This window comes from Strongylocentrotus purpuratus, unplaced genomic scaffold (assembly GCF_000002235.5).
Source record: "Strongylocentrotus purpuratus isolate Spur 01 unplaced genomic scaffold, Spur_5.0 spur5_contig_837, whole genome shotgun sequence".
Classification (NCBI taxonomy): Eukaryota; Metazoa; Echinodermata; class Echinoidea; order Camarodonta; family Strongylocentrotidae; genus Strongylocentrotus; species Strongylocentrotus purpuratus.
In genome coordinates this window covers 653,813-885,572 of record NW_022145543.1, presented here as the reverse complement: position 1 = coordinate 885,572, position 231,760 = coordinate 653,813, and the positions used below count along the sequence as shown (strand labels likewise).

General features: G+C 36.8%; 11 protein-coding genes and 3 long non-coding RNA genes across 14 annotated transcripts; 7 read left to right on the top strand and 7 right to left on the bottom strand.

Annotated features, from left to right (window-relative positions):
- The first annotated feature begins 13,210 nt into the window (after nt 1-13,210).
- Nucleotides 13,211-16,710, top strand: LOC115924106. The gene is made up of 2 exons (XM_030985873.1): nt 13,211-13,334; nt 15,036-16,710. Exon 2 carries the CDS (start codon nt 15,491-15,493, stop codon nt 16,517-16,519), a length of 1,029 nt encoding a protein of 342 aa, XP_030841733.1. The 5' UTR covers nt 13,211-13,334; nt 15,036-15,490; the 3' UTR covers nt 16,520-16,710.
- Nucleotides 16,711-23,725: 7,015 nt separating this feature from the next.
- On the bottom strand, nt 23,726-30,447 carry LOC105441138 (putative GPI-anchored protein pfl2). The gene is made up of 3 exons (XM_030986025.1): nt 30,412-30,447; nt 26,867-27,001; nt 23,726-26,212 (listed from the first exon to the last, which is right to left on the bottom strand). Exons 1-3 carry the CDS (start codon nt 30,445-30,447, stop codon nt 25,268-25,270), a joined length of 1,116 nt encoding a protein of 371 aa, XP_030841885.1. The 3' UTR covers nt 23,726-25,267.
- An 11,757-nt stretch (nt 30,448-42,204) lies between these two features.
- Nucleotides 42,205-77,534, bottom strand: LOC115918663 (AP-4 complex accessory subunit tepsin-like). Its single transcript, XM_030986329.1, has 13 exons — nt 77,421-77,534; nt 75,668-75,740; nt 72,602-72,693; nt 70,986-71,079; nt 70,354-70,421; nt 69,677-69,833; nt 68,901-69,080; nt 67,313-67,531; nt 65,373-65,481; nt 64,479-64,601; nt 46,206-46,281; nt 45,315-45,449; nt 42,205-44,637 (listed from the first exon to the last, which is right to left on the bottom strand). The coding sequence occupies exons 1-13, from the start codon at nt 77,478-77,480 to the stop codon at nt 43,693-43,695; spliced, it is 2,331 nt and encodes a 776-aa protein (XP_030842189.1). The 5' UTR covers nt 77,481-77,534; the 3' UTR covers nt 42,205-43,692.
- On the top strand, nt 48,473-51,210 carry LOC105445864. Its single transcript, XR_973539.2, has 3 exons — nt 48,473-48,954; nt 49,495-49,535; nt 49,747-51,210. It is a non-coding gene; the product is annotated as an uncharacterized LOC105445864 (long non-coding RNA).
- A 172-nt stretch (nt 77,535-77,706) lies between the features above and the next one.
- On the top strand, nt 77,707-82,282 carry LOC115924254 (3-mercaptopyruvate sulfurtransferase-like). Its single transcript, XM_030986320.1, has 3 exons — nt 77,707-77,801; nt 79,722-80,330; nt 81,098-82,282. Exons 2-3 carry the CDS (start codon nt 79,742-79,744, stop codon nt 81,415-81,417), a joined length of 909 nt encoding a protein of 302 aa, XP_030842180.1. The 5' UTR covers nt 77,707-77,801; nt 79,722-79,741; the 3' UTR covers nt 81,418-82,282.
- Nucleotides 82,283-86,048: 3,766 nt separating this feature from the next.
- Nucleotides 86,049-105,794, top strand: LOC762715 (thiosulfate sulfurtransferase-like). Its single transcript, XM_030986314.1, has 3 exons — nt 86,049-86,254; nt 104,251-104,879; nt 105,363-105,794. Exons 2-3 carry the CDS (start codon nt 104,267-104,269, stop codon nt 105,662-105,664), a joined length of 915 nt encoding a protein of 304 aa, XP_030842174.1. The 5' UTR covers nt 86,049-86,254; nt 104,251-104,266; the 3' UTR covers nt 105,665-105,794.
- Nucleotides 94,325-97,915, bottom strand: LOC105440823. The gene is made up of 2 exons (XM_030986307.1): nt 97,409-97,915; nt 94,325-97,017 (listed from the first exon to the last, which is right to left on the bottom strand). The coding sequence occupies exon 2, from the start codon at nt 96,688-96,690 to the stop codon at nt 95,323-95,325; it is 1,368 nt and encodes a 455-aa protein (XP_030842167.1). The 5' UTR covers nt 96,691-97,017; nt 97,409-97,915; the 3' UTR covers nt 94,325-95,322.
- Nucleotides 105,795-111,053: 5,259 nt separating the features above from the next.
- Nucleotides 111,054-118,761, top strand: LOC579216 (thiosulfate sulfurtransferase). The gene is made up of 4 exons (XM_779344.5): nt 111,054-111,881; nt 113,742-113,865; nt 114,948-115,176; nt 118,398-118,761. Exons 1-4 carry the CDS (start codon nt 111,619-111,621, stop codon nt 118,694-118,696), a joined length of 915 nt encoding a protein of 304 aa, XP_784437.2. The 5' UTR covers nt 111,054-111,618; the 3' UTR covers nt 118,697-118,761.
- A 316-nt stretch (nt 118,762-119,077) lies between these two features.
- LOC115924249 lies at nt 119,078-121,099 on the top strand. Its single transcript, XR_004064233.1, has 2 exons — nt 119,078-119,506; nt 119,620-121,099. It is a non-coding gene; the product is annotated as an uncharacterized LOC115924249 (long non-coding RNA).
- Nucleotides 121,100-126,298: 5,199 nt separating this feature from the next.
- Nucleotides 126,299-189,256, bottom strand: LOC100889203 (cytoplasmic phosphatidylinositol transfer protein 1). The gene is made up of 10 exons (XM_030986285.1): nt 189,115-189,256; nt 167,489-167,637; nt 166,797-166,894; nt 154,979-154,986; nt 147,202-147,273; nt 133,008-133,106; nt 132,661-132,720; nt 131,714-131,809; nt 128,125-128,188; nt 126,299-127,246 (listed from the first exon to the last, which is right to left on the bottom strand). Exons 1-10 carry the CDS (start codon nt 189,160-189,162, stop codon nt 127,071-127,073), a joined length of 870 nt encoding a protein of 289 aa, XP_030842145.1. The 5' UTR covers nt 189,163-189,256; the 3' UTR covers nt 126,299-127,070.
- A 6-nt stretch (nt 189,257-189,262) lies between these two features.
- LOC582719 (autophagy protein 12-like) lies at nt 189,263-193,520 on the top strand. Its single transcript, XM_782661.5, has 4 exons — nt 189,263-189,466; nt 190,341-190,477; nt 190,894-190,956; nt 191,425-193,520. Exons 1-4 carry the CDS (start codon nt 189,346-189,348, stop codon nt 191,482-191,484), a joined length of 381 nt encoding a protein of 126 aa, XP_787754.1. The 5' UTR covers nt 189,263-189,345; the 3' UTR covers nt 191,485-193,520.
- A 571-nt stretch (nt 193,521-194,091) lies between these two features.
- On the bottom strand, nt 194,092-208,457 carry LOC753927 (cilia- and flagella-associated protein 52). The gene is made up of 13 exons (XM_030986274.1): nt 208,238-208,457; nt 206,926-207,125; nt 206,133-206,398; nt 205,188-205,287; nt 204,384-204,607; nt 203,166-203,229; nt 202,459-202,571; nt 201,920-202,068; nt 200,703-200,848; nt 200,002-200,153; nt 197,606-197,708; nt 197,041-197,175; nt 194,092-196,184 (listed from the first exon to the last, which is right to left on the bottom strand). The coding sequence occupies exons 1-13, from the start codon at nt 208,332-208,334 to the stop codon at nt 196,026-196,028; spliced, it is 1,908 nt and encodes a 635-aa protein (XP_030842134.1). The 5' UTR covers nt 208,335-208,457; the 3' UTR covers nt 194,092-196,025.
- Nucleotides 208,458-219,375: 10,918 nt separating this feature from the next.
- LOC115924246 lies at nt 219,376-220,110 on the bottom strand. The gene is made up of 3 exons (XR_004064230.1): nt 220,080-220,110; nt 219,802-219,948; nt 219,376-219,503 (listed from the first exon to the last, which is right to left on the bottom strand). It is a non-coding gene; the product is annotated as an uncharacterized LOC115924246 (long non-coding RNA).
- Nucleotides 220,111-220,628: 518 nt separating this feature from the next.
- Nucleotides 220,629-225,340, bottom strand: LOC115924155. Its single transcript, XM_030985999.1, has 9 exons — nt 225,011-225,340; nt 223,528-223,818; nt 223,053-223,085; nt 222,342-222,521; nt 221,749-221,895; nt 221,472-221,618; nt 221,192-221,338; nt 220,914-221,060; nt 220,629-220,783 (listed from the first exon to the last, which is right to left on the bottom strand). The coding sequence occupies exons 2-9, from the start codon at nt 223,802-223,804 to the stop codon at nt 220,629-220,631; spliced, it is 1,233 nt and encodes a 410-aa protein (XP_030841859.1). The 5' UTR covers nt 223,805-223,818; nt 225,011-225,340.
- Nucleotides 225,341-231,760: the final 6,420 nt, after the last annotated feature.

The window sequence follows — 231,760 nt, the reverse complement described above, 5'->3', positions numbered from 1 at the left end:
GACACTGAGTTACATTTACTACAATGTTTTTGAATGACTATTATGTTCTTTTATGATGTCTTGCATTCACTGAATCAGGATTGTAAATACAGGTTTTCGTTGTCCAAAAAGACTTTGACACTGTTTTTTAATTATTATTATGCTCTTTTATGATGGCTCAATGAATATATCTCCCAAATCAGTTACAAAAAGGACTACTATAAAATGGGAAATGGAAATCTTCTATTATTGTAAATTATGTCTTTTTGTATGTTTGTTTGTGTTGTTCTCACATATTTCCAACTGGGGGAAAAACATTTGTATGACAGTAAACCATAGTAATTGGTTTACCACAGGTTTGAAATTGGTATCCAACTCGACAAAATGAATGAAAGAAAACGATCTCAAATCAGTGAATATTCATTCCATGTTTGTGTTTATTGTATTCATGCTGCTGTTATTTATTTTCCACTCTATATATAAATGGAATTACATTGCATCACAATCGAGTCACTGATATGAGTTGTTATGTTTCCTTATGTCTCATTACATACCATACTGAAAATGTAATAAAGAAAAGCAACCTTTGCTATAAATGTCCTTTGCACAAACCATTTGGGTGTAAGTGTTAAACAGTACATGCAGTATTTTGCTATATGTTCATTAAGTTGCAGGTGATTAATTTCCGTACTATGTTTTGAAAGATGAACCTAATCAATTATTTATGTCTACTTGAATGTTTACTGCCCGTACATTTTGTTGAATGTTCGTGCTGTTTTGGCCATTTGGTCATGTACTTTTCTCAATCCTTGTAGTCTGTAAATATAGGTACTACCAAACTCATGTCTCATCATCTCAAAGTTACAAATACAAATACAAATAGTGAGAAGACAAAAACTGTTGCAACATTGTAGCCAAATATATTTTTTCATCTCTAGATTATTTACTTAGATTGATACAAATTTCTTGGAATAATAACCCTAGTTTTATTTTTATACTTTACTGTAACTCTCATGTCTTTAGCATAATGTTGGACATATCTATGATCTGTTTAACTGTTTGCTTTGATTCCATTAAGGATGACAGTAATGGTGGAATCTGCATGACGCAAAGTCTCATAACTAAGTCAAAGTTTCCCCAGTCACCCTTTTTTTTAGACCAAACTGCAAACATTTTGTTACACTTCCTTATTCGAATTTTGCATAAGTCATTTATGCACATACAAACCGTACATGTATTTCCTTCTCATTTGAATTTAAATGTATCATACTATGTTGCAAGGCATTTCAGCATGAAGCTACATATACAGGTATCAAATAGAATTTTTAAGGTTTCATGAATTTCACTTTCCTAAATAAAATGATTGTACTTTGTATTAAGATTAGAAAAGATTCTTAATAATACCAAGTTACAGCCTCTATAATGTCAAAAATATGCATTGATACTTGAAATACCCTTTCCCCCCTTCATTTAAAAACGTTGTATGTGTTAATTATGCAATTCTGTAATAAAAATGTCCTATTATGTTCACCTTTTGCACCGGATCACAAGTTCTGTTAAATTAAATACAGTACAACTGAGTACAAATTGTCTCCTAGTGCTATTTTGATGAGAATTTCTTTGTAAAATGTTGGTAAATGGACTAGTTGATAAGAGAGTTGTGTCTGCGTGATTGTCACTGTGTCTGTGTGTGTGAGTGACAATGCTTTACCGGTAGTAAAAGCAGCTTGTGGAACATGCATATTCTTGGATAGGATTGTTAGAAACTGCGCAACTTCAAATTGAATCAATGAAGTTGTAAAAAAGGTGTGTTTTTTGTCTTGTCTCTTTTTTTATTCCAGTACTCTGTTCCAAAGAATTGTTCACCTGATAAAGAGTGATATGAAATTAATATCCTTTAGAGGAAGATAAACGAAATGAAAGAACCAACGACTTGATTTATCTATAGTTTAATGAGACAGGTTTCTTTAGAAGTAAAGACAAGAACACTGCACAAAAATACTAGCTTTGTCATAATGGCTTCCATTTCATAAATCAGGATTGTAATTTAGGGTTTGATGTCCAAAGACACTTGGACACTGAGTTACATGAACTTCAATGTTTTTGAATGACTATGCTCTTTTATGATGTCTTTCATTCACTGAATCAGGATTGTAAATACCAGTTTTTCTTGTCCAAAGACACTTGGACACTGAGTTACACGTACTTCAATGTTTTAAAATTACTATTATGCTCTTTTATGATGGCTTTCATTCAATACATCAGGATTGTAAATACCCAGCAGTTTTTCTTGTCTAAAGACACTTGGAGACTTAGTTACATGTACTTCAATGTTTTAAAATTACTATTATGCTCTTTTATGATGTCTTTCATTCACTGAATCAGGATTGTAAATACCAGTTTTTCTTGTCCAAAGACACTTGGACACTGAGTTACATGTACTTCAATGATTTAAAATTAATATTATGCTCTTTTATGATGGCTTTCATTCACTGAATCAGGATTGTAAATACCAGTTTTTCTTGTCCAAAGACACTTGGACACTGAGTTACACGTACTTCAATGTTTTAAAATTACTATTATGCTCTTTTATGATGGCTTTCATTCAATACATCAGGATTGTAAATACCCAGCAGTTTTTCTTGTCTAAAGACACTTGGAGACTTAGTTACATGTACTTCAATGTTTTAAAATTACTATTATGCTCTTTTATGATGTCTTTCATTCACTGAATCAGGATTGTAAATACCAGTTTTTCTTGTCCAAAGACACTTGGACACTGAGTTACATGTACTTCAATGATTTAAAATTAATATTATGCTCTTTTATGATGGCTTTCATTCACTGAATCAAGATTGTAAATAACAGTTTGTGGTGTCCAAAGACACTTGGAGACTGAGTTACATGTACTTCAATGTTTTTTATAGTACTATTATGCTATTTTATGATGTCTTTCGTTCACTGAATCAAGATTGTAAATATCAGTTTATGATGTCCAAAGCTTGGAGACTGAGTTTCATCATGTACTTCAATGTTTTTAAATTAATATTATGCTATTTTATGATGTCTTTCATTCACTAAATCATGATTGTAAATACCAGCTTTTCTTGTCCAGAGACACTTGGACACTGAGTTACATGAGCTTCAATGATTTTATATTACTATTATACTCTATTATATGTAATTTCAAACATTCTACTCAAAGGGCATCAAATTAACAACGTGGTCAAGTCTGTGAGGTCATGGATTCATTTCCACTACTTGATTTGGTAATAAGATGTTACAAATTACCATCTTTATCTTAATTTTTTTAGGGTAATGTGTCATCGCAGGTTTACGCACCAATAAAACTAAAACAGGATTCTTCTGAAAATTGTATTTGAAGTTGTGACATCACAGCTACATTGCATATATTGGCTGACTTCTACTTGAAGTTAGATTTTTCTTTCTTTCTTTCTTTTTTAAGTCCTCTTGTTCCTATCTGTTCCACTATGATATCCCCTTCACATAAACAGATTTTTCTAACGAGTCCTTACAGATCGCAACAGTTCACAGATTTTTCACAAATCCTTATGATTTGGCCACTTTTACAACCCATTTAAGAGTTGTTACGAGTTATTAAGAGCTATTTATGATTTATTTCGATGTATTTACGGCAAAATTCCACGACCTTGTTACGAGTTGTCACGGATGACTATGAGCAACTTACAGGCATTTTACGACCCGTTTACGTGTTGTTACGAATAGTTACGAGTTAGTTACAAGTATTTATGAGTCATTTCGATTTTGCAGCTTCTATAAAGTTTCCCCAAATCGTAAACAATACGTAAGAATCGGAGTGTAAACGTATTTATCTATAAAGTACTCGTAACCAAACGTAAAGTGCCTGTAATAACCCATATCAATCCATTAAGCCATCATAACACGACCAGAAGGAAATCGTAAAACAAAACTAAGCACTCGTAATAATCAGTAAATAGTCCGTAAACCAATTGTAAACTAACCGTAACAAATCAAACAAATTTTACAAGTCATTTACGGATACCAGCGAGTTATTTACGGATGCTTGCAATTGACTACAAGTTGGTGATTCGTAAGGACTCGTAAGAAAAATCCATGTATGTGATACTCCCTTCACATACACTGATTTTTCTTACGAGTCCTTACGGATCGTACAAATTCACAGATCTTTCACGGATCCTTACGATTTGGCCACTTTTATGACCGATTTAAGAGTTATTACGAGCTGTTTGCGGTTTATTACGAGTTATTACGATGAATTTACGGCAACAGTCCACGGTTTGTTACGAGTTGTCACGGATAACTACGAGCAACTAACGTGTTAATTACGACCTATTTACGTGTTGTTACGCATAGTTAAATAATTAAATAAATAAATAATAATAATCATAGGGTTAGTTAGGAGTATTTAGGAGTCCTTACGATTTTTAGCCAAAAAATAACAACTGAAAATGAAGTGTTCGAATCGTAAACAGTTCGTAAGCATACGTAAAGTATCTATTCGTAAAGTACTCGTAACTACACGTAAAATGCTCGTAATAACCCGTAACAATCCGTAAAGCCATCGTAAAAAGACCTGAATAAAATTGTAAACAACACGTAAGCACACGTAACCATCCGTAAACTGCTCGCAATAATCCGTAAGTAATCTGTAAACAAATCGTAAACTAACCGTAACGAATCGTTACAAAAATCTGTTACGAGTCATTTACGGATTCTTGCGAGCAGTTTACAGATGGTTACGGATTGTTACGAGCTATTTACAAGCTATTTACGGACAAATCAATCCGTGGACAATCGTAAGAAGATTTTTGACATGTCAACAAATTTGCCTCTCCTTTCACGGATCCTTAAGAGTCACTACCAGTTGCGAGTTGTGACGAGTTATTTACGGATACCAGCGAGTTATTTACGGATGCTTGTGATCGACTACGAGTTGGCGATCCGTAAGGTAAGGACTCGAGTAGGAAAAATCTGTGTATGTGAAGGGGGTATGAAGGGGGTAATAGTCGGCTCATAAGAAAAGCAATAAAAAGAGACTTGACTTAACATTGAATACAGTAAAAATAAATACACACAAACATACAAAAATCAAAGCAACAATAAAAAAAATTACTTTATTGCACTTGTTAAAAAGCAATCATGCTTTTATACACAGAGATATTTACTAATGGAAAGGCATGAACCCTTGTGACGAAGAACCCCCCCCCCCCCCCACCAAACAAACATTGTAGAAAAACAGACATTTGGAAAGACAAATAATAAATGAGATGCTTGAAAGAGATGAACGGAAATACAAGGCCTACCTGATTAATAATAACAATGGTGTTTTATTAAGCTTCTGATTAGTCACAACGTGAATGTAACTGACCAAAGTGCCAACGGTATTTTTACCCTCGTCTTTTTACGGGTATGTACATGCTTAACACTAGCTTAGAGGGAAAGTCTACCCTGATATTAAGTTGGTTTTAATAAAAGCAGAAAAATGAGAGAAACAGGTCAGTGAAAGCTTGAGCCAAAACTGATTAGAAATTTCAAAGTTATGAATTTTTGAAGGTGTGATGAATCAAATAAAAATTAGCAACTCTGTGACAAATCTTGCGAGATCCCCTCCTATTTGCCCATTACTAAAACACTTTTAAAATTTCTTGTTTCCATTATGAAAAATTTTAATCAGTCATTAACCCTAAATAAAATTATCTCACATAGGTTTTATACATCTCCTGTATGAGAAAATTCATTCTGAGACCAATATCTAAGGAAATGAAGTTTATAATTTTTTTATACAGAGAAAAATGGAGCGGAGCTTGCAAAATACGCAACTCATAACAAATTCAAAATTCAAAACTTTCCTATTTTAATTGGATTTTGCGCAAACTTCCACTATTTTGCTTCTCTCATATTTCTGCTTTTATCAAAACCAAATTAATATCAGGGTGGACTTCCCCTTTTAAACTAAAAGGGCTGAGGGGGGGGGCAGATTCCACCCCCTCCCCCTTGCCATGATACGATTGAGGGTTTTTTGCTGCAAGCTTTCATGACTTTATCGCATAGAGTCTGGCACATTTTTTAATACCAGATTTTTCATATCAGTTTACAAGATTTAGACCCGAAAATGTACTGCGCAGCATCCAAAACCAGACATTTCCCCATATGTATTGTACACTCAGAAAGTTGATCACCAAACATATACAGAGAAAAATGGAGCGGAGCTCGCAAGATACGCAACTCATAACAAATTCAAAATTCATAACTTTCCTATTTTAATTGGATTTTGTGCAAACTTCCACTATTTTGCTTCTCTCATATTTCTGCTTTTATCAAAACCAAATTAATATCAAGGTAGACTTCCCCTTTTAAACTAAAAGGGCTGAGGGGGCAGATTCCACCCCCTCCCCCTTGCCATGATACGATTGAGGGTTTTTTGCTGCAAGCTTTCATGACTTTATCGCAAAGAGTCTGGCACATTTTTTAATACCAGATTTTTCATATCAGTTTACAAGATTTAGACCCGAAAAGGTACTGCGCAGCATCCAAAATCAGACATTTCCCCATATGTATTGTACACTCAGAAAGTTGATCACCAAACAGTAAATTGAATCTTGCCTGACATGTCACCATAATGCATGGATTTCAATATCAGTTTCTTCAGAATTTGCCACTCAAGGATGACCAGTTGGGAATACAAAAGCCTCAATGTCATTAACAAAAATCACACTTGTGTCTAAGAAAAAAGAGTGCTATGCATACCAGCATCAGTGCTTACCAGCACATTTTGCAACTTTTCACTTTTGACCCCGCCTAGGTTTTTTTTTATATTCACTGCTCAATCCACGACTGCAAAATCATAACAAACATGTTAACATTTTAAAGAGGAATAAACACGCTTTCTAATGATGATAATCAAAACCATGATTATGCCGTCACAAAAGAGCTAAAATCGACCCAACTTGCGTTTAAAAACACATTTTGAGGGGTTTACACTGATAAAAGTTGTCTGGACCTGTACGGGTATCCCATAGGAGGTTAATTTCCTCTTTGATTAGTAATCATGATTTGCTATTTTTCATCGCATCTTGGATGAAACTAAAGGCATCTCTACTTGCTCCTGCTTTCTGCTTCTCATCATCATTGTCCACAACAAATCCAAACCCTGTGGTTGGTTGCTTGGCAAGATTGATCGGTGTCGAGGTCATCCCACTCAGGGTGATCGACGATAGCTGAGGATACATCTTGGAAATATGTTGTGCTGTCATGACTGGCTGATGTACGGTCGTGCTAGCATGAGGATGTTGTGAAGGCATATCAACATGTGGCGTTGCTGTACTAAGCTGTGAGAGAACTTGGTTTGATGAAGCCTTAGGGTCAGAAGATGCTTCCTTGGGGGACACCGTGTTCCAGAGGTCAGCAAACCCTGCCTCTCTGGACATTATAGGATCCACCCCCGGCCCCCCCCCCCCCCCCACTCAGGGTTCGAAATGACCGCATGCGTGTTGCCAAAATGTCCGGTAAAGGGGTACTTTTCGTGCGACAAAGTCCGGCCCGAGAATTGTAAAAAAAAGGGGTGTATTTGACTTTTCACCCGGAAATTTCTTTAAAAAGGGGGTGTTTTTTTCTTTTTCTCTCTCATCTCTTTGCACTCCTAAGAAATTATTCCGAATTAAGGGGGTTACATTGACCATTTTTCATGATTTAGGGGGGTCTCCAAGGCAGGAAAAGCCCGCGAAAAGCCCGCGAAAGGGGGGGGGGGGTTCGGAAATGTTGGCAGTCCTCAGATAGGGGGTGCTTTCAAAAAGAGGGAACGAGCATATGCGTACCCTAAATAACACTGAGTGGGGGGGGGGGGGGCGGGGATCCACCCTACTGTGCTGAGACGCTTCTGGATCAAGGGATTTCTGATGTACTGGGGTTGCTGCAGAGTTTACATTACTTACACTATAAGCAGCAGGTGCACTCATTACCTGTGTGAACTCTCCTTGTGTCTTATGATTTGTTGATGAACTTGGCTCAGTGTCAGAAAGGAGTAAGTTTGTTTCTGACGAGTCTGACGTTGGCCTGAACTGGGTGTCTATTAGCAGATCAGCAACAGCATGTACTTCTTCAACTTCCTTGTGCCTTCTGGCAGAACAAGACATCCCTGTTGAGGTCTTCCCTCAAGGAGCTACTGGCGATCTGGTCGCTACAGTCATACCACTGAACAAAGATCCTCCAGATGCTTTTGGTGCTCTGTCTGAGGAAGAAAAGGCATTTCTTGGCAAAACAGTTTTCACTGGAGTTGTGTTAGCCGAGGATCCTAGTATTTCAGCCTCAGCAGCCTCTAATACTGACTGGGACATGAGCTGGCTCTCTGGCATCAGTGGCTGATCTAGACTGGTGTCAGCTTCAAGCCTCTCCAACTGACGTAAAATCTGAAAAAAGAAAGAATTGAGACAGGACTTTAATGAAAGAAAAAAAAAAACCTCATGAGCGATTCAATTTCTCAACTTTAAACTTCCGTAGGTGACAGTTAAGCAAAAGGCTTTATGATTAGTAAGGGAATCTAACTACACATGCATTTGTTCTGATATTATAAACAGACATCTATTTGGATATTTGAACCATCTGCATTTCTAGTCTGTGCCTCACGTGTAAGTGTGCTCAGTGATTAAAGGAAACCCCACCCCAAAGAATAAGTGTAGGTGTTCTGAAACATGAGATTTATTCCTGCCTATTGATGTAGAATATTCCTATATACAAATGAAGATATACGTGGAATGATATAATCTCTTTTGGCCCCAAATGTCAAAACCTTTACTTATAAATGAGGGAAAATTATTGCTGAGAACGTAACAATTATATTTGGTGAAAAATATGTATACTGGAGAACATTATGTATAAACTCATTTATTAAAAATACTAAAACAGGAAAATGACAAATTCATTTTGGCAAAACCTTCACCCCAGGAGAGCAACAACTTATTTATGCAATTTCATTTTGACAATTACAATACGAAGAAAAAAACAGGTGAATGAAATATTTCATCACTACACACACTTGGAAAGGAAGTATCCATAAATTTGAATGCATTTACTTGATAAATGACTATAGTACGTCACGTTAAAAACAAATAATATACACATCCACACACAATGAATATTCATAGACATACGTATGAATATGCATTGATATGAATATCCATACCTTGAGAGACTTTGCCCTGATAGCTTTATCTTGGCTACCCTGCATTGATGTAAGGTGAGAACTGAGAAGAATAAGAGCCACGTCGGACGAGATTAAATCCTCTTTCAGAATGCCTTCGATGCCAAACAAAGCTGGAAAATATAATAATACAACAGTAAACAACTAGAATTTGACAAAACAATTTTCAGGCCCAAATGAAATGATATAAAGTTTCTTGTCCCTTTTCTTTACTTTTTACCTTTACAAATTTTACAGACTTCAATACATTAATGAAACCGTATATCAAAATTCCACTTGGGCCTGGTATTATTGTCAATTAACATGAACTGTAAATTAGAAATATAAAACGGTAAAAAACCCACCCTTGTTAATCAGAAAAATCTCAATAGGAATGGTTTGAGTATAACGGACGATTATGGTTTAGCTCCGATTAATCATAAAAGTAAGGTTATTGATTATCAAAGATAAACATAGGAAATAAAGTATGTGATATTATGTGTTAATTCTTCATTGATTTTGTTGTAGCTATCTTGTTTGAAACTTTCTTAGATTCATAAAGTTATCACTTTGTTTCACAATGAAAATAATCCACAAAGAATCCACAAAGAATCATGTTTTTTTTAAATTCCAATATACATGTTTAAATAACATTTAAAGGGATAGTTAAATTCTGTTGCAGAGGGCGCTACACAAAATAATTTTTTGGTGAGATAATGAAAAACTGGGTCCCAAATTTCAAAGAACATACAATTTAAATGACAAATTCATCTTTGTTTGATCAAAATCGGTTCAGAGACGGCTGAAATATCCATAATTATAACGATTTCTAATATTTGTGTACCACCACAAATATTCCATAATTTGAAAAAGCCGTTGAAAACGCGAAATAGCGCCTTTCACGTTGTATTTCAGCCAATGCCGGTGTTGGTTTTTTGTTGGCTTTTTCGTGTAGGTTATATTAAGCCCAATCAGCCGTCCCATGTTTTGTTATTATTAATTAATTAATTAACTAACGGTCACCATATTTTTTTTGAAAGTGCAGCTGAATTGGTATCATATTGGCTAAATTTCACACATTTTGGGGTCTAAAATTACCTTCATAGCAATTTTAAATCCTCAAAGGGCACGAGAAATGTCATAGTTAAGAGCAATAACCATGCACTTTGAAGGCAATTGCGGTCTGAAAACATAACTCAACTATAACTTCAAGTGAGAAAGAAAGAAAACAATTCTGCAATACAATTCGTTGAGAAAGCAATTTTGAAACCTGGAGAAACTCATCACAGAATCGTTCTAATAAATGTTCTATTATACACAAGAATGCTCTAAGAAATATGCAACAAACAAAGAAACAGATTGATCGTGCGATACTTACTAACTGGGTGCTATGGGATAATGTTCTACGTCTACTTCTATGGTAATACTCATCAACGCCTGTTCAGCATCTAGATGAGGGTAAAGCATAGAGTTGTTATATACATCTCTATGCTATACGGTTCCTGAAAAGGGAACTAAATTGTTTCAAGAGCCACCTTGAACTGCTCCAAAGAAGGGAGTTCAACGAAGATTTGAGGTAGCTCGTCCCAGTCCTTAAGTGTCCTGGGGGAAATAACTAAATTTGTAAGTGTCCATTGAAGAGCCTAGTCTCATATATCGTTATTGTTGACTCCTCCTTGTAGTTCGCTCTCTCGGTTTGATGTAATCCGGTATTGGTATCGCAATTTTGTTATTCGCTATTTTGTAGAACATTGACAAACGTGCCCGTTTTCTTCTTTCTTCAAGAGTTGGGAGATTAAATTGTTTTCGCATGGATGTTACACTGGCATCACGCTGGTAGTTTCCACAAATGAAACGAAGTACACGTCTTTGGACCTTCTCTAGTTGGTCTATCTGATTCCGCTTGTTGGGGTCCCATACTACCGAAGCATACTCTAGCTGGGACCGTACGAGGGAGATGTATGCCCGTTTTTTCACTTCTGTTGGACATTGTCTTCCGAGATTTCTCCGAATGAATCCAAGGGTCCTCGAGGCCTTGTTTGTGACTGCATCTACATGCGATTTCCAGCTTAGACGCTCATGTAGCTATATATCACCCTCACCTTCGGTTCTGGCGATATATGTCGTATTGCCTAGAAGGCAGTCAATATTACTTAAATATTTTTTTATCCTGGAAGGAATAATTTAGCAACCGTTGGCCACAAATCAGCGTTAAATTAAAACGTGTTTATGTTTTTCATAGTGATCCAAAAACAATCAACATTTTACAAATTTTAAGTACACACAAACAGGTTATTTATTTTCTTTATGTGGGAAAAAAGAAAAAATAATGTCTTTTTCATAGCCGGTAGTGCTTTGAACTCAAATTTCATCTGACTGACTAAATGTTTACCCAGCCATGAGTCTGGCTTTTCATGGTTGCCTGATTCCCAACTGTTAGCAGCCTGGATTTACAAAATATTCAGAGACTCGTGAAATATTGTTGTACAAAATTAACAAATTATTATAATCTAGTGAAAATTATTAAACAAACATAAATAAATATTAAAGAGATTTGATGATAGAGGTGCTAATATACAGTTAATGCAGGATATAGGAATATGAGGGCTTGAGGGGTAACAATTTTCAGTAAAGATGATCATAAAAGCCTTCATCATCAATGAAAACAAATTCTAATATTGATCATATGAAGGATGTGCAATATTCCTACTCCTCAACATCGATTGCATCCAAGACTTCCACAAATATGAAAAGAGACAATTTAAAAGCACTAGTTATTCACAGCTCTCCCTTCTTTCTGTGGTTGTACTCACAATGTAAAGTATATGAGCAGTGCTATGGAGATACCACATAAGATGCCTTCAAACATTTTTCACGATTGCTTATCTTTCTTTGTATCTTAACAAGTGAAAAAGAGTAATTATTCAATGATTACCAGTTCTAAAAATAATCATATTAAGCCATTTTAAGTAACACTTAGTAACACTAACCAAGACGTATTTCATTTGTTTGCTTTCTTCAGTGTTTTCTCTGTTGTTTTTCTCTTGTTACGTAACACAAATCACTTAGCCTCTAAAATATGTCCATGATGTCCAAAATATGTCCATATGTCCATTTACATGTAAGTTGATCTTCTTTAAATTTTGTTCTTTCTTTATATGGTCTAAATGAAACCATAACTTAATATTCACAAAGAAATTTCTAAGTCAATATATGTATATATATATGCACTTCATCGATACATTTCATTTCTGGTTTGCAAACTGTGTTATGTAGTATGATTATATTTTGTGGTTGTTTTGGGGTACTTTTCTTTGATATCAATTTCAAACCTCTTACCATGCAGTTATAACTTTCCTTGTTGTTGTTTATTAGCTTTAGGGTGTGTGTGTGTGTGTGTGTGTGCGTGTGTGTGCGTGTGTGTGTGTGTGAGGGTGGGGTGTGCGACTCGTGTATGTCATTATGTTTCATAAATCATAATCCTTTCCTGCAGGTGAAATTGTGTGGACTTTGGACTAAACATTCAAGAGCACAGAGAATTTGATCATTCTTTACACCATAAGGGCTGTTCACACACAAAGCATAATCACAAAATTATTGATAACCTGACAAAGAAAGTCCAAGCAAATATATAAACTAAACATGGTTCAACCAACCAACCAGAAAGGAAATGAGAGAATAATGGTTGCATAGCTGAAATCAAGTTCCTCACTGCTCTACTTTGGAGTAAGCTACCCAACCTTTATTCTATGATTTTGTATTTATTTTCACGAGAGTTGTTTAAAAAATGATTATGTATATACATACTTATCTCACAATGTGTACATGTAAATAAGCAGGATTTGAAACAGGAATCAAATACAACATTTTCCTGCACTTAATTCATTTTATTTTATTTCATTTATTTAAATCCATATTTCATACAACGTGTGAATGGGCCTAATGATGACGTGTATGTTGGAACCATTCCAACTTTCATTGCAAGCTCAATTTCTCTGTTGTGATGAGGATCTTGGAAGGTGCAGGCGGGTAGGCATACTGTCCTCTAAAAAGTAAACAGCTGTGTGTGTGGTTATCATTGGAGCTGCATATAACTTCATGTTTTACAAGAAGAATCTTTAATTAAGCAACAAATGATCTGAAGACAAAGAGTTAGGTAAGTGTATAACATGTTTTTCATGACCATCTCTGCTGCATGAGCGAATGATACTACCTACTCACAAAGAAGTATATCAAACAAAAGTCAGAGTATATCTGTTCTGAACTTAAAGTACCTACTGGGCTATTGGTGATCCATTCTTTGCTCCAAGCTTTATATACTGTTTTGATCTCAAAAATATTATCGAGGTGTCGTGATATAGTGGTTCATTCCCTTGAATCTCAATCCAAGGGGATAAGGGGATGAATCCCACCCTGGCACTAACATCTTTTGGCAATAGATTAAATCACATGTGCCACTCTTCACTTAGATGTAAATGGGTACCTGGCAATTGCTGGCATAAAATTAATTGCAGCAGGGAGAACAGCACTGATGCTGATGAGCTAGGCTAGCTTTCCTGGGTAAACAAAATTATTATACTATCGCCAGCATATGGTAATAATAATAATAACTAGAAATGTAATTCGTCATGAGGACGAATTAGGTGGTCTGTCTTCAATTCTCATGATCATGCTCATCATTAATTCAATGATCCAATATGTGTTAATGTAAAATGATGTATTAAGATATGAATTGATGAATGAAGTACTGATGAGCTGATGAACTGATAGATTGAACTGATGTGAATTGAACTGAATTGATGAGCTAAACTGATGAACTGACGAATGAACTGGTGAACTGATAGATTGAACTGTGACCTGAACTAGAGTGATAACATAACTGCTGAACAAAATATCGAGAAATGATTATGATCAAAATCATGATCATAACGAAATTTAATGAAATAAGAAATGATGTAAATATGAAGCAAAGTATTGGGAAATTAACTCCTTGATGATCATGATGACGAAAGAATGATGAATGAATGTTGATGATTATCATCATGATGATGGTCATGATGATGATAATGATGATGATCATGACTCGAACCAGGGATTTCGAGGTCGGAAGTCAAGTGCGTTATCGATATACCAAAACATTTCCCATAGCGATTACACATGACCAGAAAATGGAATTCTCAATTCCCACTTTATGAGCATGATCCCGGCATCTGATCGAAGAATAAAGGGCACATTTGTAATAGCTTATTGTCTCAGCTTCAACGAAGAGCTTGCAACCTATTTTGAAAAATTACGGTGGGTGAACTTTCAAAAGTCAATGAGACATGAGGGCTCCAATGAAAGAGCTAGTGATAACGTACGTCGGGGTGGATGTGCTTTTCGTTTAAACAAAAAATGAATTTTTAACGATTTTAAAAAAAAACGTCCATAGGCTAACATGTAAGGCTGCTGGCTCTGATCATGCTCTGACGATAGGGGGCGTTGTGAAATGAGACTAAACGGAGCCATATGGAAGACTTGATGACCTTGAAAATGTCACGTCTCATGACAATGACCTATGACTGTGCCAAAATTGAAAGAAATTGACTAAACTGATCTTGAGTTATCGGAACCAAAAGGGGGAGAAATAAATAAACATAAATAAAGAAAGAAAATTCTGACGAAAACAATTGGGTTATGATAGGGTTTTAGGTTATAGTTTGGGTTGGTAAGACTATAGAGCTAAGGGATAGGTATACAGTGTTGGGTCCTGGGTGGAAAATATATAAATTAGCAATAGCTAGTGATCATAGACCAACTTTATCACCACAATTTGTGTCGTACAATCCACCTACTCTAATTTTTCTTCTAATTCCAGGCAACTGATTACGTGCATCTAAAGCTACTCCAATGGCCATTTCTACACCACATCTGAATCGTAAATGGAGATATATGTTCAGCAGGTTATCGCTGTTTCATGAAATTGAAATTGCGCCTGATGATAAAGGAAGAGAATTAGTCAGAATCTTCAGTTGACGGATCCATCAAAAAAAAAGCTGGAACACAAAACAGTACATTGCGCCTACAGTTACTGCAGAATTCATGCCTGTGTATGTGACAGAACCAGATTATGTATGAATGCTAGCTAAAGCATAGATTGTTTACATTTTGGACACATCACACCATCTGAAAATTTGCTATTGAGTTGGATGTCAAAGGTGCAACATAACTGTTTGTGAATTATATAGAATTCTGACAATCATTTTCTCCTCTTCGCAGGCGAAGAACCTTTCAGTATTTTGGAGGGAAATCTGAATCTAACCCTAATTCAATATGTTGAAAGTTTTGTTTCATTCCTTGACCGGTGGATTTAATATTCCATTATTATTAATTTCTATTATTCTCATAAATTTATATGGATGTAAATCCACACAATTATCTGAAATACAAGGGCAAGACGCTAACTTGATTTTCCCATACCCATGTGATAGTACAGAAGTCACATTACAGCATTCGAACGGAGACCCATTTTATCGCTCGACAGACGGGTCATCGCTGTCATTGCCTGGAGGTCAGCTCCATAGATTCCAAGTGCAGAATAGAAACAAAAATGGAAACTGCTCTCTGGATCTTACAATAATTAATCTAATGAGAATTGATGCAGGGAAATACATCTCATTGGTTTACAAGAATGGGCAGTCAATTGTTGATCACACAACCAGAGTTGGGCTGCAAATAGACTATCCTCCTGGTAAGGCATCATGTGTTGAGAGTGAAGGAAAGGGTGGAGACTGGGTCTCAATAGACTGTACAGCTAATGTTGGTAGTCTATCAGGAAAGATTGAATGCTATCAGGGTGGTGTATGGATGCCTTCCCTAACTGACCCCATTGAAACTGTCACTTTATTAACACAGACCATTCTGATCAGAAAATCACAGCCAGTATTTTGCTGCTCTTCTACTTTAGATGAATACAAACTAAGATGTGAATGTAATGATACTGGCCTGTATAAAGCTGATGATGATATCAATGATCCTTGTCCTCCTTTAGAAATTACAACAATGGCTCATTTTCCAACTCTCACAGAAAACAATCAAAGTGATTATTATTCCACCATGATGTCCTCCATTCCGATTAATACGAAACATTGCATCTCCACAAAATGTGTGAACATTCACTCAATTTTCTGGCCTATTGAAGTCATAGTTCTAATCTTGAGTTTGTTTTTCCACTACAAAATTAAAACTAAGATCAGAAATAATAATAATAACGATAAAGATCCTCCCATTCCTTTACAATTGAATACATCACTACTTCCGACGATGAAAAATGGATCAAGAAAAAAAAAAGAATTTGTGTAAATTCTAATTAGTACGTACGTACACAATACTTTGAGGAACATTCAACGGAAAATGCTTCAATACACTTTAATGAAGACTCCAAACGAAATAATGGAGATCTCATACTAATTTCAAGCTCGGTTTCGAATTGTACTGAATTGTGAGAAAATTAAAGAGTATACACTCTATTTACATCTAATTAGAATCCCGTTAATGCTAGAAAATCGTGAATTACCTTCAAATTATAATTTCCTTTAGAGGAAGATTAATAACAATTTGAAAAATTTTGATATAATTATCCATACTTTACTGAGACAAGTTCCACTAGAAAAAAAGACAAAAAGATTGCACAAAAATACTAGCTTGGTTTGAATGGCTTCCATTCAATAAGTCTATATTGTCAATATTTGCTTTACTGAAGATTTTACTTATGGGTTTGTAGAAAAAGTGGACCAGCCTAGATAAGTCATGGCCTTTTCTGGTCCCTCACATCCTTTCTCTACACATTAATTATTTTTTAGTGTTACTGTTGTTGTTGTATTTGTTCTTATCTCATTACATATTTTATATATATATTGCGTATATATCTAAATAGAAATTGAAATTTAGCTACATGTACTACATTATATTGTGATTGAAGGATTGTAAATACAAGTTTTGATGTCCAAAGACAATTGGACACTGAGTTACATGAACTTCAATGTTTTGGATTATTATGAATGCTCTTTTGGGATATCTTCCATTCAATGAGTCATGATTGTAAATACAAGTGTTGTTGTCCTAAGACAATTGGACACTAAGTTACATGTTCCTCAATGTTTTTGAATTATTATGAATGCTCTTTTGGGATAACTTCCATTCAATGAGTCATGATTGTAAATACAAATTTTTGATGTCCAAAGACAATTGGACACTAAGTTACATGTTCTTCAATGTTTTTGAATTATTATGAATGCTCTTTTGGGATATCTTCCATTCAATGAGTCATGATTGTAAATACAATTTGTTGATGTCCAAAGACAATTGGACACTAAGTTACATGTTCTTCAATGTTTTTGAATTATTATGAATGCTCTTTTGGGATATCTTCCATTCAATGAGTCATGATTGTAAATACAAGTTTTGATGTGACAATTGGACACTGAGTTATATGTTCTTCAATGCTTTTGAATTATTATGAATGCTCTTTTGGGATATCTTCCATTCAATGAGTCATGATTGTAAATACAAGTGTTGTTGTCCTAAGACAATTGGACACTAAGTTACATGTTCTTCAATGTTTTTGAATTATTATGAATGCTCTTTTGGGATATCTTCCATTCAATGAGTCATGATTGTAAATACAAGTTTTGATGTGACAATTGGACACTGAGTTACATGTTCTTCAATGTTTTTGAATTATTATGAATGCTCTTTTGGGATATCTTCCATTCAATGAGTCATGATTGTAAATACAAGTGTTGTTGTCCAAAGACAATTGGACACTAAGTTACATGTTCTTCAATGTTTTTGAATTATTATGAATGCTCTTTTGGGATAACTTCCATTCAATGAGTCAGGATTGTAAATACAATTTGTTGATGTCCAAAGACAATTGGACACTAAGTTACATGTTCTTCAATGTTTTTGAATTATTATGAATGCTCTTTTGGGATATCTTCCATTCAATGAGTCATGATTGTAAATACAAGTTTTGATGTGACAATTGGACACTGAGTTATATGTTCTTCAATGCTTTTGAATTATTATGAATGCTCTTTTGGGATATCTTCCATTCAATGAGTCATGATTGTAAATACAAGTTTTGATGTGACAATTGGACACTGAGTTATATGTTCTTCAATATTTTTGAATCATTATGAATGCTCTTTTGGGATATCTTCCATTCAATGAGTCATGATTGTAAATACAATTTGTTGATGTCCAAAGACAATTGGACACTAAGTTTCATGTTCTTCAATGTTTTTGAATTATTATGAATGCTCTTTTGGGATATCTTCCATTCAATGAGTCATGATTGTAAATACAAGTTTTGATGTGACAATTGGACACTGAGTTACATGTTCTTCAATGCTTTTGAATTATTATGAATGCTCTTTTGGGATATCTTCCATTCAATGAGTCATGATTGTAAATACAATTTGTTGATGTCCAAAGACAATTGGACACTAAGTTACATGTTCTTCAATGTTTTTGAATCATTATGAATGCTCTTTTGGAATAGCTTCCATTTAATGAGTCATGAATGTAAATACAAGTTTTGATGTCCTAAGAGACTTGGACACTGAGTTACATGTTCTTCAATGTTTTTGAATTATTATGAATGCTCTTTTGTGATATCTTCCATTCAATGAGTCATGATTGTAAATACAATTTGTTGATGTCCAAAGACAATTGGACACTAAGCTACATGTTCTTCAATGTTTTTGAATTATTATGAATGCTCTTTTGGGATATCTTCCATTCAATGAGTCATGATTGTAAATACAAGTTTTGATGTCCAAAGACAATTGGACACTGAGTTACATGTTCTTCAATGCTTTTGAATTATTATGAATGCTCTTTTGGGATATCTTCCATTCAATGAGTCATGATTGTAAATACAAGTTTTGATGTCCAAAGACAATTGGACACTAAGCTACATGTTCTTCAATGTTTTTGAATTATTATGAATGCTCTTTTGGGATATCTTCCATTCAATGAGTCATGATTGTAAATACAATTTTTTGATGTCCAAAGACAATTGGACACTGAGTTACATGTACTTCAATGTTTTTGAATTATTATGAATGCTCTTTTGGAATATCTTCCATTCAATGAGTCATGATTGTAAATACAAGTTTTGTTGTTCTAAAACACTTGAACACTGAGTTAAATGTACTTCAGTGTTTTTTAATTATATTTATGCTCTTTTATGATGGCTTCCATTCAATGAATCAGAATTGTAAATATGCAAGTGGAAGGGTATCCAAACCACCAAAGAGGCTGCAAATGTTTCAGTTCAGTTTAGCTCATGGACTACTAGTAGATTGTTGCCTATCTATTTATAATGGATGAAGTTAAAGTAGTACGATCCCTCTTTGCCTGGTGATTGATCACCGTGTATTCATTGATAGTCAGGCACCCTGGATAATCATTTTCATTGAAAATGTTCACTGTAAATCAAATGACACCAACATTTCAATAGCATCCACAGATAATCAATTCAATATTGTATTACTGTAGTACCAACTATACTATACATGTTGCCCAGTTTAAATGATAAGATTAAAAAGAGTCCATGTGTGAATTTAGAAAAAAATTCAGAAAGAGATCCACATTATAAATCAGTAAAGGATAGTTGTCTATTCACTCCAATAACAACATTGACTTTAGACCCCCCCCCCCCCCACTCAGTGTTTTTAGGGTACGCGTATGCATGTTCCCTCCTTTTGAAAACACCCCCTAAGTCCGGTGTGTAAAGTCAATACGGGCCAGATTTTTGTGTACTACGAGCCGGACTTTGGTGCATGGAAAGTACCCCTTTATCGGACATTTTGGGAACATGCATGCGGTCCCACCGACCCCGGAGTGGGGGGGGGGGGCGGGACTGTATATTAATATGGTAACAGAGGAGGAAATAGAAATCAAGTAATAATAAGTTAATGACTATTTGATTAACTGCTTAGTTTAAGAACCCAATCGATGACTTAAACAACCCATCATACTTTGAAGAAGATACACGGATAAAGAAATAGACATGATACACTCTCTCATTGTAATAGATATGTGTGTAAATAGCAACCCAAAGACAGGAACACAGCACAAAAATATTAGCTTTGTCAGAATGGCTTCCATTCGATGAGTCATCGGGTTTGTAAATACAAGTTGTTGTTGTCCCAAGAAACTTGAATACTGAGTTACATGTACTTCAATGTTTTTGAATTAATATTGTGTTCCTTTATGATGGCTGAATGAATATCTCTCCAGTTACAAAAAGGAGTACTTGATGAAAATGTTTTATTATATTAAATAATGTCTTTTTGTATGTTTGTTTGCGTTATTTTTCTCACAGATTTCCAAATGACAGTAAATCACAGGTTTGAAATTGGTATCCAGCTCGACAAAAAGAATGAAAGAAAACGATCTCACATCAGTGATTATTCATTCCATGTTTGTGTTTATTGTAGTCATGCTGCTGTTATTTATTTTCCTCTCCATATATAAATGGAATCACATTACACCATGAATCACTGAAATGAGTTGCTATGCTCCTTTATGTCTCATGTCATACCATACTGAAAATGTGATAGAGAAAAGCAACCTTTGCTGTAACTGTCTTTTGCACAAACCATTTGGGAAGTATGTGTAAGTGTTAAACATTGTACATGTACATGTATTTGCAATATGTTCATAAAGTTGCAGGTCATTAAATTCAGTACTATGTTTTGGATAGATGAACTCATGAATTATATCTGGCTACTTGAATGTTTGCCGTATATGCTTCATGTTTACTACATTTGTATTAATTTTCATGCTGTTTTGGCAATTTGGTCATCTACTTTTCTCAATCCTTGCAGTCAGTAAAATAGGGACTAACCAAACCCATGTCTCATCATCTCAAAGTAAGAAATACAAATACAAATAGTGAGAAAACAAAAACTGTTGCAACATTGTTGCCAAATATATTTTCTCATCTCTGGAATATGAAGTTAGATTGATACAAATTTCTTGTTATAACCATCCTACTTTTATCATAATTCTTAACTGTAACTCGCCTGACTTCAGCATAATGTTTGAAATACCTGTTCGACTGTTTATTTTGATTCTATTAATGATGACAGTAACGGTGAAATATGTATGATTCAAGAGTCTCTTATCTAAGTCAAAGTTTCCCCAGTCACTTTTTTTAAAACCGAACTATGCAAATATATTTTACGCTTCCTGTATTTCCTTCCCATTTGAATGTAAATGTATCATACTATATCGCAATGCATTTTAGCATGAAGCTATACTCATACAAGTAAAAACTAGAATTTTTAAGGTTTCATGAATTTCGCTTTCCTAAATAAAATGATTGTACAAGATTGCATTATGATTAAGAGTAGGAAAGATATTTATTGATGCCAAATGCCAAAAAATGTCATATTATGTTTACCTTTTGCACCGGATTGCAAGTGCTGTTGAATTAAATACAGCATTACTGAGTAAAAAATTGTCTCCTAGTGCTTTTTTGATGAAAATTTCTTTGTAAAAAGTTGGTAGATAGATCGGTTGATTTGAGAGTTTTGCTGGAAGACTGTGTCTGTGTGCTAGTGACAATTTTTAAAAGCGGAAGGTGGAACATCCATATTCTTGGATGGGATACTTGTTAGAAACTGATAACAAGGTCATTTTCATGGCCCCATTGTCCTTGTTATAACAAGTTCCCACTCTAGTCTGTTTGGCAAATATGAATTGTTTGCGACACTGGGGCAAGTTGGCAGTAACATATCCTGTATGTTATGAAGAACACCAAGTTTGCCTTTTGAGGAAGAGTCAAACCTGTTTCAATGTCTCTTTGATTAAAAGCAGAACAATCAAAAAGGGAGAGCGAGAGAGAGAGAGAGAGGAAAAATATATGTAATTTCAAACATTCTACTCAAAGGGCATCAAATTGACAACGTGGTCAAGTCTGTGAGGTCATGGATCCATGTCTACTACTTGACTTGGTAATGAGATGTTACAAATTACCATCTCTATCTTAAATATTTTTAGGGTAATGTGTCATTGCAGGTTAATACCCCCTTCACATACACAGATTTTTCTTATGAGTCCTTACGGATCGCCAACTCGTAGTTAATCGCAAGCATCTGAGATTTGCTGGTATTCGTAAATAACTCGTCACAACTCGTAAAAACTCGTAAGGATCCATGAAAGGAGAGGCAATTTTTTGACATGTCAAAAATCTTCTTACGATGGTCCACGGATTTATTTTCCCGTAAATAGCTCGTAACAATTCTTAAGTATCGTAAATCGCTCGCAACACGTAACCATCTGTAAACTGCTCGTAAGAATCCATAGATGACTCGTAACCAAAAAATTTAACGATTTGTTATGGTTTATGATTTATTTACGGATTATTTACGAGTGCTTACGTGTTGTTTACCATTTCATTCGGGCCGTGTAACGATGGCTTTACGTATCATTACGGGTTATAACAAGCACTTTACGTGTAGTTACGAGTACTTTACGAATAGATACGTATACTTTACGTATGCTTACAAAATGTTTACGATTTGGGGAAAGGTATAAAAGCTGCAAATTCGAACACTTCATTTTCAGCTATTATTTTTGGGCTAAAAATCATAAGGACTCATAAATATCCGTAACTAACTCGTATCTAATACGTCAGTTGCTCATAGTTATCTGTGTCAACTCATAACAAACCTTGCACTTTTGCCGTAAATACATCGTAATAACTCGTAACAACTCTTAAATCAATCGCAAATGTGGCCAAATCGTAAGGATCTGTAGATGATGTCAGTAGTTCTAGCATCTTCTCACAATTTAATAATGAACTCCTAGATAACAAAAACATAAAATTAAATCAATGAGATGTTTCACAATAGTTTTATAACCACTGTTTATATCTTAAATTTTTTTTATAACTCGGAAGGAATAATTCAGCACTTTTGCCGTAAATACATCGTAATAACTCGTAATAGACTGTGATAAACCGTAAATATCTCGTAATAACTCGTAACAACTCTTAGATCGATCGCAAAAGTGGCCAAATCGTAAGGATCTGTAGATGATCCATGAACTTGTGCGATCCGTAAGGAATTGTAAGAAAAATCTGTGTATGTGAAGGGGGTATTATGCACCAATAAAACTAAAACAGGATTCTTCTGAAAATTGTATTTGAAGTCGTGCCACCACAGCTACATGACAAAATTGCATATATAGTTGGCCGACTCCTACTCGAAGTTAGATTTTTTCTTTATTTCTTTTTTAAAACCTCCTGTTCCTATCTGTTCTACTATGATACCCCCTTCACATACACAGATTTCTCTTACGAGTCCTTAAAGATCGCACCAGTTCACAGTTGGTGATCCGTAAGGACTCGTAAGAAACATCCATGTATGTGAAGGGGGTATTAGACGGCTCAAAAGAAAAACAATAAAAAGAGACTTGACCTAACATTGAATACAGTAAAAATAAATACACACAGACATACAAAAATCAAAGCTAACAATAAAAGAAAAATAATGTTGGATTTACTTTATTGCACTTGTTAAAAGGCAATCATGCTTTTATACACAAAAGAGATATTTACTATTGTGGAAAGGCGTGAACCATTGTGACCAAGAACCCCCCCCCCCCCCCCACCAAACAAACATTGCAGAAAAACAGACATTTGGAAAGACAAATAATAAATGAGATGCTTGAAAGAGATGAATGGAAATACAACTAGGCCTACCTGATTAACAATAACAATGGTTTCTCATAAAGCTTTTTTGGGTCACAACGTAAATGTAACTGACCAAGGTGCTAACAGCATTTTTACCCTCATCTTTTTACGGGTGTGAACATGCTTAACACTAACCTAAAGGGAAAGTCTACCCTGTTATTAAGTTGGTTTTAATAAAAGCAGAAAAATGAGAGAAACCGCTCAGTAAAAGCTTGAGCCAAAACTGATTAAAAATTAGAATGCTATGAATTTTTGAAGGTGTGATCAATCAAATCAAAATTGGCAACTCTGTGACAAATCTTTGCGAGCTCCCCTCCCATTTTCCCAGTACTATAACACTTTAAAAAATGTCTAGTTTCCCTCATGAAAATTTTAAATCAGTCATTAACCCTAAATAAAATTATCTCACATACGTTTTTATACATCCCCTATATGAGAAAATTCATTCTGTCACCAATATCTAAGGAAATTAAGTTTATAAAATTTTCTGTATAGAGAAAATTGGAGAGGAGCTCGCAAAATACGTAACTGATAACAAATTCAAAATTCATAACTTTCCTATTTTAATTGAATTTTGCTCAAACTTCCACTAATTTGCCTCTCTCATTTTTCTGCTTTTATCAAAACCAAAAAAAATATCAGGGTGGACTTCCCCTGTTAAACTAAAAGGGATGAGGGAGGCAGATTCCACCCCCTACCCCTTGCCATGATACGATTGAGGTTTTTTTTTTGCTGCAAGCTTTCGTGACTTTATCGCATAGAGTCTGGCACATTTTTTAATACCAGATTTTTCATATCAGATTTACACAATTTTGACCCGAAAAGGTACTGCACCCCATATGTATTGTACACTCAGAAAGTTGATCACCAATCAGTAAATTGAATCTTGCCTGACATGTCACCATAATGCATGAATTTCAATATCAGATTCTTCAGAATTTGCCATTCAAGGATGACCAGTTGGGAAACAAAAGCTTCAATGTCATTAACAAAAATCACACTTGTGTCAAAGAAAAAAAGAGTGCTATGCATACCAATACCATGCAGTGATCACCTCTTTACCCCGCCCTATATTATGTTGTGCTACTCACTCTCTGGCTGGAAAATTGTTAAGATATGGCGTCATTTTTAAGAGGAATAGACACAATTTCTAATGATAATAATCAAGTGATGATTAATTATGCCACGACGAGAGAGCTAAAAATAATTGATTCAACTTGAGTGTTCAAACTGTTTTTAAGGGGCTTATATTCTAAACTGATAGGAGGCCAATCACTACAGTTGTCTCTACATGTAAGGGTATCACATGCGAGGTTAATTTCCTCTTTAATTAGTCATCATGATTTGCTATTTTTCATTGCTTCTTGGATGAAACTAAAGGCATCTCTACTTGCTCCTGCTTTCTGCTTCTCATCATCATTGTCCACAACAAATCCAAACCCCGTGGTTGGTTTTTTGGCAAGATTGATCGGTGTCGAGGTCATCCCACTCAGGGTGATCGATGATAGCTGAGGGTACATCTGGGAAATATGCTGTGCTGACATGACTGGCTGTTGTAAGGTCATGCTAGGATGAGGATGTTGTGAAGGCATATCAACCTGTGGCGTTGCTGTACTGAGCTGTGAGAGAACTTGGTTTGATGAAGCCTTTGGGTCAGAAGATGCTTCCTTGGGGGACACCGTGTTCCACAGGTCAGCGAACCCTGCCTCTCTGGATATTATAGGATCCATCCTACTGTGCTGAGATGCCTCTGGATCAACAGATTTCTGGTGTACTGGTGTTGCTGCAGGGTTTACATTACTTAAGCTATAAGCAGCAGGTGCACTCATTACCTGTGTGAACTCTCCTTCTGTTCGATTATTTGTTACTGAACTTGGCTTAGTGTCAGAAAGGAGTAAGTTTGTTTCTGACGAGTCTGACTTTGACATGAACTGGGTGTCTATTAGCAGATCAGCTACTGAATGTCCTTCTTTAGCTTCCTTGTGCCTACTGGCAGAACTCGAAGACATCCCTGTTGAGGTCTTCCCTCCAGGAGCTACTGGCGATCTGGTCGCTATGGTCATACCACTGAACAAAGATCCTCCAGATGATTTTGGTGCTCCGTCTGAGGAAGAAAAGGCATCTCTTGGCAGAACAGTTTTTACTGGAGTTGTGTTAGCCGAGGATGCTGGTATTTCAGCCTCAGCAGCTTCTAATACTGACTGGAAGATGATCTGGCTCTCCGGTATCAGTGGCTGATCTAGACTGGTGTCTGCTTCAAGCCTCTCCAACTGACGTAAAATCTGAAAAAAGAAAGAATTGAGACAGGACTTTAATGAAAAAAAAAAAAAAAGTTCCATAGGTGACAAGCAAAAGGCTTTAGGATTACACAGTGAATCTTACTACACATGCATTTGTTCTGATAATTATGATAAATAAACATCTCCATGGATATTTGAACCATCTGCATTTCTACCCTGTGCCTCACTTGGAAGGGTGCTTAGCCTGTGCTCAGTGATTAAAGGAAACCTCACCTCAAAGAATAAGTGTAGGTATTCTGAAAGCTGAGATTTATTCCTGCCTATTGATGTAGAATATTCCTTATGAAAATACAGGAGATATACAAATGAAGATATACATGGTATGATGTAATGACTTTTGGCATGACATGGGTGCAGCTAATTTCTTTATAATATGATGTGCAATCACTACACAAACTTCGAAAAGAAGCTACCATAAATTTGAATGCATTTACTTGACAAACGACTAAAGTACGTCATGTTATCAAGAAAATGGAGACGCCAATGAGGGTTGAGGGCAGTTCCTCTAAATGAAAATTATGAGATCTGATTGAAACGAATCTGCAACAAAAAAAAATACACAGACCCACACCCACCCACCCACCATGAATATTCATAGACATAAGTGTGAATATGCATTCATATGAATATCCATACCTTGAGAGACTTTGCCCTGATAGCTTTATCTTGACTACACTGCATTGATGTAAGATGAGAGCTGAGAAGACTAAGAGCCAAGTCGGACGAGATCAAATCCTCTTTCAGAATGCCTTCGACGCCAAACAAACAAAGCTGGAAAATATAAAAATACAACAGTAAAACAATTAGAATTTCAAAGCAAAATCTTTAGGCCCAAATGAATTTAATAATTCAAGTTTCTTGTCCCCTTTTCTATACTTTTTACTTTTAAAAATATAAACATGAATGAGTAGAATAGAAGTTACTAGATGAAAGACTGTAATACATTATTGAAACCGTATATCCAAACTCCATATTGTTGTTTTAGTCTGGTATTATTGTCAATTGATTGGAAATATAAAATGGTATAAACGAACCCCACCTTGTTTATCAGAAAAATGCCAATAACAATGGTTAGAGTATAATGGGCAATTAAGGTTTAGCTCCGATTAATCATAAAAGCAAGGTTATTGATTATCAAAGATAAAAAAATAGAAAATAATTAATAGAAGTGATATTATGTGTCAATTTAATCATTGATTTTTACTATCTGTCCTGCTGTCTGAACCTGCTTAGATATATAAAACAAAACAACCCTACATGTTAAAGAATTAAAGTTTAATATGATATCACTTTGTTTCACAATGAAAATCATCCACAATGAATTTAATTATTCCCCCTATATATAAACAACATTTAAATGGCTGTGAGTAATTGTGTATGAGGATGAGGTGTGCAGATATGTGATTATGTTTCATACATCATCATGCTATCCTGCAGGCTTGATGGAGTGGACTTTGGACCTGACATTCACAGAGAATGTGATCTATGCACCATATGGGCTGTTCACACACAAAGCATAACCACATTTAAAATATAATTTAATGTATTGCACCCCCCCCCCCTTCTTTCTCTCTCTCTCTTTCTCTCTCTCCGTCTCTCTGTCTCTCTCTCTCTGTCTCTCTGTCTCTCTCTCTCTCCCTCTCTCTCTCTAAATACACACACACACACACAAATATACTATGAAAAGAAATGAGATAATAATGGTCACATAGCTTAAATCAAGCTCCTCATTGCTGCCCTTTGATGTAAGCTTCTCTAAAAAAATTAAACAGCTGTGTGTGGTTTTCATTGAGGCTGCATATAACTTCATGTTTTACAAGGAGAATCTTTAAGCAATCTGAAAACAAAAGAGTTAGGTAAGTCTATAATTTTTTTTAAAAATCTATATCCAATGGTTAATGATGATGTATATGTATTGTAATTTGATTTAGAGTGAAAATCTCAACATCAGTGATTGCTTTATATAATTATATATTATAAATCTAGAGAATGATATAAGTATTTCAGATGTTCTACATAAAGAGAACAACTCAATGAGCATTTTCCTTTCAAGACTACAGCTAAACAATTTATCAATCTCTATTTCTTTGCAAGACCATCTCTATTGCATGAACATATATGATATTATACATACTCACAAAGATGTACATACAAAAAAAGTCTGAACTTCAAGCACCTATTGGTGATCCATTCTTTCCTCTGAGGTTTGCTGTTTATGTTCTTTATATACACATATATGGAGGTGCTGTGGTATGGTTCATTCCCTTGACTCTCAATCCAAGGGTTAAGGGTTTGAATCCCAGCATGGCACTAACCCATTTTGACAAGAGATTAAAACACATTTGGCACCCTCTACCCAGATGTATCGGGCGATTGCTGGGATAAATGCAATTGCAGGACCTACAGGAAGAACAGCACTGATGCTGATGAGGCTTCCCTGGGTTTATAAACAAATATATTGTATCATTACCCAGTAATATATGGTAACAGATTGGGTTTTGACAGGGCTTTAGGTTGTATTTTGGGTTGGTAAGGCTTTTAAAGAGGTAGGTATAGTATTGGGTCCAGAGTGGAAGTGAGTAAATTAGCAAGAGCTTGTGACCATAGAGAAACTATCACCAACATTTATGTTGTACGATCTACCTACCTGTACTCTATTTTTTCTTCTGACACATCCAGGCAATTAACTGAAATGACACTTTGTGCACCTGCATCTACTCTAATGGCACCTACTCTACCACCACTGAATCCAACATGGAGAGATGCAGTCTGCAGGTTTTTGCTGATTTATCAAAGTGAAATGAAGCCTGACCATTGAGAATTAGGGAATTATTCAGTCCTGGTTGATGGATCAACTTTTGCTGAACTTCTAATTGCTGAATCTGATAAATTTTACAAGCTGAGAATATCCAGTTTACAAATCTATCAGAAACAAAAGCTAGATCGAACACAATACAGTACATTACTGGTACAATTACTGCAGAATTCATGCCTGTGTATATGTAAGAGAACCAGCTGATGGAATTGAACTGATCAAGAATTGATAGCATTTTGAATAACTGGCTTGCTTTTGGCCACTGTCCATTTCCATCTGGACATGTTCTATTGAGTTGGATTTCATAGGTGAACCATTACTGGTCGTGAATGAAAGACAATTCTGACGATCACTTTCTCCTCTTTGCAGTTACTGAAGATCTACTGAGGGTTTTTTTTTTTTTTTTTTTGGGGGGGGGGGGGGGGAATCAGAATCAAACCATAATTCAAAATGTTGAAAGTTTTGTTTCATTCCTTGACTGGTGGATTTAAAATCTTAATATTATTCATTTCTATCATACTCATTAATCTATTTCAAGGGTGGCCAACCTGGGGCCCGCGGGCCACATGCGGCCCGCGAGCTCTTCTTGTGCGGCCCGCGGAGCATTGAAAACGTAATTATAAAAATAGTATATGAATGAAATGCGGCCCGCATAACAGCGATGAAATAGAGTAAAACATTTACACACAGCTATCTTTATTTCCATAATTTGTTTTCATCATTCACAACATATTGATTCATTACGTGGCTTATACAAAACTCCTCAAATTCCCTCTCATTACATTACATTAACGATATTAACATCACTCGCCGTGTTAATTTCAGTTTGTTATTTCCACATGCAGTAACCTTTGTAAATATACAAATAATAACAATAATAATAATCTTTTAAAATCCACTCCAAATGTTATTAAGTAAAACCGAAAATGGAAATTCTTTTTGCCCAATCGATCGTGAATCAAGAAATATGTTTGAAATGCCATACTTGTCTTAAAACGTACAACCCTTTTCTCCCGCCGTTTAATTTTTTCATTAATCTTAATCGTGGATAGTCCCCTTATATTCTTTCTGCTGTGTCATTGATTTTGTTTGAAATAACAACCAACATGGCATCGATTTCGAGACGTGCGAAGAAAAGGAAAGTCTCTGATGAAGACAGAAACTTTAAATCGGATTGATCTCTGAAGTATTTCTTCATAGAAGAGAAAGGTAAACAACTTTGCCTCATATTTTGTCAGCCAGAAATCACACTACAAAAGTAAGCCTGATTTTGTTCGACTGATTTTGTTGTTTGCAAAATTGCAGGTGTGTACATGAGTGTGTGTGTGTGGGGGGGGGGGGGAGGGATTTCAGATTTGGTTTTGACGGGGTGTGCCGCTGAAGCCTCGTAACCTCTACCCATTTTTAAGGGTTGTTTTGGCAGATTTTTGTTGAAAGTAAAGCCCTTTTTATAAAAATTTCGGGTGTTTGCATGGTTAAAACCCTGAATTTTTTTTAAATAATTTTTTTTGAAAACACGGACCCATATTTAGGATATTTTTGTTAAAAATGGGACCCAAGTTTAGGGATTCTTTTTGTAAAAAAGGTTACCCATTAGAGCGGCACACCCCGTATGTCTCAATATGTGATTACCCCCCCCCCCCCCCCGCCTGGCCTACGGCCCGCCAAGTTATGACAATCGTTAGATGTGGCCCGCGAGCTTTAAAAGGTTGGCCACCCGTGATATAATGTACTTTGTTTACGACATTCTAAAAAACTTATGATCCAATTTATTATCCAAGGTCTTATGTGCATATTAACCATTCTTTCAATTAGAATATTGTGATCCAAGCAATCAAAAGCCTTTTTAAAATCTGTACATACAGTAGTTGATATAGACCTGTTGTTTTCTGCATGTTTATAAAGATGATGTAAAAGGCCAACAAGATACGTGTGTGCATGTATCCTCATGCATTGCATTAGAGGGACAAGGTCATTACGAATAGATACAGACTGTGAGTGAGTGTTTGTGTGTGTGTGTAACTGTGCATGAGGGTGGGGTGTGCATGTATGCCAGCTCGACAAAATATTCCAAATCTCCTAAAGATCTTTAATCTTGATATTTTTACCTTTAACCTAAAGGTGTCTCTAATCTTCATTTGTAGCCTAAGTGGAGGGTTGTATCTGCAGATTATTAAATGTGTTATCAACATGAAACCCCAACTTAATATTTACAAACCAATTTCCAAGTCAATATATATATATATATATGCACTTCATCGATACATTTCATCTCTGGTTTGCAAACTGTGTTATGTAGTATGATTATATTTTGTGGTTGTTTATGAATAATTTTCTTTGATATCAATTTCAAACCTCTTACCATCAGTTATACTTTCCTTTTTGTTGTTTTTTATTAGCTTTAGGCCTTTGTTTGGAGTGTGTGAATGTGTGTGCATCAGGCGCGGATCCAGGATTTCTTAGGGGTGGGGGCCCAATTTTTTTCTTTTTCCTCCCGATAACCCCTTGAGCGCCGGGGGGGGGGGGGCATCTCCCCAAAAAAGTAAATTAACCGTGTTTGTACACGTTTTTTTCCCCCTGGATCCGCCACTGGTGTGCATGAGGGTGAGGTGTGCAACTCGCATATGTCATTATGTTTCATACATCATCATGCTATCCTGCAGGCTTGTTTGTGTGGACTTTGGACCTAACATTCAAGCGCAGAGAGGATTTCATCATCTTTATACCACAAGGGCTGTTCACACACTGACAAAGCATCACAAAATTATCAATAACCTGCCAAAGAAAGTCCAAGCAAATAGTACATGATTCAACCGACCGCTCAATGCATTCACTTGCACTCAGGGTCGCTATTCATAATACGACGAGAGGGTCGCTATTCATAATAAGAAATGAGGTTCATTACTTATAAGGGTCGCTATTCATAACACGGAAAGAGGGCCGCTATTCATAATACGAAATGAGGGTCGCTATTCATAATAGGATAAAAGGGTCGCTATTCATAATAGGAGAAGAGGGTCGCTATTCATAATAGGAGAAGAGTAACAGGAGAAGAGGGTCGCTATTCATAATACGAAATGAGGGTCGCTATTCATAATACAAAATGAGGGTCGCTATTCATAATAGAAGTAGAGGGTCGCTATTCATAACACGAAATGAGGGTCGCTATTCATAATACAAAATGAGGGTCGCTATTCATAATACAAAATGAGGGTCGCTATTCATAATAGAAGTAGAAGGTCGCTATTCATAATATGAGGTGAGGGTCGCTATTCATAATACGAAATGAGGTTCGCTATTCATATAGAAGTAGAGGGTCGCTATTCATAATAGGAGATGAGGGTCGCTATCCATAATACGAAATGAGGTTCGCTATTCATAATAGGAGAAGAGGTTTGCTATTCATAACAGGAGAAGAGGGTCGCTATTCATAATACAATATTTTTCTTTCTTTTTCCTCCCGATAACCCCTTGAGCGCCGGGGGGGGGGGGGGCATCTCCCCAAAAAGGTAAATGTACCGTGTTTGTACTCGTTTTTTCCCCCTGGATCCGCCACTGGTGTGCATGAGGGTGAGGTGTGCAACTCGCATATGTCATTATGTTTCATACATCATCATGCTATCCTGCAGGCTTGTTTGTGTGGACTTTGGACCTAACATTCAAGCGCAGAGAGGATTTCATCATCTTTACACCATAAGGGCTGTTCACACACTGACAAAGCATAATCACAAAATTATCAATAACCTGCCAAAGAAAGTCCAAGCAAATATATACAGTACCTGATTCAACCGACCGCTCAATGCATTCACTTGCACTCAGGGTCGCTATTCATAATACGACGAGAGGGTCGCTATTCATAATAAGAAATGAGGTTCATTACTTATAAGGATCGCTATTCGTAACACGGAAAGAGGGTCGCTATTCATGATACGAAATGAGGGTCGCTATTCATAATAGGATAAAAGGGTCGCTATTCGTAATAGGAGAAGAGGGTCGCTATTTATAATACAAAATGAGGGTCGCTATTCATAATAGAAGTAGAAGGTCGCTATTCACAATAGGAGATGAGGGTCGCTATTCATAATACGAAATGAGGTTCGCTATTCATAATATGAGATGGGGTCGCTATTTATAATACAAAATGAGGTTCGCTATTCATAATAGGAGTAGAGGGTCGCTATTCATAATAGGAGATGAGGGTCGCTATTCATAATACGAAATGAGGTTCGCTATTCATAATAGGAGTAGAGGGTCGCTATTCATAATACGAAATGAGCGTCGCTATTCATAATACAAAATGAGGGTCGCTATTCATAATAGGAGATGAGGGTCGCTATTTGTAGTACGAAATGAGATTCGCTATTCATAATAGGAGATGAGGGTCGCTATTCATAATACAAAATGAGGTGCGCTATTCATAATAAGAGAAGAGGATCGCTCTTCATAATACGAAATGAGGGTCGCTATTCATAATAGGAGAAGGGTTCGCTTTTCATAATAGGATTGAGCGCCGGGGGGGGGGGCATCTCCCAAAAAAGGTAAATTTACTGTGTTTGTACACGTTTTTTCCCCCTGGATCCGCCACTGCATGTGCATGAGGGTGAGGTGTGCAACTCGCATATCATTATGTTTCATACATCATCATGCTATCCTGCAGGCTTGTTTGTGTGGACTTTGGACCTAACATTCAAGCGCAGAGAGGATTTCATCATCTTTACACCATAAGGGCTGTTCACACACTGACCGCTCAATGCATTCACTTGCATGTTGGAAATTGCAGGCGCCGGTACTGAGGTATATGTGGTTTTCATTGGAGCTGCATATAACTTCATGTTTTACAAGAAGAATCTTTAAGCAACAAAATGATCTGAAGACAACGAGTTAGGTAAGTGTATAATTTGTTTTTCTTGACCATCTCTGCTGCATGAGCGAATGATACTACCGAATCACAAAGAAGTATATCAAAATAAAGTCAGAGTATATCTGTTCTGAACTTAAAGTACCTACTGGGCTATTGGTGATCCATTCTTTGCTCCAAGCTTTATGTACTGTTTTGATCTCAAAACATATATGGAGGTGTCATGGTATAGTGGTTCATTCCCTTGAATCTCAATCCAAGGGGATAAGGGTTTGAATCCCACCCTGGCACTAACATCTTATGGCAAGAGATTAAACCACATGTGCCACTCTTCACTTAGATGTAAATGGGTACCTGGCAATTGCTGGCATAAAATTAATTGATGCAGGGAGAACAGCACTGATGCTAATGAGGCTATCTTCCCTTGGTAAACAAAATTATTATACTATCACCAGCATATGGTAATAATAATAATAATAATAATGGGTTCTTGTATAGCGCTCATGTCAGTCAGATTTGACCCTCCTGGCTCTCCCGATTGGGTTATGATAGGGTTTTAGGTTATAGTTTGGGTTGGTAAGACTATAGAGCTAAGGGATAGGTATACAGTGTTGGGTCCTGGGTGGAAAATATATAAATTAGCAATAGCTAGTGATCATAGACCAACTTTATCACCACAATTTGTGTCGTACAATCCACCTACTCTAATTTTTCTTCTAATTCCAGGCAACTGATTACGTGCATCTAAAGCTACTCCAATGGCCATTTCTACACCACATCTGAATCCTAAATGGAGATATATGTTCAGCAGGTTATCGCTGTTTCATGAAATTGAAATTGCGCCTGATGATAAAGGAAGAGAATTAGTCAGAATCTTCAGTTGACAGATCCATCAAAAAAAAAACTGGAACACAAAACAGTACATTGCGCCTACAGTTACTGCAGAATTCATGCCTGTGTATGTGACAGAACCAGATTATGTATGAATGCTAGCTAAAGCATAGATTGTTTACATTTTGGACACATCATACCATCTGAAAATTTGCTATTGAGTTGGATGTCAAAGGTGCAACATAACTGTTTGTGAATTATATAGAATTCTGACAATCATTTTCTCCTCTTCGCAGTTTCTGAAGAACCTTTCAGTATTTTGGAGGGAAATCTGAACCTAACCCTAATTCAATATGTTGAAAGTTTTGTTTCATTCCTTGACCGGTGGATTTAATATTCCATTATTATTAATTTCTATTATTCTCATAAATCTATATGGATGTAAATCCACAACATTATATAAAATACAAGGGCAAGAAGCTAACTTGATTTTCCCATATCCATGTGACAGTACAGAAGTCACTTTACAGCATTCGCTCAGCGCCCCATTTTATCGCTCGACAGACGGGTCAGCGCTGTCATTGCCTCGAGTTCAGCTCCAAAGATTCCAAGTGCAGAATAGAAACAAAAATGGAAACTGCTCTCTGGATCTTACAATAACTAATCTAATGAGAAATGATGCAGGGAAATACATCTCATCGGTTTACAAGGATGGGCAGTCAATTGTTGATCACACAACAAGAGTCGAACTGCAAATAGACTATCCTCCTGGTAAGGCATCATGTGATGTGAGTGAAGGAAAGGGTAGAGACTGGGTTTCAATAGACTGTACAGCTAATGTTGGGAGTCTATTAGGGAAGATTGAATGCTATCAGGATGGTGTATGGATGCCTTCCCTTACTGACCCCAGTGAAACTGGCACATTGTTGAAACAGACCATTCTCATCAGAAAATCACAGCCAGTATATTGTTGTTCTTCTACTTTGGATGAATACAAATTAAGATGTGAATGTAATGATACTGGCCTGAATATAACTGATGATGTTAGCAATGACCCTTGCCCTCCTTTAGAAATTACAACAATGCCTCTTCTTTTCACTCTCACAGAAAACAATCAGAGTGATTACTATTCCACTATGATGTCTTCCCTTCCGATCAATATGGACAAATGCATCTCCAACAAATGTGTGATCATTCAGTCAATGTTCTTACCTATTGAAGTTATACTGCTATTCTTGAGTTTGTTTTTCCATTATAAAATGAAAAACAAAGGTCGTAAACACTAAAAACGGTAAAGATTTTTCTCCACAATCGGATACATTACTACTTTACGGTCAGAATATGACAAATTGATCAAGAAAAAATTAAAGATTCAGTTTACAAAATTTTGAAAAACATTTGACTACATATGCCATCATTAAACCCGACTTAAAAGGCAAATTTATAGTTTAATTAAGAACCCAAATAACATTATGGATATCTCATACTGATTGTAAGCTCATTTTGGAATTGAACTAAATTGTGAGAAAAGTAATAGAGTATAGGCCTACACACAATTTAACTATAATTATAATTCTGTTTATTCTAAATAATTGTAAATCACGTTTAAATTTTAATTTACAGGAGGATAAAATACTGTTTGAAAAAGATTAAATAAAATTGTCCATACTTTATTGAGACAAGTTTCTTGAGAACGAAAAACAACAACAAGAACACAGCCAAAGACACATTTACACTGTGTTACATGAACTTCAATGTTTTTGAATTAATATTATGTTCTTTTATGATGTCTTCCATTCATTGAGGTCAGGGTTGTAAATACAAGTTTCTGTTGTCCAAAGACACTTTCATACGTTATTACATGAACTTCAATGTTTTTGAATTAATATTATGTTCTTTTATGATGTCTTCCTTTCAATGAGGTCAGGATTGTAAATACAAGTTTCTGTTGTCCAAAGACACTTTCATACTGAGTTGCATGTACTTCAATGTTTTTGAATTATGTTCTTTTATGATGTCTTCCTTTCAATGAGGTCAGGATTGTAAATACAAGTTTCTGTTGTCCAAAGACACTTTCATACTGTATTACATGAACTTCAATGTTTTTGAATTAATATTATGTTCTTTTATGATGTCTTCCATTCATTGAGGTCAGGGTTGTAAATACAAGTTTCTGTTGTCCAAAGACACTTTCATACTGTATTACATGAATTTCAATGTTTTTGAATTAATATTATGTTCTTTTATGATGTCTTCTTTCAATGAGGTCAGGATTGTAAATACAAGTTTCTGTTGTCCAAAGACACTTTCATACTGAGTTGCATGTACTTCAATGTTTTTGAATTATGTTCTTTTATGATGTCTTCCATTCGATGAGGTCAGGATTGTAAATACAAGTTTCTGTTGTCCAAAGACACTTTCATACTGTGTTACATGAACTTCAATGTTTTTGAATTAATATTATGTTCTTTTATGATGTCTTCCTTTCAATGAGGTCAGGATTGTAAATACAAGTTTCTGTTGTCCAAAGACACTTTCATACTGTATTACATGAACTTCAATGTTTTTGAATTAATATTATGTTCTTTTATGATGTCTTCCATTCATTGAGGTCAGGATTGTAAATACAAGTTTCTGTTGTCCAAAGACACTTTCATACTGTATTACATGAACTTCAATGTTTTTGAATTAATATTATGTTCTTTTATGATGTCTTCCTTTCAATGAGGTCAGGATTGTAAATACAAGTTTCTGTTGTCCAAAGACACTTTCATACTGAGTTGCATGTACTTCAATGTTTATGAATTATGTTCTTTTATGATGTCTTCCTTTCAATGAGGTCAGGATTGTAAATACAAGTTTCTGTTGTCCAAAGACACTTTCATACTGTGTTACATGAACTTCAATGTTTTTGAATTAATATTATGTTCTTTTATGATGTCTTCCATTCAATGAAGTCAGGATTGTAAATACAAGTTTCTGTTGTCCAAAGACACTTTCACACTGTGTTACATGAATTTCAATGTTTTTGAATTAATATCATGTTCTTTTTTGATGTCTTCCATTCAATGAGGTCAGGATTGTAAATACAAGTTTCTGTTGTCCAAAGACACTTTCATACTGTGTTACATGAACTTCAATGTTTTTTAATTAATATTATGTCCTTTTATGATGTCTTCGATTCAATGAGGTCAGGATTGTAAATACAAGTTTTTGTTGACCAACGACACTTATATACTGAGTTACATGTACTTCTATGTTTGTTAATCACTATTATGTTCTCTTATGATGGCTTCAATTCAATGTGTCAGGATTGTTTACAGGGTTTGATGTCAAAAGACACTTTCACACTGTGTTACATGAATTTCAATGTTTTTGAATTAATATCATGTTCTTTTTTGATGTCTTCCATTCAATGAGGTCAGGATTGTAAATACAAGTTTCTGTTGTCCAAAGACACTTTCATACTGTGTTACATGAACTTCAATGTTTTTTAATTAATATTATGTCCTTTTATGATGTCTTCGATTCAATGAGGTCAGGATTGTAAATACAAGTTTTTGTTGACCAACGAAACTTATATACTGAGTTACATGTACTTCTATGTTTGTTAATCACTATTATGTTCTCTTATGATGGCTTCAATTCAATGTGTCAGGATTGTTTACAGGGTTTGATGTCAAAAGACACTTATATACTGAGTTACATGTACTTCTATGTTTTTGAATGACTATTATGCTCTTTTATGATGTCTTCCATTCAATGAGGTCAGGATTGTAAATACAAGTTTTTGTTGATCAAAGACACTTTAATACTGAGTTACATTGTACTATCATGTTTTTGAATTATGTTCTTTTATGATGTCTTCCATTCAATGAGGTCAGGATTTTAAATACAAGTTTTGTTGTCCTAAGACACTTGGACACTGAGTTACATGTACTTCAATGTTTTTGAATTACTATTGTGTTCCTTTATGATGGCTGAATGAATATCTCTCCAGTTACAAAAAGGAGTACTTGATGAAAATGTTTTATTATATTAAATAATGTCTTTTTGTATGTTTGTTTGCGTTATTTTTCTCACAGATTTCCAAATGACAGTAAATCACAGGTTTGAAATTGGTATCCAGCTCGACAAAAAGAATGAAAGAAAACGATCTCAAATCAGTGATTATTCATTCCATGTTTGTGTTTATTGTAGTCATGCTGCTGTTATTTATTTTCCACTCCATATATAAATGGAATCACATACACCATGAATCACTAAAATGAGTTGCTATGCTCCTTTATGTATCATGTCAACCCATACTGACAATGTAATAGAGAAAAGCAACCTTTGCTGTAAATGTCCTTTGCACAAACCATTTGGGAAGATGTGTGTAAGTGTTAAACAGTGTACATGTACATGTATTTGCAATATGTTCATAAAGTTGCAGGTCATTAAATTCAGTACTATGTTTTGGATAGATAAACTCATGAATTATATCTGGCTACTTGAATGTTTGCCGTATACGCTTCATGTTTACTACATTTTTATTAATTTTCATGCTGTTTTGGCCATTTGGTCATCTACTTTCTCAATCCTTGCAGTCAGTAAAATAGGAGCTAACCAAACCCATGTCTCTCGATCCATCTCAAAGTAAAAAAATACAAGTACAAATAGTGAGAAAACAAAAACCGTTGCAACATTGTTGCCAAATATATTTTCTCATCTCTGGAATATGAAGTTAGATTGATACAAATTTGTTGTTATAACCACCCTACTTTTATCATTATTCTTAACTGTAACTCTCCTGACTTCAGCATAATGTTTGAAATACCTGTCCGACTGTTTATTTTGATTCTATTAATGATGACAGTAATGGTGAAATCTGTATGACTCAAGAGTCTCATATCAAAGTCAAAGTTTCCCCAGTCACTTTTTTTAAAACCACCTATGCAAATACATTTTACGCTTCCTGTATTTCCTTCCCATTTGAATGTAAATGTATCATACTATATCGAAATGCATTTTAGCATGGAGCTACTCATACAAGTACAAAATAGAATTTGTAAGGTTTCATGAATTTCGCTTTCCTAAATAAAATGATTGTACATGATTGCATTTTGATTAAGAGTAGGAAAGATGTTTAATAATGCCAAATGCCAAAAAATGTCAGATTGTGTTCACCTTTTGCACCGGATTGCAAGTCCTGTTGAATTAAATACAGAATAACTGAGTACAAAATTGTCTCCGAGTGCTTTTTTGATGAAAATTTCTTTGTAAAAAGTTGGTAGATGGACTGGTTGATTTGAGAGTTTTGCTGTGTGACTGTGTCTGTGTGTGTGAGTGACAATTTTTAAAAGCAGAAGGTGGAACATCCATATTCTTGGATGAGATACTTGTTAGAACCTGATACCAAGGTAATTTTCATGGCCCCAGTGTCCTTGTTACAACAAGTTTCCACTGTAGTCTGTTTGGCAAATATGAATTGTTTGCGACACTGGGGCAAGTTGGCAGTAACAGCCCGTATGTTAGGAAGAACACCAAGTCTGCCTTTTGAGGAAGAGTCAAACCTGTTTCAATGTCTCTTTGATTAAAAGCAGAACAATCACAAAGGGAGAGCGAGAGAGAGAGGAAAAATATATGTAATTTCAAACATTCTACTCAAAGGGCATCCAATTGACAACGTGGTCAAGTCTGTGAGGTCATGGATCCATGTCTACTACTTGATTTGGTAATGAGATGTTACAAATTACCATCTCTATCTTAATTATTTTTAGGGTAATGTGTCATTGCAGGTTAATACCCCCTTCACATACACAGATTTTTCTTACGAGTCCTTACGGATCGCCAACTCGTAGTTAATCGCAAGCATCCGTAGATTTGCTGGTATTCGTAAATAACTCGTCACAACTCGTAAAAACTTGTAAGGATCCATGAAAGGAGAGGCAATTTTTTGACATGTCAAAAATCTTCTTACGATTGTCCATGGATTTATTTTCCCGTAAACCGCTCGCAACACGTAACCATCCATAAACTGCTCGTAAGAATCCATAGATGACTCGTAACCAAAAAATTTAACGATTTGTTATGGTTTATGATTTATTTACGGATTATTTACGAGTGCTTACGTGTTGTTTACCATTTCATTCGGGCCGTGATACGATGGCTTTACGTATCATTACGGGTTATAACAAGCACTTTACGTGTAGTTACGAGTACTTTAAGAATAGATACGTATACTTTACGTATGCTTACAAACTGTTTACGATTTGGGGAAAGGTATAAAAGCTGCAAATTCGAACACTTCATTTTCAGCTATTATTTTTGGGCTAAAAATCATAAGGACTCGTAAATATTCGTAACTAACTCGTAACTAATACGTCAGTTGCTCATAGTTATCCGTGTCAACCTTGGACTTTTGCCGTAAATACATCGTAATAACTCGTAATAGACTGTGATAAACCGTAAATATCTCGTAATAACTCGTATATAACAACTCGTAAATCGATCGCAAAAGTGGCCAAATCGTAAGGATTTGTGGATGATCCATGAACTTGTGCGATTCGTAAGGAATTGTAAGAAAAATCTGTGTATGTGAAGGGGGTATTATGCACCAATAAAACTATAACAGGATTCTTCTGAAAATTGTATTTGAAGTCATGCCACCACAGCTACATGACAAAATTGCATTTATAGTTGGCCGACTCTTACTCGAAGTTAGATTTTTTCTTTATTTCTTTTTTAAAACCTCCTGTTCCTATCTGTTCTACTATGATACCCCCTTCACATACACAGATTTTTCTTACGAGTCCTTATAAAGATCGCACCAATTCACAGATTTTCACAAATCCTATGATTTGGCCTCTTTTACGACCGATTTAAGAGTTGTTACGAGCTATTTATTTATACGGCAAAATTCCACGATTTGTTATGAGTTGTCACGGATGACTATGAGCAACTTACGAGCATATTACAACCCGTTTACGTGTTGTTACGAATAGTTACGAGTTAGTTACAAGTATTTATGAGTCATCACGATTTTGCAGCTTCTATACCTTTCCCTAAATCGTCAACAATACGTAAGAATATGGAGCGTAAACGTATTTATCTGTAAAGTACTCGTAACTACACATAAAATGCCTGTAATAACCCGTAACAATCCGTTAACCCATCGTAACAATCTCATCGTAATAATCCGTGAACAAATCATAAACCAACCGTAACAAATCGTTACACAAATTTTACGAGTCATTTACGGATACCAGCGAGTTATTTACGAATGCTTACGATTGACTACGAGTTGGCGATTCGTAAGGACTCGTAAGAAAAATCCATGCATGTGAAGGGGGTATTAGTCGGCTTATAAGAAAGCAATAACAAGAGACTTGACTTAACATTGAAGACAGTAACAATAAATACAAACAGACATACAAAAATCAAAGCTAACAATAAAAGAAAAATAATGTTGGATTTACTTTATTGCACTTGTTAAAAAGCAATCATGCTTTTATACACAAAAGAGATATTTACTATTGTGGAAAGGCGTGAACCATTGTGACCAAGAACCCCCCCCCCCCACCAAACAAACATTGCAGAAAAACAGACATTTGGAAAGACAAATAATAAATGAGATGCTTGAAAGAGATGAACGGAAATACAACTAGGCCTACCTGATTAACAATAACAATGGTTTCTCATAAAGCTTTTTTGGGTCACAACGTAAATGTAACTGACCAAAGTGCTAACAGTATTTTTACCCTCATCTTTTTACGGGTGTGAACATGCTTAACACTAACTACCCTGGTATTAAGTTGGTTTTAATAAAAGCAGAAAAATGGGAGAAACAGGTCAGTAAAAGCTTGAGCCAAAACTGATTAAAAATTAGAATGTTATGAATTTTTGAAGGTGCGATCAATCAAATCAAAATTGGCAACTCTGTGACAAATCTTTGCGAGCTCCCCTCCCATTTGCCCAGTACTAAAACACTTTAAAAATGTCTAGTTTCCCTCATGAAAATTTTAAATCAGTCATTAACCCTAAATTAAATTATCTCACATACGTTTTTATACATCCCCTATATGAGAAAATTCATTCTGTCACCAGTATCTAAGGAAATGAAGTTTATAACATTTTCTGTATAGAGAAAATTGGAGAGGAGCTCGCAAAATACGCAACTGATAACAAATTCAAAATTCATAACTTTCCTATTTTAATTGAATTTTGCTCAAACTTCCACTAATTAGCCTCTCTCATTTTTCTGATTTTATCAAAACCAAAAAAAAATATCAGGGTGGACTTCCCCTTTTAAACTAAAAGGGATGAGGGAGGCAGATTCCACCTCCTACCCCTTGCCATGATACGATTGAGGTTTTTTTTGCTGCAAGCTTTCATGACTTTATCACATAGAGTCTGGCACATTTTTTAATACCAGATTTTTCATATCAGATTTACACAATTTAGATCCGAAAAGTTACTGCATCCCATATGTATTGTACACTCAGAAAGTTGATCACCAATCAGTAAATTGAATCTTGCCTGACATGTCACCATAATGCATGAATTTCAATATCAGATTCTTCAGAATTTGCCATTCAAGGATGACCAGTTGGGAAACAAAAGCCTCAATGTCATAAATCACACTTGTGTCTAAGAAAAAAAGAGTGCTATGCATACCAATACCATGCAGTGCTCACCTCTTTACCCCGCCCTATATTATGTTGTGCTACTCACTCTCTGGCTGGAAAATTGTTTACATATGGCGTCATTTTAAAGGGGAATAGACACAATTTCTAATGATAATAATCAAGTGATGATTAATTATGCCATGACGAGAGAGCTAAAAATTGATTCAACTTGAGTGTTCAAACTGTTTTTAAGGGGCTTATATTCTAAACTGATAGGAGGCCAATCACTACAGTTGTCTCTACATGTAAGGGTATCCCATGTGAGGTTAATTTCCTCTTTAATTAGTCATCATGATTTGCTATCTTTCATTGCATCTTGGATGAAACTAAAGGCATCTCTACTTGCTCCTGCTTTCTGCTTCTCATCATCATTGTCCACAACAAATCCAAACCCCGTGGTTGGTTTTTTGGCAAGATTGATCGGTGTCGAGGTCATCCCACTCAGGGTGATCGATGATAGCTGAGGGTACATCTGGGAAATATGCTGTGCTGACATGACTGGCTGTTGTAAGGTCATGCTAGGATGAGGATGTTGTGAAGGCATATCAACCTGTGGCGTTGCTGTACTGAGCTGTGAGAGAACTTGGTTTGATGAAGCCTTTGGGTCAGAAGATGCTTCCTTGGGGGACACCGTGTTCCACAGGTCAGCGAACCCTGCCTCTCTGGACATTATAGGATCCACCCTACTGTGCTGAGATGCCTCTGGATCAACAGATTTCTGATGTACTGATGTTGCTGCAGGGTTTACATTACTTAAGCTATAAGCAGCAGGTGCACTCATTACCTGTGTGAACTCTCCTTGTGTCCGATTATTTGTTACTGAACTTGGCTTAGTGTCAGAAAGGAGTAAGTTTGTTTCTGACGAGTCTGACTTTGACATGAACTGGGTGTCTATTAGCAGATCAGCTACTGAATGTCCTTCTTCAGCTTCCTTGTGCCTACTGGCAGAACTCGAAGACATCCCTGTTGAGGTCTTCCCTCCAGGAGCTACTGGCGATCTGGTCGCTACGGTCATACCACTGAACAAAGATCCTCCAGATGATTTTGGTGCTCCGTCTGAGGAAGAAAAGGCATCTCTTGGCAGAACAGTTTTCAGTGGAGTTGTGTTAGCCGAGGATGCTGGTATTTCAGCCTCAGCAGCTTCTAATACTGACTGGAAGATGAGCTGGCTCTCCGGCATCAGTGGCTGATCTAGACTGGTGTCTGCTTCAAGCCTCTCCAACTGACGTAAAATCTGAAAAAAAGAAAGAATTGAGACAGGACTTTAATGAAAGAAAAAAAAATACCCCATGAGCATTTCAATTTTTAAAATCTAAAGTTCCATAGGTGACAAGCAAAAGGCTTTAGGATTACAAAGTGAATCTTACTACACATGCATTTGTTCTGATAATTATGATAAATAAACATCTCCATGGATATTTGAACCATCTGCATTTCTATCCTGTGCCTCACTTGGAAGGGTGCTCAGCCTGTGCTCAGTGATTAAAGGAAACCTCACCCCAAAGAATAAGTGTAGGTATTCTGAAAGCTGAGATTTATTCCTGCCTATTGATGTAGAATATTCCTTATGAAAATACAGGAGATATACAAATGAAGATATACATGGTATGATGTAATGACTTTTGGCATGACACGGGTGCAGCTATTTTCTTTATAATATGAAGTGCACTCACTACACACACTTGGAAAGGAAGCATCCATAAATTTGAATGCATTTACTTGATAAACGACTATAGTACGTCACATTATCAAGAAAATGGAGACGCCATGAGGGTGGAGGGCAGTTCCTCTATAAATGAATATTATGAGATCTGATTGATACAAATCTGCCATACACACACCCACACTCACCCACACACCATGAATATTCATAGACATCTGTATAAATATGCATTGTATGAAAATTCATACCTTGAGAGACTTTTCCCTGATAGCTTTATCTTGGCTACCCTGCAATGATGTAAGGTGAGAACTGAGAAGACTAAGAGCCACGTCGGACGAGATTAAATCCTCTTTCAGAATGGCTTCGATGCCAAACAAACAAAGCTGGAAAATATATTAATACAACAGTTAAACAACTAAAAATTCAAAGTACAATTTTCAGGCCCAAATGAAAGAACAAAAAATTTCTTGTCCCTTTTTCTTTACTGTACTTTTTACTTTTACAAATATATAAACATTATTGAGAGGATAGAGGTTAGATGGCAGACTGTAATACATTAATGAAACCGTATATCCAAACACCATATTGTTGTTTGGGTTTTATTGTCAATTAAAATGTACTATAAATTGGAAATATAAAGTGGTAACAAACACACCCTTGTTAATCAGAAAAATCTCAATAGGAATGGTTTGAGTATAATGGATGATTATGGTTTAGCTTTGATTAATCATACCAGTAAGGCAATTGATTATCAAAGATAAAAATATGAAAATTAAGTTTAAGTGATATTATGTTTTAATATCATCATTGATTTGTTCTAGCTGTCTTGCTGTCTGAACTTTCTTAGATCCATAAAACGAAACAACTCTACATGTTAAGCATAGAAGCTATTACGAAGCCACTTTGTTTCACGATGAAAGTCATCCACAATGAATTTCATGATTTTTTAACAAATGTTTAAACAAATTTTAAGTGAGAAAGAAAGAAAACACTTCAGCAATATAACTCTTTGAGAAAGCAATTTTGAAACCTGGAGAAAATCATCTCAGAATTGTTCTAATAAATGTTCTATTATATACAAGAATGCTCTAAGAAATAAGCAACAAACAAAAGAAACAGATTAATTGTGCAATACTTACTAACTGAGTGTTGTACGATGTTGTTAGATATGATGTCAGTAGTTCTATCATCTTCTCGCAATTTAATAATGAACTCCTAGAAAACAAGAATATGAAATTAAATCAATGAGATGTTTCACAATAATTTTATAACCACTGTTTATATCTTATAATTTTTTTCCATTCCCAAGTCAGCGTTAATTACAAAGTGTTTTTTTTTTTCATAGCGACGCAAAAAACAATTAAAAAATTAAAAAATTTAAGTACCTATACACATAAACAGGTTATTTATTTGTTTTATATGGAAGGAAAAAATGTCATTTCAATTGTCAATTTAGAAAATACTTAAACTTTGAACTCAAAATTCATCTGAATGTCTAAATGTTCGGCCAGCCATGAGTCTGGCATTTCATGGTTGCATGATTCCTAACTGTTGTATTTTAGCAATCTGGAGCTACACAAAGCTCAGAGCCTCATAAAATATTGTTGTACAAAATTAACAAATTATTATAATCCAATGAGATTAATTAAAAACCCATAAATAAATTTATAAGAAATTTGATGATAGAGCTAGGTGCTCATATACAGTTATTTGCATTATATTGGAATATGAGGGCTGGAGGGGTAATAGTTTTCAGTAAAGACAGTCACAAAAACCTTCATCATCAATGAAAACAAATTTTATTATTGCTCATATGAAGGATGTGCAATATTCAGAATCTTACTTCTAAACATCGATTGCATCAATGCTGCCACAAATATGAAAAAGGACAATTTAAACTAAAGGCAATAGTTATTCAGATCGCTCTTTGGCTTTCTGTGGTTGTACTGACAATGTAAAGTATGTGAGAAGATACCACATAAGATGCCTTCAAACATCTTTTACGAATGATTATCATTCTTACAACTTGACAAGTGATTAAAAGTATAATTGATATATTCATTGATTACCAGTTCTAAAAATAATCATAAAAAATGCCATTCTAAGTAACAACACTAAGCGCTATTAACGAAAACTTATTTTATTTGATTGTTTTTTACAGTGTTTTTGTATTTTTTCCTTCTTGTTACATAACACAAATCACTTAGCCTCTAGCAATCCTTTCTTCCGGTCATCTTGACCTATATCCTCTTTCATTACCTTCTCTCTCTCTCCCTCTCTCCATATAATCTGCAACCCAAGCCTTCTTCCAGTCTGCCGGGTTGTAAATGTAAGTAATTCTAGTAAAATTCACTTACAATGGGGTCAAATAGTTTATATATATATATATATATATATATATATATATATATATATATATATTATAACTCATATACATTTTTAATGCTGATCTCCACTCATTTATGTTTCTATGGTGTATATGTATTGTATTTTATACTGATGAGTGAATAAATGAATCTGAATCTAAAAACTTCAACATTCCACATAATCTATCACTATATTTCGGCCTGCTATGTTTCAAATGGCATCTGAATTTGTAATGGCTGTTGTTGATGTATTCTTTAAACTGTATAAGTCTGTTTAACATGTGAATAAGAAAACAAGTAATTTTTTATCATATTTGTATATGTACTATTAAACAAATGCATGTATCTCTCTATCAACAATGTATAATTTATTAGCTTTGAACCTTGGACCTCAACGTGTCTTTAATGGCTCATTCTAAACTACATTTGAGACTTAAAGTATTGTATCTGCAGATTATTTAATGTGTTATCAAAATGAAACCACAACTTAATATTCACAAAGCGATTTCTGAGTCAATATATATATATATTTATGCACATCATCGATACATTTCATCTCCGGTTTGCAAACTGTGTTATGTAGTATGATTATATTTTGTGGTTGTACATGTATATGGATACTTTTCTTTGATATCAATTTCAAACCTCTTACCGGTTAACTTTCCTTTTAGTGTTGTTTATTAGCGTGTGTGTGTGTGTGTGTGTGAGGGTGAGGTGTGCGACTCGTGATTGTCATTATGTTTCATAAATCATAATGCACGCTTGATTGTGTGGACTTTGACCTGACATTCAAGCACACAGAGAATGTGATATGTAAACCATAATGGCTGTTCACACACTGACAAAGCATAATCACAAAATTATTGATAACCTGACAAAGAAAGTCCAAGCAAATATAAACACTTAACATGGTTCAACCGACCGGTAAATGCATTCACTTGCACGTCTATCTCTCTCTCTCTCTCTCTCTCCCTCTATCTCTCTCTCTCTCTCTCTATATATATACATGTATAATGTGAAAGGAAATGAGAGAATAATGGTTGCATAGCTGAAATCAAGTTCCTCACTGCTCTACTTTGATGTGAGCTACCCAACCTTTATTCTATGATTTTGTATTTATTTCCACAAGAGACTTGTTGTAAAAACACTTATGTACATACATTTTTACTTATCTCACATGTGTACAGGTAAATAAGTGGGATTTAAATCAGGAATCAAATACATTTCCAGTGTTTCATTCGTTTGATTTGATTTAATTTATTTAGATCCATATTTCATACAAAGTGTGAATGGGCCTAATGTTGACATGGACCTCACAGGGTACTAAACTTCGGAACCATTCCAGGCTTCGTTGATTGGATGCTATTTATATTCCCTGTTGTCAAGAGGACCTTCAAAGGCAGGTAGGCAAACTGTCCACTTGAAATACACAGCTTCGTGTGGTTGTTTATGGGAGGTGTATTTACGGTGCTTTCATGTTTTACAAGCAGAAATTTAAGCAATCTGAGGACAAGAGAGTTAGGTAAGTGTATAATTTGATTTTCTTTACCATCTCCGCTGCATGGGCAAATAATACTACCTACCCGGTACTCACAAAGAATTATATCAAACTAAAGTTAGAGTATATTTGCTCTGAACATAAAGCACCCAATAGGCTATCAATCCAACGGTTAAGGGTTTGAATTCAAGCCTGTCACTAACATCCTTTAGCAAGAGATTAAGCCATATACGCCAATCTCTACCCAGATGTAAATTGGTACCTGGCAATTGATGGGATAAAAGTAACTGCACGGCCTACAGGTAGAACAGCACTAATGCTGATGGGGCTCCCCTGGGTAAACAAAATTATTGTACTATTACCAATACATGGTAACAGATTGGGTATTGACCGGGTTTAGGTTATATCTTAGGTTCAATTAGTTAGGCTAAGGAATAGGTAAATAAGTGTTGGGTCCTGGGTGGAAGTTAGTAAATTAGCAAGAGCTAGTGACCATAGAGCAACTATCTCCACAATATGTGTTGTACAATCAACCTACTCTATTTTTTCTTCTATCACATCCAGGTATCCAGAAGGGAACAACACTGCTGATGAGGCTTCTCCCGGTAAACAAAATGATTATATTATTACATGTACAAGAATATGGTAAACATTGGGTATTGATAGGGTTATGCATGTAGGTTATATTTTAGGTGAGTTAGGCTAGGAATATAGTGCTGGGTCCTGGGTGGAAGTTAGTAAATTAGCAAGAGCTAGTGACCATAGAGCAATTATCACCACAATTATGTTGTACAATTTTTCTTATAACACATCCAGGCAACGGATATGACACTTTGTGCATCTGAAGCTACTCTAATGGCCATTTCTATACCACAGCTGAATGCTGAATGCAGAGATATGGTCTGCAAGTTATCGCTGTTTTATCAAATTGAAATCAAGTCTGATGATTGAGAAGGGAATTATTCAGTCCTGGTTGATGGATCAACTTTTGCTGAGTTTCTAATTGCCCAATCTGATGAATGTTCTAAGTTAAGAAGTAAGAATATCTAGTTGACAAATCCATCAGAAACAAAAGCTGGTACACAATCAGTGCATTACTACTACAGTGACTGTAGGATTCATGCCTGTGTAAATGTCAGAGAACCAGACGACGTATTAATGCTAGCTGAAGAATAGATTGCATTTACGCTTGCATTTCAAATAACTCGTTAGCTTTTAGCCAAACAATTTCCATCTCGAAATGTCCTATTGAGTTGGATGTTAAAGGTGAAACATTACTGGTCGTGATATAGATTTCGAAATTATATAACGTTCTGACAATCACTTTTTCCTCTTTGCAGTAAGTGGAGAACTTAACTCAGAATTTAACCATAATTCAAAATGTTGAAAGTTTTGTTTCATTCCTTGACTGGTGGATTTAAAATCTTATTATTATTCATTTCTATCATTCTCACAAATCTTTATGGATGTAAATCAACACAATTATCTAAAATACAAGGGCAGGAAGTTAACTTGATTTTCCCTTACCCATGTGACAGTACAGAAGTCACATTACAGCATTCGTACAGACTCGCATTTTATCGCTCTATAGATGGGTCGTCACTGTCTTTGTCACAAGATCAGGTACAAAGATACAAGGTTCAGAATAGAAATGACACTGAGAATTGCTCTCTGAATTTTACAATAAGTAATCTAAAGAGCATTGATCAAGGGACATATATTTTGTCTGTATTCAAGGATGGGGAGATACTAGTCGAACAAACACACAGGATTTGGCTACAGGTTGATTATCCTCCTGGTAAAGCATCATGTGTTGTGAGTGAAGATAAGGGTGGAGACTGGGTCTCAATACACTGTACAGCTAATGTTGGGAGTCTATCAGGAGAGTTTGAATGCTATCAGGATGGTGTATGGATGCCTCCCCTAAGCGATCCTACTCATACCGACACTTTATTAAAACAGACCATTCTTATCAGAAAGTCACAGCCAGTATTTTGTTGCTCTTCTACTTTGGCTGAATACAAAGAAAGATGTGAATGTAAGGATACTGATCTGTTTATAACTGATGATGATAGCAATGATCCTTGCCCTCCTTTATCAGAAATTACAACAATGCCTCTTCCTACCACTCTCACAGAAAACAATCAAAGTGATTACTATTCCACTGAGACATCCTCCATTCCAACTAATATGGAAACATGCAACTCCAACATATGTGTGATCATTCACTCAATTCTCTTGCCTATTGAACTTACATTGCTATTCTTGAGTTTGTTTTTCCACTATAAAATTAAAACAAATATCAGAAATAATAATAATAACGGTGAAGATCCTCCCATTCCTTTAGAATCGAATACATCACTACTTCCGACGATGAAAAACGGATCAAGCAAACATACAGAGTTTGTGTAAATTCTACAATACTTTAAAGAACATTCAACTTTGTATGACATCATTAAACTAAAGTGAAAATGCTTCAATACACTTCAATGAAGACTCCAAAAATAATGGAGATCTCATAATGATTCTTAGCTCAATTTTGAATCAAACTGAATTGTGAGAAAATTAATAGAATATAAACTCTATTTGTATCTAACTAGAATCCTCTTAATTCTAGAAAATCGTAAATCACTTTAAAATTAGAATATTCTATGGAGGAACATAAATTACAATTTGAAAATTTTTAAATAAAATTATCCATAGTTTACTGAGAGTGGACAATAAGAACACTGCACAAAAGTACTAGCTTTGTCAGAATTGGTTCCATTCAATGAGTTAGGATTGTAAATACAAGTTTGTGTTGTCCAAAGATACTTGGATACCGAGTTACATGTACTACAATGTTTTTCAATTACTATTGTGCTCTTTTATGATATCTTCCATTCAATGAGGTCAGGATTTTTAATACAAGTTTGTGTTGTCCAAAGACACTTGGATACCGAGTAACATGAACTTCAATGTTTTTTTTAATTATAATAATGCTCTTTTGTGTTGGCTGAATAAATATTAATCCAATTAGTAACAGGAAGGAGTGCCAGATGGGAATGTTCTTTTATTGTAAATAATGTCTTTTGGTTTGTTTGTATGTGTTGTTCTCAAAGATTTCTAAATAGGGAAAAACATTTGTATGAAAGTAAACCAAAGTGATTAGTTTACCACAGGATTACAAATAGTTTGTTTTGTGATCTAATTTCAAAATAAAAAACCTGCTTTCCAATTCCTAACCAGAATATTTACCTTCCTAGTGCATTTTTCTGTCATGGATAAACTGATATAGTTAAAGTGGATGGGTATCCAAACCTCCAGAGCGACTGCAAACGTGATGCCCACGGTTACACAATTTAGGTCACATACTAATAATAGATTATTGCCTATCTCTTTATAATGGATGAGGTCTAAGTAGTACATGTCCTTCTTGCATGATGGGGGATCATGTTCTGTGATATGGTATATTCAATTCAGCTACAGACCTTAACTTCCCATATATCTAACTTGATATGAATGTCAAGATGTAATTAATATTAATTATATAAAGATCTCATTTATTGGTCGATTCTATCTCATATTAAATAAAGATCATTCTGTGTCTGTAGTTTGACCAAGTCAGACTTGCCTTTTGTCTTTCTGTGTCTAAGTCATCTCATGTAGAGACATCACATAGTGGAAGAGATAACAAAACAAACTATGCCCTCTAAACGATACTGTAGTTTACCAGACATATCATGGGGCTTTCTTAGCTACGAGAGATTATCCAAAGCTCATGGTGTACGACACATGCTCCTGCAATGATTGTTCTGTAGTCATTTTTCTACAATCACTGAATTTGTGGCGGTAAACCTGGACATAATTCTATACAAAATTAACACCAAACTTATAGCTCTAATGCTAAACTAAAACCCAATTGAATTCACAATTCTAACTCTATACATCTACATTTGACCAACGCAAAAGTACTGGAGCAATTGTCACAAGAGAAAATGTCAAATCACCCATGGTGCCACAAGAGCATACACGCCCAGTATGAGTGCGAAGACCATCCACAAAAAAAAATTATAGGACAGACACATTGATAGAAATCCATGGGCATAAGATTCTGCTAAACAAGACATATAAATGAGACCCCATGATCAGACACATCATAAAATATTTTTTAAAAGGTAAAGATGTCAGAAAAAAGTGGATGAAGGTGGCATATGTAAACGTGCATGTGGGTGTGTGTTATGTGGTTATGTGTGTTTGTGAGTGCATGTAAACAAGTGGTTAGGTTTAAATGTGTAGGTGAGTCTGGATGTGTGTGTCAAGTGAGAAAGGGGAAATCGTAGTTGGCATGTGTGGGTGTGTATGTGTGTACATTATATGAAGTAATTGAGAGAGGGGAAATCTTAGTTGGTGTTGGTGTGTGTGTGTGTGTGTGCATTATATGAAGTAATTGAGAAAGGGAAAATCGTAGTTGGTGTGTGTGAGTGTGTGTGGGTGTGTGTTGTGCGTGAATTATATGAAGTAATTGAGAAAGGGAAAATCTTAGTTGGTGTGTGTGGGTGTGTTTGGGTGTGTGTTGTGCGTGCATTATATGAAGTAATTGAGAAAGGGGGAAAACTTAGTTGGTGTGTGTGTGTTGTGCGTGCATTATAGGAAGTAATTGAGAAAGGGGAAATCTTAGTTGGTCTGTGTGGGTGTGTGTGGGTGTGTGTTGTGCGTGAATTATATGAAGTAATTGAGAAAGGGGAAATCTTAGTTGGTGTGTGTGGGTTGTGTTGTGCATGAATTATATGAAGTAATTGAGGGGTAGATCATGTGCTAATACATTATTTAGTTTAGAAATCTTCTTAACGTTGCTAAATTATCCATGTAGGTGTAACTATATTTTAGATCTTTTTCCATGAAATATATGCTTACAGGTTGGGGTTTCCTATTTTAGATGAAAATAAGGTTTACCTTATAACTCATTGGCTAGTAGAACTGGGTGGGTTCTGTATTAAGCATATGGGAATGATAGAATAGCAGTGAATAGGTTCAATGCTCATTTCTTTTCTTTACTTGTTTTTGTTCTTGTATACTTGCCCCACAGTCAATATTGTATTTTATATCGATTGGTAAAATAAATCAATCATTTTGTTTCAAATGACATCTGAATTTTAAATAACTTTTGTTGATGTATTTTTCCAATTATATCAGCCTGTCTAAATTCTAAATATACATATTGCTTTTAACACAAATTACATGTGTCTCTCTCTATCAAACAAGCTGTGGCAATATACCTCGGCTTTGTCTTGCTTAATAAGATGGTGGATTCATCTATACAATGAATTATTTACAATATGTGAGAAATTTTATTCAAATACTATATATTTTCTGTCTATTTTTACTGAATGCTATGAAAGAATTAATACTGAAAATGTTTGGTTGTTAATTTGAACCTAATATGCATTTACATATTTGCAATTATGTATTGTGCTTTTCTTTGGGCCTTTGTTTATTGGTGTATATGTGTGTTTATGTGGGAGTGTGTATTTGTGTGTATTTGTGCATGCATCCTCATGCATTAGAGGGACCAGCTGGTCACAAATACACACAGACTCTGAGGGTATGTGTGTAACTGTGTATGAGGGTGAGGTGTACTTGTATGTCATTATATGTTTCATACTTAATGCTACCCTGCAGGCTCGATTGTGTGGACTTTGGACCTAACATTCAAGTACACAGAAAACGTGGTGTGTACACCACACGGGCTGTTCACACGCAAAGCATAATCACACATAGTATACCTAAGGCTATAACCTTAAAATAGTAATATATCTATATATATATGTACAGTACCTATTTATATATATATATATATACATATATACTGTGAAAGGAAATGAGATAATAATGGTTGGATATCATGGCTGTCTTTTGATTAAAATTACCTAACCTTTATTCTATCATTTTGTATTAATTTCTATGAGAATCGTTGAAAATATACTTATGTACATTACTTATCCCACATGTGAATGCAAATAAGTGACATTCCAATCAGGATTTAAATACAATGTTTCACTGTACTGTTATTCATTTATTCCACATTTTATACAAGGCTGAATGAGGCAAATCATGTGATTGACGTTGAACTCGCTGATTGGATGCTATTTATATTCTCTGTTGTTAGGCAGAACGTGGATGGCGGGGAATACCAACAATATCCTCAAGACACAAACAGCTTCATGTGATCTTTATTGGAGCTGTACGTGTATATACATGTAGCTCCATTTTTTAGAAGCAGCAACTGAATTTAAGCAAATAAAGGATTTAGGTAAGAGTATCATTTGATTACTATATATCATTTTGTAAATAATGATGTGCATGTACTGTTATTTGATCTAAAAGTGAAAATCAACAACATCTGTGATTACTTTATATTATAATTATATTTTCTAATTTGAAGCAAAATATAAGTGTTTCAGAGTTAACTTAACAAGCTGTGCATCACCCAAGGTCTCCTCATCTTTTTATGCCTCCGCCACCGAAGGTGGTGCCGGAGGCATCATGTTTTCGGGTTGTCCGTCCGTACGTCCGTACGTCCGTCCCGTTTGACCGTTATCACAATATCTCAAGAACCATTTAAGATTTAAACTTAAGACTCGGGAATAGTATTTATCACCATAGGAAGACGATCTGATTAGATTTTGGAGTACGTAGGTCAAAGGTCACAGGTCACAGAGGTCAACTTATGAAATTCCTTGTATTGAGTTTGTTAGCGCGATATCTCAAGAACCATTTGAGATTTAAACTTCAAACTTAAGGATAGTATGTATCACCATAGGAAGACGATCTGATTAGATTTTGGAGCACGTATGTCAAAGGTCAAGGGTCACAGAGGTCAACTTATGAAATTCCATACATTGAGATTGTTATCATGATATCTCAAGAACCACTGGAGATTTAAACTTCAAACTTAGTGATAGTGTGTATCACTATAGGAAAACAATCTGATTACATTTTGGAGCACGTAGGTCAAAGGTCAAGGGTCATAGAGGTCAACTTATGTAATTCCATACATTGAGATTGTTATCATGATATCTCAAGAACCACTGGAGATGTAAAAACTTCAAACTTAAGGATAGTATGTATCACCATAGGAAGACGATCTGATTAGATTTTGGAGCACGTAGGTCAAAGGTCAAGGGTCACAGAGGTCAACTTATGAAATTCCATACATTGAGATTGTTATCATAATATCTCAAGAACCACTGGAGATTTAAACTTCAAACTTAAGGATAGTGTGTATCACCATAGGAAGACAATCTGATTAGATTTTGGAGCACGTAGGTCAAAGGTCAAGGGTCACAGAGGTCAACTTATGAAATTCCATACATTGAGATTGTTATCATGATATCTCAAGAACCACTGGAGATTTAAACTTCAAACTTAGTGATAGTGTGTATCACTATAGGAAAACAATCTGATTACATTTTGGAGCACGTAGGTCAAAGGTCAAGGGTCATAGAGGTCAACTTATGAAATTCCATACATTGAGATTGTTATCATGATATCTCAAGAACCACTGGAGATGTAAAAACTTCAAACTTAAGGATAGTATGTATCACCATAGGAAGACGATCTGATTAGATTTTGGAGCACGTTGGTCAAAGGTCAAGGGTCACAGAGGTCAACTTATGAAATTCCACACATTGAGATTGTTATCATAATATCTCAAGAACCACTGGAGATTTAAACTTCAAACTTAATGATAGTGTGTATCACCATAGGAAGACAATGTGATTAGATTTTGGAGCACGTAGGTCAAAGGTCAAGGGTCACAGAGGTCAACTTATGAAATTCCATACATTGAGATCGTTATCGCGATATCTCAAGAACCACTGGAGAATTTTCACTTCAAACTTAATGATAGTATGTATCACCATATCATAATATCTCAAGAACCACTGGAGATTTAAACTTCAAACTTTATGATAGTGTGTATCACCATAGGAAGACAATCTGATTAGATTTTGGAGCACGTAGGTCAAAGGTCAAGGGTCACAGAGGTCAACTTATGAAATTCCATACATTGAGATTGTTATCATGATATCTCAAGAACCACTGGAGATTTAAACTCCAAACTTGTTTAAATTGCTCTATGGCGGAGGCATCATTTTCGACTGCACGCAGTCAAAATTCCATCTAGTTTTATTCTACATTGTGAGCTATGGAATACAGTGTAAAGACGATACTTTTTGTACTGTTATGAGTATATACTGTATTATATTTTGTTACATGTTACTGATTTCTGAAAGACAAATTTTCTTGAACTTGAACATACAGTTAACAATAAAGTATTCATACCCTTTGTTAATTTGATGTTTTGGGGAAGTTTGTAACTCAAGGATGAAATATTGCTGGTTGAATTAGGGCCTTTGTTGAATACTTTTAGATGTAAGCATTAATTTCTCACATTCTGAAGAAACATATATAGGCACAAATTGATTTCTCTCATATTCAAACAATTACAAAAGTTGGTAGGGTAAATTCAGTTGTTAACTGAAAGTAGAAAAGCTTTATGAGCTATTTTCTTGCAAGACTACAGCTGAATATTTTATCAATCCTTGTTTCTTTGCAAGACCATCTCTACTGCATGAACAAATTATGCTATACCTACTTACAAAGAAGTACATAAACATGAAGTCAGAGTGTATCAATCTGCTTTGTACTTCAAGCACCTAATGGTGATGACAGGTGACCCATTCTTTCCTACAAGTTTTATTATTTTTATCTCTAAAAAAACATATTTGGAGGTGTCGTGGTATAGTGGTTCATTCCCTTAACTCTCAATCCAGGGGTTGAGGGTTTGAATCTCACCCTGGCATTTACATCATTTGCAAGAGATTAAACCACATGTGCCACTCTCCACCCAGATGTAAATGGGTACCTGGCAATTGCTGGGATAAAAGTATTTGCAGGGCCTATAGGAATAACAACACTGATGCTAAAGAGGCTTCTCTGGGTGAACAAAATTATTGTATAATTACCAGTATATGGCAAAAGATTGGATCTTGATAGGGGCTTTAGGTAATATTTTGGGTTGGTTAGGCTAATTAAGGGATAGGTATTATGTTGGGCCCAGGATGGACGTTTGTAAATTGGCAAGAGCTAGTGTTCATAGAGCAAATATCATCATACTAGGTGTTGTAAAATCCACCTACTCCATTTTTCTTCTAACCCATCCAGGCAACTGATATGACACCTAGTGCATCTGCGAGCTACTAGTACAGCTGAATTGTAATTGGAGAAATATGGTCTACCGGTTATTGCTGTTTCATCAAAGTAAAATCGAGCTCGGTGATTAAAAAGGGAATTATTCAGTCCTTTACTGTATTTTTAATTGCCCAATCTGAAGATATTTACGCACTGAGAATCTTCATTTCACAAATCCTTCGGAAACAAAAGCTGGAACACAATACAGTACATTGCAGCTACAAAGACTGCAGGATTCATGCCTGTGTAAATGTGACAGAACAAGCTGACGTATGAATGCTAGCTAACTGAAAAAGTAGATTGCACTTTTGCACTTGCATTTTGAACAACTGGCTGGCTTATAGCCACATCGTTTTCATCTGGAATTTTGTTGATAGACTTGGATGTCAAAGTTGGAACAGTATCATTTGTGAATGATATAGAATTCTGAGGATCACTTTCTCCTACTAGTTCAAAGAAACAAACTCTTAACATATTAAGGGGAATCTCTATTCTACCATAAATCACAATGGTTGAAGTTTTGTGTCATTCCTTGACTGGTGGATTTCAAATCCCAATATTATTTGTTTCTTTCATTCTCATGAATCTAGATGGATGTAAATCCACAACATTATATAAAATACAAGGGCAAGAAGCTAACTTGATTTTCCCTTACCCATGTGATAGTACAGAAGTAACACTTCAACATTCGTACAGACTCCCATTTTATCATTTGAGAGATGAGTCTGCGCTGTCATTGCCTGATGATCAGGTCCATAGATTCATAGTGCAAAATAGAATCGAAAATGGAAACTGCTCTCTGGATCTTACAATAAGTAATCTAATGAGAAGTGATGCAGGGACATACCTTTCCACAATCTACAAGGACGGACAACTACGTGATGAATACACAACAAGAGTTGGGCTGCAGGTAGACTATCCTCCTGGTGAGGCATCATGTGTGTTGGGTTATGATAAGGGAGGAGACTGGGTCTCAATACACTGTACAGCTAATGTTGGGAGTCTATCAGGAAAGATTGAATGCTATCAGGATGGTGTATGGATGCCTCCCCTAACTGACACCATTGAAACTCACACATTATTGACACAAACTTTTCTTATCAGAAAATCACAGCCAGTATTTTGTTGTTCGTCTACTTTAGATGAATATACATTAATATGTGAATGTAATGATACTGGCCTGAATAAAGCTGATGATGATGGCAATGATCCATGTCCTCCTTTAGAGATTACAACCGTGCCTCTTCTTTCCACTCTCACAGAAAACAATCAGAGTGATTGCTATTCCACTATGATGTCCTCTATTCCAATTAATATGAAAACATGCAACTCCAACAAATGGGTGATCATTCTGGTAATTATCTTGCCTATTCATGCTATAGTATTAATCTTGAATTTGATTTTGTACCGATACTATAAAAAAAAAAAAATGAAGATCAGAAATAATAAAAATGGTAAAGCTCCTCCCATTCCTCCACAATTTGATATATTAATTGATGAAACAAAAAATACTGAATTGTGTAAATTCTAATCAGAACACTATACTTTGAAGAACATCCAATTTTGTATGACATCATTAAACTTGAGTGAAAATGCTTCAATACACTTTAATGAAGACTCAGAACAAAATCATGGATAGCTCATACTGATTTTAAGCTCAATTTGAATTGAAGTGAATTGTGAGAAAAGAATGTAGTGGTGGTTATTTTACCTGACTGCTTATAAGAAAGCATAAATGCTTGTTGTTAATAAGCATTTAGAGGACCGACGGCTTTAGGTCCTCCCCGAGGGACCTGGTAATGAGGGTTAATGCCTTACCAAAGGGCACTAGCGTATTGCCTTTGTTTCTAACCCGGGTCGCCGGATTACAAGACTACTGCTCTACCAACTGAGCTATCGCGCCTCCAAAGCAATAGGGTATACTTCCTATTTGCGTCTCATTAAAATTCTCTTATTTTATCATATCCTTCAGAGGAAGATAAATTACAATTTAGAAAATTTGAATAAAATTACCGATAGTTTACTAAGAAAAGTTTCACTAGAATGAACGATAAGAACACTGCACACAAAAATACTAGCTTCGTCAGAATGGCTTCCATTCAATGAGTCAGAATACAAGTTTATGATGTCCAAAGACACTTGGACACTGAGTTTATGTACTACAATATTACTAAGTTGCTATTATGCTCTTTTATGATGGCTTTCATTTGATGAATCATGATTGTAAATACAAGTTTATGATGTCCAAACACATTTGGACACTGAGTTTATGTACTATAATATTACTAAATTACTATTCTGCTCTTTTATGATGGCTTTCATTTGATGAATCATGAATGTAAATACAAGTTACTACAATATTACTAAATTACTATTATGCTCTTTTGTGATGGCTTTCATTTGATGAATCATGATTGTAAATACAAGTTTATGATGTCCAAACACATTTGACACTGAGTTTATGTACTAAAATATTACTAAATTACTATTATGCTCTTTTGTGATGGCTTTCATTTGATGAATCATGAAAGTAAATACAAGTTTATGATGTCCAAACACATTTGACACTGAGTTTATGTACTACAATATTACTAAATTACTATTCTGCTCTTTTATGATGGCTTTCATTTGATCAATCATGAAAGTAAATACAAGTTACTACAATATTATTAAATTACTATTATGCTCTTTTATGATGGCTTTCATTCAATGAGTCGGGATTGTAAATACAAGTTTCTGTTGTCAAAAGACACTTAGACACTAATCGAGTTACAAGCAGTACAAGTCTTTGAGTAAATATCATGCTCTTTTATGATAGTTTCTATTCGATGAGTCATGATTGTAAATACAAGTTTTGTTGCGCAAAAACACTAAGACACAGGTTACTTGTACTTCAATATTTTTTAATTACTAATATGCTCTATAATGATGGCCCAATAAATATCAATCACGATTGTAAATACAAGTTTGTGTTGTCCAAAGACACTTGGACACTGAGTTACATGTACTTCAATGTTTTTGAATTACTATTGCGGTCAAAAGGGGAGTGCTAGATGTAAATGTTGGATTATTGTAAACATTTTTTTTTTTTTGGGGGGGGGGGGGGGTATGTTTTTTTTTTTTTTCTCACAGATTTCCAAAAAGAGAGAATAAGTGCATGAAACTAAACCAGTGATTAGTTTACCACAGGTTTGAAATTGGTATCCAACATGACAAAATGAATGGAAGAAAAAAAGATCTCACATCAGTGATTATTCATTCCATGTTGTTGTTTATTATATTCACGCTCCTGTTAATCGTTTTCCACTAAATTACATTACACCATGAGTCACTGATATGAGTTGTTACGCTTCTTTATGACTCATATCATATCATACTGAAAATGTAATAGAGAAAAGCAAATTTTGCTGTAAATGTCTTTTGCACAAACCATTTGGGAAGATATGTGCACGTGTTAAACAGGGTACTTGTACATTTGCCATATGTTCATTTAGTTGCAGGTCATTAACTTCTATACTATGTTTGGATAGATGAACCAATGAATTATTTCTGTCTACTTGAATGTTTGCTTTACATGCTTCATGTGTACTACATTTCTAATAATTGTCATGATGTTTTCATAAAAAATACAAATAGTGAAGAAAAAAAATGTTGCAATATTTAGTTGCCAAATATATTGTCTCACCACTGAAATGTGAACTTAGATTGATGAAAATTTCTTGTTATAATCACCCTAATCTAAGTATAATTCTTAACTGTAACTCTTTTGTCTTCAGCATAATGTTTGACATATCTATAAATCAGCCAGAGTTCAACTGTATGCTTTTATTTCCATTAATGATAACAGTAATGGTGAAATCTGCATGACTCAAAGTCTCTTTTTAATAATTAAGTCAAAGTTTCCTCCAGTCCCTCTTTTTTTAAACAAACTATTTGAACATTTTTTAACATTTACTTAGTCAAAACTTGCATAAGTCAAACTATTTGTTGTGGTCCCAACAGATTCAACTTCTGCAGAGTTAACTGTACATGTATTTCCTTTCTATTTGAATGTAAATGTATTATAGAATCACAAAGCATTTTAGCATGTAGCTACATAGACAAGAAACAACTAGAAGTTTAAAGGTTTCATGAATTTCATTTTCCTAAATAAAATGATCGTACATTGTATTAAGAGAAGGGAAGATGCTTAATGATGCCAAGTTTAATACAGCCTTTATATTGTCACAAATGTGCAATGATACTTGAAATACCTTTCTTTTCCTTGCCATTTAAAAACATTGTGTGCATTTATTGTGATATAAACATGTACAATCATGTATTAAACATGTGCAATTACTTCACCGGATTGCAAAGTCCTCTTAAATTCAATACAGCAGTACTACGTATAAAACTGTCTCCTAGTGCTATTTTGATGTGAATTTCTTTGTAAAATGTTGGTATATGGACTAGTTCATTTGCAAAGTTGTGTCTGTGTGACTGTATCTTTGTGTATGAGTGACAATGATTTGTATACTTGTATATATGTATGATGATTTGTATGAAGTTACATTTCTTTCAAACACATAACAGAGGTGGTGTATGATTGTGTCCAAGTTGAGTTTTTATGAAAATAATATGCTCTGAAGTAGGCTACAACAGACGTGTAACTTGTATGTAGCGATTTTGTGTGTTTGTGTGTGAATCTCTTGTATGATTGCGACAGGGTTATTTGGATTTATTGAACAAACTAAGCCTCTGAGGATCTGGAATGCATTCTTATATAATCACAGATAATCTTAATACATGTCATTAATTTATCAGGACAATTGCCCCCCTGGACAATTACACCCCACTCCCCATCCCCAGGACAACCACCCCTGAGGACAATAACCCCCAACCCCTGGAATTACCCCTTAGGACAATTACCCCTGAGGACAATTACCCCCTGATCATTAAAGGGGAAGTCCATCCCGATAATAAGTTTGTTTAACTTTTTTTTTTTTCTCTCTTTTTTTTTTTTTGGGGGGGGGGGGGGGTAATTGTCCTAAGTGGGGGGAAGTGGTTGTCCTTTGGGAGTAATTTTTTGGAGGGGGTAATTGTCATCGGGGGTTAATTTTCCGGGGGTAATTGTTCTACGGAGGTAATTGTCCCGTCGGTAATTGGCGGGGTGTGATTGTCTAAGAATTGTCATTAATGTATTGATATAATTTATGAAAATCTAAAAACTCATACTCCCTCTCCTACACATGAAGAAACACTTTTGTTCAACACAATGCAGGCCCGTTCTCCCTGGCCATACTTTTTTGGGGGAAACAAAATGGCGGACAATACGAGGAACCAGTGTCGTGCACTCAGCCGTGAGGGCTATTCCAGGTAGTGTCAGAGTTCAGTGGTGTGTGAGTGTGTTGCGTACGCGTGAAGGTGTGTGTGCATGGATTGGTTTGAATGGGTTAAAAATTAAAAAAATTAAAGTATAGTGATTACAACTTTGAAAAATTGATTTTGATATATTTTTTGCTGTCCGATTTGCACTCAACTTTCACCAGTCTGCTTCTCAAACACATAGCTCTGCTCTGCTGGTAGCAATCTAGGCACAACTGCTGTATGAAGCAACCTTACACCAGGCTCAAAGGCTGCTGGGGCATTGATACTGGAGATAACAGGAACCACAAGAATGCCGTGGTTGACTTGTTTAATTGTAAAATTGATGCAGTAACCCTTTGAAGTTGGTCATTATGACCAATTTCATTGACTTATGAAGATTCTTTTCCAAGGTATTGGGTGTCATTTAGGTGATTTTGTCATGTTATGTTGATTGATGATAAATATCAGTCATGATGTTTATGATTTGATATTTGAATATACTAATCACTAATTATTATCTGGCAATTATACTACAAAAAGTGACAATCATGTCAAAAACTTAACACACACATGATTCTGATCAGGCGTCAGCTATTGAAGTGATCCCCATACATTTATTTGACCACACACCTTTTCCACAACACTCTTACCCTTAGGTATCTTAGCAAAATGTAGTATCACAAAAACACACATTAAACACAAAATGCATAATAGTTCTGAGTTCTTTTATGGCATATCTGAAAGAAAGTTTAGCTAACATTAAACCTCATTGAGATGCATTTACCACTTCCATAACCTAACTATGTGGTGCCTCTGTGAGATAAATTTATGATTTTTAACAAATATACATTTTGCGTTCCGGACACGTCTTTTTGTGCTACTACATTTCGCTAAGCTACCTAACACAGCATCCAAAAGTGTAGTGATCACACATAAGAGCAGAAAGGAAATCAAAAAGGTATACATACTTCTTAACAAACTTCTGAAGCTCCTCTTTGGTTGGGGTTGGTCGGCCTTCCTGATGGCCTGAGATGAACAATTCTACCATCGAGACTTCCTCAGACCAGTCTGTTACACTCACTGATGCTAGTCTGCAGGGAATACACAAGATAAGAAGAGAATCATCATATCAGAATTTTTTGGGGGGAGAGGTGATGAAGTCTGCACTCCTGACTCTGACACAAAAATAATGGCTGCCAATAATAATAATCTTTTTCAAAGTCCACTCCAAATTTTATCAAACCGAAAATGGAAATTCTTTTTGCCCAATTGATCGTGAGCCCAGAAGCAACTGAGCAGCGCCAGATCGACGTTGCTCTATCCCTTCAATGTTGAACGCCAAACAAGGTAGCAGCAACTCCCGTCTTTTAACGTCTTTTGGTATGACGCGGCCGGGGTTTGAACCCACGACCTCCCGGTTGTGAGGCAGACGCTCTACTGACTGAGCCGACACACCGGTACAATCATTCCTAATGTGGGAGAATGATAACTACTTTTAGTCTTTATACTAATGTTATAAACCCTAAATTGAATAGGTGAGAAAATAAAGGGGAAAAAAAAAACAGAATATAAAAGATGGGGGAAAAGGGGGAAGAAAAGCATAACAAGAACATTAAAGCCCCCCCTCCCCCCACACACACACACACTGCCCCTCATTAGTGGCCTTACTTGCATTTCACTAAATGAGAAGATCGATTTACCCCCCCCCCCCCCCCTATCCATGAAGCTATTGCCCTTTCAAAGGCTTGGCCCATGCTAAGCTACTGTCTAACTGTCTATGACCGTATCAAAGAGAGGTTATTTACTTAAAAAAGGAAAAGATTAGGGAGGGATAATTTAACCTGGAATAGTAAAGATCTTACCTTTCTGATAAATCTGAGCCTGCACCACTGAGCTGATCACTGCTCTTTGATCCATTGCTTTGCCTCCCTCTTGATACTGATGATGTATCAATTAAATTATTGTCTTCCTCTGTAGCATAAGAAAAAAGAATAATAATAATTACATTTAAAAAAAAGTTAGAGACATTTTTACGATTGATCTTTAATAAAATGCAACATTCTATCTTAGGACATCTATAAAACACAACTAATTGCCTCGAATACAGATTTGACTAATAATTTGCAAGAATATTAGAAGAAATTACACACTGAAAGGGGTACTATACAAAGAAGAAAGCAGTTCAAACAATGTACTGCATCATAAAAATTCCAGCCCTGCTTCAATCAAGTATTAAAACATAAAGGTGATTCTTCTAGCGCTCCAATGGATCTGGTATGCATCCGGCAGAGCCTCTATACGATACATTCAAGGAAATCCAACCTTAATAGCAAACTGCACTAAAATAAAGCATAAACATCAGAGAAGCAGACTGATGAACGTTTGAACGAATTCCAACAACCATTACAAAAATTATGAATTTGTTAATGTTGTAATCACTATGTTACACCATACAAAATTACTAAAATTACTAAATATATGAAACTTACACATATAATAAATAACTAGATGGAACTTTGACTGCGCGCAGTCGAAAATGATGCCTCCGCCATAGAGCGATTTCACAAACCAAAACAGAACCAATTTTCCAAATTCAAGTTTAATTGTAATCCACTGATAACAGGTTCTCAGAATATCGTGATTACAACCTATTTTTCATATACATTTTTGACCCTTTTATCTTGGATCTCATGACCCTAAAATCTAATCAGTTCATTGGCCTTGCAAGATACATACATGTCTTGAGTTTGATGGTAATCCGTCCATCGGTTCTAAAAATAATGTGATCACAAGCATTTCATATAAAATGAGCACCATGACCTTTGACCTTTGACCTCATGACCCCAAATCTAATCAGTTCATTGGCTAAGCATACATGTCCTGCGTTTGGCAGTAATCCATCAATCAGTTCTTCAGATAACGTGATCACAAGTTATTTTTGCATACATAATGAGCACTGTGACCTTCTACCTTTGACCTCATGACCCCAAAATCTAATCAATTCATCGGCTCTGCAAGATACATACATGATCTAAGTTTGATGGTAATCTGTCCATTGGTTCTAAAAATAATGTGATCACAAGCTATTGTTTCATATAAAATGAGCACCAAGACCTTTGACCTTTGACCTCATGACCCCAAATCTAATCAGTTCATTTGCTCTGCAAGATACATACATGATCTAAGTTTGATGGTAATCTGTCCATTGGTTCTAAAAATAATGTGATCACAAGCTATTGTTTCATATAAAATGAGCACCATGACCTTTGACCTTTGACCTCATGACCCCAAATCTAATCAGTTCATTTGAGATACATACATGATCGAAGATTGATGGTAATCCGTCCATCAGTTCTAAAAATAATGTGATCACAAGCTATTGTTTCATATAAAATGAGCACCATGACCTTTGACCTTTGATCTCATGACCCCAAATCTAATCAGTTCATTTACTCTGCAAGATACATACATGATCTAAGTTTGGCAGGAATCCATAAATCAGTTCTTGAGATAATGCAATCACAAGCAATTTTTGCATACACAATGAGCACTGTGACCTTTGACCTTTGACCTCATGATCCTAAAATCAAATAAATTCATTAGCTCTGCAAGATACATACATGACCTAAGTTTGGCAGGAATCCATCTATCGGTTCTTGAGATAACGCGATCACGAAAACAGGACGTACGGACAACCCAAAAACATAATTTGCCTCCGGATACTTCGTAACGGAGGCATAAAAATGCAAACTAAGCAATAAAAAGACAATACAATATATGTATCACAAATATTTCTACATACCTTTCAGCATAGAAGACCCTTCAGTATGTGGAGTATCTATTCTCGGATGTTGCCAACGTCTTGATAATGTTGATGATGATGATGATGATGATGCTTGTGTTGCCTTGGAGATGGTTTCTCTCCTTATCTCATCCCCATCATCATCCAGCATAACAGGGGAGTAGTCTGTGGGTATACTATGCTGAGGAGACCACTGGGAAGAGCCGCTACTCATCAAGCCTAGGAGTACAAGGTGAACAGCAAGGATAGATGATGATTTGAAAACAGAACCAACCTGTGACAGGTAAACTTGTGGTTCCCTCACCCCCTCCCCCCCCCCTCCATGGGGGGGGGGGGGAGGAGGGGGTGAATGACAGGAGGTGAATGACAGGAGGGGGTGAATGACAGTTGACAGTCGACAGTCATTATGTCATGGAAAACAATTCAACCTTTCTAGGGCTCCACTTTTGTGCTTTTTCCCCTTTTTCCCATGTGTCCAAAACAAGATAATGGGATTCTATGTTTACCGGTCCCTTACTACCTGGACACTATGGGGATCTGCAGGGAAGTTTTTTTTTTTTTGGGGGGGGGGGGGTGTTTTTACACAACATCTGTCAATCTTGCCCTGTCCTTTAATACACTCCATTGTAATATTTTGATATAATTGGCTTGTTAATGAAAGACAAGTGCATAAATAATTATATCAGGCACTGATTTTTGCTCCATAACTGAAAAATAAAATATGTAATTTCCTTTGAATAGCTGCCCAAATATTCAGCAACTCAGGGTTCTTTAAGATAGATCTTCATTTACACAGTCAAATCTTTGAAGTCATCAGGGCCCCTTTTTATAATGAGTTGCGATTGATCCAAATCAATCGTAAGTCCTCCAATCAATCGCAAGTTTACAGTCTCCTATCTCTCATGTCCAAAGTTGCGATAGATATCAATTGCAAGTAAGTTGCGATTGATATCAACTCTTTATAAGACAGGGCCCTGTTATCACTAATGCCTCGTCTGTCATCAAATTTAAAGATATATATTGTTTCATGAATGAAATATTAAATTGTCAATCTTCATAAAACAATTTTCCATGGAATAGGAAAGACTAGCTTTTTTCAGTCATATCCTTTGACATGGTGTTTTACCCACACATGTACATTAAGTACAAAAACTGATCAGTTCAATTTGCCTATGGAACTTGAATTACATTATGGTTAAATGTCTTGAAATATTTCTCTTTGAAAAATAGGAGGAGGTTTGAAGATGAATATATCTACATCGTTCACTTTTCTGATAACTGATGACTTCAAAAACTAATCTGTGTATGTGATGATCAATCTTCAACGGGGGAGGGGGGATGTTTTTATAATTAATTATATTTGTTTAGTTATCAATAAAAAAAAAACTAATCTGTGTATGTGATGATCAATCTTCAACGGGGGAGGGGGGATGTTTTTATAATTAATTATATTTGTTTAGTTATCAATATGTTTAAGACCCTCTAAAGTGTTGGGAGCCCCAAAAATTTGATGGCAAAATTTTACTTAAATTGTATCGTAATGTGAAAGAGGATGTCATTTAGGACACATTTCTGCAAGGATACTCACTCTGCCTCACTGGGCTCTGAAGACTATGGTTGGAGGTCGGGTCGTATCCATGGAGAGGCTTGTAACCTGTATCAGCCTGGTTAAAGGTCATTGCACTTTTATTCTCCCCGCTCAGCTTGCTGGCTATCTGCTGTAAGCCGCCCCTCATCGTCTCCCCGAGAGATTCAATGGTGACCGGCTCTGTAGGATGATATTTTAAATTTGTTTAACCTCTGCTGTGCCATCACAAGTTATGTTACAAATTGTTTTAAGTTGTTCTCTGTAGGTTTCCATGGCAATTGAGTATTTACGACTGGAGGCTTTCGGTGATACCATGTGGTAGCCTTTTGACGAAAGAATATATCAACAGCATTTTCACTAAGGCTACCACATGGTCTTACCAAGAAAGTCTGTAACTTTTGAGTTGTCAAAGTATGAATCTGTACATAATACTCATACCATGTCATAGGCAGATTGAGATAGAGGGAAGCAAAGGGGTCACCCCCCAACAACAACAACAAAAAAATGAATAGGGGAAAAATCAGGTCAGAATAAAATTGATACGACCCATTCCTGCATGACCACTGCCTTAACACATGACCACTGCCTTAACAATTGATTAGACTAATGATAATTATACAAATTAAAAAAAAACTATCTTTGCAAACTGAAAGTGGGTTTTAACAGGAAGAAACATAATACCTCTACATGTAAACTCAAGGACAGAAAGCAGACTTTTCAAATACATCTCATTGCATTTGTTTAGGTGTGTATGGCACAGTAAATAAGCATCTTACTCTGTGATACAACTGGAGTATTCCCAAATCCTTCCATCTTCTTGGTGGTGCCCTCTATTGACTGCCTTGTGCCATGTGTCATGTGACCCTGCTTCCAAGCATGATTGGACGGTCTGCTGTGTGTGACCTCGGTGTCAAATAACCTCTCACTCAAAGCCTGTACAAACAAAATGAAAATATTCATCACCATAAAATATTCACCTGAACACAACTATACAAATTTGTCTCTTCCTCCAGAATTTTTTTACTTATTACATAGTAATTCTGTAATTACTACTTGAAATGCACTAGCTGTGCACTGAGAATGGCTACCGGAGCTATAGCTACGGTATTGACTTCTAAATCTCTTTGGAAGTGAATATGGGACATTATAACTGTATTATGAATATGTGCTATTAAAGAACAGAATATTATATTTAATCCAGAATACAGATTTATTTGTCTATTTATTTATTCAAGCAAATGAGCTGAAATCTGATCACTGAATTTCTCTTTTAACAATAAACTCAGAAAATTCTGTATTTGGAAAAACATGCAGTTTACCAACTGGATTACATGAACTTGAACTTGAAAATGAAAGAATTCATGCCAAAATGAAATAGAACACTCTCCTAGGTTTGGAGGAAGTTCAAAGGTTAAACCAAGAGTTCCTAAGGTAAAGTTAATATCTTACTTACCTTAGCTGCTTTTCTCACAGCAACGTAGGGGGCCATACCGTGGAGGGGGTCAGGGGGACCACTGCACTCTGTTGTTGAAAAAGAAAAAGCACATATGTTAGGAAAAATTATAGTCTACCGATTTATGGAGCCATGTGTCAACCTCTCCATTCCATAATATTACAGAAAATTAAAACAAAATTCATGTCACTATGAAATTGAAAATTTATACTCATAAACCATGGTAGATCTGTGCGTTTTGTTGGTACTAAATGAATTGAAAGTTTGGGGTGACAAAAAAGGCTGCACATAACAAAGGTCCTAGCAAGGGGTGCTGTCAGAGAAATTTAATTATATACATGTACATGTGTACAAAAAATATATTGGAATAATGTCAATTTCATCACAACATTTTATCACAAGATTGTTAGGTCATAAAGCCGGTATATGCATGTACCATCTAAATTAGGCTTAATGTTAGCTAAACTTTCATTCAGATATGTCAAAAAACTTTTAATTAACAAACATTATTAATTATGCACTTTGCATTCTGGAAGTGTCTTTTTCGGGTAAATACATTTCACTAATCTACCTAAATAAAACTTTATTCTAAGAATGATGATTATTTTAACAAACTTATAAATAAGACTTACTTGCAGATGATTGGATCCCCTGAGCTTTACGTCTTAGACCTTCACAGTAAGATGGATGGCCTTGCTCAACCAAATGAAGCATTATCTTAAGAACCTAATAAGACAAATGACAAAACATTGACCAGTGGTATATGAAGATGATATATAAAAAGAAAATACCAGCTGGTGGTCTAAAAGAGTTTTAACATGTCAAAGCAACAAGTTTCAATTGAATTTTGAAACAACAGGTTAAAATTCCACTGCAACATTTTCATATAATATATTTTAAATAATTGTCATTTGAAAATGATTCAAAAAATGGTTCAGCTTCCAGGAGACCAGGACCCATCAGCAGGACCTGGAAAGGGGCTTCAAGCTTCATTCACATCAGTTCTTACTCCTTCAAAGAAACACTCTGACACATTTGAATTTCTGTTTGTGGATTACCATGATACGGTATACAGGAAATTCCTCTGGTGAAAATAAAATCCTCTCTCTCTTCTGTTGACAGCTCTTTATTTGCATGATTTGTCCATGATTCTATCCCCACTTTCTCTCTTTAAACAAAGCTTTCTTTTTTTTCTACACTGTTCTCCCACTTCTTCTTTTTTGATGATCTGCACAAATATCTATAATAAATAAATATCAAACACTTCAGCTTTTTGTGTGTGTGTGCGTGTGTGTGTGTGTGTGTGTGTGTGTGTGTGTGTGTCTCTCTCTCTCTCTCTCTCCCTCTCTGCCCAATCTCCCTTTATTTCTCTCTCTTGCATTGTTACTATTTACAATTGATTACTTTTATCTGATTCTTTCTATTATAACCTTTTGCCTTGTCCTTTCTCTCTCTCTCTCTCTCTCTCTCTGCCTATATTTCTTTATTTCTCTCCTTTTCCCTGTTACTTCTTTGATGAATTTTCTTTATATTCTACCTTTCTCCTTGCCATTCTTCCTTTTTTTTTCATTCTACCTCTCTATCTTCATACCCATGATACACCTAGCTCTCCGTCTTTTGCCCCCCCCCCCCACCTTATTTGCCAATCTCACTTGTTTGTCTCTCACTCTCTCTCTCTCACCCCCCCCCCCCACCCCCTCTCCCTCCCTCTCTCTCTGTCTCTCTGTTTATGTCTCAACCTCAGTCATTTTTATATATACAACTCACTCATAGATCCTAATCAAATAATTGGTCAAATGTGATCACATGTGATTAATTTACTGGGTCTATCCAATGTTTCTTTTAAATGAAAAAGCGGACAATAGTTTCCACTTTCCAGTACTATCCAACAATTTTTTTAGCATGTGAAGTGCAGCAGAGGTTAGTTTACTCATACTGTGGTGGGCCTATTAAGCCTTTTATTAAACTTGGGATTCATTTGTCAATGATAATGGCACAAAGCAATCTTGACATTAATTATTTTTTACATCAAGTAACAAGGATCTAGGAGTTTCATTATATGAAACAAATGATGCCGGTTTTCATTCTTTCATTATAAGATCTATCTGCATTGTTGAGGCTGTACATATGCACCTACTGTACATACTCAGCCTGACAACTTTGCTAGCTGCATACAGCCTCAACTCGAGTGCAGATAGAACGTAAAATAAATTAATTCACATGCATTATTTGTATACTAGAGCCATACCTTGTATTTGATGTGGCATGATTTCTTCTCTAGTCTCTCCACCAGGAAGTCAACCAGACATTGACAATTACTTCCAGATTCATATGTAATATCTGTGAATTTAAGAGAATCATAAACAAGTCATGTAAAATTGTAAACTCAACATAGAAAGTACATGTGACACACATATTTGCTAATAAAAATCAAGAAATTAATCAAAACTATTTAAAGTGCTTGTAATATTTTTTTCCTTCTTCCTGAAGAACATCCAAGAGAACTCTCTTAAATACAATATCTAAAACATAACACTTGCATGCTAATGCTCACTTACAATAGAGCACTTGAATCTTTCTCACACTGGACCAAATTTTCCTGTATTTCTAATAAAATTACTCTACTTGACTCAACCAAACCCATGAGTGGTCAGTCTGGTCTTCAAAGAATTTAATGATTCATTTACATTACAACTTTCCACCAGTCTCATATGATTAAGATTTGAAAGAAACCGCTGTGAAGCAATTTGGAAAGGTGGATAATGTACTACCTATATAAGAATTGGAGTATAGTGTTTTGTGTTGGAATCACCAACATTATAAGAAGTATATCCAATCTTGCTGAAAGGCACATTTGTGACCCGGCACCACAAAACCAACAAAAAGTCGCAACCAGCGATTCTCCGTAATCAGCTAAAATGTCAATTTAGGTGAAAAAAATAGATTTTTGTTTTTTTGCATTTTCTGAAAGAGTGGTCTTTTCTGTACCTAGTATCAAAATTTGGAAGTCTAAAACATAGTAGAAGATGTGTTTTAAACGGTTTTTCTAGACCACTTTTTTTCGCACAGCCTTCGGTCTCTTCCAAAATTTGATCACTTTTCCCGAGCGAAATTATCGTAGTCCGGAAATGGTCAGTCGTTGCTAACGGGTCGTGCTACGCGGGCTGTGATTGGTCCGTTATAGCAATCAGTGCGGCGCGCCATTTTGTTTGTATCCGCTTTCACATCCGAGTTCCAGATTTGCGTTCGTCTTATATTCTCCGTTAACGACTTCGAGTCGCTTGAGTTGTTGCATTTTCAAACTTGTGATAAAGGATGAGAAAGAGTTGTTGCATTTTAAACTTGTGATACACGATGAGAAAGAGTTGTTGCATTTTTAAACTTGTGATAAAGGATGAGAAAGAGTTGTTGCATTTTAAACTTGTGATACAGGATGAGAAAGAGTTGTTGCATTTTCAAACTTGTGATAAAGGATGAGAAAGAGTTGTTGCATTTTCAAACTTGTGATAAAGGATGAGAAAGAGTTGTTGCATTTTTAAACTTGTGATAAAGGATGAGAAAGAGTTGTTGCATTTTAAACTTGTGATACAGGATGAGAAAGAGTTGTTGCATTTTCAAACTTGTGATAAAGGATGAGAGAGAGTTGTTGCATTTTTAAACTTGTGATACAGGATGAGAAAGAGTTGTGACATTCCCTAAATAATTTTGTTTTCATTTCTGTGCTTCCAAATTTATTCTCCCATAAGAGTTTTGAAATCAAGTTCTTATTGTAAACACACATTCACACTCTTGATATCATCATTTTGCTTACAGCTATCATAATTCTCCCCCTTCTTTTCCCTCACTGTCTCTCTCTCTCATTCTTTCTATTTTACGTTATTCTATGTTGGTGTCTTTACTGTGTGTCTCCTGCCTTTCTTTATTTTTATACCACTTTCTGGCTGGTATTTATGAATTGCTTCCATTAATTATCATCAGGATGGCTACTGGAAATGAAAGAGCAAGTCATAGTAAAAATACTTTGAACCTCCTGTGAGAAAGAAAACAGTATGGGAATTAAGTATAAAGCAAGTTCATAATGTGGTTACAAATAATTGCCCAGATGTATACAAAACAAGATAGGTGACAAGCAGTGTTATGTAAGGGGGAACAAAAAGACTCCGGGTCCACCATGAATAGGCATTGTCTAGTGCAGGTGTCTCGGCACTATGTTGCAGTTCACTTAATCTGTCCAATTACAACTCTATACATTTACAACATAATAACTTTTGAAAGACTTAAGTCCACACATTGAAACCTCAGAAACATAATGAACAGACTATGTTTGACCATCAGGCCAAATTTCAGCCTAATCTGAAAATCTCTTCATAGTGGTTGCTATGGCCTTTTGATTCACCCTTCTATTGATTTCCCTGTGGTTTGCTTGCTCCGCATGCTTGAATAGCCCCAAACTTTAAAGCTCTCTTTCTCACAATTTAATACCAGTAACCTCCCTCACCAGCTCTTTTCATTCACTAAATTGAAAGGGTTAGGAAGCTTCAATTTGGACAAGTAATATACCATTTTAATGAGGAGAACTTCTTCTTTCATAATCAGATGAAATCAGGAAAATAATTTTTGCGACTTTTTGTTGATTTTGTGGTGCCGGGTCACATTTGCAGAATGCAGAAATGTGAATATGGGACTATAAGTACAAGTTGCATGTAGGTTGTTTGATCCAAATACTTCAGTTCATTTTGTTTTCTTTTGAATACGACGGAATTAGAAGAGCAATTATTTTCATGTCATTTTCCAAAATGACATAAAAAAAATGTGCAACCGGAACTTAAGTTCTATCAAAACATGACTGACACAACAGCAGTGTTGGGGGTGGGTAGGGGGTAAGGGGGGTGGGTAGGGGGTAAGGGGGGGGGGGGGGAGAGAGAATGCAATGACCAGTGCCAGATACAGGGGAGAGTGGCATTTATGGTAGATAATCTGCCATGATGTTGGAATGAAAATAGCATTTACCGTAGGATAATTCTGTGCAAATCGTCTCATACGAGCTATGTCTCTTCATCCTTTTCTATTTATTTCATCTAAAAATGAGAAATATCTTGATTATGACCATTTAATAACGTTATTACTACAAGGTCATACCATGACATTTTCATTTTTCTTAATTTAATGAATGGACATGATATATGTGACTCAAGACACATTGCAAATAATCACCCAACATCAGATAAGCATAAGAAAGAAGGGGATGAACATTCGCAATAGTGAAAATGGCCAATGAGAAGGAACATTTCTATAATAAACACAGTAAACTTGCCTGCTATTTCCTTGAAGAGATAACCAGGAGTTGGAATATCATCGTCCTGAGTCGCCTTCAAAAGCAATGGCCACTGTCAAACAAGAAAAAGGTTTCATATTGTTACCAAGCGCGTAGCCAGGATTTCATTTCAGGAAAGGGGGAGTTTCCCCCCTCCCGCGCGAAGCACGAAAGCTTTGACGTTTCATCAAATTATTAGAGAAAGAAGACGATTCGTTGGACTGTCCTCGACTCTTAATCCTTGTCTGAATTCATTTCCCCCCCCCCCCTCCTCCTGCCCGAAGCGGAAGCTTTGACGTTTCATTAAATTATTAGAGAAAGAAGACGATTCGTTGTAACGTTCTCGACTCTTAATCTTTTTTCTTCCTACGTCCTCTTCCTTTCTTCTTTTTTTTTTTTTTTTTTTTTTTTTTGGCCAGCGTTTTTTGGCGGCGACGCCCCCCACAGCCCCCTCCCCCTGGCTACGCGCCTGATTGTTACCAACTATTAGCACGTCTACATTACACAGTATTCATTTTTTCATTTTTTCGTTTTATCTTTATCTTGGGGCACATATTTTAATACGAGTGCATACCGATGGTGGGTTGCGGGCGGGCGCGCGTCTGTGTGAAGTTATTTACCGTAATATCGGTATTGTGTAGCGGTTTGCCATGAAACCTGTGAAAAAGTGTATGTATACTAATATCAACGTTTAGTTTATATTTGTATTAGTATTTATTAACATTTATTTCCTTCTCAAAAGTACAATATGAAACACAATGTATATATACATGATATGTAACAATTATTTCAACATAGAGTATACAGTAAATAATTCAGGTACGGAAGGAGGCTAAAACCCGGAAAGCATAGCTTGAGTTGGGAACGCCCATAATAAATTAACACAGTTACCGAGAGAACTATCCGAAAAATACTCCGAAAATAACAAGAAAATTGACACAAAACAGGTAATAAACATAACGACTTTTAACTCATGATCTTCATTTGGATATTTAATGAATATTTACTTCATTTTGGTTAGAGTCTATGTTTTACTATTAGTAGGGTATCTCCACGCAGGCCTGTCTCCACGCCAGAGTTACGGCTCAAATTTTGGATAGGTTTCTGAACAAGCACCGAATAAGCATCATCTGCATAAACAAGGATTGTCTTCGTAAACGCAGCCGACACGTCCGCATTTTTGCAGAAGTTTCTCATTTCCGATCCTCGCGTGTGCGATGCGAAAACGGATTCCGCATTGAATTTGTAGTATTGTACAGAGACTTTCACCTTATGAGCAAAATATCCCCGGGAAGAAGGACAACCCATAAAAGTAGACGGTGAACTGGGGTTATTTTCTTATGCGGAATCCATTTTTAGCATCGCCAGCGCGCAGTTCAGCCAGGTCCAGGAACCAGAAACTCACAGAGCCCCGATGAAGAAAAAAAAAAATCCTTAAAGGACCTTATTTTTTACTAGGATGCAATAAATCCACATTTACGAGGATATATGCTCGTTTATGCGGACAATCCTCATTCTCGGACAAGCGCCCCTACTAGTACTGGTAGGTGGTATTAAAGTGCGATTAATTTTGCACAACTGTCATGAAGTTAAATCCAACACGATATCGGGCAGATGGGACTACAATGTAAGAAAATCTAAAGAGTCATGTCTACTCGACACTGAATCTGGGCTCATGCACACGCAATAATCCAAATAAAACCTTCATTTAAACATACAACAAAAATCCTAACAGGATGAACTTTACTCTTACTTTATTGACGAAAGCTACTTTCCCAATTACTCCAGAGAAAAAATCATTTGGCGCTGCCATTTTTTCCTTTTTCACCGTTCCAAATATTAGCGGTCCATACACTTGATTTTTGTTTCAAATCAAAACTGTGCAAATTAAGTGACTGCATATTCAATATAAAGCTTATAACCACATCCCTACATTATTAAAAATAATACGAAAGCCATCATTCGTTTTTATGAATTTAACTATTATTATTATTATTAAAGGGGAAATCCAAGTAAATCTCCACTTGCAGCGTTCCATAACAAATATGTTTGTTGATCTTCAGAGATATCATCCTTGTACTTTACATTATTGACATTGCTTGCTCTCTGTTAGTTTTTCGAAGTATAGATCTAGGTAAGTATGCTGAGCCTTACTTGTTTGTAGATTCTTTTCTTAAGGGGGAAGTCCCCCCTGATAATGAGTTTGTTAATAACGGAAGCAGCAAAATGAAAGAAACAGGCAGGTCAGCTCAGACTCAGAGAAAGTTTCAACAACAAAAAACGATGACAAATAAAAATAAGGAAGTTATAAAATTATATGAAAATAATGAATTTACTTGCCCACCTTTAATAATAGTTTTAATACTTAGATCTATGCTATGCTTGGATTCTTTTGAACGCGGGTTTAAAGGGGTAGTCCACCCTGATATATAGGGTAACCTAGATCTAGATCTAGGCCTAGTTGGTTTTATTTAAAGCAATGTGCATTGCAGGAAATGAACTTTAATTTTCTTAGTTATTGATGAAGGAATATATATGTGTTTAGATATTTTTAATCATACGCACCCTTAATCTAGGTCTATGTTTTTATACAACCCCTGTATTTCTGTATGACACAAATCTATTACGGACATCTTCTTTACATAGCAAACTGGAGAAGAGCTTGCAAAATATGTAGTGACGTTTCCAATTTGTGTTCCACTGTTTCATAAATTCATAACTTTTCTATTTTCGATCGGATATTGCTCGAACTTTCACTAGACTAATTTGGTTCTTTCATATTTATGCTTTTATTAAAACTAAATTGATCTCAGGTTGGATCGGACTTATCCTTTAATCAGTTCAGTATGTGTACTTGAGCTCTAACTGTAGCTATAGTTGGAGTGTTTCAGCGTCATGCAAGTTTTTAAAAAAAATATAGAGTAAATATGATTAACTATGAGTTTACCACTAAAGAAATTTAAAGAGAGTGATTAAAGTTCAAACCTGGTCATTATATATCCATGCAACTTAACACGTAGGGTAGAATAAATTTTTAAATGAATATAAAGCCTGCATTCAGAAGAAGTAAGTTGTAGGATTAGATAAGAGTTTAACACTGAAAAAACAAAATTAATTTGCTAGCGTTTTATCGAGGTCTTGATGATAAATATCATTTTGATGTCAATATCATATTTCATATTATCACTAAGTGCTTTGTAAGGCTAGAATTTTCTTTGGATGCTCATTTATTATTTTGTAAACATTTTGTGTGCTTTTTACAACTTTTGTCATTCTTAGGAAAGTTTTAAATGTTGTAATTTCAAGGCATTTCATGATGTCATAGATGTAATATATTCACATTGACTTTTAGTTTGTATGTTGATTGAGTTGTCATAGACTGTAGTGTGTTGACCTTGTGAGTGCATCTTTTGTTCAATTTAAAGAATTAGTCTGAAGATGACTTTGGCAGCCATGCTAATACCTTTTTTCCTCCCGACTTGTTCTTTTTCTTCTTATTCTTCTTTTCTTTTCTTTTCCTTTTTTAAATGAAGAGGATGGAGGAGATCTAGGTCTTAATTAGCCTAGGTCCAAACGTTTGATTAGGCCCTCCTTGATACATATCTTGATTAGTTTGCAATTTGTATTTCCCTGCACATGCAAAATTGTAAAAGGCGTTTCTTAATATTGGCAGATCAAAAATCAAATGGAGGTCTATTTAAAGAGTATGACATCAATCAATTTTTTGTTTTAATTCTAAGCTTTCCTCCTTGAATACTCAGCCCAGTTGATCTTAGTAGACTATAGAATCCATTGAAAATGGGTTTTGATCTAAGTCTATACAAAAATGAAATTGTATTCAATGGTTTAAAGCTTCATAATCTCATGTTATTATAGATTAATTATGAATAATAATGAGTCATTTAAAAATACCATACTTTAACCAAATTTTTTTTCATGTTGATAACATTCTTGACTTTATTTTTTCTTCTTCATATTTTCACTAGATTCAGAAAAAGATTGTCAATACATTATATTATATTCATATTACTGTTCTTTCTATCTGCATAAACAGGAACTTGATTGGGTAGCAAAATGCAGAGAGTTGGTGCTCTGGTGAGCTGTGAATGGCTTTCCCGAATCCTTTCCCCTCAAACTCAATATCTCAGGGTTCTGGATGGGACTTGGTACATGCCAAGCAGTGGGATGGACCCCAAAGCAGAATTCGCCAAAAAGCACATCCCGGGTGCAGAGCAGTTCAGCATTGATGACTGCACACTCCCGCACTCTCCTTTCTCCAATACCCTTCCCACGCCGGAGTTCTTTGCAGAGTACGTCGGAGAGCGCGGGATCTGCAACAACACGCATGTGGTAGTCTACGACAATCATCCACAGCTCGGAGTGTTCTCTGCAGCTCGAGTTTGGTGGCTGTTTCGAGTCTTTGGCCACAATGCTGTTTCGGTCTTAGACGGAGGTCTTCCACTGTGGGAGAAGGCAGGACACCCGCTGTGTAGCAGCACAGCACCCAGTGAGGTGGAGGAGAAGGAGTTTAAAGCCGAGCTCCAACCCAATCTGGTCAAGCGGTTTAGTGATATGACAGGCAATCTGAACACAAACAAGTTTCAAGTTATGGATGCCAGATCAAAGGCGAGATTTCTTGGCAAGGTGCCTGAGCCGAGAGAAGGTATTTACTATTGTATTTTTTGTAAGTACTGAGAAACAGCTTTGCAAGAAGTCTTTCCCCAAATCACATTCATTAGATGCATAGTGCGTAGATGGCAAAGGGTATATGAAGATATTAGATGACTTTGTTTCATTTATGACCATTACATTGACAAACCCAGAAAATATGCTAACATATATCCCTAGGTTAAAAGCTGCTGCTCAGATACAATACAGACTACTCAGACTGTAATAAAAATAGAAATAGAAAAAAGGGGGGGGGGGGTGGGGGGAATAAGAGAAACACATTTGTGAAAGTTTGAAGATAAGCCAATTAGAATAAGAAATTTATTAATTGAGAAGTTGTAATCTTGGGAACACAAACACTGACATACTTTTAAGGTTCTCTTTCATGATCCTCTGCACTAAAGATGTAATGAATTTTAATTTTCTTAGTTATTGATGAAGGAATTAATTAATTTTATACAGAGGTTGTGTAAGAACACATCTGCAATGATTATATCAAGGGTACATGTGTGACTTAGTATTTTCTCTTTTTTTTAGATGAAACTGGAGAGGACCTCAGAAAATTTTGTCGGAGTGTCGCCCATATGTGATTAATCGATTGCAACTTCAAAAAGTCATAACTATCCAGTTTCTAAATCGGATTTTGCTCATAACTTTCACTGGATTAATCTGTTTCTCTAATTTTTCTGCTTCCATGAAATCTGATTTAATACCAGGGTTGACTTCCCCTTTATTTTTTGTTTGTTTTAATGTGTCCTGTAGGATTAACCTGTGGCCATATGCCAGGTTCTGCCAATGTGCCTTTCTCGGCCCTCCTCAATGACGATGACTCAGAGAGGGCTCGCCTCATGAAGTCCCCAGAAGAGCTTGTCAAGATTTTTGCAGACAGTGGCATTGACCTCTCCGGACCTGTCACAGCGACCTGTGGGTCAGGGGTCACGGCCTGCATCCTGGCATTGGCCGCCCATCAGACTGGAAAGAAGGATGTCGGAGTTTATGATGGATCATGGGAGGAGTACGCTCAGAAAGCAACCGAAGATCAGATGGTGGTTTGCAATCCTGAGACTGCAAGTGCTGGTTAATCAATTATAATATGTAGTGATAAGGTTACTTTGAATACATATGGTAAGTTTGGGAAAATATAGCACTTTTATATACATGTAGTACTTTGGGGATAATGCAACATTTGCCAATGTTTAATTGCTGGTTTTTTGTATTTCTTTTAAGTATTCTTATTTTTCATTCGTATGTTTTTGTGATACATTTGTCTTATTAGTATAACTACTAAAACTTATTTATATCCTGGGCTGACGTATTCTTTTAAGTATTCTTATTTTTCATTCTTATATTTTTGTGATACATTTGTGTTATTAGTATAAATACTAAAAACTTATTTATATCCTGGGCTGAAGTATTCTAGAAATATCCATGTTGATCATGTGTTTTCATAATAGAGTTTGTAGTTATTGACTAGTGTTAAGTGAAAATTCACCCAATTTCTTGTGGAAAACACCATATTGTAGTGCATTATATGCTTTAGTGGTTATATCATATAGACATTGATTTCTTCTGTTAAAGTGCATCTTTAACCACACAATGAGATTGACCTACTGGTTGAGGCCTTGTATTTAGTGTAGCCTTATTGACACGTAATAGGAAAAACATTCTATCCAGCACAGAAAAATTCTGTAAGACATGCAAGCAACACATGTATTCTTTACTTGAACAATATATATTTAAAGACCATATCCGAACTGAAATGGATGAATGATATATCAACTGAAAGCTTAAAAGCCAAAGATTGCAATAATATCAATTATATGCCATTTTTAGTGTCTGTCAGAGGAGTATCTGCTTTCTGAAAACTCAAAATCTAAAGCTTTAAAATCTAAAGTTGTCAACCTAAAAACTTATTATCGACTTGATGACATCATCTTGTGTGGAGTATGCACAATGACTTTGCATTAATTAATCACGGCTCATCACCTCACCTATATAGGTGCAATGGTCGGGTACAGCTATGCCATCACTGTGACTTCAGCAAATTTGACCCCTGTTGACCCGTAATTTTGAAGGGTGTGGAAAATGGGGTTTTAATTTGCCTTTGTGCAATAATGAAAGGGTAAATACTTGTTATTCCTTTATATTTCTACTCTAAATTCATTCAGTTTTATTTTCATCGGAAACGTCTCTAAGCTCCAAAAAATTGAGGATTCAAATAAACATAACAAACAAGAAGTAGTGACAGGCACATATGTCCCATATAAATACTACATACCGGTAGTATACCTAGCAAGAGTCAAATAGAGTACCACCGGTAAAGAGAACATTACAAAATAAGTTGATGTCATCTTCCAGAAATGCAGACTGTAGGTAATTAGTGCATTCCCAGCACCTGAAAATCATAGGATGCAGTAACAAATAGACATGAGGGTGATATTGGTATATACATGTACATATACAGTTAACCCTTTGCTTACTGGAACCTGGTGGTCTCTGTGTTAAGTCTATGGGACCTATACAATTCAGTAGGCAACGGGTTAACAAGTGAGTTATTCATACCCCTGGTAAAGTTGATGTTTTGAGTGTATTTTGTTACTCAAGAAATGAAAGGTGGACTGGTTGAAAAGAGGCCTTCGGTAAGTGAATGCTTTTAGATGTAAGCTTCGATATATCACATTCTCAAGAAACATAAATCAGGACAAATCTATTTTTCACATACTTGTGGAGTGATTTTATGGTTATTGTTATATGTACAAATTAAAATGAGATTTAATTAAAAAAAATTAAATTAAGGAGAATTTACATACTTAGAAAATTACAAAATTTGGTAAGGTTATGAATAATTCAGTTGTTAACCGTACATCTATGCAACTTCATATTTCTTTATGCGATTTCTTGTATAGTACACTTCTCTTGTTCGATTTTCATGCAGTGGTTTACAGATGTTTCATTATGATGCTTTTGACTTCAATACCTTGATGTAAAAAATATAAATATGCACAAAACTGTAACTATCGGCAATGAAGAAATATTTTATCTTTCTGCACAAATATCGATTGCCAACATTCCCCAAAAGCCAGCAAAAAATAGCAATACAAATCATCATGTTTGTGAGTGGATTAGTGAATATGCACTGCACGCAGTTTAAGCCACAGTAGGATAATGAACAAGACTTGTTGAGTTCATTGTTCGTCTCATTGTGACTTTAACAAGTGCAGATCTACGTGGTTCTGATTCAGTTTAGTTGCCAAAGAAGGAAGTGTTTATGAGAGCAATGCAGCCAATCATTTAGGGTTTCCATTATAAAAACAAATAATGAGTTTCAGTGTGACGTGGGCCTGATAAATGATAAGACTTAGATGTTGTGTTCATAAATCACTTTTTATGTAGCTCACCCCTATATCAAAAAATAATGTGTATTGTGGTATAAAAAACATTGTACATGGCAGCCTTTCGGCTGAATTGAGTGCAATTTACATAGGTAATAACACAAGGATACTGCACAAAATACAATAGTATTACAAAGTCATTAAAAATAGTACATTCATAACAAACAATATAGGTACACCTTAGATCAAAGAATATTGATGGTGGGATAACGGAAGTGGGTAATGGATGTGGAAAAATAAGTATTTTATGATATGACTTAAGCAAATTCATGGGAAGAATATACCGGAACAGTTGAATAAATTATGATCAGTGCTAATTGTTTTAATCTGTTTTGCATGCTTTAAAGTAGGCCTATTGTCATGTGGGTGAAAGGTACATGTATATGGAGAACAAAATGGAGATATAATTCACCTAAGACGAATGGAGAGTGAAATTATAGTTTCACTTCCTATTATTGGCTAATAGAGAATATGGTTGGTAATGTTTACGTGGTGCTTCAGAAATACTTGAACTTCCTAGTGTAACTGAAATGGCCAGATAGGCTGATATTTATTAAATACCACTTACTCAAAAGGACAAGACAACTTTTCTGAACAAACGAACAGTGAAGTACAGTATCAGGAATGTCAAGTGTGTAAGACATGAGCTCTATACAAGAACCCTCTATCATTATTATTATGATGATGATTATTATTATTATTACTATTATTATTGTTATTATTAATGGTATCATTATTACTATTATTATTATATTTTTGTTATTTTTGTTATTATTATTACCATTATTATAATTATTATTATTATATTATTATTATTGTTATAATTATTATCATTATCATTATTTTACTATTGTAATCCTTTTTACCATGATCAGGAGAAGTAGTGCTGTTATTAATATTATTACTTCTACTACTACTTCTTCTACTACAACTACTACTATTATTACTGCTACTAATATAATTATCATTGTTATTTTATTATTTTTATTATTAAAATTGTTATGATTATTATTATAGATATCTATATCCTATTACCTTTATTTGTAATGAATGAGAATAAAGAGGCCTGACGATCTGTTTCTAATTCAACAAGACTCAAGAAAAGGCCCAGTGGTATAGTCATGGTGTGTATAGTAGTAGATGTTAAGGGTTCAAGGTTTATTTTTCTTGACTTGTTTTTCATTCATTTGCAGATCATGGAGCGGATCTCAATCACTTAGATCAAAACTCTTTAAATTGAATATTGAAAAAAATATCATTGTACAGTTTCCTTTTGGGAGTCAAGTATTTATTGTATTCTTTTCTTAACAAAAGAATGTAACACATAGTGCAAAACATATTTGTTTGTGTTGTATAACATTATATTGTTACTCGTAGTTTGAACTAGTATCATTTTATGTTGTGGTGTATTGGATTGAATTTATATATATCAGCGGAGCTGAATTAAAATCCCCTTTGAGGGTTAAAATGAGAAAATACTGTGCTTGATATTGTTACTTATGGTAAGTAGATGTTTCATTGTGATTGCAGTAAAAAATTGAACATCATCATCTCTCTCTCTCTCTCTCTCTCTACCTGTCTCTCCCTCTCAGACACACTCTGTCTGCCTCTCACTTTCACTCTTTTCTCTCACTGCTTTATCTCTTCAATCCTTCTTGCTCTTGACCTCCCTTCCCTTTCTAGTAATATCTTAATTAATATAATGTCTATTTCTTCTTATTGTCTACTTAATAAATATTGAATGATGGTACATGATGATATAATGGTTATTAATGGTAGAAGTATGTCATTCTTTCTGCTTTCACATTCCCTCTCTTCCTACCACCCCCTATCTCTCTCTCTCTCTCTCTCTCTACCCCTCTCTCTCTCTCTCTCTCTCTTTCTCTCTCTCCTCCCTCTCTCTCTCTCTCTCTCTCTCTCTCTCTCTTTCCTCCTATCTTTCTCCAGGTTCTCTCTCGTATATATATGTCTGGCTTTCCCTTTCACTTTCCTCTTGAAAAGTCTTTCTGATTTCTCGCCTTTGACCCCTCCCCCTTCTCTCTCTCTCTCTCTCTCTCTCTCTCACTCTCTTTCTTTTTTAGTCCCCGCGCTCCATTTCCTTTTTTCTTAACCTTGATTCATAAAGTGTAATGTATTACGATATAGCAGGGTAACACCTCCCTGGATAGAGTAAACATGCCCTGGTATAATAGTCCAGGCCATTATTTTCCCAGGGATATTTTCATGATGGTCACTCGAGTCCAAAGTACCACCTTCATTTAACAATAACTATATGCCAATCATCGAATCTCGATCCAGAAACACAATACTACAGAATCATTCATATACCTATAGGTGCACGCATGTCGTTGAAAACCACCTTGTATAGGTAATTTGTACATTCTTTTGTATTCGTATTTGCATTTGTATGAGCGTCATGCCCGACGGACCTGGTGCGCTTTAGAAGCACCCATTATTATTATTGTGTATCTCTTAAAATACGAGGGATTGATAGCTGGTTTGGTATATCGTCTACACTTGCACAGTGGTGAGTACATCATATTTTTAAAACGTGCATTTAATTGTGCAGCAATAAAATAAAGGGGTGCTAGCTAGCTAGAGCGTCGTTAGGGAGACGGATATAATAATTCGTCCCTATTTTCACGAAGTGACGGTAGTCATGAGGAAAATCGTAATGCAAAGTGAATGCGATTTTCATTCACTACCGTCACTTCGTGAAAATAGGGACGAATTATGTGAACGAAATATGCTAGAGAACCAGGTCGTCGAGTGAGGTGAAGGCTATAGATGGGTCATGAAACAACTTATTTGTCATTGCCCTATATAGCTTTTCATTCTACCCCTCGCTCTTTTCCCTTTTTTTGTTTAATGCATCTTTCGATTTGGGGCCCGTGCCCATGCACGATGCCGCCCCCATCACAAGCTTCGTGCGCTATATACCGACAGTAAATATTTCCAACCAGTCAAGCAATATAATAAAGATCCATCAAACAGGCAAGGAACTGTAATTTGTGACTTGAGACAAGATAAAGTATGACAATTTGCCAGCAATAATAACATTTCTGACAGAAATTTTGAATGGGTATATTCCCTACCTCTCGATCGTGGTGACATCTAAGGATCGAGATTCGCGATATTTATGTACAGCATCTGAGAGGAAGAAGGGGGTCGCCGGAAACTATTATTGGAAGACAGCTGGGACATAGATTCATTCCATCCATTTTAAGGGCCATTGGAACGATTGGCACGTGTACGTCTATAAGCCGAAAATGAAATGCAATTTACAAGGCTAATGAGTGATTAGGGGAAGGGGGTGAGAGGTAGTCCAGGTATCTTTTCCCTCTTCCTTTCCCCTTCTCTCCTTTTTCACTTTTACTTTTTTTTTCACGACTGGACTGGGGTACACGTGACATGTGCCCCCGCGTCCCCTGTATGCTACTGTTGGAAGAACACAGAACACGTACGATCATTATTATAAGACTGTAGCGACAAATGTTACAGTGCATTCATTTATAATTCACTGGTATACATATTGTGTTTTTAATCCAAAATGGCCGCTTTAGAAGTCATTGAGAGTTCGAGGATTTGGTATTACGCCATGTCCTCAGAACTGGTTTTAACTCGATTTATTATATAACGATGTTTATTCATTAGTATGTTGATCACATGACCAATTAACATAGATGTTCGCGTATTTATTCATAAGTATTTAGATCACGTGCCTTATTAACATACATGTGCGCTTGTTTTGAACCAATCGCGCTGTAGTTGATTGGCGCTCTTCTGATTTTCCTGTGCGGGAATCAGTGAGCTGTTTTAATATTGGTATACACACATGCTGCTATTGTGTCGATTATTGTACCTAGAAAATTGTATCCAACGAGGATTGAACTGCTACGTCCCCGGACCATTCCCGGTGGACGTGCTCACCTATTTACATCTTGTACGTTTTGCAAGATATATTTTGACTCTCTCGATGTTCAACATTGACGACACTTTAATTCACCAGCAGTGAGAATAGAACATTTAATATGATCTAACGTTTTTCTCACCTGCATTATTGTTTGACAACCTTTTATCATCGACTTCATATATATTGTCTCGACATTTGATTCTTCGACCTGCATCGCAAGTCACTGAAGTTGATCTATTGACATTGACTGCATCATCATTGTATTCATCTGTTAACTGATTCATCATCGTTGTCTTCATCACCGTTGTCTTCATCATCGCTGTCTTCACCAGCGTCGTCTTCATCGTCGACTTCATCATCGCTGTCTTCACCAGCGTCGTCTTCATCATTGTTGTCATCATCGTTGTCTTCAACATCGTCTTCATCATCGTGGTATTCACCTAGCGTCGATCATCGTCTGCATATCCTACGCGATCGACAACCAGCTCGTCGACCACTGTTTTCGACTAGCTAGTTTCTACATCTACCTAGAACTTGAAGAAGATCTAGATCTACTTTGAATTCCACTCCAATGACTCACGTAACGTTAATTATATTGTGATTTATGCTTTGCATTGTTTATCATTGTGAGGCCTTATTTTGACTGACTGAGTGCCTGTTGTTGAGTGCGTACGCTTACTAACACATATTTTACATGTTTATAATTGCACTAGTTCTAGGCCTATGCCTGGTCTACTGATCTAGATCTGCTATAGTCTAGATCCACCGATATATTGTTGTATTCTCGTGTTGTGCATTCCGTACACATACACAAGTAGAGATTTGTTTAGCGGTTTCTTGAACCACAATATTTCGTGCCTATGTAAGTAAATCTAAACGCTGTCTAGCTTAGATTTGAGTAGTATTTTCTTGACTGTTATTATTCATGCAGTGTGAATGATATTTAACTGACTTGTTTTAGTACTGTTTTAAGTTGTACTGAACAGCTAGACTCCTGATATTTCGAGACTTGTATTCAGCGGTAATCATTAATACCATAGTGACTAAGTTGAGTCTCCTTTACATTAATGTGCTGTTGGAAGTTATCTATGTTTGATTATTAATAGTAACTACCAAGGGCCTAGTGATACTTGTCTGTCACTGTTGAGATAGACAGAAGAGGTTTCTGATAATTCTGTAATCATTGTATCTTATGTGAAATTATAGAATATAGAACCAGTTTTTAACCATAATCAATTTGTCTGGATGTGATCATTTATTAAGTGTTTTCTTGTCTGGAGGGATACTGCTTTTTAGTAGTTTAATTAAAAAGGGGAATTATGTGGGATTACTAGTTAACACGCAACATAGTCCATACCCCATGTAGTTTTCAAAATTGGTGACCCCGACGTGATCCCCCTGAGATAAGAAACATTTAGTTAGATTACCTTTGCTTATTAATATTTTTTTTTACCATTAGATAATCACATTTCTTACTGATACATTGAATTTAGTTGTGTGAACAGTGGGCGTGGCGCGGCGTCATGACTGAACCCAATACTCTTCAGCACCAAGTTGCTGCGCTCACGAAATTGGTCAAGGAATTGACCGCCACTATCGGTTGCATGCGGAGCCGAAGCAGCAGCATGAGCAGCATGAGCAGCAACAGGAAGCGCGACTCATCCGGCTATAAATCAGCGAGCACTTCTGAAGTTTGCTGGTATCATGAGAAGTGGGGTGACAAGGCTCACCAGTGCCGCCCGCCATGCACATATAGCAAGCCGGCGGAAAACAACTAGGCCAGGAGGTGGGCGCGACACCCCTCACTGGCCCTCTTCGTGACGGTCGCTTGTTCTATGTCACAGATAGAGATTCTGGGACACGATTTTTGGTCGATACGGGTGCCGCGGTAAGCGTAATTCCTGCCAACACCGCTGATAAGAGGCACCTTATGCCACTCGTTTTGCAGGCTGCAAACAAGACGCGCATATGCACATGTTGAGATTCAGAAAATTGTTGAGATTCAGAAATGACAACAGCTAGGGAGTCCAACGTAAACTTTAGTCTTGCATTTATTCACCAAAGAAAACACAGCCCCTGTACAAGAACAAAATTTGAACGAAATATAATTAGCATATAGCCTCTGGAGCAAAATGTAATAACAAACAATTCATGGTTTCATTTGCTTTCTTCCATTAAACAGAACAAATTAAAGTGTAAACATTGCAATAGTTTCCAACTCAACACGAGTCATCAATTAATACATTATTCAATTTTCAATAATAATTCTTATTATGTGCAATATCATGAAAGGTAGCTTAACTGTTTTAATTGTCTGTAGCAGTATAGTTGCCATAATTAATTAGAACATATATAGGACAGAAGAATATTGTACATTTTACATCATTTCGTGCAATAATCGGTTTACAATTGCATGTATATTAGGTCATATATATATCTATACACAATAGAGCCAAACTCCACTCACCGGCCAATACTATAACGACGAAGCAACACTAACGCTATATGCTGTCGTCCGACCCCTGATCATAAACAAAGCTTCCACCTTATTGTAGAAAGTGTAGTTCATCAAAATAAGGAGATTTCACCACATGCAGCCATGAATTGTGATCTGCCAGAAGTAAATAACAATCTCCATTAGCAGGCACAAATTAGTGCTTCTCTCCTCTCTCTCCAATCTACAATGTCTCTCTGTCCCTGCTATAGCAGCTCTGGGTGCACAGACCCCGAACAAAAGAAAATCACTCATCCACTAAAACTTACAATAGGATCCCCAATCATGCCTATAGGGTATCAGTACATTGGGCAATACAGGTACCCCCAAAAAGGCGGGAAAGTAAGGCTATTGTCTGATGAGGAAGGGGGGGGGGTAGCTTACATTGTAGACTGCTCCACCTACAATTCCTTATACACTAATGCACCAATACACTATAATACATTATGGCATAATTACCTCAACATTCCATATTACAACATATTCCCCGCAATTAATGTCATAATGTTTGATAAAAATGATACATTATTACGAGCGAAATTCCAAATCGTCACCTTTCCCCGCAATTAATGTCATACTGTTTGACCGAGATTTTAGCGATACATGAAAATATAAGCAATGAAAATCTTTCTATAATACACTTCCCCGCAATTAATGTCATAATGTTTGACCAAAATGTTTTTCAGTAGTATATGAAAATACAAAACAATGTTCTTTAAAACATTATGCATAGCATTAATAACACATCACATCTTAATCTGACAAGTAAATATTTAATTCTTGTCTTCAAATTCAAAACTCTCTTCTTTTTTTTTTTTTTACTCTTGTAACGCCGATATTGGAAGCCGCAGTGGATTTCTATGCTGGCCTTTAGTTACTCGATTAGACCTCCTACGCGGTACCTCGGGACTGGGGTTCTCAAGTTGAGAGTTGTCTATCTCATCAGGTACTATATCTCCGCTCAGATTGAGAACGTCATCCGTACCATTTTCTTCATTCTCAACATTTGCTCCGTCGTGGTCATTTCCCTCATCTGGAATATATTCATCGTCACGAATGTCTACTCGCAGGTTGTTCTGATCCCCTGGAATATTCATCGGTCGATCCCACAAGAAAGTGAAAGAGGGGGTGTTCTCTTCTATAGGACGAGTCGAGGGGTGTTGTGACGTGGTATGGTCACTTCTGCTTTCCTGAACAATATGAACTGGCATCTCTTCACGTGGGTCTGGAATCAGCAACCTTCTGTTCACTACTTTGGTTGGTCCTCCTAACATTGGTCGAATTTTGTAAACGTCACCCGTGTCATTTACCGCCGTGATTATGAAGGGATCTCTCAACACTTTGTCGTCAAGCTTGTGTCGACCCTCAAACGCGCACTTCTTGATCAGTACCCGGGTGCCAATGCTTAGTGTGGAACTCATTGGTAGAGCATCATGTCTGATCTTTTCACTTCTCAAGATCGCTTCCATGTTTTGCTTAGCAACCGTATGAGCATGTTGTAGCGACTTCGAATGCTCTGTAAGAAAGTCCTCATTCCAGTCTGCTTCGCTATTCCCAATTAGCTGGTCGATTGGTGTGTGCGGCTCTCTCCCATACAGGAGACGGTATGGCGATAGCCCTGTTGTTCCATGAGGGGTGCAGTTGTATAGGAAAACCAGCTGGTGGATCAGCCCAGGCCACTTTCTCCGACGATCTGGCTCAAGGGAACGAATCATGCTGCATAACGTTCGGTTGAACCTTTCCGTTTGTCCATTGCCTTGTGGATAGTACGGTGTGGTGTGTGTCTTCTCAATTCCGTACAGTTTGCATAATTCTCGGACAAGAGAGCTCTCGAAATTTCGTCCTTGATCGGAGTGGATACGTAGTGGAGCACCGTAGTGGACTATCCAACCATCGATTAAGGCACGTGCAACAACTGCTGCAGTCTGGTTCTTGCAGGGGATTGCTCGTGCAAACTTGGTGAATGCATCAGTGATTACCAAGACATCCTCGTATCCACCTTGACCCTTATCCAATTTCAGAAAATCGATTGCGATCAGTTCTAGGGGCTTGAATGCCAGCAAGTGTCGTCTTGGAGTTCGTATTGTCGGTGTTGGCGTCTTAGCTGCAATGCAGGCAAAGCACTTCTTGATGTGTGCTCTCACATCATTACACATTCCTGGCCAGAAACATCTTTCTCGCAGGATTGCTATGGTTCTGTTTATCCCTTGATGGCCCCATTGGTCATGAGCCATCTGTAGCATCTTCTCTTGGAGGCCTTTGGGAACTAACAACTGTCTTCTCTGTGGATGTTTGGAATCTGGTGGTCGTCTGTACAATACCCCTCCACAGTCTTTGAGGTACATGCGTTCTTTCATCCAGGACTTTGTCTCTCTGTTCTCGCTTTTCATTTCATCCTCTGGCTTCCATCCATCTCTTATGTATTGTCTGCAAGCTGACAGTGCATCATCTTGCTGCTGCAGAATCTCAAGTTTCTCTGTGGAATATGATGGGTATACTTCAGGAGCTGCCCGAGGTGCTTCTTCTGGCCCCTGATCACTGTTTACTGTAACTTCCACTGGTAAGACAGTAGTTACTGTCAGAGCACCGATCATCTCTCTCACCTCTTGTTCATCATTGCCAGGACAGCGGCTGAGAGCATCAGCACATTTATTGAGCTTGCCAGGGCGAAATCTGATGTCTAGCTGAAAGGGTGCTAGCTGGGCTACCCATCGTTGTTCAGTTGCCCCCAGTTGGGCGGTTTGAAGATGGGCCAACGGGTTGTTGTCTGTGTAGACGGTACACTTTGAACCTATCAGATATCCTTTGAACTTCTCTACCACCGCCCATTTCAGTGCTAACAGTTCAATCTTGAAGCTGGAGAAGTCCGGGTAGTTATTTTCAGCTCCACGTAGACTGCGGCTTGCGAATGAGATCGGGTGAAGGTGACCTTTTTCATCTGCCTGTGATAGACAGGCACCTAGTCCTTTGAGAGAAGCATCGACCTCGAGAACAAACTCTTTTCCAAACTTCGGATAGGTTAGCACTGGAGTTGAGGACAGTCTTTCTTTCAGTTTTTGAAAGGATTCTTCTGCTTTGTCTGTCCACACAAACTTTGGATCCAGCATAATCTTCTCAGGCTTCCTCTTTCTCTTCTTTTGCGACTTCTGTCCGATTAGTGCATGAAGAGGAGCTGTCAGTCTTGTGAAGTCAGGGACAAACCTCCGATAGTACGACGCAAGGCCAAGGAAAGACCTCAACTCTGATCCATTCTGGGGTGTTGGCCAACTCTTGATTCTCTCCACTTTGCTTGGATCGACCATCACGCCCTTCTCGCTGACGATGTGTCCTAAGTGGGCAACTTCTCCCCTGAACAAGTGACATTTCTCTCCTTTCAACTTTAGACCATGCTTCGTCAACCGGGCAAAAACTTCTCCAAGTCTTTCCAAATGTTCCTCAAAAGTTCTAGAAAATACCAACACATCATCGAGGTACAGAATTAGTTTTGTGAAGTTCATATCACTGAAGATCACCTCCATCACCCTCTGGAAGGTGCTTGGACTGTTGCAAAGACCTTGCGGCATTCTCTCAAATTCGAAGAGTCCCCATGGAACACGAAAAGCGGTCAAGGGCACAGAGTCAGGATGCATGGTGATTTGAAAGTACCCATGAGACAGATCCAGAGAAGAGAAGTATCTAGCCCCATCCATGACTTCCAGGGATTCATCAATTCTGGGTAACGGGAAAGAGTCTTTCACTGTAATCTTGTTCAATTGTCGGTAGTCGATACATAGGCGTAGGGCTCCTGATCGTTTTCTAACTAAAACGACTGGGCTTGCATATGGGCTAGCAGACCCCCTGATGATCTTTCGTTCAAGCATGTCTTGCAGAAGTTCACGAACTTCTGATGTCTCGTTGGGGTTAATTCTTCGATATGGCAGGCGTATTGTCTTGTCAGAGGTCACCTTTATCTCATGAGGGATAAGATCACACTGTCCCAAATCAAACTCATCTCTGGAAAAAGCTGCTTCATGATCTGCTAGAAGTTTAGCAATCCTAGATGCCTCATGATAGTCCATCCCACATAAGCTGAGGCCATGAGGAAGCAATACTTCTGTTCCATCAGTGAAGGTAAACGTTTCCTGTGTAGTGATATCATTTGTTGGTTGGGTTTCTCCTCTGTGTTCGAACTGGCCAACATTGTCGTCATCTTGAACCGATTCTGTTGTGGCAATCATTACATTACAAACATCCACCTCAAGTTGGTCCTCTCTGTTTTGAAGATGAACTTCACTTCGTTCTTCTACTTGCACAGCAGATGCCACAATTGAGTGAGGTGGTAGGATGAACTCATTTTTTCCAGCATTAATAAGGAGTAAACGTAACTCTCTATTCCCGGTAGCACAACCTTCAATCACATGAACTTGAGAACTCTCCAGCTTAGTCAGATCCTGGATGAACCAGACACTTGACTCATTGGCAGCTTCACCACCTTGAGAGGACTTCATCGCACATTCTACATGTTGTATGGTCCTGGCTGGCAACACTACCTCCAAGGCACCCGTGACAACCTCTCGTATTTGTGCATTGTCCACTCCTTTAAATTTCAAGCAGTCCTTTACTAACTGGAATTCTTCTTGAGTTTCCTCTGGTGGAAAAAAAGCTCGTAGTGCATTACATCCCAATAAAATTGGGAAGTCTTTTTGTCTAGCTCCACAAGACTCTCGGTTCACGATAAGGAACCCGACGGAAGCTTCTTTGCCGTTCAGCAAAACTCGAGTGCGGATAAAGCCTTCTACAGGAACCTTTGTTGGACCCACCCCAACAATTTTTACCAGTTTTTTCAATGGGCTGACATCTCCTGCTGCTTCCTGAAGCTGCGAGTGAAATACGTCTGAGGGTATTATCGAAGCCTCTGCTCCAGTGTCTAAGACGCAACCAATTTTCACGCCGGCAACTTCTGCTATTGCGGTCGGACTTTCTGAAACCAATTCTGTTTCGCTGTCACACATTATTTCATCTATTGTCAGCGCAGCTTCTTCCAAAGTGGTCTGTCTGGAATGTGCAAATCTCGTTTCTGTGTCAATCTCCCTCTTGTCTGTTATAGGCGTGTCGGCTTGTAGCTTATGGGAGCTTTGTCCCATGGGCTCTTCTGTCTTGTCCTGTTGTTCATTGTCCCCTGCTGTTTTGCCCTCAACAGCAGAGGAAGCTAGTTTTCCGCCTGCGGGGTGACATCCTGGTGAGGAAGGTGACGTTGGGTGGCATGTGGCGGGGATGGAGCCTGATAACGTGTTGCAGGCAAATTGAAGTTATCCTGGTTCCTGGTACCCGACTCCTGACTCCAAGCAGGAAAATCATAATTCCTCTGGATGGCATGTGGCTGGGATGGAGCCTGATAACGCGTTGCAGGCAAATTGAAGTTATCCTGGTTCCTGGTACCCGACTCCTGACTCCAAGCAGGAAAGTCGTAATTCCTCTGGCTTCTGGGTCCATCCGAGAAGTTGTAATTAGAAGCAGCAGCGGGGAATATGTTGGTAGGCATATGTGTCATGTTGGGACACTCCCTTATAAAGTGTCCCTTCTGACCACAATGAAAACATCCACTACTCACCCTCCTTCTCTGAGGTTTGGCATTTTTCAATCGTGTAACCTCCCCTCTCAGCTGTTCTAGTTCAGTCATAATAGTTGTCTGTTGGTCTACCATCTGTTGCAGAAGATGTGCAGAATCTGATGTGACCACCCGTCCGACCTCGACGTCCGCTTCTCTGATTCTGGTACGCTGAGCTGTTGGAGACTCCTGGAAAAGCTGGAGTGCCTCTGCTCTCATCCTATTGAACCCACTGGGCCCATGAGTTAATTGGATGCGTCTCAACTCCCTCCTGACCCAAGCCTCACGTGCGCCATTTACAAATTGGTCACTCAAAGCTTTGTCTTTTAATTGTGCCAAAGCTTCACCTTGGGCTTGAGTGATTGCTGCCTTCTCCAGCTTTATGTATAGGCGTATCAAGGCCCGGCTGAAGTCACAAAGCGATTCCCCTTCTCTCTGTACGCGGTTATGGAACTTGCTGCTCAACGACTGTGTATTTTCCTCGTAGCCAAAACATAGTTTAAGACATGCTACAACTTCATCAAAATCACGTCTTCGGGATTCACTAAGGCACATAATTTCCTCCCTTGCCGGTCCTGCAAGGTGATCTACAAGAAGTCTGGCCTTACTGCCCATTTCCATGTTGTGTTGAGCAGTGATCTCATAGAACTCCTCAAGCCATTCCGATAGTGCAATGTCGTTTGCGTGTTGTGGTATTCCCCTAAACTTGGGCAAGTTGCTCTGGAGAATGCTCTGTAGCCCAATGGAACGACGAAAGAACTGTGACAGCATGTCCATGTCTGAAGGTTGCTCCCTTGGTGTCATAGTAGGTCGTGTGGATGATGCTGTCGACGTGGTAGTTGTTGTTGTTGTTGTCACAGTTGTTGTCGTAGATGTAGGGGCCATTTTCCTGCACTTAAATGTGTTAATTATGAAATTCAACAGGAACAATAATATTTCACAACAAGCAAACTTAAACGAACAAATCATCAATCATGTGTATCATTACATGAACATGTTCTTCAAATTCATTAATGGTCACAATGTATCTGACCGAGGCTGTTGAATGTTCACTGTCTGTCCAATGTTCACTTTTGCCTCCGGACGTTGCTGACACCAAATATCGCCAGCCGACGACGTCACGGCCGCAAGAAGTTGGAGGTTGGTCAGTATCCGTGCAGATGATCTCAGTCCAGTTGTCCCTCGCCGTCAGTCATCCCACTTCTGACACCATTGTTGAGATTCAGAAATGACAACAGCTAGGGAGTCCAACGTAAACTTTAGTCTTGCATTTATTCACCAAAGAAAACACAGCCCCTGTACAAGAACAAAATTTGAACGAAATATAATTAGCATATAGCCTCTGGAGCAAAATGTAATAACAAACAATTCATGGTTTCATTTGCTTTCTTCCATTAAACAGAACAAATTAAAGTGTAAACATTGCAATAGTTTCCAACTCAACACGAGTCATCAATTAATACATTATTCAATTTTCAATAATAATTCTTATTATGTGCAATATCATGAAAGGTAGCTTAACTGTTTTAATTGTCTGTAGCAGTATAGTTGCCATAATTAATTAGAACATATATAGGACAGAAGAATATTGTACATTTTACATCATTTCGTGCAATAATCGGTTTACAATTGCATGTATATTAGGTCATATATATATCTATACACAATAGAGCCAAACTCCACTCACCGGCCAATACTATAACGACGAAGCAACACTAACGCTATATGCTGTCGTCCGACCCCTGATCATAAACAAAGCTTCCACCTTATTGTAGAAAGTGTAGTTCATCAAAATAAGGAGATTTCACCACATGCAGCCATGAATTGTGATCTGCCAGAAGTAAATAACAATCTCCATTAGCAGGCACAAATTAGTGCTTCTCTCCTCTCTCTCCAATCTACAATGTCTCTCTGTCCCTGCTATAGCAGCTCTGGGTGCACAGACCCCGAACAAAAGAAAATCACTCATCCACTAAAACTTACAATAGGATCCCCAATCATGCCTATAGGGTATCAGTACATTGGGCAATACAGGTACCCCCAAAAAGGCGGGAAAGTAAGGCTATTGTCTGATGAGGAAGGGGGGGGGGGGTAGCTTACATTGTAGACTGCTCCACCTACAATTCCTTATACACTAATGCACCAATACACTATAATACATTATGGCATAATTACCTCAACATTCCATATTACAACACACATATGGGCAGCGTGAGCTCACAGTGTGTATTGGGCTGCGGCGTTCGTTTAAGTGGTCATTCATATTGGCCGATGTTTCGCAGCCTATCCTCGGCGCAGATTTTTTGAGGCATTACGGCTTACTAGTGGATTTGCGCACCAACCGACTTTGGGATGCCACCACTAGTCTGTCCGTACATGGCATCGCCTCCGACTTACCGTCGCTGAATCTCACAATAGTGCAAGTAGACTCCGATTCTGTCTACAAACGCTTACTTGCCGAGTTCACGGAAGTAACTCGGCCCATGTTTAAGAACTGTCCGTTGAAACATGACGTCACACATAGAATACTCACAACCGGCCCACCAGTTTCGGCACGACCTCGACGCTTAGCGCCGGACAAACACAAGATCGCTAAAGACGAGTTTGGCCGGTTACTCGATTTGGGCATTGTCGAGCCCTCAGACAGTTCATGGGCGTCGCCGCTCCACATGGTGCCAAAGAAGTCAGGCGGTTGGCGACCATGTGGCGATTACCGCGCTCTTAATCGCGTGACCGTCCCGGATCGCTATCCCATTCCGCACCTTCACGACTTTGCCGCACAGTTGCGAGACAAGTGCGTATTTTCCAAAGTTGACTTAGTGCGCGCATATCATCAGATCCCCGTACACCCTGATGATGTGAAGAAGACCGCGCTGACAACCCCTTTTGGGTTATTCCATTTCCGACGCATGCCATTCGGACTACGCAACGCGGCGCAAACCTTTCAAAGGTTTATTGATAGGGTCGTCCGTGACCTGCCATTTGTATTCGTGTATCTTGATGATATTCTTGTTGCCAGCGAGAATCCCGAACAGCACGAGACTCATTTGCGCCAGCTGTTCACAAGCCTCCGTGATTATGGAGTAGTAGTGCATCCTGACAAATGCCAGTTTGGAGTCGAAGCACTAGACTTTCTAGGGCACCATGTGACTGCCCAGGGCGTCTCCCCGATGGATGACAAGGTCGCGGTAATTCGCAAATTTCCGCGCCCTACCTCGCTACGCCAGCTGCGCCGGTTCTTAGGTATGGTTAATTTTTACCGCCGATTTATGCCTAAGTGCGCATCCTCGCTGGCCGCCTTGACTGATTTGCTGCGCAAGCAACCTAAGCGCTCTCGAAAGGCGTTAGATTGGTCCCCTGTGTGCGACTCTGCTTTCGCGGCTGTCAAAGAGGACCTCGCGAACGTCACGATGCTTACATACCCGTCTGTTGAGCTACCTACAAGCCTCGCGGTAGACGCTTCCGATCTAGCCGTAGGTGGTGTGTTACAGCAACTCCATGAAGGGGAGTGGCGACCGCTTGCGTTCTTTTCTCGCCGCCTCAAGCCTCCCGAGACTAGGTATAGTACCTTTGGTCGAGAGCTGCTAGCCATTTACCTCGGAATACGCCATTTCCGATACTTCTTAGAGGGGCGTGATTTTTTTGTTTTTACAGACCACAAGCCTCTTACCTTCGCACTCAAGACATCGCCCGATCGACATTCCCCTAGGGAAGCGCGGCAACTCGATTACGTGTCACAGTTTACCTCCGACATACGCCATATTCGAGGCGTTGATAATCAGGTAGCTGATGCACTTTCTCGCACCGAGATTGACTCAGTGCAATTACCGAACTCGATTAACCTGCGTGTAGTCGCGACCGACCAAGTCGATGACGTTGAGCTCGCTGCTCTGCGCTCAGACACGTCAACCTCGCTCAAATTTGAGAAGGTCCTCCTTCCGGAAGGGGACGCGCACATTTGGTGCGACATGTCCACAGGGCATCCGCGGCCGTATGTATCGGTAGCGCACCGTCGATCGTTGTTTGACAATCTGCACAATCTCGCGCATCCGGGCATTAAAGCTTCGCAAAAGCTTATAGCGGCCCGTTTTGTGTGGCGGGGTATGAACAAGGACATTTGTACATGGGCGCGTACTTGCATCCCATGTCAGCGCGCAAAGATCCAACGTCATACGCACTCACCGCTTGGCACTTTTGCCAACCCCGATGCCCGTTTTGCACACGTTCATATTGATCTTGTTGGGCCACTACCGCCCTCGAAAGGGCACATTTATCTGCTGACTTGTATCGACAGGTTCACCCGTTGGCCCGAAGCGATCCCGATAGCAGATGCCACTGCCGAGACAGTAGCCATAGCTCTAGTGGAGAACTGGGTAGCTCGCTTTGGAGCACCAGCCACGATTACGCATGATCGAGGTCGTCAGTTTCAAACTGCGCTTTTCACTGCTTTAGCTAATTTGCTCGGTTGTCGGACCATAGCCACCACGGCCTACCACCCGCAGGCCAACGGTATGGTGGAACGGTTCCATCGGCAACTTAAGGCTTCTCTCAAATCTCAACCCGAGCCAAACCGTTGGCAAGAATACCTTCCTCTGGTCATGTTGGGTATCCGCGCAGCTATTAAGGAAGACATAGGAGCTTCCGCTGCCGAACTCGTCTACGGGACGGCGTTGCGTCTTCCAGGCCAGCTGATAGTGCCTACGCGACACGATACTGTTGACCCCGCGGACTACGTCCAACGCTTGAAGGACCATATGTCTGTTTTAGCGCCTACAGCGACACGTAGGTCGCCACAGACCAGTTTTGTACATAGGTCTCTCGATACTTGTACGCATATTTTCTTGCGTATCGATGGTGTCCGTAAGCCATTACAGCCTCCGTATTTGGGTCCGTTCAAGGTTCTCAAACGAAACCCGAAGTTTTTCGTTATTGAGCAAAAGGGCAAGCATGTTTCTGTAAGCATTGATCGACTGAAACCCGCATTTTTGGAAAGCGTTTCGGCTAGGACTACCGCGGCTGACGTGCCTCTAGAGGGAGAGCCTACCGTCTCCTCCCCTCTGCGCACAGCACTTCGCGCAACCTCTGCGCCTGCTCCTGCACCTGCTCCTACGCCTGCTCCTGCTCTGGTGAAATCGCAACCTGCTGCGCGTGTCACACGTTCAGGCCGCCACGTCCACTGGCCGGAAAGGTACGTTCAGGTTCACTACATTGAACGTGTCGCATAAATAGTGGTTATTTTCATGTATATTAATGTATTTTGTACATATGTTTCCTTTATATTTTTAATTGTGTATTTTCGCCCCTCGGAGCTTACGCAAGCTCGGGTCTAGTAGGGGGGTTAATGTAGCGACAAATGTTACAGTGCATTCATTTATAATTCACTGGTATACATATTGTGTTTTTAATCCAAAATGGCCGCTTTAGAAGTCATTGAGAGTTCGAGGATTTGGTATTACGCCATGTCCTCAGAACTGGTTTTAACTCGATTTATTATATAACGATGTTTATTCATTAGTATGTTGATCACATGACCAATTAACATAGATGTACGCGTATTTATTCATAAGTATTTAGATCACGTGCCTTATTAACATACATGTGCGCTTGTTTTGAACCAATCGCGCTGTAGTTGATTGGCGCTCTTCTGATTTTCCTGTGCGGGAATCAGTGAGCTGTTTTAATATTGGTATACACACATGCTGCTATTGTGTCGATTATTGTACCTAGAAAATTGTATCCAACGAGGATTGAACTGCTACGTCCCCGGACCATTCCCGGTGGACGTGCTCACCTATTTACATCTTGTACGTTTTGCAAGATATATTTTGACTCTCTCGATGTTCAACATTGACGACACTTTAATTCACCAGCAGTGAGAATAGAACATTTAATATGATCTAACGTTTTTCTCACCTGCATTATTGTTTGACAACCTTTTATCATCGACTTCATATATATTGTCTCGACATTTGATTCTTCGACCTGCATCGCAAGTCACTGAAGTTGATCTATTGACATTGACTGCATCATCATTGTATTCATCTGTTAACTGATTCATCATCGTTGTCTTCATCACCGTTGTCTTCATCATCGCTGTCTTCACCAGCGTCGTCTTCATCGTCGACTTCATCATCGCTGTCTTCACCAGCGTCGTCTTCATCATTGTTGTCATCATCGTTGTCTTCAACATCGTCTTCATCATCGTGGTATTCACCTAGCGTCGATCATCGTCTGCATATCCTACGCGATCGACAACCAGCTCGTCGACCACTGTTTTCGACTAGCTAGTTTCTACATCTACCTAGAACTTGAAGAAGATCTAGATCTACTTTGAATTCCACTCCAATGACTCACGTAACGTTAATTATATTGTGATTTATGCTTTGCATTGTTTATCATTGTGAGGCCTTATTTTGACTGACTGAGTGCCTGTTGTTGAGTGCGTACGCTTACTAACACATATTTTACATGTTTATAATTGCACTAGTTCTAGGCCTATGCCTGGTCTACTGATCTAGATCTGCTATAGTCTAGATCCACCGATATATTGTTGTATTCTCGTGTTGTGCATTCCGTACACATACACAAGTAGAGATTTGTTTAGCGGTTTCTTGAACCACAATATTTCGTGCCTATGTAAGTAAATCTAAACGCTGTCTAGCTTAGATTTGAGTAGTATTTTCTTGACTGTTATTATTCATGCAGTGTGAATGATATTTAACTGACTTGTTTTAGTACTGTTTTAAGTTGTACTGAACAGCTAGACTCCTGATATTTCGAGACTTGTATTCAGCGGTAATCATTAATACCATAGTGACTAAGTTGAGTCTCCTTTACATTAATGTGCTGTTGGAAGTTATCTATGTTTGATTATTAATAGTAACTACCAAGGGCCTAGTGATACTTGTCTGTCACTGTTGAGATAGACAGAAGAGGTTTCTGATAATTCTGTAATCATTGTATCTTATGTGAAATTATAGAATATAGAACCAGTTTTTAACCATAATCAATTTGTCTGGATGTGATCATTAATTAAGTGTTTTCTTGTCTGGAGGGATACTGCTTTTTAGTAGTTTAATTAAAAAGGGGAATTATGTGGGATTACTAGTTAACACGCAACATAGTCCATACCCCATGTAGTTTTCAAAAAGACTATTATGATTCATAACAGTCTTACTAGTTTTTGAAAAAATCACATCAAGGGCAATTTCATGCCCTATTGTATATATCCCATAGAAATCATGTTCGGATTACGTAATACGTCGTATCATGTTTGCACATTTTAATAGGTTGACACCAAGGCTAATTGAAATTGCCCAAGTTATATTTTTGTGAGTATGTATAGTTGCGATCGTGTAGTAGAATCACCCCTAGCTCGACCCGATATTACGGTATAATGCTTAACCCATTATGCCCTACCATCATTCTAAGAGTTGTACTCCAGTGGTTTAGACACTTGACAGGAGATAAGAAAGTTCCGCATCATCATAATAATAATAATAATAATAATAATAGTGGGTTCTTGTATATATATATATATATATATATAGCGCTCATGTCAGTCAGATTTGACCCTACTGGCGCTCCCGATTATTACCCTGGATTTAGCACGGCTGCCATACGGCGCTCTAGCATTTCAATTTCAAGGAATAAATTCCTACCAGGTACCCATTTACTTCACCTGGGTGGAGTGTGTCAAATGTAGATCAATGTCTTGCCAAAGGACATTAGTGCGGCGGCGGCACTCGAACCGCGGACCTTGTGATCGACAGTACGGCGACGCATCCACTCGACCACAATCCCTACACTGTCTTCTTGCACAGCACTGAATTCCTGTCAAACGAAGAAATGAATACAACGTACATTATTTTATTAACATGTAAGACAATGCATGGAACTGTCCCAGTGTATATTTCAGACAAGCTGACCCCATAATAATCAGAGAAAATTTGCGATCATCATGTAAAATATCTGCTTGAGAGCTTGAACACGTTCTCTACTTGTCGGAATTTTTTTTTCTTTCTTTCATGAGGCATCCGTTTCCAGCCTAACCGCGATCACGATGGCGGTCTCCTGTGTTCTCAAATTTATCTCTTTAGTTCAATGAACAATATATCCGTTATACTTGTTTGTATGCTTTGTATTATGGTTATTGTATAATATTATTGGACAACATTTGCTATGTATGTAATACTTATGTAAACATGTATAACCTTGTATTTGTTATTTGAATGCAGAAATAAAGTCAATCAAACAAACAACACTCCCCGGGGAGCCGAGCGTGTGAGTTATCATAATGCAGATTATCAATTGAATCCAATAACCGGGGTAATAAAAATGACAATGTAAAGAATTAAGTAATATTAATATTATTATCATATCATTATCATTACTCGAAGAATATGATGACGAATTGTCGTAATAAGTACAATTCAAGTAATTGATACTTCTCATGATATTGTTGTTTATATGATTTCAAATTCAAAATATTCAACATCCCTTGACTTAATTCATCTTAATGTACAATAGCGTATAGCGGAACACCATGACGTCATCGGAGGGGAAAGTCCCAGCCTTGGTGAGCACGGAGTGGTTGGCTGAAGCTCTGAGGACGCAGAAGACCCCGGATGGAAGACCGCTTCGAGTCCTTGATGCGACGTACCGACCCGGTCCTGCGAGCGCAGGCCGGGACGCCCACGACAAGCAACACATTCCAGGCAGTCTCCACATCGACCTCGACCAGCTCCGCGACAAGGACACCACCTACTACTACACCATGCCTACCCCGGAGTTCTTCGCCGAGTTCGTCGGGAAGACCCTCGGGATCGACAAGGACACACACGTGGTCATTTACGAGAACGAACTGTTCTACAAGATCATGTCGGCGCCTCGGATCTGGTGGATGTTCCGCTATTTCGATCACGGTGTCGTGTCGGTGCTCGACGGCGGGCTCCAGCAGTGGATAGCCGAGAACCGAGCGGTGACCGATGAAGCGACGCCGTCACCTAAGCCGGCGACTTTTAAGGTGACGAAGACGCGAGCTGAGATCTTTAAGAACTACGATGACGTCTTGCAGAACGTGAAGGAACCCAGTTTCCAGTTGATGGACAGTCGTCCCGTGGACTGGTATGATGGATCAATGCCTTCCGCTTATCCAGGTAATGTCATTATGCCCCCCCCCTCTCTTTCTTAGTCCCATTCTCCCTTCCATCCGTGACCCTCTTCCCTTATCATATTATAATATAGCAGCAGCCTTCCTTTCTGTAATATATCTTTATCTCATTAGCTCAACATTTTTGTCATTACATAATTGTGGAAAATTAACAGGAGCAAAACTTGTAGATGGTAGTCGTTATATGCCGATCTACATACGGCTATCTAGGGTTCTTTAATGCAGGTTTCAATAAGAATCAATGTATTTATGTCTAATTAATAATTTCAAGAAGAAAAATTCCCATCCGAAGACAATTTTGATAGCCACGTGCATCTTCATTTGAATCGTGCGAACGTTAGAGTGACGTATTGCATAACCTGACAATGATTTCTGTAGGTAGTAGGCTAATGAAATAGTTCTTGAGCTGATTTCTCGAAAATGTTTACGACCGTGTTAATCAAGGTTTCATTTTACTTTATTTACCCAGGTTTAAAATTAGGCATCATGAAGATGGCACTGAACATCCCCTTCCCCAACGTCCTCCTCGAAGACTCCACCAAGTTCAAGTCAGCCGATGACCTCAGGGCCCTCTTCCAGTCAAATGGCATTGACCTATCACGACCTTTGACCTCGACCTGCTTCGTCGGGGTCACCGCCTGCATCCTGGCCCTAGGGGCCTTCGTGGTCGGGAAGGAAGACGTGGCGGTGTTCGACGGGTCGTGGGACGAATATTCCCAGAGGGGTCCCGGGGATTCCATGACAATTTATGAGGAAAAAGTCAAACCTTGAAGTATCCCTGATATACCGTCATCCTAGGCAAGCGTCGCTTATGATGGCGCTCTCCTGCACTTTCCCACAGATAGTTTGGATACTACTTTAAATTCATAATACTATAATGATAATATTCCGCTTTTATATAGCGCCCAATACATCGATACAACGATGTGACTATATAAGCGCTTTACAGATATAATATATTACCCCGGTCATCGGATTCAGGTTTACCCGCACACAATGTATGCACATTTCCCCTCGCTGGGGAGCATACCTGGGTGAAGAGTAGCTAGTTGCAGGTAAATATCTTGCCAAAGGATAATAGTGTCGTGTCGGGATTCGAACCCTCGACCTTCGTATCTCCAGTTAAGCGCCTTAAACCACTCGACCACGACACTATAGAAATAGAAACATCAAGTTTTTCATAATAATAATAATAATAATAATTGATTCTTATTGAGCGCTACTACAGACAAACTGATCAGAGCGCTATACAACAGAAAAGAGACATACAAATCATAACAATTAAACAAGGAACAGTAATTAAGATATTATGAACAAAAAGAAAATTTAGCTACTCAAAATGTACATTATGGATTCAAGATGGAAAGAGCTGGGTTTTAAGTTTCTTTTTGAAAGTGTCTTCTGTACTACATAGGCGGAGGTGTTGTGGTAGAGTGTTCCAGGTGGATGGTCCAGCATAAGAGAATGAGCGTTCGGCTGCCTTGGTGTTGGTGCGTGGGATCAGTAATAGTGTCTGATCGTTCCGTGAACGCAGATAATATCTGGAAACTGGAGGAGTAGTAAGCATGATAGACAGATAGTGTGGAGCAGAATGCATTAAGCACTTGTACACTAAAAGTGCTAGTTTGAATTCAATTCGCTGTTTGATGGGAAGCCAGTGTAGTTGCTTCAACAGAGGAGCACTTGGCTCTCTTTTCTTTGCACCAAGCACCAGACGAGCCGCTCGATTTTGAATTTTTTGAAGTCTTTTTAAATCCCCGGCATTCACATTTGCCAGAAGGGAATTACCGTAATCAAGCCTGCTCAAAACTAGAGAACGTACTGCATGACTACAAGCTTCACCTGTAAGGTACTTTCTCACATGACATATGTTTCTCATATGGAAATTGGCCACCTGGCACACTCTACGAACATGTTCCGACATTGACAAAGTCTGGTCAAAATAAACACCAAGATTTTTAACAGTTGTTGATGGATCAACAGTGGCGTTTCCAATCTGCAGGCTCAGATCACCTGAAGGGCGGAGTCTGCTGGATGACAGAATGATGATTTCCGATTTGTCTTCATTAAGTTTCAGCATATTGCTTGACATCCATCGACTCAACTCGCCTATACATGTTTCCAACCTATTGCAGGCTTCATCGAGACTAGCTTGATTGCGTAAATTGCGTAAATTCATATTATGTAAATCGCATTTTGACATGAATTTATCATTGTTTGCATTTTGTATTATACCTTACGTGTTATACATGTTCTTTCTTATTCAGTTATTGTGTTTTTAAACATGCAGAAATCAAATCGAATAAAAAAAAATATTCCATCATGTCCATAAGCAGATAGGCAGTGATATAAGATTTTTATTTGATCTTGATGTAAACGATAATCATTCAGTTTGACTTGAATCAGTCTTTAACATTAACGTTCGAGCACAAATTTTGTCGGGGAGCCGGGGGGGGGGGGGGTGAGGATAAAATTTCCTGCCGTAATAATATACCGTGCGAGCTAGCTAGCAAAACAAAAGGAAAGAAGATAGTTCCTTTTCGTGAGCATGCGAAATTGTAGGACAAATTTAATTAAATTAAATTGAATTGATTCGGTTTATTGCAATAAAAGAACATGCAGCTGGACAGCTGTAATTGCTCAATTTACAAAGTCAATGTACAGCACAATAAAATATGGTCAAAATATGAATGACTAAAACCTACAACCATTAATCATGTATAATGAAACAATAAATCTCTCAAATATTACATCAAAATCGAAATATATTACAAATATTAAAAACTTTAAAAACTTCTGTGTCATCAAATGTTACAAAGAAAGGAGAGAGAGAGACGGAACTAAAAAGAGGAAGAGAAGGAAGGAGAAAAAAGAAAAGTTGATCAGAGAATATACGAAAGATTGGAGGAGAGGGATAGAGAATTAGGACAGAGTTGAAATTGAAAATTAGAAAGAAAGGAGAATGGTACAGTCTTGAGATATTTTCATTCAAAACAGGACAAAATAAATGCGAGTCTCTGCCAAGTGCCCCTGAAGTTGTAGTATGTATAAAAACAAAAAAATAAACACTTTGAGTACATAATATATTAACCTGAGATATCAAAATGATTAATATATCAAACCTACCTCACGCCTACCCGACGGGTGCTCGAATGATTATTGTAAATTTTAACATTCTCGGGGGGGGGGGGGGGCTAGTGCCCTGCCCCAGCCCCCTTCCCGTCCCCCGCCTTATATTATACTTCTATGTATTTTAGACATAGGCCCGTTCATATTCACATTTCAGTCAATCTGTGCGAGGCCACGAGAAGGCTTGTCCGTCGCTCATAATAGGCACTTCAATACTTGTTTTCCTCGATTACGACGGTCTCTTCCATACTTTAAAAGTAACAATTAGATTAAAAGTCCTTATTATGATTATGATGGTTCTCATTCGATTTAACGGCATATTTATGGTAACTTGAGACAAGAACCTTTTTTCTTGCGAAACCATTTTCTTCTAATGCATATTTATGTGCATTTTGAATATTGTACCAATCAAGTTTAATCCTTAATAGTTATATTAAATGAACGAAAAATAATACAAGAAGACCAAATGTTCATATGCACGCGACATGATTATATATGCTCTTATTTATTACATCTTGCAGAAGACAGAAGATTATATTCTTAAAATTCTTAAAATATTAACAGCCTTTAGATAAAGCCCACTATAATGTTTAGCTGTTATCGACCAGTTTTCGATGTATATAAATAGACCTATGATGCCATATCGTTCTTCAACTATACTTGATATTTGGACGTGCTTCGCTTTCGCACCGATTTAAACCTGCTACTTGGTTTGTATTGTTTGTATGATTTCTCCAATTGAAATGAAAGTCATTAAACAAAATTATCTTACAAGTTCCTTGAAGTAGTATGTATACGTTTCTAACCCTGGGAAAACTGAGCCATAATACAGATACGAATTTATATTAATATCATGTAAAAGGGCAACATGTGTAACCATTTCCAGTCAATAGCGGATCTAGGATTTGGGGCGAGGGTGGAGCACATTTCTTTAAAAAAGTGCCAAGAAGACATACAAAAGGAGGCTATCATCTGCCGTGGGGAACAGGTTTGGGGGAACTTTAGTCTTTTTCGTTAGTTGGTGTTTTAAGGTTCGCAAAGGGGAACCTTGCGGGGGTGGGGAAGTTACTCGTGCCTCTTGGATCCGCTAAAGATTTCGATAGGTTTTACCCGCATCATCACAAAATCAAAGCTGTTACCGAGCTCTATTAGGCGTTAAAATAAAGATGTCGTATTGCCCTTTGCGACCCCACAATTTAGAAATCTACGGTCGGCTTTTATTTATTTTTTTTTTTTTTTTACTATGTCCTTTTTGCAGCCAACATCAAATTCTGTAGAACTTTGCAGGAATTATGAATGTGTCATGCATGTCCTATCTGTGAAATTTAAACGTTAGCAGTGGCTTTGTATTCATTATGCAAGGAAATCCGTTTACTTCTAGATTTCCCTGTCAGACACTTTTGAGTGACTGACTGACATCTTTTTTCTTTGGTAATTACATACATAAAATGAGCTGTAACAGATACATGACCATTTGTCCACATCAATAACCTACTACTTGTAACAGCCAAAATTAAACTGATTGAATCTTTGTGCAGCACAAAATATACGACCATTCGGCCGGTACAAGGGTCTGAAAATTAGACTATTACTTGGGTGATTGCAATCACTTATGTCGATTCGACAACTATCATTGGTCGATATTTTCCCACAAAAAGCCTTTTCAAACCCTTTTGTTTTGAGGGAAGTTCTAAAATAAGTATTTTAAATGCCGTTGGAATTTAACGTTTTCATTTTATTTACCTGCAAATGGGACAAAGTAGTTTTATTCAAAACTGAGAAATATCAGCCCATAGAGCAGAGAAGAAAAAAAAGATTGCCGAACGACCGACCCATGTTTTGGCACAATACAACCCGGGAATACAATATCTTTTTGTTTAGGCCTTAATATAGTTACCACGTACTCGATCGCGCTTCAACTAGGCCTACGAGTATATTTAGTTTGTTGAACGACACTGCTTTTTGTTTATAAAGAAAATGACTAATGATGCACCTATAAATATACCTTACCTGATAATACTCGGTCTCTCGATATAATACACTGGTAATGACATTCGTTTAATATTTAGTGATGTATTTTTTTTTACTAACAATTCCTCTTTCTCTCTTTCTCTCTCTCTCACACACACTCTCTCTCTCTCTCTCTCTCTCACACTTCCTAACTGTCGCCCGCTCTCTCTTAATCACTCTTCTCCACCCCCTCTCTCTCTTTCTCTCTCTCGATCTCTCTTTCTCCTTCCTATAGAACGGTTAGTTTACTAACGTATTTCATTTTATCTTTGAAGTAGGCTATATATTCCGTTTCTTGCCTATTTCTTGCACGAAATCTACTCCCAATGACGTACTGAGAGCTTGCCAAAGGCTCACCGACATAGCAATAGCAATAACACAGGTTTAAGCCACATTTCACCCGTAGATGTTAAGTGTGAATTTAGTTATTCGGGAGCAAGGGATTTCGGTATTAACATCCATCGATTTAAACAGGTCTACATTACTAAACTTACTATGCTTTAAATCAGTCGTATTTCATACCTTAATCCTTTTTTTACCAGTCTCAAATTCCAATGCTATGGTAATATTGCCCCTGTTTTACTCCAAGTTCTTCCTGACACAACGATGTGTGATCGCGTTTGAAGCATGTCCACATTATTTACAGCTCTGTGCATTTATTTATATAACAAACCCCGTTCATATCCGTGATATTTTTTCGTTGTAGTTTTCGTCGTCCATATTAAGGACTTTTAGATTTGCGTGGACTGATACGTGTGACGTCCATTCAAGGCAGTGCATTACAAGGACGTCGATCGTAGCATAGACCTATTGTCTTCGTGCGAATCTAAAAGTCCCTAATATACCCGATTCACACCAACGAGACCAACAGCAGTCCAACAAGAGACCGGTCACGTTATCTCCAACGGCGAACAGCGATCGGTCGGTGTGGAGTCGATATGGGGTCGTTTGTAGCGGCTCGAGTTCTTCAGTTGTACAGCCCACCGAAGCCCACCCCCACCGACCCCACCCTCTATCTCTTTCTCTCTCTCTCTCTCCGATCGAGCCTGCCAACTTAAATTCCTCTCAACTCAAGTCTGACGGCGTATTATGGTCGACGTTCACAGCGTGTCAACAGTTACTGTGAACGTATGCAGGTTGGACAAACATTTACGGCTTGTGCTACTTAACAATAGCGAGCCTGTATAATATGCAATTCGAATTCTGGCCATTGGAATATAGCCTAACATGTTATTCGTACCAGGTGAATGCATGAAATCTTTTGTAACGAGGTACTTAACAAAGATTTGTTCATTAAATTTGATTATATTACGAAAATAGCCTATTGTGAAGCTCTTTGGGGTGCGAGGAAAATGCTCTACACAATGTTTATCACCTGGATACACTGTCTGGATTGGAGGTGGGTGTGACTGAGGTTTAACATAACAGTGAGATAAGTGAAGACGCACAATCGCGCTGGGCAAACACAACTTGTAAACAGATAAAAGGACATACATAAATGATCTGTCTGATATGCAGTGCCAGCCTCTTCTTTCGCTCATTTGCTATACACACTATTCAGTGCACAAAACTGAATCAGTCTAAACATGGCTGCATCCGCACCGCTGGTGAGCACAAAATGGTTGAGCGATGCTCTAGGTGAACAAACTTCGCCGTCGTCATCGTTATCATCGTCGACGTCATGCACACTACGTGTGATCGATGCCACGTGGCTGGGTATCATGACCGAGGGCCGAGACGCCTACCAGACCGAACACGTACCTGGGTCGGTCCATTTCGATCTCAACCAGTGCCGAGATAAAACTTCCCGCCTTGAATTCACACTCCCGTCCGCCGAAAACTTTGCAAAGTAAGTGAAATAATCATCAAATCGTCTGTTAAGTCGCACACACATCTCAGCTCTTCGAAGTATGTGGTAATTTTACTTTATTGACTTAACCATGACTTAATCAACTGAAGCAGACAAAGGATCCAGACTTGAAATTTCTGAATAATAATATTGCACGTTTATTTACAATTGATTTTAAAATCGCATTTCCATAATTTGATTAAACGAGTTCGTTTGCACTGGCTGCGTGCCGTAGCAACAAAAAGAGTTAACAAAAGACTTAAATCCGTTTCGTTGACGATCAGCCACGCATCAAGTCTTTCGTCTTCTTTTGTCAACCCTGTTTGTTGCTACAGCAATTAGCCAGTGAAAACGAACTCATTTAATCAAATTATGGAAATGCAAGCACTACTTTAAACGCGGAACAGAACTTTGTTATTCCTGGCTCATTTTTCCTGATTAAGGTGTCATATGAAAGGGCAGAAATTAAACTTTCTAGAAATGTGATTCCTTCCTTGAAATTCAAATCCAAATGACTTTTTGGTTTCCTCTCTTCAAATTGTTTTTAATCACTCATGCGTGAAATATGCATCATAAGAGTTGCATCAAATGAAAGAAGAGGATCTAAGCTTTACAAATATGTGTCATTTATTAATTAATTATAACTGTGATTTAATTAGGATAAAACATGGATAATTCTCGATTTCGTTTTTGCTGCATGGACGCACTGTATATCGTGCATTGCGGGTGCGAGCAGGTGCGAGAATGGAAAATTGTACGCTGGGGTCATGCCTTTGAACTCTAAAGGTCAAATACAATCGGAAAATGTCGTCTGGATGATACTAAAGAGTGTGTTGTGTTGCTTCTGTAATGGGGGGGGGGGGGGCGGACGGATATAGTAAGATGTAATATTTTCTACTCTTGACTAAATAAATCAACAAAGATCTACTCTAGCGATGTAATAAAACCATATTTTACTTTGTAATGCAGGTATTTCCTTATCATAATTATTTTGATTGTGTTTTCAGGGAACGGGATGTTCTTGTTTGTTGTTGTTTAATTGGAGTTTTGAAAGAAGCAGGCAGAGGAACGGGTATGGACTGCGCACACCCATTTGACCACTTATCTCGGCCATTCCTCATATTACAAAGAAATTATATATTAAAAAAAAGGGGCGTTAGAGTTTAGTTGCCAGAGGGTATATATAGATCGTTCTATCTCTTTTGATATTAGCCCCCCCCCCCCCCCCACCTCCGTTCGATATGGGCTCTATCATCTATTGCTGGTACAAGCTGTAACTAGCCCAACGTCGTCTTTTTGTTACCCGCCCCTATAGATTGTCTTGTTTTCTTTCTTCCTTTTTTCTTCGAGTTTTCGTTTTTTGAAGTTAAATTTGTTTTAATAAGTAATATGTAATGAGTAATAATAAACGATGAGGCAATGTTCACCTTACACCGGATGTGACGTTCTAAACACTTGGTAATCAACGTAGATGTAGATGAAATTGATATAATAACATATACGTTTATCATTTTTTTCAAATAATTATTCAAAGGCATTGCAATATAAATTCTTATGGGATTTATGAAATTTATGAATTTGAGAACGTTGTAAAAAGAAAAAAAACTATGACCTCATTACAGATAGTTGTTTTGTGTTGTTGTTATGCTTTGTGCATTTTAGTTTGTTCCGGTATGTATTTTTTTTTTCAAACAGTATAGGACAAGCGAAGTTGGTATAATAAAGTGTCGCGTTTACTTTATCGTATACTCTTTGAACGGGTGTACTAATAATATTGTCTAAAAATAAAATGTATACGATATCAGCAATCGCGGAAGGCATTATTGAAAAGAAGCATTACCAGTTTTCGTTGAATGACAGGTACGTCGGTGAGCTCGGCATCGACAACGAGACCCACGTCATCGTGTACGAGAATGACCCAATATTCCGTATGATGTCAGCACCGCGGACATGGTGGATGTTCAGACTGTTTGGTCATGATAAGGTATGACCGCGGCATAAGGAGAAGACGGGGGTTGAAACAGGGAAATGAAATAGGAAGAAGGGGGAGATAGAAATAAAGAGTAAAATAAATAAAACTGAGGGGAATGATATTGTGAGGGGCTATTTAGTAAAAACGAGAAATAGACAGAAAAGGGATGCAAGAGAAAGAGACAGAGAGAGAGAGAGAGAGAGAGAGAAACAGGAGGGGGGTGAAACAGGGAAATGTAAGAGGAAGAAGGGGAAAATAGAAATAGACAGTGAAATGAATAAAACTGAGAGGAATAATACTGTGACGGGCTATTTAGTTAAAACGAGAGATAGACAGAAAAGGATAGCAAGAGAAAGATACAGGCAGGGAGAAAGAGAGAGAGAGAGAGAGATAAGGGGGAGGGAGAGGGGGGAGGGGGGGCTGCAAATGATAAAGGAGAGCCATTGGCAAGATCAATTTAAGATTTGATTGATCATTTTGCATAAAAAATACAAAATTGTCGTTAAATTTGAAGTCATATATTAAGACCTTCTTTCTTTATTTCTCTATCGTGTAGAGGTGTCATATAGTCGAATATTTTAAGCACTTGATTTGATATGCATAGGTCGTGGGTTCGACCCCTGACATGGCACTAATGTCCTCTGGCAAGGCATTAACCTACATTTTCCACTCCATACCCAGGAGATAAATGGGGACACGATAGGATGACGAAAGCCTTTGTTTAAGTCATAGCCATATGCCCTTACGGTGACCATAATTATTGTAGGAATACTACCCAGGGAGTGGACATGGTGCACATTATGTGCGAATGAATCTGATGGCTGGGATAATATATGTAAAGCAATACTATTAGAGACGGTATTTCGTATCAAGTGCCATATAAATTAAGATTATTATATTAGTATTTTCAATATGTAATTTCGTTCTCCTCTTTTTTTAATAAAGTTCTCTCATCTCGAACGACATTTTTGAAATCAACGCAAAAATAGTAATGATAATGAATGTACAGAAATTATGTTGAAATTCATGTATGAAAGAAAAATATTGGCATTTCTCATTTCCCCCTTCAAACCCACTTACAAACATTGCCAAAGGTGTCGGTTCTGGATGGAGGATTAAAGCAGTGGAAGGAAGATGGTTACGCAGTCGAGAGCGGGGACGAGTCGGTGGTCGACCAGCGGGTTTTCTCGGCAAAGCCGGCTAACCCCAGTCTCCTCAAGAATTTCGATGAGGTTTTGGAAAACCAGAAGACGGATAATTTCACTTTGATTGATTGTAGGCAACCGGAATGGTTCGACGGCAGTATGGATTCTATTTGGCCTAGTAAGAGAAAGAGAATGATTAGAACTGTAAGAAGGATTAGACACGTATCATGAATAAAAAAAATTTTTTTTTTTTTTTTTTTTAAAACAGAGAAAGATGTGAAGAGGTTAACAGAAATGAAGAAACGAAGAAGTTGATAGAAAATAGAAATAGAAGTAGAAGTAGAGGTAGAAGTAGAAGTAGAAGGAGACGTAGAAGTACAAGTAGCAGTAGACGTAGAATTGGTAGTAGAAGAAGTAGTAGAAGTAGCAGTAGACGTAGATGTGGATTTAGACTTAGTAGTAGACGTAGAAGTACGCGTAGTAGTAGGAGTAGTAGTAGAAGTAGAAGTAGACGTAGAAGTAGAAGTATAGACGTAGAAGGATACGGAGAAGTAGCAGTAGTAGTAGAAGTAGACATAATAGTACAAGTAGTTGTAGCAGTAGCCATAGACGTAGAGTTTAAAAAGGACTTTGACGCAGAATTATATGGAAGTAGAAGTAGAAGAAGACGTAGACGTGAAAATAGAAAATAGAAATAGAAGTAGAATTAGAGGTAGAAGTAGAAGTAGACGTAGAAGTACAAGTAACAGTAGACGTAGATGTAGATTTAGACTAGACGTAGAAGACTAGTAGTAGACGTAGTAGTAGACGTAAAAGTAGACGTAAAAGTAGAAGTAGACGTAGAAGTAGAAGTATAGACGTAGAAGGATACCGAGAAGTAGCAGTAGTAGTAGAAGTAGACATAATAGTACAAGTAGTTGTAGCAGTAGACGAAGAAGTAGAAGTAGACGTAGACGCAGTAGTAAAAGTAGCAGCAGACGCAGATGTAGACTTACTAGCACAAGTAGTTGTAGAAGTAGAAGTAGTAGTAGACGTAGAAGTAGACATAATATTACAAGTAGTTGTAGCAGTAGACGTAAAAGTAGCAGTATAAGTAGTAGACGTAGAAGTAGACGTAGACGCAGTAGTAGAAGTAGCGGCAGACGCAGATGTAGACTTACTACACTGTAAAAAAGAATTTGTTCATTGGTAATTTTTACGTATTTTTTCCATGTAGAATTTACTTGAAAACATTAGTTTTGCCACTTACGCACTAAATTTAAGTCATGCTAACTCAAACTTTCAATTTAGTAGAACATACGTGGAATATTTAAGTAAAATCAAATACATAAGAACTTTATGTAATTGCAGCTTGTATTAATTTAGTAATTTTAACTCAAAATCAGAAATTATACGTATTACTCAAACAATTTATGTTGATTATTTTTTATCTTTTTAAAGTAAGGACCGATGCAGTGCGTAATAGAAGTATTTACATAATTTATAAATATTCATTAAGACCAAATTAAACTCTTTTTTAAATAAAACTATTCTTTTTTGTGGTTGAATCAAAATTTAAGGACTTTAAAACATTTACTAATTCATTTAACATGGCTAAGCAAAGACAAGACAATTTTTAATTGTTACCCAGTTCAAAACAAATCAAAACTTGATATTTCAGGAAATTGTCAACCAATTTTCCTTTTAAGATGCTACGATCAAGTATATATAAAATTTGGAGCCTTTCAATATGTGTCGAATTGAAGCGTATGTAATAGTTTGTGATGGTGGTATATATATATATATATACGGTTAAATCTTAAAGAGTGATTAGTGATTAATCTTAAATAGAAGTAGTGGATGTTACTTGTTAGATTAGATGGGTACCAAATCGTGCAATATGTAATCCTATCATAGTTTTTTTTTTAAATTATCTAAAATGATTATAATACTTAAATTATTTACATTAATGTAACTCGATTTAACTGAGTAAAAATGTATTCAGCAAAATAAGTAAATTCTACTTAAGATGCCGTAGGTAATATTAACTTAATAAAAATAAGGCAATTTTTTCCTCAATTTTATTAAGTTATTTCGACTATTATTTTTTTACAGTGTAGGACAAGTAGTTGTAGATGTAGACGCAGTAGTAGAGGTAGAAGTAGAAGTAGAAGTAGACGTAGAAGTAGACGTAGAAGTAGACGTAGAAGTAGAAGTAGAAGTAGAGGTAGGATTAGAAATAGACATAGAAGTAGTAGAAGAAGTAGTAGTTGTAGCAGTAGACGTAGAAGTAGCAGTATAAGTAGTAGTAGACGTAGAAGTAAAGGAGTAGTCGTAGAAGTAGAAATAGACGTAGTAGACGTAGAAGTAGTAGTAGACGTAGATTTAAACTTAGTACGTAAAAGTAGACGTAGAAGAAGACGTAGAAGTAGACGTAAAATAATAGTACCAGTAAAAGCAGACGTAGAAGTAATAGTAGCAGTAGTAGTAGACGTAGAAGTAGACATAGTATTACAAGTAGTTGTAGCAGTAGACGTAAAAGTAGCAGTATTAGTAGTAGTAGACGTAGAAGTGAAGGAGTAGATGTAGAAGTAGAAGTAGATGTAGAAGTAGAAGTAGATGTAGTAGAAGACGTAGAAGTAGAAGTAGATGTAAAAAGTAGACGTTGAAATACAAGTAGCAGTAGAAATAGACGTAGAAGTAGAAGTAGACGTAGACGTAGAAGTAGACGTAGAAGTGGAAATAGACTTGGTAGCAAATTAGAAATAGAAGTAGACATAGAAGTAGACGTAGAAATAGAAGTAGTAGTAGACGTAGAAGTAGACGTAGACGCAGTAGTAGAATTAGCATAGAAGAAGACGCAGAAGTAGACGTTGAAATAAAAGTAGAAGTAGCAGTATACGTAGAAGTAGCAGTATACGTAGAATTAGTAGTAGACGTAGAAGTACAAGTAGAAATTAGTAGTAGATGTAGCAGTAGACGTAGAATTAGTAGTAGACGTAGAAGTACAAGTAGACGTAGAAGTAGACGTAGTAGTAGAAGAAGAAATAGACGTAGAAATAGAAGTAGAAATAGACGTAGACGTAGAAATAGACGTAGAAGTAGTAGTAGACATAAAAAAAGACGTAGACCTAGAATTAATGGTAAAAATATAAGTAAGAAGTAGAGGTAAATATCAAACATAGTCAAATTATGTAAATTGAAAGTAGTAGGAAAAGATGGATTTTCTAGTCTAGAACGGAAGAAAATGAGATGATGCGAAAAACAAAATCAAAGTATGTTAAGAAGATATAAAGAGCGATAAAAAGAAGGACAACAAATGAAAAGAAAAGGGCGAAAGGGATTTTAAGACTAAGAAAGCTAGAAAGACAAAGCTCCATATAACTGATTCAAATATTTGTTTTGCTTTTCTGTTTCTAGACTTGCCGTTGGGGTACATCCTGAAGTCGATCAACGTTCCTTTCAGCAGCATGGTCCGTAGTGATAGCGACCGCATGGTAGCGCGGGAAGACATTCTCAAACTTTTTCAATCGGCGGGTATCGATCTCACACAGCCTCTCGTTAGCTCGTGTTTCGTGGGCATCAGCGCGTGCACGATCGCGCTCGCGGCCTACGTGGTCGGGAAGGAGGACGTGGCGATCTACGACGGATCGTGGGACGAGTTCTGCAAGAGCGCTCCGAAGGACTCGCATGTCATCATCCCGGCTCCAAAGTTGTAAGATATCCCGATTAGTCGCGTAGCACCGCGAGGGGCGGGGGGAATGTTTACAGAGGCTCATCTGATTGGTATACATGTTGTGGTTATAGTTCTGATAAGAATTTTTAGATCTTTCAGTTTCAAAGTAAAAGATGGTCTCCACGTTTCGGACAATTACACAACGGTTATTTTAAGAAATAACACATCTCTCCAAGAAAGAATATGTCATGCCAAAGGACCTAAGCACCACGGCAGGACTTAATCCGCAAACCATGTGATCAACGGCCCAATGATGTACCCACTCTCCACCCAGCCTGCCCAGGTATTAAATGCCAAAGGACCTAAGCACCACGGCAGGACTTAATCCGCAAACCATGTGATCAACGGCCCAATGATGTACCCACTCTCCACCCAGCCTGCCCAGGTATTAAATGCCAAAGGACCTAAGCACCACGGCAGGACTTAATCCGCAAACCATGTGATCAACGGCCCAATGATGTACCCACTCTCCACCCAGCCTGCCCAGGTATTAAATGCCAAAGGACCTAAGCACCACGGCAGGACTTAATCCGCAAACCATGTGATCAACGGCCCAATGATGTACCCACTCTCCACCCAGCCTGCCCAGGTATTAAATGCCAAAGGACCTAAGCACCACGGCAGGACTTAATCCGCAAACCATGTGATCAACGGCCCAATGATGTACCCACTCTCCACCCAGCCTGCCCAGGTATTAAATGCCAAAGGACCTAAGCACCACGGCAGGACTTAATCCGCAAACCATGTGATCAACGGCCCAATGATGTACCCACTCTCCACCCAGCCTGCCCAGGTATTAAATGCCAAAGGACCTAAGCACCACGGCAGGACTTAATCCGCAAACCATGTGATCAACGGCCCAATGATGTACCCACTCTCCACCCACTCTCCACCCAGCCTGCCCAGGTATTAAATAGGAACCCGGTAGAATGCAAACATTCCTGTAGTTGGATTGGCACCATGTGCCCTCTTAAAACAGCACCTGGCCGGAATACTCCTCAGGGAGCGGAGTGTGTGCACAACCAGTTGAGGATAAGCGTTTGAATCAAATGACCGGGGTAATAATAATTAAAATTAAGCGCTATACAAATGTGAGTATTATTATGGGGGCTGTTGCAGCTCCTACCCTCTTTCTGATACCTCTGGTGACATTTTACAAGTACTTTATATGCACTTTATATGCACTGGAAATTCTGAGACACTCCAAATGCGACTACCCACTATAGTATAGAGGCTATAGACACGAGGTTACTTCCAGAAATACTTGATATCTTTATTACTCGATAAATTCATTTGGTTTTTTCAATAGACATGAGATATGCTTTGTCTGTGCTTCATATATATATATATATATATATACAAAATATTTACACATCATATTCTAATTATGTTCTCCTCTGAACTACACCATTCTAAAGTCGTATTACACCAAACCAAATCTATATATTTGTACTTGTTGATAAATAATGATATTAAACAGCAAACAAAATAATACTCTGTAAGAAGATTTGAAATGAATACGTTCACCAAGGTTACTATTTCTTGTGAACTATCATTTTGGTAGTTTTTTCTAAGTTAGAAACCCACTACTGTGTTGATGCAGATGGCCCGGTATACTACGAAGAATAAATGCTTTTTTTAGTAGAACCCTCTGTAATGTTGGAAATGGTAATGGATGTTATTAGAAGAAAGAAGGAAAAAAAAAAATTTCAAAAAAAGGAATTAGCCAATATATCTTTTCACATTTCAGTTACACTTGCTTCAGCAATAGTCATAATTACCTTGCAGAATGGCTGCTTATTGATAGATGCTTTGATGCTAACAAACAAGCAAAACGTTTCCAGGAAAGAAATGTGCATTGCAGTCAGCTCTTTGCCTGACAAACTGGTTTTTATTCTAGGCGGTTTGAAGCTGATGGACCCCGGGGCAAAACAAAGTCATGTTTCTTAGACGATGCGGAGAGAGGTCACTAAATAGACGTTAATGGTCATACACGATTAATACATGTCTGTAAAACCCAATACACATACACACTTCCTTTACAAACAATATGTAAAACTGTGAGTAAGAATGATTATAACTAATCCAGTGTAAAGTTTGTTGGAGGATTAACAATGCTAACAATTTCAAATCAAGTTGAAATAGTTGAATTACACATATATTTTCAAAAGCGTTCAATGATTTCAGCGACTAAATATTAAAATAATATCTTTGAATGTGTTGAAGTGGGAAACGCCTACATTTTGTTTTCTTTGTTATGCAATCACAATCAAATAATACCAGTTCACATTTCACTGGGCTTTAAAAAAAGAATATTTTTTTAGTCACTGCAATACATTTTTCGTCATTGCCCAAATGAAACTATTTAAAAGTTATCGTCTGGCTTTCTGTATATAAAAAAACAGTGTCCAAGTATCACGATTAGTAAACCTTAACATCCAAATCAATACAATACTAAAACAATCAATAATTGATATATATATATATATATATATCTAAATTAAATCATACACATTTCTGTGCAAGGTTTTTCTTGATATAGGCTTTTTGACAATTTTCAATAAAAAGTTTAAACATTATTTTACTTGAGAAACAAAAAAATGTTCATACTGAATCCTTCTGATTTCTAAAAACCTACTGCCAATCAAAAGGGGGGAAAAAAGAGGAAAATGCGATCAGATTTCTACAGTATCCACAGCAGCATTAGCATTCATTAAAAAAATCAAAGTCATTTTTTATCTGGTAACAATGGAAGATTCTTCAGTTCTTAACAAAGCTGGGAAGGATTCAGTGAGATGATAATGTCGTATTCGGAGTAGAAAAACCTTACATGTACATGAACAAATATTAAAGTATGATTCATTTTCCTTGTATATTAGGTGTTTTGAAATCAATAAAACGTTAATTATCGTTTTTGTTTTTTTAATTGATGTTAAACATGAGCTGCATATCAATACCATCATTGCCATCTGTTGTGTAAACTAAAGCTTTTACTTCTTTACATTTTCAAACAATGATTAACAAAATATATTATAACATTTTAGTGCCCATCTTCCTTTGTACAAAACGTTTGCATCTGTCTATAACAATTAAAATCATATTCGTCAATCCCAAATTTTGCTATCCTCTTTCTTTAATATAAAGAAAGCAATGGTTGGTTCAACTTGAGCCCATATTCAAGTAATTTGATGTAAAAAATAAATGTTCAATGTTTACTCAACTGTTTTCATATACCTTTCTCGTTGTGTTATTGCTTCAAGTATATACATCACTGTTAAAGTTAATTTGGTTTAACAAATATCGTTTCAATCTCAATTCACAAGATGACAAATGATTCAGAGCTTCCAATAACCAATATTCTTTTTATCAATGTTCACTACATCATGAGGATATATATATATATCGTCCCTGTTTTCACGAAGTGACGGTAGTGAGGAAAATCGTCACGCAAAGTGAATGCAATTTTTTTCACTACCGTCACTTCGCGAAAACAGCGACGATATATATAAACATGTATGTGTGTGTGTGTGTGTATTTAATGTATCATTATGCCCTACACTTGACAGAAACCTAGGCGACTGTTTGACAAAGAATAGCCATAAATATACTTGTATGAAAAATATTAGATATCATCTCATTAATCATAAACTGGAGAATGAAAAGCACCACCTGATAATATCCCCTTTCCTGCACACAAACTTAATCAACCTTCAGCATAATAATACATTTTTACAAAATCTGTAAAACTAGCATATTTTATATGGTATAAGACCAACATCCCCACCCCCCCCAAAAAAAAACACACCCATCTTAAATATAGGTCTATATTCTGAAAATTCATTGAGACAATGCTGGCTCGATATCATGTTTCACATAGGGAACACTTGGATCTTGGTCTAAATTTTCTTCATAAAACTTAACATTCATCATTCTCATCATGTGAACGCCGCAGCCGAGATGGCATTCAATATTTATCACCCCTCCCTCTTTTAAGTCACAACCTTAAGAATGGCTTCTAAGTTGAGATTGATATTATGGGTCATCGTATCCATGAAGTTGTGTGGCGTTGGCATTTTTGGGGGCAGGGCAGACTCCACAACTTGATCTTTAGCTCTGTAGCAATGACCAGTGGGACAAGCTCTACTTTGAGCAAAGGTGAATGAAAAGGCTAAGCTTAACTTCAGACCAAGATTAAACCCAATGTTGGGTTTTGATTTACATGTGGTCAAGTATTACAAGTATTTTCAACATGTATCTAAAAGTACAACATTCCGTTTTTCAAGTCAATATCTCTTTTGGAGAACATTGTACCATATCGTCGCTGTTTTTACGAAGTGACGGTAGTGAAAAAAAATTGCATTCACTTTGCGTTACGATTTTCCTCACTACCGTCACTTCATGAAAACAAGGACGATATATTAAGCTCAATTATTCAATGACATAGTATTAAACCTTTGATACCCCATCTTAACAATGGGCATCAAATTGAAATATTTCATGGGAGTGGGCACTATGAATAGTTTTTATATACATGTATTTTCCACTTCATTGCAACTTCCCTTTAATGACAAAAGGTGGTTCCTAAACAGATAACTATAGAATTACAACAATGAGCAGAAGTTGTCATCTAAATGGGTAAGAAGTGTATAGTGAAGGCCTAGTAAAGCATCCACAAATGTCTACCATCAGTTAACCATTATCAAATGAATTGTATACTAAATTAAATAATCGCACATAACAATATTGAAAGTTTTGTTTTCAGAATGACCCAACCTAAAAGACCCTTTCTATTCTTGGTATATTAAAATAGCTAAATAGTAACTGCATACAAGAATCTTTTGCATTTGTCATGCTAATACATCTAGTTCTGGGCCCCATTTCACAAAACTAGTCATCAGTGACAGATGACAGTTTTTGTTATAAGCTAGTGAAATCCTTGCTTTTGATTGGTTATCAGCAGAATTGTCACTGATTTTTGTCATTTGTCATTGAAAAAAGGCTTTGTGAAATGGGTCCCTGGAGTTGTACAATATAATTGGTTATTGGTGGTTATTTTACCTGACTGCTAAGAAAGCATAAATGCTTGTAAGTAAGCAACCAGACGGCCGATGGCTTTAGGTCCTCTCCGAGGGACCTGGTAATGAGGATCATTGGAGGTACCCTTCCAAGCAATTTGAACGCCAAAAAAAAAATGGCGTGCTACACGAATTGAGATTTGGAGAGCTATATGTGATATGGAGAATTTCTCATTTTACATATGCATTTGATTGCATCTACACATGTACATGAGCTTTACATACAGAGATATGCACTACAAAGTTCAAGTATCCTGTGTTGTTTTCCTGCATACTATTAAAACAATATTCCATGTTTCTGAGATCCATCTATTACATTTCCTTGTAACAGGATTTGCCCGTACAGTAGAACCACTTCCTAAAGAACACCGGTATGTTAAACAGACATCCGTTATAACAAAGCAATTTTGCTGGTCCTATTTCTTTGTATTCTACTGCTTTTATCACCCTGATTATAACAGGGTGTCAATTTGAAGGGAAAAGAAAAGGTGATTTTTCAATTTTCTTGGTCCTCGGGTTTGTATTAACAAGGTCTCTCTGTATTACTCCATTACTATCATCATTTTATAGATTTAATTGATCACATAACTGATCAATATAACATTCTTCTTTACATACACCAACCTTTGATATTTTTAGGACTATAATCTAGAACGAATAATTCAGAAAGAATATGAAAGAAAGAAAGCAAAGGATTGCACAATTTACATCGCATTTGCCATTGGAGCTTATTGAAACCTTGTCATATGGCAAGATAAATTCACGAGCATCTTGCCCTACAAATGATAAACAAGCAATAAAGTTGAAATACTGAAAGCCGCTGAAAGATTACATCCAAACACCTCTAACCAAAACAGATTATAAACACCCTCCTAATTACAATCTTTAACAAGAAATTGAAACAAAATTACATTGCCCAACATAATTTGATTGTGATAAGTGCAAATATAGCAAACAAATATTGCAATATACACGGCCAAATCGAGAACAAATTACCCTGACATAATTTATACATAGCATACACATCGCACATGATAATAAGATGTAAGATTGAACAGCGATCCATGTACGGCTTTTTGTATGCTCTTTTTGTTACTGATGTACATCTCAGAGAGGACCAATCATTAAATCAGTAGTTTGTGCATCATCACGTTTAAAATATCACCCTAAAACCTACATGAGAGATTCATTGTGGAGCCTAAATAACGACTGTAATTTTGTATAAAAAACATACCAAACTAAATGAGGTAATAGCGTGATATATGCAGTTAGTGCAAAGTATTTGAAATTTAAAGGATGCTGTACAACATTTAAGGTACAAATCAAACACTGCACCATATGTATTGATATCCCTGGACGGTCCTAATGCTACCCTAACCCTAAACGTAACCTAACATTCAATCACAACTACAGTCGTTACCCTGAGAAAAAGAAAGGCCTTAACCCATATCCCTTAATATAGGGTCAATGCCCTTCTTGCTCTCAACATTCACAAGGAAACACAAGAGGTAGGATATATGTAAGTATATACATATCGTCGCTGTTTTCACGAAGTGACGGTAGTGAAAAAAAATTGCATTCACTTTGCGTTACGATTTTCCTCTCTACCGTCACTTCGTGAAAACAAGGACGATATATATAACAGTTTGGAGCCAGAAGGGCATTAACTCATACCCTTTTCTAACTGCACCGATTTTCATCGGATGCATCCGGACGCATCCGATGAAAGTGCCAGTTAGAAAGCAACAGAGGAGAAAAAGGCGATTAAATAGCCGATGAAAAGAAGAGAAATAGGCGATTAAATTCTCCTGCTCTAGAGCAGGAGAAATTCTCATTCTATCGGTGTGACACCGATGAAACGTGCAGTTAGAAAACGTTCGGGAGAAAAGGGCGATTAAAACAGCGATTAAAATGGTCAAAGGTCGCAGTATACGCGCGCTTTACCGTAACCAGCTGTGTTTGTTGACTTATGGTTGAACAAGCTGCATGCTAGCTAGATGGAGCGCGGGCTTAATAATTACGTAATAATTCTTCACTTCCGGCAAGGGCTCGCCACAGCGAGTGAATTTCACCGGCAGTTAGAAACCGACAGGGGGAAAACTGCGGTTTCACCTTTGTTTACATAAGGAAAATGCAATCGGTATTTTCATCGGTGTGACTCCGATAGAGTGCAGTTAGAAAAGGGTATTATATACTTTATACTTATAAAGAGTTAATGCCCTAGCTTCTGGCTTTATGTCTTTATGTGAAAGGAAGGAAGTAAGATAGAGCCAGTGTGTCCAATACTATTGTTCCCCTGGGTTTAATCCCATTACTAATATCATCCTCGTAGAGGAACTTCAAGGTAATATTACATCTCTGTAGTGAAAAGGATATCCAAATGAAATAAGTTCAATTTCAGGGGTCATAATGTTCAATATTTCCACATTCTATCCATGATTTCCTGTATTTGAGGGTAAATTACATCAGCCAATGCTACTGCTGTCTTGCAGAGTTCACATGCCAAAGACTTTGTTTCATTAACCAAATTTTCTAAATTAATCATTTTTCATTCCTCAAGTTGGCAACAATAAATCTATTTTCCATTCAATCATAATTGGAAGAAAAAATTGAATAAACCAATGTAAAACGAAACAAAAATTAATTGAAATATATCCAAATTGTACACAAAAATAATGATCTCATATCGTACACTGCATTGCCTATTTAGAGACTTCAATGATTAGTTTCAATTGAATCACTCTTATCTGAGAATGGTAAAACGTATTGCTATCAGAGGTGGATTGGGGGAGGGGTCGATGGAGAGGAAAAAATACTGAACATGAAAACAGAATTCTCATCTATTAGTTGGGAAATATTTTTCTAGCACCGCCTGACATTTTCTTTGTATACCCTTTGAAAGTTAACAGGCAAAGATATTCGCTGCATAGTGATGAGATATGGGTCTACTTCACCTTAAATATTAAGTTATCCTTCTACATGTCCTTCAAAAAGAGAGGGAGAAAAAAAAAGGGAAGAAGACCTTCATTGTATTGTGATTCCTCTCTTATCTGACCTTGACAATAACCTTGACAACTTTTCATTCATAAAATACTTCACAAGACATTGCATTTATTTTGTTACAGATCTTTCACATGTATATATTTCTCTGGAAAACAAGTCTGTCCTTCAAGAGGTAACCTTCACCATATATATTCTAATACTCTCTCCAATCTCTCATTAGTAATGTTCTTTAAATGGAAGCTGTGTCCTGCCTCTCTAAGCGAACAAGATTTGCTTTCATCATGATCCTCCTTGGGCGAGATCGCTTTGATCCTCCACGGCATCGGCAAATTCGTCGTCGTCTCCGGCATCGGTGGAATCTCTACTTGAGGTTCTCTCTAGACCCTGGTGAACCTTTCGGTTTGTCTCCGCTTGGAGGCGCTGTTCGTACTTCCTGACATCTTCTTCAGTCATGTCTGAAGTTGAAATAATTCATAAGAGCAGCAAACAGTTATTTAACACTTCGTTTACTTTATTACCTCTCTGCACAGTCAATCCATTTGCCACACATAAAGTTTTGCACAAAAAAATGGGCACAAATTAACAGAAGGATTGGTCTGTGCAACACAGTGCCTTTGCAAAAACATCAACTTTTCGGTCTTGATTAGGTCCTTGACAATCCTTTTAAAACTAGTAAAAAATTAATCCTTCGCTAGGAATGGTTTAATCTTGAAGCCTTTGGTATATCTATGCCATGATAAATACAATGTACATGTAGCACAGGGATATAATATGTGTGGCATAAAAAGTCAATGCTGCAATGTGCCTACAAGCTGTGATATGTATACTGCCCTCTACAGGAGTAATGGAAGAGAAGTCAATAACACAAGTGAGCTGCATGAATATATTGGGGTCAGCTTGGTCATGAAAATGTGATGAATGCTTCAAATCATGAAATTTGTTGTATCTAAATTCTATAGTATTATTTGAATGCCAACTGTTCATATGCAAGAATACATATCAGTCGCTGCTGAGGCTGCTACATGAACTACTATTACTGCCCTACAACTTCTGCTTCTGCTACTACTACCTCTACACTGCTGCTATTACACCCCTAACAAGAGGAAATATTTCTGCATGTTCCTTTCTACAAATATTTTGAAAGACTGCAAAAAAAATTGAAAATGTCAGGATTTTAACAGAATCTTTCAGAAATGTGAGAAAAACACAACTAAATACTGTGGAGGAATATCAAAATTCATTGGTCTTTAAGCAGGCTACTCACATGAATTTTAAAATTGTGATAATATGAGATTTGACAAAAATTGTATTATATTAACTGAAATGAACTTACCATACCACTCATCGATCCATGAAAATGCTTGCCTATGACCCAGTAAAAGGATATCTTGTATTGCCTAAAATAGAAACAAATCAATCAGAAAGAATAACAGGTGAGAATTTAAGAAAGAAACCAAAGTGTTCAACTTTCTTACAATAAAAACATGGCAAAAACATCGTCACAATTCACAATTCTGTTACATTTGTGGGTCATATCTCTTAATAAGTTCACTTTACAAAATGGCGCATGAACACTTTGAGTGGTAGGAATACTATCACTATAGAATAAGGTTAACGATCATGCCTTAGCTTATGTCGCCAGTTAGATAGCTTAAGGTATTTCATAGATTTACATCAAATCACTCTTGACTAGCTTGTGGTATCAAATAAATCTCCATGAAGATGACATTTATACTCCCACATATTCTGAATATTGATCATATAAAAAGGTTTAAAATAGAGAAGATAGGATGAAGTTGTTCAGTCTTGATAGAGTGTAGTACGCAGTATTATTGCTCTTTTTGATGATACAATTGTGAAAAGTTAAGATGCAAAATGGCAAATATCATTTGACTTCAAATGTTCCTTTAACTTCAATACAACTTATTTTACTTTTGATTTAAGTAGATTTGAGAGTAGATGGGAATAGGATGAATATATCCTGATAGCGTTTTTGGGGGCCTTTTGGTTGATAATAATATGTGAAAAATGTAGATTAAAAATGTTCTTTGAAGTTCAACATTTACACAATTCAATGCCACGTATTGCTTATTTGAAGGCAAGCTTCTTTTCTATATATTTATTTTGATTTCAAAATGTTCCTTAACTTCAAAATATATACAATTCAATACAACTTATTTCGCATTTGCATTTAAATTGAAAAGAACCTGTCATTCTACATTTCTGTTCTGGTGTACAAGCATATTTATAGGGAGTTGTGAAATTATCAAATTCAATTGTCTGTTGATAGTCTGCTTTTCACTACTTTTCAGTATGAACTATGAGACTTGAAGCAAAGCATGAGAAACTTAATCCTTTAGCAACTAAACCGCCCAAAACAGCCTGTCCGTTTTCAACGCGCTGTTATATCCATTCTATGGGGCCTATCGTGATAATATATGAGCAAAATCCTTACAATGTCTACAGTAGGTTTTTGCATAGAAAAATAGCGCATATTTCATATTGTTTAGAGCAGTGTCCAAATGAGAGCAATATTGCAACATCTTCCAGTGAGTAATAGGCCACTTTAACAAAATCTCTAGTTGCTATTAAAAGGGTTAAAACATGGGCGGCTGCCAGCACGATCGAAGATCGTTCCTGCTATTGACAATACATGGGCTCCTAGCTTGCAGTCGAGTTCATAAAACTATGACGGGTTGAAGAGAAAGGTAGGTCAAATGAAAGATGAGGAAGATAATTTGAGGTAATAACACCTCCCCAGATCATTTCAGTACCGGTAATGCATCATTTAAGCATCTAGTACTCTGTCACCCATAGCAGCTCCGTGTCTAATTTTAGTTTAAATTTTTTTTAAACATCTTTTGATCCAGATTTCTAGGAATAACATGTTATACACGAGCAGTGTTGCATCCATTTCTAATGCAGTATAGTGAAATTCATGAATATAGACATATTACCTAATCATTACAGTCTCTAAATTATTAATGTGGTGTGAATTCTATAATCACTATTTTTGTATATAAATTGGCATTATTTTGTTGAATTTAGTATTTTTCAATAAAACAAACACATTAGTATAATTTTCTAGCTACGTAGGAGAGGAACATAAAAACAAATGGTTCCAATTTGAGGGGAAATGGTGATTTATTATACCTGAAATATATCTTGTGAACTACTGAGGGGTTAACTGCTTGCTACTTCAACTACTTCTGTGCTAGGGGCATTGAATCCAAACTAAGACCTCCTCCACCTTCACATTATTAGGGAGCTATTAGAGTGAACAATTGTGGCATGAAAGCTTTATTTTTATTAAGCTTCTGAATACCCCCCCCCCTCAATTTTACATACCAAATAATAAACAATTTTTGTTGTTCAATAATATATATTCACCTCCAATTCAGAATTTCCCTTGTGAAATTATATTTTATATACTTTATAAGTTTATACTTTATGATACCATGATATTTTATGTTAGGAAACCTAAATTACAAGCTATGCTTTCCTAGTTTTCCTCCGCAAAATAGCAAGCAATTATCTTCTTAGTCTCAGTTGGACGTACCATATTATGTATATTTACTCGGAATGACTTTATAAATTTTGTTTGCTGTTATTGTGGAAATAAACGAAATGAAAGAAAAATATGGAAAAGAAATGTCAATTGAAACCTCATCCTGCTGCCTTGGTGAAATATAAAATCACTAGGGAAATTCTGAATTTGTCGGTTTATATGTTGTATCGAATGCCGGAACATGCAATATTAGTATACCATCCAATTTTTTGCAAAATCAGTTTGTAGTAACATTGTTATTGGATCTTAGTCAGATGGTAAAGCAAGTGGTGGGCAGAAGAGCAAGCATGATGACGGAGGTAAACAGGAAAAAAAGAGATCTAGGTTTCTAGGATCTGCCAAAACACCTCTGCAAATCATTTCCATAATGAACAGATCTAAGCTCCGACCATGCTTAGCTGTAATGACTCCCTGAGGCTATAACGAAATGTTACTTTTCATTAGCTAGATGATCATTAGACTATAGCAGCTAGTTGCAATCCTATGAGATCGGTTGCAGCTTACAAGGAATTCTCTGTGATTTTCACAGACATTTATAGCTTGCACACTATTAAAGGGTGAATAGCATGGACAAAAAGTATGCAAAAAGATTCAACCTATTCTTGGCACGGAGCAGGAAATATATAAGCATATATTTTTTATAATTTTTTGTGATTTCAAAGAGAGAATTTTTTTTTTGTGTGTGTGTAGAATTACTGAAAATCTTTGTCTTAAACATCTTGCAACTGTCTTCAAAAGATGTCCAGTTAGACAAGGCAACATATTCATCAAGATTTCATTTTTGTATTGAAAGAAATAGTCTACTTGGGGGTTGCTGACATGATGATCTTACTGCCTAAACAATAAACTGCTTCATTCATAGTTCATTTTAAAGACATACAAATAAATGGAACTACTTAAACAATGTCAATGTTTACATTACCTTGATACAAAATCAGGAGCAAAATGACTACATCAACATGCAAGCATTATTGCAAAATAGCTGTTTAATTGTTCAGAACAAATGGTATTAAGTTTAAAAGCCAATAATCTTGTTGTAGGCCAGTAGATCTCCAACGATGCAGCACATAATAGCTTCCAGTGCATCAGTGGATGACATGCAATCCCAAATTGGGGATCTGATTTTCCTTTTGTAATTGTATTGTGAGTATACTAGATGAACGGTCAACTGTTCATTTGTCAGTAATCTTTTTCCAATTATCTTTTGTAATTACTTTGCATAATGATGATAATCCAAAAACTGTGGATTCTCTTTCAATATTAATTGGTTTCATTTTATTTTGCATTACCCACATATGAAAACAATACACGACCTGATATTTGCATCAAAATTGAAGGATAAAAAGTGCATTACCTTGTGCACGAAGCTTTCGACTCTTGTTTGTAGACCCCAAAGCTCAAACTTGACCCGTACCAGCTTGTAGGAACACATTATAGGATTACTCGTCTCCTAAGGGTTTCAAATTGGCAACAAAATTGACATTAAAACGATATTACTAGGTGAATTCCGTATTGTATGGCTTAAGAACTGATTAACATAATATATACACTGAACAACTAAATTATTCATACACTTACCAAGTTTTGTATAAAAAAATTAAGTATGAGAAAAATGTATTTGTCCCGATTTATGTTCATTGAGAATGTGACATATCAAAGCTTAAATCTATAAGTGTTCAACAGGGGCCGTAATTCAACCAGTTCATTTTTCATTATTGAGTTGCGAGAGACACACACACAAAAAAAAAAAAATTCACAATGGATGTATAGAATTTCACAAAGAGTTCATGCCCTTCTGGCTCTTAATCCACAGGAGAGAAAGTGAATATGCAAATTTTTAAAAGTATATCATATATCTATGTATCAAGTTTATGTAAAAGAATCATTTGTTGTTGCACAAAGTAGAAAGGGAGCAAAGGAGACAGACAGGTCAATTTTAACACATAGCAGTAAAGTGATTTTTCTGGATTATCTTTTATCCAGAAGGCTAGGAATGACACATGAGCAGAAAGAACACAAAATAATAAACAATTTTGAGTCCATTTCCAATGCAGTGAATTGCGCCATTTTCAATGAACAACTTATTTTCTACAAAAATGTACAGAGAAAAAGGCAAAATCATTACAAGTACTTAGAAATGCTACAAAAGAGAGAAAACTAGCAGTAGACATTAAGACTAGACATACATGTATAAACAGGCATGGAAAGAGATGCAGTTGAAGAATGATGACATCAAAGATAGTTAAGGCTGATTTTTAAACTAGATAATAAAGAAAAAAACATATATTTATGATAACTCACCCTCCAGTCCTTTTGTAGGTGCCCCCTCCCTGTCTTTTTCGACTTAAACTTTGTTGGATCCTGAAAGAAAGAAAAAACAAATAAATGAATTCTTACATGTAAAATACAAGCACAGTCACAAACAAGACTTAAAAGAACTTTTTTGTACTTTATTTCACATTAATTTAGTCAAATTGCATCAAAATTAATTCATATCCTAGTAAAATATTTAATGAGTGAATGGTAATGAAAACTTGACAGGTTAGGTCTAGTATAATATGTAAAACACTGTCAACACTTAAACTAACATGGAATAAAAAGAGTTCTTTTCTGAAATGTTAAGAATAAAAATCTTGTGTATTTCTTACCTCATTTTCTTTGTAATACTTTTCTGGAACATTGTTGTATGCTATATCAACCGGAACAACTTCCCTTTCACTCAATTCTGCTTCTGAAAGACTGAGGCACTGCAAAAAGGAAAAATAATTAAGGAGAACAAAAGGAAACATACAGTAAACCTTATTGCAAAAATGTTTTAAAATTAAAATTTCGCATGTGTAGACTGAGGTAGGTGGGTTTTTTTTCTCTTCTATATCTGGTTTGGATGTGCTAAAAATAGTACTATTTTTTTTTTAGATATCAGGTAAAAACAATAAAACAACAACAACAATAAACAAACAGACAAACATTGTATGCCCTACAACATGGATATTGACTTTCATACAGTCATTGCCATCATCACTATCTTCTTCAAAATACTTCCTTTATATACAATTCATAAACATTTGAAGATAACAATACAGTTTTCAATTATTCTGTGCTAAACTAGTAGCTAGCTTATTTCATGTCAATTTAACTACCGGTATTATTATCATTTTGTCCAATTCAAGTATGAATCTAATATAATTCATTTAGACCTGCCTAAAGCCTTGTTCATCCATGAATTCATAAACTACCTTTGAAAAAAAAAACTGCCGCAGGAAAATTAAAAGTATTTTACATTTTAAATGCCAAGTGAGGGTGAAGAAGAAAAAAAGTAGCTGTATACAGCACAGGTCCCTATCATAAGATACAGAAATTTGATGCCTACTATGCTTATGCTAATTTGGTTTTCTGCATTTTTGTTTCTTTAGGGCGGATTACTATGTCATCTGTGTATGAGGTTCACGGGGTTGGAGGCGTTGAATAATCAATATATCAAGGAGTAATCTTATAGCCTAGATCCTGAGGCATGGCATTTCCAGGAAACTATTTTATCTATGACCGAGGGAGCAAAGTGGCTACATCACCACGCCAACACGCAACTCACACCCACAAAAAATAGATGGAGGATGCATGGTTACAAGCCTCAAGTTTGGGTGATACAAACAAAATTCTTCTTCTAGCGGATCGATTTTACCATTTGTTCAGAGCCAGAAAGGGGATGACTTCTATTTTAAAGTATATAAGTTAACAGATGACATAGCAACAACTTCACAATTCTTACTAACATGGAATAATCAAGCAAATCAAATTGCGGAGAGCCAGGAGAGCCAGAAAAGCTTTATGATGACCCATAGCAGTTCATGGTATTTTTAAAGTTGAAATAAATCATCAAATCTTTCATCCTCAAATTGGCACTCATCCATTTGTTGGTGACATACCTCATTAAAGAGAAGCTTGACTTCTTCTAATAAAGATGAAAAATAATTGGTGTCTTTTCTCCTTCTTTTATGTCAATTTCAAAGAATATCATAAAAGACATATCTCCTAAAAAGGATTGCTCTTTAAATGCTCTGTATTCAACAGATGATGAAAAATAGTGTTAGGCCCAAACATCCATGTGTAGGTAGCCCCATATACATATTCCTGTGTCTAGTGCATGAGCTTTTCAGTGACAATGAATCAATTTGTTATCAATTTGATCATTACAAAACCTCACAGTAGATCGATACCTGTTTTTATTTACTACATTTAATAAACCATTCCCATTGCTTGGAGATAGACTCTTCCAAAATTATTATAGAATGATCAGGGGCACATTTCACAAAATTTTTCATCATGCAGTGACAAATGACAATTTTGTAACAATTTTGTGAAATCCTTGCTTCTGATGGTTGTTAGCAGATTTGTTACTGGTTTTTGTCATTTGTCATTTAAAAAAGGCTTTGTGAAACGGGTCCCAGGACACAACTTCATCTTGAAGTTAATATCTACTATAGATCATAGTATTTCAATTTGAAATCTATATAACTGTACATGCCATATTACGAGTACTGAGTAATATCTAATTTGCCGTTTGATAGTTCTGCTCCTGTTAACTAGTAACAATATCCACGCAGCCAGTGTCCCTTTTCTGGAAACAGATATACCAATCAATAAATTCTGGGAAGCGAAGCACGGCCAGCACGACCACTGATTGCCTTACAAGTGATTTGATACGTTTAAGATTTACGCCTTCAACTCCATGATTAACAAGGAGGTAGGACATCGGTTTACCTAGATCTGGCACGTCTTGTGTTTCTCTCCCAATCTCTTTTATTTGGATACCACTGAAAGATTTCATCAAGGATAGGGAACTGGAGAGAAGTAATTGGTAATCACCTCTATCTTCATGCAAGATCATTACCCCGCAGTTGGCCCAATTCTTGCGATTGATAGTCACACAATGTAATTAAAAGCCCATGGATACATGTACATAATAGTTTGGCAAGTCTCCCGACACACTCACCAGTCTTGAAAATGTTTGTTAATAACTAGCATGGTACTCAAAATCATAAGCTAATATGCTCTGTAAAGCCCTGTTCCATAAATACAATGCAGTAAACTGCCTAGAAATTAAACCTATCCTCTTTTACTCGGAACAAAAAGGAAAGGGTGCTATGTGCACCATTGGCTTATAATTGTGTGTATTTTACATGAACAACAACCTTTCCAAGCTTAAAAAATAACTTGTTTGAGACACAATATGGAATAGAGTGTAATTTCTATGTGTTTTAAACAGTTTTGTTTTTCTCAAATAGAGGAAACAAAGGTTCAGAACATTAGTTAAAGGCAAACAAATAGGAGTAATTCTTCCAAATTTTTTGAAGAACCGGTATAAATGTATAAACGTATAAATGAGAGAGAGAGAGAGAGAGAGAGAGAAGGAGAGAAGGAGAGAGAGAGAGAGAGAGAGAGAAGGAGAGAAGGAGAGAGAGAGAGAGAGAGAGAGAGAAGGAGGGGGAGAGAGAGAGAGAGAGAGAGAGAAGGGGATCTGGATGAAGTGCAACACACTACTGCCATTTCATATTGCCACATAATGGTCGATTTTTGTTTTTAAGTCAGTTTATCACACCACATACATGTGAATAAGTCTTGATGGATGGGTGGAGTCTGTCTGGAAGACTAACCACAGAGAAACACCCACAACAGGGTGGCAGCATGGAGAACTCTAAGAGGGGACAAATTGAATTAGGGAAACGAGAATGAGATGGATCTCGTTTATTGGGATGAGCGCCGCTGCAGGCGATGAAACAATCCGCCACTCGGTTTCTCCCGCCCTTCAGATGAGTGTTTTTATCCTTGCAGACTGGCCGATGGTGAGAGGTACACTAAGCGGCTAATGGTCATCATCGTGATTGACGTGGACATGGTCAAGGAGAGTAGTTCTCTTTTGATCCCTTGACATCGTACTTCAAAACAAGTCCACTGTTTATGCTAAGCCTTTAAGGTAGAGTTTTATATTACAGGAGTGGAGAGGAGGGGTAGAGGAATAATCAGAACACAGAGGCATACCTGTACATGAAAACAAGGGACCTGTATTTCATACCAGACTTCTTGGTTGGGGGATGAGACAACTACATGCTACTAACATAAAAAGCTAAACTAACATTAAATAGAGCAAAGCAGAAACAACAATGTCAAAGACAACATTTTCAAATTGATCAATTTGTAACACTTCTTACTTCTTAATGTGTTATTTCATAGCACTGGATCTAGCAAGACAAAGGTACATCTGTATTAGGATACATCGTTTCGAAGAAAAAACTCTGTTACTTCTTTGCTATTTAGAGGTTGATGAAACCTTTTGAAGTTTTAAATACCTGATAGAGTACCCCACATGCACCTCATTATTGATAAACCTGGGTGTTTAGCTCTTACGTCAGGAGTGACAAAATTGTGTCTCAGACATGAAAATTTAATACCACGGTGATGACACCTCCCCCCCAAATCTTACAAACAAGCATAAAAGAACTATAATTGTATATCTCCATTATTTATTTTTCAAATTATGTGGTCATAATTGGACTGGCTTCTGGAATTCGACACTTTGGTTGGATACTATCTCTTTATGGCTGTCTCAATTGTCACTGTCTCCATATCTCCTCTCTCTCTCTCTCTCTCTCTCTCTCTTTCTCTCTCTTTCTCACTCTCACACACACACGTAATAAACTGATGTGCATAAACAGAACTCTTAACTCCGCTGTTGACATAAGTATTCAAGTGCCCGATACTTGTTCATTTATTTATGCATTTGCGAAATTATCCGTCGTGAACTGAATCATAATTTAGCCGAAAAAACTAAACCTTGCCATAGCCAAAGTGAACCCAAGCATGGCAGCTGAGTTACAGTACAAATCACAATTGTTGTTTTGCATTTTCATGTTTTAAACTGAGTGCCATTTGAATTTCAAGTGCCCGATACTTGTTTATTTATTTATGCATTTGCAAAATTATCCGTCGCGAACTGAATCATATTTCAGCCACAAAAAAAAAAAGAACTTTGCCATACCAAAGTGAACCCAAACAAGGCAGTTGAATTACAGTACAAATCACAATTGTCTTTTTACATTTATATTTTAAACCGAGTGTCATTTGAACCCTCTCTTTACATTCTGTTTTTACATTCTAACTTTAAATGATACATTTTTGAAAATCATCCCTTGAACCTTTATTTTTAGTGGCATCATTTAAAAATCTGTCTTTAAAGCTTATCTGTCGTAGTTTACAGGAGGGATTAGACTGCCCTGCAAGGTCACTGGACAGGTGGTTATCTTATCAACTCAGCTCTCAGTTAACATAAGAAAAAGAGGATCATGGGGGAACCAATGGTCACTGATTAGGCATTGTTTGTTATATAGAGGGCGCACGTAGCTACAAGTAGTGCAGTGGGCCTTTAAGAGCATCATATTGGGGTCAAATACCTCAACCCAAATGCTAAAGTGCTGAAACGTTTTGATATTCCCTCACATATCACATTCATGTTCAAGCAAACCAAACAATCACATGTTATTAGATCAAATCTCTACTGGGGCCGGGGGTTGACACCGTCCGCATTCCAACTATTCATGTTGCTAAAGTTTATTTTGAGTTTTGGTAATGAAACTGCTTCTTGAGATACATGTAAACTCTTCAAAAGATATCCAGGGCCCTATCTTGTAAAGAGTTGCAATTGATCCAAGTTAATCGCAAGTCTTCCAATCAATCGCAAGTCTGCAGTCTACTATCTCTTGTGTACATCGTTGCGATTGATATCAATCGCAAATAAGTTGGGATTACTATTAAATCTGTATAAAATGGGGCCCAGAATTATCTTGGAGTCATTCTGAATTGTTTATTCTGCAGTATTTCAAGTTACATATACATGTGTATAATAATGTCAAGAGAACTAACTAAAATAAGTTGCTGAAAACCATATATTGTTTGTTTGGAGCCAGAAGGCCATAGACTCATATATATATATGTTTTAACACAGAGTTGATAACTCCCTTCTAGATCTCAACAGATGATATACTAGTTAACTTGAGCATTAACTCAATGTGAACAACCTCTGTTTGAATTTGAATTCTATTTATCAGTCAATTTTTAAAATTTCAATTCAATTTATTTCATTTTCACTTTCTGTTAAAAATCACAATAACAAACATTTACAATACAAAGTCAATTCAAGTTATATTGTCAATTATCTTCTAAAACTTATTTTTGTATAGGTATTACTTAAAGTTTATATTTAAAGGCTTCATCTTGGGATTAAATACCTCAACCCAAATGCCTAAGTGCTGAAACATTTTGATATTCACTCAGTTGATAATAGATCACATTGATGTTCCAGCAAAGCAAGCAATCATATGTTATAATTAGATCTAATCTCTACAGAGACTAGACATTCGGCACTCTGACAATTTATAGTTGTTAAAGATTATCATGACTTTTGTTAATGACATTTCTTTTCCAAAATGAACTCTCCAAAAGATTTCCAGAATTCAGACAGATATCCAGATTTATCTAAGACAGTAAGACTCTTTTCAAGTATTTATCAAGCAGCATATGTATTTTAAGTTATCAGGACCTGTGTAGTGTAAAGAGAACTACAAAAAGAAGAATCTGAAAATCAATATTGGTGAACTTGAGCATAAACACAGATATGCACACGTGGGACTCATGCCCTTCTGTCGTTTTTGCATATGATTGACATAATACATGTACAAGTCAGTTATATGCCAATTTGGAGCCAGAAGGGTGTTATTTCATGTACTGTAACACAAAGTTAATGCCTTTCTTGCTCTAAAGGGGCATATTGTACATTTTCTATCCAATTCGTGTGGGAGACATCATTTTGATTTGTGGATCTCTTTTTTTACACAATCGATGGACATTTTGATGGGTTCTGAATTGGAACTTTTTCGTTCATCTGCATCGGAACTGGCGACTACCTTTAAAATCAAGTCCTCGTTCCTGATGAACACAACCCGAGAGACAACGTCAGAGATATCATCCCACACGCCTCGGTCTCCTCGCACCAATCTGTCAACAAATTTTACTTGTGTTTATTACTTCAGGCGTCCGTCCGTGTAAGGGGGTGAGCCAAGCGATATTAACTAATAACACTCATAGAGGAGCTCCCCAGACACCACGTCCCTACTCAAGAAGATATCGGTGGGGCTCTACGTTGATAATTGTATTTACAGAATTATCTTGCTTGACTAGGTGTGAGATGACACTGAATAACATCACTGGATAACCTTCAACAATTTCAAGATATTTTCTTATCTATCACATTTCCTTCAATTTTGTTTGTACCTTTCCTCCTAACATTTCATTAAAACATTTGTATACCCATCACATTTTAATTGAAGACTTGCCCTCCCCTTGCATTGATACCCATACAATTTATTTCAAATCTTTTCTACATGTCACAATTCCATTCTTTCCATTTAAGTATTCTTCTTCCTTTAAAAACTCATTCAAACATTTTCTAAAAGGAGTATTGTTTAAAAGAGGAAAAGTTAACAAGTTTAAGTGATGGAGGGGGGCATTGAAGGCTACAGTTTCTCACATTTATGGAATTAAACTAAACTTCACTGTCAAAATTGTCATGACCTGAAATAATGGTCTTACCAACAATTTGATCTATTTGGTTAATTTGATATGATTGATTGTTAGTTTTACCTGACTGCTAAAAAACTAAGTGTATGTTTGTAAGTAAGCAACTGAGGGACCAACAGCTGTAAGTCCTCTACAAGGGACTTTGGTAATGAGGATTAATGCCTTACCAATGGCCACTAACGCATCGACTTGGTTTCAAAACCTGGGACCTCCTATTTATGAGGTCACTGCTCTACCACCGAGCCAATGGGCCTCTTAGTGATGATAGTAATGATACATCAATTAAATTAAAACTTGCTCCATGGAGTATTAATATATCATATACCCCCTCCACAACACATGCTTGACCTGGGCCTACATATCTTCTTTTACTCCTAAAGTACACTTTAATTGGCCGGCAAATGATGACATTAATGCCAGAAGATCTCGGTTGGAGATGTATTAATTGGAAAGGTCGCAGCTTCCATAGAAGGGCAACCAAACACATCTCAGCTTTTATACCGCCATAGGTCCACCAGGAATTTCTTTCTAGAACAATTTATACTCTGCATGTTCACTCTACATGTAAGGGTGAGATTTGTTAAAGAGATTTGTAAGTAGTTTGGTTTCAAGCAAATCAGCCCCTCTCCCTATATAAATGTGTTTCATTTAATTGAAGTGAATCTAATTCATTAATCACCATCAACTTTTGTTCATCAAAATTTTGTTTTAACAAGACAAAAGGAAGAAAATCAATATTTATAATGCTTGTTCATATACATCAATATCTCTCCATGAAGCAAAATAATGTAAGTTAATAACCAGAACGTCAATGACGTAGCGCTCATCCGCATCTCGCAACAACAAACATCGTAAATTTTATGTGGTACACTTTTGAACTGGTCAAAAAATAAACTTAAAAAATGAAATGAAGGAGAAGAAGCATTTTTTATTATTTTTGGAATAAATTTGAATATATTACCATAATTTATCAATGGAGCAAAATTTTAAAATTTTGTGTAGAAGTTTAGTGTTCCAAATTTAGTTCTACCAGATAAGGCAAACCAAATCAAAATCGGTCAAGAAATGAGGGAGAAGAAGCAATTTTTGTTATTTTTGGAATAAATTTGCATAAATTACCATAATTAATTAATGGAGAACAATTTCAACATTCGGTGTAGAATTTTAGTGCACCAAAGTTAGCTCTACCAGACAAAGCTAGCCAAATCAAAATCGGTCAAGAAATGAAGGAGAAATAGCATTTTTGTGATTTCGAATAAATTTGCATAAATTAGCATAGATAATGAATTTCACGATTCTGTGTAGAAGTTTTAAATCCCCATCCTAGCCCTATCATATGAAACAATCAGAATCAAAATCGGTTGAAAAATAACGAAGAAGAAGCATTTTGAAAACTGTGGACGGACGGACAGACGGACGCCACGCCATGGCATAGCTTATCGGGCCCTTCAGGCCGGATGAGCTAAAAACTAAAATTACACAAAAAACAAACATCCTGTGGAACATTTGGTTGATACATGATACTACATGTAAGCCTTGAAATGCATGCAGTCAAAAGGCTCAATCTTAGTAATGTTGTCTTCGGTATTCTAACTCAGGCAGTCCCACACAATAAGATCCATTAGACCAGACTAATCAGCCATTAAAAGCCTCTAGTAAGGAGTGCTTACCAAAATATTTATAATGTCTAAGAAATATGGCATGCATATATCCTTTATTTATTAACCTATAACAAAAATCATGTTCTACAAGATGTTCCAACATTACCCAGACTTTAGCTAGGTTTGGTGCCCACAGTACTGAAAGAATAACGTCTTACCAATTACTAGACCTGAGTTGAGAGTGGCAAATGTAAATGAACACCCTGACAAAGGACTTATTAGTTCCATGCTGGGGGCCTGAACTCATGACCTTTGCATTTCCAATTATAAAGTATTTGAACCATTCAAATTTGACCCATCCTCTTTCTTTTTTAATTGTAAAATTTAAATTGTTCCATTGTAAACAAAAAAGTGCTCATTATGGAGTCACCATGCATTTCGCATCTCATTGCCATACATGGACAGTAAACAACTTAATCTTTTGTGCCCTTACCAAGTTGTGTGAATTTTTAACTATGTGAACAAAATGTCCAGATTTACAGTATGTTTCTTGAGAATGTGACACATTAAAGATAAACTTGAGTACTGGTAATGCGATTGCATTGTGAAAGAAAAGGTGTGGAATGAATCAGAAAAGTTGATCATTATAGCATGTAAGTAATGGTGTGTAATGCAAGGTTCTAGAGTCATCAAAATCATCATAAATTTGGCAGAGTCTTGGTAAAGTAACAATCACTTACACAGATAGATGTATATGGGACAACACACATGGTGTCGGGGCTAGTACTACCCCGATGTCCTTATCTTTCTATGCTCATTACTCAGCCAGTATACATTTTCTTCCAAAATTGTTTGGCACATGACATTTATTTGTAATCTTGAACATTCAGTGTAAGTTTCGTTAGATTCTGTGAGAATTCATTTTCTTTTTTTACCAGAACTCAAGTTTATCTTTAAAGATTACATGAATCAATATTCAAAGGCCCAGTCCACCTTTCATTCTTGAGTCATGAAAAACACAAAAAAAACATCAAATATACAAGGGGTATGAATAATTGAGTTATACCAAAGGTTTTCTTGCCCTTTGACTATCTATATATCCAACATCATGATCTCCCTCTGCTCCTTCTCTCATTAATCTTCACTTCCCACACACTGTTAACTCATAGCCTGCCATAAGGCTGCATGCACGCTATTGTTATAGTGCTTTGTACACGCGAGCAAGCTACTGTTTCTCTGCTTCTTGCATGATTGCATGCATATGTAAATAGCAGTTATTGTTCATGCCCATTGGACTGTGCCTAGTGTTTTGCACGCGCTATTGTTAGTACCATCGCGTTAATCTGATTATCTCGTATAACTTTGGCACTGGGGGGATTTGTGGCTTGGCACAATGGGGATTAGCCCTGTGGCAGGATAAGAGTTAAACTTCTCACCGCTCTACATGAATCCTATCAGGTTCTTTCTCAGCTTGAAGCTCATTTTCTCATTTATTCCATGTAGCTCCTTTCTTTTCAGTTGTCACTACTCTAATGGATCAATATATTTATGAGTGAATTGAATGTACATTTCTTATATATTTTTTATAATTTTGACACAAATGCAAATACTCAAATAAAAAGAAACTTAGGGTAATTTCAACAGCTTATTGTACTACCTATAATAATCATGTTCATATTATGTAAATTGTCACTATCATGTTTGCTTATTAAAACTGCCTAGGGTTATTTTCCTTTTTTTTAAGTCTTTGAGATCTTGCTTCTTCAAATTTATTGTATGTTATTCCATTTGAACATAAAGTTTGCTCACATTAAACAATTAATGTTTGTTGACTATTTAACAAAGACATGGGAGAGGCTGATGAGTAAAATATGACTTGTTCATTAAAAAGAATCTATTCTAAACCTTCAGTACGGTGAAAAGTATATATACTTCACTTAAATGCATATCGTACAAAGTCATCTGCATAAGATGTGAAGTTACTCTTCTAATACAAAATATTCCATCAATAGTTCCACAATGCTCTGTTTCCTGTTCCAAATATTAATAGGGCTTTTCATCAGTCTGGTGAGATACTACCAAAAGGATGTAGACTTATGATGGAACATCTGGGCCAATGGAACATAGGACTACTGGTAAGAATTTTTTCTGAAATAGACAATTTTCATAATCAAATTGAATGAACAAATCTCTGTTAAGTGCCTCATTACAAATAAGTTCATCCATTTGTTACACATAATTGTATTTTAATATTCAGAATACAAATTGAATTCATTAATCGTTGCTAAGTAGGGCCATTCTGACTATTGAAATACAATTAGTTGTAAAAGGTGATTAAATAATTTGTAACAAGGCACTTAACAAATGTTTCCGCATATTTGATTACATTAAGAAAAAGACCTGTTAATGATAGGTCTACAGCTTTGAAAGGACAGAATCGTAATAGGGTCTAAATTAGTACCAAGCAGTAGGTATTTGCAATTTAATTAAACTGCATATGTAGTTCGTGAATAAAGTTGCATGGTTGAGGGAACGTAAAACCACTACAAAAAGTGCAAAGATGTGGGGGAAAAAGAGGTCTTTTTACATTATTGTATACTCTCAGTCTCACTGAGGACGTGAGTATGCATGATAATTAAGGTCGCAACCCATCAGAACAATCTTTCGGTCTTTATTCCTTGATGCTTTACCATCCCCCCTTGTTTTTTTAAAATCTTATTAGTATTAAAATACTCCCTAAACCCCCTAAACAATCTCTAATTTACATATAATTTATCTAAAAATGTACATCTCAGCTGTATTAAGATCAAAGCATGGATGAACGAAATAGGACGCTTCTATTTAATGGCTGCTAACACATGTATGATGAACCTCATTTCATGCTTGTTTAACCGAGCGTACCACTAACAGAGTGTCACAGGGAGTATAAAAACACCTTTGAAGGGGGGGGGGGGGGGGGTTAATAAATGAAAAAGTGGAAAGTCTGTGGTCTTATTCTACAATGTACAGTAAGCCACACACCAAAAGAATGTACTAAATGTGTGATTCCCTAAAATCATGATGATCAATGATTGTTTTACCTGACTGCTAAGAAAGTATATGTATGCTTGTAAGTAAAAAAGACGAGGGGACCGACAGCTTTAAATCCTGTCCAAGGAACTAGGTAATGAGGATTAATGCCTTACAAAGGGCACAAGGGTATTGACTTAGTTTTGAACCCGAGACCTCCCAGTTACAAGACCACTACTCTACCAGTAAGCCATCGCACTCCCTTTTAACAGCTGTAAAGTCAATGCAAGCCTAAAACACATCCCACTGTCATTTAAAACAGTTTTGTGGAATCTAGAGTATTGGACACTTTACTAAACTACAGTATTTTGTCTATAAAAGTGTATCAAAGGATGTTGACATTGGCTCTCAGGAGGTGAGATGTACTTTACAGTCCTTTGCTAGAGCATACAAGTGAATATAAGCAGAGTCTTATAAAGCCTTTTATGCATGAACTACCACACTGTATAAATGCAGGCTGTTTGCAAGAGCATGTACTATTTATATAAAAATAAACCTCTGTGAGTTCCAACTGAGTGTTTTCCAGTGTTCATGTATCTACAAACAATGTCAAGATAACAAGGTACATGCAGGCATGTTAAAAAAACCTATAAAAAACTGGGATACGAAACTCAAGTAAATATTATTTGTCCGTGCTCTTACCCTGTGCATATAGACAAGTCTTTTTATAGTGAGAAAATTTGCTATAGATCGATTTATGAGATATGTAAATTGATATGGTGTTCTTGTCCTACTTGGGTACATTAGAACTAGAAATATCGCAATCTGTATTGCTGCGCAATGTGAATGTATCCCCCGGCAGTGGCAGCAATTTTGTGTCATCCTTATGTTCGAAGGAGGGACAAAGTTCCCCTCTCCCCTCCCTGAAACAAAAGGATGACGTAGAGAGGTCACCGTTAGAGGCTCGGACTATTGTCTAGACTAGAAGCAACATTACCTAAACAATATGTGTGTAGATTAGAGTATAATGCATCTCTGTAAAAAATGAAAGAAATCTGTCCAGAAATGTGGCAGTCAGAGCACACAAAAGACAACCACCATAATATGGACTTTTACACTATAAAAGACAGAACACTGGAGGTAGCATCACCAAAATCTATAGGCTTGTACATTATACCAAGATACACCTACGTACAAAATTTGAAAGAAATCCGTCAAGGAATGTGGCAGTAGGAGCGCACGCAAGAATAGGAAGCTGCTGAATCCAAAGTACCCCACCTGCATACTGCCTGGGGCTACAATTATATCAGAGCTGGTGGTAAAAGGGTGTACCCACATTACACAGCTCTTTGCACTCTTCTCAAACATGACTACCCCCGCCCCCCCCCCCCAACACACAGGTGTAATCATATATCAGCTGGTGGTAAAAGGGTGTACATGCATCCACATCACACAGCTCTCTGCACTTTTCTCAAACATGACAACCCCCCCTCCCCCCCACCCCCTACACACAAGTGTAATCTTGTATCAGCTGGTGGTAAAAGGGGGTCGTGCACCCACATCACACAGCTCTCTGCACTCTTCTCAAACATAACAACCCCCCTCCCCCCTTCTACACACAGGTGTAATCTTCAATCAGCTGGTGGTAAAAGGGTGTCGTGCACCCACATCACACAGCTCTCTGCACTTTTCTCAAACATGACAACCCCCCCCCCCCCCCTACACACATAAGTGTAATCTTATATCAGCTGGTGGTAAAAGGATGAACATGCACCCACGTCACACAGAAAAGAGAAGAAAAGTAGTTTACCAAACGCTTCATTTTCATGTATGGAAAGTGTGGAAACAAGCCACTTCAAACAAAGTTAAATCTTTAAACATACTGTACCCACCCATCCATCAATACTTAGCTCCTGCCTACAAAGAAGTATTAGATTACAAAGCTCAATATATTATTGAACATCATCACAAAATTTGAACCCATTACTATAATTTGATGTTCAATATAGCTCAATTTATTATAAATCATCATAAATTTACACCAATTAATATAAATTGATGAGCTTACTGCATATGCATCATGCTTGATAAAAGAATACTGCACATTGCGCAAACAGGCTTTGGTACTAATATGCATGGTCTGATGATACGTGTTATCCCACACATGGCTCGTCTTCCCTGAGTAAACCTCATTACATTCATGTTTGTCCAATTATCCGCTTGAAACGGCTGTTTATACCATTCTTATGAGTATAATGAAAGGGGATGAGTACTATTTCTGCGCATATATTCTGCTAATGTGATGTCATTCACAGCAAATGGCGGCCCCCATGATCATTCTTGGAATTGTTATCATGTTTTTTGCTTATTTCTTGACTTTATATTCATATTTTAGACCAGTTTTATGAAAGAAATATTTCACATTCTAAGGTTATGTTCTTTTGTTATAGGTGATACAATATCAAATATAAGTACCCGGTACTGAGATATTTTTTATTGCACTTGGAACAACAATACTCTTAAACAACAATAACAAATGATAGATATAAATCAGGATATACAAATTTGACATAAACACTCATAATTTAAATAAACAAATACTTACATTTTCTGTGGTCCCTGAGTTATTCTCGTATCTTGTATCGATATGTATGGAAAACTTCGGAACAAAGGAACACTGTCAAGAAAGAAGACAGATAAATTAAAACATTTTTAGTTATGATAACAAATTGTTTGTCTTGTGTTCATAGTGCTCATATCCCCCACAGGATGGTCACCTTTGCTATTACCAATAAGGTGTTTTACAGCATTGAAGGAAAACATTCACCAATACGCTTCACTCGGGTGATGAGAGACAATTGCAAATAAAATGCATTGTCTAGAGACATCCTTGTAGAAATATTGCCACGAACAATTCAAGGATATAAGCATAGAGGTTTAAAATAAACAGCAGCAAAATTACAATGGCTTAGGGTGAGGAATAGTATGCAAAAACAAAGTATTTGAAAAGAGAGAGAGAGAGAGAGAGAGAGAGAGAGAGAGAGAGAGAAAGTGAGAGAGAAAGAGAAAGAGAAAGTGAAAGAGAAAGAGAAAAAGAAAGCAAAAGAGAAAGAGATTGAATAAAGAGAAAGAGAAAGAGATAGATAGATAGATATAGATACAAAAGTATAGTTTAATAGTGCACAATACTGGAAAGTCTCTAAGCACTTCACAAATATATTAAAAATGAATGAAGAACATATCTATTTTTAATTGTATTCATAGATTTTTTTGTGCACTCTATCTGGGAATATATTATAGTACTATATGGAAAAGAGTATAAATGTCCATATGTTCCAACAATAATGATATACTGCAAACAGGAGGTAATTTTCTGTACATATTGTCAGAAAAGGGAGAAAAATCTGATTCAATGTCAAGATTGAATTTCAGGTCACGTACAGCAACCCAGAAATCAATGTGATAAATATGGAAGCGAATCAATACTGTAAGAAGTCATTGAATAAAAACATACATCGTGTGTTATTTTGTTCATCAGATATATGCAAGTGCATGGACAAATAATTTTCTCATAGAAAGTACAAAATTGTAAGAGATATAAAAGCTCTCTAACACCATCCAATCATAAAGTCACCATTTCATATCTAATGTCTATACAATTAACTCTGCATAACTCATAAAAGAAATTTTCACTAAGTCAATTATTTTTTTTAATATATATATATATACCAGACTATGCAAAACAATTTTTGTGGTCCCAACAGATTAGACTATTGAAGATTTAGCTGTATATGGAGATGATTTACATAATTATTATTGTTATACTCTCTGATGGGATATATTTGTGGTATTTTCGATCATACTCTTGATATCATAAAGAAATCTTTAAGATACATATTTTTGCACAAGTAAGGTTAAAACATTAAAAGAAAAAAGAAAACATGTTGTCCCTATCACACAGAATCGTACAAATAATTCTAGGAAGTTTAATCATGTTATTTAGATTATATACTGAGTTCTTTAATTTCAAGACTGAAATCGTTTTTTGAAAGTTTTATTTTTATTTAACATTAGCCCTAAATGGTGAACTTGACACCATTTCAAAGTATATTCTGACAAGCAAGCACAGAATCTATATCAATCTGCTTTCATCTCAAATTAAACTGCCATTAGTGTCAAATAAGGACCACTCAATATTGATGAGGAAAAAAATGGTAATGAACCATAACCTCTTTCTTCAGTAAAAAAAAGTTTCCCAGCAGGACAACTCTTAGCTCTAAGGGATACCTGCTTAAAAATCAGGTCAGTTGATGGTCCATGCCTTAAAAAGTTTGACCTCCATTTGTACATCATAACAGATATACATGTTCATGTATGTAATAAAACACTTACCTAGAGCTGTATGGAACATTACTGGCATCTAAAAAAAGCAAGATCTTCCCTTACTAATTTCCTACAGTACAAATACAATATAATGTTCCTGATTAATGACAATTTTAGTTTATTTCAGAAACCTTCATATCAAGTCTTCTGCCTACTGTATAGTGCTGTAGACAGCTTTTCTCACAGGACAACAAGCAGATATTGTCAACTCTGTGATATTCCCAAGCAAGTAGCGCTCTATTTAGTTTTGTGCTAAAATGCAATAAAATTTTCCCATTTATCTTAAATAAACAAATCTTATTATCTTACACCTATACTCTGAATAAATCACTTGATGTGGTTTTTTTTTTTACACTGTTCTGACATGAAACAGACCTATTTATTTATCAACAAATAAGAAACAATATGGGTGTTTTTCTGGAGAAAAAAACAGAGCAACATGCACAGCTAACCAATTACAGAGGGTTGCTGATTTATGTTTCATATATGACAACATCTGTCCTGTTCAATAATTTCTGCTATTACCAACAAAATAAACTTGATGCTAGGATGGAGTTAAATCATTGAAGAGGAAAGGCAATCAGAGCACAGGAGATCAGGTTGATCTTAGGTTTCAGATTAAGTTCTACTTGTGCAAGCACAGGGTTGTCATAACACCATTTGATACTGTAACATGTACAGTTAACAACTAAAATATTCATACCCCTTGCAAATTATATATTGTTTGTGTTTTCATAACTCAAGAATGACAGGTGGACTGGTTGAATTAGGGCCCTTGGTTAATACTTTTAGATGTAAGCTTTAATATTAATTTTCTTTAATATGTCATACTTAAACAATTACAAAACCTGGTAATAATAATAATAACTATTTCTTATATGGCGCTTTTCAGGAGGGCCCTATCAAAGCGCTTTACAGATATATATATTATTACCCCCAATCATCAGATTTAGGCTTACCCGCACACAATGTATGCACATTCTCCACTCCCTGGTAAGCATTCCAGCCAGGCATCATTTTTACAAGCGCACACTTGCTAATCTAACCACATTAGCTTTCGCATCCTACCGGGTACCCATTTAACACCTGGGTGGAGAGTGGCAAATGTAGATCAATGGTAAGGGCATGAACTACTTTGTTAACTGTATATTACCATTCAATTAGTAGTGGTCACACAACAATGATCTCTACAGGCACATAGAAGTGTAGTTGGAAGGTTTTGGGGGAGGGGGGGGGGGGGCATAAAAACAATGGCAATGGGTGCATTGCAAATGACTTTTTTCTTAACTTTTAAGAGAAATTTGGGATGTGTAGTGTCCCCCTGATGTTTGAAAAGAGATTTTCACCAATATAATATTTTCAGTGAATGAAAATGCACCCCCTTTCCAAAAGGCTTTGTACAGGCCTGCATAAGGTGTATCACAATTTTTCGCTTTTTCCATGCCAAAAGATGATATTGATATTAATCCTGCTGCTTAAATTTTTAAGCTGTTTACAATTAATGTGGACAAGTATAAGAGATAACGAGTGTATCTTTCTGAAGTACAAAGGTGAAAGTCTAGCTTAATCAAACAAAACAATGCCTTAAGTGCTTTTTAAGATCAACCCTTTCAGGGCAGAGCCACAAGCTTTAATTTGAAACTTGTGAAGGAAGCATGTATTTCAGTTAAACACAATCAGGCCACTCATACTTCCCACATCGGCTGGCATTGGCACCGTAGTGTGAAAAATACTTGTTTGTTCATGTGATGGTTTTATTCGTTTTGCTTTAGTTGATGTTAAACTTCACAAAACTTCCTATCTATTTTATTTGTTCCCCCTATACTAGTGCTCTTCTTTTTACTTTTCCATAGATCTTTTGGAGCTTTTTAGAACTAAGCCACTGACATTCCTGTCTGTTTTTCTTTGATTTTCACTACATTCCATCATTCTGTACTTTCTATCAGAGAATTAACATGTTCTGCCTCATTAAAAAAAAACATTCTTCTTGTCTCAGTAAATTAGTATGATTTTCCTGTTTTTATGAGTCTATGTATTTCATGTTTCCCTTCATATTCTATACCTATTAAAGTGTTATGGTACTTCTTGTTTTTAGCGACTCTAAATGATTGATGTATCATTATTATTACATTGGTCGCTCCTGTCAAGCGATACTGAATTTGATATGAATTATACATGATAGAAATGACAGATCCATGGCACCTATCATCCATCCTTGCTTTTAAAATGTGATATATATCTAATTAAGTTCCATCGTGAACTCAGTAAAGTAAAGTGGAAAACTTCTCCGTTTTGGTGAGATCGATCAACTAAGCCAGCATCGAGATGGATGATGGACATTATCAATCATCCTCCGCAGTGTTTGCAAGGCATCCGTTGCCATGGTAACATATTTCATAACACTCTCAGGCAAACTTTGCCCCACTGAATCTTCCATCATCGCTTAATGCACTTTGGATGTTAAAGGTGATGTGATGAATCCTTTTTGCCATTTTATAATAATCAGTTCTGCAATTGCAGAAGTACATGTACAAACCTTGGTTTGAAACGCGTCAAAACGTGTCATATGACGCACATTAACCTACATGTAGGTTTGTCGACAAACCTCCTTTGTGAATTCGGGCCGGTTTGTTTATATAGCAATATACCATATTTTCAACACAAAATCCACTATTAAAGGAACTAAAAATCAACTTTTAATTGCTTGATACTGGTTGATAGGTTTTTCATTGATTTATCATTGGTTGTCCAGTATCCATTTTTATTCATAAGCAAAGGATGTTATAACAAAATTCATACAAGGTCATGTGGAATTATTCTTGCTAAAACATCTGTGCTGATTTTATTGTGTCTGTGAAAACATGCAAAACAGATGCACCACCTTCACAAATGATATTCAAAGTTTTCGAGCAAAAACTACCAGCAATTACATGTAGCTAGGCATAAATATTACCTTAAACTGCAAAAAGGCATATTAGAAATTTAAAGTTTCAAATTTGAAGTAATATTTATATGGGTTAAGAGAATTTGTGTGCTTCCCTTGGACAGACATTTTGTTGTTGGAAGGTGTTTTAAAAATACATTTCAGATAAAAATTCAAAATTAATCTTTAAAGATGACGGCAGCATTTCACATATCATTTAGATTTTGATCATGTACGGGTACTACTGGATTAGTATTTTGGATGTAATTCTTTTTAAATTTGTACCTTTAAGTCTGTAAATATTGCAAATCTAAAAAGATCTTCTAAAAGTAATCAGAAAATAACCTGTCATCCAAGATGATTAATACAATACCTTTTCATCCTTATAAAGCTGCAAAGCCAAATCTTATTTAAATCATAGGCTGAGGAAGACACAACACACACAAAAAAAAAAACCACACCATCTGACAGGCTCTCTGTTAATATTTAGAACAGAGTCCTTTTATTTTCACAATGAAATGAAAGACATCCTTCCCATGAATATAATCTGAGGCCGTCGAAAAGTTAATAATTTTTCATGTAGGATACTAAACCCAAGTTGCATGAAAACATCTGGAAATGTGTCATCTGTGTTTCAACATTTTTGGAAATGAAACGTTTACAGTTACGCTGCCCATTTTCTGCAAATGCTAATAAAAAGAAATACCTTCTCAATTTACAAGAAGTCCAGAAAATATGGATTACGGTGACAATCAATTTGTTCCTTGAAGTACATGTATACTTTCCATTTTTCTCTATACTTTGATCTTGCTTCCCCTCCCTCCTTTTCTACTTCCAATTGGCTTAACTCTAATTAGAATTCGGAACAGCTCTTATACGGTTGGATAATGAACTATTGGTCAGTGCTCTTTAATCTTATTCATTTTTTTTTTTTTGACGAAGCGATTTGATATCAAGCAACAGAGTAATTGGCATTTTGGAGTTTCATCTGCAAGAAGGGAGGCTAGCATGACGGTGACATGATAAGAATAAGATAAAAGCTATCTTAGAACACCTGTCATCCTGCAAATTGACTGATAATCTATGATACTGTCAATCACTGACTTTCTAATCAAGGAAGTAGTATCTCGTTATTTTAATATTCAAAATGTATGCTGGGAATTTCAAAATATACCGAATTCCAAATACATACAGGTAGCAATACGAAAACAAATACTGAAGTATTAATATGCACTGCGTTAAATATGGTCTATGACACAAGTTACAAGGAATCACTCGGTGGTCAATTTCCTACACTAACCAAATTCCTAACTTCAAACCTGCTCTACCTAAAGGAGAGCGTATTTAAACTTGCAATATATCTTTCTACAAGAAATATTTTAAACCCATATGTTGAATATACAGTATAGCGACACTGAGTTCTTAACATGTGGAATAATTTGTTGTTGATTGGAACACTTTAAGTTTAAACATAAAGAACAGAATGTCTTTCTACTGAGAAACAACAAACCCCTAGACCTGCTTTTTATGCATTTTCCCATAGTACACATAAAGTGCCCTTGAGATAGATTCTGATTTAGTACATTATTTATAGATTCCTGAAAGATATATCATTTCCAAAACAAGATACACATTTGCATCCCCGGTCAAGGCCCTTTCCCATTGCCACATAATACAATTCAACATAATTCCTGAAGGTTCCAAAAATAAAATATGGTTTGTAATTCCGTAAATTAAATAGTTGTCATAATTCTGCAAATGTCATTTTTTTAAATAGAATTACAAACCGTCAGAATAATGAGCCTTGTTTCATTTTCGGAATTAAGACCCACATTTCATTTTCAAAGTTATAATGAACCCCCTGGTATGTGAAACTTGTGTTTTGGAATTACAAACCTATGAAAAAATGAATGCCTCCCAATTCAACTATTCTTGGATCCCAAACAGGCTACCCATTTAACATTCTTCCAAATGTATTGAGAAGTGACAGCTACTAAACATCTTTATTTCAGCAGAACAATTAGTCCGCCAAGAGCCAGAAGGATGATAAGTCATCCATTAAATGGGCAAGTCCAAGGTGCGTTGTCCCATATACTGCAGACTGCATCAAGTATTTTAGTATTCCTGACGATTGTAAGAGGTTGATCGCCATACTATAGCTTATATCTGAGGAAATATTTGCCGCCTCAACAGACAGCCTATACTATAATGGTTGTATTTTGTACCAACAGGTATTGAGTAGAATACCAGACAGCAGTCTGAGACTGATGATGAAAACAAACCCATCTTGAACAGATAATCTATAGACAGACACATCACGTTTGACAGCTAAGAAGAGAGTGACATTTAGATTGATTCACCAGCCATGGCTCTAACACTCTCCCATTATACATCTTAACAGCTGAGGCATTAAAGACATTATGACATTAAAATGCTTAAAGGGATCGTTTAACAATGTTAAATCTGAGATACACGGTCCTACATGTTACCAGTGTCTGTGATATGGTGTAATATTGAAGCCCTAAAAAAATCGCGCTTCAAAATGATCAAGAAGTGCCTCAAAAAAGTAAAAATCTTTAAGTGACCGGTTTTACCATACTCATTTTCCCCCAATAGACTGTAGTGTTATGAAAACCGTTCTGCGAGCGGTTGTCAAAATTTGTAATTCCAATCATTAATATCTTGATAATCAGACAGCGATCAGCGTGTAAAAGTCATGGAGTTCCTGACTGAACTTAAGGTTTATAATTATCATTGCAGTATGAGCTAAATCAAGGATTATTTCTAAAGGATCTAAGACAAAGTTACCGGATCCCTTTAAGTAATCATAACTCCAGAGCAGTTTCATTTTTATTGATTATCATTCCCATTTTTGCATTGTTTATTCCAATATTTAATATGCACAGAAATGAAATTCACCCTGAGGAGTAAAAAATGAGTTACTGCACAAGGATCTTATTATTTGCTAGGAGCCATAAAGTAAATTTTTGCTCTAATTGGACAATATTTACTTTGAGAAATGTAATCACTTTCATTTAAAAATAATCATCACTATAAAAACAAGGAATATACTCACTGTGTATTCTGTTGAGTGTGTGAAGGTGACATCCCATAAAATGATCAGCAATATGAAAGAGAAAAAACAACACAAAGAAATAGATTAAACAAGAGAATGAACGTAGAAGCAAAGAAGAATTTTCATCATGTGACAATGAAAGTAAAAAAAAAAAAAAAGGCAAGAGAAAGACGGGAAGAAGAATGGAAGATGATGAAGAATTGTAAAAATATAGGAGCAGGACAGATTGACAGAAGGAATGGCACACAGCAGAGAGGGAAACAAAGGAATATACAAGGAAAGCAGGAATATATTTATAAGAAAAACAAAATATGATGGGAAAGAAATTCAACAAGAAATCTAAGAAAAGTTTTACGTAAATGGTTTGTTTTGGGGATGAGAGTATACAATTTAAGCCCCATTCAGAAATAAGGTGGTTAAATGCTGTTTTTCTTTAATGATGACATTAAAAGGAATTGCGCTTCACATTTCTGTATCTTATAATACAGAGCTATCAAGCGAATATACAGCAAACAACTAAATAATTCATAACCTTACCAAGTTTTGATATTTTTTATGTATTTAAAAAAAAGAAGATTTTCCCTGATTAATGTTTCTTGAGAATGTAACATATTTAAGATTTCGACTAAAGGTATCCAACAAAGGCACTAATTCAACCATGCAGTTCACTCTTCATTCCTAAGTTACAAAAAAACACATTAAATTTACAAGGGGTATGAATAATTTAGTCCGGCTTTGTTGCATGCAGTTGTCACAACACCTAACACGGTTTATACTACATCATATCTGAACAAGCCGAAACTCATTCTTTTCTCTCATCACTGAAGGAATGCACCCTCATAATTTTATACATGCATCAGGATAAATGCATTTTTTATTTGACCAATTAGCTTGACATCTGTCAAATGCCACAAAGGCCATACATCGCATTCACAAACATTTCTGCCTATCAAGTGTGACATACTGTGATAGCTTTTATGTTAAGTTCCCTAATCATTTTTCGTTTACTCAATCACAATTATCTTCAAAACATGTGTGCCAACTGTTCAAATGTGACGTTTCATTTAAGCTGGCAGCCACAAAGACATTCACTTTGAATTACAGTTAATGCTATTCTTGTTCTCAGCAGAAGATATCTTTCATTTCATTTCATCCATTTTCATTTGTTTTCCACATTCCAGTTAAACAAACAAAATGCAATTACAAAATAATGTACAATATAAAATACAAAGGAATACATAGTACATAGAAAGACAAAAAAGTATTAGTGACAAAGGGGGAAAATGAGCAAAGACGGTGAGATTTGTAAGGTGCCAAAGCCACTTGAAAATCAAATGCTGAAGGTGCACTTGTGGAAATATGAAATCACAGATTAAAGCATCTGCATTATAATCAAAAGATCAGGAGTAAGATAGAGCATATAAAATGAAAGAGAATGATTAATCTGATTATTTGCCAAATCAAACAGATATATGTTTTACTTCATTTGATTTGCTATAACAAATCTCCCGCGTGAGAGTTTCCACAGCGAAGGCCTTGCATGAGCAAATGAACTCTCTTCCCACTTGGTATTGAGCTAAGGAAGAACAAGAATCCAGAATTTCCTGTGTAATCAGTTCTATTGTTTATATTTATGTATGTATACTGTATGTCTACATATGTTTTGATATGTTTTTGTAAAGTCAAGAACAATATTGAATAAAGATGATTCTATTATTATAGAAGGAAAAAAAAAAGAATCCAGAATTTTGAGTATGTAAATATCTAGATTGAATGTTATGATTCATCAAAGTGAGACTAAACTGTGGAGCAAAGCCATGGACCCAATGAAATAAAAGTAAAATAATGTGTCTACTACTGGGCAACAAATGGAGTAGAGACGTACATCCCATAATACTGAATTAATGCCCTTTTGGCTCTCGCTGCGGGAGAATATCATGTAAACCCTGATTTGTGCCAACTGATCATTTTAATCCTTCGAAGCCTTCAAGCAGTTGACACCCTGCCATGTACAGCTTGTGTCAGAGTCAATTCCATATGTAAACAAATCTCAAGAGTACCAATTCATCAAATATGAACCAGGGCAAGATATCGGTAGCAAGGCCTCATAAATCAAACTAATTGAGTTACTTAGAGATATGAGCATGTGTGTGCTGTTCCCTTTTTAGTTTACTCACTCAATAAAATCCAGAGGCATGTTTAATCAGTCAGAAACCATCCAAGATATATTTGGATAATTCTAGCGCAGTGAAAATATCGCTCTACATGTACTATTGTACTTCATATTTGCAGTTCACCAAGCTAATTTCTCCATACAGTCCTCCTAAACCAGTTTGTTATATATGAATTCAACTTTTCTCAGATATATTTGCATTCTTAGTTTTTGATAATATATTTCATATTATGCCGATAATTATATTTAAACATTCAACCTGTTGAAAATGCTATATGGTTTCTTAATGTATATCTTCCAGAGACCCTGGTCTGGGTTGTGTATCTTGGTTTGTTATACATGTATGTAATGAAAAGTATGATATTATCCAAATACATCACCTCTTGTATTGTATTATTCACAATGTACATGTATTACATTTACAATTAGAATCCATGCAATTTTGTAAATCTATTCTTTAAATGTTCCTTGTGGTAATTTTGCTTTGTATTAATAGTAAGGTCATATTTTGAAAGTCACATTCAAATTGTGTCAGAGCATTCCCCTTAAATTGAGTGAAAACAAAATTTCTTGATACTTGTATTTCACAGGGAAATGAATAATGTCAGCACTTCTCATCCATTCCTACTTATTTTTTTCTTTTCCTTCTCAGAACAATAAGAACATTTTGTCTGTTCAGAGCCAGAAGGGTATTAACTGTGTATTGAAGTATAAGACCCCATTCTCATTCACTTCGTTGGAGCGGTCTAACTAAGACCCGTTCCTCAGGAGCGGTTTTTAGGTGAGTGAGAACGGTCAAAGTGGTCCAAGAAGTGGACTTCTGGACCGCTCCAGAAGACCACCTCTGGAGGTGGTCTTGAGGAACGGGTCTTATTAAGAGCGGTTTGGACCGCTCTAACGTGCAATGTGAACGGAAGCGTACTTTGAGCGGAAGTGAGCTAGTGACGTTCCGTGCGAAACATGTAGTACGGTACATACGGTTTGTATTCCGCGCACGAAAAAATTGACCTGCTGACCTGAGCTGCCATAGCAACAAGACTACTTTCACTCGTGGACAGTTTGAGCCATAAAAAACTGCTCGGAGTGTGAACGCTCGCAAACCGTTCCTCAAGACCCGTTCCTCTGGAGCGGTCTAACTAAGACCACTTTCAAAGTGAGTGAGAACTGGCTCCAAACACACAATTTGAGACTAGCTGCATATACCATTCATGTATGAGTAAAGGTTAAAGTAAAATGCTTGTATTAAATTACAGACTCAGGAGGCATATAACTGCTGACTACAAACACCTGGTTTCAACACAACACCATGAACAAACATGAACAATTTGGGAGTGACAGTAACTTGAGCTGAAAATGAGAAATTCAAGCAGACAAGCATACATAAAAATGGAAACACGATGCAAAGGAGCATTGTTTAAAGAGTGCAGTACATCATGTAGCATATATGGCACACACTCAGTTTTATACATTTCGTCCTTGTTTTCACGAAGTGATGGTAGTGAGGAAAATCGTCACGCAAAGTGAATGCAATTTTTTTTCACTACCGTCACTTCGTGAAAACAGCGACGATTTGTCGGACAAAAATTACAGATTTTACATTTCCAAACAATTTTAATGATTATTTGTTTCACTGACTATACTGTCCTGTATTATGTTTTATTTTTCTTATGCAGATAATAATAATAATAATAATAATAACTTTCTTATTATTACCATTTGCCACTTACAACGTACCAGACCGGACCGCTTACAGTATTATAACCCCGGTCACTGGATTCTGCTACGATTCTGAACACTACAGTGCATATTCTTTACTTCCTTAGGAAGCATTCCAGCCAGTCGCCCTTTTACGGGCGTGCACATGCTAACGCATAAACAGAATAGAACTTGAACTAAAACCATCCTTTTTGGGATGGAAAAGCACAGATGTGTACATTTCTATTGGTCTACTGAGCTTACAAAAATTGATTTCAGTACCAGTTTAATCTTCTTTTTTGAAAATTTACTTATCTACTGAACTACCTGCACATCTTCATATCATTTTTCATCACATGTGACTGGATTCTACTTTATATTTCTATGTCACAAGTATCAAATCTATAAATTAAAACAGTTTTTATATGATACAATAGAGAAACAGTGTATCATGTTTCTATTAGGTGATAATTACAGTGTTTCTTAAATAAATTTCTTATGCCAAATTTTGCCAGAAATATAAAATCCCTGAACAAATTTTGATTGTACATCCACACAAGAACTACATGTACATTTGTTAACACGTAAGAGTAATGGTCTTAGCAAAAGAAAAGGAAAAATCTTTTTTTCTTCTGTGCTGAATGTTGTGTATGTCAGTTTCATTGTACTAAAATGAAAAGAGGTGTTATTTTGTTAACATCTCAAAATCTGTGATGACATTGCCATTGGTGTCTTAAAAGTCTTGAAAGGCTGAGCTATAATCAGATTAGGAGTAACAGACAGCCCATCTGGATATTCTGTGTGATCAATTATACAAAGCGACTTCTCAGTTATCAAGTCATCATTTGTAAAATACACTGTTTTTCATGTATTAGACATGTGCTTGTACTATCATTCCACTGGCTTGTTAAGAGACTAAGAAAAACGGTCCACCTGCACGTTTGCTGGTACTTTTGTCAAGGAGGATGGATCTCTTTGCTTTGGTTCTCCACTTTTCCTCAAAACATTTAGTCATGTTCGCATCATTTTCTCTCACTATCTCTTTCTCTTTCATCTCTCACTTTTTCTCCCATCTCTCTCTTTCTCTCTCATCTCTCTCTCTCTCTTTCTCCCTCTCTCTCTGTCTCTCTACCTCTTTCATTTGTCTCCACTCAACTTTTTCTTTCTTTCTTCCTTTGTCTGTTATATTCTTTCTAACTTTTGAATTAAATTTACACCATAATTTGTTTCTACTTTCTATTTTACTTTTTTGCGTACATGTATATGTAAGATGTCTATAATAATACCAGTACATATTTCATCAAGATTGCTCCAATTTCCTATATTTCAAAACCCTACCACAAAAATCATACATGTAGATAACACTTGATGGGTACATGGCATAACGATGTGATTGATTGTGTCTTTAAACGGCAATAACATTCATTGAGAGTCAGAGCCTTCTGTCTAGCCTAAATGAGCACAACTAATGGCCCAAATAAACGACAAATACAGATCCTGTCAACTCGTCTATCTTCAAAGAGGTCCCGGCATATATCTGATTACTATGAGCAATCCTTAGGGACTGATGGCAGCTCTGCTCTACTAGCGAGCGATGGCCGAGAGGACATCATCAAATATTCAAACCTTTTAAACGGGGCGAGTGTGAAACTAATTTTCCAGTTTGGTCAGGAGGGATTTGGTTTTTCATGGGTATGTTTTGTGTCACTCTTACTTACTCTCTTTCTCACTATCAATCCTTCATTATTTCTCTCTCTCTCTCTTTCTTTCAGTCATATGTTTGCCTTTCTCTCTTTCACTCTGTCCTCTCTTCATTTCATGGTGACTCCTGAAAGGTCTGACTATATCTCCCTCTCTTAGATTCTCTCTCTCTCTCTCTCTCTCTCTCTCTTTCTCTCTCTCTTTTCCCCCTTCCCCCCCCCCTCTCTTTCTATCTTTTCCATATTTTCTTTCTCTCTATACATGTAATGATGAGGTATGAAAGATTAGGAACATTAATTGCATTTTCATGAGCTGAACAAGGAGGCCAGAAGGGAATGCGCAGTCTGCAGAGTTCCTAAACAAAGCCCTTGGCATCATATGCATAAAACATGAAAAGTAACATGAAGAGAGGGACTTCTTGGCTTAAAATACTCAGTATATAACACCAAGAGATATATTCATCATCCAGACTTCCACCAAGGTCTTCCATTATAATCTATTTATTAATGAATACTATGATACTAAAAGCTATATTGCCCTACATGAAAGTCTACACTTTGCTCTTTCTTGAGTTCTCACAGCATTCCTTGCTAAACCAGTATTAGCAATCAACTAATTTCATGCCTTTTAAAAGTTGAAATTGAAAGCAAATATATGAAAATGCAAAACTTTGAAACTAAGCTTCTTTAGAGTTTAACACGTATATTCTTTGGTGTTCTAATTTGCTATACAACATGTGTGTGTTTGCTAATAATGGAAACTAAAAGAAAGAGAGCAAAAAAGAAAAACTCCATGAGGAAAAAAAAGAAAAAGAATAAGTTTATGAAAAACCACTGCAGCCACTGGTTTTGCCTCTAAACATGTTTATAGTAATTGAATTGCGACCTCATTTCCTTATGAAGCATCGCCCATTGCCATGGGACTGCTCAGGCAGGGAATGGGTACACGACCCGCTGCATGACATGGGAACCCACACACGGGACTGGGGGGCCATTTGGGGCTTCACTCCAGAGTGAGCACTTACCTGCGAGCGTGAATATTGACGGGCTTCGGGCTTGGGGGTGATATCAATAATACATGTATGCTTGACACGCTCATAAATCATAGATCTGCTCAGGCAGACTGAAGTGGATGATTTCGCGGGGTGCGTTGCCCTCTTACCACTAAGGGTTCCAACCGAAGAAGGGTACCGGGTCCTATCCATTCCCGTACATGTACGTCATACCCTCGAGGGTTAAAATTAATGATTTCTATTGAGTTTAGTATCCTTTAGGGTTTAGGAGTGAAGTAAGGTACTCAATGTTGCCTCTGACATACAGGATGAAAGTATATACTCTGTAATTGAGACATCATGACTACATTAATCTTTGTACCCACAAACTTTACAGAAAAAACGTAGCTACACTGGAATACTGTAGATGTCTGTCTAACATATTTGACCTAAAATGTTTTCTTAAAGAATCAAAGGCAAATTAAAATTGATAGTAATATTGGATATTTAGTTCTAGTAAGTTGTGTTCCGCTTTATCTGAAGAAGAAATGGAAGTATTAAACAGTGAATAATTGCTATGGGCGTAGTTGTCAGGGAAATGGGATAGGCCCTAGGGGTAATTTTGTCCGGGAGTGGTCGTCTGGGTGTTGTTGTTCAGGGGGTAGTAGACATAGAGGCACTGGTCCTAGAACTCATGTGTGAATCATCAAAGGCAAATGGATGAAAAGAATGTATGTATGGATTCAAGTATTCAAGAGGAGGCGCGATAGCTCAGTCGGTAGAGCAGTGGTCTCGTAATCTGGTGACCCGGGTTCGAAACCAAGTCGATGCGCTAGTGCCCTTTGGTAAGGCATTAATCCTCATTACCAGGTCCCTCGGAGCTGCCGGCCGTCTGGCTGCTTACTTTCAAGCATTTATGATTTCTTACCCATCAGGTAAAATAATCACCATCGCTATTGAAGTCTAAATACTATGTTTTCTAATTGTATTCTGTGATATCTAAAGTAGATATGAAACTATCAATAATTCCTCTGGGGACAGTTTAGGAGGGAAAGTAATCTTCATCAGGTTAATAGTGCTGAAGTAATTCAGCAGCTGATAAGAGTCCTGACAGGAATTTTTGCTAAAATCTTATCTAGGAATGTATTTGGGGCGTATTACCAGAAAGCAAAAAAACATGATTATCTGAAGAAGATATGAAAGTATTAAACTGAATGTGATTTTGTTAAATGGTGGTTTATTTCACCAGGATGTTAAGGATCCAGGAGGACAAACAGCTGAAACTCCTATCCAAAGGACTTGAAGCTGTACGTGTAGGTCTTTTGCACAGAGCACAAGCAGATACAATTGGTTTTAAACTCAGTACCTCACAGTGACAAGACACCTGCTCTACAACTGAGCCATCAAACATGCACATACATGTATGATGTTGCTTTAGATATGGAGCACTTGGATTTGACTACGCACTTAAAACCTTAAAGGGGTTGGGTAACTTTGTCTCAGATTCTGAAACAAAATCCTGGATTTAGCTCACGCTGCAATGATACTTATAAACCTTTAGATCAGTCATGAACCCTGTGACTTTTACAAGCCGATCGCCTGTCTGATTAATGGTTTTCATAACACTACAGTCTACTGGGAAAAACAAGTATGGTAAAACTCAAAGATTTTTACTTTTTTGAGGCACTTCTTGGTCATTTTGAAGCGCAATTTTTTTACGGCTTCAATATTACACCATATCAAATACACTGATAACATGTACATGTAGGGCCGTGCATCTCAGATTAACATTGTTAAACAATGCCTTTAATCAATTTCTATGAATAAAATTGAATTTCAAATTAAGACCCAACTTAATGACTAAAGTCAGTAAGGGTTGACTTCTTACAGGCCTAAGGGAAAGGTGGTAAATATGTATGGATCTACAATACTTCCTCTGTTAAAAACTGTGGAGCAGTTGATACGGTAAACTAATCAAATGATCAACTTTAACACTAGCCCCTACACTAAACATTACCCTAATCCTAACACTAAACCTATTTAAACAAGAATACAGAAATACAACTTAAATCCCACATCTTTGATGAAACAAATCCCATAGCAAACGCAACCACAGCAAAATGAGAGAATACTTTACGTCCATCAGTATTTCCTACAAAGGCAGCCCCCTGACAGTTTATGCTATAGTAAATCATGTAGCATTAAGCAGATTTGGTATCAAATTGGACTTATCAGAAAACCCTCTTCATGATCATGATGGACGAGTCACATCTGGGAAAAGGGAAGAAAGTGTTCTCTTCTTGGGGAAATGGGGGGGGGGGGGAGGAGTGTGAGTGTGGATTTACAATATGTAGCTTTTTCATTTTGATTTCACTTGTAAGTGCACTGTATTCCACTGGGAGCAGTAACTCATTATATTCAACATAGAAGCTTATTAGCTTTTTGAGTCGACCAAGACACATTCCTCTTTGCAGATTAATCAGCCAAACTCAGACCACTGATGGATCTTTGGTAATCATGTATCCTTGAATATGGTGACTTCCAATAAGATCCCCCATCCCTAGGCCCCATAAGGTTTTGACACGTCTGTCATCTTTCAATTTTCAATTAGGAGATGAAGATATTTGTAGTCAATATCATAAGTAATCACATTTAATCCCTTATTGAAATGTAGCCTTTCTAATAATACCATAACAATGCCATAGTCATAAACCTTTAATTGCCAAATTGATTAATCAGGGGTGAGCACTAAAAAAAATTAAAAAAAATCGGTTTTTTTGTTTTCCCCTCAACCACGCCCCCCTTTGAGTAAAAAAAAAAGAAGAGGATTCGCGGGGAAAAAATGGCATCTAACAACATTCCCCCCTTTCGAGTGAGAAAATTGGGAAAAAATAGGGAAATTTGGGAAAAAAATAGGGTAGAACAGAGAAAATAAGGTGGAAATCAGGAAAATCAGGATAAAATTAATAGCGAAGAAGAAAAAAAATCTGGTAAAAAAAAAAAAAAAAAAAAAAAAAAAAAAAAATCTGGATTTTTTTTTTTTTTTTTTTTTTTTAAATCGGGAAGAAAAAAAAATCGGGAAAAAATCGGGAAAAATATAAAAAATCAGAAAACTGATTTAAATCGGGTTTTTATCAGGCCTGATTAATAAAAATACTGGTATCCTAGACCTGGGCAACATGAATTAAAGTGTACCAATTACCAAAAATACTACCCCGGTATGTGTTATATTTTAAGGGTTCCATGTTGCTATACCACATTCAAGCTATAAAGAGAATCAGCAAGTTTAAAGACACTCTCAATTATTACATAAATGTGACTTGTGCGTAAACTTCTAGATGCACATGTACATGTACATTTATATGCGCTTGCATAGAATACATTTGCGCTGGGTTTCATGTTATTCTTTAATTTCTTAATACTACTTTTCTTTTAGCACAAAGGATGCTGGATACAATTTCTTCGAGGGTTGATTGATTTATACATTCTTTAGGTATATGGAACACTTTGAGGTTTCTGCACATTTTCCTGACAACAAAACTTACAATACCATTCAGCGGATAATCTTAAATCTTCTGAGTTTATCTCACTTATAGGGATACCCAACCTTGATAGGAAACTTCTCTAGAGGAAGCAAAAAAATCAAGTAGACTGGTCAAAGTTTTAATAAAAATCCAATCAAATTAAACGATAACTAAACTGACAGTTTTAGAAACTGTGTTTCTCAAGTTTCTGTTGCCGTTTTCCCATGACAGTAAGAGCAACAGTGTGAAACCATTGTTGGCTTAAAGAAGATTAAGTATGAAAATCAAAATGATCTGCAAGTTGATCCCAGACCAATCCCTCGGCTAAACTCAATTGACATGGAACAGCTGACAGTACATGGGCAGTGGTGAGGGACTGCATGGATATGCGGTGAAGAACCGATAGAGTCTAGGGGATCCGGCAGCATGTATGTTTGTGACTGTTTTATAGACCACCATTCCACGTGTATATACCTCTCTCGCTTTCAATCGCTTTCTCTGTCTCTCTCTCCCTCTGTCTGTCTGTCTGCCTATCTCTCTCTCTCTTTCTCTCCCTTTGTTTCCTTGTCTGTATTCTGTCTCGTCATCTCTCTCAAACTCTCTATCCACTCTTTCTCTATTCTCCCTTTCTTTTCTATATTTTACTTTTTTTCTCCTTTCCCCTTTTCTTCTGAATCTCTCTCTATTATCTTCTTTCCCTTTCTTGCTCCCTTCATTTTTCTCTCTCTCTCTCTCTCTCTCTCTCTCTCTCTCTCTCTCATTCTCTCTATCTCTATATCTCTCTCTATTATCTTTTTTTCCCTTTCTTGCTCCCTTCATTCTTCTCTCCTTCTCTTTCTCTCTCTGTCTCTCTGTCTCTCTCTCTCTCCTTTTTCTGTCTCTATCACTGTCCCTGTCTATTTCCGTGCCTTACAATGTACCTCATCATCCATGTGGTTGCATGGCAATGGAGTCAAGTGCACTATCCATGATGAGAAATTAATGCTTGGGGCTCAATGTGATTGATATGCTATGCTTTCCTATTATTCATATTCATGTACGTCTGTCTCTGTCTCTATCTCTCTGTCTGTCTGTCTGCTTCTCCCACCCTCTCTCCCTCTCCTTCACTTAATGTGTATAAGTCTTCTTTCTCTCTCTCTCTCTCTCTATTTTCCTCTCTATCTCTCTCTCTCTTTTGCTTTCTTTCTCTCTTTCTCTCTCTTTCCCTTACCCTCCTTTTCTTTCTACTGGTTCAAGCAATTGCCTCTCTTTCGCTATGTAAAAGCCCCTCTAAAGTGCTGGGAACCCCAAATTCGCCCAAAATTTGATGCAAAGATCCCCCCATACCTTAAGAAAACCTAAATTTTGTATTCTTTTATCAATATTTGGCTTCAAACTCATTTAAAAAAAAAAAATCCTTGCAGAAATGTGTCTTAAATGACATCCTCTTTCACATTACGATACAATTTAAGTGAAATTCTGCCATCAAATTTGTGGGGTTCCCTACGATTGAGAGGGGCATTTCTCTCTTAGATGAGCAAAGCACCTAATTCCTATTGAATATGTTGGGCCATTAGGTGTATTAACTAAATGAAAATCACAGGTTTTAACATTTCAGATAATAAGGAAAGATTAAAGTTTGGTACGTGCATAAGTATGTTTAGGCTAAAGAGAACAGTATACTGGGTAACAAATCACATATTTTTATTAAATAGAAATAATTAGAGAAATTTTTAGTTGAAGTTGATGGCTAACCTGTCATGGTATGAGGATAGTGATTCCATGCCTTCTCTGTTATATAGAAGTAGCTGCACAACCTGGAAACTAACTTCTGTATCCAGACTGGTAATCGACTGTAACAAAGACAAGAAAAGGTTTTCGTTAAATGAGCATTACGGGTACACAATCGAACTACATCAAGACACTAATTCCAAGACCTGGTTTAAATGAATGATATAACATGAATAAATGTGGTGAGAAAATATTAGTTTCTCATTCTTCAAATCAGGGAATTTAGCCATACAACTTTTTCTTTCTTCAATACCACAGTAGAAACAAACTAACATTACATCATTCATGCTAAACTCACATTTAAATGACAAATATTATGTATGAGAAAATATTATGTTCATTTGAAAAGCATTATAAAGTCTTATTTCGAATGGTCCTTCAATCATATATCTTAATAAAGAAGTTATTTCTACTGAACTTTGTCACCACATAATTCTTGCTTCAAAACACCACTTAATTGTTCTAATTTTTCAACAAGCCTTCTAAAAGTTTTTAAAAAATCTATGGAGTGCCTTTAAGATAACATTTTATATAATCTCTTGAATAAATCTGACATAATCCAGAAAAAACAAACAATGGTATTTATACTGTAGGTAGGTTTGATTAAGGACCATTTTGTTTGATCACTCGGTAGGTCCATGGTTTGACTGACTTACTTTGATAGATAGACCCGTTTCTCTGTGAACCTGCCCTTGCCATGGACAGGGTCATCGCACTCTACATTCTGGATAACTTCTACGCCTTCTCCCTTCTGAGACTGTTCATCACTGTGTTTTGCTATCATGTACAGCTGTCCTATGTGGTACTGAAAGATACAAGAGACAGGATGATACAATGAGAAACAATGAGACAATCAGACACTGTTCATCACTGTGTTTTGCTATCATGTACAGCTGTCCTATCTGGTACTGAAAGATACAAGAGACATGATAATACAATGTGAAACAATCAGACACTGTTCATCACTGTGTTTCGCTATCATGTACAGCTGTCCTATGTGGTACTGAAAGATACAAGAGACAGGATGATACAATGAGAAACAATGAGACAATCAGACACTGTTCATCACTGTGTTTTGCTATCATGTACAGCTGTCCTATCTGGTACTGAAAGATACAAGAGACAGAAGAAGACAATGAGAAACAATCAGACAATCAGAAACTGTTCATCACTATGTTTCGCTATCATGTACAGCTGTCCTATGTGGTACTGAAGATACAAGAGACAGGATAATACAATGTGAAACAATAAGACAATCATGCACTGTTCATCGCTGTGTTTTACTATCATGTACAGCTGTCCTATGTGGTACTGAAGATACAAGAGACAGGATAATACAATGTGAAACAATAAGACAATCAGACACTGTTCATCACTATGTTTCTCTATCATGTACAGCTGTCCTATGTGGTACTGAAGATACAAGAGATAGGATAATACAATGTGAAACAATAAGACAATCATGCACTGTTCATCGCTGTGTTTTACTATCATGTACAGCTGTCCTATGTGGTACTGAAGATACAAGAGACAGGATAATACAATGTGAAACAATAAGACAATCATGCACTGTTCATCGCTGTGTTTTACTATCATGTACAGCTGTCCTATGTGGTACTGAAAGATACAAGAGACAGGATGATACAATGAGAAACAATGAGACAATCAGACACTGTTCATCACTGTGTTTTACTATCATGTACAGCTGTCCTATGTGGTACTGAAAGATACAAGAGACAGAAGAAGACAATGAGAAACAATAAGACAATCATACACTGTTCATCGCTGTGTTTTACTATCATGTACAGCTGTCCTATGTGGTACTGAAAGATAAATGAGACAGGATGATACAATGAGAAACAATAAGACAATCATACACTGTTCATCGCTGTGTTTTACTATCATGTACAGCTGTCCTATGTGGTACTGAAAGATACAAGAGACAGAAGAAGACAATGAGAAACAATAAGACAATCATACACTGTTCATCGCTGTGTTTTACTATCATGTACAGCTGTCCTATGTGGTACTGAAAGATACAAGAGACAGAAGAAGACAATGAGAAACAATCAGCCAATCAGACACTGTTCATTGCTGTGTTTTGCTATCATGTACAGCTGTCCTATGTGGTACTGAAGATACAAGAGACAGGATAATACAATGTGAAACAATCAGACAATGAGACACTGTTCATCGCTGTGTTTTACTATCATGTACAGCTGTCCTATGTGGTACTGAAAGATACAAGAGAAAGAAGAAGACAATGAGAAACAATCAGACAATCAGAAACTGTTCATCACTATGTTTCGCTATCATGTACAGCTGTCCTATGTGGTACTGAAGATACAAGAGACAGGATAATACAATGTGAAACAATAAGACAATCAGACACTGTTCATCACTATGTTTCGCTATCATGTACAGCTGTCCTATGTGGTACTGAAGATACAAGAGACAGGATAATACAATGTGAAACAATAAGACAATCATGCACTGTTCATCGCTGTGTTTTACTATCATGTACAGCTGTCCTATGTGGTACTGAAGATACAAGAGACAGGATAATACAATGTGAAACAATAAGACAATCATGCACTGTTCATCGCTGTGTTTTACTATCATGTACAGCTGTCCTATGTGGTACTGAAAGATACAAGAGACAGAAGAAGACAATGAGAAACAATAAGACAATCATACACTGTTCATCGCTGTGTTTTACTATCATGTACAGCTGTCCTATGTGGTACTGAAAGATAAAAGAGACAGGATGATACAATGAGAAACAATAAGACAATCATACACTGTTCATCGCTGTGTTTTACTATCATGTACAGCTGTCCTATGTGGTACTGAAAGATAAAAGAGACAGGATGATACAATGAGAAACAATAAGACAATCATACACTGTTCATCGCTGTGTTTTACTATCATGTACAGCTGTCCTATGTGGTACTGAAAGATACAAGAGACAGAAGAAGACAATGAGAAACAATAAGACAATCATACACTGTTCATCGCTGTGTTTTACTATCATGTACAGCTGTCCTATGTGGTACTGAAAGATACAAGAGACAGAAGACAATGAGAAACAATCAGCCAATCAGACACTGTTCATTGCTGTGTTTTGCTATCATGTACAGCTGTCCTATGTGGTACTGAAAGATACAAGAGAAGACAATCAGACAATGAGCATAGCTGTGTTTCGCTATCATGTACAGCTGTCCTATGTGGTATTGAAACATACAAGAGACAGGATAATACAATGTGAAACAATCAGACAATGAGACACTGTTCATCACTGTGTTTTGCTATCATGTACAGCTGTCCTATGTGGTACTGAAAGATACAAGAGACAGGAGAAACAATGGACAATCAGACACTGTTCATTGCTGTGTTTTGCTATCATGTACAGCTGTCCTATGTGGTACTGAAAGATACAAGAGACAGGAGAAACAATGGACAATCAGACACTGTTCATTGCTGTGTTTTGCTATCCTACAAGACAATCAGACAATCAGACATTGAGCATAGCTATGTTTTGCTATCCTATGTGGTACTGAAAGATACAAGAGAAGACAATCAGACAATCAGACATTGAGCATAGCTATGTTTTGCTATCATGTACAGCTGTCCTATGTGGTACTGAAAGAACAACAGACAGGGGAAGACATTGAGAAACAATGAGACAATCAGACACTGTTCATCGCTGTGTTTTGCTATCATGTACAGCTGTCCTATGTGGTATTGAAAGATAAAAGATACAGGAGAAACAATGAGAAACAAAGAGAAACAGAAATGAGCAGTTTATAAAACCCCTCTGAGATGAGTAATTACTGTACTTTGCTTCGATTTGATTTCCTACAATGAATATCTGATTTTGTACTCAGCTCTGGTGCTTCACTCTCTCTATGCCTTTCTCCTCTCACTCTCCCTCTCTTTACCTCTCTACTAGTATTTCACACAATAGGCATGTATTTGGTTTTCTCCTCTCTTTCTCTTTTGAAACAGTCTCTATTTATAATCTTATTCTATAACTCCCCCCCCCCCCTCTCCCCTTCTCCCTCTCTCTCTCTCTCTCTCTCTCTCTTACTCTCTCTCTCTCTCTCTCTCTCCTCTCTATCTCCTTTATTTTGTTATCTTTGTTCCTTTTCCATTCTCTTCTCTATCCTGAGTCCATTTCCCTCCCTACTCTCTCTTCTGTCTCTATCCAACCATATGGATATCACATTAAAGTTAACACAAAGTGTTTTCACTTAAATACATTCTACCTCACTGCAAACAATTTCCATTGACGTCAGAAGAACAACACCAGCATGAAATCGAAGTAGATTAATTTCCATTTCATTTATCACCAAAGATATATTTACACGATTACACGGACATGTGTGTAGTGGAGTACATGTACATAACAAAAACAAGGGTATAATAAAGGATTGTAGGAAAAACATATTTCTTCAAAGATTGTGTGTGTGCATGTACATGTATGAGCAAGCAAAGGCTCTAGATGTACCTCAAATTCTTCAGGGTAACTACACATTTAATAAAATGAATACCAAAGTACACATAACTTTAATTCACTGAATTGATATATGTTGGTTTATGTCTCCCCCCCCCCCCCCCTCTCTCTCTCTCTCTCTCTCTCTTCTTATCAATATCTCTCAAGCTGTGTCTATCTGTCTCTGTCCTCCCACTCCCCCCTCCCACTTCCTCTCTCTCCCTCTCTCTCTTTTTCTCTCTGGGTGCATTTATCGGGGCTTGCCACTAGATATGTACATATCGTACCCCACTATTGAACCCCACTATCGAACCCCACTATACGATCGTGATTTGCGGGATGTCGAGTTTATCGTCCCTTCACGATTCAAAATAAAGGCCTTATGTCTGCCCGGCTATTTTGACCCGGGAAGCAGACAGTTTCTCGGAGGTCAACTTCACACACATGCTTGTACACAACACCTGGGTGGTCCTATTTGTATGTGAGGTTCAAAACAGCTTTGCGTTTATCGATCTCTCAGAAACGTGATTCTGGCTGTATGTCACATACAAAACACACCTTTTTGCGTCTTTAGATATGCCCATATCTAAAGCCCTTTAAAAAAGGCTTTGCGTTTATCACCTTCTAAATTTGCCTAAAAGACGTTTGAGAAACCTGATTCTAGCCAAAAATCTGGTCGAAAAACGCAACCTCTTTCTATCTTTCAAGCTGTGTTTGTCTGACACTGTCCCCCTCTCATGTGCCCCCCCCCCCCCCCCCACGTCTACCTACATGTACTCATCAATGCCAATCAGACCAAATCGCCTGGTTGAGGATCCTGCTGATTTAGAAGCCAATCTCACAGATCAAGCAGAGACGACCAAGAGTCAAGACACCAATTTATACATTTATACATTTCTACCAAGCTAAAGTAAAGCAGGTACAAAGTTGAAGGCAAGTTAGCCATCTTCAAATCTAGGGCTTTTATTAAAACCTTTCCAATGTAATAAAAGCTGTCGAAAGACCATCCACTGTACGGCTCCACCAGGAAATAAATTCTCTAATTCCAATATCCAAGAAATGTTGGCATGGTCACTTACAGAAAGTATTTTGCCTAGATATGTACACTAAAGCGTATTTTGTAACATATACATATAAAGGTATACTGTATAATCTGACACAAGTTTAAGTTTTTAACATTTCCAATTACATAAAAGTATTTTTGAAAACTACATACAAGTACAAGAAAGGAAAGTGGGATATTTGCAATATTCTTCATATAAAGGTAATAAGAAGCTGCTTGCAAGATGAATCACAGAGTTGTCAATTTGTGTTTGGTCATTCAAAACTTTAAACTTCATACTGTAACTTATGTACCCTTTATCAGATATTCCTTTACACTTCACAAATCCTTCCTCTCGCTTTCAATCATTTACATGTACTAAAGGTAATTCTCTAGCATAAAGCTGATGTCACGATACGTTTCCCCTTGGTAGAACACGCCCATTGGCGCATACATGTAGATCTGACAAATGTCAGATTATAGACCGATATACAGATGGGCTGAGCATATCCATGCCACTGCCAATATGTTTTATTAAAATATCAACAAGACACCTGCTTTTAACTCTCTCTTGAGGTAGTAATATTGATTTGAAGTAAAACAGCAGCAAGTTAGACATTTTTTTCTTCAAACATGGAATCCTGTATCATTTAAAGCCCCACTGCACTACTTTTAGCTATTTGTGCCCACTATAGCAAACAATTGATCCCCATATGATCCCCTTTTTCTTACGTTGAGAGCCGATTTGATAAAATAACCACCTGTCAGTGACCTTGCAGGGAGGTCTAATCCCTCCTGGCTAAACTAGTGCAGTGAGGCTTAAAAACATAGTAGATTGTTTAAAGGGAAACTTTGACACTTAGCCTACAGGTAAAAATTAATAAAACACTATGGCCATATTTCTAACTTGAGGTCAAGGTGAAACCCTGACTTTGTGTGCGGAGTTAATCCACCAACATACATGTACATTTACATGTACATCTTACTTCTACCCAAGATAAAGTTTTGCAGGTTTAAATACGTGAGTCATGCAAACTTCTTCATCACACCATGTAGCTGCTGGTAGTAAGGCTATCCAGACTGCCAGCTGGGCAAGTCATCAGGGGCAGCATGTCAATGGATAGTGGGAGACATACCAATGACCAGTCAATAGATACCTACTATCACATGCTGGTCATAGCAATGAGGGTACATTTCATAGTTCATTTCACCCTGTTTATACAGGCGCCACTATATTATCTACTACTGCACTGTGAGGGGAGAAGATTTCTTGTCTTGTTAAATCATCTTGCTTGCATGCATGTAAAGTACAAGTCCTGTAAGTTGCACTTACAGAAGAACCTTGATATGAGAAAAAATCTTTTTGGAACAGAGGAAATCACTTTCTTCCATGTAAACCTAGCTGTTATATAGGGGCAAAAAACAATACAATGCAAAGAAGTGAGACCAGCAAAATCATAGTGTTATATAATTATCAGCACTTGTCCTTTATAACAAGGTTCCACAGTCCTTCATTTACGCAAGATTGAATAAATGTATTTTGTTTCAAGCAAAGAGTAGATTCTGACTTTCAGTAAAATAGATGTATTTTCAATGGATCTTCCTCATGCAGAAAGTTTCTCCATACATGTACAGTACATACATACACATAAATACTTTTAGGAATATAGCCACTGCGTGGAAATGACTCTGAGTATTAAAGTAAGAAGTGAATGTATTCAGTTGAATAAGTGAAATCTTTTCCCCAGGGTACAATCATCTTTTTCCTTGACATTCAGTTCGGTTTTTAGATGTTCAAAGACTTTATTTCTCTGAAAAACTATCGGAATAACTCTCAATACACAATCTCCAAATATTACTTTCATCAATATTCTGTAAAGTAAACAGTATCACACCTCTCCAAGTAAGAAAGAAAGATAGCTGAAGTCATACAGTTTCTGGACAAATGCTACCCGGTTTCTCTCCATATCAAGCTTGAAATCTTCCAGCCTTCACCTCTCCGCCATGACGCCGTAAGGCCGATAAGGATCACTCTTGGATCGAAGAGTGGGATGATTTATAAATCCAAGAGGACATTCAAGACGACGCAAAGCTGAAAGAAAGCTGAAAGTTATCCTATCCTTCCACTCCTTATCTCATCTTCTCTTCGTATTATTTGCAATGGGCTCTCAAATCAAGATCGGGTAGGATTTGTGTATGTCTTCCCCAAAACATATGTTTAAAGAATGATATACATGTATGATGTTGTGTTAGATCATAACATTTCTTAGGGTGCATTACTGCATTCAGTGGAGCAGGACTGTGAAACAGTTATACAGTACATACATGTACACTGATCAAATTGCTTACATGAAACACATTTTTTTTAAAGGAGATTGTTCATCCACCTGAATGTAGATACATGCATACATTTTTTTTCTTCTTCAAGAATCAGGATCAGATCTTCAAAATATAAACACATAAAACATGCAAGTTCTTTCACAAAATGCTCCAAGAGTTAACAGAGTAAAAGAGACAATATGTCAACCAAACTCATTTTTCAGTTAATGCATGTGATAAAAGAGAAACAGCTTCTTTATCTATTTTTTCTTCTCCAAAGTGTGTTTAAAAATTTAATGATACAAAATGGAGATGTAGTTAATTTTGCAAATTATTTTACAAAAAAATTAATTTGGTATTTACGGTAGCTTCCTTTTTTATCATCTCTTTCAAAACATTTTGAGCTGATTTTAGGCTGTATCACAACAGTATGTTTTATCACTTTTATACCACATCCACAAACACAATTATGCAAGGGATATCCAATAAATATTTATGCCATGCATGTTCAAAAAGCCTTCTAGTATCATATTTTCTATTCTTACACTCTTCATGTATTCGGTGATGATAGAATAATTTTTTAATTTCCTCCCTTGTCAAGCATCATGTCAGATTTTCTCTGATATAATGAATACCCTTGACACTTTCTTGTAGAATAGCTGGAGGCTAATAATATCTCATTGAATAGAACTTGTACATCTTTTCAACACCCACAATACACCTACAGGCCCGTGGAGAGAGTTTTTAATCACTTTCAATATTCCAAATAAGTAGCAGCTGATGCTTGAGAGCATGCACAAGCTGAAAGTGATAAAGAAAATATTGCTTGTAAGGAAAGGAGTATCAGTTGAAAAGGGAAAAGAAGGCTTTATAATCTCTTGCTGGACAAATTTATGATGTAACACACTAATATTCTTGTACATGTTCACCATCATGAAATCAAGTTGCATGTAGAGACACTTAGTATAATAATTAACAAACACAAACTTGAAATGTATGTATAGAAATGATTGATTAAGTAAACTAAATTTGCCCTTGTTTCTCATGGAAATCACATCTGGACGGTGAAAGAAAAAGTTTGAGAACCTCTGCTCTAGATCAACGACCTGCAGTCACATGGCCAGCAGTTACAGTAGTCACACTGTAATCATGGGTTCCTTGGTTCTAAATTTGATTACCAAACCTTGATCAAAAATTCATCAAATAATTGCATCTGGAGAAGCTATCCATGCAATGTAATAAAAACCTTGAATTTAGATTCTCAATATCCATGGAAATTTTGATATTCCCAGTAATTTGGAGAATCTCTTTTTTTTCTGGCAACTTGCTTGATATCATGATATTAATGGGTCACACATGAGAACTAGAAGGACAGATGCCATACAAAGCACACAGGGTTTACATGTACACGTAGCTTCCTTTTGCCACTAAACTCAGGATGTGCGATGCGTTGTTATTGTTGCAGAACTCATACACCAATCTGCTTTCATTTCCTGCTGCTCAATATCTAATTCAACAAATATTTGCCGTCAGCGCATCCTGTTGACATGGGTTGTTCGTGGAAGGGACCCAACAATCATGTAATACAAAGCGTTCATATTCATATCAGATTCGTAGTGGAATCACACTGGCAATTGGTAACCATGCGTAGCCTCATATTCGTTTATTTATTATGCTTGGGTATCATGTATTGTGTGGGCATCTTTCACACCCCAAATTAGTCTTGTGAAATTGAAATAACTTCAGGAGATCTACACATGGTTGGATATATGATTGTCTAAAGGTATGCAACCTTTGACATTAGAACTTGGTTGCGTCAATAGCTCTTTGATAGCAGCATCAGGGCCCACTGAAATGAGGGTTAATGAATGTACATGTATTGCACCTTGCCATTGAATTAACTGTCTTAACATCTTCAGTAGATGGTAATACTGTGAGTGACCTTTGACATTGGCTAGAGTTGCTTTAATAACATGGCTGCCTTAAGTTCTCACTGATTTCAAGTCCAGAGCTAATTCAAAATGGTGGCACAAAAAACATGTAGTTATTAGTATGTGGCTTTTCATCAATCTGCTGAACTTCCTTAGCATCTTCAGTAGATCTAGATATGCACCGTGGGTGACCTTGACCTTGGCAAAGAGTTGCTTTAAATAACATGGCTGCCTGAAGTTCTCACTGATTACAACACCAGAGCTAATTCAAAATGGTGGCACAAAATACTTATTACTCCAGCTTTTCATCAATCTGCTGAACTGTCTTAGCATCTTCAGTAGATATGAGTTACATGTACACTGTAAGTGACCTTTGACATTGGCATAGAGTTGCTTTAAATGACATGGCTGCCTGAAGTTCTCACTGATTACAACACCAGAGCTAATTCAAAATGGTGGCACAAAATACTTATTAATACAGCTTTTCATCAATCTCCTGAACTGTCTTAGCATCTTCAGTAGATATAGAGATACACTGTGATTGACCTTTGACCTTGGCATAGAGTTGCTTTAAATGACATGGCTGCCTGAAGTTATCACTGATTTCAGCTCCAAAGCTACAGTGTAATTCAAAATGGTGGCACAAAATACTACTACAGCCTTTCATCAATTTGCTGAACTGTCTTAGAATCTTCAGTAGATATAGAGATACACTGTGCGTGACCTTTGACATGGGCAAAGAGCCATTGGGAGAGTGTGAGAGAGAATATTGAGGGGAAGCAGATATGATGAAGAGTGATATTTTTTAGTTTTTTTTTTTTTTAAATATGTACAGTATTCAAGAGAATATACAATATACCTACATGCATACAGGTTTGAAATCTCATCTATAAAATCTCTATAATAGATCTTTGAAATGGTTAAATCTATAATATATATAAACAGTTGCCATAAAGTTTGGAAGAAAAGTGAGCTTTTAATTTATTTTGACTCTAACTCAAATGAGCAACCCCTCAACAATAAACATATACTTCAAACTCTTTCTAAATGAAAACGTAATATTCTGCAAGAGAAATAAAAAATAAAAAATCTTATCAGACCCCAAATAATCCCTAATGCATATACAACTGTACATGTAGTGCTTCTAATTCAAAAGGAGATTAAATTGTATACATTGTGCATGAGAAAGATTATAGCTCATGTAAATTTTATGTCACTGTAAGGTATCAATTCAACATTTAAGTAACTGCACATTCTTTAAAATGTAATCTTGTTAGAAGCCTTTGTTGTCAACACTTTTAAAGGTATAACTTGATGTATTTGACAGAGTCACTATATGCCTGAAACTTATAGACAATTCATTCAAGTAACATTAAAGTAAATGAACATTATTGAACTTTAAACAATAAAATGAAGTATCAATTGATTCCAAAAAGAATTCCAGTTGAATAGTGGTACTAATAACATAAAATCACAAATCCACAAGCAAATTACAAAGATTTAATCATAGTGCCCTGTACTACGGAAGCTAAATTGTTCATAGTTGATGACCAAATGTACTTGTACCGGTACACTTGTAGTGCTTCTAATTCAAAAGGAAAAATTGTATACATTGTGCATGAGAAAGATTATAGCTCATGTACATTGTATGCTCAAAAATCCCCCTCTCTCCCTTTTTTGTCTGTCTGTCTCTGTCTGTCTGTCTCTCTCTCTCTCTCTCAACTTTTTTCTCTCTCTCTTCCTCCTTTCCCTCTCCTCCATTTCCTTTATCATATTTGTTTTTCTCTATATCTTTCTACTACCTTCCTCAGCACACAAACCATACACCCACACTTGCATCACACATGGTCTCTCTTTAAATTTCAGGTACCCTTTAAAAACTACATGTACACATAAAATCCTGTTTTCAAAATTTTACGACCAAAGGCATTCTGAACTCCTCTTTAGCCAAATCAAAGAGATACTACAAATCTGTACCCTGGTCTTCCAGACTTTTTTTCTTTCATACCATGTTTTCCCATACCAAATCCCTATCTTTCAGCTCAGGCCTGAAGCTTGGTCTAAATATAAACACCACATCTTCCATTATCAATACCAAATGGGTATCCCGAAGATATCTATTTCATTCCCAAAATATCTTCCAATCCTCACAAGTTCTTCATTTAAACGTTAATTTTTTTCTTCTCCTGACCATCACTGATCCCCAGACTTCTAGGGATCCACACGCGGCTCACATATTTCTGCAAGTGTGCATATGGGGTATCAATGATACGAGAGATAGGCGTGAGATGGAGGTCTAAAAATACATTCTTAATCAAATTGGACCGGTATCTCCTCCTTGATTCTACATGCGTATACTTAACAATCACTGCATCACGACCAGTCTTCCCTACCCAGACATGCAATCACTGTCCTAAATGGACAGATCAATACTACAAGTACATGTATATTAAGAAAGTTTTGGTTTTCAAGAGCCTTCAAAAGAACAACTAAAGCAAGGCCTACTATACATGTGCAATTCAAATCATTTATAGCAGATACTGATAAATGTGTTAAGTTGTATAATCTTGGAAAGAAGAGTCTGGGGAATGCTTTTCTACACTTTTTCATACCATAATGTATGTTTGATGCCACTACCAGCATTAATGTTATTATCATCCATCCCATAAGCATCATCATCAGTTTACAGATTACATCACAATTTGACCTTGTGTTTATCAGTAAAGAAATTGGATAATCATATTATGATTGTTCAATAAAATGAAAATAAAGAATATTTTGTTTTTCTTGCCCCCCCCCCCCCCTTTAATGCAAGCAGCTTTTATGCTGCATGCTGTTTGGGCCATCATCTTCACGACACTGTATGCATAACAAGACTATTACTGTATATCTCTACATGTACGTACAGCTCTAGGGTGGAAAAGTGTTTCATTCCGTTTACGTCACTTGACCGACTTTGGATTTTGGCTGCTCCAGGAGGGGTGATGCCCCGCCTCCGAGGCTTGGCGATGACAGACTTAGAGATAGCAAGTTATCAGCCAGAATAGGCCTGTCTTCATCAGCTCAAGATTGCCAAATAGCCCGCTATTTCTGATTTGGGAAATAATCCCGAAGTTACAAATCGCGTCTTCATCAGCTCAAGATTTGACCTTGAATCTTGAAACTCGAGCTCGAGAAATTAGGTTGAGATATTTTGCTCAGCGTTTGCGCATAGTGCGAGTCTTCGAGCTTGCGAAGACGAACCGGACAAGTAGCGGATATTTTGCCAAATAGCGAGATATTTTGCAATCTAGCCCAAGATATCTTGGGATGATTATCTTGACCAAATATCCCGCTAATTGCAACTTCGGGCTGATGAAGACGGAAATTAACTGGATAATTTGCGATCGGGATAGTTCAAATAGCAGGATATTTGGCAATCTCGAGCTGATGACGACAGGCCGACTGACTCTCATTTAATTGACCTTGTTCAGGATCTTTACATGTATATCTGAAGAAGTTTTCTTTTCTTTTTCTTGAGGAACTGTACCAAATGAGCTTGGATGATCTTCATATTGGTCAGGTTGACTGTCTATCGTGATATCAACTGGATGACCAGAATTATAGCCTTCCGATAATTTGCATACAATAGAGGATCTTTTCAGGACATTGTTACATGCATTTACTAGAAATTGAAATGCAGTATTGCAGTACAGTATCTACATGTACACACCTCTATTAATAGACAGTGTACTTCGGCCAAAAAAATGCATGTTCGTATCTCTTTTATTACCTATAAAATGTGAATAATCACACTTGAGATTAGAAAAGAAAAAGAAAATCTTTTGTTAGTTGTTAAAAAAAAAATTACCCCCCAAAATGATTAATTCTGGTCACATTGAAATTTTTCTGACATATTCTTTGATTTGGCTTTGCCAAGTTGAGCAGGCGCCTCTGGTTGTCGTTCTGACTTCTAAAGACTCCGATCGTGCCTCTGCATACAAAATGTTGAAAATAATACTAGAATATGTATGAATTCATGTAATAAAAGTCACAGGTTGAGTATTGGATGTTTACGTCATGAACTCTTATTCAACCCAACACACACAAGCACAATTTCTCTCTCTCTCTCTCTCCCTCTCTCTCTCTCTCTCTCTCTCCCTCTCTCTCCCTCTCTCTCTCGCTCTCTCTCTCCCTCTCTCTCTCTCTCTCTCTCTCTCTCTCTCCCTCTCTCTTCCTCTACCCCAAGAAAGTATTTCTGGTAACCTTTTTAACATTTATATAATAATGGGCCAATAGTAAAAATTTCCTGGGGTGTATTTGTGTGCCTGAAGATCAGAGTACACTTTCAAAAAACCTGTACATGTTATGCACCAGTGACAATTATATTAATCGCAGAAAGTTTAAAATCTGATATGATAAATCAAATCCATGCAAGAGTGAAAGCACATTTGATTTCTCTAAAGTATTCTTTTTGGGGGGTTTCTGATCTTAATGTTGGTGATTCTGCTTTTTTATTCTTATCTTTTGTGCATCACTTAAAAGATCACTTTCACTTCTCATTTCGCTAGCTGCAGACATCATACAAAAGAAGAAGGCTTTTCATTTTAGGATAAAAGAATGTCATAACAAAATAACAAATATCATTTGTTGCCAATTTGAAGATGAAACGCTGATTTGAATACTCGAAATTCTTTTTCCTGGACGGGTTAAGACCAGCTTTACTCCTCACTAGAGGACGTTCTCTGCCAAGACTAGTGTCTCTCATCCCCTGTTCATTTAGGGGTGCTGTGTAAAATCTACTAATTGATTGTCAGTTTGATCAAGGAGTGCCGTAATGACAGATTCAAGTTCAAATCAAATGCGATGCACTCTGCGTCTGGTACATGTAATGACTACACGTATAGTAGTCCACAATCCTGTCAGATCCTGCTCTTAGTCTAGCGGGGAAATACAAGGAAGCAGAGAGCGATTTAGCTCTGGAAAGCCCCATAAGAGCCGCTGGTAATAACAAGAAAATAATTAAATATCACTGGGAGGAAATCACACTAATAGTGTGTACAACACCAAATCCTAAACGAGCACCTGCGAACGGACGAGTTTTGTACACTGTTCTATTCTCTACATTTTATGTTAGGTGCTTTGAACTTTGAGAACCAGAAACAAAAATCAGAAAAAAAGCATATAATGGAATTTCATTTGAAAGGAACAATGCAGAAACTGTTCGTGTTTTCATCCACAATGAATATTTTTAAAGCCAACAAATCTTTTCCATCTTTCATACTATTCACCCCTCTTTAAAATCTGTGAACCAAATACGTTCACATACATTTCTATGTTCCCTTTTTTCCAAATGAGGTCCAGATTTGAAGAAAAATGATTACGATGCAAAATAAATCACAATGCTGCAGTTCTTGCCCCAAAATGTGCATGGTAAACAATTCACAAAGGTTTTGGTTTCAGGTTATATTTTGGTAATGTTAAAAAAACAGATTAATATCAGGAGAGACTAAAAGTTAAAACACCATGTAAGAATCATGCTTTTCTTTTCTTCAAAGAAGCCAATTCTTTCTGAAATGTAATTTTCACAGTTTCATTTAATACTGTACATGTGCTTGTTAATTATATTTAGTGGCATGTATCATCATTACAAGGTTATACGTCACATAATTGCTCCATGGTAAATTTACTAATTACCAAATTCCTAACTTCGACCCTTGACCCATTACTATACCTAGCCCTAATCCTTACCCCAAACCTAACTTACATTTGCTATAAGAAATAAAAACCCAATTGCTACTGTACATGTAAACATCTACCATCAATGAAATAAAACCTGTCCAGGCTCTAGAGTGACTGTTGACTGAGCATTTGTCAGATGCCCAACACCTGTCCAGCATTAAATCATAACTGAATCATCAAACCCTCCCAATTAACATGAAATTTAGATCATTTGGCCACTAAGCACAGAAATACGATAGTTTTCACCCGCTTTCTTGCATGCAAATAGACACCTGAAAGTATCTCTAATTGAAACAATGTCTTGCGCAACCTAACGAGGACAAGTTTTTTAGCGAGTGCACTTAAAAACTTGACCCACTCTAGTAATAGCTCAGGTTGCTCCTCTTCAAAGGCCCATTTACACCAAAATAAAAAACCATGGGTTTTTCCTGCATTCAAGAGTTTTGTCAGAAGTTGATAGACAACTACAATGTACCCATTTAAACAGTAATAAACATAATGAAAATGTAGAATAAAGAAGCCCACCTCCAGCCGAAACTCCCCTGGTTCTTTCAGTGTCAATTCTCATACTCAAAACACCAATGAATTAATCTAGTTTTTACTCACATGACTCTCCTACAGTGGCTTCCATACTATCAATATTATACGCAGGGCAGCAACAAGTCACGTATTGTTCATTACTCCCCCCCCCCCCCCCCCCCCCCCCCAAGAAAAAACAAAATAAAAAAATGTGTGTAGTATTGGCAAACACAAACCTTTCTAATGGGTTTTTCCAATAGTGTAAAAGGAAGTTAAATAAAATCATTGTTTATCAAATTGTTTTTTGGGCATTGTAAATGGGCCTCATGTTAAAATATGCCATGTGTGCAGAACTAGTGAAACCCGATCGACTAGTGATGAAAAACAAGGGTATGTAGCCCCTTTGCAATTCAACAATTGCGTACTATGACCTTTGTATACAATTTCTAATATATATCAATAGAATTTGAAATAGAGCAGTAGAACCTTGAATTGGGAGCAATATTTTACTTGGGTGCAAGGTAAGAATTTTGATAAACTGCCTAAAAGGGTCATTGAGTTTTCGATAAAAATTTTGCCCCTGTTAAATGTTTAATGCATACAGAATTTCATGTAAAATCACAATTATAGTTTGTCTTTAAAGACCTGATCAAGCCTCATACCGGTAGATACATGTTACTTGTCACAGTGTGAGATATCATTAAAAATGGCATTTGGACATTATGTACTTTTCAATTTTTACTGCTTTTCAAATACTTCTTGATTGGGGAAATTGGCTTCTTGATTCGGACAACAGCAAAATTAATATTACATTGTAAATGTCATTCTCATTCTCTGTAGAGAGATAAGGATAACACCCTCATATTCAACTTATTTTGCCTTGAAACATAAACGAGCTCAAGCTTTCCTCTTACCCCAATTCATGTTTTAACAAGTCCTTTGAAAGCCCTCAAGATTTGCGTGGGAGCAATACTTGGAGTTAATGATGAGTGTTTATTGCTTTAGCGTGTCTTGGGAAAATAACATTAGCACCTTCTCTGGGCTTTCTTTGCCTGATCAAATTACAGGCGCCATGAGTGGGTTTACACTCTTAAGTCATTTAAAACACATGTAAACCACTGGAACTTGGAAGCAAGTCGTCATGTTTCTAAAATCTGGATGATATAGTAAAATAGACAAGTCCATGTTTTGTTTCATAACAGAGTCATAAAGTGTAAAAGATTTTTATTATACCTGTACAAACATGTATATCTGTACATACATGTATACTGTATCTTTGATGTTATTATTATTAGTCCACATCAATACTATTCTGCAGCTCGGATAAGACCAAATAGCAAGGAAAACGACCTTTTAAAGTCATAATTTTGTTATTTTTAACATTCATTGCTAAAAAAAACTTTTTAAAAATTAGTGTTGTCGGCAACCCCAGAGTCCTACATCCTAATCACTTTCCTGCTATGCAGTGTATGGATCATTTGTGTGCACTTGCTATTAAAGTGCAAACTCTAATGTTTGATTATTGTTCATTAAAGGGATAGTTGAGTTCTGTTGCAGAGGGCGCTACACAAAATAATTTTTTGTGAGATAATGAAAAACTGAGTGTCAAATTTGAAAGAACATAATATTTAAATGACAAAATTATCTTTGTTTGATCAAAATCGGTTCAGAGACGGCTGAAATATAACGATTTCTAATACTTGTGTACCACCACAAATATTAGATATTTTGAAAAATTTGAAAAAACCGTTGAAAAAAACCGAAATAACGTCTTTTACGTCGTATTTCAGCCAATGCCGATATTGGCTTTTTTGTTGGCATTTTCCTGTTGCTTATATTACTCACAATTAGCCGGCTCATGTATTGTTATTTTTAATTAAATAATTAATTAACGGTCACCATGTTTTTTTTTAAAGTGGAGCTGAATTGGTATGATCGTATTGGCTAAATTTCACACATTTTGGGGTCTAAAATTATCTTCATAGCATTTTTAGGTTCTAAAAGGGCACTAGAAATGTCATACCGGTAGATGAGAATAAGAGCAATAATCATGCACTTTGAAGGCATTTGCGGTCTGAAAACAGAACTCAACTATCCCTTTAATAGTTATCAAACAAATTAATGGAGTTCACAAGTTCAGTGTGTGCACAAAGTCAATGGCATGGCAGATACAGTAGTATTACAGCCTACATGAATTGACCAGTACATGTACATGTAAATGATACACTTTTAAGAAGTATGGTGGAACAATTTACAACCAGACTCTGCTCTGGTATCATTCATAATTGAAGACAACTGATTTTCACTAAAAAGTTGACATTATGTACAGTGTACAGCTCACTTGCTTTCTGGATCAAATAGTTGGTTTTTGATATTACAGAAATCACCTCATGAACATACCACAGATTTATGTGGATTTGTCCCAAGGATACTGTAAGTGCAGCTACAGAAACATTCATTTCTTCTTCCTATTTTATGCTCAAAGCAGCCTATGACTACCTGTCCTTCCGTTACCACTATTTGTCCTTCGTTACCAGCTTTGGTAATGGAAGGACAACTTTTAATTCATTTTAATTAATTAACAAAGGAGGGTTTTAAGACTACATGAACACTAAATTGTAGGCCTACCTAAACTTGCTTTGCATTGTAATTTTTAGTGTTCTTCGACTACTCTTTTCAGTACAATATTGAAAAATGACCCTTTTTAGGTAACGGAAGGACATTTTTCAAGGAGTAAATAAAGAAGTCACTGAAGCGGAACGAACCATTGAAATCAATAAAAAACATGAAAATCTTAATTTTGTATATCTTGTAGGTTAGAAACATGATTGTGATGACATGTAAATGTTACATGTTATGTGAAGGACATTAACACTTTTGTGTGATAATTTTTACTTTTGAAAGGTTAATAAGGGTAATTAAACAATCGAAATTTTGGCCACAACGCTCTAATTAAAGTTATTTTTTACTAACAGGCGAGTAACAGGCGAGTAACAGGCGAGTATAGATCTACAAACATACATTGTAAATGCATACAAGTAAATGTAGATACCCCAATAAAGAAAAGAAATATTTCATATCACTATCAACAATAATAAACATAAATGTACATTAGCTACAAAGCACATTTAGCCCACCTGCCCTAATAATCAGACACTCAAAGCATTCAAGGAATAAATTCTGACCAGGCACCTATTTACTACACCTCGGTATAGAGCACATGTACAGTATGTAAATTTATTGTAAAAGGACGCACCACAAAGTACATTAAATGTACAGAACACCTGCACATGTGATCCACAGTCTGTTGACATGCTTGCCAGACCATAACACCTCTACATACAGTACATGAACTATTAAACATCGATCGAAACTCTGTCGCATGACAAAGGAAATGGTTAGATTTGATTAACGATCTAGTACTAGGTATCCCTTTTTTACATACATGTACATGTACAGTATACCAATTAACACTTCCTGTTTCCCAGACACTGTCATATACATGTATATCATACATTAATAAAATGGGCACATATACATGTAAAGTCATAAATGATACTGTGGAATTACAATTTACAATGAAAATGAAACCCGTTTTACCCAGGGAAATTTGACATAATGCTTTCAAAGGGTCTAGCTTGTATGCGGAAGTCTCAAGTTGTCAGATAATTGAAGGATTCTGGCCTTGTGGCTGAGTGGGAAATGACTAATTCTAAGATAGGAACCTACTCCCAGACAAGGAGGGAAATAATTGACAGTGAAATGGCCAGAGAGTGGAAAGCCAGGAAAGAGGGTTCATGTTGACAGCAAATTTGTATACAAGTACATAGTCGGGCATGCAGGTGAAATGCTTAAATTGTTAAATGTTACTTCCAAAAACGAGGTCCTGAAAGCTCTTGAAAGCTCAAAGACAAATAAGGTCTACAATGTATGACATGTACATGTACTTTCTTCAAGATTTGACAAGTTTTGCAAAATACACACTGTACATGTACATTTTAATGTACAATGTAGAATGTACGCATGTCCTGTATCTACTAGTGTTTGAGATTACTATTTTGATTAAGTTGGTTTCTACAGTATGTGGAGTATTAACTGTTTCCATTTGATCTACTAACTCTGAAAATTATGTCTACATGTTTGTACAGTATCTACTGTATACTAAAATTATATACATGTACCATACAATTACAATTTAATACATGTATTTATGTCTATAAACTCTTAAATACACAAACTGCTATATCAAAGTGATCAGACACAAACAATATTTAGCCAGGAATATGAGGCACCCTTGTGACCCTTGTTCATCATTTGAAAGTCCTACATAACAACTAAAGTGCCCCCTCCCCCAAATGCTAATATAGAGACTGCTAGTATAGAATTCTGGTTGATTAATCAAAGGGCAATCCAACCCTTGTAACAAGTTGATTCGTATGAAAGCAGAAAAAATAACAGAAACAGAATGGCAAAAGTTTGAAATGAATCGGACTAATAGTAATTTTATGACTGTTTGAAATATGAGATCACTAGTCTATGTGAATCTCAAATTGGTACTTCGGTCAGTGGATGGACAGACGGACAACCTGAAAACATCATGCCTCCGGCAGCTTTGTAGCGGAGGCATAAAAACTATGGGTACTAAATCTACCACAGTGGGCAAGCCATAGCCAGTTATATATTCTCTAGTTAAAGACCCATATCAATTTCAAGATAAACTCTATCCCCAAATGTGTAAACTGAATACTCCAGTAGGTTAAAACATGTGTTGTAAGGTATTGCAGGCATACCGGTAGATTTTGTCATTTTGATATTTTGTTGAAGCCTAAAACATTAGACACAGTTATTACTACCATCGTATTTTACTATACAAATATAATGAAGGTGTATTTTATTAACTATCAAATGAATTTATCAGGGGGTCACAAACACAAAACTGTCATAAAATGACTTTAATGAAATAATCGCGATTGTATTTTATAAGCAATTCTTTTGTACATGTACATACTTACTGAATTATTTTGTATCTCTTGTCCCCTGCTACTATTTTCAATCTGTTCATTTCTTAATTTATTAAATAATTGCAGTTTTCCTAAAATTCCCCTTTTTTAAATGAGGCAAAATATTAACCGCCCCCCCCCCCCCGAAAACTACCCCTCAAGGACAACAACCACCCCCTGAGGATATTAACCCCCCCCCCCCCCCCAGGACAACTAAGGACAACCATCCTGAAAACAATTACCCCTCCACCTATTCATTAAAGGAGAAGCTTGTCTACCCTGATAACAAGGTAATTTTTTTGGGGGGTGGGGTAATTTTCGGGGGGGGGGGGGGGGTAATTGTCCTGGGGGAATTTTGGTTTTGATGAGGAGGTAATTGTCCTCGGTGGGTTTATTTTCCAGGGGGTAATTGTCCTAGAACCGGAAATTCAACTACATGTAAGCCTTAATTTGTCTCAGTTCCTAGTCCTACATGTAGTAGTAATTGTTAGAAATATTAGTATTGTTGTAATGAAATGTCTAGACAGTCAAGATTAAAAGCTTTTTCATGAAATGGTTTAGGAAGATCAGAGACACCTCCGTAGTTAGGGGATAAAGTTATTAGTGTCTCGCTGCTGGTTTCAGGACTCTGCCTCTCACTCTCTGCTCTGGAATAGATGGCAAAAGTGCACCCCTCTACTCAGTCAGGCTAGCCTAGCCTTGCCCTTGGCCTTGATCATGATAAGTTACAGTAAGGCAGAGGTTGATTGAAGTTTTAGTTTTGTTTCTCTTTATATCTGTAGAAAGTCTAGGTCTAGTATGTCTTCCCCTCTTATTTTTGTTTATTGTTTATTCATTGTTTATAATCTTCATGTAAATATGTTAGACTATGTGGACCTCTGCTCTTGCAGTCGAATCAGTAATAGATCTAATGCACTTTCGCAGCAATCAACATGATCCATACACATATTAAAGAGTAGTTGTACAAATGTAGAACTTATTTACTAGTCTCCTGCTAAACTATATCAAACCTGAGCTGAAGCCCCGATCAAACAGTCATCAAGGTCGTTTTTAATTGACACTCCCGAAAACGCGCTAATTGTCCAATAACTAGGAGCCGCGATCGCGAGGGCTGCGAAACTTCGCATCCACCTGCGCCCGAACTGCGGGCCTTGGTCAGCAGACCGTGTCGTTCTTCTTGATAACGACGAGAATAACATTTTCAAAAACTATTTCAAAAACTAATTTAACTGATGTATGAAATTATAATACTCACCTCTTCCACACTCAGAGGCATGCATATACGGTATTCCTTGATAAGCATATTTGTTACTCCACATGAAGCCAAAAAGTCAAAGAATTTTGTTTTCCTGAACTGAAGTTGAAGTTTTCTGCTCAAAACCGACGACGTTTCAAGAACCGATTAAACGATTTGTTTTGATATCGATATCGACGAATCTAGCTAGCTTCGAAGTCAACACTTGTCTTTGGTCTAAAATACTAAGAAATGGCAGAAGCACAGAGTACAACTGGAGCTGGAGATGAAACAGCTGATCCTGGAACACAGAATGACCAGATTAGTAAACAAACGAAGGAAGGGGATGTGGTCAAAAAGAAATCAGATAAGGGTAAATAATCATACTCTCACTCTCTTCCGGATATTGTAGTCCCGTGTGTTTTCGTTCATGTTAGTTAGAAATAGTCCAGACAATCTGCAATGAAGCCTGAAGGTTTAACTGCAATTCTGCGTTAATAAACCTATTTCGTCGCGTTTTTTTATTCATTTTTATTATGTATTACACAAAATTTATGCTTATCTCTGAAGACGAACACAGAAAGCATTTTGCAGGGACCAAAAACAATAGCAATCGTGACTCTATCAAGCCAGTGTCAGTGACTGAGTGAGTCATCATGGACATGACTGAGTTTTGTTTTTAACTATTTTTTAATTATATTTTATTGCATTCAAACTTGAATTTTCTTCAAATTTATGACCTAAACTAAGTGTCTAAAGACTCTAAAGACAAGAGGGCACTCATTCATAGAGTCATTGTGTGTTGGAAAAACATTAATATCTCAAACACCACTGTACACGTACTGTAAGCCCTCGTAAAAAGTCGTCGGACTACTAGAGACTTAAAGTAAGAGGAAAATGCCGACTCTGATAAATGATGATGATGATGGTTATGATGATGATAGAAGGTGGTAATCTTTTTAATTCTTATTCATTCTCAATAGACTACTAGAGACTTAAAGTAAGAGGAAAATGCTGACTCTGAGTCTGATAAATGATGATGATGATAGTTATGATGATAGAAGGCGGTAATCTTTTTAATTTTTATTCATTCTCAATAGACCTAGGGGTCTAGTGTCAATTTTATCACATCACAAAAGTGTGTCAACACACATATATAATAATGAAAGTTTCATCATTTTTTTTTCATGCATTTAAGTTGTGCTCAAAAGTTTAATTGTCTTAAATTTACTTCTTCATCCTTACAGTTGATATTCTACTCAAGGCGACAGGCAGTGCACCGATCATGAAGAAGAAGAAATGGGCTGTTGACGCCAACAAGAAGGTTGCATGGGTCATTGACTTTATCCATAAATACCTGAAATGTGATCCTTCACAGTCATTAGTAAGTCATGTGCTTCTAAAGTTCTAAGACCTTAATGTTGGTTTTGCATTAAATCACAGAAAAATATTTGTATGGTAAATGCGGCTTACTGTATGTACTTACATCTTCATCAACCCTTAATAAGCAATTAAAACTGCCTGAAAGTGCATATTGTAGTTTTGGACAAAGCAATTAAGGCGTGTCTTTCACTTGAATTCAACTTACAAAGGAAGGCATTGCCATTGCATATTTCTTTAAATCTAATGATTTTGTGTGTGTGTTTTAGCCCATTATAATGAAAAGGCACATTGTCACAATTTTTAATATTTGGAAGAAAAACAATTGGAGTAGGATCACACTATGAATGAATATCTTTTCTGTTATAATGTTTATTTAAAGATATATACCCGTTCATCTCTTCTTTCCCTATCTTTTAGTTCTTGTATGTGAATCAAGCTTTTGCACCAGCACCAGACCAAGAAATAAGAAATCTCTTTGAGGTAAGTATGATGGGGGTCGGGTGTCCACACATTAAACGATCATAAATGCCTTTTTTTCCTGTGGATTTAATGAAAATATTCGGCAAAAAGCACTAACCATCATGAATATTTGTTCTTTATGATATCGTCCAACAGAAGTAGAAATTTATGAAATATTTAAAGTTGAATTGATAGAGTAGATTTTGTATGTGGATATGTGCTGAGATCTTGTGAGTCTTGGAACGTAGAGCATGAAGAAAGGCGGAAAGTCTGCATGTTCCTTTTCAAAAGTCAGCTGCAGACTTGAGTCAAATTCAAGTTGCTAAGGATTTAGACTCTGCTTGGATTCATAATGTAAAACAAATTTCCAGGTTTCATTTATCTGTAGATTCTGACCCCAAATTGATCAACACGACTCTCTCCTTCTGAATTTCACTCCATCCATTTTTCTCTTTTGATCTTACAAAGTTATTTCTTTATTTCTTGCAGTGTTATGGTAGCGATGGCAGGCTTATACTCCACTACTGCACCAGTGAGGCATGGGGTTGATACTCTCCACACACAACGCAGACTGAGATATTGCAATGATACATAAAATAACTATTCAATACTGCATTTACTGTCAACTCGGAAGCTTTCACTTGCATGAAATGTTCGCAAATTTTGCGAATGGTTCAGACTTGTGAAATTTTCATGCCACATAACCATTAAATCCCACTGATACATCACTGTATTGTTTTATTGTGCGATTAATTTTTTTGCTTTGAAAATGGCCATTGTTAAAGAATCTTGAAAAATAGCATGTTGCACAAGTTTCTGACTTTACAGTAAATGGATGAATTTGTTATCATTTCAACTATTTGAGAATATGTATTGTTTGAATTTGGGCCTACGTCTTGGTGGACAGGTGAGTGCCATATGTGGTATTGTAGCATCAAGATAAAATGGTATGTAATGTTGACAGCAACATTGCTGGTATAACATTCACTAGACACATGGCACGTCCAGAAAAGTAGACTTTTAACTTGTGCTGATCTTTCTCTGTCTCTTTGTCTCTTCTCTGTTTTTAAGGTTTGTACAAGAGGAGAAGTTCTCCTGTTATATTGATATTCGATTGGACCAAATAATTTGTATTTAATGGATCATTTCTCATTGGTATTGCAATGCCATCACTATGTTCTGACATCCTTTTGTTGTAACATGGGCAACAACAGGCTAAACTGTGTTACAAATCAGTCCATATAAAATGCCTCATATATTGAGCTTAAATACAGTGTTGAACTAAGGGATATCAGAACATCATCTTGAACATTAAAGGTAAATCCTGGTTATGGAACACAACATAGACCTTTATTTTTGTCAACTGCTTGTTTGATTATGCTTCATGCGTGCTGATATTATAATGCAGACATGGGATGTAAACACGTTTGCAGATTGCAAATGAGATAAGCTATAAAGATATTGGCCGTTTTTTATAAACGTGTACCAACTTGAGTCTAGGTTCAAGCGGGTAGATTTAGTCCTCCGATGTAAAGTTCCTTATTCCTGTAAAAGCTACCATAGTTTTGTAACTAAATGGACAAGCTCAAATCGTTTCATGGAAATGATGCAAACAACTTCTCATTCCATGACTGGATTTATTTTGTCAATATATTTTGTTACAGAATTAGGCCTTAAAAAAAGATGTTGTATTGCCCTTTAGATGCCAAAAAATGGTTCGGTCGGTCAAAAATCCTTCTTTTTTTTTACTCCCTCTTTTGGCTGATATTTCTCAGGTTTTTTTCTTCTATAAAAACGGTTAAAAAAAAACCACCGTAGATTTCAAGTTTTGGGGGTTGGTCATGAAGGGCAATACAACATCTTTTTTTTTAGGCCTTGCAGTGACTTGTTCAGAATAAATATTTTGACACTTGGCAGATTAAAGACATTGTGAACAGTATTGTATAATTCATGATTATGAATTTTTCACCCACTAGATGCTGAATGATTCATGTCTCTTATTTCAAACTTCAGTATATTTTATCCCTCTTTTTCTTGAATGTATAATTGTACACTTGGGCCTCGTCTTATAAGAGCTGTTTGCGATTGATATGAATCACAACTACATCATAAGGGATAGGGGACTGCAAACTTGCGATTGATTTGGATCAATCGCAACTCTTTATAAGACAAGTCTGGATTTGGTGAGAGCCAGAAGGGTGTTGTCTCTTTGTAAAGTGCTATGAGTCAATGTCCTTCTTGCTCTTGACAGAAGATATGAAATTAACCAGTCGTAAATCTATCTGCTAGTGCTACTGATTTTTGGACACCTTTTTGGTGGATGTTTAGGTTTCTAAAATGTAGCATGTAGTATGTTTATTTTCATATTTTCCCTATTGTTAAATCATGTAATATTTTACAGCCATGTGCTCTTGTACCATAGCAACTCACTTCTATATGTAAAGCAACATTTAAGTGATAATTCAAATTTGACTTGATAACGATTTATCATTCGATCATGGACACCTTTTTTGTTATATTTCTTTGCTTCATTTTGTGGAAGCATTTATGTATATTTGAAATGATAATAAAGCACTTATTGTAAATATTTGTGTGTCACTGTCAGTTATAAATAGTTTAGTGTAAACATGTAGCAGTGGTCCAACAGTAGGGTTGACATTTCTCCTGGCTTGATATTGTGAATGATGTAGGATTAGGGATTGAATTGCAGCTTGGGTCATTGTTGTTGTTGCTGTTGTTGGTGGGGTTGGGTATAATGTGCAGGTTAAATTTGGATACAGGGTTACAACAGGATAAAGGGATGTTGCAAGATTGTCACCAGAGCATGTGTTCATATACAGTTTCATTAATTTTCTAATCATTGTTCTTGGCTTACGCATGGATTAAAACTGTAGTGGGTATTAAAACAAGGATTATCACCTATGAGAAACATGAAAAACTAAATCAAATATTACGCTTTTTTCAGAGAGAGAGAGAGAGAGAGAGAGAGAGAGAAAGAATAGTTCCCTTCCTTTTGTTTGTTTGATGTCACTTTCATTTCCTTGTTAGAAAACAAATTGGGACAAGTTTCAATGATAGCCCCAAAATGCTATAGACAGTACCTTTCCATAGATTTCAACAGCAAAATTGATGTAATAAAGAAAACTAACAAATGCATTCAGGTCCATAAAACAAAAGTTTTTATTTATTAAATCTGTCATAATATGTGCAATTCATGTATCTTACAAACATTTCATAGGTATACTATGTTACAGAAGTTCACACAAAACTTAGAGTTCAGTAAATGTACATGTAATTTATATGTAGAATGTGTTTATGTTTATGCAAATAGACAATTGAATTCATACAAGTATTCTATTTGTAGAATGCGTTTATGTAAATAGACAATTGAATTCATACAAATTTGTTTATGTTAATAGACAATTGAATTCATACAAGTATTCTAAATTAAAATGAAAAATCTATGATGGATACATTTAGAATGCCTTAGAAATATATACAACATTAACTTCAAATTAAGTTTGAGCTAGGAATGTTTTTATGATTTCTATTGGGTTACATCGAAGTATAACCACCATGTTATTTTCTTGATTTTGCTAAAGATAAATAAACTATTTGTACCTCCATAGAATTCCATTGAGTTTACAATGTGTTATACGGTACTACAATTACCAAGACTCCAAATATGCGGTAAATAAAATTTCATTAACAATATGAAAACGCTGCTTTTTGTGACAAACATCAAAATGATATGCCAATAGTTTTTTTCTTATGAATGATACATATATAATTTTCAATATTCTTTCTCTTTCAGCATATCTTTGAGATTTTTGTTCACATTCTTAACAAAAAACCTTTTTTTCTTAACTCAAAATTAAGTCCGGAATGAAATAAAAATCATATCTACTTCTATATCTAAATCAAAGGAACAACTCTGTGTCACTTGTCAACACGACGAGACCAAATCAAGGTGCAAATCAGGTAGAAATATCATGAGGGCGACATAAATAGATTTATGGCTGGACGGATCATTCATATTGCCGTGTCAAATATCGCTTTTCAAGGTTTGGTACAAATCAGTTACTTTTTATATAATTTAATTTTCATCAAGGTTTCAAGATTTGTGAGTCATGACGAAAATCGTATTATTCTAATATCTAAAAGAAAAATGTCACCAAATTTTATTGGGGAGGGAGTCTGTATGCTGTGAATTCATATATAGTTTATGTGTCAAGTGGGGGGGGGGGGGCACATGCAGATGATCCTATCCTAAACACAGATAAATGGAAAAAGAATCCAGATGGAACATTTTTAAAGAGAAAGGTTTGCTTAATCAAGACTGCCAGAATTCAAAGTTTATTATAACAAACTAATGGGCCTTTGCGTTGGCTTCCAGTCTATAGTCTTATCATTGAGTTACACAAGAAAGCCAAAGTCTTATTTGACTTAAAGCCATATACAATCTGCACATGAAAATACAACATAAATCAAAGTCAAATGCATCTTTTTTTTCTTTATTCAAACCAAAATATTTTCCCCATTACGATCTCATACCTGCAAACTTTTTCCAACAAAAATTATGAATATCTGAAATCAAAATTAGGAATACAATTTTATTTTGTATACTTTTTTCACCGAAGTTTTCAGAACAAAAGAATAATCTAGGGTTTAGTTCATAAATTTGAAGGCCCCAAAATAGGATCATTCTTTCACAACAAGAATAATTGTCAGCCATATTACATAACAAGAGGTGATAACAGCTTCCTTTCCTAGAGTATCACAAGTTCTTTCTCTCAAATTTGTCAGTAAATCATGAATGCCCTTTGACAGTTTCCAACAAACTGATTCCATTTTAATGTCTCTGAAACTATCTTTATAAATCATATGTAATTTTTTGTCTGGCAATGACAGAAAAAGATATAAACACAAGTCTCAAAAAGCTGGCAGAGGTAAATTTTTCACAAACAGGGAAAAAAGTCTCTTAAACTCTTTCCTTTCTCCCCTAGAGATACCTGAATCCCTTTTCACAGTAGCTTATCTCTTCAGCACTACCTACCAAAGGATCAAATTTGTGCTGCTATCTTCAATCTTCAAAGACTGCAGTTGGAGGGGTACTTCCAGCGGAAGATAGCTCCATCTTTGCTGACACTGATGATGTACTTTTGATGAGGGCAGATGCGCAGGCGCTTGATTTCGCTGCAGTGTCCGACACCGATGCTGGTTACGACACCATTTACATAATCCCATACCTGCAGAAACAGAGAAGACAATAAGAATGTGTTAGCGTGTATCACAGTGATTCCCATTAAATCACTAAAAAGAAATTTGGCATATTTTGGGTAAAAATTGGCTATATTGATATGGTTCTTGTATACAGAACCAGGATTGGCCTAAGCCATCTGGATTAAAAGGACAACCAACAAAATGAACAGAAATGGGGACGCATACTAGTTGCCTGACATTTCAGACGCGGCAATAGCCAAAATGTTATGTTGCGGCGATCGGAAATCTGGAAGCTAACATCAGTCTGCGGGTACGTGTCAGAGAAAGGTGTTTGACTCATAGACATCCATACGGTAACAAGTAACTCGAGACCATGATAATTACCTTATCATATCTGGGGGGTGTTTCATAAAGCTGTTCGTAAAGTTACGCATGACTTTACAAACAACTTGAATATGAAGTGCCAGATAGGATGCCCAAAGTTTTTCCTGATGTTTTAACAAAGTGTGATTATATTTCCAATAACCTCAATCAAATTATGGAAAAAAATATACCTTGCATTAAAAATGTTTAGATAATAAGAATGTTAAACTACAACTGAAAGTTCAAATTTAGTTGATGTAGTTAAGAAATATTGAACATTCCATTTGGCTTTTTATATTTAAATCATTTGTAAAGTCATGCGTAACTTTACAAACAGCTTTATGAAACACCCCCAGGTAATTTGTTTTAGTAGGGTAAAACAAATACAAAAGAATGTAAAGAGCTGATGGGACCAGCAAAATCACTTTGCTATATATCAGGTACTGTATGTTGTTATAACAGTGCTCTTTGCACAGATAGTTCTTATTCCTAAAGATGATAACAAAGACGTGACTGTACCTTGATAAGAGCATCATCACCACCGGTCACAAAGTTACTGCCATCACTAGACATGTCCATGGCATTGATAGCGCCTCCCTTAGACCCTTCCACCTCACGGATCTGGCTGGAATCCCCGGCCTGCCAGTATGCAATCTGTAATCAAGACAAGGTGAAGGAGGGAACGTGAATGATTTATCCCATTCAGGGACCTGTTTCACAAAGCCTTTTTTCAATGACAAATGACCAAAATCAGTGACAAATCAGCTGCTAACCAATCAGAAGCAAGAATTTCATGCAGTAGCTTATAACAAAGACTGTCATTTGTCACCGATGACAAGTTTTGTGAAATGGGGCCTAGGACAGGCATTGTGAAAGGTTGTAACTAATCAGCACTTCTTCAAATTGGCAACACAAAACAAGGGCAACTATCTTGAATTGATAATTTATGGATCCGCAAATGAGGCTAGCTCAAGTTCATGCCTGAAACGAAAAAAGCATATGCAGTATTCGTATGTTAGACTTTGCGTGGCATTTTATAGTCTTTGCTTCTCTCTACCCAGGTTCGTAAACTCCAAATTCTTACCTTCCTGTCTGTACCGCATGTAATGATCTGGCTCTGCTCAGCACTGTAGCACACACACCTGAACAGGGTGTTGGCAAACACAACCTGGCTCCGTACAAATTTACTGCAGGGAAAAAGAAGCAGAAAAGTTATTTGGGTTAAGTTCAATTTTTGTCTCGCCTGCGAAAAAAGCAAAAAGCGAGACATAGGCGCCGCTTTTCCGGTGACGGCGACTGCGACGACGGCGTCAACATCAAAAACTTAACCTAAGGTTAAGTTTTTGAATTTTTAATATAATTTTTAATATAATTTTTAAAGTATAGGTTCTTAGTCAATGAAACTTTGACTATAGGGTAATCAAGTATCCCCAATCATGTGAGTAGAATTTCAGATCACAAAGTCAAGGTCAAAGGTCATTTCAGGTCAACAGACTTGGACTTTGTTGTAGCATCATCATCGAAAACTTAACCTAAGGTTAAGTTTTTTAATTTTTGATATAATTTTGAAAGTATAAGTTCTTAGTCAAAGAAACTTGAACCATAGGGTTATCAAGTCTCCCCAATCATGTGAGTAGAATTCAGGGCCGGTATTCAATTCAATACTTAGCATAAGTAAGAAATTTACTAAGTAAATGGCTAAGTTAAGTAATTTACTTATCTCGTATTCAAATCGCATTTTAGACTTATACTTACGTAAGACAACATCTAAGTAAAATGCTTACTTATAAGCATTGTGACGTCACACGGTCAATCAAAAGTAATGCGCAATTGATGCATTGCAATAAATGCGCGCTGATATAATTGTGCGCAGGTTATGATACTGCGTAAGAAAACCATATGCCTGCCAATCAAGGCCTCCAAATAATTTGCTTAAGTCTGGTATGGAGTTGGCTTAGATTTAGAGTGAAATACTTAGCCAAAAGTGTGAATTGAATACCAAAGTTGGCTAAGTATTTTTTCTAAGCCAAATACTAAGTAAAAAGCTAAAATTTTGTACTTAAGTATTGAATTGAATACGGGCCCAGGTCACTAAGTTAAGGTCAAAGGTCATTTAAGGTCAACAAACTTAGACTTTGTTGTGGTATCAACACCAAGATTTTCAAAATGCTTCTTCTTCGTTATTTTTCAACCGATTTTTATTCTGATTGTTTCATATGATAGGGCTAGGAGGGGGATTTAAAACTTCTAGACAGAATCGTGAAATTCATTATCTATGCTAATTTATGCAAATTTATTCGAAATCACAAAAAATGCTTCTTCTCCTTCATTTCTTGACCGATTTTGATTTGGTTTGCTTTATCTGGTAGAGCTAACTTTAGTACACTAAATATCTACACAGAATTTTGAAATTGTTTTCCATTAATTATGGTAATTTATGCAAATTTATTCCAAAAATAACAAAAATTGCTTCTTCTCCCTCATTTCTTGACCGATTTTGGATTGGTTTGCCTTATCTGGTAGAGCTCAATTTGGAACACTAAACTTCTACACAGAATTTTGAGATTTTTCTCCATTGATTAATTATGGTAATTTATGCAAATTTATTCTAAAAATAATTGAAAATCACAAAAAAATGCTTCTTTTCCTTCATATTTCGACCGATTTTGATTTGGTTTGCTTTATCTGGTAGAGCTAACTTTGGTACACTAAACTTCTACACAGAATTTTGAAATTGTTTCCATTAATTAGTTATGGTAATTTATGCAAATTTATTCCAAAAATTAAAAAAATTGCTTCTTCTCCCTCATTTCTTGACCGATTTTGATTTGGTTTGCCTTATCTGGTAGAGCTAAATTTGGAACATTAACCTTATACACAGAATTTTGAGATTTTGCTCCATTGATTATTTATGGTTCTTTATGCGAATGAAATGAAATTATGTCCCTTCCAGGGCATCAAATTTTTATTTTTTGACCAGTCCAAAAGTGTACCACATAAAATTTACGATATTTTTGTTGCGAGATGCGGATGAGCGCTACGTCATTGAAGTTCTGGTTTATCATATTGAATTGCGTTATGCAGGCGAGACCGCCGAGAGCGTTTCCCTTGTTTTGTCCCATGCATTATCAACCTTATCTCTGATGACTGTATCAAAGCAGATAGATCTACTGGACAAAACTTCAACTAAAATGATATTTCAAGTCAATTCATGTTCATAGCTCCATAATGCAATTCATAATACTTGGTAAAGTATCCTAGGATTGTTCCTTAGAATTGAAATAAGGTATGTGCAAATAATTTTTGCCGTAGCTAAAGCTGCAAAAAAAAATTCCAAAGATCTGTGAATCGAAGCCCATTGGGATGACAAATTCCAATTCAAATATCAAGTAATATGCACTGTATGGAATAGCATCATTATGGCATTCCTTCCAAAAATCTAGTCATGATTAAGTTGTGCGGTGCGCAGTTTGGACTTACTGAAGATCCCAGATGATGCAGGTTCCATCGGTGCTGGCACTGACACACTCTGTGTCGGAATGGTTGACTCGGACAAAGGCTACCACGCCCTTGTGCTCTTTCAAGGTCTGCCGGAGCTTCTGCTCTCTAGGGAAGATATCCCAAACACGCACCTATCAAAAGAAAATAATTGGGAATCAGTGAAGCAGTCGCAAAGCTTGGAGACCATCCCAACACAGTAGGGGGGATAGAGAGAGAAAGAAAATGAGGCGAAAGGAAAGAAAACAGAAGAATACAACCTTGATCTTTACAATGAAACAACAGTAGTCAGATAAAAGTTTTTCTACCTCAAATTTTCAGAATACCAGGGCCCTGCATGTTGCACAAAACTTACCATTGATGGTAGCTTTGCCATCAATGGTAACTACCATGGAAACCTTGATTTGATTGGCTGTTGATCCCTGTTACCATGGTAGTTGCCATTGATGGCAAAGCTACCATCAATGATAAGTTTAATGCAAGGGACCCAGCACTGATATGTTCTTAGAAAGCAATGATGCTATGAATTCTCACATGATTTTCAGACTACCTTTGATATTTTGCGAAAAGAATAACCATCGGATATGATTACCAGAATAGCATACTTATAAAGGCATTTCAGAAAGCACAAATAGATTAAATTATTACAAATGTATCGTGTTAATAACAAAGAGTCTTCTTACTTGACCCTCTCCTCCTCCACTGATGATACGCTTGTTATTACTGGTGACTGCCAGGGCCGTCACTGCTTTATTATGGGCGTCGGCAATCTCATACAACAGCTTCCCAGACTGGGGCAGGAAACTACGAATCTTGTTATCATTCCATGCTGGGGTAGAGAGAAAAAAGGTGAGACGAAGATGATTCCAAGAGTGATATTATCTAATCAGGTTTATCGTTCTCCGTCATCGTCGGCATTATCATCAATAACATCACTACCTCCAGTGACATCACTACGACAACCACCACCACCAGCATCATCATCCTAATCAATGATGCCATAATCTTCATCACAATCATCATAAATATTATGACCATCATCATTAGGATCAACATCAGTGGTCTTAAAAGTCTTACCTGAGTGGATGTGAATTTGTTTTAATGAAAGTATGATTGAAATTTATGACTGTGTTAAGAGAGGTTTTTTTTAAGAAGGTTTTGCAAAGATTGCAAAACCACTTCATCAACTGACTGACAAAGGTCATGTCGGACAGTTGGTATGATCCGAGTCCTGTCTACATACTGTTTCTGTTTTTAACTTGCCCTCTGGCTGTGACGAGGCAGACTCTCTACTGTATCGTATTTATTATCGCCCCAGACGACGAGATCCCACAATATCATCCAAATTTGAATGTTCATCACCAATTTACAGTACTCAATGTTTGAGAAAATTACACAGCAAAAAAATAACAGAGATAGGAGCTGAAGGCAATGTGGCCCCAAGCTCTTGAAAATTTGCATCATGCATTTTAAAGACACAATCCAATCAAATTTTGAGGTTGCATTAAATATTTGAGCAAGTATAGCCCTCATAAACAAGATTTTGTTTGTGCCTATCGATTATCTATGCACAATTACCAAACCTCTTATCACTTGTTTACATATCATGTTTCACAGGATTATCTTGCTAAATCTCTGAAATATATCAAGTACTTTTAAAGGGCGGCTGTACTAGTTTGGCTAGGAGGGATTAGACCACCCAGGAAGGTCACTGACAGGTGGCTATCTCAACTCAGCTCTCAATTAACATAAGAAAGAGGATCATGGTGAACAATGGTCACCGATTATGCACTGTTTTATAGAGGGAGCAAGTAGCTACAAGTAGTAAAGTGGGCCTTTAATAGCAAAATAATTTTTTTACGAAAGCCTTTTGATTTTCAAAATGGTACAGGTTTCTTACCAGAAACGATGCTCTTGCCATCAGGCATGATGCAGACAGCATGGCACTCCATGTTTGGGACATTGATACGCATGAGCTCTTTACAGGAGGCTGTCTCCCAAACCCTGATGTCATTCTTTGAACTTGTCACAAAGAGCTCGGAGCAACCTCTGGTTGGTACACAGAATGAGATGAGGGAATTATGTTAATAATAATAATAATAATAATAATAATTTATGTACATTAAGTCATGTTCTTGTTTTTAGTGGTTATTGAATTACTTATATATTAATGTACAATCTATAGCCTTATTTCATGTATTTTCTTGTATTTTACTTTAAATATGATAATATTAGTCTCCAGACTTTTGCTATGTTCTTTTGGTCTGAATCAATTGCATTGCATTGTTCTGAATCAATTACATAAATTCTTCTGAATCAATTACATAAATTGTTCTGAATCAATTACATAAATTGTTCTGAATCAATTACATAAATTGCATAAGATGAGGCCCAGGACTTCTCAAAAAACCTTGACTTTCTGTTTTGAGGGTGACTTACTTTGGGAAGGCGATATCATTGACCTCTTCATAATGACACGTCCTGATCATTTCATAGGTGAATTCTGAGAAGTTGAATCGGTAGATATGTGAATTGGACGTCCCGACAAAGAACTGTGAAGAAAGATAAAATACAAAACAGGCATATTAGTTTCAAGTGTAACAGAAGGAGCAGACTCTCAGAAACATATCTATTCAACCACCTTTACACTTTTACGCATGCTGATTCTCTTTTATGATCTTAGCAAAAAAACATTCCATAATGTTGCCTCAGTCATTGTCAAATAGCTGAAGTTAACCAAAAACTTGCCAAGTTGTACACAAAAATAGTGATTTTATATTTTATACTGCATTGCCAATTTAGAGACTTTAATGATTAGTTACAATTAAATTGCTCTGAAAATTCAGGAAAATGTTTTACAGGTAAGAACTGTCAAACAAATGTTTGCTCTTTCATTAAGATTTAATGAGGAAATTGTCAAGCAAAGTTTTTTGGGGGGTTACAGGGTTTACCTGTACATGTTTCTATGCATTTCTGCATTTTTTATGGGTTTTTATTGGATTTTTAATCTTTCTTTTTTTTTATAATCATATTTTAAGAGGTGATATCGTATTATCTAATTGTCACTCTGTAACACCAGCCCTAAACACTCAACTTGAAATCACTCAATGTGCTGATGTGGGTTAATAAATAGGATGACGTCTTACCTGATGACCTTGTCCTCTTAAAGTAAGGGAAGTAATGTGGCCAGCCTTGTCAATCTTCTTCTTCCTACAATGATAATGAAGAAAAAAAGAGACTTAGTTCAAAGAAATAATTCAATTCTTAAACCTTGAATTAGCATTTATGAAGTGCATGCTGGCAACCATATCTAGATAAATGTAATCCTTTTAATCAGCAAATGTGATTAGATATAATTAATCTACATATATGATTTAATCCACCGACTCCTAAATTGTCTTTTTTCCACAGGGATCCACACAGTCCTATACACAATGGGTTGAGAACATCAAAACGAAAGAACTATTCTACTTCACTTTCTATCCAATCGTATGCTTTATCAAAGTAAATTCTATTCATTTACTGAACATTGATAAGTGCTTTATCCACACACCATATCTGCACTTCATGGCACTCCTTGCAGCTACACTCGCCCCACCCTATGTACTATTTAGAATAGCTTCCTGAGTGAGCTGCTAAGGAGATCGAGTATCAAGTACTATTTGATTTTGTAAGTGGTCTTTAAAGACGAAGTTGAGTTCTGGTCATGCGATTGCATTGTGAAAGAAACGGTGTGGAATCAACCAGAAAAGGTTGATCATCTAGCATAGAAGAATTTGTGTGTATTGCAAGGTTCTGGAATCATCAAAATGATAAGAAATTTGGCCAAGTCTTGGTAAAGTTACAAACACTGTACACAGAAAGATGTATATGAGACTACACAAACACGTGGCGTAAAAATCCTACCCTGGATTTTTACGATGTTACAATACATGATATATTGAGAATATGAAGGCATTTGAAGAGCCATGCTTTTCAGGGAACATATCTTATCTGATGTTCTTCCACACTTGCATGATAAGAATGATAACGCTCACAAATTATTTTTCACCTCTTCCCAGAACTCAACCTTCTCTTTAAGGAACCCGAGGGAATGAAACAATTCAGGAGTCAACATGTGTGTGTGTGTGTGTATTAGGTTTTTAAAGACAAGAATCAATCAGATATGATTATTTATGTCTGCGAACGGACATTTAAGCGTCACCATCCGAAAGACGTGACTCAGTTTTGAACTTGCGTCCTCAGCTGAATCAGTTTGTAACTTATATTGTTAGCTGGATTACAGATGCACGCCACAACGCCTAGTCCAACAGGTAAATACGGTATCTTATAAGCGAGTTCTTCAAATTGGCAACGCTACTCACTTAATGACCTTGAATTTGTCATCGATGAACTTTGCGTGGGCCACAGTGCCGTCCCCAGTGCCGAGGAGGAAGGTACCGTCTTTGACAAGGACCAGTGAAGTCACGCCCATCCCAAAGAGGTCCTTCTTGGGTCCGTAGCAGCTGAGCATCTTAGTGCTGGCAATGATCCTCAGGATGTCGCCTGTGGTAGTGGCGCAGTAGAAGTAGTCGTCCTCAGGTGCAACCTATACAACCCATCAATTATGATGATCATTATAAAATCAATATTTCAATAATGATATTTTTTTTGCCTGTCAAATTGAGTGGAGTACCAAGTCATGGTAGTCATGGTGGAGAAGTTCTTTCAACAGACTCCCGATCAACTGTAGAGGGCTTGTATCTCTGCCCATTGCATATGCTGTTAATCAATGCATTTTATCAACTTGCCTTTCTTGACCCAGGTGTGACCTGGCAGAATTTTGTTTTAGAGTGCATCTAGCAACTCCTCCCCTCCCCCCCCCCCCCCGATTTTTTTTTTAATCCTTGTTTCTTCTTTTAGCTATTCCATAAACTATTCATTTTACATTCATATTTATGCTTTCATTTAACAAAAATTAGTTATGCTTTAGGAATCTTGCATAATTTTTACAGATCACCTCATATGTGACTAAATGAAATCTTAAAAGATAGAAATCAGCAAAGTCATACTTGTAGAAAAGAATATGTTAAATTATATTGATAACACCGAAATGTCACCCCAAGGCCTATTCATTTCTGCCTGATATTTTCCATATAACTGCCCTTTTATACAAATTTTAAACTCACCACAATGCTCTTGACGATTCGTTTGAGCTGTCCCAATGATACATCAGTAGGCCTGATCTTTCGATTCTCCACGTCTAGATCCCAAACACGCAATGTACGCCTGAAATATCATGTTCAAAGGGATGGAAGGAGCATTAGATATCTGTAAATCTGACCCGGCCTCATTTGTCTCATTTTCAAGGTTAGATACACAATAAACAGTTAATTTGTATTCTTCATTCTTTTAGATAGATTAGGAGGTTTGCATAATCTTGCAATTCCCAATGGCAAGATTCTAGACGGGCATCTAAAACTAAATTACAATGTCAAATGGAATGTGTAATATCATTAGACATCTGTGATACCGGTGCTAAACTATCTAATTAGAATGCTAGATATTAGGTACCCAATAAAAAGTTACCCTTATCACCTTATCACCCTTACCCTTACCAACATGTCAGGCGGGTACCTGGGTTCCCAAAATTGATAGAACAGGAAACATCTGCTAGATCTACTATTGTTGTTTAAAAGATCTAAATGTTCTTATGCTGAAATTTGACAATTTATACAAGCCTATCTTGGTTGATATCGGAGTATCTCACATTAAGTTATTTTCATCCATGTTTGGTGATGTTTAGTGCTAAATTATCATGCCTCTGAAAGTAAAAAGCTGGGCAATTTGTGGCTCAGATCAATATGACGCTCAAATGGCGGCGCTCAAATGGCTTCACTCAGTGAGTACGTCCCACACTTAAAATTAGTACTCTGGGCCCTGTTGCACAAAATGTACCAATGATGGTAATTACTTTGCAATCAGTGGTAACTACCATGGAAACCTTGATTTGGATTGGCTGTTGAGCCCTGTTACCATGGAAGCTGCCATTAATGGCAAAGTTACCATCAATGGTAAGTTTCATGCAACAGGCCCTGATCGGTAGTGAACAACATGCATGTACAAATACTCACTCTCCGCCTGAGAAAAATAAGAAGTCGCTCTGGTTGGCTGCAGCAACGCAGTACGTAGTCCCTGCGCTCTTGACAGCCGCCTCTGATCCACACACTGCTTCCTTCTTCATCACATCCCAGATCACGATAGCGCCATCATCTTGACCTCCCAGAGACACAAGGTAGAGGTCATTGGGTGAGAAGGCCAGGTCTTGAACTTTGACCTTATGCAGGTCTAGCTTGCAGTGGACCGAACGTTTCTCGTAATCCCAGACAATGATCATGGCCTGCAAAGAATTGGAGAAAAAAATGCTACATCAATTTCAATGTCCCTTTAAAAGTTTTGCTACTTTAGGTACCAAATATTCCCAAAACTCCTTGTCAGATTCGTCTTCTGGAAGTCTTTTGCATGAGATGGTGACACAAGTCACCATGTTTGTGTGACCCTGTAGGAAGTCTTGTTTCTTGAGTGGATATCCTCAACAATGATGGCGTTGCGAAGGGGATAGACAACATATGACTCTTTGTCAGATTCGTCTTCTGGAAGAACAGTTGGGGGCAATTTGCAGGCATATTTCAGTAGTTCAGTCAGTAAAACTGCCCTACAACTCTGAGGTATTTTGGTGTGGTTGATTTGCTTCAGGTTGCATTTCGCCAAAGATAAATGATTGGGCCTACGTTGTGAATGAAATTTACGTGTATGCTACGTTTAGTATAAAATGTCTGATAGAGTGTGAGGAGTAGTGTTGGGTCCAACCAATTGTCACCAGATCATGTATTGTAAAATCTGATGAAGAACAAAAGCTTGCCATACCTTGAAACCCATGTGAGTCTGCTGGCCGGATGCTATGAAGCGGCCACTGCGTGAGATGGTGACACAGGTCACAGTGTTTGTGTGACCCTGTAGGAAGTCTTGTTTCTTAGAGTTGAGATTCTCAACGATGACGGTGTTGCCAAGGGGATAGACGATATGATTCCTGTCAGGGTGCACCGATAAGCTGCCCTGGCTTGATCCTGAAGATGGAAATACAAAGGGAAGATGGCTTGTCATCAAAGAAAACAATTTAATCACATCCATAATGAATTTCTAAGCTTTTTTAACAGTGAAGTGTAACAATAACATGCTTATTTTCTGAATTCTACTTTTGGCTTTACGCTTAGTTAAGGCTTAAAATATTCACATATGTTGCAGACACAAGGTACATGTAAATCACTACAAATTACCAGCAATGTACCAAACTACCATGGGGGTTTTTGGAGTGTACTGAACGAAGAAAAAAAACGTTTGAGAAGATCTTTATTTTTTGGGAGGCATTTTGTCTGCGTTTTAAAACGGGGATATCCTTGTTTATGCAGATAAACAATGTGATGGACATGTGCCCTATATAAAAAGCCACCATTATTATTATTATTATCATTCTCTCTCATACTCGACCAGCGCCCACTCAGTGACTCACTGACTGTTCTCAATGATCAATCTCACTTCTCAGTCATGGCCATGCCACACACATTCACAGACGCCATCATTTCGAAATTCAATCATACAACTAAAAGGTGGCCGACTATTACTTCTCATAATCAGATAACGGTTATACATTTTCATTTTCTTTCATTTACATTGCCAAACGTCTGTAGTGATTCAGCCTGAGCCACTACGGCTCTGGCGGCATATGCGCGTAAGTCCCGCATTAGGCGACACCCGCGGTAGTTTCCGCGGGCGTGCTTATCACTGGGAACGTTAGATTGAACCTGAGACTGCACGCGACAAACACTGTTGATTGCCCGTCTCTTCTGTCTCTTCGGTCTACTACTACTAGCGACGGTGGAGCTCCACTCAACGAGCAACACTTCAAGCGCTTCTTGAGACAGACTTCAAGCAGTATAGTATACAGCCTATGGTAGGATAAATCCGTATTATAGTCGTTTATATGTAATTATAGTTAAGATTTAGGCCCAGTAAGTTATATTCCGCTCCGTCACTACACGTCCTAGGGCTAGGCCATGCCACGCCATACCAGGCAGCTCATGAACGCTGCGCACCAAAACCCGAGCCCTGACATTGCCCTGCTGTTATGCGGCGAGGGCCGGGTCACGTCGGGGTGCTGAAACCACGGGCAACGACTTACCATTGAAACCAATTGTGGACATCAATTCAAGGCGATCAATATCATCTGAATTATTCTCCTCTCCACCATTCACTGCTTTCCGCTGTTGGTCACCCATGCTGTATTGTTATTTCCCCTCAATAATTCAAAATTAAACGTTTTTCACTGTTTTTCGTCTGGTCATTCAAATCAAGTCGAACTGATTGACGGCAGTTGCTATGACAGCCTCTTCCGCATATTTGGCGTAGATGGCGCTCTTTAATTTGCAGCAGGGGCTCTAGTCTTCTGCATCATGTTCTGCATCCTTCCAGCGCTGAACTTTACGTGAAAAAAATATTATTCATCACACTTTCTCCCCACAAAATTTAGCAACATAAAAGTTGATACACCTTTGTCTAGAATTAATATAGATCCTTTAGTGATTATTATGCATATACTTGTACATTGACTACCTGTCACTCACTTTACACAAGACAAATGGAACTACGTCTCGATTATCCATCTTCCTTAATTTAGGGTGGTGACACATTGCTATGATGGTAACTTTACCATGGCAACATCCCTCAACAGCCAATCAAACCAAAGTTTCCATTGAAGTTAATTACCATCAATGCTTAGTTATTCAACTGGGCCAAGACCATAGCTTGTACTGAAATATCACAAAGTGATAACAAAAAAGCCTATAATAATGTTAGTTGATTTTACGGACCTTTGGAGAGCAAAGGAAGAAAAGAGAAATGAAAAGTAATGGAAAAGGAAAGAAAAAAAAAAGAATGGAAGGAAAGGGATGAAAATGAATGAAAGAGAAAAGAAAGTAAATAAAGAAATGTCAGAAACGAATTGAATAGGAGAGAAAAAGAGAAAGAGGGGAACTAAACTGAAAAGTAAATGAAGGGGAAAATAAAGTAAGGAAAGGACATAAAAGAAGCCAAGAAAGAAAAAGAAAAGAGAGGAAGAGGAAAGAAAATGGAATGGAAATAGAAAAAGGCATATAAAAAAAAGAAAGATAAAAGATAAAGGAAAGAATTAGAACGATATCGAAAAAGGAAGAAAAAAAAAAACTCGAGAAAAGGCATAGCGATATAGGATGGACGAAGAACAATTAAAGAGGGAGATAAAGGGGGGAAAAAAGAGAAATAAAGAAAAAATAACGAGCAACAAGGCAGCCAAAATAAAACTACATGTGTTACAGAAAACTTCAGTTTCATATCTATGTTTACAGGAGATCGAACGTCTTTTAGAAATCTAAATGGCTGAGTTTCTCCCCTCCAGTAGACCTTCGTCTCATAAGCCAACCATACTTAAGCTTAAAGGTTATGGTCATGCGATTGCATTGTTAAAGAAACGTTGTGGAATCGATAAGAAAAGGTTGATCATCTAGCATCTAGCATCTGCAAGGTTCTGGAATCATCAAAATGATAAGAAATTTGGCCCATTCTTCGTAAAGTTACAAGCACTATACACAGAAAGATGTATATGGGACTACCCTATATCTCTCACAGACCATGAGAGAAACAAATTTACCAAATATATGAATTAGTAGGTGGTTTCCCGGCAAATTTGTTATCATCATGTATGAGTCAAAACATATTCTTTCACATGATTGGTAATGAGAGCTTCTATTTCATTTTTTGAAATTGGGGCGTTTCCAATACTGGTCTTTACCTTTAAGCAATATCATGAAAGAAAAAGTATTTTCAAAACTGAGTTAGACACGTACAATACTTGACTGCCAGCATGGGCGGAAATCCAAAGGATTATTAGAAGAAAAAAACACACAGAAACAAACAAACAATAACATAATTATATGGGAAAACGAAAACACACTATAGGCCTATACTATTATTTCAGCTCTCAAGTGCCATCACTAATTTAAAATGGAAACTCTCCTCGCTCGCTCGGTCACTACGCTCCCATTGGCACTGATCGATTTGTAGAGTCATATGAATTATTAATCAGTAAATTTCTGAGAACAAGAAGAATGAAGAAATTCTCGATTGCTAATTATTAAAATGTCAAGTTTTAAAATGCAATTATCACTCGGTTGCTACAAGTAGAGATACTTCAATGAATTTCTGCTCGATCTGAAGAGTCATACAAATTATTAATCAGTGAATTTCTGAGAAGATGAAGAATGAAGAAATTCTCGATTGCTAATTATTAAAATGTCAAGTTGTTTTAAAATACAATTTTCACTCGGTTGCTACAAGTAGTGATAATTCAATGCCTTACAAAAATAATTTATGTTCCCCATATAGGTGTTTATCAGTTATCAGGCGCGTACGCAAGGGGGGGGGGGGTGGGGTGGGTCTAAACCCCCCCCCCCATCCCTAATTTTTGTTTATGTGTGTGTTTTGGAGGAACCCCCCCCCCCCTCAATTAAAAAAAAAAATAAAAAAAATAAAAAAATAAAGGGTGACCAAAAAAGGTGACCTTACCCCCCCCCCCCCCCCCCCGACTGAACGAAATGTCGGTCGGCCAAATTTTCGGGTGAAACCCCCCCCCCCCCCCGCTTATTCAGCGGCTGGCCGAGTCGTTGTGAAATTTTCGACGTGAGTTCAAATTTTAACCCCCCCCCCCCCCCCCCCCCCTCGAAAAAATCCTACGTACGCTCCTGTCAGTTATGTTCTTTTGGGAATTACTATTGTGCTTCATATTTGTCTGTTCTTAATTTCATTTGAAGAAGTAATGTATTTGCATAAGTCTATGTTATAAGATTAGTTCGCCCAACTTACAAATTCTAATACTATTTATTCATTTTAATAATAATAATAATACAATATTTATATAGCGCAAAATAAACATAAGTTTCTCTTTGCGCTGTACAAGCATAATTATAATCACATAAAATGAATCAACACAGAGAAATATACAAATCTTATACTACTAAAATGACTAACTTAACATAGTAAATAACATAATAAAGAGATAGCTAACATGGTCAAAAACAAAGAACGTAAGTCAGGATAGTTTAAACTAATTAATTAAGGCCAAAGAGGTGCGTTTTTAGTGAAGATTTGAATGTTGCAGCAGTGGGTGCCTGTCGTATGAATTTGGGGAGATTGTTCCAAAGGTTTGGTCCAGCAACTGCAAATGATCTGCCCCCATAGAATATAGTATTGGTTTTTGGTACACAAAGTAATGCTTGATTGCTTGAACGGAGGGTTCGGGGTGGGTGGTATTGTTTGAGCAAATCAGTCAGGTATGAAGGAGAAGAACTATGTTGTGCTTTAAATGTAATTAATAAGAGTTTGAATATGATGCGCTTATCTACAGGAAGCCAGTGTAGTTTCTTCAGAGTACTAGTTATACTTTGTTGGTATGGAGTGCGAGTGACCAGTCTCGCTGCAATGTTCTGTATCATCTGGATCCGGTAAATGTCAATTCATCTGCGGTTTTACGAACCGTCATAAACCCCTTTTAAAGGCAAAACTAAACTGTGGAGAAAATCGCTTCAAAAGTTAGAGCATTTTGCCGACGCTCGTTACTCAGATGTTTACAGAAACCTTCCGTTTTGTTTGATATCAATGTAAAGCATAACTTCTCTAGTTTTGTAATATTGCACCCATTTTTGCATGAATTCAATTTAATAATATGATAATTGTAGAAAAACATATCGCGGCATTTCAGCAACTGCTGATTTTCTCGCAATAAGCATTTAGGTCACTTCGTAAAATCATAAATTGAATGCGCGTGATTTGATGGTGTTGCAACTTAGGTTTAGGACGCTTCGTAAAGTCACGAAACGTATGCGCGCAACACAAGCGCATACTACGCGTATGGTTAAGGACGCTTCGTAAAGTCACTTAGTTTTTGGTAATTAATGCACGAATAATAATATTTACTATACTCCTAATAATAATGAGTTTAATTATAATTACCCCAAAAAAATGCTCGAGAGAGTATTTTATGAAATATTAAGCCTCTCCAGGTAATTTTTCACATGCGAATAAATGCTTATTTTAAGCAATCTTTATATGACATTTCCCGAAATACTAGACTTCATATTTTCTATTTTGTTCTTCCTACCCCTTACTTTTCGTCTATCATTAAACTATTTTATCTATATTTTCTACATATTTAATCTTAAATATTTCCATTTGGTTAAAACTTGATTTATCACTTAAAGAAATACTCGTCATATCTATCTAATTGTTAAAAAATCCAAAGAATAAATGCTGCAGCTCCAACTATCAAACTGCATGCATATGACAAATTACAAGATTTGGCAAAAGTTCATATAATTTCATAATTGTTTTGTTTTTTAAAGATATTCATTAACATATTTGAACATATATATTTATAAATGCTACACTCTCACAAGTCATCCTCGACAGCCCCCTCATGATTGTGTTCCAATGACATCATACCTTAATGGTCAATTTCTGTTCTTTCATTCTCCCCCCCCCCTCATACCCCCAAAATCTGACTCAAACAATGACACTCATTGCACTCTCATTTCATTTCATTTGATTTACTCTCAAACCTCTTCTAGCATACCTTTGCTCATTAACTTCAAAGTGAACAAAACATACATTTCAGTTTTGATAAAATGCTTAATTTATTTACAGTTCTGAATTCATAAGTTATATTATAATTTTTTTGCAGTTTCAATATATATATATATATTAATTCACTTAACAGCCTTGTACTATACAATTTATCCATGAATACTGAAAAAAAGAATGAACTTCCAGTTTAAACAAATTGCATATAGAAATGTCAGTTGTGAATATAAGAGAATAAGTGATTAAGATTGAACATTCAATAAGTCATACTAGGAGTGGCACCAGGGTATTTTGTTAGGGAGGGAAAAACAGTCACTTTGTTATACGAGAATGGAAGAAAGGAAAAAGAAAAAGAGACTAGGTTACCCCTAGCTCTGCCAGGAGGTGAGGAATATTATTTTCAAATCTCAGATACAAGGTATATCAAGGAGACCTCTGCCCTGCTTACCCCCTGTGTTGCTGTGTCCGTATCATACAACTTTCTTTCTATCTTTTTTTAAGAAAGCACTGTCAAATTTAATTTCCCTTATATTCTCAATTAACATCAAGTATCACTGATAAATGCAAGGGCCTTCATTCAATGTCATTTACAGAACATAGATTTTCTTTGATTTCAAGACATAAGCCAACACCTAATTTTGTAGATATACAATTATTGATAATAATCCAGAATAAAAAATAAAGCATTTATTTGGAAAATGAAGTACCTCATACAACTTTCAGAAAAATAATTTAAAATCTTCTTACATCCCAGTCATATAAAACATGTATACAACCAATAGTGTACCTTTCATGTATAGAATGCTGTTAGATTTTCTCTTCAGTTATTTTGTTTGTTAAACTTTATAGAAGATGGTAACAACTTAACTAAAATAAATGTACACAATTTATAATTCAATTCATCATATCGATTCTCTCCTGAAAAGACCTGCTATCTATTTTAATTGTGAATGCGTTAGAATTAGTCAAAACATCAATTACCTCCATCTCCACTATAAATGTTTAGGTACTAATTAGTGATTTGCAATAGGAATGATCAATTCATATATACAACTTCAATTTCATTTCAAGGATCGCCATCACCACAGCGACACAATCACTGTTATATTTTATTGTTATAAAGAAAAGTAATAACAAATTGGTTATCTGGCATGTTTTCACTAACCAAAGTAGATACATTGTCTTACTCAAGAACAAAAGTATGCATTCTAGTAATTAGTTTAAGGCGAAAGGTGCCGTACTCTGGATCTATTCTGTGACTGGTAATACAACCAGTCCAGAATTCAATGACCATCACTGTGACAGCACAAGTCCTGCTAAACATCGATATGCAATAGTTTTAGAAAACAGTAACAGTTGGCCTTAATCTGGCAGTTTTCCAAGACCAAAGTAGATAAATGGTCATACTCAACAACAAAAGTATGCATTCTAGGTATTAGAGTAAGGGGAAAATTGCCGTACTCTGGATCTATTCTGTGACTGGTAATACAACCAGTCCAGAATTCAATGACCATCACTGTGACAGCACAAGTCCTGCTAAACATCGACATGCAATAGTTTTAGAAAACAGTAACAGTTGGCCTTAATCTGGCAGTTTTCCAAGACCAAAGAAGATAAACGGTCATACTCAACAACAAAAGTATGCATTCTAGGTATTAGTTTAAGGGGAAAAGTGCCGTACTCTGGATCTATTCTGTGACTGGTAATACAACCAGTCCAGAATTCAATGACCATCACTGTGACAGCACAAGTCCTGCTAAACATCGATATGGAATAGTTTTAGAAAACGGTAACAGTTGGCCCTAATCTGGCAGTTTTCCTAGACCAAAGAAGTTAAACGGTCATACTCAACAACAAAAGTATGCATTCTAGGTATTAGTTGAAGGGGAAAAGTGCCGTACTCTGGATCTATTCTGTGACTGGTAATACAACCAGTCCAGAATTCAATGACCATCACTGTGACAGCACAAGTCCTGCTAAACATCGATATGCAATAGTTTTAGAAAACAGTAACAGTTGGCCTTAATCTGGCAGTTTTCCAAGACCAAAGAAGATAAACGGTCATACTCAACAACAAAAGTATGCATTCTAGGTATTAGTTTAAGGGGAAAAGTGCCGTACTCTGGATCTATTCTGTGACTGGTAATACAACCACTCTAGAATTCAATGACCATCACTGTGACAGCACAAGTCCTGCTAAACATCGATATGGAATAATTTTAGAAAACAGTAACAGTTGGCCTTAATCTTGCAGTTTTCCAAGACCAAAGTAGATAAATGGTCATACTCAACAACAAAAGTATGCATTCTAGGTATTAGAGTAAGGGGAAAAGTGCCGTACTCTGGATCTATTCTGTGACTGGTAATACAACCACTCTAGAATTCAATGACCATCACTGTGACAGCACAAGTCCTGCTAAACATCGATATGCAATAGTTTTAGAAAACAGTAACAGTTGGCCTTAATCTGGCAGTTTTCCAAGACCAAAGTAGATAAGTGGTCATACTCAACAACAAAAGTATGCATTCTAGGTATTAGTTTAAGGGGAAAAGTGCCGTACTCTGGATCTATTCTGTGACTAGTATCACAACCAGTCCAGAATTCAATGACCATCACTGTGACAGCACAAGTCCTGCTAAACATCGATATGGAATAGTTTTAGAAAACAGTAACAGTTGGCCCTAATCTGGCAGTTTTCCTAGACCAAAGAAGTTAAACGGTCTTACTCAAGAGCAAAAGTATGCATTCTAGAGATCTGATATGTGACTGTATGAAAACAAGTCCAGCAGACAACACAAAGTGTGACGTGTAATGACTGTCGAATAAACTTCCCTGCTTAGTTTAAGGGAAAAAGTGCTGTACTCTGGATCTATTCTGTGACTGGTAATACCAGTCCAAAATTCAATGACCATCACTGTGACAGCACAGGTCCTAGCTGCCAAACATTAGTATGGAATATGTTAAAACAATGACAACTGGTCATAATCTGGCAGTTTTCCAAGACAAAAGTAGATAAATTGTCTTACTCAAGAACAAAAGTATGCATCCTAGAGAGTTGATATGTGACTGTATCAAAACGATTTCAGCATACAGTCCACAGTGTGTCATTCAGCACCTTTACTATAAAAGCCTGGTTTAAGTGTTAATAATTAAATATTATAATGTCTCCACCTAACCTGTCAAATTTATGAAAATGTATTGCTCATCAATTAATATTTCTCAAAAATAAAAGAAAAGGTTTTTCGAAGCATATCTAAAGATTGATAGCGGAATGAACTTCCCTGCTTACTTTAATGAGAGGTGCTGTACTCTGTTAAGGAGAGGTGCTGTACCGGCTCTGGATGCATCTTGAAATTTCTGGAAGAAAAGACACAAGTAATCATTATCATGGCTTTTTTTCTAAAAATATAGATAAATTGTATTACTCAAGAGCAAAAGTGCCATTCTAGGAATTTGATCTGTAACTGCATGAAAACAAGTCTAGCGTACAATCTACAGTGTCACATACAATGTGTGACGTGTAATGACTGTGGAATAAACGTCCCTGCTCAATTTAGGAGGAAAAGTGCCATACTCTGGATCTATTCTGTGACTGGTAATACAACCAGTCCAGAATTCAATGACCATCACTGTGACAGCACAAGTCCTGCTAAACATGAGTTTTAGAAAACAGTAACAGTTGGCCCTAATTTGGCAGTTTTCCAAGACCAAAGTAGATAAATGGTCATACTCAACAACAAAAGTATGCATTCTAGGTAATTAGTTTAAGGGGAAAAGTGCCGTACTCTGGATCTATTCTGTGACTGGTAATACAACCAGTCCAGAATTTAATGACCATCACTGTGACAGCACAAGTCCTGCTTAATATTGATACAACTTTTTTTTTTTACTGGTTGTTAATTTACCTGACTGCTAAGAAAGCATAAATGCTTGTTAGTAAGTAAACAACCAGGGGACCGACGGCTTTAGGTCCTCTCGTTTCTACTCAATGCATCTTAAAATTCCTGGTAGAATAGCTGCAACTAGTAACCAAGATCAGAGCAAAAGTGTGCATTCTAAAGATTTGATATGTGAATGTATCAAAACGAGTTCAGCATACAGTCCACAGTGTGACATTCAGCACCTTTCCTGTAAACGTCTAGGTGTAGCTGTGTTAATAAGTAAATGTTAAAATGTCTCCAATTTATCTAAATTTACTGCTGATCAATTCATATGTTATCAACAATAAAAGATTCGTTTTTTTTAAGTATATCAAAAGACTGAAAGTGGAATATACTTCCCTGCTTATAGTTGAAAGGGAAAAGGGCCATACTCTGGATCTATTCTGTGACTGGTAATACAACCAGTCCAAAATTCAATGACCATCACTGTGACAGCAGTACAGGTCCTAATTGCAATGCATCTTATTATTCCTTTAAGAAATGACACAATGAATTGTTAACTGGCACAGTAAGATTTACACAAATGAAGCTTTCAAAAAGCCATTCATGCGGTTGCAAACCATGATAGCAATTGCAATCTAAATAGTACACTAAGAATTACTGACTGCACATATCAGTCAGGTACAGTTATGTGATACTAGTTAAATTAAATGCAGACAAGAGATGCTGGACCATTATCTGCATGGAAAAATAATTGCAATTGTTACTACAGCACAGTTTGTTGCCCGTGTTAAAAAGAAAAAACCTAATACACATGTATGTGAATAAAGTTACTTAGCTTCTTTCAGAAGTATGCCTCGATCACCTTCCTTCTGATGAAAAATGTAACTGGAGAATCTGTTTATAACAAATACAAATATAGGAAAATTAATATGTATATTCAGTGCTTCAATGAGGAAGATTTTCGTAGTATTCAACAAGTTCTGGTTGAATTATCACTGGAGTAGATCCCCTGCACAGACTGACGAGGTCACCATACTTCTCCTGAGAGAGCTTCGGTCTACTCTCATAAAGCTGACCAGGAAGCTGAAGAGACTGTGCAGGGTTTCTACGACGACCCTGGCCTATAGAGAGTGTGTTATACTGATCCTGTAAATGTGAAGTCTTGAAAAAGATTTGCATGGGACATTCCTTCTTGAGCTGAACCTGTTTGAACATAGTCCAGTCTACAGAAACACCCTCATCCGATGTCCTCGTTCTAAGAATACCCAGCTGCTGGGAGTATGATCGCCAGGACAAGATGTCTTGGGTCCTGACACACTTGACCCTGTAAGGACCTGGGTTTGATCTAGCTTCTCTGATGATGGAGGAAAGTTGGACAGGGTGCATAAGTTCATGTGATTTTGAGAGCCTTTGCTCTATATGGGAATGGATTGAATCACACTCACTTTGCCCATGGCATTTCTCAAAGTAATGAAAAGTGATTACTGCTACATTTGTACATTCCTTCATGAAAGCCATAGCCATTGCTGGCAGGACCGAATTTCTGTTTTGACCAGCACATCCATCGCTGTAGAAGTCTACTTCCTTTACGCCTTTTTTGTCAACTTCTCTGAGGTAGTCTAGAAGGTAGGAAGCAATTTCATTCGATCCTCTTTTGGTTATTGTTTCATTAGACAAGTAACAAAGTCCATCTCTTTTTTCAAAATCATATACAGTCAAATTGTAACAAGCAAGTCGTCTCTTATAGAATATTTCACTTCTATTGGACTTTGGCAAGTACATGACTTGTTGAAGGTCAAATACAGCACTGGCAAACTGGTCAGATGAAATTGCTTTCTCTTTGCTCTGTGCCTTCAAACCCCTGACCTTCTCTACCTCTGCCCTATGTGCATCGTATACCTCTTTTAGATCTTCCTTCAGCTGACCCTGAGCATTGGTGTAATTTGAACACAATCCACACATGTCTTTTTTTGGTTTGTGGATCTTGATTTTCATTGATTTCATTGCTTTTACATATGTACTTCGTGAGGCACAATTTCCATGTTCCTTCACAAATAATTGATACATTATTGCCTTTGTGAGGTCTGGAGCAACATAAGTGAATTCTGAATTTGCACGACAATAGTGAGATGGCACTCTTGGGAATTTGTGTAAGTGAGTAATGATCTTTTCCTTTTGTGTGGGATCCAGATTTTGTTTGCCCCCTCGCCTATCTTTTTCCATTGTACCTGTCTTGTTGCAGGTTTTGGCCAAGACCGTTCTTACTTGGCGAGTACTTATGCCGAGTGTAGTAAGAAAAGTCTTTTGGCACACTGGCAATCTTTGCCCAGGGTTAATAGGACTTGGCAGGAAATAGGTTAAGTTCTTACGTAATCCTTTCTTGTTAGGAGTAGTGCTGATGTGTCTAGCTATGTACTCCCTTTGCCCAGTCAGAGTACCCAATCCATAGAAATCCTCTCGTACGTTTTTCATGACTTCTTGAGTGATGATGTTACATTCAAGTCTTTTTAGCTCGCACATGTAACTATCACATTTCTTGAATGGCAGATTTTTACGTCCTGCCATTGTTTTTCTTGATTTTTCTGATAGGTAGGGCTCACCTTTGTTTCGAAGTTCCTTAACAATCTTATTTTTTGATTTTACAGATCCAGATTTTGACAAATGCACATTTTCATTGCAGTTTTTCTCATGTTCTTGTACGAGGATTTCATCATAACCATCAACTTGGAAATTCTCAAGATATGGATCTTGGGTATTTAGACCATGGCAATCACATTCTTCACTATTATCAAAATGTTCAAAACATAGTAAAGCTTGGCATCTGAAACAAGCAGCAAACACCTCACCTTCACAAAGGAGGCTTTCACAACTTGGCTGGTCTGGATCATGAATATCTGTTTGTCAAATAGAATGCAGAAATACTTTATATATTAGATAAACTGTGGTTCAAAAAGAAAAAATAGGACACACTTTACAGCCTGATGTTGGTTAAAATTAAATGCTTGAAGTTCTCAGTTTTTTTCTTTTAAGTGAGGAATGTGAGAAAAAAATGAAGTATATTGTGATATTATGAAAAACAGAAATGAACAAAATTGTGTGCATGATTTAGATGAGCACAAAGTGTGGAAAGTAATAAACAAATGTATAGCTTTATCAAACTTCTAACAACAATAGATCTATTACTTTAATTACCTTGTTCCTGCACTGTTGCAGATTTTGGGGGGAGCCTGGGACATTCTTCAAGGAGGGAGTTCTTTTCCAGGTGACTCTGGACTACTGTAAAGGGATGGTCTGGCTGGACGGCACAGCCTTCTCCGCCTTCGATCAGTGTTACCCTTCCTGATATGATGAAAAACAGAAATGAACAAAATTGTGTGCATGATTTAGATGAGCACAAAGTGTGGAAAGTAATGAACAAATGTATAGCTTTATCAAACTTCTAACAACAATAGATCTATTACTTTAATTACCTTGTTCCTGCACTGTTGCAGATTTTGGGGGAGCCTGGGACATTCTTCAAGGAGGGAGTTCTTTTCCAGGTGACTCTGGACTACTGTAAAGGGATGGTCTGGCTGGACGGCACAGCCTTCTCCGCCTTCGATCAGTGTTACCCTTCCTGATATGATGAAAAACAGAAATGAACACAATTGTGTGCATGATTTAGATGAGCACAAAGTGTGGAAAGTAATGAACAAATGTATAGCTTTATCAAACTTCTAACAACAATAGATCTATTACTTTAATTACCTTGTTCCTGCACTGTTGCAGATTTTGGGGGGAGCCTGGGACATTCTTCAAGGAGGGAGTTCTTTTCCAGGTGACTCTGGACTACTGTAAAGGGATGGTCTGGCTGGACGGCACAGCCTTCTCCGCCTTCGATCAGTGTAACCCTTCCTGATATGATGAAAAACAGAAATGAACACAATTGTGTGCATGATTTAGATGAGCACAAAGTGTGGAAAGTAATGAACAAAAACGCATATATTTATCAAACTTCTAACAACAATAAATCTATTACTTTAATTACCTTGTTCCTGCACTGTTGCAGATTTTGAGGGGAGCCTGGGACATTCTTCAAGGAGGGAGTTCTTTTCCAGGTGACTCTGGACTACTGTAAAGGGATGGTCTGGCTGGACGGCACAGCCTTCTCCGCGTTCGATCAGTGTTACCCTTCCTGATATTATGAGAAAAACAGAAATGAAAACTGTGTGCATGATTTAGATGAGCACAAAGTGTGGAAAGTAATAAACAAATGTATAGCTTTATCAAACTTCTAACAACAATAGATCTATTACTTTAATTACCTTGTTCCTGCACTGTTGCAGATTTTGGGGGGAGCCTGGGACATTCTTCAAGGAGGGAGTTCTTTTCCAGGTGACTCTGGACTACTGTAAAGGGATGGTCTGGCTGGACGGCACAGCCTTCTCCGCCTTCGATCAGTGTTACCCTTCCTGATATGATGAAAAACAGAAATGAACACAATTGTGTGCATGATTTAGATGAGCACAAAGTGTGGAAAGTAATGAACAAATGTATAGCTTTATCAAACTTCTAACAACAATAGATCTATTACTTTAATTACCTTGTTCCTGCACTGTTGCAGATTTTGGGGGGAGCCTGGGACATTCTTCAAGGAGGGAGTTCTTTTCCAGGTGACTCTGGACTACTGTAAAGGGATGGTCTGGCTGGACGGCACAGCCTTCTCCGCCTTCGATCAGTGTTACCCTTCCTGATATGATGAAAAACAGAAATGAACACAATTGTGTGCATGATTTAGATGAGCACAAAGTGTGGAAAGTAATGAACAAAAACGCATAGCTTTATCAAACTTCTAACAACAATAAATCTATTACTTTAATTACCTTGTTCCTGCACTGTTGCAGATTTTGGGGGGAGCCTGGGACATTCTTCAAGGAGGGAGTTCTTTTCCAGGTGACTCTGGACTACTGTAAAGGGATGGTCTGGCTGGACGGCACAGCCTTCTCCGCCTTCGATCAGTGTTACCCTTCCTGATATTATGAGAAAAACAGAAATGAAAACTGTGTGCATGATTTAGATGAGCACAAAGTGTGGAAAGTAATAAACAAATGTATAGCTTTATCAAACTTCTAACAACAATAAATCTATTACTTTAATTACCTTGTTCCTGCACTGTTGCAGATTTTGGGGGGAGCCTGGGACATTCTTCAAGGAGGGAGTTCTTTTCCAGGTGACTCTGGACTACTGTAAAGGGATGGTCTGGCTGGACGGCACAGCCTTCTCCGCCTTCGATCAGTGTTACCCTTCCTGATATGATGAAAAACAGAAATGAACAAAATTGTGTGCATGATTTAGATGAGCACAAAGTGTGGAAAGTAATGAACAATAATGGCAATAAAGAAAAGTGCAAATGTTGATATACATGGTACATTTTCAGATTACATGCTGCCATAAAGCTGACCGCTACATAAAACAACTTTGGCTGATTTCTAATATTATTCACAGATGGTGTTGTCAGGTGTTAGTTCTAAAGGACAGATTCCATTTGTAGAAACAGAGCTTAACCTTTTGGAGGAAGTAAATACATCACTATATACATCTCAACAATATTGACACCCCTGTAAAGTACAGGTTGAGTTCACTAGTCCTCTTTATTATGTTAAAATAAACATCCATCATAGACTGACAAGGCTTAATGTGTTTTTTAGAATGCTATCACATGTTCATCTAATAAAATGGTCTGGTTTGCTTACGATATGATGCCAATGGTACATTTTCATCATCATCCTCACTATCTTCCTCTTCAGTAATCTCTTCCACCTCAGTATCCATTAGCTCTTCTGCAAGGTGACTCTGGACTACAGTACGAGGCTGTTCTTGTTGGACTGCATAGCCTTGACCTCCTGCACTTAACTCTGTGAAGACTTCCATTTCTGAGGCCAAATAATATGTTAAAACGCAGAGATAATGAGTAACTAGTACACAGTTTTGCCCCAATTTTCAAGAGGTGTACTTTCAAACCTGGTAAATGAAATGACCACGAGGTATAGTAGTATAAATCATATATAGAAAATATTATTTCAATGTACAACTTAATACAAGGAAAACTTTATAAACTGAATTAAACCATGTTCCTTGCTGTACCTAACTCACATTTTTTATACAGGTTATATAATGCCTTAAATATCAATATTTTTAGGGCAAGGCCACTTTTCTGTAGGGCACATTCCTATATAACAGCACAAATAGGAAGAATTGGAAAGGGCACAAAAAATCTCCAAGGACAATGGGAGGGGCATTGAGGCCAATCAAAAGGGCATCCACGGCCATGACCTTGGATTAATTTAAGCCATAGCTTGAATTATCCCACAATTTAAATTGCCAGATAAGTTCAATGTTATAGTGATCTCCTTGACGAATTAAGAAAACACAAAGATATAAAAATGCATAGAATCAGTTCATACCTTCGATTTGTGGAATGGAGCAGATGCGTTTCACTGTGATATTAAAGAAAATGAAAACAAATGTGAACAAACATTCCAAATAGTCTTTATCTGGGCCATATGGCTTGAATGAAGAAGAAAAAAGGTTTATTGTATTACATATAGTAAACAAAAACAAAATTTGTATTTTTAACTTGTTGAGGGATGCAGCATATTCTGTTCGATTGCATATAAAACTTGTTAAAGAGAGCGTACAGCCCCCCCCCCCCCCCCAATAAAAATAAAGCTGAACTATTTGAAGGCAGTAAATACATCACTACTATACTGTACATCTCAACAATACTGACAACCCCGTAAAGTACAGGCTGAGTTCATTAGTCCTTTTTATTATATTAAAAATAAACATCCATCATAGACTGACAAGTCTTAATGTGGATTTTAGAATGCTATCACATGTTCATCTAAATATAAATGGTCTGTAATTTGATTTACTTACCATATGATGCCAATGGTACATTTTCATCATCATCCTCTTCATCTTCCTCACTATCATCTTCTTCGGTCATGCCTTCCCCCTCAATGTCCATCGGCTCCTCTTCACGGTTAGAGATGATCTGCTCCACCCTCCCTTTCCACCACCCCTTTCTCCATTTCATCTTTACAGTAGCTCCAATTTTCAGGGAAGCATTCTTCCTCAGCACCAGGTCGTTCAAGGCCACTGTGTTTTTGGACTTGTCGCGGTCCCACTGGACCACCACATCAATCTCATCCATGCAAGGATTTGTTCCTAGAATAAAAACCAAACAAAAAAATGTAAAGAGTTAGACAGAAAGGCGGTTTATTTTTAACCCATGGTTTAAACCCTCATTTACATAACCCTTAATTGGTTTCGAATTAGTGCCACTTAAGCGTACCTTGCCTAGCACAGGTCTAATATTAGACCTTGGACTGTGTCACGCTTATTTTGCGTTAATTTTAGACCATGGGTCATGTAAATGAAGATTTAAACTATAGATTAAATTTAAACCTCCTTTGTAAGTTTGGGCCTAAAAGTAGGAATCTTGCCTCTACTAGATGAACTTCACAATGCTTCCTATTTTCTAACACTCATGTAGATCTATCCAAAAATAATTTTGGTGAGCAAGCTTTCCTAGATATAAAAATAGATCTAGATCTAGAGGTCACTCTATATCAGATTTAATGTACATATCTAGGCCATAGCCATCACATCAACACATTTGAGGATCTAGACTAGTATAGACATGCAAATCTAACTCAATAGCTTCATGTATGGAGTTCATGTAGAGGTCTAGATATATACTAGAATATAGGCCTAGATCCTAGTAGTACTAGTCTAGACTACAAAAAACTTTATTTAGTAGACTAGATTCTAGGTCTATAATCTAGTCTAGGTCTAGAGCTACTATTAACAGGTAGGGTCTAGAGTCTATACACATCTATTACCGTTTTATTACGCTTTCTCTTGTTAAATCTTTTCACTCAGTTGTGAACTAGAGTCTAGTATGAGACAACCTTGTTACCATTGCCATTGATAATAGATCTATTAACAAAAGAAAAAGTAGGTCTTACTTTTAGATTCTAGATCTACAAAAACAAAAAACAATGACGTCCACACCATGCACCAGACAGTAACAACAAAATGAAAGATATTTGTCCGATCTTTACTTTGTTAACTTAATTTATTCAAGACAATTTAACTCTAGCATGACACTGACGTTCGAAATACAGCTATAATTACAGTCATCATATCTCTAGTAGATCTGAAATGATTCTACATAAACATGATAATATAACAACATACAACCCTACGGAAATTTATATGAATGGGACTGCATAATAAATAGCAGACGATATGTTTTAAGCAAGGACCTATTTTATCCCTATCACGGGATTTTAGCTTAGGTTGAATATATTATATAGTTGTTAAAACATACAGAACATTGAGGAGAAATGCTTACCACGGCGATCAGCTCCTGAAAATAGTGTGATTTCCCTTGTAAGTAAAGTTCGATGAGTCCGTGGTCTTGTTTACACTGGATAGGACGGATCGTAACAAAACATAGCGCGCCAACTGTGATTTTACGAACAGTCACGAAGGTTTAGGTCACTTCGTAAAATTACTCGAGGCGATAGGACGTTTTCGGTGAAATTTGAATTTGCTCTTATTCTTAAAATAAACCGAATTATGGTCTCAAATTTCGCCAGTCGATAGAGTGGAGGACAGGCTTTCAAAATGTATAAAAATCTGAATTTCGGAAATTTGACAGAAAAAAGTGGTTTATGACGGTTCGTAAAAAAAAGTCCAAACAACAAGCTGTTACAGGAGTCTAATCTGCTTGTTACAAATGCATGCACCAGAGTGAGTGCACCTTGCTTCGAGAGGAAACATCTGATTTTACTTATGCACCTGATTCCTGCCATTGCTGATTTGCAAACAGTTTTTATATGTTCTTTCAAGGTGATGTGCTGGTCAAAGACAACCCCAAATTTCTGGCACAAGGAACAGGATTAATGTGGCAGTCACCGACATATACACTAGATAGGGTAGGATCTCGACGAAACTTGGATGTGAAATGGATAACTTCAGTTTTGGAATCATTCAAAGACAATTTGTTTTTCATTGCCCAAATCTTCACATCAGTTATGCAGGCTTTCAGCTTCTCTAACGATTCTTCACGTTCACTAGGCTTGAACACGATATACATTTGCGTGTCATCCGCATAAAGCATTACATTTACACCATGAGATGTTATGATGTCTTCCATTGGCGCTGTGTACATTGTGAAGGCAAGGGGCCCGATGACGGATCCTTGTGGAACCCCATGCTTATCATGGTAGGTCTGCGAAGAGGCATTTTTTATCATAACAACATGCGTTCTGTTTTCCAGGTATGAGGAAAACCATCGAAGAGCCCTTCCCCTGATTCCAAAGTAGGATTCCATTCTTTCAAGCAGCAGATCATGGTCAATCGTATCAAATGCTGCACTAAAATCTAGCAGCACCAGTACCGCATCCTGCCGAGCATCTAGAGCCATCAGGAGGTCATTTTGGACCCTGAGAAGCGCTGTCTCAACACTAAAGTGTTCGCGATATGCCGACTGGGCGCTAGGAAGGAGATCATGATCAGCTAGGTATTCCCTGATCTGCCTGGCGACGACCCTTTCTACCAGCTTTCCAACAAAACTGAGATTCGCTATAGGCCGATAGCTCGATACATCATCATGAGGAAGACCATCTTTCTTAAGTCTAGGTTGGACAATTGCATGTTTCATGCATGCAGGCACCTCTCCTTTCTGTAAGCTGGTATTCACTATTTTGACAAGAACTGGGGCCAGACAAGATATCACCTTCTTAAGTAGAGACGTAGGTATCGGGTCCAAATCACAGTAAGAATTGGATGTTCCCTTGACGATGTTGACTAATTCATCCTCAGACACTGTGTGGAACTCAGTCAGATACGAGGAGCACCGATCTTTGACTGGAACTGACAGGTCCTCAGAGATGGATGCATCTAGCTCCTGCCGTATACGCTTGACTTTTTCATCGAAGAAACTGCAGAACGACTCTGCAAGCTGGCCAGGAGAGTCATGGCATGGCATTATTTGGCTAGAAGCATGTGGTGATGAGAGAGTCCGAACCATTCGATACAAGCCTCGTTGATCACGATGATCGATTTTCTTGAGAAAGTAGTCCTCTTTTGTCTGACGAAGAAGAAATAAATAGGACTTGCACTTCTCCTTGTAAAATGTCCTTGTGAATTTGAAGGCCAGATTTGTAAACTGCCCTTTCAGCTCTTCTCCGCTCTTGCTTGGATCTCCTGAGGGCGTCCGAGTACCATGGAGCTTGCGGTCTAAGGATGAACTCCTTCTCCTCGAGCGGTGCATGCTGATCTAACAACCTCTGCATCTCCTCGTTATATAGGTCAGCAAGGTCACCACATTCATCCAGAGAATCTGTGAATAGTTGTGACTTCTGAATGTCCTTCTGAAAATCCTGTTGATCAATGTCCTTGCATTTCCTTAGGACCACTGTACGTTTGACAGGAAGCGGTCTTGCAAACGACAAGCCACATATTGCAGACCGATGATCAGAGGGTAGAGACGAATCAGTCGATGATGTCAACACAAGATCATCACTATCTCGAGATATGACGAGATCAAGTGTGTGACCACTGGAGTGCGTGGGGCTCTTTATGTGGTTGTGAAGATTAGCAACATCCAAAAGACTGAGAAACCTCTGAGCATCAACATTATTCGGGTCATCTACGTGAACATTAAAATCACCGACTATCAACAGCCTCTGACGGTTGATGCAGAGCACCTCAACCAAAGTAGATAATTCATTGAAGAAGGTACTTAAAGTCTCTCTCTTCCTAGCAGAGGACGGTGGTCTGTAGATGACAACAAGACGAAGATCCGTCGATCCAGATGACCTTAGCATCAGGTCAATATGCTCAAAGGACTTAAAGGTGAATTCCCGATTTACACTCACTTTGAACCCTTTATGTAGCAAAACACCAACCCCACCTCCTTTTCCGCTAAGACGAGGAGAGTGGTGGAATTCAAAGTTCGGCAGAGTTGTCCTAATGTCGGCAAGGGCACGATTATCACGATCTGAGTTAGTAAGCCAAGTCTCCGTGACAGCAAAAATATGGAGCTGTTTTGATATCACAAAGTCACATATGGCAGTAGACTTTCCGCGGGCCTTCACTGAACGTGCGTTCCAAATTGCAAAATTAGTAAAGGAGTTTGAGTGTGGAACCATATTTCTTTGAATGGTTATTACTTCCCGATGTTCATTAAATGGTATCCCAAGTTCATGTTTCGAATATCGGATATCTCTATTTTTCATCTGATGTATGCGGGGGCGGATGATAACTGGAATATGTTCTGATTCAGGGGCTAAGGTAGACTGTGCCAGTAGACGACGACGGCGGCATCTTCCCCCCTTGCGACTTCGCCTAGCTTGTACGGTGCTTGCAAATTTCAAGAGTGCAGTGGAGGGTTTTCCACACAGTTGGTGTTACTCGAAAATGCTGGCGGTTAAGGCTCCGTAACATGTCCACATCATACCGAATCCTGTTTGATGTAACAGAATTCTTTCTATGTAGACAGTCCTCGCTATTTGATTCATGATGTTGTTGAAAAATATCAGGACCGGGATTTGGATGTATATCCCCACATTCTACAAGCTGAACATGGAAGGTAGATGTGGATGTGGCAGTCTGGTAGTAGGATATCCTTCTCCCGATGTATTTTGTCTTTGATGAAAAACTACACTTGCATGTATTGTGTAGCACGGTATAACTTTCTGTAGTACCACTACTCGTTGCCGATGAAAGGGAGTAGGCAAGACCAACTATGATGACCAGGAACATATAAATGAAAGTCATTGTTAATCTGCATGTGGTCTAGTCCATTGATAATGCAGTCCAGTTCAATTGAGGGCTTAAAAAGGCTATTCACAGTTGATCACACATGAATAGAACTTAGAAGAATAGGCTAGATGACCAGTGGCTATATACTGCATGCATGTAACTCCATCATGGCTACAGGCTGTGCTCCAAGTGTATATAGAACCACAGAATATTGGTTGTCACAACCACGACACAAGCAGTCCAAAAAATCAGTTCAAACTAGTCTAGCAGGATCAGTACAGTATCATTAACAACATGATACCAAAATCACTAGTTGGCAGAAACCCAGTACAGAGAAAATAGAGATAGTTAAAGGAGCCTGGCAGAGCAGCTGTTACGCGCTCCACTATCTCAAAGTATTTTGTTTTCTCTTCTTTGTTATCTATATTATTATCCAATTTTGCTTATATCCATGGAGTTAACCAAGGTTGGTTTGAAAGCAACGACAGAAGCTGACCCATACGGGGTTAATCAGTCTCTGGACCTAGGGGTGTGGTCCGGGGACCAACGAGTCGATTGCAACCAATAAATCGAACAAAATTGTTTCCCGTAATGCATTTCTTTTTCATGCTCTTCTTTTTTTGTCTCCTTCCCTTACTCTTGCTTCTTCTTCATCATTTTCTTCTTATTATTCTTCAAATCCTTCTTCTTCTCCTCCTCCTTCTTCTCTATCTTCTTCTTCTTCCCCTTCTTTTTTCTTTTCTTCCTCTTCTTCTTCTATTTCTTCTTCTTATTTTTTTTCTTCTTCTTGTCTTCCTTCTTCCTCTCTTTTTTTCCGGAATCCGGAAGTAAAAAAACATAATTAAAAGAAAACTGGTATTCAAGTATAGGCCTAGATAAAAGGCCCCTCTCTCTCTCTCTCTCTTCCGCTCTCTCTTTCTGTCTGTCCCTCTCTCTCTCTTTCTCTCTCACACACACACACACACACACGTACACAATCCAACTCTCCCCTATCTTTCTCTCTTTCTCTCATCTTTCTCTCTCTCTCTCTCTCTCTCAGTCTCTCTCTCACACACACACACACACACACACACACACACACGCACGCACATGTACACCCTCTCTCTCTCTCTGTGTTCGGATCATTGACAATTGGCACTATCGGGGGGAAATTAGATACTATATCGTATAAAAGATCGAGGCCACGTTGTGACTTTGAATGAGCAATATTCAGTTACGTTGCTATAATAAGAATTTTTTTTTTTAATAAGCACTGCATTTCTATTAGAGGCGCCACATAATGGCATGGTAATAAACCATGGTTATCGTCAGTAGAGATAGAGTTGCGTACTCGACATGCGGGGGCAATATAGCAGTGCGACCTAACGAGGCATATAATCCACACTGCACGCAAAGGTTTCCTTGATCAGCTCGTGCATGGTTTCATGTTTGACTTTTACTTCAGTTCTGGCTTTATCGGGGATTGTAATCATACCGTCTAGATGTTAAACAACGATTCTATCTTCATTCGTCAAAGGATACTTTGAATGTTGATATTGATTCATTCAAGGCTGGAACAAAGTTTATTTTCCATCTGATTTCTTGAATGATTCCACCATGGATTTTGTTTTTGCTTATATTTTTTGCTTAGATACACGGCGACGCATAACGGTGCCATTTATAAATCGCTATTAGAAGACGGCAGGATTGCAGTTAAATACACAGACAACTCATCTTTCCTGAGCTGATTTTCGTCCTTACACTGAAGTGAAACATTTCTGTGCTTGACTACTGAGGATATTTCAAGTTTATACTAACGACATTTCGTAATGAGTAATTCTTTCTTATCGTAAAAATCCAAAAGGCTTTTTACGCTCGCCGCTGACTGTTTTATTAATGTAATATACTCGCTCGTAATTAAACTCGAGGCCGTATCAGCGTGGTACGAGCAAATTTATATCGTCGAGGTTTATAAGAAAGTATAGTAGTATACCAAAAGGCAGCCAATTATTTTTTCAAGGTGTTTTTCATCGGTGCATGCACAAGGATATTGAGCTACTCACTACCATGACGACTTCAACATAGATCTTCATAAATTAAATAGCGTAATGATTTGAACTGTCATTCAAACGTGCCACGGTGTAATTCCCTAACAGAATACATTGGAAATAATAATGAGGAGAAGGTTCGTAATTTGTAAAGATTTGGTGTGAAATCTGTACGCCAGTGCTATCGTGCTATAAATTTATCTCCAGCGAGTGAGTGCGATGTGGAGACATGACTTGTAATTGGTGTGCCAGAAAACAGGATTGGATATAATGTTTAGATGGTGATGTCTACAAAATCAATATCACTGTTAGTTGACTTTCGTATCCTTGAGTTTGGAAGTCTCACCAAGATGGGAACCCGATATAAAAAGAAAGGAATGAAATGTCACAAACACTAAATTCGAGTCGACATTTTTTTTGTGACTGATACATCTCCCCTCATCCATAATGGCTAGTGGGTCCAATTTGCGTACTGTTGTTCACACGGCAGCAAGAAAACATTTGGAAATACTGGAGCTATTAGGAGCCAGTAATGCCACTAGCAACGAAGTGTCAGAGTCTTCGAAAATCGTCGTGTCAACGATTATCTTGATGATATGGATAATCGGCATGACGTCGAACGTCGTGATATGGATACGGGCATGTTCGCCGCGATGCCAGGGTTTGTTTGGACAGCGAGCACTCAGCGTCTACGTCGTTCACAAGTCAATCACCGACTTCATGTTCCTCCTTAGTTGTCCCTTCCACATCGCTGCCTTGTTTCATCCCAAGGGTTGGTTGTTTGGCCCCGTGGGATGTCGCTTTATTGCGTCTGTTGACATGTTAGCCATCTTGCTTTCAGGGAACGCGCTCTTCTCGCTGGGGATCGAGAGGTATACGTCGGTCGTCCGAGCGTCGATGTCGGTTTCGCATCGTCTGAAGCGACTGCGGAGATCATACCTCCACGTCGCCGCTATCTGGGTTTACTGTGTCATCTTAGCGTCTCCTGTAATTGCAGTATCAACGTCGTACACCGGGCTCGATGGCCGCGTCTTCTGCGGTTATATCTGGCCTCAGAGTAACCAGAACTTTTACCAGATGTTCTTCAGCGTCCAGTTCTTTCTCCAATTCTTATTCGTGTTCGGTACCTTGGTCTATATGTGGTATCACGCCTGGAGGTTTGCCAAGAAGAATTCGGGCGTTCACCAATTCTTCAGCCGGCGACGCGATATGCGGAAACACCGCGCCATCGTCATACTGTGTGTCACGCACTCCCTCTGTTGGTTTCCGTTCTGGATATGGCACTTCTTGCGAACGACGGGTCG

What these genes read in the sequence shown, in the direction of transcription:
- LOC115924106 (XM_030985873.1), top strand. Translation starts at nt 15,491, where the DNA reads ATGTTGAAAGTTTTGTTTCATTCCTTGACCGGTGGATTTAATATTCCA.
- LOC105441138 (XM_030986025.1), bottom strand. Translation starts at nt 30,447, where the DNA reads ATGGGTAGAGGTTACGAGGCTTCAGCGGCACACCCC. An exon ending in AGGCTTCAGCGGCACACCCC is followed by an intron (nt 27,002 to 30,411) that starts GTCAAAACCAAA and finishes TATATTTTCCAG; the next exon opens with CTTTGTTTGTTTGGCGTCGA. An exon ending in TCAGGGCAAAGTCTCTCAAG is followed by an intron (nt 26,213 to 26,866) that starts GTATGGATATTC and finishes TTCTTTTTTCAG; the next exon opens with ATTTTACGTCAGTTGGAGAG.
- LOC115918663 (XM_030986329.1), bottom strand. Translation starts at nt 77,480, where the DNA reads ATGGCAGCGCCAAATGATTTTTTCTCTGGAGTAATTGGGAAAGTAGCT. An exon ending in TCTCTTCAAGGAAATAGCAG is followed by an intron (nt 72,694 to 75,667) that starts GCAAGTTTACTG and finishes TTAAATTCACAG; the next exon opens with ATATTACATATGAATCTGGA. An exon ending in CATGCCACATCAAATACAAG is followed by an intron (nt 71,080 to 72,601) that starts GTATGGCTCTAG and finishes TTGTCTTATTAG; the next exon opens with GTTCTTAAGATAATGCTTCA.
- LOC115924254 (XM_030986320.1), top strand. Translation starts at nt 79,742, where the DNA reads ATGCAGAGAGTTGGTGCTCTGGTGAGCTGTGAATGGCTTTCCCGAATC. An exon ending in GGTGCCTGAGCCGAGAGAAG is followed by an intron (nt 80,331 to 81,097) that starts GTATTTACTATT and finishes TGTGTCCTGTAG; the next exon opens with GATTAACCTGTGGCCATATG.
- LOC105440823 (XM_030986307.1), bottom strand. Translation starts at nt 96,690, where the DNA reads ATGATTTGTTCGTTTAAGTTTGCTTGTTGTGAAATATTATTGTTCCTG.
- LOC762715 (XM_030986314.1), top strand. Translation starts at nt 104,267, where the DNA reads ATGACGTCATCGGAGGGGAAAGTCCCAGCCTTGGTGAGCACGGAGTGG. An exon ending in AATGCCTTCCGCTTATCCAG is followed by an intron (nt 104,880 to 105,362) that starts GTAATGTCATTA and finishes TTATTTACCCAG; the next exon opens with GTTTAAAATTAGGCATCATG.
- LOC579216 (XM_779344.5), top strand. Translation starts at nt 111,619, where the DNA reads ATGGCTGCATCCGCACCGCTGGTGAGCACAAAATGGTTGAGCGATGCT. An exon ending in TCCGCCGAAAACTTTGCAAA is followed by an intron (nt 111,882 to 113,741) that starts GTAAGTGAAATA and finishes GTTGAATGACAG; the next exon opens with GTACGTCGGTGAGCTCGGCA. An exon ending in GACTGTTTGGTCATGATAAG is followed by an intron (nt 113,866 to 114,947) that starts GTATGACCGCGG and finishes ACATTGCCAAAG; the next exon opens with GTGTCGGTTCTGGATGGAGG.
- LOC100889203 (XM_030986285.1), bottom strand. Translation starts at nt 189,162, where the DNA reads ATGCTTATCAAGGAATACCGTATATGCATGCCTCTGAGTGTGGAAGAG. An exon ending in ACCTACAAAAGGACTGGAGG is followed by an intron (nt 131,810 to 132,660) that starts GTGAGTTATCAT and finishes TGAAACCCTTAG; the next exon opens with GAGACGAGTAATCCTATAAT. An exon ending in ATGGATCGATGAGTGGTATG is followed by an intron (nt 127,247 to 128,124) that starts GTAAGTTCATTT and finishes TTTCAACTTCAG; the next exon opens with ACATGACTGAAGAAGATGTC.
- LOC582719 (XM_782661.5), top strand. Translation starts at nt 189,346, where the DNA reads ATGGCAGAAGCACAGAGTACAACTGGAGCTGGAGATGAAACAGCTGAT. An exon ending in CAAAAAGAAATCAGATAAGG is followed by an intron (nt 189,467 to 190,340) that starts GTAAATAATCAT and finishes TCATCCTTACAG; the next exon opens with TTGATATTCTACTCAAGGCG. An exon ending in AAATAAGAAATCTCTTTGAG is followed by an intron (nt 190,957 to 191,424) that starts GTAAGTATGATG and finishes TATTTCTTGCAG; the next exon opens with TGTTATGGTAGCGATGGCAG.
- LOC753927 (XM_030986274.1), bottom strand. Translation starts at nt 208,334, where the DNA reads ATGGGTGACCAACAGCGGAAAGCAGTGAATGGTGGAGAGGAGAATAAT. An exon ending in GTCCACAATTGGTTTCAATG is followed by an intron (nt 207,126 to 208,237) that starts GTAAGTCGTTGC and finishes TTCCATCTTCAG; the next exon opens with GATCAAGCCAGGGCAGCTTA. An exon ending in GAATCGTCAAGAGCATTGTG is followed by an intron (nt 204,608 to 205,187) that starts GTGAGTTTAAAA and finishes TGGGTTGTATAG; the next exon opens with GTTGCACCTGAGGACGACTA.
- LOC115924155 (XM_030985999.1), bottom strand. Translation starts at nt 223,804, where the DNA reads ATGGATGAGATTGATGTGGTGGTCCAGTGGGACCGCGACAAGTCCAAA. An exon ending in CTCCATTCCACAAATCGAAG is followed by an intron (nt 222,522 to 223,052) that starts GTATGAACTGAT and finishes ATTTGGCCTCAG; the next exon opens with AAATGGAAGTCTTCACAGAG. An exon ending in TGTACCATTGGCATCATATC is followed by an intron (nt 221,896 to 222,341) that starts GTAAGCAAACCA and finishes TCATCATATCAG; the next exon opens with GAAGGGTAACACTGATCGAA.